Source organism: Tursiops truncatus, chromosome 1, assembly GCF_011762595.2.
Source record: "Tursiops truncatus isolate mTurTru1 chromosome 1, mTurTru1.mat.Y, whole genome shotgun sequence".
Classification (NCBI taxonomy): domain Eukaryota; kingdom Metazoa; phylum Chordata; class Mammalia; order Artiodactyla; family Delphinidae; genus Tursiops; species Tursiops truncatus.
In genome coordinates, this window is record NC_047034.1 from 61,164,602 (window position 1) to 61,377,704 (window position 213,103).

General features: G+C 44.9%; 3 protein-coding genes, 1 long non-coding RNA gene and 2 other non-coding genes across 11 annotated transcripts; 2 read left to right on the plus strand and 4 right to left on the minus strand.

The window, feature by feature from the left end:
- Positions 1-3,287: 3,287 nt before the first annotated feature.
- Positions 3,288-65,186, minus strand: MPZL1 (myelin protein zero like 1). Its single transcript, XM_004312539.4, has 6 exons — positions 64,880-65,186; positions 25,360-25,526; positions 19,881-20,094; positions 19,008-19,140; positions 16,435-16,537; positions 3,288-6,170 (listed from the first exon to the last, which is right to left on the minus strand). The coding sequence occupies exons 1-6, from the start codon at positions 65,169-65,171 to the stop codon at positions 6,069-6,071; spliced, it is 1,011 nt and encodes a 336-aa protein (XP_004312587.2). The 5' UTR covers positions 65,172-65,186; the 3' UTR covers positions 3,288-6,068.
- A 4,989-nt stretch (positions 65,187-70,175) lies between these two features.
- Positions 70,176-70,247, plus strand: TRNAP-AGG (transfer RNA proline (anticodon AGG)). The gene has a single exon. It is a non-coding gene; the product is annotated as a tRNA-Pro (tRNA).
- Positions 70,248-70,913: 666 nt separating this feature from the next.
- TRNAP-CGG (transfer RNA proline (anticodon CGG)) lies at positions 70,914-70,985 on the minus strand. The gene has a single exon. It is a non-coding gene; the product is annotated as a tRNA-Pro (tRNA).
- An 8,336-nt stretch (positions 70,986-79,321) lies between these two features.
- RCSD1 (RCSD domain containing 1) lies at positions 79,322-147,396 on the minus strand. Of its 6 annotated transcripts, XM_073804692.1 has the most exons (9): positions 147,232-147,331; positions 146,358-146,394; positions 145,007-145,187; positions 99,170-99,268; positions 97,925-98,014; positions 93,896-93,967; positions 90,170-90,373; positions 87,091-87,729; positions 81,027-81,892 (listed from the first exon to the last, which is right to left on the minus strand). In XM_073804692.1, exons 3-9 carry the CDS (start codon positions 145,010-145,012, stop codon positions 81,518-81,520), a joined length of 1,485 nt encoding a protein of 494 aa, XP_073660793.1. In that variant the 5' UTR covers positions 145,013-145,187; positions 146,358-146,394; positions 147,232-147,331; the 3' UTR covers positions 81,027-81,517. The 6 variants fall into 6 exon arrangements, with proteins under 6 accessions (XP_033711371.1, XP_073660793.1, XP_073660795.1 ...); XM_073804694.1 differs by lacking the exon at positions 147,232-147,331 and having other exon boundaries at positions 145,007-145,192; positions 146,358-146,369; XM_033855480.2 differs by lacking the exons at positions 81,027-81,892; positions 145,007-145,187; positions 146,358-146,394; positions 147,232-147,331 and adding exons at positions 79,322-81,020; positions 125,342-126,147.
- Positions 147,397-187,568: 40,172 nt separating this feature from the next.
- On the minus strand, positions 187,569-209,380 carry LOC109552927 (uncharacterized). Its single transcript, XR_002179836.3, has 3 exons — positions 209,268-209,380; positions 190,552-190,960; positions 187,569-187,624 (listed from the first exon to the last, which is right to left on the minus strand). It is a non-coding gene; the product is annotated as an uncharacterized lncRNA (long non-coding RNA).
- A 901-nt stretch (positions 209,381-210,281) lies between these two features.
- CREG1 (cellular repressor of E1A stimulated genes 1) lies at positions 210,282-210,773 on the plus strand. Its single transcript, XM_033855491.2, has one exon. It carries the CDS (start codon positions 210,363-210,365, stop codon positions 210,756-210,758), a length of 396 nt encoding a protein of 131 aa, XP_033711382.1. The 5' UTR covers positions 210,282-210,362; the 3' UTR covers positions 210,759-210,773.
- Positions 210,774-213,103: the final 2,330 nt, after the last annotated feature.

A 213,103-nucleotide genomic window follows, 5' to 3' on the forward strand; every position in this document is an offset into this window, starting at 1 on the left:
GTTTATCAAAGGGAAACACCTGCCCAGGACAGCCTTAACCTGAGGGCTCGGAGGGACCTGCTCCTCTGCTGGTCTCCCTCATAACCAATGAGCAAACCTGATGTCAATTCCCCCTATAACTGATATCCTCCCTCTCCCCTGTTAGCCAAGACTGTTGCCCTGGCATTTGTTCTGAAATCTGGTTAGCAATGTAATCACCTAGAGAAGTCAGAAGGGGGCCTGTGGCTGTAAGGGGCAAAAGAGTACCCAAAGTTCCCTTTTAAACACTAAGCCAGCTCCCTTGGGGCTGTAGTCACCCTCAGAAATACGTATGTGTTTGGTTGGTATGTTTCTTGTGCAGCTTGGAAGTCAGAGTCCCAGCAGAAGGAGGAAACTCCCCAATACTTAATTCTAATTTGGGAGGAACCAAGAGAACCTGATTTCATTACTGCTGCCCTTGTGGCCTGGGGGAAGTATCTCTTTTCTTTTTCTGCCACATCACACATGACGTGGTTCACAGGACATACACTCCCACAGGCAGCTACAATGTCTCTTCTCTATATATGTGAGTCTGTTTCTGTTTCATAGATAAGTTCATTTGTGTCATATTTTAAATTCCACATATAAGTGATATCATATGGTATTTGTCTTTCTCTTTCTGACATACTTCAATTAGTATGATAATGTCTAGGTCCATCCATGTTGATGCAAATGGCATTGTTTTATTACTTATTAGTATTCCATTGTATATTTGTACCACATCTTCTTTGTCCATTCATCTCTCGATGGACATTTAGGTTGTTCCATGTCTTGGCTATTGTGAACACTGCTGCTATGAACATAGGGGTGCATGTATCTTTTTGAATTATAGTTTTGTCTGAATATATGCCCAGGAGTGGGACTGCTGGATAATATGGCAGCTCTAGTTTTTTGAGGAACCTCCATACTCTTCTCCATAGTGGCTGCACCAATTTACATTCCCACCAACAGTGTAGGAGGGTTCCCTTTTCTCCACACCCTCTCCAGCATTTGTTATTTGTAGACTTTTTAATGATGGCCATTCTGACTGGTGTGAGATGGTATCTCATTGTACTTTTGATTTGTATTTCTCTAATAATTAGCGATATTGAGCATCTTTTCAGGTACCTATTGGCCATCTGTACATCTTCTTTGTAGAAATGTCTATTTAGGTCTTCTGCCCATTTTTCAAATGTGTTGTTTTTTGTTGCTGTTGAGTTATATGAGCTCTTTTTATATTTTGGAAATTAAGCTCTTGTCAGTTGCATAGTTTGCAAATGTTTTCTCCCATTCTATAGGTTGTCTTTTCGTTTTGTTTATGGTTTCCTTAGCTGTGCAAAGGCTTGTAAGTTTCATTAGCTTCCATTTGTTTCATTTTGCTTTTATTTCTATTGCCTTGGGAGACTGACTTAAGAAAACATTGGTACGATTTATGTCAGAATGTTTTGCCTATGTTCTAGGAGTTTTATGGTGTCATGTCATATTTAAGTGTTTAAGCCATTTTGAGTTTATTTTTGTGTGTGGTGTGTTCTTTCATTGATTTGCATGCAGCTGTCCAACTTTCCCAACACCACTTGCTGAAGAGACTGTTTCCCATCATATATTCTCGCCTCCTTAGTTGAAGATTAATTGACCATAGGTGTGTGGGTTTATTTCTGGGCTCTTTATTCTGTTCCATCGATACATATGTCTGTTTTTGTGCCAATGCCACACTGTTTTGATTACTGTAGATTTGTAATATTGTCTGAACTCTGGGAGGGTTATGCCTCCTGCTTTGTTCTTTTTCCTCAGGATTGCTTTGGCAATTTTAGGTCTTTTATGGTTCCATATCAATTTTAGGATTATTTGTTCTAGTTTTGTGGAAAATGTCATGTGGTAATTTGGTAATTTGGTAATTTTTTTCCATTCATCTGTCAGTGGACATTTAGGTTGCTTCCATGTCTTGGCTACTGAAATAATGCTGCAGTGAACATGGAGGTGCATGTATCTTTTCAAATTAGTTTTCATCTTTTACAGATATATGCCCAGGAGTGGGATTGCTAGATCACATGGCAACTCTGTTTTTAGTTTTTAAGGACCACCCATATGGTTCTGCATAGTGGCTGCACCAATTTACATTCCCACCAATAGTGTAGGAGGGTTCCCTTTTCTCCACATCCTCTCTAGCATTATTCGTAGACTTTTTGATGATGGGCATTCTGACTGGTGTGAGGTGATACCTCATTGTAGTTTTGATTTGCATTTCTCTAATAATTAGCGATGTGGAGCATCATTTCATGTGCCTGTTACACATCTGTATGTCTTCTTTGGAGAAATGTCTATTTATGTCTTCTGCCCATTTTTTGATTGGTTTGTTTTTTGATATTGAGCTGAATGAGCTGTTTATATATTTTGGAAATTAAGTCCTTGTCAGTCGCATTGTTTGCAATTACTTTCTCCCATTCCGTAGGTGGTCTTTTTGTTTTGTTTATGGTTTCCTTTCTTGTGCAAAAGCTTATAAGTTTAATTAGGTCCCATTTGTTTATTTTTTATTTTGTTTCTATTACTCTAGAAGACATATCCAAAAAAATACTGCTGTGATTTACTGACACTGTCTTTCTAAAAGTGGGTTTAAGATTAGTACAACTAGCATTAACTCATAGCGCTATACAGAATAAGAAATGCAAAGTGTCTGGCACACAGCAAGTACTTAGTAGCTATTATCACAGTTATGCCACCTTCTCTCACTTCTAGTGTGGCAAACTCCTTGAGGAGCTGTGTCTTCCTTATGCTTAGCACAGTGCCTGACATAGGATAGTTCTCAAATATAGATTTGTTGACAGATAAATCCACCTATCCATCGGCCATCTAGTCAACATTTATTGAACAACTGCTAATTGCCAGGCAGTGTTCTAAAGATGGATCAGTGAACAAAACAGCAAAGGTCTGGCCTCTCAGTGCTTATGTTCTAGTAGGGAAAACAGACAAGCACATATATAGTTCGACAGGGAGAAAAAAGAGCCAGGTTAAGGAGTTTAGGAAGAGCCAGGGATGGGTGAAGTTGCTCTTTCACATATCACGGAAGGTCTCTCTGAGAAGGTGACATGTGGGTAGACACTTAAAGGAAGTGAGGGAGCAAACCATACAAATGTGTACAATGTGTGTTCCAGGCCGAGGGAATGGCAGGTGCAAAGGACGTGAGGCAGGCACAAGTGTGGTGTTTCTGAAGAATGAGAAGCCTGGGGCAGGATAAATTAAAGAAAGGGCTTTGATATCTTCTTCACTTGATTAAAAATGAGCACACAACACAGTCCAGTAATTGAAAAAGATGTATTAAAATATTCACAAAAATACAACAATTGAAAAAGAAAAATTAATGAACTTGATTTTTATTTTTTTTTTACCTAGCTGAATACATTTCCATTGAAAAACTACAGATAGATTGGAATTTTAATCTCAAGTAATCCTTTAGGTGCCCCCTTAGAAAAATCATGTGTAGTTTTAAGAGGTCTCATTCTGCCAATAATCAGACATGGAAAGGACAGCCCTGACATTTGGAAGCAACCCTGCTGTTGTCATCTGTGTCCAGGGATGAGGATGCTGGGACACAGGAGAAAGGGTCAAAAGATCCACAGGAGTTGGTGTGAGGAGTTTTGGAAAAAGCCCCAACACTGAGGTGCTCCACCCAGGTGTGAGCAGCTTCTCTCAGACAAATCAGTCACAGACCCAGAGTAAGAAGCTGGCAGCTGACCACCCTTGCCCCGCAGAGGAGGCCACGGGGAGGCAGGGGAGGGAAGGCCCACGGCTGTGGTTAGCGAAAGCGAGGGCCGGTGCTCTGGGTGGCAGCTTCACAAACATGCAGAGAAATCAGGGCTCTTGCTATCAGGAGGTGTGAGGAAGTACGTATAGTAGATTCACTGGACCTCTGCGAAAGGTTAAGGAGGATCCCCCTTTCTCTGCCAAAAACGACCGTAAGGAAGTTACACTTATCAGTGCACACACTTGGTCTCACCACAACCTGTCTTCTTTCCCCCTGAAGTCCCGGACGGCTGTACAATTCTCACAGTGGGAGGGCTCACCAAGAGTATCGTCATCCTGGCATCAGCCTGAAGGGTGACATCCCAACACCAACCCCCGCCTTCCCAACACACAAAAATGTCTCCTAAAGGTTCCTGGAGTTTTCACCGTGGAGGCAAAGAAGCCCCAGGGCGCAAGGCAAAGTTGACCACTTTGCAGAACTGTCTCGGGTAGAGCGCTCCGCGTCCCTGTGTCCTGCGCGGGACCTGTGAGCACAGAACAGGCAGACGCAGCAGAGCCGGCAGGTTTTCTTCCCACGCCGCAACACACGCCAGACGCACCAGCTTCGGAGATGGCCGGTATGTGTGATGACGCAGCCCGCTCCCCGCTCACGTACATATCAACGGAATGTAAGTTGCAGCATCATGTGAATAACAACAAATAGTCCCTCAGCAAATAAAAGACCACACGTATGGGGCAGAGTTCGTTTTGTAGCTCACACACCCTTTCTCTATGTAACCACTTCGTGCACACCTTTAAATCTAAATCCTTCTTTGTTTCCTTAAAACTCAGCCTTCAAACTCCCTCACAAAGATGACAAGATGGGGCGGGGTGGGGGGAGATGGCAGCTCTTAGGGGGTCCTCAAAGTAAATGGGAGAAAAACTAACATTACGTGTCATCCCTACTTACCTGAACACATCCTGGGACCCTATTGTCAGTATTCTTCCTCTAACTGTGGGCTTTCAATTTTAAACGAAAAAAATTATTTAAAAAAAAAAATCCAGAAAATGGGGAATGACAACATAAGTGTTTAATGATTTTCACCATGCTTTTCAGTCTGAGTTAAAAAAACACATAGGTTTGAGATGGGGTGTTGGGGGCGGTGGTCAATGGGAGAAAATAAATTGAGAAGGATGCCCAAATTGTCTAGATTTCTCCTCATCTCACTGTTTATCAAAAGAACAAAAAACCAGAAACAGAAGAGATTCCCAACGTAGAAGTACTAACCTTGTTTGCTGATTTTAAAACTCTAGACCCTTTTTAGCCTCAAAGGCCTCGGAGGCGTCATGAATCTATTACAGAAGCCATGACTGATGCTGCCCCTGCTGGAAGCATGACTGAAGCTTCATATAGAAGATTCTCTAGAAAGCACTCTGCGATACTGGAGACTGGCAATCTAATTATTCCATTTCTGCCTACTTAAAAGGAAATGAAACTCAGCTCCTTCAGGTGTATGGGGACTCTTATTACAAGTATGAAGGACTTCAGCAAAGAATGTAACACACTTTTGCTCTCCCAATGGTACAGTACTCCTCAAGCCAGGCCTGGGGTCTCTACTTCAATTATATATTGATTATGGTATTGATCTAAAAGTACCTGGAAGGAAGTGACTTCCGGCACTGATCCTTTGCTAATCTTGCTATGATGAATCCACAAATTGAGACAATATGCTTACAGGGTGTGATGTTATAGTCTACACAACACTGAAAGCTAAAAACTGCTCCGTATTTTAGAGAGCAAAATAGCAACAAAATCTTTCACACTGTCTCTGAGTGGCATAGCAAATGGATGCTTTCTAAAAACAACCGCCAAATAGGTGGTACACCCTGGGCTAAAGGCCACCCTGAACATGCTTCCATCATAGCATCTCCACTCTCCAAGTACAATAAACGCGAAGGCGGGTTAAGCCCTTACATGAAAAGGCCATGTCTATTAGAATACTAAAAGATCTGCTACCATCTCCATTAAGGCAAACCACATCTAAATGATGGTGATAGGAATGTGTCTGAATTTTCTCAACTGTAAATGACCCTGAAGGGAAGTACAAAAACAGACAATTTACGTATACGTAGAATCATACCATCTCTTCATCATGCAATAGTGGCTCCTCGCATCAGAAGATTAAATAGAATATTTATACATATTCTTTATACACTTCTTTTTCTCCCTCTATGAATAAACATGTGCTTGTCCGTGTCCAGGTTTCCAAGGCCACACATGGTTATGAGCTACATTTTCTGCACAAGAGTCCAGTTTGGATTTGTTTCTTGCTTAGGATATGACTGGGGTCTTCTCAATTTTTCCGGATGTCCGCGTACACCACAGACTCTGACTTGTTAATCTTGTCGCTGTGATGTCCGCCAGAGTGGTCTAGCTGCGCATATATGACTGGGCCCTGGAGAAGAGAAGTAGAATTAGAGGTTTGGAAAAACTGGTGGCCCCATTAGGTGCAGGGACAGAAGCAATGATTAAAGGGAATATTGTTAAGGTTCCAGAGCGAAGAGTTCCCTCTTTTGAATGTCTTCAGGTACATATGTTCCTTCTTAGGAACCGTATGTCCAGGACTGACTTTATTTTTTCCTGGGATTGACTTTAAAACAAGATTGGGGGGCTTCCCTGGTGGCGCAGTGGTTGAGAGTCCGTCTGCCGATGCAGGGGACACGGGTTCGTGCCCCGGTCCAGGAAGATCCCACATGCCGCGGAGCGGCTGGGCCCGTGAGCCATGGCCACTGAGCCTGCGCGTCTGGAGCCTGTGCTCCGCAACGGGAGAGGCCACAACAGTGAGAGGCCCGCGTACCGCAAAAAAAAAAACAACAAACAAACAAGATTGGGTATACTTGGTAATTGTTCAAGCTGGTACATAGAGATTTATTACATTGTTCTGTCTACTTCTGTTATCTGTTTTAAAATTTCTATAACAATATAATATTCCTTCCCGGGAGTTACCCTTATCTTAATACCTATCACAGACTTCCTCAACTCTTGTAATTGGGAGTCTCAAGGACAAACATGGGCACTTCTGTCAACCCGAGACCCACTGAAATCATGACTTTCAGAATGATACAAGAAACCAACATATTCAGTGCTACTCGAAAATACAATCAATTCGAACTGGTCACTTTATACAAACAGGTACTTAAGAAAAACTTCAAATATTCTTCCACGTACCTACTTATACTATAATTCTGTTAGTCTAATCTTACCATAACCAATAAAAATATTGCTTCTTTGATATCTAAGATCAGGTAACCATTTTTCCTGTTTTAAAATTTAAAGTAACCCCCAAAGCCACAATCTGCAGAGCTATACGGAAAAGCCCTAAATGGACTAAAGTAGAAGAGGCCCTCTTCTCACCCTCGGCAGTAAGGAAGAGAGCTGTCAGGGTCCCACCCGGGACAGCGAGGCAAAGTGGCCTGGGCCAGAGCGAGTCCTCTGACTCTTGGGGAAGGAGGGAAGGCCGAAGGTTCAAATATCAGACAGGTGGCTGTGCTTCACAGCCCTTAAAGTCCCTTCCAACCCAGAGATTCTAAAATTGTCAACAGCAACAACAAAATAGGCCTGTTTCACGGGTAAAGAAAAGTTAATATAACCCAAAGTCGACTTCTCTCCCAATCCAGGGATTCTCTCTTTGAATAGTCTACTACTGTGCTCAAGCTTTCAACTTTGAAATCATAAGCTCAGGAGCCAAAGTATGTGGTTTAAAATAAACATCCTTGAAACTGTTCTGTATGAATCTATAATGGTGGATACGTGACATATGCATTTGGTGAAACCCATAGAAATGTACAACACAGAGACTGAACCTTAACATAAACCACAGACTTTAGTTAATAATAATGTTTTCTATATTAATTCATCAACTGTAACAAATGTACCACAACAATGCAAGTTGTTAATAATCAGGGAAACTTTGGAGAGGAAGGAGTACACAGGACCTCTCTTTACTTTCTGTTAGATTTTTCTATAAACCTAACTAACACTGCTCTAAGAAATAAAGTCTACTAATAAAAAGAAGAAAAAAATGGAAAAAAACAAACATCCTCACTCCCATCTAGGAGTCCCACAACCTGCGTCCTTTAGTGTGTAACGTGGGATCCTGTGGAGTTCAGGCCCCCCAACTTCTACAGAAGGCGTATTTTAAAACCCCCAAGCATTAGTTTCTTTATCTCTGAAATGGCACTAACAATAGTATTATACGTCTTAAGATGGTGGTGAGAATTAAATGAGATGATATCTACAAATAACTTAAGCGGCGTCTGGCAGCACTCAGTACATATTAATCATTATTCTCATGAACATATTGTTATACAAATATACTTGAAAATATACCGAGGTCACCAGTCAAGTAAATCAAGCAGTCAAAGTCAGCGTGTTTGTCTTTAGTCCGTGTGTGATACTCTCATTCCTGTCACGGGTAACACAACAGATCACGCTGTTAATACTGAATCAAACTGAAACCCTCTATATTCATCTCAAAAAGCAGCAAGTTAAATGTGATTCTACAAAATAAAAAGTTAAAGTTAACTATTTTCTACTTCCAGGAAAACAATGAAAAGAAGTGTTTTCTAGTAAGTTAATGGATCCTTGGTAACAGCCATTTCCAACAGAACAGATCCTGAAATTAAATTATGTAACTTCCTAGACAATAAGACCTCATCCATTAGGAGGCTTAGGGTGTATTCATGGGGGAAGGAGTTTACACCGTGTGATAGATGGTTACAAATTCTTCCCCTTGTTGCACCTACACCCTTACAATATAATGCTGCAGCTCTTCCCACCAAGAGTCAGAACCTGCTTCTTAACCCCTTGAATCCAGGCTGGTCTTATCACTTGCTTTGACCCACAGAATGTGGCAGAAGTAACATGTGTAAGTTCCATACCTAGACCTCAACTGGCCTTGCAGCTTCCACTGTCTCCTTGATCTTGGAACCCACAGAGCCACCACCACCACGTGAAGAAGCCCAAGCTACTGCTGGCTGATGTGAGACACACAGCCCAGTTGTCCTGTGTCTCTCTGGCCCACCAACTGCCTGCCAATTGTCAGCCTATGAGTGAGACCCCTGCCGGCTGTCCAGCCAACTGCAGATGCACGAGCGAGCCAGCAGAGGTCAGCTGAACTGCCCTAGACCAGAAGACCTGCCCAACCAACCCACAGAAGTGGGAGCCAAATAACTGGTGGTGGTTCTAAGCCACTATCTTTTAAAGTGGTTTGTTACACAGTAATAGATAACTGATAAACTGTGCGAGTGGAAGAGACAGAGCACAGAGAAAGCAACAAAGAAAAATAACAGCATAATCTCTGAATTGGTCAGTAAATGTTAAAACACCAGTAAGGTCTTTCACGTGAGACAGTATTGTCCTTCATGGCAAGAGAACGCAACGATTTGCTGAAAGTAACTGGGAAAACACTGAGGGATAAAAGGAACTCCTTCCTACTGATGGATTTAGTTTCTTCAAATTGCTTCCCACTATCTAATGTCCTCACTCCCTTTCCCCCTTAGAATGTAATAAGGCCCTCAGGTCAGGGGCTTTGTTAAATGCCTAGAACAGTCTTTGGCAGACTGTACGTGTTGGATGAAGGGGTGGATGAAAGAATGGATCTAAAGGAATCCTCACCAGAATTGGAGCTCAGGAATCTGCTGATGAATCTAGCTCCATCTAACACAGCTCTCTAAAGTTGGGTTCCGAGGTTGACTTGGCAGCTGTAGGTACCCTGGGTCTTTGTGGGACATGCCTCAGGACTTTAACACTTTGAGGGCCAAGAAGACCACTGAGGACTTCAGGAGGGGTCAGTGAACCAAGATCAACTTGGAAATGTACCTGCCATCGCTAAGATATTTACTTTGGGGTGTTCGAGAGTTAAAACAATATCAACGATAACACCTACATTAACCGAGCTGTTTTTTTTTTTTGTCTGCATTGAGTCTGTTGTTGTGCGCAGGCTTTCTCTAGTTGCGGCAAGCGGGGGTTACTCTTCATTGCAGTGCGTGAGCTTCTCGTTGCTGTGGCTTCTCTTGTTGCTGAGCACGGGCTCTAGGTGCATGGGCTTCAGTAGTTGTGGCTCACAGGCTCTAGAGCACAGGCTCAGTAGTTGTGGCACACGGGCTTAGTTGCTCCACGGAATGTGGGATCTTCCCAGACCAGGGCTCGAACCCGTGTCCCCAGCATTGGCAGGAGGATTCTTAACCACTGCACCACCAGGGAAGTCCCTTAATGGAGTTGTTTTTACTGTACATCTTGACACTCACTCACTTTCCCTCATCCTCCATTTTTTTTTTTTTGGCGTTGTCACAAAGAATTACCATAACCGAGTGAAAAATTGCTCTGTACATATATATTTTCCCCAACTACTTATTATACAAATAGTCTTTACTATTGAAAATGTTTCAAGAGACTAATTGCTTGACCTAGGTCTATTCATTTAGTTTCAGTTAGAGATGAAATTACCCCTGAACTCTACTTGCATGAAATTTATCCCAAAATAAAAACATACTGGTGAAGGTGTGGGAAGAGGGTCCAGGAAAAGAGGGTTATGGAAGAGCAAGGAGACCTATCTCTGAACAGATATTAATTTCTCGGAAGCTATTATGTCCTGAAGTACACTTTCCATGGTCTCTGTAGCCCTTTAGAATCTGAATCTGGTCCTTCAGGCATTAGGGGACTCACACCTGACAAGCTAGCACAAGTATCACTAAGAGAGAACATCTGTTTTTACCACTTGCTCATTGATTGTTCACAAAACACATTTTCAGTATTTATTTCACATCACCAAATATAGATGTGAAACAGATGTGTCTTGTGACATTCTTTGAGATAAATGAAACTGATTATCAAAAGGAAGCTGAAAAGAACTGGACAGGCAGGGTAGAACAAATACATGCCTTAGAGCCACACACAGATCGGGGTCTAACACCAGCTCTGCCACTAACTACTGACCTTGAGCAAGTGACTCAACCTAACTAAGCCTCAGTTTCTTCACGTGTAAAATAGGGACAGTAAAAGAACCTGCCTCGTAGGGCTGTTGTGAGGACTACATGAACGAATGCACATGCTGTACTTCTGGAGACATCACGTATCTATAGACTATAGTTGACAAATACATAACTGTTCCCTCACTGTCCTCCATAAATACTTGCCCCCCCCCCTTTTTTTCTGACTGTACCACACGGTATGCGAGATCTTAGTTCCCCAACCAGGGATCAAACCCACATCCCCTGCACTGGAGGCATGGCGTCCTAACCACTGGACCGCCAGGGAACTCCCGCTTGCCTTTTGTATACAAAGCATTAACCATTTCCAGAAAAGGATCTAGAAAACCAACTGTTCGTAAGATATATTCACAAAAATTATTTGAAACCCATGTCATTCAGAGCTAAGCGTTACAAAGAAAGATTTGTACTTATCTTTTCCCTAATGCCAGAATACTCCACTCTAGGTAGCGCCTACCTAACACCCTTCCCAACTCAACCTCCCTCTCTGTGTGCGGGAAGAGCCCTAATTCGGTTCTGGTGTGCACCTTTCCTCCACTCAGGTGAACGACCCCACTCTCCCCTGCCCCCAGGGGTGAAGCCGATCTGTCCCCCTGCAGATGACTGGAAGGGGCATCAGCGTGTGACCCACTCTGCCAAGGGGACTAGGAAAAGTTTGCTGGGGAGCCCCAGGTAAAGATTTTCCTCCATAATAAAAACCACCTGGGAGGAGATTCAGCGCTAGGAATTCAGCTCAGGTACCTTTTTTCATGAGCTGCCTGAAACCACGGCAGCCATTCTGAGGCTGAGGGAAGGAGCCTGAGAACAAAGACAATATGCAGAGGAGGAAAGAATAAAATGGAAAGAACCTGAGTCTTCATGACATTGCTGGGCCTCTTGTGAGTTAATAAACTTCTTACTGTTAAAGGTACTTTTAGTCGAGTCTTCTGTTACTAGTCTTCCAATTATAACAAAAATAGTGGCCAAAGACAGACGAGGAATATAGTGCACTTAATGCCCTGCCTGGCTATTATGTTTCATCTTTTGTAAATTTCCTTCCTGGAGCACTAGTATTCTTTCTCTTCTGATAAAATAACTTTGAGTTATTGATTCATCCAAATAGTAATGACTAACGCTATTAGACTCTCAGATGATGCCTGCAGGTAGAAAATGGAAGGTTCTGATAATCAAGGGAGCATGTCATGATAGAACCCTTGGAAGAAAGTCCCAAGGGGTAGTTTGCAAACATCCCTACCATGTACCCATTTCACAGATCTGATTGCGATAGGTGGGCAGCAACTGCCTAAACCTCTCCTTATAAGGCACCGTGTACCATGGACTCTTACAATTAGCACTGGAAAAATGAGAAGGGGCTTAAAGATCAACTTGCCCCAACCCATCATTTCAAAGATAAGGGAACAGATGTTGAAGTTAAATAATGCCCCACAAGTTACCACGATGAGCTGGACCCCAGCGTCAATACTAGTTTGTAACACATCACTAACCCTTAAAACACTAAGATGTCTATCTAAATATGAAGATTTCCTCAAGGCTGTTTTGTCAGGGTATTTACATAAAAAAATTCTCCATATCATAGAAAAGCCTGAAAATGACCTGAACAACCCAGGAGACTCTGAGGTTCTGGAGGGCAGGGACTGGGTGATACTCATGCCTGCATTTCCCACGTCCAGTTTACGCTGTAAGTATGCTGAGCACTCAGATGTGTGTGGAAGTGATCAAAGAGAACGTGCAATGGAATGACTGAAGTTTCAAAACAATTGCTACCTTTGCTTGTGCGCAACTTACAAAAAGTACTTAATCTCATAAATTACCTAATAAAATGAACATATCAGGTCAAGCCAGTTTTTCCTAAACCGTGAAACCTTTTCTGCCTTGGTTTGAACAACTGAAGATGGAGTGTATCAAAAGGATCCTGGTAAGAACAACTTCTACAAACACCTCCGGTGCTCTGACACAGAGGTGTTTCTGATACACATACTGAAGACGGCGTGTGATGGCAAAGTAAGAGCACACGCCAGCGTCACCTAAGGCCCTGGAGCGCTTAGGAATTTTGTGGAGTATCTGAAGCAAACGTTTTAACCCCAGGATAGCAGCCCCTGTTCCAAGTTGACCATTGAATGCAAACCGAAATAAAACAAAAATTGGAAGCTAAGTCTCCAGGGGAATCACGCAGTCCACTTCCAAGCCTTGTGTGGACCGACAAAGGCTTTATAAGTCCCAGAAACAGGTAAGGCAGAAAATGTCTTTAACAAGTTGTGTAACTGTAAAATAAAAGGTACAGTACGACTTGATGAAAAATAACCAAGTAAGACAAAGGGTGCTCCAGGGACGTGTCACTGAACAGAAACCCTGATTTGCAACATGTTAGAGAAGAGGCCTTCAGGGGCCTGTACTGAGCACAAAGGAAATAACCTAGGAATCAACTGTGAGGCATGCTGCGGGTTTCCTCTCAAAGCTGACCTGGTGTCATACTGCAAATGCTGAAAAATGATCATATAGATTGACACAGTGCTTGAACTGCTTCTCACTAGCCTCCAGAAAATGCCGCAGAGTCAGGCCTGGGCAGAACCCTGGGGGTTTACTCACAGGAGAGCTGAGCCCATCTCTGACTCAGGGACAGCAGTCACTGCAGGGTAGGGTCTTGGTGCTGAAAACAGGGCAGGCAAATCCACTTACTGAACAGGGAGCCCTCCTCTCTCCTTCCTCTGCTCCAGTCCCAAGCATGGAATCAGAGGATTTCTTTCTGGAGAAATCAACTAACCCAAGAGAAAAGACCTTAGCAACTGATACTTAGGGGTCCCCCAGTGAAAGCCAGCCAGCACTTTATACAAACAGTGAAGCCTACTACCCAGTAAGCTCTGTCTCTGCTTAGAGCTCGTGATCAGATCTGAGTGCCTTCAATACAAACAGATAACCAAGGATCGCTGGGCATTTGAGGAAAGCTTTTAACGTGACAGACAAAAATTATAAAAGAAAAAAGGGAATTCAAAAGAAACAGCAAAATCTAGTAACAGAAGAAAACATTGTTTAAAAATCATGAAACAAGAAAAAATGATATGCTCAGAGAGATAAGACAATGCATCCATGAAAAGTACGGGTTATCAGAACCAGAATAAGCAATGGCTCTTGAAAATTAATAAAAAGATAGCAGAAATTAAATATTTAATAAAAGTTGGAAGATAAAGTTACAGAAATTTTCTAGAAGAAACTGCAAAACGGAAAAAATTAAGAAAACGAAAGGACTGCTCTAGATGATCTAACTGCTAACAGGAATTTCCAAAAGAGAGGATAGAAAATGGAAGGAGGAAATTTTCCAAAGAATAATGGAAGACAATACCCTAAAACTGAAGGGCAGAGTTTTCAGACTGAAAAAGCCCACTGAGTAGCCAGTACAATGAACAAAAAAGGCCCACAATTTTATAAAATTTCAGAGCATGAGGGATAAAGAAGATTCTAAGAGAAGGGGTGTAAAACTGGTCCCACCCGAAGGAGGAGGAATCAGAACTGTATCAACTTCTTAGCATTGGAAGCTACAAAAATCAGCAATGCCTCAATATGCTGTAGGAAAATGATTTCCAACCTGGAATCCTACCCAACCAGATGATCAGTCAAGCTTGAGGGAGGAGAATAAAACCAATTTTAGACCTGCTAAAAACAAATGTATTATCTTACAGTTTTGGAGGTCAAAAGTCTGAAATGTGATTCACTGGGCTAAATCAAGGCATCAGCAGGGCTGCATTCCTTCTAGGGGCTCTAGGGAGAATCTGCTTCCTTGCTTTTTCCAGCTTATGGAAGCTGCCTGCATTCCTTGGCTTGTGACCCCTTCCTTCATCTTCAAAGCCAGTAGAATAGCATCTTCAAATCTCTGGCTCTCACCCTCCTGCCTTCCTCTTATAAGAACCTTTATGGGGCTTCCCTGGTGGCGCAGTGGTTGAGAGTCCGCCTGCCGATGCAGGGGACGCGGGTTCGTGCCCCGGTCCGGGAAGATCCCACATGCCGCGGAGCGGCTGGGCCCGTGAGCCATGGCCGCTGAGCCTGTGCTCCGCAGCAGGAGAGGCCGCAGCAGTGAGAGGCCTGCGTACCGCAAAAAAAAAGAACCCTTATGATTACATTCGGCCCACATGGATAATCCAGGAAAATCTCCCCATCTCAAGATCTGTAATCACAGCTGCAAAGTCCCTTTTGACAGGTAAGGTAACATATCCCATAGGTTCCAGGGATTAGGATGTGGGCATCTTTTGGAGGTCATTATTCTGCCTACCATACGAAGCCTCAAAATTTGTATCTGCTGTGCATCCTTTCTCAAGAAGATTAAGGAGGCCTCCCCAAACTCTGATGTCCGCCTCCTCAATTCAGTGAGACAGGTGAGCTGTTTCTGTTTTCCCCTCAGCACTGCAGCCTGGAAAATGCCTTGAGGAGTAAGCTGGGACGATCACAGGGCTCTCCTTATTTGTTTCCCTTCTCTTAGGAATCATGGTGCTGCACAACCTGTTTTCCAGTGTCCAAAGTCCATTGTTTCTTTTTTTTTTTCCTCCCAGTCTGTTTTCAACAGGAGAACAACGCCCATGGCATTTCAAGGACAGAAGAAAAAGTTTCCAAGGCTTCTTTAGGTATCATGCCTACCTGTAACTCTAACGCCTTTATTCACAACCCTATTCCCATTCACAATCCAAATTAGTGAACTGAGGTATCCTACATAATCCGAGAGAGACAGTCGGAGAGACAAACAGAATGAGAGAGATGGACAGACAGATTAGGAACAAGTAAGGAGCCTGATGTTGTGAAGGACAATGCCTAGAAATCTAGGTTCTCGCCCCAATTCTGTTGCTAACTGGGTCTGTGCTTTTAGTAATTTAACATCGCAATGCCTCAGTTTCCTCACCACGTAGGACAACTGTGAACTAAGACTGTGGAATACTTCTTCCACAAAACACTGTTATCCTTTACTTCCTCTTAAATCCACCCGCCCCACTACAGCCTCAATCCCGCCTCCTCAGGGCAAAGTTATAACTGGCCACATTCCTTCTAATGCTTTCTACCCCAGAAGACCAGAATTGGTACTAAGCTCTGGAATTTCTGCCATTTATAGTTACGCCAGCATGGCCAAAACACAATATTAACCTCAATGCCAGATTCCTGCTGAATTCCAAATGAAAGTTATTTCTTCTCTGTACTTTCTACAAGAAGCAGAAGCTAAAGCCTTTCCTTGTTCATCGAGCCTACTAATTATTCAGATAAATGTTTACTTTCAATTTCTCCTAAAGAATTCATACAAAATAATTTTTCTGTTCTATTACCAACACCAAAATCAACTTTTTCCTGTGAATTCCATGGCTTATAGAACACCTCAGTATAGAATCTAGTTCACTAGCTTTATTTCTTTGAGCAACGAAGGAAGAAGTATTTACATCTGACAAAGTCATTTCCTAATTTTGCTTGGGCCAATCTGTTAGTGGTGGTTTGGTGGAAACCTTTACTCAAGTCAGATTCTTCCCTACATACCTTCTTGTGGTCCTCCGAAACCAGCCCTTACGTTCCCCTCTGTTTCTCTTGCTCTCTCTCTTTCTGTCCGTTTCTCACAGCTCAGTGTTCTTTCCCACACCCCACAGAGTGACACAGCACCAAACTGCAGAGCATGGCATGGTGGGCGGAACTGCAATCAGCCATTACCTGGTGAGATCCAGAAGGTAGGCTCTTTACTAGACCCTCTGTGTCGGAGGGGGACTTCCGTGGAGCCTGCTTAACCGGTGACACATTCTCTGATGTATTGCAGCTGATGAGTTGGCAATTTGGAGAATGTAAAAAAAAAAAAAAAAAAAAAAAAGGAATTAAAATAAATGGAAACAAAAAATATAGAAATGCAAGTGATGACAAAATGAAGTAGAAGATGTATAAAAACAAAACTCAACAAAACAATGAGTATCAAAACAATCACGTATCTTGAAACTATTTTTTTATCCCTGACACTAATTCTTCCAAGTCAGTGAAGCTACTCCAGGGGAGGTACAAGAATCCAATGTGGTGCAATCTCTTTGCCCCAGTTTATAACAATGATACCTGCTGGATGGGATTCTGGCTACAATGTACATTTATCCTTTTGCTTCTTTGGCTTTTTTCCCTACCATAAATCCTCCTTTGGGATACAGGTTTAAAGGAGCAAGCTATACCTTCTTGATAGCAATTCGCTTTTGTGATCATCAAAGGCAAACCTCTTCTGAATGTGCTTCCAAAATGACAGACACTGATCCAGGCTCATAGCCTTGGCTTATCTCATTCCTTCCATCCCCTAGGTCCCCATAAGTTTGTTTCCCCATCAATTCCGCAACCAAACCCAAGAAAATTCAGGAAGTCATGGATGATAAGAAACTGTGGAATGCCACATCACACGGCCTGAACTTTTTCAGGGGCGTCGGGGTCTTCAACAGCAAGCCCTATCTCATAAATAAACCAGGGAAAGTGAATGCCAGGAGGTAACTCATTAGGGATTCCCTAATGGGATGTGTCTTCAGCAGAGCTTCAATCCCTTATAACGTACTTTTAAAAAATCTTAGGAGTGTGGAGAGAATCACATTTAAAGTGTCGTTACTAAGACCAAAGCATACAAAGCATTCTGCAAACTGTGCCTTCTCTGAACTGGGAGGCTATATGCCACAAACCAAAATGGTTTGAGTATTGTAACACAAAGAGTCTAACTCAGTAATACTACAGTTCAAGTATAAAAAAAACTAAAACACACACACACACACAAAGGCATTTTACATGAAGAACATATATGTTCAGATGACCATAAAACCTGACAACCCAATTTCATTGGGATGGTACACTCAACATGTTTCTAACACAGACACATGACATATTTGTGGACAAACCATGATAGCTGTTGGGTTAGCTCAGAGCTGGCTAGTTAGTTGTCAACAAGGGAGATGGGCTGAATACATACACATGAATATTAACAGCAACGGCCAATGTGATTAGTTACCATGTGTCTAGTGGGAGTGGAAGAGGAGACCCAGCCCTGTTATAGTCCCAATGTGTCGTCTATGTCAGCTTTTCTTAAGAAGTGGAAGATAGGCAGGATCTGATCCCGGCACACCAAGGTAGAAAAGGCAGGGGAGGGGGAAAAAAAAACCAAAGTAAGAAGAATAGCAGCATTCACGATGCCATGCAGAATTCTAAGGCACACTTTTCTGTGCCTTTATTAACCCAAAAAGCGTGAACTACAGAGACTGGCGTGTCACCACCCTGGATTAGTTTCATGTCGAAAACCAATGCTTCGGTTACATTTCATCATAAACCACTCACCATGCAAGGGGGCAGGTGCAGTCAGCAGAATAGAAACATTCCAAGCAAATGATATCTGAATTTGAACACTTAAAACTCCTTAAAACACAGCACTCCTAAAAAGTAGAGCGGCACAGCCCAAAGCGAGAGGTCCCCACCGTCCACCAGCCAGGGAGTCCAGGGCATGCAACCCTCAACCACAGTCCCTTCCGTGCACCGGGGACGCAGCTCGTGCTACATCAACTGAAACCCAGCCTCACTCTCAGTCTTACCACACGAGTTCTACCAAGCTTATACAGGCTAGCTTTCCAGCTGGAGTGGCAGAAAGAGAGGGTCCTTCAATTAGACACACACCCTATGCTCAAACATGTTCTCTTTGAGAAGCCGCAAACAAAACGAAAGTCTTCTTTATTGCTGGTATATTTTGCAACTCTTATTAACTCAGCTTGGATGAGTCCAGCCATGCATTCCAGAATGGTCAAAGCAATAAACCAAACTACAAACAGGAAAAGCCCTGCATCATCACATCGGGGGGGGGGGTCATTTATCAGCATACTCCTCTTATCATTATTATGTTTACCTAACTGAAAAGAAGAACCTTATGAGATTATTACCTAGAGATCAAGTTAAACTCATATTAGGTAAGTGATATCTGTGGCTTAATAATGCTAACTGCAGAGTGGATGATACTGAAACACAGAGCACAGACTACTGAGCAGTCCATTTCACCAAACCTAAGAAAGAAACTGAAACAGGGATTAGTGTCATAGTCTACGTTTAACAGCAGGCCACTGATTTCTGCTTGCCCGTGTCAGAACATCTTCTAAGAAGATGGCTCGATTCCGACATGAATGCTAACGGTAGCTAATTCTTCACAATTCTTTTCCCATAAAGCATACAGAAGTTTTCATAAACTCTGATTCCTTCCCTCCACCCTTCCCCCCAAAAGCAGAGCTGCTTACCCGGTGTAATCCCGTTTAGAGTTTTTCCTTCTATAGAGGACAGCCAGAATCATGGTGATGAGCAGCGTGAGACCCAGGACCACAGCAGTAACTATACCCACCACCACCCAAACGGGAAACGCAGGCAAAATCTCTAGAGAGAAAGAACAAAACAGGTTTAAGGTACACTGCGACAGAGAGAAGAAATGGAATTGTATCAAGTTAATAAACAAGTGTCTTCCTTTAGCAATTACCATACCCTATTTGATTATCCAAATTATGAGATCCTAGTACCTAACTGATGACATAGGAACATTAGCTGATAAAGAATGAGCTTTAGAACTAAAAACATTTCTATATACATAATCCCTCTCAGTGCTCTAAAATCGAAGAAAAGCTGGGGATGTGAATTTACCTCAATCTATTCTCCAACAAAGCAGACTTTGTCTCGAAATGAGAGAGCAGAACCCGCATTGCCTGCTTATTCTCCAAAAAAGGTGAAGAAATAGCTATACTGTTTCTGCCAATGTTAAAGCTTTCTCCTGGAGAATATTAAAACAATATTAATCTCCTTCTTTCCCAATACTCACCCCATCCAACTATAATGAATCTGGCCTTACTTCTAATTAACAGTGAAAAATTCATACTCCTTTAATCTGATCAGTATGCCCCAGACAGCAGGTTTATAAATGGAGAAATCAGCCACTCCGGTGGGAATGAGCTCCCTGACCCCCAGGCATGTTCGGTAGAGCCACAGGTCGATGGAAACAGGGAGCATAACTGTATGGCAGAAATACCCCTTTCAAACACACCCTGAAATGTAACTCTTGTTCTCTAACTAAGCATGAAATAAAGGGGACTGAATCATTACTGCAAAAATACTCAAGGAAGTACCTTTCTCTACAACATAAAGCCTAATGTGTCCTGGCTGGACAACAATGTCAGGCGGATTTTTGACATCACAGATGTAGGTGCCGTTGTGTATAAACTGCATATTTTCTATGTTGATTGACGCATCTTTCTTGTCGAGGTCTCCAGCCCAGCTGATTCTGTCCTTAAATGGTGGGTAATTCCCGGCATACACTTGCCCTTGGGAGTAGTGGAAAAACTGCAATTAGAAAAAAAGAACACATGAGCTATTCTCAAAGGTAGAAGTTCTAAACTCTATTATAGGCATGCTGTGAAGGGTTTTTTTAAAAAAAGACATCATCTGAGGAGCTCCAATCAAGATGGCGGAGTAGAAGGATGTGAAAAAAAGACTTCATCCAGAAAGAAATGCCACATCATATTACAAATCTCAGGCTATAGAACCTAAGCCAGACAGGGATTTAGAAATCATGGAGTTCAACCCTGTCTCAGTTGGAGAAATAAATGTGTACGTTCTCTCTAAACCTCTCAATAGCCCAGTGGTGTAGCAATTACCACCCGTATTTTTATAATAAGGAAATGGAGACTCAAAGAAACCATTTGCCCAATGTCACAATGACAATAGGTGGTGGATCCAGAGTTAAAGTCAGGACCACCTGACTCTTCAAAGCCAATGCTCTGATGGGCACCACAGTTGAGCCCAGTGAATCCAAAGGTTTCAGCCTTAACTCACAAAGCTTACCATTAAGATATGCAAAGCCATCAAGAAAAAGAAGCCCAAATATCACAGATCAGTTCATCTGATGGGTTACCCAGTCTTACTTATTGGTTTCCTACAGAAAAGTCATGGACGTGTGAAAGGAACACAGCCCAGACAACCCAAAATGTTCTCGTCCGCCTTTGCAGGTTCAGCCTTTAGCCCCTTCCTCTTTCCACTCTCACTCTCTCCTCAGACCTGCTTTCAGCAAGGGAACACTTTGTCAAACCCAGCCCCCTGGAAGTAAGGTCAGGCCTGGTGGGTGGGGATCTATCCTGATATGCGGCTTCAATACAAGCACCTCTGCTAGAGGCTGGATGTCTGTTCATATTCACAGATGGGGCGATAGTGGGGTTGGGGAGGGTGGTGGAAATGAGCATTAGTCAACCACTGAGCTGCACTGGCAATCCAAGCACAACATTTTCAGAACCTTTTGTGGAAGCTGCAAACCCCTGTGCAATCTCACCCATTCCTATGACTTAATGGCCATCTACATTTTGTTAACGCGCAAACCTCTCTCACGCATAGTGCTTCCTGGAGCTCTAGACCCCTAATCCAACTGCCTACTCACGCAGCTGCCTCCACCCTCCAAGTCTGCCACCTTCTCCTATCAACTCCATCTTCTACCTGTGTCTCTCATCTTGACTGATGGCTACATGCCAGTCTCCCAAACCATAAATTTTGGAGTTATCGTTAATTCCTCTGTCTTCCTTCCCATCCAATTAATTTCCCGATCCTGGGACTTCCCTGGTGGTCCAGTGGTGAAGAATCCACCTTCCAAAGCAGGGGATGCGGGTTCGATCCCTGGTCGGGGAACTAGCCTCTCGCATGCTGTGGGGCAACTAAGCCCGCGCTCCACAACTACTGAGCTCGTGTGCCTCCACTAGAGCCCGCATGCCGCAAACTACAGAGCACACACACCCTGGAGCCTGCACGCCACAACTAGAGAAGAGAAAACCCACAGGCCACAACTAGAGAGAAGCCCGTGCACCACAACAAAAGATCCTGCATACCTCAACGAGGATCCTGCATGCTGCAACTAAGACCTGATGCAGCCAAAAATAAATAAATAGATAATAAATCATTAAAGAAAAAAGAAATCCCCAATCCTGTCAATTCCATGTCCTAAGTTTCTCTTTTCTGTTTAGTTCCCACTGATAATACCTGATGTTCATGTCCTCAGCATCTTGGGCTATGACCTCTTAACTGGTCTCAAGCTCCTCTAATCCATCCTCCACAAGGCCTGAATGATTATTGGGAGAAAAAAAATTAAAAACCATTTATCAAATATATACCCTGTGTTTACTATAACTAATGCTTGTTAGGAACTATGAAGCCTCTGAGGTTCTACCCTCCCTGCAAGTCTGCCACAGGTTGACAGATGCCGGCAGAAGACACAAGACTCCTGGGAAGTCTTTGTTCTCATGAAGAAGACTTGGAGACAAAGGACCCTATTACTTACAAACAGCCAGCAGCATGTTTTTATCTGTGGCCCCTGCCCCGCAAGGCCCACAGGGAAGGCACGGAGGGGCTTGGGTGGATGCTGTGCGTGCAGAGGCTCGGTATCACAGCTGAGGAGCCCCAAGCTTAGGAAACCCAAATCTTTTATAATGGCCCCAAAGGGAGACATGTTACTATCTTGGACAGTAAGCAAACCTGTCCTCTGCTCCAGAGGGAGACACCGTCTCTGCCTTCCAAAGCTAGTCACTGGACAAGAAAGGCAGCCAGGGCCTCCGCTTGTAAGATGGGCAGAAATGGGAAGTACCATGAAAAATAACACTCTGACTCTCATAACCACGCTGCAAGGTGAGATTCACCTTGCCAGATATTTGGCAAGTGAGGAAAGAGGCTCAGAAAACCTTAGTGACTTACTCAAGGTCACAGGTCTCGGAGACAGAATTCAAAGCTTAAGCTATTTTCATTATTTAATGCCTCTCATGTCTGATTGTATCTCGCCTGCCCCAAACCCTTCACCTCTCTTCTTAACCAGGAAATAAACCATAAACTCTTAGCTTAGCAAACAAGTCCTTCTGTCATCTGGTCTCTGCTTTCCTTCCTACCTCATCTACAAACATCCTCTGAAGCAGCAACATAGACCTACACTACACTCTTTCCCACCTTTGGGTCTCCGCAAACCTCTCCCTCATCAGACTGGGTGCCCTCTGAAGGCAGGGTACAAGCTGTATTTCTCTCTGTGCTCCTCCACACTTAGCACAGCACAGGAACTGTATGTGTTTGCTGAACCGCACTGATTAATAACGCTTTGGTCAAACCAGTAAGAAAGAGAGAAATGAAACAGTAAAAAAACTCACACACAAAAAGGGACTAGATCTCCTTATCAACCAACATTTATTAAGTAAAAGCCACAGTGTTAAAACCATGAGGGACGCCAAAGGTGTAAGATAGATCTCTACCCTCAAAATGCTTACATTCAAGATAAAGAAGAGAAAAACTGTCATAGCAAGGGAGTGGCCGAGATAACATGGGCAGGGAGTTTTTAAGAAGAGCTAAAAAGATCAAAAGAGGTCTTATGGAGGGATCACAATGTGAAGATGGGATACAATTTAAATGGCAAGAGTTCAGAAGTGGAAAAACAAAGCATAAAGCACTTTTTACTAGACTGAAGGAGATCACGTGAGAGAATAGAAGTGGGGCTAGAACAAACAAGCACTGTTTGCAATGGGAAACTCTGAGGACTCTGACTAGGGCAGTGGTGAGGTGAAAGAACTGTTTTAAGGGGCTTCCCTGGTGGCGCAGTGGTTGAGAGTCCGCCTGCCGATGCAGGGGACACGGGTTCGTGCCCCGGTCCGGGAGGACCACATGCTGCGGAGCGGCTGGGCCCGTGAGCCATGGCTGCTGGGCCTGCATGTCCGGAGCCTGTGCTCCGCAATGGGAGAGGCCACAACAGTGAGAGGCCCGTGTACCGCAAAAAAAAAAAAAAAAAAAAAAGAACTGTTTTAAGACAAGGCACCTGATAGACTGCAGGACTGGGTTGAAAGATGGATAATTTGAAGTCGGGGAATAACCAAGGGGGTTGCCGCACAAGTCCCGGCACACAGTTTTTATCACTTAATGGAGAGTGGAGAAGCAGGAAGGCTGACAAAAAGCTAGATGCCAGAAACAAAGTAGGAAGAGCCAGCAAACGTCCTTATTTCTCAGGGTGGGTGTGAGGAATAGAAGGGAAGAGGTAGTGGATGGGGAAGGAAGGACAACCACCACCCCCCACAAAGCTCGAGATTAAAAAAAAAAAAATCAGATCCCTAGAAGAACATAAATACCCAAAAAGAACTAGCACAGAAGGGAAACAGAGGGGAGAAAAGATGAGCTCTGTTTTAGACATGTGGACCCTAATTCCATGGACCAGAAAACCCATATCTGGTATGTTGGGCTTGATTTTACTTCTCCTGAAAATCTATAAAAATGAAGAGTGTCCTGCTCATCTTATTAACTATGCCCTGACATTTGGGAGGTAAAGGATCCTGTATCAGTGACTGAACATTCTGGAAAGAACCATAATCAGACTGGTGTGTAAGTATAAATTGATTAGCTAAAAACATTAATCAGAAATACGGCATGTGTGGACTTCCCTGGTGGCACAGTGGTTAAGAATCTGCCTGCCAGTGCAGGGGACACAGGTTCGAGCCCTGGTCTGGGAAGATCCCACATGCCACAGAGCAACTAAGCCCGTGCGCCACAACTACTGGGCCTGTGCCCTAGAGCCCGTGAGCCACAACTACTGAGCCCATGTGCCACAAATACTGAAGCCCACGTGCCTAGAGCCGATGCTCCACAACAAGAGAAGCCACCGCAATGAGAAACCCGTGCACCGCAACGAAGAGTAGCCCCCCACTCACCGCAACTAGAGAAAGCCTGCGCGCAGCAACGAAGACCCAACATGGCCAAAAAAAAAATAAGTAAGTAAATAAATAAATAAATTTATTAAAAAAAAGAAATACAGCATGTTCTTAATATTAAGGCTTGGGGTATGTAAACCTGCTTTGACCCACATGACAAGAATGTTTTGAGCATAAGTAAAACTGCTCTTTGAAGGAAAGAGCATCTGGGTGTCTTCCTGATGATGCTTTACTTTCTATAGATAAAACAATGTCCCTCACTTCTAGTCTGGCAAAAGATGTCAGTGGGAAATCTTCACAAATTTAAATAATTCTTTGGACTCTCCTGGGTCAATCTGTGTGTTTAATTTTGCATCTATAGGATACATGTTCCACGTTGATGCCATATTTATGGGAAGCAAAAGAATGCCTCTGACTCTGCTTCCCCATGACATTTGCACGAGTTCCTGCTCTCACTCACTCTGGGACTCTTTTACCCAGAACCATACCCAATTGGACCCAGTGAGGAAGTCATATAAATTTGTAATCTCTGACTTTACCTCACCTTTCCTTCCTATTCAGACACAACACCCAAGGGGCCTTCCTTTTTATAAATCCTGAGGGACACAGGTCCACTCAAACATTTGGAAATCAGGCATACCTTCCAACCCAGTACACAGATAGACAGGTAGATAGAGATATCAATATCAGTATCAATATAGATAAGAAGCTGCATTTAAGAGATGCTGAATTTATTTTTTTGGAGAGTCTGAAGCAAAAGAAGGGCCTTGAAGTCCCTGATAACAAACTCACTCATTTTGCAAGTGTGCAATCAGAAGGCTGGATCGTTAATCACACTAGAGCAGTAAAGAACCCCGTGAGGTATGACCAGCGGACAGCAGACAAGCATTCCTACCGACACAGTGGTGTCAGTCCCCTCTGGCTGGAAGCTCCAGGAGACTGAGGTCAACGTGCCGGTCGTGTTAGTAGACTTGAACTTGCATGTCAGCTTCCCTTGTGTCCCATTTGCCACGAAGATTTCTTTTGGTGTATACACCTCCAGGGCCGATACACCAGCAGTCACTGGAGAGAAAGGAACAAGGAAAGCTTAAGAGTAGGATTTAGCATGAATACCACTGTGCATGTTTATCAGAGGACAAAGAAAAGATACAAGAACGTTACAAGATGTATACAGTAATCCATCAGCACTGTGTACTATACATTTCTGGCAGAATATTATATGGCCAGGTACTTCCTACAGACTAAACCACTGAGAGTCTGGGATTTTTGCTTTCTAATAAGAAGACATTTTTACTGGTTCAGTTATACCTAATATTTATGTTTTCTTTTGAACTAGCAGACTATTTTTCAGAGCAGTTTGAGGTTTGCAGAAAGTAGGGAGTTCCCATATATTCCCTCTCGCTTCCCCCAAGCCCCAGTTTCCCCTACTATTAACATCTTGCATTCGTGTAGCACTAACGTTGAGAATATTCTATACTTGGAATCACTCAGTAAATGTAGCCTTTTCAGATTGGCTTCTCTCACTTATATTAATTTAAGCTTAATATTAATATATTAAGCTTATTAATATTAATTTAAGCTTCCTCCATGTCATTTTGTGGCATGAAAGCCCATTTCATTTTATTGCTGAATAATATCCTTTGTACGGACGTACTACAGTTTATCCATTCATCTACTGAAGGACATCTCATCATGCTTCTCTGACGGTCTGTTTTTAATGATGTGGAGGCCATATTTTTACCTCTTTAAATAGTTCTCATATTCACCTGCTACATTTCAATTTATATCGAGTTGACCTTTTCTCATCTTCCATATATAAAGCAATTAAAACTGTTTTAGGTAAGAAATCACTTTATTTTAAAGCCATGTTTATTATTTAACTAACCCTTTTCCTATAAGGTATTTAAGGCAAAAATAACATATCTTGCTTTCATGAGTGAAATCTTACCTACCTCTGGATTTTAGTGTGCTAGATACACGTGTACTCAAGAAATAACTGACCACACTGGGTCACATATTCATTTACTCACTGAGTTTTTTCAGTTAGCCTAAGCCCAGGAAGTAGTAATTAAAATGTCTATCACTTGGCATATAAAAATAGCTCTTTTTCCGAGATCTATAATCAGAGGCAACTGCAAGAATTATTAAGGATTCCTGCTAAAATAAAATAATCTTCACGCAAAAAGAGACCCTTTCATGGACTAAAGGTTAGAAAGAAACTTATTTGGCCTAAAAGTGGAAACAATTAGAGCTAATATAGAAGAGATTAAAAACACCCATTTTCAAAATAAGGTTTTTTTAAAGAAATAGTCAGGAGAGAATCCCTATCTGCAGTGTTCCAATTATTCTTAGAATGTAACAGACAAGCAGAATAAGGAAGGGTATTGTCACCCAGGACTGATGGTCATATTCAGAATTTTTTCTTCCTGAGGTCTTAACTATGACTCCAGGCTAAGGAGAACAAGAGTACTCCCCCATTCCTCCCAACCATCTTCCAAATGTTTATCCTCACGACACAATGGGCACTTTTGGCCATTCTTCTAAATAAACTGATAGCCACACTGCATCAAGCAGATTTTTTTCTGCTAAAGAGGGTGGATTATTATTATAGGGAACAATGGATTATTCTTCGTGGTCCAAACCTCAAAACAAGCCCTTCTTTTAAACAAGAAGCAAACAAAAGACAGTTCCTTGCTATTGTGGGTAGGCAGAAAAGCAGCCCCAGGGCACTTGAGTTCAAAATGAAGGACAAAGCATAAAACTGGACAATTTGACCAGTTTATTCCAGGGAGAAGCACTGGTTTGTAACCCTTATTTACTCTGTGTGATTTTGACTAGTTTTCTCCACTGGGATGAGCACTGCATGGAAAGCCACAGTCTTTAAAGTCAACAGATAAAGTTTCTCAAGGATTTTCTCAAACCAGATCCCTGCCACAAGGCCTGGCTGCAAGAACTGTTACCCTGAGATGTTATTTAATGATGCAACTAGGCCAAGTGCCCAAGTTTACAGTCATGGAATTTTGACCAAAAAGACCAACCAAATGCCTAAATGGGCTTTTAGACAATCTATTTAAGACAGACAATTTAATTATGCCAAAGCTGGTTAATAAACAAGTGGCTTTTAAAAACAACAACATACCATCACTCTTTGGCTAATTTGGACATGCAGCTCTTGGAGCCAGGAAAATGAATTCCGACTCCAGCCAATCAGCCAGTTGCAGAAAAATAACTCCATACATAGCTAGTTAACTTCCTCTTATCCCTGGCTCTTTCTCCCACTCTTGTCATAATTCTTGGAGCTTCCATTAGTCATAGGAAGAACCTTCCAAAACCCTGATCTCTTTGTTTATCTTATCTTCTCCAACGATCTTATCCTCAGGCCTATCCCAGCTGCTAATTCCCATAATCATACCCTAGCCCAGGGTTTCTCAACCCTGGCACTATTGACAATCGGGCCAGATTAGTCTTTGCTGTGGGGCTTGCCTGTGTGTTATAGGATGTTTAGCAGCACCCCTGACCTCTACCAGGTGTCCGTAGCAGCTTTTCTCATTCCAGCTGTGACAACCAAAAGTGTCCTTAGGCAATTGCAAATGTCCCCTCCTCAGGGGCAAATTGCTCCTGGTCGAGAACCGCTGCCTGAGACCCTATCATTAATACCTGTTCCCCCTCCACAATCTTAAGTTTCAGGCTCTCTGCCCTCTGATTGACCACTTCTGACTTTCCAGAACATTTCCTCCAATACCCTGATTTTATCAATCCTTCAGCCACATTAGAACCCAGAATCCATCAGTCCTCCAATCCTTTTACTGTCTCATCCCCAGCATGTCTCCACTTGTCCCGCTCGGATTAGATCCACGGTGCAGCACAAGACTCGTCCCCTGGCTGCACCGTCAGCTCCCCTGCCTCTCTCTCCCGTCAGCGCATTCGCCCGGCCAGACCTCAACTCTGGTTAAGTCCACTTCTCTATCCATTCTGCATCTCTACCAGGGTGGCTGACCATAGCTGGAGAAAAGCACACAACCCCACTGACTGGTTTTACCTTAAATTCATGACCGCTAACTTCAAAGAGGACTCTTAATGGTGCCCAGCAATCCTCCCACATTTCCCTACTGCATCTAGGCTCCACTCTCCTAAATGACTATTTTATACTTTCCTCTCTAACCTCAACTGTGGACCTCCCCCTGCTTCTCTCGCTCCGCTGATGACTGTGCTTCCTGTTTCCCTAAGAAAACAGAAGCAATCACAAGAGAACTTCTCTGTGTCCCCAACCACATCCTACCGTCACCTTCTGCATCTGTGCCCTGTCTTCCTATGTGGGAAATGTCTGCACTGCTCTCCACTGTGCACTGGATCTCATCTGCTCTCACGCACCTAGGGACACCAATCCAGCAAGTTTCCCTTTTTCTCCTGAATATTTCATTCTCTACTGAGCTACTGCCATCAGCCATAGAATTATATACATTTATATCCCAACTTTAGGGGGAAAAAATCTTGACCCTGCATTGCCCCACAGCTAAGATCCCTTTGCCCTCCTCTAACTTGTAAATCTTGAAAGAATTGTCTGCAGTCACTGTGCACAGTCTCCCTCCTCCCACTATCTCCTGAAGAAACCCAATTCAGGCTTTCATCCCCAGTACTCCACTAAAACTGTTCTTGTTAAGGAATCCAACGACCTCCATGTGGCTAAACCAACAGTTAATTCTCAAATCTCATCTTATTGATCTGCCTGCATTTGACACAACTGATCACTCCCTCCTTTTTTTCCAGTTTGGCCTCTGAAACACCACCCCCTTTTGACTCTCTCATCTCATTACCTGCTCCTTTTCTCGTCCCCCTGACCTCTACATGCTGGGCAGTCCCAGATCATCCCTCTGACCTCTTATCCATCATTCTCTTGATGACCTCATCTATATATCTATCTATTTGGGCTGCACCAGGCGGCATGCAAGATCTTAGTTCCCCAACCAGGGATGGAACCTGCACCCCTTGCAGTGAGAAACCAGAGTCCTAACCACGGGACCGCCAGGGAAGTTGGTAACCTCATCTAGTTTCAGGGTTTTAAATGCCTCCTAAATGCCAATGACCCCTGTACGTACACACACACACACACACACACACACACACACACACACGTGTGTGCATACGTATTCAAACGTTTATCCAGCAATGTCACTTGGATCTAACTGGCATCTTAAATTTAACAATGTCAAGATTGAACCCCTGGTTCCCACCTCCAAACCTGCCCTTCCATGGGCTTCTCCATTTCAGTAAAGGACAACTCCAGACGTCCAGTGGCTGAGGTCAAAGCTCTGGACAACTCTCTTTCTCACAACTTACGCCTAAGCCGTCACAAAACATGTGTCTCTACAAAAAACATATATAGAAGTTGATCTCTCCATGCTCTTTCAGTGCTACCATCTTGGTTCAGGCCTCCATCACCTTTCACTCAGGTTATTTCCGTGACTTCCTAAGCTGGTTCTCTCTTCCACCTCATCCACTTAACTGTAGCCAATCCACGGAGCGGCCAGAGAGATCTCGGTAAAATGCAAGTCAGATCTTATCACTCCTCTGCTCAAAACCCTCCAAGTTCCCCACGTCAGCCAGGATCAGGTCTAGGTCCTCACAGTGACCCACAGAGCCTGATGTAAGCTAGCCCCCCCGGCCACCTCTCAGACTTCATCTCCTACGCCTCCTCCCTAAACATGCTGAGCAGCCACCCTGTCACCTTGTTGCTCCTCTGCCTGTGATGAGAGCCCCCAGGACAGAGAGTGCTATGGACAAGGAGACGGGAAGTCATGATGACATGAGAGCTGAGAGAAGGGCATTCAACCAAGAGAACTGCTGGGAGTCAGGTGCTCTGCACAGCTGATCTCAGGGAGAAGTTTCAGCAGAGACCTGTACTTAAAACTGCATGTGGTTACCATGCACATCATAGAAGCCCTAAGTGCTTACAGCAGTTTCTGATCAACTGCGATGAGCATGAACGCCAGCAAAGTTTCTCCTATGTGGGGAAAGAGAAGGAAAGCATAGATCTCCCCCTCAGACTACATGCCATGCAGCCCAAGCCAGGGATGAATTCACTGGTTTCTTAAACAATTGCGAATGGTTTGCTTTGTCAGCCTTTTCTTTTTCTTTAAGTGACTAGGGGTATTATGGAAGTACATACTAAAATTATTGTGAAATTCAGATGGCTTGTCTTCAGTCATAAAAGAGAGTTTTAAGGGGCTAGTTAAAATGGCTAAAGAACGCAAATATAAAGAGCACTGAGATGCAGAGAAACTATTGTTCTAATCCATGTCATCCCATGTCACTGTAGACTGGACTCCCAGTCTGAATAAGATATTACATAGGTTTTTCTTTAAGCCTCAGATTTACAATTATGGTATAGTGGCAAAAATCACTGTGAAAAGTATGAAAACTTTAGTTTAAAAACTCATTGATGGGGCTTCCCTGGTGGCGCAGTGGTTGACAGTCCGCCTGCCGATGCAGGGGATACGGGTTCGTGCCCCAGTCCGGGAGGATCCCACATGCCGCCGAGCGGCTGGGCCCGTGAGCCATGGCCGCTGAGCCTGCGCGTCCGGAGCCTGTGCTCCGCAATGGGAGAGGCCACAACAGTGAGAGACCTGCGTACCGCGAAAAAAAAAAAAACAAAAAACTCATTGATGGGGGGGAAAAAGTCTCCTGTTGAATCTTGGAAAAACCGGTTGCCTCAGGAATAAAAACACAGAAATGAAATGAAATGAAATAAAAAGATTAAATGATATACACATGTTTTTACAACCGGCCAACTTTGGATTCTGAGTTACATATTAACTTACAGATAAACTTCAGAATGGTAACAGGAGCTGAGCTTACTTTCTTCCTGGGGAAGGAATCTTGCTAAGTTACACTACAGTTCACAGGGCAAGAAAACATATAAACAAAAACAACTCTTCTGATGTGCTCTGGGAAACAAATTTCTAAAATGCACCACTTTTGTTGCCCAAAAGTATCATTTAGCAGTGGGGTGATAATGACCCTCAAAGTAGGAGATCAATTCAAATGAAAAAGCCTGCAAAATCATTTGACAAGTATCAAAAAGACTGTGCAATCAACTCACTAAGGGTCATTTCTACAGTCGTCAAATATGATACCCCAAACTTGATATTTTTCCATTTTGGATGGAAACCTGAACAGTTTAGGGGAAAAAGGCGGGGGGGGGGGGGTAGGGTGCAAATACAGAATACAAACATCCATCACAAGCACAAAAAAAGCAAATTCAAGAATGGTTTGCCCAAAGGGCTATTTCCTGACATGATCTATTTCAATATTTTGAATTATTGAAGTAATACAATGTCAATCATGTCTCCCAATGTCAATCATGTCTCATGTTAGTACATGTCAGGGTGACCTTTACGCCAGTAAATTCAAACTCTGATACCACAAAATCATTTGAAATATACTGGAGTGGCATTATTACGAATGAACAAACACTTTCATGGCGTAGTTTAAAATAACAGTGTTTTCATTGTTATTGTTAAAGCAATTCCTTGCCGTGTTACTTCTGGGTCCATGTGTAATACACCCTGGTTTGTAAAAACCTTACCCTTTTAACAAACCCTGTTAAGGTTTTTCCTTGAAATTGAAAGGCTTTTGTTTTTACTTTTTATTTTTTTAAGTACTTTGATGTGACCAGTATATTCTCCTCTAAAGAGTACAATCAAGCAATTTATTCAAACAGTTTTCCAGGCTATTTCTTGTTTGCTGTTGGTACACAGTGATAATCTGATATTGTAATATCACCTAGTGCAAGCGTAAATATGACCTTTTAAAACATAGTAAAAGAGAGGGACAAAAGAACACTGAACACAAAATTCAGACTAGTGGTTCTGATTGGAACGGGGCTTATGGCGCAGGATGTGTGCAGCACACACTGTTGGTCGTGTTTAATTTCCTAGGCTAGGTAGTGAGGGCATGGGAGCTTGTTTTTTAATGTGTACCCTGCAAAGTGTATCGACGTGTGTGCGCACACACTCGCCCACTCTCTTTCTTTTGTATATATTTTATTTTTCATAATAAAAACTGATTTTTTTTTAAAGAGAGAAAGGAAGACATCAGTAGGTATTAAGAGATTTACTTCTTTAACTCCCGAATGCTCCAGTGAAAGCATCCAGCACATGATTCCCTCCTGGGAGCAGAGCTGTGACTCCTATAAACAGGCTGAATAAAGGGAAGCCAATGGACGGTGCGTGTCGGTGGGAAAAATGCCGGTGTCTAGTGAGAGGCCTCACGCCCGCCTCAGCACCAGGCCACTCTGCGGCTGAAGGGGGCTGCTTTCTGCCATGCATCAGGGCTATTCTGGACCTGCTTCAGCTGGGCGGCACAAAGTAAGGGGAGGCTAAAAAAATATACTCTATTCAATGAGCCATAAATATTAATAAACTAAGCTTTTCATTTGTCAGGAACACGCTCTTCCGTACGCTTTGTCTAAAGTTATGCTTCAGGCCACAGTCTAAAAATGACTTCCTCCCAGTGTCTGCCCCACATCCCTCACCCTGTGCCCCTTTACATCCTGCCTTTCCCGTCAAGGCACCCTTCACACTCTACGGGAAGGACCTGCTGCCCGGAACCAGGGGAGGGCCAGTGGTTGTGTCCACCTTGTTCACCAAACCAACCTCTTTACCTCACAAATGCCTGCCCCTGTCAGTGTGCTCGACAAACATTTGTCTGAAAGTTGGAAAAAAATGAATGAATGAAAGAAGGACAGAAGAAGAAAAGAGACCAACCACAACTCATTTACGCTCAGCTATAAAAAATTATACTTGCTTCACAACCAATGGCTTCAGCATAATGCCCAACGCAGAAGGAATTTCAGAGATTACTCAGGATCAAGTTTGAATGCTGACATCATCTTGGAGGAAGTTTAGATAGGTTTCCTCCAAGAGTCACCTTCCTATTTTGATGAGAAAATCCCAAAGGCAACTCATCTTTTGAAATGTTCAATTAAAATTAAAAAAAAAAAGTTATGTACTTTTACTAACACACAGGATTACCAAATTCCTCTCAGAGCTGATTCCTTCTACTCAGGATCGATGGCCAGCTGGCCACATCTTTATCCTTAACCTTTTTGCACCAGCAAAGATCTTTCTGTTTCTCAAATGAGAGATATTCAAAAGGTCATGAATCAGGCTAGTCATTGAACTGATCACTTGACTCCCTAAAGCCCTGGTATTTCTTGTTCGCCCTCCTCTATGTATGTACTGTTCATCTTTCTTTTCTGCTACGGCTTTCCTTCTTTCAATCAGCCATTATCCTTTCAAACCATGCTGGGACTCGGCTTCTGCCCTTAATGGACTGACAGGCTCGTGGAGACAAATGAACAAACATCTACAGTGCAGTGCCTGGCCCCTGGGATGCACCCGGGCTGGTGCAGAGACAGGGCACAGTTTCCACTAAAGACCAAAGTCTCCAATCAAGCAGTGAACACAAACGCCACAGTTGTAGTCAACCTGAATTGTATCATCTGTGTCCAAATGTTTGTCCCAAACTGTCCAAACATTTCTCAGTTCTTAGCAAGGAGATGAAAAGAAGACACTTTGGGGAAGAAATCAGATCATTTTACTTCTGACAGATTATAGTGGACTAAAGTGTTCAGCATAAAGAACACGTTGAAAGCTCTGGGGGCGTACCCACGGATAACAGAATAACACTCTCACGTGCTTTGTGCTTCCCGGGAGCTGAGATGGCATATCAAAATTTCTACTCAAGCAAAAGACCACTGTACTGTAAATCTGTATTGCCGAGCTCTCAGATTTATTTTATCGGAAGGCCTACAGTATGTTAGAAGATATTTGAACAAAAATGTAATCCAAACCAGAAGAGGCTAATACAAAACATTACAGGAACATCAAAACAAAAGATGGTAAGGTATGTGCCTATGTTCGATGGCAAGAAGGGTACTTCTTGTCTCCAAAATAGGACAAAAGGTAAAGAAGCAATGGACAAACCATCACTTATTAAGTGCTTACCATGGGTTAAACATTATTAAACTATGGCACATTTATTATTTTTCAGCTTCACTGTTGGGTATTAGCTATTGGATGGAAGCTCAGAGAGGTTAAGGAACTTGCCCAAGTGACTTATTCAGCAGCTGTGGAGCCAGAAGTTGAATCTAGGACCCTCAGACTCCAAAGCCTAGCTCTGTTCACTATGCTGATTACCAACCTTTAACAGAGTCCTTTATTCAAACAAAATCTTATGGGGAACCCAATATATAATGGAGATAGAGGTAGTTTTCATATACAAGTCAGACAAGAAGTACTCAAAACTTACAATAATAAAGCCCCAGAAGTAGAATACAGCACAATGGTTCTCAACCTTGGTTATATTTTGGAATCACCTCGAGAGCTTTGAAAATTAGTGATGGCTACTGAAACTACTCTGTATGGTACTGGGTACTGATGGGTATATGTCATTATACATTTGTCCAAACCCACAAAATGTACAATACCAAGAGTGTACAACACCAAGAATGTAAACGATGGACTTCGAGTGATTATGAGGTGTCAATGTAGACTTACCCATTGTAATAAGTGTACCACTCTGGTAGGGGATGTTGGTAATGAGGGAGGTTATGCATGTGTGGGGAGCAGAAGGAATATGGGTGTATGGCTATATGACCTCCCAATCTTTCTGTAAAAAATAAAGTCTATTTAAAAAAAATACTGGACTTCCCTGGTGGCGCAGTGGTTACAAATCCACCTGCCAATGCAAGGGACACAGGTTCAAGCCCTGGTCCGGGAAGATCCCACATGCCACGGAGCAGCTAAGCCTATGCACCACAACTACTGACGCCCACGTGCCTAGAGCCCATGCTCCGCAACAAGAGAAACCACCGCAATGAGAAGCCTGCGCACCACAACGGAGGCCCAACGCAGCCAAAAAAGCAGTAAAACTAAAAAAAAAATACTGGGCTTCCCTGGTGGCACAGTGGTTAAGAATCTGCCTGCCAATGCAGGGCACATGGGTTCGAGCCCTGGTCCAGGAAGATCCCATATGCTGCAGAGCAACTAAGCCTGTGTGCCACAACTACTGAGCCCACGTGCCATAACTACTGAAGCCTGTGTGCCTAGAGCGTGCTCTGCAACAAGAGAAGCCACTGCAACGAAGAGTAGTCCCCGCTCGCTGCAACTAGGGAAAGCCCGCGCGCAGCAACAAAGACCCAACACAGCCAAAAATAAAAACCAATAAATAAATAAATTTATTTAAAAAAATACTGATGCCTAGGTCCTGCCCCTATTCCTAGGGATTCTGATTTAATTAGTATGGGGTGTGGCCTAGGCATCAGGATTTTTAAAAGGCCCTCAGCTGATTCTACACTTGTAACCACTATCCAGCACACCAATGAGATGCTGAACTCTACTTATGATACTATAATAAAAAAGACCATGCCTGAAGCAGGTGAGCCAAGCCTTGCCTGGCATTTGATTGAATGTAGATATAGGTATGCTGACTTGTAAAATATAAGTTAGTGCACACGTGTGGACCTGAATTTTTCAAAAGACTGGGGCGATGGTCTACTACCCTCTTAATCAAACGCACACTTACAAGTTTAAATGTATACATAGAAATTACAAAAACGTGCTTTATTCTGAAGAATGCATTGGCTGCCGGAGTTAACATGGTGGTGTTCTCCAAAGTCCCCAAATCATGAATATAACTTCATGTCTGGCACATTGTTCCTTATTATTATTTTAATGGTTAAAAATATACTTTAGAGGACTTCCCTGGTGGCTCAGTGGTTAAGAATCCGTCTGCCAATGCAGGGGACACAGGTTCGGAGCCCTGGTCTGGGAAGATCCCACATGCCGCGGAGCAACTAAGCCCGTGCACCACAACTACTGAGCCTGCACTCTAGAGCCCGTGTGCCACAACTACTGAAGCCCGCGCTCCTAGACGTGCTCCGCAACAAGAGAAGCCACCGCAATGAGAAGCCTGCGCACCGCAACGAAGAGTAGCCCCCGCCCGTCTCAACGAGAGAAAGCCCACGCGCAGCAACGAAAACCCAACACAGCCATAAATAAATAAATAAAATAAATTTATTTAAAAAAAATATATATATATATACTTTTGAAACAAAATGTACATCAAACATTTGGAAATTCTAAAGCACTGTTCCTGAAATCCCCTAGAAGTCTATTGAAGAGAGCTTGAAAACCACTTCTCCGCTTGGTTTTTGAGAAGTTCAGGTTTACTGTAAGTGTGTAAAACCAGCCTCTGCTGCCATAGCAACCTGAAATTGGACAAACAGACTAACCACATTGTAACCACAAGGGGGAAGTGAATTAAATGAGGGAGGAAATACTTCAACCTTTTTAGGTCCATAGGTACTGTCAGAGCTGATCTTCAACCTGGTAATTCTTTGGACAGGTTCTTAATTAAATGCAAATTTCTAATTTCTTATTTAAAACCCAGTTTAAAGGCTCCCTTATTGCTTCCAAGCTTTTCAGAGTAACATCTCCCCTTTCCCGCTTTACGTTTGGCGAGGGCTACTGCTGGTGAGCTGGTATCAGCTTGCTCTTGCTTCCTTCAACATGCTACGCGGTTGGCATACCTCTGGGCACAGTTTGGAATGAGGCCACCTCTGAAATCCTACAGAATCTCGACTCCACCTAAACAGAACTTCAGGAAAACCCTCCCTGATCTGACCACCTGTTGCACCCCACTACTCAATGTTTCTCGTAAGCCTCTTCAGTAGGCTACAGTCTACTGAAGCTACAAGGGAGAAGCCAAAGCTTTTTGGTATTTAGCCCTGCAATTGTCTTGAACTCCACTCTCACTTGAGACTCTGAGGGATGGAACCTCATCTTATTTGGCCTGTGTGCGTCGAACACATAAGACAATTCCTGGTGACCAGAAAGTTCTCAAGGAGCATTTAAAGAGTAAACAGACCGATAACAGCTGTGTTTTTAGGATTCCTATAACGTGAAGCTTTGGTTAATGAAATGTATAAGCACCTTTAAAACAATAAAGAAAGAAACCAAGTTGCCCTTAAATGGAAACCTAATCCTACTCAGTCAAACTCTCTCTGGCTCTTAGAAAACTCTGGCAAGAGAGTCCAGATTAATCAGTGCCAACTTATCAATGCCCGAAAGAGTTCAAAGTGTAAATGCTCTCCTTTGGACAGAAGTAGAACATGAGACAAGAATGGAAATGTGTGCCCTCTTTTCTGTTGAGGTGCAGGCTTTGTTAGAATAAAACAAAAAAAGACAATTATATCAATTAAATAACTCTTTTTTTTTTTTTTTGGCCACGCTGCACGGCATGTGGGATCTTAGTTCCCCGACCAGGGATTGAACCCGCGCCCCCTGCATTGGAAGCGTGGAGTCTTAACCACTGGACCGCCAGGGAAGTCCAAATCATTCATTCATTGAATAGCAAATAAGTGCTACATTCTAGGGTGGATGCAGTCTCCTTAGATACTATGCATGAACATACACACACACACACACACACACACACACACGCACGCACGCAAGAATGTATACAGCAAACACTGAGTGCCTACTGTATGCAGGGTCTGGGCACAAGGGAGGACGCGGGAGAACAGCCTTCCAAACGAGGCTTACAGGCTACCCAGTCTTTATTTTATTTCTTGTTTATACCACCTTATCGTCCCTAAAAAAGTTCCTACTAAAGCATCTCCGTAAAGTAGCAAATAGACTACATGTAGTTAATTAATGTTGAAGTTTGAAAAATGAAGAGGTCAGGGAGTGTTTTAGGGGAAATACACTTGAATTTTATCTGGAATGCTGAGAAGAATCAAGATAGGATGAGCATTTTGCAGAGACAAAAACATGAGATGCTGTTTCCAAATGGATTGTGTAGATTACTTTGGCTGGAGTAGAGGAAAACTTTAAAGTTGAAAAGGTAGGCTGAGAAGTTGGAACTCGATCCTGTGGGGAAATGGGCACCAGTGAATGTTTTTAAGCTGGGCAATAAGGTAAAAGTGGGCTTCTTGGCAGAGATGTGAAGAAACACAGAAAAAGGAGGGAAAGGAGAGGCATTTAGAAGATGTTTTTCCTCAAACAATTTTTGTTTGGTTCATTCTGCCCCTAACACTGGACAAAGGAGAAAAACTTCCGAGAATGACTCATCCCTAAATCTTTCAAAAGCAATAATACTACTAAGAAACCAAATTACTTTTACATTTATAAACCTACAAATTGACTTTAGATATGTGAGGGATATTTTTAAAAACTAAGTACTGCATATATCTAATTTCTTTTAAATAATTAATAATAAGGAATTCTACATGATCGTATTTGTCATATGGTTGCCACAAGTTCTTTGAAGTTATTTTTTTACCACCACAACCATTTTGATGAAAATCTTGCTAAAATGTATTATTTTTCTTCTGTCTTCATAAAACAATAATACAGTGAGTGAAGATTTGCAGAGGAACAATATTTACGTAGTTTTGAAGCATTCCTCCACAAGATAGTTATTAATTACAAAGGGAAAAGATAGCTCCTTTACAGTGGAGAAATATGGCAGACACCATCTTAACTGAGGATCAAAGTTAATGTCACTAATAATGCAACCCATTGGTAACGAACGTCTCCTTATACGATGTACTGAGAAGAACAGAACATTACTTCTGCAGTATTCCTGCCAAATGTGCATAACCTGAATCATCAGACAAACCTGATGGAAGGACATTCTACTATGAAACTGGTTTGTACTCTTCAAGAATGCTAATTTAAATTAAGGGCAAAAAGACTCAGGAAGTGCTGCAGACTAAAGGTGACTAAAGAGACATGACAACTGGACGAAACACACCATTCTCAATTTTCTTCTGCTACGGTGGACATTATTGGGGCAACTGGCAACACCCGAATAAAGTCAGGTAATTACACTGTGGTTATATAAGAGGACGTCCTTAGTCTTTCTTTCTTTCTTTTGGCCGCAAGGCATAGCTTGTGGGATCTTGGTTCCCCGACCAGGAATTGAACCCTGGCCCACAGCAGTGAAAGTGCCGAGTCCTAACCACTGGACTGCCAGGGAGTTCCCTTGTCCTTAGTCTTTAAGAAATACACATTAAAGTATTTAAGGATAAAGGCAGGTGTGCGCACGGGCGCGCACACACACGCACACACACACACACACGCACACACAGTATTTAAGGATAAAGGACCAGCATTTCTGCTGCTCTCACATAGTTGAGAGATACACACGTGAGGATTAAGAAAGTGTAATAAAATGTTAACATTTGAGAAATCTGGTTGAAGGGTAGATGGTATTCTTTGCATTCTTTTGCCACCTTTCTGTAGGTCTAAAATTATATCAAAATAAAAATGGAAAAGAAATAATATACTATTTTGTTGAATTTTTGGCTAACTCTTTGGTAACTCAGGACTTGTGTGGACATCAAGAACATAATATAATTTAGTGATACCTTCTGGGGCCACTCAGGTATGTAGGGCTATTTGCCCCTACCTAGCTGTCTCCGGCCATGATTATTTCTGAACTTTTGTAAATGCTTTTCATTTTCTTACAATTACCATCCCAATCAGGTAATCAGTTGTCAGCACTGCTGATGGCAGTTTGCCTTCAGCATCCTCTATTCCACCTCCTAATTAATTGCTCTAATCTATTATGGGCTTGGAAACTCATCTAGTTCATGTTTATTTTACAGATGAAAAGACTCTAATCCAGAAAGGGTAAGTAACTTATTGAAGGTAACCATTATCATCAAGAACAGAAAAAGGATTTGAACAATTCCAAAGTTCTTTTTGTGACATCATGCTAATTTGGTCAGTGCATAAATAAGAGGGAACAGTCTCTTAATAAAAAACTGTGTTACACTGAGATCAGACTTGTGGCTGCCAAAGGGGAGGTGGGAGGGGGGAGGGAGAGGGATGGACTGGGAATTTGGGGTTGGTAGACGCAAACTATTATATTTGGAATGGATAAACAACAAGGTCCTACTGTATAGTACAGGGAACTATATCCAATCTCCTGGGATAAACCATAATGGAAAAGAATATTAAAAAAGAATGTAGGGACTTCCCTGGTGGTCCAGTGGTTAAGAATCTGTCTGCCAATGCAAGGGATGCAGGTTTGATCCCTGGTGGGGGAACTAAGATCCCACAGGCTGCAGGGCAACTAAGCCTGTGTGCTCTTGAGCTTGTGCACCACAAAGAGAAGGCCACACACCGCCGCAACAAAGAGCCCACGTGCCGCAACGAAAGATCCGACGCAGCCAAATAAATAAATATTTTAAAAAATTTAAAAAGTATGTATGTGGAAAACTTGAGTCACTTTGCTGTACAGCAGAGATTGGCACAATGCTGTAAATCAACTATACTTCAATAAAAAAATTTTTTTAATTAAAAAAAGAACTGTGTTACAAGTAAGACTCAGAACCTAGAAGGAATGGACTTTGCCATATTAATCTTAGCTGTCCCTTGGCCTTCTCTTTGCTTACTTTCCAGTGGCCAGATAAGCCTCTGCAGATTATCAAAATGTTGGTGTATTTCAAGATTTCCCCCTAACCTTCTTCTTTATTTAAAAAAAAAAACCCACATGTTTCAAAATCTCTGGATACTCTATCCCTTACTGAGTGGCTGGCAGAATCGCCCAAAGTTTAGATTTTTACCCACTTACATTCACATACGCAAGAGACAACAATGCCACAAAATAGTAAAAGGAGGACACATGCTACTAAGTCATCTGTAACTGACTATAGTTTAAAATGTACAACAAAATTTTAGAGCACCTTGTTCCTCCAAAAGTATTTTTACAGATTATTTTCAGATAACTGAAAGAATCTTCTGACTCCTGACTTACTGTAAACATCTAATGGAGGGAAAGCTCTTGAAATAATTCCTTGGGGTCATTCTCCCCAGAGGACTGGCATTTACTCAAAGGCTTCTGGATGGCAAGAATTGCTTAGAGGGCTTCCCTGGTGGTGCAGTGGTTGAGAATCTGCCTGCTAATGCAGGGGACACGGCTTCGAGCCCTGGTCTGGGAGGATCCCACATGCCGCGGAGCAGCTAGGCCCGTGAGCCATGGCCGCTGAGCCTGCGCATCCGGAGCCTCTGCTCCGCAACAAGAGAGGTCGCGATAGTGAGAGGCCCGCGCACCGCGATGAAGAGTGGCCCCTGCTTTCCACAACTAGAAAAAGCCCTCGCACAGAAACGAAGACCCAACACAGCAAAAATAAATAAATTAATTAATAAACTCCTACCCCCAACATCTTAAAAAAAAAGAATTGCTTAGAACAAAAAGTCTGTCAAATGGTTGACACTGCCATTTTGAGGAGGCTGGTATGAAATAACGTTTCAAGCCACAGTACATTTTGAAATAATTTCCAAACCCAAATGTTTATGTAAATTTCCATCAACGGGGAGAGACTGCTTAAATAAATTTGATATATCTGTACACTGGAAAACCCTGGTATTATAAGAAAGAATGAGGAAGTTCTTTAGTGCTGATATGAAATGATCTCCAAGACATATCATTAAATGAAAAAAGCAAAAGGTAGACACACCATCTACAAAAATTAACTCAAAATGTACACTGACATTATGTAAGAGCTAAAACTATAAAATTCTTTGAAGACAACATAGTTTTTAGGTATGATATCAAAAGCATGAGCAACAAAAGAAACAATAGGTAAATTGGACTTGATCAAAATTTAAAAACCTTTGTGCCTCAAAGGATACTGTCAAGAAAGTCAACCCATAGAATGGGAGAAAATATTCACAAATCATCTATTTATTAATCATCCAACAATAAAATCATCCAACAATAAAATAAATAACAAAAATTAAAAAAAAATCATCCAACAATAAAAAGACAAAGTAATTAAAAGATGAGCAAAGGACTTGAATAGATATTTCTTCAAAAGAAGATATACAAATGACCAATAAGCAAATGAAAAGGTGCTCAAACATTACCAATCATTAGGGAAAGGGGAATGAAACCACAGTGAGATACCACTTCACACCCACTAGGCTGGCTGTTCAAAAACACTCTAACAAGTATCAGTTGGGATGTGGAGAAGTTAGAACTCTACATCGCTGGTGGGAATGTAAAGTAGCACAGCCCTTTGGAAAACAGACCGGCAGTTCCTCCGACGGTTAAACGTAGGGTTACCATATGAGTTAGCAGTTCTACTCCTAAGTATATACCCAAGAGAACTGAAAACATGCCCATCAACTGATGAGTGGATAAACGAAGTGTGGCACATCCATACAATGGAATATTTTTTAGACACAGAAAGAAATAACATCGATACATGCTATGTCACGGATGAACCTTGAAAACATGGTAAGTGAAAGCTGGATACAAAAGGCCTCATACTATGTGATTCCACTTACACAAAATTTCCAGAACAGGCAAACCCATAGCGACAGGAAGCAGCCTCTGGGGGCTGTGGGCAGAGGGAAATGGGGACTGACCCCACTCATGAATACAGAGTTTCATTATGGGGTAATGAGCATTCTAAAACTGGGTAGTAGTGGTGGCTGTACTATTCTGTGAATTACTAAAAAACATTGAATTCTATGCTCTAAAAGGGTGAATTTCATAGTATGCAAACTGTATCTCAGTAAAGCTGCTGTTTAAAAAAAAAAAAGCAAGCTGTTGAGCAATAATGTATGCGATACTACCACTTACAGATTTGCTCACATGTCCATAATGTATCTCTGGAAAGATACAATGTTAGAAAACTAACATTGGCTTCCTCGCAAGGGGACTGCAGACAGAGGAAGAGTCTTCATTATGTGCTCTTTTTAAACTTTTGAACTATGTCCACACAGTACTATTCAAAATTTTTAGTTAGAAATCAAATGAAATTAGAAAATGTTTTTAATAGACTAGGTCCTTCCACTGGTTTGACAATGCAAAGCTCTATGCAAAACAATACACTTAGGGGCTGTAGACGGTAATGAGTTACTGAAATTAGCTTGAAGTAACAGAAAAATCAGTACAGTTTCCTTTTCTATACTGTTTAAATCTGCTTCCGTTAACTTTTCCCTTTTGGTCTTCTAACTCTTTATGTCTCAGTGGCTCTTTGATGAAGTAATTTTCTGTACCTCTTTTATTTGGAAACCCAAACTGAACAAATTTCTTCTATATTGGATCAAATTCCCAAACGTGTTTAAAAAAAAAAACAAAAGGAGCAAAAAACCTATTTTAAAAAAATGTATTATAAAACCTCCCTCTACCAGACATTATACTTTAGAGGAAATTAAGACTAATAAATGACCCTTAATTTAGGAATAAATTTAAGAATAAATGACCCTCAGGAAAAAGTCAAAAACAGTTTCGAAACACTACTTCCTACATGCTCCACTCCTAAATTTCCAACCGAGTGGATTAAAACTGCCCTCTGAAAGCCATTCTCTATTTTTCACCAGCGTTGTCATAGAGCTAGTGCAGAAACAGGTTTCCAAAACAGGACACTGAACCCCAACTCCACTCACAACAGGGGCAGAAGGAAGTAGCCCCACTTGATGAAGAAGTTCTCCCTTCCACTTAATTCCACACTGTCCAGCTGGAATCACAGTGTAGTTCTGTACTTTGGAGAGTTCTGTACTGTCGATCTTATCTGATACATTGCTTTATCCACACTCTTCTATTATTATGTCAATGCCACACACCCCCTTGATGATGCCCAGAGCTGCACGGCTGTGTCAATACAGCTCCACTCCGTAGCAGGGCACACAAAGCCCTTCAAAGCCTGGCTGCAGGTTACCATTGTGGCCAGTTCATCACTCTCCCCATCTCACCCCAGATCCTACATTTCTGCCACATCAAACTTCTAGCCCTTTCCCCAACACACTACACTCTTCAACAACAATATGCTTTATGCATGCTACTCTTTTGGTCTGGAATGCCACCTCCACTAACTCACTCACTCAAACTGGGTCAATGCCTGTGCTTCCTTCAAGGCAACTCCAAGATAATCACCTCTGTAAAGGCTCCCCTAACTTGGGGTCTAATCGTGGATATTTTTTCTGAAGTTTCAATGAATTTATATTAAAAAGACTTATAAAGTAATAAAAAAAAATTAGGATATTTCATAAACTTGAAGACACCACTGATGACAAGAAACATTATTTTATGTGTCACTGGGAAATAAAAATGATGGCTCTGACTCACCAGTGACTGTAAAGGACATCCCAATGCCAGAGATATTAAAATGTACAAAACTGTCTTCAAATTTTTAAAATGTAGTAAACCACAAAGCTCAAAGGTAAAGATGTTGTCTTCCATCTGTCTGTTTACCTATAACACATCTCTTGATTGTTATAGGTAAATTGTTTCCCAGTCTCTCCCAGACCTTTGGCATCTAAGATTTTGGATTTTACTCACATTTGTTTCTTCCCAATAATTAGCTCAGAACCTAAAACCCAAGATATGCAGTGTAAAATAAGAGTCCAACTTATTTAAATTTAAAAATAAGAGTTCCTGACATTTTGCCAAAGAAACACAGATGGCCAACAGGCACATGAAAAGATGCTCAACATCGCTAATTATTAGAGAAATGCAAATCAAAACCACAATGAGATATCATGTCACACCTGTCAGAATTGCTATTATCAAAACGTCTACAAATAACAAATGTTGGCAAGGATGTGGAGAAAAGGGAACCCTCCTACACTGTTGGTGGGAATGTAAGTTGGTGCAGCCACTGTGGAGAATAGTATGGAGGTTTTCAACCTCCCTTCCATATGACCCAGCAATTCCACTCCTGGATATATATCCGAAAAAACCCAAAAACACTAATTCAAAAACATGCATGCACCCCAATGTTCATAGAAACATTATTTACAATTGCCAAGACATGGAAACAACCTAAGTGTCCATCAACAGACGAATGGATAATAAAGATGTGAGATAGATACACGTGTGTGCATGCATGCACGTGCACACACACACACACTGGAATACTACGTAGCCATAAAAAAGAACGAAATTTGGCCATTTGCACCAACATGGGTGGACCTGGAGAGCACTATGCTAAGTGAAATAAGTCAGACAGAAAAAAAAATCAATACTGTACGATATCACTTGTATGTGGAATCTAAAAAATATAACAATAACAAACTAGTGAATATAACAAAAAATAAGCAGACTCACAGATATAGTGGTTACCAGTGGGGAGGTGGGGAGGGGCACATAGGGGTGGGGGAGTGGGAGGTACAAACTAGTGGGTGTAAGATAAACTCAAGGATGACACGGGGAATACAGCCAATATTTTGTAATAACTGTAAATGGAAAGTAACCTTTAAATATTGTATACAGGTAATTTTTTTTAAAAACTCAGTTAAAAAAGAGTTCCTATTTATTAAGGATCTGTCTAATGAAGTACAAAAAGAATGTGATAAAACTTAGAAATCATTAATGCCATAAAAACAAAGCTTAAAAAAAAAGCTTCTTGGCTTCCCTGGTGGCGCAGTGGTTGAGAATCTGCCTGCTGATGCAGGGGACACAGGTTCGAACCCTGGTCTGGGAAGATCCCACATGCCGCGGAGCAACTAGGCCCGTGAGCCACAACTACTGAGCCTGCGCATCTGCAGCCTGTGCTCCGCAACAAGAGAGGCCACGATAGTGAGAGGCCCACGCGCCGCGATTAAGAGTGGCCCCCGCTCAACGCAACTAGAGAAAGCCCTCGCACAGAAACGAAGACCCAACACAGCCAAAAATAAATAAATAAAATTTAAAAAATAAAATGCTTTAAAAAAAAAAAAAGGCTTATTTGCCCACAGTGACTCAGGCAATACCCAATATTTCAGCATCATTGTTTTTTGTTTTTTTTTAAATGAATTTATTTTATTTATTCATTTTTGGCTGCGTTGGGTCTTTGTTGCTGTGAGCAGGCTTTCTCTAGTTGCAGCGAGTGGGGGCTACTCTTCGTTGTGGTGGGGGCTTCTCATTGCGGTGGCTTCTCTTGTTGCGGAGCACGGGCTCTAGGTGCGTGGGCTTCAGTAGTTGTAGCACACGGGCTCAGTAGTTGTGGTTCGCGGGCTCCAGAGCACAGGCTCAGTAGCTCCACGGCATGTGGGATATTCCCGGACCAGGGCTCGAACCCGTGTCCCCTGCATTGGCAGGCAGATTCTTAACCACTGTGCCACCAGGGAAGCCCTTCAGCATCATTTTTAACCCACACATATTGGAGATGTTAAATTTTTCAGTGTTTTTGAAAGATACACAGGATATGCCCTTGTATCCTCCAAAAACATTCTTAACAGAATGTGCTGAATCTTCCATTTGCAACATTAGATTAATGGTGTTTACTTAGTACAGAGACAACATTTTTGCCCCACAATATAAACAACGATAAGCACTTAAAACTATATTTGTAATAGAGAATCTGATGTTTGCTGACAACTTTCAAGCTGTTCCAATCCCCTTCCCCCGAGGGGAAGCTGATAAGAAAACCCAGGTGACCCCTCCTTTGGGGCAGATGGGAAGCTAAAACCAAGCCCTGGCCCGAAGCACAGATGGGAGCTCTGACCTCAGGCCCCATCATCTAATCAAAATAAAAGCAAAGCCAGACTTATTTCCCTGTTCTTTCAAGCCACTTTTGGACCAGCTTGAGAAGCCTGCCCTGCCCTTCCCAGAAAGCCTTATTACATGACTAACAAATCTCTTCATACCTTCTTGGTACACATGTGGCATCATCAATTCTTATATCTGAACCGAATATGGGGTGTGGGGCTGTTGGTGTCCATCTCACCTCTGTGGAGTGATCACAGCAATATTTATTCTTGAATTGATGGCAGCAGATATCATTCTGTTATGATTTCACTCCCAATTTAAAGTAAATAAATTTAATGATATAAATGGATAAAATGTTCACCCACTATTGTAAAGTAGCCATAATAAGGACTTTTATTAAGGCCTATATGTAAACTTATTTCAGAGGGAGGAAGTGGGAAAACCCATCTGTGGATGCGTAAGTTCTTACAGAACTCTTGGGGGGAATTCCCTGGTGGTCCAGTGGTTAGGACTTGGCACTTTTGGTGGCGTGGGACTGGGTTCGATCCCTGGTTGGGGAACTAATGTTCCGCGAGCCGCGTGGCCAAAAAACAAACAAAAAAAACCTCTTGGCTTCATTCAGATATACTTTCTAATGGGTCTTATTTATCTTACACTTCAAAAATTCTCCCCCTAGTAAGGTAAGTTTTTTACAAGATATCTACAATTTTTCCTGGGAAACCACCGGTGTGGCTCTGTGGTCTGCAACGCTAGCAGCCAGAGAGCTACCTGAAATAACAAGGAATAATGAAATAACAACCTTGGGCAAAAACCTGTTGTTGCTTCAGCTGCTACTACTGTAAATGTACTCTAATAACAGTATCTACCTCATAGGGTTATTATGGAAATGAAATGAGTTAATATTTATAAAGGGCTTATTAGAGTACCTGGCCTATGATAAGCTCCATACATCTATTTGATAAATAAATAAGCAGCTGCAAAAACATTTAGGTGTATTTGTGCAATGCGATGCTTCTGGACTATAAAAAGTATCTATCAAAATAGACAATAGCCTCTTTTCTCTGAAAAACTATTGCATTAGTAAGGAGTCTAAAAATGTCAGTCCCATTTACTTCATGCACATTAGTTATCTCTCCAAATGGACTCTAAGCACCTTGAGGGCAGAGGTCACTCCCACAGTCCTCTACTGTACCTGCCAAGCACTTTCACAGTGTCAGGATCCCCAGGTGTACACAGCAATGCTAGTGGATTGGCTAGCTTTGAGAATGGTGTAAACAGTGCTGAAAGTAGAGGACAGAAAGGCTGCCCATTCCGCCTCCATGAGATCTACTTTTTTTTTGAAATGGAAGGTGTTCTAAAGTAATCTCTAAGTAAATACTGGTCAACAGTTGTTCATGCAGAGTCCAGAGACAGAGGCCAAGTTAACCGGAATCGGAGCAATGGAAAATAAAACACTATGACTTGACTACTGGAAGCAAGAGGCATCGTTACTTTCATTTATTTATACTCTGCCTAGTTATATGAAGGAGTTGATGTGGCTTCCTAAAAATACGTGTAAACATAAATATTAAATAAAACATGGAATCAGGATAATATCCATTAAAAGATCAATGCTGAGGGTAGGGTAACAGAACACATATATGCAGGAGATATGGTCTATATACTGGCTAAAACAAAGCTTTTCCTGGCCACCGTCTCCAGGAAAGATTTCTCACGTAGGACACCCTGAGTATTGCAGGAGACATGTCTTCAAGAACAACTTGCAGCAGTCCAACAGTGACTTTTATAAAGCAGGCTCTCCTGACACCCCTAAAAAAATGCTGATGACATTACACCACAACAGGATTCAAAGAAAGCAACTGTGTAAGGATCCAAAGCATGACTGTCCAAGTACAAAGCTAAACCAAGGACAGGACGGGGAACAGCCACAGAAATAAATGGACTGCATATCACTTGAACAATCCTCTACAAATATCACTTCCCTTAGCTGGGCTCCTGATAAAAGTTGTTCGGCGAAACATTTCCTGTTATATTCTTTGCCAGTGTGGGTCTGTGCTGATTATCAAAGGTAGATCCACATTCTTGACAGATCAAAGAACAAAGCAGGGGGACTGTAAAAACTGAGGTGGCAAATCAAACCCCTCACCTAGATCTGTGGCCATCTCGCTCATGGGTGGGAGGTGAGCCATGGGAATGCCCCAGGCAAGCAAAGCAGCACTTCTCTTAGAGAATGACTTTGGGATTGCTCCAGTATAAAGAGCAAATGATTGGTCACACTGCCAACTCCAGACCATAAAGCATAAGCAATATGATTTTAGTCCAGAAACTTCCCACAGTACTTGCTAACAGTCACCCTACACAGCCAGGAGCTACACAATTTGCAGGGTCCAAGATAGGGGTGGGAGAGGGCTTGGTACTTGGATCAGGAGGGTAAGAGGACACTGCTGAGTTGCCCACCAAACTCACCAGGGTGCTGCCAGCCCAGGGGGAAGGGAATGGTCACCGTGCTGCTCCACCCAAGAACACCCCAAGGCACCTGGGGCTGGAGAGCAAAAACCCATCCCTGGGAGGCAAGGAGGCTGCAGGAGGCAAGAGTTTGTGCGCTAGTTACAAAATGAAACTATCTATTATGACTATGGTAGACTGATAACAGACTCCTTACCAAAATTCCTTAAGGCAATCCATGTATATTTATTGTAAAAGTTGGATAGTATCTTTTTCATTTGAAAGTTACTATTAATACATCTGCCCATAATACTACAATTAAGCAATATACTCTTATGCTTATATTCCAGGCTTTTGACATTATGGAAACAAGAATAATTTGATCATACCAACAGGTTTTAAAACGTTTCAGGTAAATGACATGCACTTTAAAATAGTTCTAATGGAGGGGAATGTGGGCAGCAGGAGGGAAATTCATTAAGAATTTACTGCAATAGGGCTTCCCTGGTGGCGCAGTGGTTGAGAGTCCGCCTGCCGATGCAGGTGACACGGGTTCGTGCCCCGGTCTGGGAAGATCCCACATGCCGCGGAGCGGCTGGGCCTGTGAGCCATGGCCGCTGAGCCTGCGCTCCGCAACGGGAAAGGCCACAACAGTGAGAGGCCCACGTACAGCAAAAAAAAAAAAAAAAAATTACCGCAATAGTTCTGGGATAGAGCAGTGGTGACCTGGACCAGAGGAGAGAAGATGGAAAGAGAAATGGACAACCAACAGGATTTCTTGCTGATAGCTTAATATGGGAATGAAGAAAAAGAATACATCAAGAATAACTCCTGAGTTTCTGGCCTGAGCAACTGAATAAGTAAAGTGCTTACAGAGCTAGAGATTTAACTGGGGAGAAGGAACAGAAATCAACCTGCACTTTTGGAAATGTTAAGTTTGCGATGTCTATGAGACCTCCAGATGGAGTCAAGTAGGGAACTGGATACGCAGGTCTGAAACTCAGAGGTCTGGGCTGTGCATAACTTTCTGAAGTTACCAGCGTGCAGGTGGTACAGCACTGAAAACCACAGAAGAAAATGCCATCACCTCAGAAAATAATGTAGTGAAAGATGAGGGTCAGGCCTAAGTCTGGAGGAACACCAGACCCTGTAAGGGCAGGTGTGGAGAGAAGGAAGACCCTGACAAAGGTGGATGAAAGGGAGCAGATTGGGAGAGGGGAAGAAAACTAGAGAATGGGGTGTCAGGAAAGAAAAGAGAAGAGGAATGGCAGGGGGTCTCAGACGATGACTACAGAAAAGGATCTAGAGAGTCTGGCAACTTGGGGTGCACTGGTGACCCTGACGTGAGAAGTTTCAGCGGTGTGGAGGGGGCAGCCTGTGAGAACGGGTGGGAAGGGCAGAGATGTGCACAAAGACAGGAGTACAGACAACTTTTCAGAAATGTAGCTGAGGAGACTGTGAGACCAAGAAAGGACTTTTAAAGATTAGAAATTCTAGAGCTTGTTTGTATTGTACTAAGAATGATCCAAAGAGAGGCAATGACTAAAGCAACAGATTCTTGAGGAGATGAAAAGAGATGATAGGGCTGGGGGTTGGCCAGCTGATTACAATGGAGGGACAGAAGGGCAAGGGAAGTAGGAGTATTTGAAAGGGAGTGATTACAACAATGGACCATGGACTCCAAGCTGGAGACAGAGAGAGGAGCAGAAGGGAAGTGACTAATGTAAATAAGAGAGTTGGAAAGAATCATACGTCTTAATCAGTTCCAGAAAGTGCTGCAGTGAGACTGTAAGAAGGAGGTCGCACTTGAAGAGTAGGATGAGATTTTGGAGTTGGTGCATTTTCTGCTGATGACGAGGCTCAGAGAAGACAAAAGGGTAAGAGAGATGGCCACGGTAGCAGATGTTCTCAGTAGTAAGAAACAACTCCTCAAGAGACAGCATGCATCCAGGGACCTCCCACAGGTGACTGTGGTCAACGGGGATATGAAGAATGAAAGGGTAAATCCAGATACTCTCCGAGAGTAAGGGACAAACAAGTTCTCTGGCTGCATTCCCCAGGTATACAGCTGCGTAGTGGGCTCCCTGGGGCTTCTCAGGGTGTCATGGCAATGCTTGTGGGAAGGCAGCACCTACTGAGAATTCCAGAGCTCAATTTCCACAGTTGTATACGGTAAAGTATACCTTAGAGTTTTAGACAGTTTTATTTAAAAGTTCAAAAAGCTCTCTTATTTCAAAACTTTCAACTAACAAACTTTAATAAAGTACTATAGCAACACTCTGCCCACCCCCAACAAATATATTCAACAAACTCTTACTGGGTTCCCACTATGTCCCAGGCACTTTCTGGGCCTTAGTGGAGATTTATACTCTAGTGGAAGAACCGAGAAAGAAGAAACATACAGTGAAGAAATAATGTATTTTCAGCTATAAACAGCAGGGAGAATACAAACTACAGCAATGGAGACCAGCAAATAATGGGGTTAGCGGTTGTATGCTCATTTTATTTTGTGCCATTGCACTGGTAATTGACGTGAGTGTTCACTGTGTTTGTGTTCACTTTTGTGTACTCTGACTCCTAAGTCTAACATTCTTCCCATTCAACATTAGTATATTATATACCTTGAAATCTGGTATAGAACCGATTACTTAAAGAAAAAAAAAAAGGTCTACAAATTTTGCAAGAACTATCAACACTCAATAGATGATGTTAGTCATCTGTAGAGAGAATCCACTCTATACGACAGGCTCTCTGTCCAGGAAAACTCTCAAGATGCAGGAAACTATCAAGGTTTCCAATGAAGGTTTCTAGGCTGTCTCCTCATGTCTAAAGTGTCATTGTCAGTATGCGACAGCACTCTCCAGTGAAGAGGACGACTTAACCAATCCAATGTATCTGCCAGTTATATGCCTACCACGGAGAGAGGGGTGTTTCAGGCTATCATGGCTTGACGATCATAACCATCATGGTCATTCAACAGACATCCGTTGAGTTGATCCCATAATCCCTGGGCAATCTTGTAAGGACAGTCTGTCTTTGGACAGGGAGAAAAATACATTAACAACTCAATGCACTTAAACATTCTAGCACCCCAGCATTTATAATGCTCACTGAAAATCAATAAGTTGACATGATGTTCTTACTAGATACAATGCTCTTGAGAGCTTGGTTAGACAGTTTCCCCCCGAGCCATATCACTGTCAAATCCAATGTCTGAACTATAAAACTGACATCTGACTGCTCCCTGCATCTTGAGATTCCAAGTCCCAGAAGGACCTACCTCCTTATTTTCACTCAATCTCTGCTCTAAAGTTTATAGTTCCTACATGGGGTTCAATTCAACAGTTCACCTAACATCTACTAAACACTTACTACGTTCCAGGTAGTGTGCTAAGTCTTGGAGACCTAAAGATGAATAAGGCACGGTTCTGCATTTAGAGAAACAATCATATAAAAAGATAATTTCAGATGAAGTGACAGAGCAGAAGCTTAGAGGCAGGGCACTTGCCTCAGAATATCTGCCGCACAAGCTTGCACTTGAGATAGGAAGGCTAAATAGGGGTAGCCGAGTAAATAAATAGGGAGAAGGGTAATCAGGAGGGAGAGTGAACATACCACACAGAAGATCAAGGAGACAAAATAGCGAACCATGCGGAAATGCTGCAAACAATCAATAAAGCGCAAGGAAGGGAATGGCAGGTGACAGGGCAGAACACATGAAGCAAGCTAAGGACCTGAGCTTACCCTGGAGACTATGGGGAGGGATGGAGGGTCTTAGCAGAGGGTAGCACAATTAAGGCTGCCCACGAGATATCCTTCTGGCAACAACTGGGAGGGTGGACCTGAGCGGAACTTGACTTGCATTAGGGAGACCGGTTAGGAGGCTCTCGCAGTCATCTGGACTTAGAAAGATTGGCACTTGTCCAATTGCAATGGAAAACAAGGGGTGGATTCAGAAATAGAAGGTAAACATTGTCAGGGCCCTGATTAAACCCATGGAGGTGGGGTGAGGGAAAGGAAGGATTCTAAGATGATGTCCAAGTTCTTGTCTGAGAGAGAGGCAAATGGGACAGTGGGAAACAACAAGAATAATGGCCACTGGAGTGAAGTAGAGGCAGAGTTTGGAAAGGATACGTGGAGTGGAGTTTTGAACATACAAAGTTTGAGGTGCCTCTAGACATTCAAATGGATATGGGCAGTGGGTAAGAGTCTGCAGTTCAGACCACAGGAGATATATTTGGGAGTCACCATTTATTTAACAAATCTTTATCGAATGCCTTACCTGCCAGATATGAACTGCAGTAAAAAGAACAAAATTGGATGAGGTCACCAAAGATGAGCACGTGATGAGACTAGCAGATGGCTGAGAGCAGAACCTTAAAGTCAATGTTGGGGCACAGGCAGAGGGAGGACGCTTGGAGCAGACAGGGAAGAGGGATGAGAATCACAAGTAATGTCACAAAGACAAAGGAAATAAGATCAAGGTGGTCAAAAATGTCGAGGAAGCAAAATAGTCCAGGAAGACCTGAAATACTGAGACGGTCAGTTGGTTTGGCAACCTCAGGGGACCTTTATCAAAGTGTCAACTAGGTGAGAGCAGGCAGAAGTCAGATCACATTGACCTGAGGTGTGAACAGGAAGTGCTAAACTAGAGCGAGGGAGAGAACTGTTTACAATCAAGGGAAATCAACGATTTGAGATCTCCACTTATGGCTTAGCTTTTATAATTCATTACTGGTGTGGCGGTTAATTTTATGTGTCAACTTGGCTGGGCCACCAGCTGGACCAATAATCTTTGTTGAAAGACTACTGTGGATGTTTCTAGGAAGGTGTGTTTTGGGATGAGATTACCATTGAATTTGGCAGGCTCTGCGCAAAGCAGATTATCCTCCCTAGTGTTAGGTGAGCCTCATCCAATCAGCTGAAGGTCTTAAAAAAACAAAGACTGACCTCTTTGAGAAAGAATTCTACCAGCAGACTGCCTTTAGACTCCAACTATACTACTTCCTTAAATTTCCACCCTGCCAGCCTACCCTGCAGATTTTAGACTTGCCAAGTCTCCACCGTTGTGTGAGTCATTTCCTTAAAATATCTATCTATCTATCTATCTATCTATCTATCTATCTATCCATCCATCTATCCATCCATCCATCCATCCATCCATTTATCCTGCTGGTTCTGGTCCTGTGGAGAATTCTGACTAATACAGATTTTGGTACCAAGAATGGTTCTGGAAGAAGAGAATCTTAAGGATGAGTTTTCTGAATTGGTTCTGGGGCTTCTGGAACTGGCTCTCCACTCTGATGAGACTTAAAGACACTAATGACTACTTCCAGTAGTAAAGAGAGCACTGATAGCCCATGACACAATGTGGTCACAGAGATATGCAAAGCATCACCAGTGAATATTCCTAATCAAACACTTACAAAAGGCAAGGTTCTGGATGACCATGTATATAACACCTTTGAACATTTTTGTCAAACGAATGAGGATAATGATATTGGTTAATTGCTCCTAAAGTCACTAGACAAAGTGGGGAAAGGATGAGCTCAAGGATTCAAATTCCCAGCTCAAGTGTTCATAAATGACCAGAAAACTTCTATGTCTGCCCTGAAAGGGACCCTTATCTCCTACAGCTACAGGGCTGAGACTGCTAAAAATCAAATCCAGAATTTCATCCTGAGATTGGCTGAATTACAAAGCAATCTGAATTCCCAACTTCACAGGTGTCTACTGTTAAAGTGAGGGCACTGACTGAGAAGGAGTGGGGACCCTGTTGGGAAGACCCTGATAAAGCTGGGGACATTGAACCCCGAAATATCAGAGTCTTCTCTGCCAGAAGAAGCAGACCCCAGCCTGAGATTAATCCTGCTTTGCTGGAGGAAACCTTAATGGCCTCCCCTGAGGCAGCTGCCTTGAAAGACACTGCTGATTGTCTCGACCACCCATCCCACTCTTTGATTCTAGACTTATCACCAGACTCAAGTCATAGAAGGCCCCTACAGGTACAAAGTGTGACCCATGAGGAGATGCACTACACTCCAAAACAACTACTTGATTTTTCTAACTCACACAGACAGAAATCAGGGAATATGTGTGGAATGGATACTAAGCATGTGGGATAATGGTGGAAGGAACAGAAAGTTGAATCGGGCCAAATAGATCGATAAGAGCCCATTAAATAGATATTCTGCATTTAATGCCGCAACTCAGGGCCTTAGAAAGAGCTCTTGTTTGTTTTGGTTCCTCGGCTACAACGTGGACCCAAAGTGGCCCACAGTAAATGAACTTGGAATGCCAGACCTGCCTTGGCTTAATGTAGAGGAAAGGATTTTTTTTTAATTAATTACTTTATTTATTTATTTTGGCTGCATTGGGTCTTTGTTGCCGCATGCAAGCTTTCTCTAGTTGTGGCGAGTGGGGGCTACTCTTCATTGCACTGCGTGGGCTTCTCATTGCGGTGGCTTCTCTTGTTGTGCAGCACGGGCTCTAGGCATGCAGGTGTCAGTAGTTGTGGCACGTGGCATCAGTAGTTGTGGCACACGGGCTCAGTAGTTGTGGTGCACGGGCTTAGTTGCTCCATGGCATGAGGGATCTTCCCGGACCAGGGCTCAAACCCGTGTCCCCTGCACTGGCAGGCGAATTCCCAACTACTGCGCCACCAGGGAAGTCCCTAGGGGAAGGGATTTAATGAAAGTTCAGGAAGATTGGAAAGTTAGAGTGGATCTGTCATTTAAGACACAATCATCCACCCTGGGAAGGTCCAGAAGACATGCCTTTCAGCGTAACTATGAGAAATAAATTTGTGACAGGAGCCCCAGCATCTTTGAAGAGCCCCGGGACCACTCTTCTCTGTAAGCCAGAACTGACAGAGGGAATTGTTAACACTGATGTGATGCTTCCTAAATGCAATGGAAGGAACTGGATCCTGGAGTGTCCGGGGAAGTGGCAGCACTCAGCTGTCAAAGGCAAGGCAGGTATAGTTACCATAAGGAACAGCAGAGGGAAAGCAGCCAACCAGTGTAGTCTGACTCACAGGGACACACAACGCTGGTTAGGTGATCACAGTGCTCCTGGAAGTGATACAGACGGGCAGCCAACTAAATTCCTACTTGAGCTATATAAGCAGAAAAGTTCTAGGTCACGGGAACAAAAGTCTAACTTGAATCATAAAAACAAAAAGTCACGTCTCCTCCATCAATTCCCAGACTTGCGCCAGTTTACAGATCTAGAACCCCTTGAATAAAGAGGAGGCCGAGTCCAAGGTAGCATAAACTAAGAAAGGAGATTAAAGGCGATTAAGTGGCAAGCCATTAGCTTTATGTATTAGATGTGTTTCAGAAGGTAGACTTTTTCAGATTTCAGAAAATTAATACAATGCATATACTATATATTATATAAACAGCCCCAACCGGGTATAGGGCAGCATCCCATAAACAAACACATAAGTATTTCTGTATTGAAACATATAATTGGTCTTACCAAGTGGATCACGATTGAAAATAGTCTCTCATTAGTTCAGGTCAAATTTTGCAGCCAAAAGAGTTTGTATTGGGACTTCCCTGGTGACACGGTGGTTAAGAATCCGCCTGCCAATGCAGGGGACACGGGTTCGTAGCCCTGGTCCGGGAAGATCCCACATGCCACGGAGCAACTAAGCCCACTCGCCACAACTAGAAAAAGCCTGCACGCAGCAACGAAGGCCCAACGCAGCCAAAAATAAATAAATTAAAAAAAAAAAGAGTTTGTATCAAACTTAGGAAAAATCTTTCAGTTTCAGAGCTTTTGGGATTTTGGAATTGCTGGTAAGAGAATGTGGACCTATAATTTGAAATGAGAATGAGAAATTGCCCCTCAGCATTTTCTGTTCTGAAATCCATATACAAATCAGCACCACCTCTGCTTATTATTGAAATATTTTCTAATCTCTCTAGTGTATAAAGTTCAGCAAGCCTTACTGGGGTTCTTCTATACTTGCAGTCACTGGGGTGGGGGGGAGGGAGGAATTAAATTCCAAACAGCTGAAAGTGATCAAGACTGAAAGTTCCCTACTAGTTAAGAGACAAGGGCTGGAACTTCTGCTCAAGGTAGGCAGCAGGGCTACAGAACCTCTTCCAATGGGGTGGAGGGGCCAGGGAAAGGCGGCCAGTGAGAAGCCTCTGGTTTGAACACCCTGAGCCTGTCTGGACATCCTGTAGGGCAAGCCTGCCAGGAGTCTAACTGCAGAAGGATCTGCACAGCCTCCAGGGAGAACTCAGCCCAAGTGAAGAGGGAAGGTTCAGCGGCTTGTCAACATGTAGTGCCTCCTGATGAAGGGCAAGGAACCTTGCTGAGCCTCATGGTGTCAGACACTTGGATAAATGGATTCATGCTGTGTCCTCGCCAGAGGGAGCAGTATCAGAGTGAGAAACTACAAGAACCACACCCTTAACAATCCCTGAGGAGCAGTCAGAGCACGATTTTGCATCATTAGTGAGGAGGGCTTCACCGCGCAGCTTCACCCCTCTAGGGTGGAGCCAGCAGCATCAAGGCATGGGGTTCTCAGCACAAACATGACCACAGAGACGAGGACATTGGTGGATGCCCTGGGACAGTTAAAAGACTCTTTGCAAACATTTAAGACATCCTGGAAGCCTCCAAAAAAGTGGTTAGAAACTTTGAAGAAGAAATTCTATAATAATGCAGAGTGGTTGCAAATATATGCTTTGGAGTTTTGAGTCCCAACTCTACCATATATTAGCTGTGTGATTTTGTACAAGTTACACAACCTGTCTGATTCTTAGTTTCCTCATCTGTAAAATTAATAAAAATAATGATTATCACACAGAGTTGTAAGGAGATGAGATAATGGATATAAATTGATTAGCAAAGGCCTGGCACATGGTACACACTCAATAAATGAGGGCAGAACAAAAGAAATAACATGAACCTAGTTTTATATCCAAACTTCTAAGTTATACCTGGCTGAAAAGAAAAAGATATATATATAGATAAATATATATATAAAATCTGTATCTATATCTAGACAGATAGATAGATAAAATGTGAGTTAATTAATTCAAAACTTCTCCCTAACTACTCACTTTCTCTCTGCCCTTCTTACCATTTAGGAGATTTCAAATATTTGCATTTTAACACATTTTTCTCTTAGGAAGCTGAGTCCTTTGCTTATGTTTCCTAGCAACACCCTTCAGAGGAAGGTAAATAGCAATTATGACCTGGATGTGAGTAACTGTAGGAAACTGTCTGGCACAGGGTCATATAAGTTCTTACTGAAGCTTAGTCTACAATATAGCACCTTCATCTTTTAAAGTGTTATCTGGAAGAAGCACAGGATTACGTTAAACTTACATAACTGCACACTGGGTTCTTTAACGTTTGGAGAGAAAAGAAGACATTTCTTAATTCTGATAAAAGCATTTTTTAAATGGTTTTAAATTGCACATAACGAACTCCCCAGATGCCAAAGTAGAATATCAGAGTCTCAATATAGAAAATGTTCATTGCAAATTCACTGACATTTGCTCAGCTGGTTACAAGTTACAGCACAGTACTAACAAACTCAAGTCAGGGATTTCATTCTAAGGGGCAATCTTATCTATAATAATAAATAACTCAGGCTCAACAAAGACATACTGCCTCTCTAACGCCAATTAGTTAAACCTAAGAACTGGGTACAACACATCACAGTTGTTAGAAAACTATTCAAGCCACAGGCCCTGAGAGTAGATCAAAGGTATTACAAAGGATCACAATTTCTAAAGAGACTTTGAGTTTGGAAGGGGGAAAAAAAAAGAATAAATCACTGAAGAAGAATTTATCAATGAAATTATCCTTTTCATAAAGGCCTAATGGGACCAAGGGAAAATTATAAGTGAAAAAAAAAAATTACAGCAGTCCACATGCATTCAAAAAGATAATAAATAAATAAAGAGGTTTAAGGGCAAAGATATAAAGGTCCCAGGAGACAATTGCAATTTCTCAATTCAGGCGCTACAAATGGTCACAAAGCCAACTGACCTCTGCCTTCTTAGCAGCCAAAATTCCAATGACTTTGGTCTAGACTCTAGGGCATTGCTAATGTCAAGCGCTTGGCAAAGAGTGGAAAAGGAAGAAAGGACTATCTATACTATCTATACTTGAGACCTCAGGCAATGCTTTTAGTTCTTCTAATAATTAAATTTCCTTTGATGGAGGCTAAAGACCAAACTAACCTATAATGAATTCCATGTCAAAGCAAACCATTTATTCTCTTTTTTAAAATGACTCCAATGGTCTTAAGCAAGATTAAAATCTTTGCAAGGTTTAGGTACACGTGAGATGCATGTCCTACACAGAGAATCCAAATTCTCAGATAAAGATACAATTCAATAAAAACACAACTGGGCTCCAGTTAAAAGATTCTAATCATCCAGGAGAAATGTGATTGTGGCTGCACTAAATCAGCCTCGGTGGCGATAGAAAGGAATGTGAGAAATATTTAGCAGGTAGACCAGCATTAACTAGGTGGAGGGGAGGCAGCAATATTTCTGAAAAACTGTGTATATTATGTTTTGGTTTTTGGTTTTTTTGCGGTACGCGGGCCTCTCACTGTTGTGGCCTCTCCCGTTGCCGAGCACAGGCTCCGGACGCGCAGGCTCAGCGGCCATGGCTCACAGGCCCAGCCGCTCCACGGTATGTGGGATCTTCCCGGACCGGGGCACGAACCCGCGTCCCTTGCACGGGCAGGCGGACTGTCAACCACTGCGCCACCAGGGAAGCCTTATGTTTTTCCCAATTAAATCACATTTTAAACTCAGTAGGAAAGAGCAACCATTAATGAAATCTCACAATGGATCCTTTGTAAGTTAAAAAAAACATCTATTTTGTAATGCCAATAGTATTCCCTCTCCCTCTTTTCTTTTTTTTTTTTTTACTGCAACCTTTCACAATAGGTGAATACCTTAAATGTGGTGACTGTCAGGAATTTAAACTGTCCTTTGGTGTTCATTATTTTATTTGAATAGTCTGTCACCTCCCACTAGAATCTAGGCTCCCCGCTGCATCCACGGTACCTAAAACAGTGCCTGGCGCCCAGTAGGTGTTCATTTGGTTGAATAAGTGAATAAAGACTTTGTGAAAACACAAATTTGCATTTTATATACTTTTCACATATATCTCTCTTTCACTTAATAGTGTCTTTATTTCTTTTTCAGGCAGCTTCTGAGCCTAGTGAATACCCTGGAGTTAGGGTAAAAATGAATGGTAGATTATTTAAAAAAAAAAAAAAACAAATAAGTTTTTGTTTTACTATCTCAACTAGTAAATAAGGAGTAAAAGGCTGTGGGAAGTGGTAATTAGATTAGTGGCCTTTCAAACTACAGGGGTAGTACTTGAAGTCTACCTTGGTCAACAAGCCTCAAAAAATATAAAAGTTTTATTGATAAAACACTCAGATACTATAACAAACATGATAAAACAATTTTGGTATATAATAAGTAGTAATTCCAAAACTATAGTGCTTAAAGTGGTTGAAAAATGTTAATTCATTCCATACATTTCTGAAGAAATATGAAATAGTACTCAAAGAGTGATAATTATCAGATAATGTATAAAAATCGCACTTGGAAAAAATATTCCTTCTTTCAACAAACATTTCTTGGATACCTACTATGTGCCAGGCTAAAAATACCTACTGTGTGCCAGGCTAAATCCTAACTACGTGTGGCAAACTACTAACAAACTGTTATCCGCCTCCTTGCCATTTAATAAATATTTATTAGTATCTATCATATCCACTACGCTAAGCACTAGGGATACTTCTATAAACAAGGCCAACACTATCTCTGTCCTGGATTCTAGTGGAGGAGAAAAGAGAAGAACCACCAAACAGTGAGGAATTACAATAAGGACATAAAGGGCCAAGAAATGATAACAGGGGACCCCACTGGATAGGGTGGTTGGAGAAGGCCTCTCTGAGGAAGTGACATTTAAGCTAAGGCCTCACTGATGAAAAGGAGACAGCCCTGGGCAGTTTTGGGGAAAGAGCACACCAGGCAGCAGGAAAAGCAAGTGCAAAGGACCTGGGGTGGGAATGAGTGTCTAAGAGCAGAAAGATGGCAGCATGGCTTGAATATAGTGAGCAAGGGGCACAAGTTGAAGTCAGAGAGGCGGGCAGAAACCAGATCACATAGACAACTATAGGCCGTGGGGAGAAGTTGGGATGTCATTCAGAGTGCAACGGGAAGCCATTAAGAATTTTAAATGAGAAAGCAACATGATCTGATTTGCAGTTTTATAAAGTCATTCTTGCAGTTCTGTGAAGAACGGACTAAAAAGAGGCAAGAGGAGAAAATGGGGAGACCAGCTGGGAGGCTATCACAGTATCACAGGCAAGAAATGACAGTGATTTCGACTAAAATGCTAGGAGTGGACCACAGGTAGAAAAAAAGTGGGTGAGAGAGAAAAAAAAAAGAAGTGGTTGATTCCTAGAAGTATTTTGGAGATGGGAGAACTGACTGGATGTGGGGAGTGAAGGATGGGGCATTATCAAGGGCAGATCCTAGGTTTCTGGGTTGAGCAGTTAGATGGATGGTAGCGCCATTTACTGAAATGGGTGATGCAAATTACTGAGATTTATTCTTCATACACTGTGTGTTCATTCCTACCTAAGGGTTACCAAAGACATTCCAGTTGCCACATTCAGTGAATCCTTGAAGTATTCACTCTCTCTTCATCTGACACAGTTAAAACTTCTTCCTTAAAACTTCACTCTCTCTCAGTTTCCAAGACACCACACTCTTCGGGTTCTTCATTTACTCAACGAGCGTCCTTGTCAGGCTCTGTATACCCCAAGACCCTGTCCTTGGCCTTCTGCTATTTCCTTCAATACACTCTTCCTTGCTGACCTCATCCAAGCAATCCATAGCTTTAACTACGACCCGCATAAAGCCTCCCAGCTCTCTATTTCCTACCAGAACTTTCTCCTCACCTCTAAAACTATCTACCCAAATGTCCCATTTCTACTGAGATATATCAGCAGCATCTTAAACTCAACATATCCAAAAGTAACTTCACCATCCTCTTCTTCTAACACTCCTTTCCCCTCATCCATAATCTTCATCTGTGAAAAGCCCTACTTTCCAAAACTATGCCCAGCTTTCCAAGCTCAAAACCTTAGGGTCATCTTACACTCCTCTCTTTCAAGTCCACATCAAATTGATTTCCAAGCCCCACCAAATTCACTTTCTAACAAGCTCACGGATATGACCTCTCTTCATAACCCACTGCTTTAATTTGGGTCTTCAATCCTCCTCCTCTGGATTGTTACAATAACCCTCTGGTTTCTTCAGCCTCACACCATTCTATCTCACACTTCACATCTCGATAAACACAGAAATCCTTCACAGGCTCCCCACAGCCCTTAGGATAAAATTCAGCCTTATGAATGGCAAACAAGGTCCTTTAGGAGTTAGTGCCTCTGGCTGGCTCTCCTGCCTCAATTCCCACCATCTCTCCTATACACAATCCAACTTCTCACGACACTGACCTACCAACAGGTTCATTCATGACTCTGCCTATACTGTTTTCTCCCAACACCTACTTAGCTTAAGCAACCCTTTCTCTAGCAGCCTGAACTTCGGTCTGAGATGATGACTCTGCTTAGTGCTCTCACAGCAAACCATTAATGAAAGACTTCTCATATTGTTTATCACACTTTGTTTCTCCCACTGAACGATAAATGATGTGAGGCCAGGGACTGTCCTTCCTAGAATACTTTTTGTGCTTAATACTTAAAAAATGCTTAGTAAATGTTTGCTGAACAACTGTATATAGATCAAACTTGAGAAGACTTTCTGTCAAACATGAACTGCTATGTACAGTTATTCATGATAAGAAAAGGTAGCTTGAAAGAAGAAACATTCGATAGTTTTCTAAAATTAACCAATAACATCAGCTGCTGACTTTCACGTATCAGCATTCATCCTTCATTACGGAAGAGCTATATATGTCTAAGGTGTATATAGATGTAATTCTGATGATCTTTTTGTATTAGTATCCATAAATATTCAGTTTTTCAGTTCTGCTACTTTTTAATACCTTGAGTTTAATTAAGATTACTCTGACTGCTCTTGTCCTCAGTAAAGACGGGTGTCTGCCTCCTATGCATAATAATTCTGTCTGAACACACAAGATTTCTGATACACCTTAGTTTTAAGCTATTTCCTACTTCTTCACTTAAAACATGAATATTACCACCATCACCACCACCACAAACCCCCCCATGCTTTTTAACCCTTTTTTTCCCCCTCAGGAGAGACATTTATACAGAATGGATTGTCTTATATATACAAAGTATATCTTCATCTATCAACCTCCAGAGGGTGGGGGGACTTTTACGTTTATACTTTACAGCTCCTGGAATCATTCATTAAATGGTATTTTTCCTGGCTCCAAAGATTACATTAAGAACTCTTCCATGAAAGTAATTACTGAGTATACTCATGTTCAGATATTGTCATGCAACTGACATTTCGCAAAACAAAAGAAATGAACAAGGCTCCGTGGTGTTTTAGGAGTTGGCTCTCTTTATAACCATTACTTAACCACATTCTGAGACAGCAACAAGTACTCTGCTTTGAACAACACACACAAAAAAAGTCCTGTGGTAGACACCACTGCAGATGTCCGTAAAACAACTCATCCAATTCAATAAATCCAGCCTGAGGTTTACTTTATGTCTCACTCATGAAATCTGGCAAGGAAAAAAACGTGTTTTTTTTTTTTAAAGAAAAATGAACCTTTTAATGTCCTATGTCTTGTCAAACTACGGCGACTAGGACTGTAATTATTATGGATTGGACCAAACTCTTTTAAGCCAGGTCACTCCAGTGGTATTCCCAGCTCTTTGCATCCTAACACAGAAGTAATGTAAATTTCTTCCTGGTGCTCTGCAGACGACAGAGATGAGACAAATGAGACTCCGGGACCCTTCTATCTCAGAGGCTTAAAAAATGCGCTGGAGAGCACTGGAAATGGAACTAACAAGGTAAAACAAAACAGTCGCTTAAAAGGGAAACAATCAACAAAGGCCCTACAAATGAAAACCCTGCAACCTTCCGCCACCTCCCAAAGGTGGAGAACGCCAGAAGCCCGGGTTCCTGAACCGGAATCCCAAGCGGGCCTGGGCGACCCAGAGTCGCCAGGCGGAGACGGTGGGCGACTCAGCGAGGGCGCAATGCGGCCTCCCGCCGGGCCCGCTCCCCAGACAGCCCCCCAGGAATGAGCAAGGTAGGGAGTTCTCCCCGCCTCCTCCACACGCAGGGATCCAGGAAGAAGAAAGAGGCTCCGCGCCCCTTCAGCCCGTCGCGGGGTCCGCCGGCTCCGTTCCCCGGGCCCCAGGGCGTGCAGGCCGCGCCCCCTCCCCACCTCGGCGCCCCGCGCGCGCAGGGCCCGCCACCTGGCCCCGCCGCCCCCGCCATCCCGGCTTCACTCACAGAGCCCGAGCGCCACCGCAAACACCGACCACAGCCAGCGCCTGCGGTCTGGGGATGCAATCAGTGCCCCGGCCCCGGCGGGCGCTGCCATCGTCCTCCGGCCGCAGTCGCCGCGGCTCTGGGCCCCGGTCCCCACTGCGGTTAGCTCGGCTCCGGCCCGGGGGCTCCGGACTCGCCGCCGCCCGCGTCTGCTAGCACCTCCACGCCGCAATCCCCGTTCGCGGCCCCAGCCGCTGCCAGCCAGCCCTCCGCCCAGACCTCGGCCCCGCGCCGGCCCCAGCTGTCCGCTCATTGGCCTGCTCCGCGCACTTTGAAGGACTCGATTGGAAGGCACCGACTGTCCATCACTCCCTCTCTGCAGGCGGGGTCCCGCCTTTTCGGTCCCACCCAGGCTCCTTATGCCGGCGCTGGAGGTCCCCGGCTGTCCGAGGCGACCGCCGCCAAGCCCTCTGCCTGCCTGCCTGCCTGCGTGGCTGTCCGCTGGTCTGTCCTGGCCCGCCCGCCCCCCCTGCCAGCGTCTCCTCTGCCTCTTTAAGGGTCCAGTCCTCCAGATCTATGCATTGTCTGTCTTCGCCTGTTTCAGCTTTTCCCGGTTTCTCTGAGCCTTACCTAAAGGAAAAGAAGCAGTTCGTTTACAAAATTAAAAAAACAAACAAACAAAAAACAAAAAACGAGGGCTACGATGGGGAGAGACTTCTGATTCAGTCGTTCAGATAGAACACATCTCTCCCCTTGTCCTGTCTCTAAGGCCTGTCCTTTGCCTGGATCAGATAATTTATGTGTGCATATTGAGAAATCTACTAGCTTAAAAAGAAGTCTCCATCTTGTCTGAATCTCCTCTTAGGAGACCCCTGTTTTGGTTTAAAAAGGGTTGGGAACGGGGAACTCTTTCCTACTACCTGGAGCACAAATGAATGGGGTTTTGTTTGTTTTGCTTTTGTAAACAAAATATCCCTCGATTTGTCAATAAAAATTGTCACATTCCCCACCCAGACTCTGAAGTGCCGTTCTGAGCCGGCTCCACTTGGCTACCTTGGCCCAGAACGGTGTCTGCCACTTACTGGTTGCCCAATAAATTCTGGAAAGTGTTTGGAAGAGTCCTTATGAGAACAGCCCACAAGAGGGAGAAACGGAAGGACAGGAGCACAAGAAAAATGAGGGTGAAGGAAAAAAAGGAAAAAATCCAGATGGGAGGCCAATAGTGTGAGAGAAGGAAACAAGTATTGGACAATTAGGATGAGAGTGGGAGAAGAGCATGGTGAGAGCACCCAAATGCAGCCCCTCATTTCAGGGTTTTGTCTCAAGTCAACCTTATGAACACCTTTCCTGATATTTTAGCTATTTTACCCTTATAGTTCAGCAAACTCATAATAATTACTTTAGCACTAGTGAGGGAAAACTAAAAAGAAAAAGAACGATTTCACTCTATTTCTCTCTCAGCAAGATCCTCATGAAGTGTTTCTGGAATGTCATAGGTTGGAAAGAATACAAATGCATTAAGTGAGCAATTACTATGTGCTGTAGAGGTAGAATACCTAGACTTTACTCTCAAGAAGCACAGAGTCTACCAGTCAGTGTAGCAAGCAACTACTGAACTAAATCTTTTTCAATGCTTGAAGAGAAGGTCGAACAAAGGAGAAACCGTAAGGCCAACAGGGACAGTGGTTCTCAAAGACACATGTTATGTTAAAAGCTTCTCCACTGACTGTGATGTACCTCAATACAGCTACCTCCCTCTTCTGAGAACCACTGGCCTGTGTGGTGTCTGGAAAATATGCACAGAGGATGTAGCATTTGAGGTGGATTTTAAAGGCTGAATAAATTTTCACCAGAGAGAAACAGGAAAAGCAAACTCAGAAACAAGAAAGCAGTATCAAAAAAAAAAAAAAAAAGAAAGCAGTATCAGGTGCAAGGAATAGTGGGTTAATCCTGTGTGGTTTGGAACTTCAGGGGGAGTGAGTGAAAGAGGGGAAAGAGAGAATGCTGGAAAAGGAGGCTGTGGTAATATTTTGAAGAGCCTGGGGTTGTCTTTATCGTATAGGCAGTGGGGAGTGATGAGAGGGAAGTGACAAGTTCAGATCTGTGTTTTAAAAGGGTGACTCCTGCAACAGACAAGGCAAGAGTGAAGAGAGCATGAGATAAGGTGTTGGCAGTGATGGTGGAGAGGAAGATGAGGACTGCGGAAACATTTCACAAAAGGAATGACAGGACTGGGTATAAATTAGATGGGAAGTCTAATCAAAGACAGATGTGACCTCCAATTTCTAGCCAGAGTGGTGAATGATGCTACCAGTTAACTAAGACTAAAAACCCAGGAAGAAAACCTGGTCTGTGAGGAAAGCTAATGAGCTGGGCCTTGAACACAGCTGAAAGAGCTGAGAACACCCAGACAGTCAATCAGAAGGCAGTTAGATATCTAGGTGTGGAGCCCAAGGAAGCAACAGAAGGGCTACCGTGAAACTGGAGCCTGCTGGGGCAGCAAAGTGTTTCCACAATAAACAATATCAGACCATCAGTAGATACTTAATAAATATTTGTTGACTGAATAGAAGAATGAATGTTTATTGAACTAATCTAGAGAAGTTACAAAGAAAAACAAAATCATGTGAGGTTGTTTTAGCCATAGGCCTTGTATTGTAGTTTCTGATTCTTCTGTAGAGATAGTAAATGGAAAACAAACAAACAAACAAAAGCTTTGGATTTCAATCACTATTGTGAGCCTGAAGTTCTCACTCAACAAACCTCCTCTTCAGATACCTCCTTCTTCCTCCTGGAAACTCCTCTTTCCAGCTCAATCAGTCCAGGCATACAGTCAGAATCAACCGAAGACTTTCCATCAGGTGAGAAAAGTCATTTTTAATGGGCTGCCTTGCCTCTAAAAAGAATGGGCTCCTTGGGGAGAATCTTCCCCACAGAGTCAGTAAGAAGGAAAATCATGTGCAGAGTCTTGTCTGATAATAGTTACCTATGTGCAGATCCATTGGCCTCAAAGACTTCCCGCTCCACGCACTGCACAATAAATGCACTAATAAGGAGGGGTTTTGCCTTGGGAACATCTCAGGGTGTTAAGTCTTCTCTTAATAGAGATCAGATAGGGGGCACCCAGGAGCAACTAGTGACGGCAAATATATATGGACAGAATTTTCTAGAGCTGGAATTAATGGGAGAAGTAGGAAGAGGGTGTCAGGCACCAAAATTTCCGACATCTCTGTGATTGTAGTAGAATTCTCTTCCACCCGCTGTACTCTCACTGGCATTCTCTCCCTCCTTGTTTTTTAAGATCTGTTGCCAGAAGAAAATGGAATGCTGTGATCTGTGGGTGGTGATAGCAAGCCATTCCAGGATGACTGAGATTTGATGAATATGAGATAGAGTCAAAGGTGAATCCCAGGCCACACTGAGAAAGATTTACCTGGTGCTAAACCAGTTTCATTAACATTTCTGCAGAAAGAATGTCTCAATCCAGGAAAGGGGTTGCATTTTTCTAGGAACTTTTTGAAAATCTGAAAATTCGAGTGTCCCTGGGCACCAAGTTGGGGGAACATGGGTAATGGGGTCTTTAGGGTTCATTGTATAGAAGGATATGTCACCAGGCTTCTTCATTTACTGTGGCTGGAATAAAATGTTCTTCAAGCTTCTCTGTCTCCCTGTGCCTTGCTGCCACCTATGTACTACTACTGCCTCACCTATGAGGGGAGAATGTACACTGGAGAGAGAGCACAGGCATTCCTCTCACCAGGATAGAGACATTTCTCACTGTGAGTTGGGCAATTGATATCCTGAGTTTCGTTACCGTCAGTCTTCCTGTATCACGGTTGGGAGGGCAAATGTGATACTCTAGTGGCACCTGCAGCATAAAAGACAAACCCTTTCAATCACTAGAGAGAAGTAGGAGTAAGAAAAAAAAAGCCCTAAAATGATAATAACTGTAGTAAATTCAAGTAGGAAAGATGAGCATAGCGACAGACCTCTTGGTAACTGTAGAGTTGGAGGTTTCCAGAAAACTGAAGTGGTTACGTTATTTTACCTAACGAGTTATATTTTGTAGTTTCCTCATTCTTGGGAGAAATAGAAATTTCTTAAGTGTCCAGGGCACATTTTTTTCCAGTTAGGTTCTGATGAATAAATTCTGCTGGCATCTAACGAACATCTTAAAAGGTATTCTTATTCTCCTTGCCTTGGGCCCTAAGGAGGACTGAAGACTCAAGTTAGGGCAGTTTCCAATAAAACAAAAGGTGGGGACTGAACGTTGGAGCTCCAGAACTGCAATTTACTCGTATCAAACCATAAGAAGAAAGTTGACAACTCAGAGGCTGGCACATAGCGCTTCTAAATGTTTGTTGAACGAATGAGCAATCAAATGAATGAATAAACTGGAGAATGAATATGACATAAAATAAACAAATAGGCCTGTTCAGGATAGTCACCCTGTCTACTTGTAGTTTCCTATCTGGTTAGTTATTTGCTAAAGTTGCAATTCACAATTAGTGGTTGTCCAAATACCAAAATTTGTATTTTTAAGGGATTTGGAACAAATGGTGGTCATTCAGAAATTATTCACTGAGCACCAGTTTTGCCAGCATAAGCCTCAGTACTAAGTATTTAATAATTCAAAATATTAGTAAAGAAGCCATGCGTTAAAGATATTGGGCACCAATTATATAACAATTGGTTGTCAATTATACAGTCGAATTCAGTGTTGCTGTTAGTGTTGATGTCTTGTCCTCTAATAAATAATGATTAGAGGAGACAAGACTGCAACCCAATTATATACCACATAAAATTGGTTTTAATATGTTAAAGGATCTTTTTCTGAGAAGGTCAGAGTTTGGGATTTATGGAAAAGAGAGAGAGACAGATTTTCCAGCTGAAGAAAACAGTTTGAGTAAAAACACAGTGATGGTAATTTGCAAGGCTGGAAAGGTGGTGCCTTGAACACTAGGATGAAAGGTGTAGGCGAGAAACGGACAATTTTACTACTATTGGAAAGAGCAACATCCTGAACGCAGCAAGGGAGAGAATCTGGAATCCGCCTGCCACAGGGATATTGCCACACACTCACTGCAACTTATCAGCCATAAATATAAATGGAATTGTAAATATGCCACTGGTAGTGACACCGTTGTTTTCTTCTCTGTCATTGATTTTCAAAGACCAAGAGAGAAAAGAAAGAAAATCGAAAACACAAGAACGCGAAACAGCTGAAGGATATAAACATATTACACGGATAACCACTTGGGGGCGCGGGACTAAGTAGTTCCTCCTTTTATAATGACGGAAAGCAGTGACACACGACGGCTCGTTGGTCTAGGGGTATGATTCTCGCTTAGGGTGCGAGAGGTCCCGGGTTCAAATCCCGGACGAGCCCGCCTTTTTCCTTCTTCAGGAATTAATAATTTCTAAAGAAATTAATTTTAGAATAGATCCATAAATGTAATAAATACACGTTGGTGGAAAATACAAAGTTGAGACTTTTTGAACTTAGAGCACACTTTACGTTCAAATACCATTAAAAGACGTAACATGAAAACGTAGAAAGTTTGCTAACCATGTAATACTTTGAAAATGCTTGTCCCCATTCCCGCCAGTTTCGGAGTCGAGCGCTTGTGTTAGGGACTGAGTTCCGATCTCGATTGCCTACAGGTGCGGTTTAAACTTGCCCAGGCCCGCGCATGTCCGCACGCACAGCGACCGCTGGAGGAGGACAGCGCGCCCCATCACCCTGGTCCCGCTAATCCACGGCGCCCCCTGCTCACGTTTGGAGTGTTCGAGGGGTGCCCAGAAGTCCGCACGAGGCTTGTCTTTTTTCCAAGTACGTGTGTTTTAAATGGTACAAGCATTTTCATACCTTGCCCTCAGACGTACAAAGACCACATACTGAACGAATTGATCTCATCCAATCCTTTACTTCCTAAAGCGAAGACGATGAAGATTCGAGCTCAAGGGACCGGACTAGTTTCATTTCAGCCTCTAAATGAGCCGTGTGAGGAAAAGAAACTGTTTTTTAAATTTTAGGCATAGACAGAAAAGGTTCGGGCTCGTCCGGGATTTGAACCCGGGACCTCTCGCACCCGAAGCGAGAATCATACCCCTAGACCAACGAGCCGCTCTCCGCAAAAACGCTCCCAGCGCCTCTCTTCAGCCTTGCCTCGCCTCTGGCCGCACTGCCTGACTGACCCCAGCCGGTGACCCTTCTTTTACTCCCCAGGTCTCTGGTCGAAAACCCTCCTCGCCACCCGAAGGAGCGCCAGGAAGGGACGTGCACTTTGCCCCGCGGGGCCGGTGGTATCACCCAGCGCCCGGGCTCTGCGCCTCGGCCTGCGGCCGTCCGCCCTCGATCCGAGAAGCCGCCTCCCCAGAGCCAGGACGGCCCCTGCAGCGCGGTGGCTGCTGGGCGCTGGGACCCCGAGCTAGGAGGGCGCGGGCAGGGCCCCTCGGACATACTGGACGCCGCCGGGTGTCCGCCGCCCAGCGTCTCCACGCTGCCAGTTTCGCTCCTTGCGGGGAGCTCCCGCCGCTCTTCACTCAGACCATCCTCAGAGCACTTGGCTGTGTGCCGCGTGCCCCACCCCCGTCCCCATCCCAATCCCCTGTACTGCAGCGGGACGACGCTCGCGGGTGGGCGGGGCGGGAAATAGCGCAGAGGAGCGGGCGAGAGATGGGAAGGGATGCACCTTATCCCTGGGAGGGAGTGATGAGGCGAAGAATTTGCAAAGAAGAGAGTATTAACAGCTAACTTATTTCGAACGTTCATTTTGAGATCCTGCACTCTTTTAGGCGTTTTACATGTACTGAACTCACTGCATATTTGTAACAATTTCCCCTTAGTTACTACTGTTATCCTCATTTTGCAGTGAGATAACTCAGGCCACACGGCGGCAAGGAAGTGGTAGCGCAGGCACAGGAACTACCGAGGTCGTGGAAGGTGGGGTTAATAGCGAGGGCCGTGAAAGGGGCTGGGGAGCAAGGGGGCAGAGTTGGGTGCCTTGGTAGCTTGGAGGAGTGGAAAAGGCTGTGGTAGTGGGCAGGACCTTCGCTCTGGCGCCACCCCACCTCCATCCCCTACTGTAATAGGGAAGAACAAATCTGACTCACTGGATCTGTATCTTTTACTTTAACGTTTGTATTCTATTGCTTTTGTTACAAGTTAATTACTAAAGGGCTGTTGCCTGTAGCTTAAAGTACACATGATGGCCCATCTCTGGTAACCCTGCCTCCCATGCCTGAAAGTTAAGCTAAAACACATTTGTTTAAGCTCACAGGAAACATCCTGACCAGGGCCACCTGTGAATGGCTGCAGGAAAGAAGGAAGTAACACATCCGTTCCAGAGTCTGGCCAGAACCAGGAAATGTTTGCAATAACTTCTCTCTCTCTCTTTTTTTAAACGTTACCTCTTATATGTTCTGGTATAATGTTATAAGTCATAATTCTAGTTATTACTTTAAAATGTATATCTCAGAAATAACTAAATTTCCTTGTCAATTGCATTATTATGAACTTTCATCAAATCTTTAACCGTGGTCACTTTTAAGTCTTTTGTCATTTACAGACAGTTCTGGGTGTACTCTGATGCTTTTGCAAATATGTTCCTATAAAAGGGTTTCATCATCAAGGAATTCATGGAAAAGACTCTGACAGGTACAGGTTTCTGGTAACTGACTATACTGCTGAACTGAATGAATAAGCATTTTCAGAACTCTAATGGAAAACTGATGAATTCATAAAAGTGCTAACAAAAGATCAAGAGGAAAAAAAATTAATTACATGGGACTGAGTGAACTGATGAGGATAATTATAATTTTTGTGACTTTCTGTTTGAATAAAAAAAAAATCCCACAAGGACTCAGAGGCAAAAAATATACAAATCAATTTGCACTGCAAAGTAAAGGAGCTGTTACAGTGGAGGATTCCTGGACTGAATGTCAATATTATGACATAGTGTGAGTGTGTTTCGTGTTTGGTAATTGCAATCATTGTTGCTTTTGTTGTGGTCATCCATTAAAACAAAAAACAAAAAACTTTACCTCCTCACTTCCCCCTCTTTGTTCTATAAAAGAAACAATCATCCAAACCTGGGCAAGATGATTCTTTGGGACACTAGTCCCCCATCTTTTCAGTCTGCTGGGTTTCCAAATAAAGTTGCTATTCCTTGCCTCAGCAACTCTTCTCTTGATTTGTTGCCCTGTGGAGGAGTGAGCGGTACCAGCTTGGACTCCTTAACACGACCCCCCCTACTTGTGCCGCATAGTTTGAGCCTATCCTAAGGCCCTTTAACCCCGGTGGACCAGGAGTGCAGGGTCCTAATCTAGCCTTGCCTGCTTTTGGCCTGCACTCCCCTCTCCCTCCCCAACACCCTTGAGTTGGTGGTTGGGTTGCAGAGGCTTCTCATTTCTGAAGCCCTCTTCCATCCTTAAGGTACCTTGAATTTGGGGGTCACTGGAATACCTTCCTTCGAACCCCGGTCAGACTGTTCTCTGAGGGTCCAGGTGGTGTTTCTGTCCTCTCACCCTTTGACTGAAAGCTCTCCATTTGCACCAGCTTCTCTGCTCATCCCGTGATCCCTTCCTTCCTCCTGATGCCAGTGGGCTCTGGGGGTGCCACTGAATATAGAAGGTCAGGACCAGAGCTCACACCCTTGGGGAGTGTGACAGGGGAAATACAAGTGAAAACACTTCAAAACAAAGAGTTAAAGCTGGAAAACCTTTCTATAACCCATTCTGGCCATGTAGAGAGATCCCAGAGCCATGCTGCTCCCTGGAGTAGAAGGACATGTGTAGGGTGGGCCGCTCTAAGCCTTCCATTTGCTTTGATAGTACGTAAATTTTTAAAAATAAATTTATTTATTTATTTATTTGGCTGCATTGGGTCTTCATTGCTGTGCGCATGGTGGTGTGTGGGCTTCTCATTGCGGTGGCTTCTCTGTTGCGGAGCACAGGCTCTAGGCATGTGGGCTGCAATAGTTGTGGCTCACGGGCTTAGTTGCTCCGCAACCGGGCCTCCAACCCGTGTCCCCCGAATCAGCAGGCGGACTCGCAACCACTGCGCCACCAGGAAAGCCTCCGATTTTACTTTCAATCCACTCTTTTGTAGTCTGAGAATGGGTCCGGGAGGGTGAGGAAGGAGTTCTTCTCAGGCGGAGTCCTGAGCAATCTAGGTTTTGCCCTCCCTTTTCAGACTGTGCCTTTTCGAGGGCTCCCTCTGCCCTGCCTGAGCTGTATCTCACTCACTCACCAAGGTGCCATGAAAGATGGCAAGACTGGAGACCTTTCCTACCTTTGCCAGTGGCCACTCTCAAGGTTTTTGTTGTTATTCAATTTCCCCATGCCTGTTTTCCCATCCCTTTAAGTTGTTTGTAATAATTTTATACTATTCCATCAAGACAATATAGCATATAGCATACTTTTCTTTTTTCTTTCTTTTCTTTTCTTTTTTTTTTTGGTCGCACCACATGTCTTGCAGGATCTTAGTTCCCCCAGACCAGGGATCGAAACCAGTGCCCCCTGCAGTGGAAACACAGAGTCCTAACCACTGGACTGCCAGGGAATTCTGATAGCATAATTTTCTTAATAATTCTTCTACTGTATAATAAATCATTGGTGTCCAACATTTCACTGATATAAATATTGTTTGGCCCATTTGTGTATATACTTTCCCCACGTATTACATGATTTCCTTAGGATTTACTCCCAGAGCTGGGATAACCGCTTTTGTGGCTCTCCATGTAATTCCATGCCAATGAGCTGGGCTTAGCCGGTTAGCAAGTAAGATGAAAACTGATGTGGAAGAAGAGGACCAGGGGCTTCCAGAGAACTTTAAAAGCCATGATTAAATCTTTTGATTTGATTTACGGGATTTGGTGGCATTAAAGCCTTTGAGAATGGTGGTATGTTAAAAGTACTATTGAACATAACAATTTTGACTTGGGTTCGGCTGCATGTGAGGGAGAAGATGAAATGAGAATAAGAGGTCCATTAGTAGATGATTAGAATAACTCTAAGATGATGTCATGGTTGATGCCTTGAAATTGTGAATGGCTTTTACAAACACTTATGGTGAGGGATTTGTGTCTGTTTTGTCACTAATGTTTGCTTGCCACTGAATTCTGACACAGTTTGGGCTTAAGTGGTACAGACTTGGCTCTGACTTGGAATGGTCAGCCCTTGGAAGTGAGAATACAATTTAATTGTGTGGGTCTGCCATTCAAAGGAAACCTCTGGCTAACTTGCCCCACAGGACTGGCCTCAGGACAGTGTGCTGCGTCTTATTTGCTGCCCGTGCAGTTAAGCGCTAACTGGCTCGCAGGCCACCGCCGTTGTCATGCTGGTAGGTTTGCTGCGTTCACTGCAAGCCATGTCCTGACCCACACAGAAAGTGGGATCAGATTGAACATTTGTGCCTTTTCCAGACTCCAGTCCAATAGCCTATAATAGCTTCAGCTAGTTTTTACTACAAACATTTCTTTGTGCTTTCCCTCCGGTGATCCTTTTTCAGAAACTTATCTCATGCCTCCCTCTGAATTTTGCAATCCCTAAATAATTAGGAATGATATTTTGGAGTTGCCTCAGCCCTTTCATTTTTCATTCAAATGTTTTCACTTGTTTTGAGAGTGCATGAGGCCATAAATGTGATAGGAATCTAAGATCTAGACTGTGAAAAGAACTGCTTTCCACAACACCTTCGTTTCCACCAGGGTATATTATTACCCCTCTTTTATACACATTTGGTCTTACTCTGGATGTTATTGGTTGAATAGAAGACAAAAGTGTACAGTTTTCATGATCAAAATTGTGATTGTTTCGGAAGACATGCTCATGATGGTATGTTACAGAAGAGAAGAATACACAGTTGCATACAGTGAGATCCCAGTTTTGGAACAACAACGAATTAAGAACAAAACATGTAACACACGCATTAAAAAAACTAGAGGAAAATCCATAGAATATTAACACTAGCTATCTCTTAGTAGTGGGATTATGAATAATTTTTATTTACTTAAAATATTTTTTCTCCACAAATGTTTAAAAATAAAGGTGTATTGCTTTTATAATGAGAAAAAATAAGGATAATTAATATTTTTAAATCACAGAGAAAACAGGGCTCCTAAAACTACGTGTTTCCTTTTGCTTGGTAGAATGAAAAGAGGCACAGAATTAGAGGGGATGCAGAGCAGGCCCTTTTGCCCTTTCCCATCCCAGCTGCTTCCAGAGGTCGTCAAGAAGCCGCTACTGTTGTTCCTGAGGGGCCAGGTTCGGCCGTGATGGTGAGTGCCTGGCACCACCCAGCACCCATGGGTTCCTTAGACAATCCAACAGTAGCGACTAGTGTTTGAGGTCCTATTATTTTCTTGGAGCAGAAGGAATATCTGCCTCTTGGTAATACCATCCTTTGAGTACCAACCATATAATCATTCTAGAATCTTGCTTCTGAATTTTGGTTAAAGTGCAATTCAGTCCACTCATGATTTAAAACAGAAGCAGTTGATAAATGTAATAACTGGCATTACAGGTTTGCCTAAGTCATTTTTTTCACATTTTCATTTAAAACTACACCATCAAGGGTCAGGGTCTCAGGGTCGTTACCGACAGGAGTGTGCAGCGGGGAATCCTAGCCTGTCTCGACCTCTTCCTTTTACATCCTGTTTCCTTCATAGCATCTCCCTGGCTGTGCCTAGGCGTTGCAGGTCCCATGGAGAGCCCAGAACTTTCCAGGAGGAGGAGGAGAAGAAATCCCTTTGCTCCTGTTTTTGAAGTGGGTGGCTCCCTTTGTGCTGTGAGGCATTTAACACTTTCACCTCCTCTTCCTCTGCAGAGGATCAAAGAACCACAGTTTCCTGCCCCATTTGACCACAGTGGGGCCTCTCCCACAGCTCTCCTCGAATTTGAGGGCAGAACTGGAGTAACGGTTTTCTCAGCCTCCATAGCCACTCTGGTCAGGACATAACTGGGCTAAGTGGGAAGCTGACTTACCCTAAGCAAGACGGGGAAGTCAGGAAAGTGTGTCAATTGCCCCTAGAGTTTCACGTACTTTGCTCTTCTTTTTCAACCCCTTCTGGGAAGACTTTCTAGAACCAACTCAACTCAAGATGTGATGACCGAACTTCCCTGGTGGTGCAGTGATGAAGAATTCGCTTGCCAATGCAGGGTACACGGGTTTGAGCCCTGGTCCGGGAAGATCCCACATGCCGCGGAGCAACTAAGCCCGTGCGCCACAACTACTGAGCCTGCGCTCTAGAGCGTGAGAGCCACAACTACTGAAGCCCGTGTGCCTAGAGCCCGTGCTCCGCACCAAGAGAAGCCACCGCAATGAGAAGCCCGCGCACCACAACGAGGAGTAGCCCCCACTCGTCGCAACTAGAGAAAGCCCGTGTGCAGCAATGAACACACAAAGCAGCCAAGAATAATGACCTCCTTTTAAGTACCTCCCCTTAAGAAGAAGCCCATCATTCCTCTAACTTACCTCAAGGAGACAACAGACCATGGGAAAAAAAAAAGATGTGATGACAAAGGAGGCCTAAAATATTACCTCTCTCAGGATACATGTTTTGATTGGGAAGAAGACTAGAGCCAGTGGAATCAGTTGCTAACATTTCAGGCATCTGGTATCAGTGAGGGAGTTTTTGGGCAGCGACAAATGTTGAAAATAATCCTATTCCAGCTCTGAAATCAGTTTAATCATTCATTACTTACCAAATGTTTATTGAGCACCTATAATACATGAGGCACTGGCACAATGAACTACACGGACAGACTTGACCCTCATGGAGCTCCAGGCTGGCTCTGGACACCGTGATACATTATTACATTTAAAATGAGACTGATTTTTCTTTGGTGGCTTATGAAAACAAATTCCGTTTTATCTGAGTAGCACTCGAATTTTGCTCGGAGCTCTATTGTTGTTGTTGTTTCTCCCACCCAGCATCATATCTTTTAGTAACAGCACTCTGATTTTACCTTGAGGCACCCTGTTGCTTCATCCACAGTCCTTGCAGATGAAATAGAATTAACTCACCTAGCCCCTCACTGCAGGAGAGTGGCAGAGGGCTGGCCAATCTGATCTCTGCATCTCCTTGGTCATAATAATTGGCTCAGGTATAGATATAGGATCCCCACCAAGCCTATAGAAAACCTTTGCAGGATTTTTTCCCACAGTTACTGGGAAAAAATAAGCTCTTTCCATTGGGTTTGCAGGCTGGGAAGAGGCTGCCTGAGAATATGGCCAACACAGAGGAAAGCAGAGACCAATAACAGAGAAAGATTTCCGACATTGCTTAAGTGATTGTATTCAGGTCTGTCCATGGATTGTCAAAACATATTATTCAGTGTACAGAAGGAGGGAGGGAGAGACGGACAGACAGAGAAAGAGAGAGAGAGAGGGAGATTCATAGATATAGCTGTTTTGTATCAGCCTGTTTGAGGAGGGTTCCTTTCATTAGCAACTGAAGGTCCTCATTCATTCAACTGTATTAAAGTTTTACATTCCCAAGAGTACCAAATCAAAAGATGATGAACTGGTTGTCTGTCCACTCCTTTATTCCCTTATCTGACATTTTATGGAGTGACTAGTCAGCTGGTCACAGGCCACAACTGGTCTGGCAAACAGGGTCCTGTTGAGGGTGACCTCAGTGGGGAGAGTGGAGTTCTGAGGCCCCTGAGCTCTTCTTCATGGTCATATCTGGTTACCCAGTTCCACATGCAGCCCCCTTTTCAATATTGGCATATTCCTTCAAAGCATTCAAGTTTTCTTCCTGCTCCCTCTCTGGAGAAAGGAAGGACACAGTTTAATATTCAAGCTAGATTACAAAGGTAGTGGAAGAATGATTCTGATTCTTCTCTTCAGCCTTGTAGCTGTGAAGAATCAGTGTTTTCCTTCAAGCCTATTAAGGAATCCTGATGAAAGTCTTCCTGGCCTGGTGATGACTCTGTGCCACCTAAGACACAAATGGTTTTCTTCAATCCACAGTGTGAAATCCCAGTCTCAACCATGGTGTTGCAACACTGAATCATGGTCACTTCGAGAAAGGAGAGCATTAAATAGGTTGCCAGGTTGCAGCGCCCACAGGGAACAGGTCCTGCCTTTGCTTCATGAATTCCCCGCCAAGAACCCCATCACTCATAACAACGCCTGCGGTGGGGCCTTTGTGTTCTCACAAAACAGATCAAATAATGTGACTAATAGGGAACTGGGGAGATTTTTGGACACCGTCATACATGCTCCTTCAGTGTCACATTCTTATTTTTTATTGCTCCTTCTTCATCTGCTACTGTAAGGTACGGACCCTCCAGAAGAAAAATAGAGTTTTATTTTTACATCTACATCCCATCTGTCCCGTTCCTTTTTCTAGTAAGAGAAGTGGAAGATTTCCCCTTTTCGTTGCACAGTCATGCTCACGTTCTCAAAACTCTTGCCCAGATATGTGCACGAATATATAAACAGCCCAAAGACATATATAAATAAATCCATGTATTGTTTAGGGGGTATACTTCTCTGTCAATGACAGATAGATGATAGGTTAGATAGATGATAGATACTATACAGATCTCAAAATAACTGACACACATATCTCCCAAACTCTGCTAAAATACAAAGCTTATTATGGTACCAGTCTTCACTAGATTACAAGGTTTAGAAGTTGCATTTGATTTAAAAATAGTTTTTGAAAAAAATATATATCCCAAATATTAACACTATCCTGGAGTTAGAAAAACTGTAAATTTAGAAAAACTGTAAATGGGGTGATAAACTGAGGTACCAGCAGTGAGATAAGGCCTTTTAAGTCCGGGAAACTACTTTCTGCGGTCAGAGTAGAGTGTGGTCTAAGAGACCTCCAGAAAAATGACTGCTCCAGCTACCAAGTCAGCATGTTGAGATACTGAAATACTCAAATCTGAATAAGGGCCAACCCTTAAGATTAAACATTTATTTGGACGAGCATCTTTCAGCAGGAGTGTGGGAAGAGGGGAGAGGATATGTCAAGGAAGGGGTATCAGGCCCCCTGTCCACGGCGAAGCCTCATGCACTCTCCGAACGGACCGATGAAGCAAGCTACCCAGGAGGAACAGACAGAAGACCCGCCCCACCCCTCCTGAGTCGGGGAGGAGAGCCTGGGTTTCCATTCAAGTCAGGGAAGCCAGGAAGGATGTTCTCATTACGTAGCTTGCACATCACGATGCTCAAAGCACTTCCCAGGAGATATCTAATCCGTGCTCGAGGCTCCCCCTCTGGAAGCACAAACTTCATCCTAACCAGAGGGCAGGCATTGTCCAGGTGTCACTGCTCTGCTTACAGGATGAGGAAATGCAGCACAGAGACATCCTGCCTCTCCAAAGGAGTTGCTGCCTGCCTCTGCCTGCTCTCCTCCTGGCAGAAGCAGGTGAGCCGAGCTGGTCGCCTCCCAGTGTATCACCAGCTAGAGAATTACCTGATGGAGAAGCTCCTGTTGCTGGAACAGACACATATTTTTCAATGTTTCAAGAATTATCTCTTCTCGGCCAATGTTTTCAAAATTGGTTGGCCAGTCAAATCTGGACCAAGCTGAAAGGTCGTCTCAGGGTCTCCATACAATTTAAGGTCTTCTGTAACTTACAGGATTTATATTTCCAGTGATACTACTTTGTTTCTAGCTACTTGAAATGAGTTTTTACTTACGCTTGAGAATCATGAAAACTTAAGAACAATAAAAAGGTTGTCACCTTACACAAACACAATCTGATTAGGTAGATCCCAGTCCAGTTCTGAGGTCAGCTATAGGGTTAGGTGGGTGTGGACAGTATATGGGCCCCACAGTTTGACCAGTATCCCTGGGGAGTTGTCACCATAGTAAATTGTTTTAAATAAGTTTTTTTTTTTTAAACCAAGTCCATCAAGTGACACAACTTTTATCAAGTTGATAAAAGTCTGCTGCCCTCAGATCCAATCTCTGTCTACAATGGTGCGGAGGTCGGGAAATGGCACCTTGTGTCCTCAGGCTGACTCCAGACCCTCAGCCCATCCTGCTTCTGCGATGGCTTCCTTTGCTGCCGCTACAATCATTGCTGCCGCTACAATCATTGCTGCTACTTCAAGGACACGGCTCCAGCAGCTTCATCACTAGGCACAATGAGATCTTCTTCACATTTTAGTGTCCTGGACAGGGGTATTCTCCTGTGAGCAGAGGAGGAAGGAATAAATTAGGAGGAAAGTAGGAAATCTGGACACTCAGCCTGTCTCCTTGGGGATGCTACGTCGGGTAATAGTAGTAATAGTGATAATAATGCTATGTGCCTGACATAGTTTTTCACGTGCATGAACTCATTTATTCCTCACGAAAGCAATATGAGTTTGGTAGTTCTATTAGCTCTGTTTTATAGGTGGGGTAATTAAGGCACAGAGAGGTCAAGTGACTTCCCCTAGGTCACACAGCTAGTAAGTGGTGGAGTCAGGATTTAAACCCCAGGACTGGAGCTTGAGCCCTCAATGAGGACACTGCCTATTCCTTGATGCATGGCTTCCCATGTCCTCCTTGCCCTAGCTTCTTACTTCCTCACTCATTCCCATTAATTTCATCATCCTGAAACACTGCTCAAGAATCAAAGAGAAAGAAGAAAAGTACCTCATGAGAAGAAATGCGTTAAGGCTAACAACGGAATTTCAGGTTTCAGTTAAATGTAAGTGAAGAAACAAAGCGAGCAGCAGTTTGGTTTTGGAGATACGGAGCATGAGGGACTGGTGGGCCTGTGGATGTGTGGTTGGGACCGTGGTGAGAGCCCGGCTGGTGCTAAGCAGTCAGGAGGGGCTGGCAGGTAATGGTGAGGACCAGGTGTAGGAGTCACTGACAAAAGGAGATGAGGGCTTCCCTGGTGGCGCAGTGGTTGAGAGTCCGCCTGCCGATGCAGGCGACACAGGTTCGTGCCCCGGTCCGGGAAGACCCCACACGCCGCGGAGCGGCTAGGCCCGTGAGCCATGGCCGCTGGGCCTGCGTGTCTGGAGCCTGTGCTCCGCAACGGAAGAGGCCACAACAGTGAGAGGCCTGCGTGCTGAAAAAAAAAAAAAAAAAAAAAAAGATGAAGCCTGGGAGTGGGAGCCAAGGTCAGGGTGTGGTGACGCCACCCTAAGAGGCAGAGAGGGGGCCAGGGCAGCCCAGCCAAACAGCGGTTAAAGGAAGGAGGTGGTTTTTAGGGCAGGTTGCCGGCATTAGCTGTTTCAGAGCGGTGAGGATGACAAGAACGGAGACATGACCGGTCTTTGGTGGCCGGGAGGACGTGTGTGAGCTTCAAAAGTCAATGATAAGAGCGAGATCACAAGGGGAGAAAGAGAGAACTGGGGGTGGAGTGGGGGGTAGAGAGCAGAGTCGAGAACTTTTTCTTTAGGATTACAGAGATCCAAACATGTTTGTAGGCAGAAAGGGGTGAGCTAGTGAGGAGCTGGAAATACAGAAGAGTAACAGAATGGGGAAATCTTAGTGTAACCCTTCACTTAAAATGCACACACACGCTCCACAAATATCTTGTAGAAAAGTCCAGAAAATGGTAGACACAGCAGACAAGGGGGTTTGTCTTATCCAGGAAAGGGGCCTCTCTTCAGATGTGCAGGAAGAAGAGACTCTCGGAGGGTATGAGCAAGTGGCAAACAGGCTGGTCTTCCCTTTAGGTAAACAGGAAGGAGGTGAGGTCATCTGCAGAGCGGGAGAGGAAGAGGTAGGGAGTGAGCTGGACGAACGGTGATGAAAACAGGATGATAGAGAAGCAGTGAGAGGGTGTCAGGCAGCAGTGAGGTTGGATACGGTTCAGCTGGGTTGGTAAGAGTTTATAAGAGATCCAGGCAGCATGGTTTCGTGAATTCCACCAATGACACAAGTCTCGGCAGAGAAGGTGGGTGTGAGAGTGACTTAGCTTTGGGGATTAATACAGAAAGATAGAGCAGGTCGATGGTGAGAGGGAGATTAAAGTGCAGAAGGACAACAACGACAAAACACGCGGAAGGACAGCTCGTTAAGTGACTGGCCACGGAGGGAGCCTGCGGGGCAGGGACATGGGATCTCAGTGGAGGGTAGTTAAGAGGCTAAGGGAGGGACTGAGGTAGAAACGCAAGCAGAGGAAGGCGGCAAAACTTTGACAACCTTAGTCCAACCCCCTGGTTTTGCGGAGGAAGAAACCCAAGCTCCAAGAAGGGACAGGAGTTGTCCAAGGTCACAGAGCTCGATGTTGACACGAAGGACACCAGCGCTACTCATCAGAATAAACTGCTTCACAAAGCACCTCTGTACATCTGCATAATTTATTTAATCTGGGAGGCGCACTGCTTCCAATGCTCTTTTGGTCTTTTCAAGCCTGGTCAAAGCTAGAACCAAGGGCTACCCTGGTGGCGCAGTGGTTGAGAGTCCACCTGCCAATGCAAGGGACGCGGGTTCGTGCCCCGGTCCGGGAGGATCCCACATGCCGTGGAGCAACTAAGCCCGTGCACCACAACTACTGAACCCGCGTGCCTAGAGCCTGTGCTCCACAATAAGAGAAGCCACCGCAATAAGAAGCCTGCTCACCGCAACGAAGAGAGGCCCCCACTTGCCGCAACTAGAGAAAAGCCAGCGCGCAGCAATGAAAACCCAACGCAGCCAAAAATAAATAAATAAATAAAATAAATTTATAAAAAAACAAACAAACAAAAATCTTTGTCCAAAATAACTGCAGCTCAGTCCATCAAACCCAAATAGGACTGAAAATAAGAACACTGAATTGTATATGGTGATTATGCCTACTAAGGAGAGAGGTGCAAAGAGGGAGACGAGGGTAGAGATACAAAATTCATTCTCATATATCACTTATATGTGGAATCTAAAATATGACACAAATGAATAGATCTATGAAACAGAAACAAAGTCACAGACATAGAGAAGAGGCTTGTGGTTGTCAAGGGGAAGGGGGTTGGGGGAGGGAAGGATTGGGAGTTTGGGGTCAGCAGACGCAAACTATTATACATAGGACGGATAAACAACAAGGTTCTATTGTATAGCACAGGGAACTATACTCAATATCCTGTGATAAACCATAATGGAAAAGAATATGACAAAGAATATATATGTGTATAACTGAGTCACTCTGCTGTACAGCAGAAATCAACACATTGTAACAACTATACTTCGATAAAATTTTTCATTCTCCATACTTCTATATGGCTAGAATCTTTAAAAGATTGTATTCAATGCACTACGGAATAAAAATTATTCTAGACAATTTTACCAGTAATTTTAGATATAGGTCAGTTGGAAAATGACTCTAACACATTACTACTTAAGTCATTAATTTATGAATTGATGTTAACTATAGGCAAAATAGGAGAAAGGCTATGCTATGTCTGCCTGCTTCCATTTTAAAACCACAACAGGAATCTAGAGACCAGACCTTTTGTTCACCTTATCAAACTTTGCCAATTCCTTATGAAAAGTAAATAAACTGAAAAGCCCCAGTGAGTAGCAAATTATTATTAGTATGATTCAAGGGAACAACGGAAAGTTTGGGGGTACAATTTCTGGAAAAGACATATTTTCAACCAAGTCTTTTTGCTGTTTATTTGGCACCTCAAACACATACCCATCTTTATCCTTGTATATTAAAGAATTTAATATAGTAAATCCTCAAGAATTTTTTCAAGAATTTTATAATATTCTTTAATTAAAATCTCCTTGGGAGTGGATGTGCGTTCACGTTTGTTGCAAACACACACACACACACACACACACACACACACACACTACAGCTAGTACAGTGTTCTGCACATAGTGAGGATCTGACATGTGCAGTTAAATGAGAAATTATATGCTGTTAAGCTCTTGTAAAGAGGTAGCACCTTGCATTTAAGTAATAAAACAAAAAATGAAAATGGTGTCTTGAAAATTTAAAAATCCAAATTTTTAGAAGTGTTTTTAGGGCTTCCCTGGTGGCGCAGTCGTTGACAGTCCGCCTGCCGAGGCAGGGGACACGGGTTTGTGCCCCAGTCCGGGAAGATCCCACATGCCGTGGAGCGGCTAGGCCTGTGAGCTATGGCCGCTGAGCCTGCGCGTCCGGAGCCTGTGCTCTGCAACGGGAGAGGCCGCAACAGTGAGAGGCCCGCGTACAGCAGAAAAAAAAAAAAAAGTTTTTTAAATTTTTATATTTTTTTGGCCATGCTGCGTGGCTGTGTGATCTTAGTTCCCCGACCAGGGATGGGACCCAGGCCCACAGCAATGAAAGCTCCGAGTCCTAACCACTGGACCACCAGGGAATTCCCCCAATTTTTTTAAAGTATTACTATATGAAAGAAAGCTTAATGAACATTCGAAAGCAACACGTTTAGAACCTGAACACTATCAATCTGGAGTATAAAAATACAACCACAAAGAAGAAAGGCTGGAAGGATGTACACATGCCAGCCCTATGTGATTTGGGCACGGTCCTAAACAACAGCTCTCAGATGGCATTTTGGAAAGCTACAGGTTCTGAGTCCGTTCAATCAATTTTGGGCTTATAAATTACTGCACCAAGTCACTTCAAGGATCTAGATATTAACCACTGTAAAAAACAAACAAAACCAAAAAACATCACCACGGTTGGGGCACAGTATGGGGGAGAGTCAGGGAGAGCTGGGCAGGGGCCCCCCATGCAGGGCCTCACAGAGGGTTTGGAATCTGTGTTTTGAGTGCTCTGGGACAAGGGGGAGCAGAGGTGCCATGGGTTGTGTCCTCCTCCAAAGATATGTCCAATCCTAACCCCCAGTACCTGTGAATGTGACCTTATTTGGAAAGAGCATCATTGTAGATGTAATTAAGGATCTTAAGATGAGATCATTCTGGACTTAGGGTGGGTCCACATCCAATGACGGGTGTCCTTATAAGACAAAGGAGAGGGAGATTTGAGACACACAGACACAGGGAAAGACCATGTGAAGATAGAGGCAAAGGTTGGAGTGATGAGTCTACAAATCAGGGAACACCGAGGATTGCCAACAACCACCAGAAGCTGGAAGAGAAAAGAGAGGATTCCCAGGGTCGCCAGCAGCCACCACAAGTTAGGGGACAGGCTGGAAAAGACTCTTCCTCAGAGCCTCCAGAGGGAACCAATCCTGCCAACACCTTGATTTTGGAGTTCTGGCCTCCTGAACTGTGTGACAATACATTTCGATTGTTTTCAAGCTGCCAATTTGTGGTAATTTGTTATGGCAGCCCTAAGAAACTAACACAGGACATGAGTAATTTTAGCAATGAGTAAACACACACACACCCCCCTCTGGTTGCTGTACAGAGAATGGACTACGTAGGCAGAAAAAGTGGAAGCAGGAAGTGACATAAGAGGCTAATGTCAGAAGCTGACGGTGGCTTGTGTTAATGAATGAATGAACTAACATAAAGGGAAGGGGGAAACACTGGAAGGTGACTTTGTTGATAAGATTGTTAGGGGGTGAGGGGCTTCCCTGGTGGCGCAGTGGTTGAGAGTCCACCTGCTGCTGCTGGGGACGTGGGTTCGTGCCCCGGTCCGGGAAGACTCCACAACGGGAGAGGCCGCGACAGTGAGAGGCCCGCGTACCAAAAAAAAAGAAGATTGTTAGGGGTGGCAGTAGGGGGTGGGACACAGAGCTTTTCTTGTGGAAACCAGCAAGGCTGGTCGTGCTCCTGAGGGCACAAGTAGGTGAGCTCAGGTGGGCTTCCTGGGAGTGGTGGGAGGAGCCACATGACTAAGTGTGGGCCCAGCAGGAGGGCGGGACTGAGGCAGCCGGTCCTCATGTGCTCTCGGTGTCTAACACCTGTGCGTGCACGGATGGAACACAAAGCCTCCTTTAAAGCTTCCCTAGGGGAAGCCCTGCCCATTGCCGTGTTCTGCCTTCTTTACTGCGCCCCAAGGAGCTGCTGGTCTCATGCACTATTACTGTGAGCTTTGTATGGAAAGGAGCACCCCCTTTTCCTCTGAGAACGCCCCACAGAAGCGAGCCCAGTCCAGGATGCTGCATCAGGAGGCCTCGGTGTGTGGGCCTCAGTCACATCCAGAAGGGCACCAGAGCCCCGAGGCAGCGAGAAGCAGAGAGCATGGGACACGCTTCCCTTTCTGGTCCTTCTGTCCCCTCCCCATCAGTGACAGCCCGTCTCAATCCAGTCCCTGTGCTACTGCACACCCAGCTGATTGGTGATGGGTGTAAGGAACAGGGCACGGGACATAGGATGCGCTGGCCCTGCCCTGTCCGGGTCGAGGGGACAAGCCAGGCCACCTACCTCTGTCTTGGGGACCTCACTGCTAGTGTCCGGCTGGGCATGGTCAGTGACAGGGTCACAGCCTGGCTCGAGGATGGTCCCGTCATCTTGCTTTTCCTTGCCAGCCCCCTGCTCAGAACTGTGGTCGCCCTCCCCTCCTCCAGGGGGGCTTTGGGGGGTCTCCTCCCCCAGAGCTCCCTCCTCCAGCCCCTCTGTGTCTCGGCTGCTTTGTTCAGGCTCCTCCTCTTCGCTGGCCGCCCTCTCCTTCACCTCCGTAGGCTCTTCCATCTGCCCTTCAGCCGGTTTCTCCTCCGTGGGGCTCCCACCCCCGTCCTCTGCCTCTGGGCTGGAGGCTCGGGCTGGACGCTGGCTGGCCCCCTCCTCAGAGCTCCCCACGGCCTTTTCGTGCTGCTGGGCTACCCTCAAAGCCCTGCCCTTCTCCTCCTGCTTCTCTGTCCAGCTGGGCGTCCTCCTCAGAGGAGGGGATCCTGGGGTCTTGCTCTTGGCTGGGAACACCTCGTCCCCATTCTCTTCCTTGGCCCCATTCTCCTGGGAGGACTCCTCGGCCCTGAGCCCCCCCAGGTCCGCACAGTCCTCCGACTGAGACCTTCGGAATCGCCTGGAGGGAGGGCGCCTTTTTATGGAGCCCCTTGTCCGCACCTGCAAGAAAGTGTTAAGGAAAATGATCTACACCTGTGAAAAAGGCCAAACAGGGAGGGCGCATGTTCTTTCAATGTCAGTCTCACACGCACAGCTTCACAAGCCCACCTGAGGATCATTTGATTTTCTAGGAGGATGTACCATTGCTTGCTATTTATTATAGGTTAGAGCCCTATGGGGCTGTGGTATTACATGGTAACCTGCAGATTTTTTCTGTGTGTGTGAAGATGAAAATGCTGTCTATCCAGTAAAAAAAAAAACCTAAGATTTTACTGGCCTGTAAAATAACCATCAGCTCAGTGTCTAACTTAGCAATGTTATTCTAACATTTGTCCTTTTTAATTGCCTATAAATAACCAGTTCTTTGAATGAGCTTTACCATCTTACAGGATCCCTCCTAAATTAACAAGTTGAACAAAATCTCTCTCTATTTCGTACCAGAGTCATGTTTTAACATTTTGAAGTTTCTACTTTGACAAAGGTGAACCCAACAGAAAACAGGGTTGGGGGTCTGTGGGTGGCTGGTACCATGACCTCATGGGTGTGGAGCTGGACAGCTGGTGATCAGCTTCCTCCCTTCCCCCCACCCCCACCCCCACCCCCCCAGAGCTGGCTAACCCCGGGAGAGCTGAGCAGCCAGAATCCTTTGCTTTCTCCAGCGAGGTCCAACTCTAGCAGAAGCCACACCTTAGAAACACCCAGCAGAGCTGCCTGAAAACCATTTTTTCTCTGGGAAGTGTGTGAATCTCAGAACCAGGCCTCACCTGGGTCCACTGGACTTTGTCAGAAGTTCAATGGCGTGTTTATAGTGGGTGTCCTACCTTACTCAAGTGATGTGTCTTTAAAAATTTATGTGCAAATTAAATCTTATTTTCTCACGGATTTGCATTTTGGTATTTGTCAATCCTAGTTGTCTCAGAAGTTTGGAATGAATACTTTTTTTTTTTTTAATAAATTTATTTAGTGGCTTCTCTTGTTGCGGAGCACGGGCTCTAGGTGTACAGGCTTCAGTAGTTGTGGCGCACAGGCTTAGTTGCTCTGCGGCATGTGGGATCTTCCTAGACCAGGGATCGAACCTGTGTCCCCTACACTGGCAGGCGGATTCTCAACCACTGCACCATCAGTGAAGCCCTGAATACTTGGTTTTAAAAGGGCTTCCCAGGAACTTTCCTGAGACCACAGTGAGGCTAGCCCTGCAGGCTATCAAGGCCCCAGCCCTCATGGCCAGCAGGGTTCAGAAATAATCCTGCCTGCTCCCTTACTGCTGTCACAGACTAAAGCCCCCAGTACTATGACCAGGTGGCAGAGCCTCCCTCCCTGCCTCTACATCCCACTGACATCCTGTGAGAAGACAGGGCTCTCTCCTGGGTTCCTCTCTGCTGTCGGGGGTCTCTCCATTGCCCTGGGCTGAAGGATCTCCACTCTGTCCCCAGCCAGCAGGCTCAAGCCTACCCCATCACCTCCTCGCCACCACTTTTGTTTCCTTGGGCCCTACCTGTTTCAACACATTTGACCTCTTTCCTAGATGGATCCTCTGGAAGGGCCCAGTAGATCCTGCTCTCTCCATCCTTAATTCTAAGGTCACATTTATTTAACTTTTCCTGGCATCAGAACCCTTTAATTCAGGGACTTCCCTGGTGGTCAAGTGGTTAAGACTCTGCGCTTGCACTGCAGGGGGTGCGGATTCGATCCCTGGTCGGGAAAGTAAGATCCCGCATGCCCGTGGTGCAACCCAAAAAAAGAAAAGAGCCCTTTAACTCTTAGCCCCTGCCTGGCTCTGGTCCAAATTTGCTGGGTACCTGCTTGGAGTGTACTGGACTGTACGTACCTCTGATTCTCTTGATTCTTACCTCCTTCTAGTAGGGCAGGGATCTGATGAAATCACACACACAAGTATCAGGGCAGTATCTACAGAAACAAGTGCTGCCATACATCTTTTTGCAAAGGGAACGAGTTGGATATTCTTCAACTGGGGCAAGATGCAGTAAGAATGATTTGAACCCGTTCTGGGACACTTAGGCGTATTCATATCAGGGCAGGACAGGACAACCTAGTGACCCTGCCCTCCCTTCTGCTGAGTCACTGATCAGGTCTTTAGCTTTTGTTTTCAGCTTTTGACATAACTCTCTGGGCAGCTGGGATCAGTACTGAATTCCTGCCCCTCTCTCCACAAAGGATGGAGCGCTCCATCCCCTGCACCTTTCAGGTGAGTGGCACAGTTACGGGAAGAGCGGATGAGAGAGGCAGGCTAGGTAGCGGGTGCTCTTAGCTCAGGGATCACTTGCCAGGAAGAGAAGAAATTTCCTTTGTTAAAAACCACATCTTACCACAGCTCAGAAGTGTCCTCCTTTCTCCAGGACAACAGGGTAGAGGTGATTCAGAATTGCCCAGTGTCCGCATTTCCACAGACACACCACAGTACTTAGGATCCAGATATTACCTTATTGTAAGAGGGCAGATGACTGCCCTCAGGAGGCTGGTCAAAGCTGACGGGCACCTCCTCCGGCTCGCTGGCCCGAGACCACACGCCAGGGCTGCTGGGGGTAGAAGGCGGGCTGTGAAATGGTGACACCATGGCCTTGAGTCCAGGACTCTTGGGTGAGGCCCCAGGCAGCAGGGCCGCTGGATCAAAGACTAAATTGGCCTGTAGAGAAAAGATGAGGAATTTCAAACCCAGGTTGCATTCCGTAATGCCCAGGAAGCACTGATTTGATCCGGCAAAAATGCATTGGAACAGTCCCGATTTATAGACAAAGAGGCCAGAATAGCACCTGTCAGCACCTGCAGGCACCAGGCTCTCACGCTGTCAGAACCCTTTACCGTCGTTCTCATCAGAGTCAAGAGCAGTTACTGCTTACTGGATGCCTACTCTGCTGGGCATGTGCAGTTTTCCTCTCTACAACCACCCTACATGTTCAGTTTTGTTCTCATGGCACACATTAGCAAAGTGTTTAAGGAATCTGCCCTGGGATTCAAGCCAGGTCTGTTTGTCCCTCAGTCTCCAAGTACAGGGTCTCTCTCGGTAGACCACAGTGGTGGACACAGCAGGCCACCACGCCTTTCCAGCGGGGAGCCAGCGGAGCAGATGCCAGTGTGTGACCCTACTTGCAGCATCGCAGTGCAGGTGCAACCAGACCAGAAGGAACCCCGAGGGCAAGCAAAGGGGAGGGGTTACCCGAAGGTAACCAAGGCCTGAGGGAGTCAAGAGTTTGGTGGGGGAGGAGGCGGTGGTCCCAGATCTATCCAACTGCCTCGGAGAAGGTGGTGGTGCAGATGTCTACGGAGGGACTGAACGTGAGTCCCTTGGGTCCTCTAGCGCCACCTAGGGGCTCTTGTTCCTCCTGCTCTGACCTCTGCGTGTCCAAATCATTGCGCAGTTGCATCCTCCAGAGCAGGAGGGCCAGCAGCAAGGCCTCCAAGGGGAGGGACCAGGCTGGAGGGGCAGATGATGCTCTCCACGCAGACACACCCAACTCCAGATGTTGTCTCTTTCACTTAATAGCTGTGTGACCTACAGCGAGTCCAGTAGCCTTTCTGTGTCTCAGAGTCTTTATTTGTCCCATCTACTGAGCCTGACCTTTAGAGTCTTTTATGATCTGGTCCCCTTACGCTCTCCTGCCACTACCCGACTCACACCCTTTCCCTCCAGACTCCCCTCGGTGCCACCCTCCTGCCAACCGAGGCTCTGTCACCTTGGAGAACTCCGACATGTACTTTAGGACTTGCACAGTATAGAACATTACACATGTTTAGGACGATGTTCGTATTTCAATTGTGATTTTAAGAAAGAATTTATAATATAGACAAGATTGTGTCATTGTCCAATTAAAAATATAAAGTTAAACAGCAACAGTGTGAGCCCACGCCATGTCTAAAAGCAGCATGTTGCAGGTGCAAAGGGACAGGTTTGGACCACAGAGGCTGTGGGAGATGGTGTGCTAGGATGGCTCAGAGGACTTCATGGCAGAGGGGATATTAACTGGGCATTAAAGGAGGTCTTCCTGCCCTCTCAGGGTCAAGCTGGGACATTCCCTCTGTAAGACTGCTTGCAAATAAAATGGGTCTTGCTAGCCAGCGGAAAACTTGAACTTTGAACTAGTGAAGAAAAAATCATAGTTCCTAACTCATCCAATAGAATACTTAGAAGAAAAATGAAGCTGGTGATGCACTTCTTAGTTCTTTCCCCACGTATTTCCAACAAAGTAAGGTTCCTATGGGATTTGGCCAAATTATATACTGTCGCTGACATTCTTCATGAGATTAAACCATTAGAGATTAAACCCTCATTCTCAGGTTGCGATGTTTCCCAAAGAGGCTTATTAATGACTGGAAAGGGGAATAACACCAAGACTGCAGGGTACACAGCATTTGCAAACTAACTTCTGGCACTTAGATGAGGTCTGTGGTAGGCTGCCGGGAGACAGAGGTAGGGGTTCTCGGCTACACCCTTTGGATGGCTGCTAGGAGGGAATGTCTGAGTTCTGGGGTCCCTTCTGAGAGATCCCTGGTATGTATATGGGAGCCCTGCAGCCTCCTACAGCGATGGGCAGCCCACTGCCTCCCTGCAGCTGGGGTGGGATCAGGGCTTCTCAGTATGAATTAAACTTCAGGGGAGACCCCACCCCCACCCCGCGATGAGGTAGGCTCATAACCCAAACCAGAGATGCTTCCCTTAACCCCAAATCAGGCTGGGGGCCAAATCCCTGGTCTCTCACATAGCTGGGAACTGCAGAGGCTGTGGCTACCTGTCTTGACACACCCCTAATGATGGCTTCAGAACAAGGTAGACGAGCCAATTTTATTAGTTGGACCCAGAGGGGAGGATCCAGTGCAGGAGAGCCTTGTTGTTCTCCTGCACAGAGACTGCGGTGAAAGCTGGGGCATCTTCTACAGGCCCCACCCAGATATATCACGCCTGTCCCTCCTCTGTGCTTTAGCTCATGCTGTTCTCACACCAGGAGTACCTTCCTCCCTCCTTTCCAGCCACTATTCCTAAGGACTGACTCAGGAAATAGGTATTTCCTAAAGCATTTGTTAATTACTCCTGCCCACTTGACTGTCTTCTCGCTGTAAAATTTTACCCGCAGTGGTTCTCAGTGGGGGTAGGGGGCAGGGGGATGATTTTGTCTCCAGGAGACATTTGGCAATGTCTAGGGACATTTTTCTTTGTCACAGTTTACTGAAGAGTGCTGCTGGCATCTAGTGGATAGGGACCAAAGCATCTTGCAGTGTACGAGGCAGCCCCTGCAACAAAATTTACCAGCTCAAATAATGCCGAGGTTAAAAGTCCTGGTCTAGGGCTTCCCTGGTGGCGCAGTGGTTGCGAGTCCACCTGCCCATGCAGGGGACACGGGTTCGTGACCCGGTCCGGGAATATCCTACATGCTGTGGAGTGGCTGGGCCCGTGAGCCATGGCTGCTGGGCCTGCGCGTCCGGAGCCTGCGCGTCCGGAGCCTGCGCTCCGCAACGGGAGAGGCCACAACAGTGAGAGGCCCGCGTACCGCAAAAAAAAAAAAAAAAAAAAAGTCCTGGTCTAGAGCAGTAGGAGCCGGATAGTTACCCACAATTTAGATCTCCGGTATTTACCCTCCTATATGTCTTTTATTGTATCATGTGTGAAAACCTTGTGTTCCCAACAAGATTGTGAGATCAAGTGCAGTGTCATATACTTCGTTTACACTCCCAGGAAAGCCAGCCCCACTGTGGGCACAGTGGTGAGGGCTCTGGATGTATAAGGTGGCGAGGTAGGATGCAATGCTTTCCAAACAATGAACTTGGCCGTAGTGGTGTAATGACTAGCACCTGAATTTCAGCCCTGTGTAAAGCTGAAACAGTTTGTGGCTGCATTCAGGCCATGGAGAGGACTTGGCTATTCCTGGAGTGTTTCCTGTGTATAACATCCTTTCCCATAAGACTCTTGAGGCATCTGATTATCTTCAATCTCCATTAGGTACTAATGACATGAGCTCATGTTTGATAGGGTCCTTATTTTAGCATTTTGCCCCCAGGTAGAGCCCCTCATCCTTCAGGGCAGTTTGATCACTAGCCGGTTATCAGAGGTCAACTGTCCAGGTGACATCTGGGACTACCCTAGGAGCCCCAAAGACATGCAAATGTTGGATAAGAGAGGGGGTTGGATAGGAGGTAGCATCGATTCTGAACTTACCTGGAGCTTCTCGATCAGAGGCGAGCTCTTCACCTTGACTTTAGGAGGGTGGCTTGCATTGGGCGGTGACTTCTATAAAAGCAAATGGACCAAAACAAGCAAATGAGTGAGGTGAAGGGAGGTGGGGTTCTGGCTGGAGCCCAGAAGCCACAGTTGGAATAAGAGGAGAAGAAAAAGTTGGCTTTACCGCCTCATCCCTTAGCTCCGGGAGCTCACTTACCTCCTGAGGTCCTGGGCGTGGCAGATTCCCCTTCCCCTCTCCCTCACCCTACCACTAACAAGACCGCTTGAATCTATGGATCAGAGCAGGCAGGACGTCTGAAACACAGCAGGCCTCCTGTTCCAGGAAGAATGCCTTCATGGTCATTATGAGAGAACAGACTATGTCTGAGGGGGACAAGATCTTCACCTCATGACCTTCAACAACATGAGCCAACAATTGGAGGGGATTTCAAAGAGAAAGGGCACAGTGACCATCCATTCTGTTTGTCATAAACATAAGAAACCACAGAGCCGGAGTGAAACCTGACAGAGGTATACTTGAAGGTCTTCCCTTAAACTAATAATATTTTGGAAAACCCCACCAATAGTGTTGTTTATAAATTATCATATTCTAAAACACTGACTATTCATTTTGATTAAACGGACATTTATTGAGTATCTCCTACATTCCAGGCATTGTGTTGGTTACATAAAAATGAATATGATTGAGTGCCTGCCCTCTGAAAGTGGTCAGTGTCTGAGATATCTTGTGTGTGTATATATATATATATATACACACACACACACCCATATATATGTTCTGTTAGTTGGGATATTTTTGTGATGAGTGTATTGTCAGGAATCTTGCCTGTCTTTGGATTTTATATTATCTAAAAAGATTGACTCCTTCCTGTTTTGTGTAAAATCCCTACAACTTGATGCTAGTTCCACAGCTATATTGACCCTCAACAGGTAGGAATGATGACAGCGATGATGATGATGATGATGATGATGAAGAAAAAGATGACTTCCATGCTGTCGGACAGAGACCTATAGTTTGGGGACCCTGCTCCTCGCACCCATGTGCTAATTTACTTGAATCATAAGAAGAATAACACAATTTCTTATAAATATTCTGAGATAGTTATTGAGTGAGATGATTCTATTTTAGTGATGGAAGGAGACAGACTCACTCAACTGAACTCCCTGTGACCTTTTTAAGGCCCAGCATTGCAGGGCGGGGGAGGTGCTGGAGAGTGGGGCAGCCACTGGCTGGGACTCAGGAGCTCCCTTCCCCAGCCCCTGCTAACTCCGGCTTTGACAGGAGCCAGACGGCTGCCCCGGCCTCAGCCTCCCCGGCCAAGACCCAGGCAGGTGGGTGGGTTGGAATAAACGATTCTAAGGCCTCCTCCAGCTCTCAGGTGCCTCTGGCTCCATGAGTTTATACCATCAGACATATTTCCACAGCAGTCAGTCTTTCAAGGAGCCTTGTGTCCACCGTGAGAACAAAGAGCTTCCAGCCCAAACTCAGTTGTCCTTAATTTCTGGGCTTTACAGTGAAAGTTCATATGAGGCCGCGTTTCTGAAGATACTGTTTAGGAACTGCAGCAACAATTGTGCTGACAAAGCTCACTTTATGTAATACTTTATTCTCTTCTGCAACTGACTAGTATCTTCTGAAGAGAGTGAAAATTCAGTAAACACAGCCCCTTCATCATAGGACAGTGCTGGGAACCCAGCTCATGCCCTACAAAATCCTTGTTGATTCGAATTGAACTGCAAAGCAGGAAGAACCCCAAAGAGCCGCCGATGCCATTCCTGGGAACGGCTGAAGGTGGCAGTATTTCCTTTACTGTTTAACAAGCAGCTCTTTACTGTTTAACAAGTGGCCTCCGCTCATACAGTTGGTGGAGAAAAGTCAGCCTGATATCTCTCTTTATGTATGTATATATGTCCATATATGACATTCCTATAATGTCTAGAATAATGACCAGATTTTTCAGATGGAACTGTTTTCCAGCCCTCCTGTGGGCAGGCAAGGCAGGCTCAGTGGCCATATTAAACACTCTTTTGGGTGGGTCCTCCAGAGAGGGGCAACTCCAGGATACCCTGTCGGCAGGGGCTGGCTCCACCGTCTCAGGCCTGTGCAGGCATAGGGAGGGGGCAGGGATGAAGAAGGGATGGGAAGCCCCTCTCCGGCACTGTGCATTGGGAACCGAGGGGTAGCCTGACTGGGGCCTTCCCAGGCCCCCAAGGCTCCCGGCACTAGGGCTCCTGCAGGCTGTGTCGTGGGAGTCCGGAAGGAGAACTGTGGCAGCAGCCTCCACAATTTTCTAACCCAGCCAGACAGAGCTGGCTGCTCGTTTTATTTTTATGTGAATTTCAAGCTCGTGACAAAAAGTCACTGATCTCTGGAAACAACGTCCTTCCCACGTGCAAGCAGCCTGTCACTCCACGTGGAACCTTCCCTCTTAAATCCACCCTCCCATTCATCCAGCCCTTGGCTATTACATGCCATTTAGCTGCTGGTGGTGCCCCATGGGATGGAACATGTAAACGTATTTCTCCCAGAGCCACTGAACTCCCTCCACTTTTATCCAGGGGATAAAAGTCCCCATCCGGCCCCCATCATGTCTGGTTAGTGTTCTTGTCCCATTTTACAAAAAAGGAAGCAGGCGCAGTGCAGTGACTTCTCTGGGGCTGAGTCCAGGTCATCAGGGGGCAGCCTCACGGTAGGCACCTAGTGGCCACGGCCTCAGCCTATTGCCTAACACAGACTCCAAGCCCTCAGGGTGAAGGTCACAGGAGAAGTTCACCCTCAGTAAAGAGAAGTTGTTGGTATGGCTTTGATTGGAATGCTGGCTGATGACCCCACGAAGATGGGGTCAGAATCATGATATCAGCACCTGAGGAGACCCCAAGAAAAACGTAGTGTTTTTTAAACTGGGCTTCTTGGGGCGTTCTCATCCCAGAAGACCCCTGTCCCGTTTTGGGGGGGAGTATTCTCAGAGCATATGGGGGGCCCCACCCCCTGCCCACTTGGTTGAGAGCAGCTCTGAGTTTCTGCTTTACCTGATGGGCTTCTGCTCATATGCCTTGGGTTGACAAAAAGGTTTGAAAACCGTTGACCGACTCCAAATGTTTCACTTTATAAATGAGAAAATGTAGACACCAAGGGCCTTGCCCAAGCCCACATGACTATCCAGTGTCTGTCGTCAGGATGCTGGCCCCCAAAAAGGAAACGGGGGAAAGAGGTATCACAGTTTGCATGTGGGAATTGGACTGTCTTGGGCTTGCTTGCTCTATTTTGGGGTTGGCCTCCCAGGCTGGACAAGAGAACACGCTAATCCATTTCTGGCGGGGACCACGACCACAGTGAAGCTTCCTGGGTTCCTGGGAGGGTGTGGACAAGTTGCTCTTACAGCTACAATTAGATAAATAAGGGTAGGTGAACATGCAGGCCGGGAATCCATTGGTGGCTATGATCTATGATACCAGAGCCTTTATTATGTTGGTAACATTGGTTATTAATATCTGAGGGCAATGAGGCCTCCTGTGTGCTCTGGTTCTCTTTCAGTGATCCAGAACAATAGCCAGCCTTTTCAAGATACCACAGAAACCCACGCCTCTCTCACACTGCAGTTCTGCTTTACGTGAGTGCGGCCCTCTTTCCAGATGCTTTGCACACTTGGAAGATCGTATCAGTCAGACCTGGGAGTCAAACATGACTTTCCTGACTCCTGAATCTGGTGTGGTAAAATACTCCATGGACCCATTCTCTTGGCGGAAATGCTCAGGCTTGAAAAATAGTGCTTCTGTCCTTGAAAACCATAAGGGAGGCTCAGTAACAGGGCATAGGAAGGGACCTCGTTTTCAAAGTAAAGGATTCAGGAAGTGTTAAGGACATTCACCCCTGAATCTGAAATGGAGAAATTCCCTGCACAGGTTTCAAGTCTAAAAGTGTGAATTGCATGCCTCTTCCTATAAAAAGGAGAAAGAAAATCCATAACCAGCATCCTCTGAGCCCCCAGCAGCAGAAGCACTTACCTCTTCACCATTCTGGCCCAGCTCTACCCTGGGGGGGAACAGAGAGAGGGAGCAGGGCGGTTTCCTTCTTGTTGGCTTACTGGCTGGTGTCTAGAGGGAGGGCGACAGACAGACACACAGAGAGAAAAAGAGAGAGAGCTAATCAGGCAACAGGGAGGAAGAGGAAGGAAGTAGAAACTGGTTTTAGGAATGTTTAGGGATGTCTGGTGGAGAAAAGAATGAAGGGAGGGATTGCATGTCTTTGCGACTGCCCGTTAACTTTATAAATTCATTCTAGTGAACTGTCTACCCGTTTTGACTTTCAGGCTCTCTAGTCCTTTTCAGACTCTCCCAGTCCTTTCCTGCTGGAGCACCCTCTTTTACTTGTGATTCACTGGCCGGCCTGAAGCAACATCTCACAATGACACCCACACCCAGCTTCTAAGCACTGTCAGCACCTTTGATCGATACTATCTCCTTCACCCTTTATGACATTCTTATCGTGTCTGAAATTATGGACCGATTTTTCAGATGGGAGAATAAAAACGCAAAACAACGCACTAAAAAAGCATGACAATTACACTCTCGTTTGTCCCAAGGGGCCATGATAAACCTCCCCACACACTGGGGTTCCCTTCCCTCATTTCACTTCTAAGGAGCTCCTCACACTGTAGGACTCAAGAAAATCTAGCCCAAATCTCTCCAATGCTGCAATACCCCATTTGACACTGACCTCTCCAGCAGGATTCTAGAATCCACTGGTCACCGGATCCCTTTCCTTCCTGATCCCTGGCTTCCTACCTGAAGGTGCTTCCGTTTCTGTCCTCTCTTTCTTCCCAATTCTCCTTCTGGAATCCACCCTTGTTCCGGATTCCTAAGCTTCCTAAGCTCCGGGGAGGAGCCTGGTGTGGGGACTTCTTTATTCTGAAGCAGTCCAGGCCTGGCACAGCTGTGCAAGAGCTAAGTCTCTATCAGTGGACGACTGGGGTGGACAAGCCCCGGGTTCAGACCCCCCATCTCTAACAGCAGGGCTTTCAGCTCTCAGCCCTCCTGGCCGCAGGGGAAGCCTCACTCTGGTGGGGAACGGTCCTGCCCAGGCCCAGCAGCATGGCGACATTCCTCACATTCAGAGAGACCCCTCTCTGGCTTCTCTTCCTAATTTGGTAATTACCAAGCCTCCTCCCTCCCTCTCCTCTGGGCCTGACCCAGACTTCCCCTTCCTCCAGCCCCATCCCAGGAGAGGGGCTCTGAAGCCTCCTGACTCACCTTTGCAGCGGCCGCCTGCTCCCTGAATCGCCCGGCCAGCTGGGCCACCGAGGGGGGCGCTGAGTCGTCCACACTGGCGTTGGTCTCTGCCGGCCTTTCCTGGCAAACCAAAGGGAAGCCAAAGTGAACCAGCAAATATGCACTTGGCACTGCTGAGCATCAGCACCGGGTGCCACACAAGGTGCTTGCTATGTGGCCACAAGCAGGGATGCTGCCACAGTGAGGTCTTTTCACAGCGTTTTGCAATTGGCTCCTGCATTCAAAGATGTAAAAAACCCGTTCAGTCAACTGCATTTACTGAATGTTTATAGTGTCCTTGGCCCTGGGTGTGGCTCTGGGGATCTGGAAAGGAATAAAACTTGGTGTTGCCCTGGGGGTGGAGGTTAGGGCACCCAGGGATCTGGGAGGCAGGACAAGGCCGGGTTCCTCGTCCCATGGAGACCCAGTCCGGAGAGGGCTCTATCAGGGACAGCATCTTCCCGTGGTCACATGAGGCTTCGAAAACTGTAGGCTGGCAAAATGCACTGGAGAGAGAGGCCTGTAGGTGTATCTAATGGGAGGAGAAAACGTCTTTGATTGAACTTTTATTTATTTATTTATTTTGGCTGCATCGGGTCTTCGTTGCTGCACACGGGCTTTCTCTAGTTGCGGAGAGCGGGGGCTACTCTTCGTTGCGGTGTGCGGGCTTCTCTTGTTGCAGAGCACGGGCTCTAGGGCACGCGGGCTCTGTAGTTGTCGCTCTAGAGCGCAGGCTAAGTAGTTGCGGCGCACGGGCTTAGTTGCTCCACGGCATGTGGGATCGTCCCAGACCAGGGCTCGAACCCGTGTCCCCTGCATTGGCAGGTGGATTCTTAACCACTGTGCCACCAGGGAAGCACCTTGATTGAACTTTTGACAAGTATTTTTGTGTCTTGTTTCCCCTACTTAATTGAGTGCCTTGGGCATAGAAATGTTCAGAAAATATTCAAATAACATGAGAGTCAAGTAGCACGGCGATGAGAACCAGACTATCTGGATTCGACCGCTGAGTCGCTCCATCTCCCTAGCTCAGTGACCTTGGGCAAATGATTTTACCTTTCTGTACCTTGACAGGGATAACAGTAGCACATCACTCACAAGGTTGTTCTGTGGATTAAATGACTGACTATACATCTAAAGTGTGAGGACAAGGCCTAGGACATAAGAAGAGCTATAGAAGGGTTATTATTACTACGGGTAACGGGGTCCTTCCTTCCAAGAACACTGCAATGACTTCAGTTCTAGGGATTTGCATATTGCATTACTGTTCTCTACAGTGTCCTCATTGAGAGAGACTCACCCCTTTTACTGTTCTGTTCGTTTTTGCTGTGAGCTTTCTGCAAACTGGTGACCAGCTGGTTACCATGCCCCTGCTCTACCCCCAATGCAACCGTTGGTTTCCTGTGGCCTTCCCTCCCCCAAGGTGCCTCTAGGCCCCCTGAAGAGGCCAAGATGCACCCTGGCCACTGTTCACTCCCATGTGCCATTTGTCACCAAGACTGATACGGTGAGTCAGTAAGCACTGGAAACGGCCCCCTCACTTCTGCCTTGTTACATGCGGCCTAGGGAACCACACAGTTTTAATAATGTTTTTTAAATGTCCAGTCTCAGAGACATTCAGCTTTGGTTTTTGGTGACCATGACGATGGCATTTCGTACACAGACTGCAAACTCCCTCTGCCCACGTCTAGCCTGAAACTGGGAGGATCTGGGTAGCAGTTTGCTCGAGAAAGTCCATTTCTGTCTTTCCACGGGGCTCATGGCCTACAAACACCAAGCATGCTCCGCTCCAGCTGCAAGTTTGCATCCCTGTACACCCCCCCCCACACTCTCTCTCTCACACACACACTCTCTCTTTCTCTCACACACACACACACACACACACTCTCACACACACACACACACTCTCTCTCTCTCTCTCACACACACACACACACACACACACACACACTCACATACACTTCCTAGGCCCTCCTTTTTGCGCTAGAAGTGTCTCCAAGCTTTCTTACTTGGGTGCTCCCTCCAAAGGAAATGTCGCTGGTCACACGGTGATGCTGCCCCTGGAGCAGGGGAGGCGCACACGGCCGCCTCCCACCGCCTTGGGTGAAGTTACGTGGGGGCCAAGCTTTGTGAAGGGGGCTTTGCTTAGAGATAGGAAAGAACTGCAGTGGCCACGGACCTTCAGATCTGCGAACAGGCTGCTCTGGAGGAAAAGACAGGTCCCTCTTTACTGTTTCCTGCTGTAAGTCAAGTTTATTCTCATTCCAGCCTAAACATCAGATGCTGATTTCACATAAAGATGTAAAAGGATGCACCTCTCTTCAAGATGCCAGAGTCCCCGACAGCGCTGGCGCGAGCGGGGAACCCAGTGCCCGCTCTGATTAGTGCCCTACATGTGTCACGCAGGGCGTGTTCAGAGGCGAACATCTTGTCCTTGTGATTAATTAATTGAGCTGCTCTTGGCAAACATGCTGGGCCCATCAGTCTGTCCATCTGTCTAACTTCCCGCCCCCATAACAGCTCAGTCTCTCTGTCCGTTGCTATATACTGCTCGTGTCCTGCTGACAGTGCACTTTACCCTCGGCCCCGAAGGCGCCAATCACTGGCGGTGCAGGAAGATACATTCCAGATAAAAATAGAGCCGTACAGGAATCAGAAACTCCTCCCTAACTTCCCTGTCTCAAAACCAGGCTTGGCGAGGGGCAAGACAACGATAAGGCTTCTGGAAGCATTTAGAGCTTAAAAGCTGGGTCGAAGGAAAGATTATAATACGTCTGAATTTGTTTTCCTGGAGCCCAGTGAATGGGTTTTCTTTAGAATGTCTATGGACTCCAGAGCTTCCTGAAGCCTGGCAAATCCACTCACTACCATCACCTCTCCAGATGCTTCTCATCCTATGTTGTAGAAGAATGACTGATTGTTGCCTCCTCTCAGTTGGGCACATCGAAGCCCAGAGAGGGCAAGTAGCTTAGCCAGAGTCACACAGGAGAAGCCAGGCAGAATAATCTGTGAAACACTTGACTCCCACCGCCTGATAATCCAGCAATGGACATCAGTTAAGTAGCCTAATTTGTGAAGGTGCTTTGACAACTGTAAAGCGATATATATATAGTGAAACTATTATAAGCCGCTGGGTTATGCAGGTACAGCAGAAGAAGCATGGCTTTGGGCGTGGACAGGCACCGTGGCTCAGCCTGTTTGAGGCTTTGCCTGGATTTCTGCCTTGCAAGTCTAGCAGGTACCACTAGTGACCTCCTCCAGTGGTTCAACATCACACCGCCTTGGCCCCAGGCAGGTGAGAGTCTCCTTCCAGCTCGCCTGCAGGTGTTCTCTCTCTCTCTCTCTCTGTCTCAGCCCTGAGGCTGGTTTGGGAAGGTCTTGCTCCCACCTTGATTGTTCTTAGATCTGAGAATGACTTCAATGTCCCTGCCTAGTCCCCAGATTTCCTGGGAACTCACCCCCCACCCCAGCCTCTCTGGGACTTAGAGTTCTTTCTTTGTCCCAAAGATGTCCATTAAGTGTTGAACATAGAGCCGGGAACACAGAAAGTCCTCCTCGAAGGGTGCTTTCTTTCCCTTCCCCCCATCCAACCCAGTTGTGATGTCAGGGCCTGGGCACCTGCTCCCAGAGTCACTGATACCCTAAGCTCACCCCTCTCTCGCCTGCATCCACATTCCGGGTCTTGGTCAGTTTTGACCTCAGCTGGTCCTTTCTTCTTGGGGCCAGTTTCCACATCTTAAATCTGTTTTCTGAACTCATCCCCCTTTGTGTCCTGCTTTAGTTGACCCTCGTCTTTACAGATTGCTGTCCCCCTGACCCCATTCCATCTTCCTGGGCCCAGATCTTGCTTACCAAGCCCTCACTGCCACCATTCCAGCCTGGCTCTGCCAGCAAGCTTGGAAACCACTCCTGTGGTTCCTGTGAGTGCCGAGGCCAGAAGAAAATCACCTCTGGTGTTTATTTTCTGTTTCTATGGGACTTTCTTCTGAGAACTGAGGAACCCCTGTGTCTGGACAGCATGGAACTTCCCCCTCACTGTTGCCACGCTGAGTAAATACAATTTGGGTACCGCTGACCATCCACATAGTGGAACCTTTGTGTACAGGCCTAAATCGGGCTCTACGTACCTCCCTGGCTCTGCCCCTGTTTCTCCATCCTCCTCCTTGGTCCAAGGTCTAAGTATCTACCAGTCTCAGGGCCACGGGTTAGGGAAACAAGGCACCAGGGGAGGCTTCCTCATCTATAGCTTGCGGGGGAAGCAGTGAGAGGGCTCTGCCTGGGGGCTGAGGAACCCCTGCTCTTAGCTAAAAGGAAGATTATCTCGCTCACCAGAAACAGGCCAGACAAGCCAGAGCCTCAAAGTATAAGGTACGCTTGCTTCTTTGCTCTTCTAGAACTGTAGTGGATTTTTTTTTTTTTTTTTTTTTTTTTTTTTTTTGCGGTACGCGGGCCTCTCACTGTTGTGGCCTCTCCCGCTGCGGAACACAGGCTCCGGACGCGCAGGCTCAGTGGCCATGGCTCACGGGCCCAGCCGCTCCGCGGCATGTGGGATCCTCCCGGACCAGGGCATGAACCCGCGTCCCCTGCATCGGCAGGCGGACTCTCAACCACTGCGCCACCAGGGAAGCCCCTAGAACTGTAGTGGATTTTAAGACCATTTACCCCCTTCCAATATAACCATACTTAAACCATCATTTGAAAAGGAACAACAGACAGCCTCTTTGGGATGCCACAATGATTCCAGGGTCTTCCTTTACACTTACCTTACCCTTAACTCTTCAATTCACCCCAATGTTTAACCATTACCACCCGGGGACGATGGAAAGGACAATGGACTAGGAACCAGGTTGGCCCGTTTGACTTACCTACCTACTTAGAGCAGCTGCTATCAGGGAGGCACTGTCCTTACAGCACTTGATACATTTTCTACCACTCTCACAATACCTCTTCTCGAACAGAAAATGGCCCAGAGTTGCTAACTCACTCTTCAAGTTAGTAAGTACAGCACCAGCGTTATCTGAAGATCTCTTTCCACAGGGACATGCTATATTAACTCTAGACTTTCTCTGCAAGAGTCATCTTAGTCAGTCTCTCATCAGTAAACATTATTGTCCTAGGCCCTGCGGTAAAGCAGTGAACAAGACAGAGTTCTTGCCCTTAAGGAGTTGCTACTCCAGCAAGGGTAGCAAAGAGTAAACAGAGAGGCAGATAAGTAAGATAACGTGTTAAATGCCATGAAAAAGAGGAAATAGGGCACTTTATCTATGGGGGTATGGGCAGACATCTCTGAGTCATGTGAGTTGAATTCCAGCTGGGGAAAAGATGGGAAGAAAACTGTTCTGAGCAGAAAGCACAGAGAGGAACAAAGGCTGAGGGACAGAGAAAAAGAGAGGTGGCAGGGACCTGTTGCAACCAGGAGACAGGAGGAGAGACAAAGGATGAGAGGCAGTCTGGGGCCCACTGCATGAGGCCCCGAGGACCATGGGAACCTCTCTCTTTAGGTTTTTTATTTTATTTCATAAAGTGAAATGAACAACACTCGTTCTGGAAGGGGAAAATCAGCAGTTTGTATTTTATTCATTTGGAGGGTTTCGAGGAGGGACGTGACCTGAGTTACACATCAAAAGGCTGTCTGTGGAGGATGGATGAGAGTGGAAGCAGAGGGGACCAGGAGGAAGGTTCTGGCAGTGCTCCAGCTGAGCAGCGATGGTGGAGCGGACCAGGCTTGTAGCAGCAGATGGTGAGAGGGGGTGGATCTGGACGTAGGACAGCTTAGGAATTAGGACGTAGGACGTAGGAATTACTGATGCACTGAAGTAATTACTTCCCTTACTGTGGGAAGTAAGGGAAATCGGGCAATCAAGGATGACTCCCAGATGTTTGACGTGGACAACAGGATGCATGGGGGTATTTTTTCCTGGGTCAGGGAAGTCTTGTTGGAGAGAGAGATGTGGGTGAGGGTATATGGGGAGTGAACAGCTCTTTCTTTCTCAGTCATGAAAGCTTAAAATGTCTATTAGACATCCACGTTGAGACGCAGTGGAGGGAGTTGAATATATACCCAAGTCTTGAGTTCAGGGGAGGTGTCCAGGCTGGAAACAAAACTTTGAGAGTCACTAGATAGAGATAGTGTTTGAAGTCACAGGACAGTATAAAACCAGGAAATATAGAACAGGGAAGGGGAGAGGTCCAAAGACTGAACTCCTTATATTAGCTGTGTCTCCTTATTAGCACTGAGCTGCCTTTCACTCACAAAGGAGGGGACCTTTCCTGTTATCCCAGTGGGAGGCTTACAGACATTTTGGTGCAGATTGCCAAGAGGATGGGTCAAGGCCAGAAGAGTTCTTTGGCTTAGATGATAGAGGATAAAACCCTGGAATGTCACGGGAAGGAAGAAACCTCGTGTCCTCCATCTATGCTGTTGGGTCATGTAGTCATCACATCACCACTGCAGGATGCACTGGGATAACAGTGATTGGGGGAGTGGTGGTGGTGGCGTGGAGAGGAGGTGAAAAAGAAGAACGACAACTAGACAAGGCAGAAGAGAAACAGGTACACGTGAACGCTGATCGACTATTTCACATAAGACCAAAAGAGTCCCAAATATCCCCTACCTACCCACTTGTCGGCTTTAAGAAGCTGAAAATGGCAGGTCCTTGGCCTCTGCAATTCTCTCCCAGGGAAAAACCCAGGTAGGATGCTCTGCTAACACAAAGGATCCACGGGCCATGCCCCGGGTAGAGTGTCCCTCCGTGGGACCTCCAATGCTTCCCACTTCCTCCCAGGATGTGGTGCTGCAGCCCAGTGGCCTGGACAGGGTTCAGCAGCCCTCAGTCACTGGACACCGGCCTGACCGCTTCAGTGGTTTTAGAAGCAGGGTAGCCCACAGCCTCAGATGCTTGGCTGGCCAGCCAGGTGGGGTCAGCGGGGTTAGTGTCCAGGTACATTCCCAGGTAACAGCAGGGACAACAGAGAAATGGGAGGGAGATGTTCATTCTGAATGTCATGATAGTGTAGGACCTTATCAATGAAATCTCAGCGATAACGTATGTGAAATTTCTCTGTGAAACCTGTTAACTGTTGTATAAGCGTAAGGATAAAAATTTGAGTCTGATGGGTTTGCGGATGCACAGGGACCATGTGACAGGAGTGGAAAGAACAGCTAATTCAGAATCAGATCTGGGTTTCAGTCTTGGCTCTGACATATAATTGGGGTGGACCTTTCTGAGCCTCAGGATTCTCGTTGGTAAATGAGATGATTAACATCCATCAGCCTTTGCCCCAACCCAAATCGCAACATGTCCCCTGTAGTCTGGAGGCTGCACCACCCTTCTCCCATGGACAGCAGGAGGTAGCCAATATCCCCAGAGTCCCCACAAGATTCAGAATCAGGCCTGTCTGTGCCAGGCATAGCGCACAGATGATGGGGTTATGGTGCTGTATTTGGGGCAGGAGAGCACAGAGCTCAGGCTTCGAGCCAGACTGTCTGGGTTCAAAGCCAGGCTCTGCATATACTCGTTCTGTGGCCTTGGACAAGTTGCCTAACTTGTTTGTGCCTCAGTTTCTATTTGTAAAATGGGGAGAATACACCAAGGGATGCCCAGCGTCTCATCTAGTCTACCCTTGCCCTTCCATTCTCTCTGGGGCACAGGTCTCCCAGCGGCAGCCCCAGCTGGCTAGGTTGTGCTCCCTGCTGCTTCCTGCCACGCTTAGTCCAGGAGTGGGCCGTCACGGGTCAGCCATTGGTGGGCTACACTTAACAGGCACTTAACAGACATTCCATTCCTGAGCTCTCAAACCAGCCCAGAGAAACTGATGTGCGTACTAACTAGCAATCAAAAAAATAATAGGGCTTCCCTGGTGGCGCAGTGGTTGGGAGTCCGCCTGCCGATGCGGGGGACATGGGTTCGTGCCCTGGTCTGGGAAGATCCCACATGCCGCGGAGCGGCTGGGCCCGTGAGCCATGGCTGCTAAGCCTGCGCGTCCGGAGCCTGTGCTCCGCAACAGGAGAGGCCGTGATGGTGAGAGACCCTCGTACTGCAAAAAACCAAAAATAATAACAATAATAAAGCTAAGTTTAATTTTATGGCTTTTAGGGTCATGACCCTTCTTCCTTCTCCTCTACGCTTCCATCTCTCTTCCTCCTTCTTCGTCTGATTATGGTTATTGCTATTATTTTATATGCTCTCCTGCCACCTAATTCAGGGAACTCTCGGAGGCTTGCCAGTAAGGACGCTGGCTAAGTCCTGAGCATGGACTGGGAGCCCTTTCTCGTGCCGCCTTGGTCAAGTCACATGAGCTCGTGAAGCCTCAGCTTCCTCATCGGTACAATGGGAAGAGCACCTGCCTCGCCTTCCTCCTGGGATAGCTGTGAGGCTCTAAGGACACAGTGAATGACAGCACACTGGAGGAGAGGTACACAGAGATGGGTAGGATGGATACTGTCTGCACCCCTGAGTTTATGGCCTACTGGGGAACAGGGGCAATTAAGCAAGTATTTAAAGTATGATGGGTCAGCCAGTGTGGAAGGCAGAATGATAGCCCCCAAAGATGTCCACATCCGAATCCTGGAACCTGTAGATATGTTAGGTTATGCTGGATTATCCAAGTGGGCCCCATGCAATCCAACAGTTTCTTAAAAGTGGGAGAGGATGGCAAAGGAGTCAGCGTCAGAGTGACGGGATGTGAGAAAGACTTGACCCACTATCGCTAGCTTTGAAGATGGAGAAAGAGGCCAAGAGGCAGAATGCAGGCAGCCTCTAGAAGCTGGAAAAGGCAAGGAAGCGGTCTCTCCCCCTGAGCCTCTAGAAGAAAGGCAGCCCTGCTAACACCTTGATTTTAGTCGCAGTGAGATCTGTTTTGAACTTCTGACCTCCGGAACTGTAAGATAATAAATTTATGTTATTTCAGCTGCAAAGTCTGTGGTCCTTTGTTGCACTAGCCTTAGGAAACTAAAGCAGTCAGCAAGTACTGCTGAGCACCCACTAAGGGCTCTGAGCTCTGGGGATGTAGCGCTAAAGCAGAGAGAGTCCCCACTCTCACTGGAGCTCAAGTTCCAGGGGACAGACAGGCTGTGAACAAATAAGCAAGTGCACCTGTAGTACGTGATTACTGCTAGGTGCCGTGTCAAAGGAGGCCTCCCCGAGGAGAAGCAGAGGGAGGTGACATTGAGTTCAGGATGCTGTGACTGGAGAAGGACAGGGCGAAAAGCACAGCAGGGGCACCCAACCTGGCCAGAGGCATCCAGGAGGGCTTCCAGGAGGAACCACCAACCTGGCCAAGCTTGAAGCGTGGGCAGAGTTGGTCACTCTCCCGCTGAGGGAGCTAGCTGCATGTGAAGGTTGCAAGGCCAGGGGCATCCCAGGGAACTACTAGAAGTCCCGAAGCCTGGTACAGGGTGTGCGGTATGAGGGGCAAGATGAGGCTGCAGAGGAAACAGAGGCCAGAGCAGGCAGGGCCCTCTAAGCTGGGACCCTGTTCTTAGGGCCATGCAAAGTCATTGGAGGGATTTTAGCAAAAGAGTAAAACCACTGGATTTATTTTGATGGTCCCTTTGGCGGCAGTGGGGGTGGGGAGACCAGTTCAGAGGCCACTGCTGTTGTCATGAAAGGTAAAAAAATGAGCAAATTGACAACCCACTGCCTCCTATGGAGTCTTAACCACTGGACTGCCAGGCGAGTCCCTTCTACTGCCTCCTACGGAGGGTGGATCCTGGCCCCCAAAAGTCCTTTCACTGAGCGGAGCCTCCTGTTGGGTCCGGATCTGCCAAGGGAGCTGGGAAGAAGACTGTAGAGGACAACAGGAGGGGACGGGGCAGCTGAGACCCTGAGGAGTGGACAGGGTCAGCCACTTGTGGGGGAAATGGCCACTATGAAAGAAACCCCTGATGATGGGGTGACCAAAAGGGTTTTGATGAACAGGAATCTCTGGTCACTGATTTACAATTGTTAGCTGTGTCATATCATTATGATCACTTCCTGCAATCTGCAAACCTTCAGTGGAAGTTCTACTGAAAGCAGCAGCTTTTTATTTGTGGGTGCTTTTGAAAGGGGTACTGTGAGACTCAAAAGCGTCTATGGCCCACCACTGGTAAAGGAATGCCTTCAGCAAGAAGAGGTTATTGATTCAACCATTCAGTAGATATTAATGAGCCCTACACATGCCAGGTATTCACAGGGTGTTTAGGTCTACTAGGCTTATAGGAGAATGGAGAACAAGGATTCAGTAGAGGCAGAAAACTGGGACCAAGGGTGACCATGAGCAGATAAGTCCATCTGGGAATTAGTAACTATCTTAAGGATGGCTTAGACATAGGGTTGGAGCCAACACTCTGTAGATCTCTGGAGTCTGTGAGTCTGCAACAAGAGAAGCCACCGCAAGTGAGAAGCCCGAGCACCGCGACGAAGAGCAGCCCCTGCTCGCCGCAACTGGAGAAAGCCCGCGCAGCAACAAAGACCCAACGCAGCCATAAATAAATAAAGAAACTTAGGAGAAGGATTGACTGACCAGGTAGGTGCAGGGAGGGGCCAAGACACTGCCCAGGTTTCTGGCTCTGTCTGCTGGGTGGACAGGGTGCCATCCACAGAGATGGCAAGCCCCGGGGAGAGCATGGCTGGGAAGATAGAGGCAAGAGGTGGCAAGAGAAGGGAAAGATGCCCCGAAGGGGTGAGTGAACAGAGCAGAGGGTCCAGGACAGACCCTTGAAAGACCTGCTTGGGATTTCTGGAGTCAGATGAAGCTGGGTTTGAAACTTGGCTCCTGTTACAAGGTGATGGCCGAGTCTGAAGACAGGCAGGGTGAGTGGAGGCTGGGAAGGAGATGGAGACGGTGCTGGGATGAGGAGGCAGAAGCAGCGACCTCGCGGTCCAGGCGGTGCACGCACAGCCATCTTCCTCTTCTCCCTCCTCCCACCAGTGGACGTGCAGGGGGGCAGGATCAAATTCAACCCTGATTCAGTCCCAAATTCAGTCTGGCAGCCTCAGAGCAGTTAGTTGTTTTTTTTTTTCTTCTTTTTGTTCTTTTTAGGGGAAAGGGGAAGAGTGTGGAAGAAAAGCTTCTGCATAGTTAGCATAGGTGATGCAGAGGGATTCACTCACCTAGGCCAACAAGTGAATCTACAATCTGTTGGCTCTTCAGAGAGAGTCCAGAGACTCCTGTCACGTGCTCTCTTGTGCTGGTTAGTCCTGTAATAAACCTGATTTCACCGCGAGCCCCTCTGACTCCTGGGGTTTGCTGCAGCCAGAGGCCCCCCCCCCCAAGAATATCCTTCCCTTGGGGCCATTTCTACTTCCCAAGCAGGAGGGATAATGTGTGTGTCCTGAGGTCTAGGACATTTGCCCTTCATGCCACAGCAGAAAGCCCAGGCATACCTTCTAAGATTAGAACAAGTCGCCCAAGGACCAGGGCCTGCCTCCCAGTCAGCTGCAGCCTCTCCTGTTACAGCGGCTGCTCTTCACTCCCTCCCCTCCTCCCTTGCAGTCTGGAGCTGGACTCTTAGCAGGAAGCCCCTTGGGATGCTCTGTGGGTTGGGTCACCCTGTCAGGGTGTGGTGCTGGGTCCTCGGCTCCTTTTTCTTTTACCATATCTTGGATTCATTCATTCATTCATTCTTCCTGTACTCCAGGCCCTGCACGAGGATATAGCTACGAACAAGATGATACAGACTCTTTTCATAATGTAAGTTATAGTCTAGTGAGGGTAACTGTTCAACAACCATCATTATTTTTACCCCAGTTTACTGTTTATTCGGGCGATAAATGTTGCAGAGGGAAAGGACTAGGAAAGCGAGTGACAGGGGGACCCGACCCAAAGATGTGCCGTTTAAACTGAGATGTGAAAGATAAGTAGAAGGGTTCCAAGCAAAGTGTGTGTGGTAGGGAAGGGAGCGAGGGTAGCCAAGGGCCTTCCAAGTAGAGTTACACAAAGGCCTGGAAGTGAGAAGAGCAGGAGGGGTTTGAGGAAATAAAAGAAGGCCAATGAATGTGGCCGGGAACTCAGGGAGCTTATCAAATACCCAGGGTTTTGCAAGCTTATTTCTTTCCACTGTAAGCAGCATCCCCTAACCTGTTACCATATTAAGTGCTCAAATGCTGGTAAATGAATGAATGAATAAATGAATGCTGCCTCAGTAAACCAACACCAATGGGCTGACATTGTGAGGGCTTGATAAACATAGATCAGAGCCTTGAAGTAAAAATGGAAACAAAGTGTCAGCCAGGGTTGGCTCTAGGCATACCAGGCTTGAATAGTTAGTCCAAGGTCACTGGAATATAACTAGAGGGCAAAGAATGAGACCTTCTCTGATGAATCCCATACCTAACAGTCTGAGCCTCCAGACTCTACTTGGAGCTAAGAAATGCATTATAATTTCATAGTCCCATCCCTGGGTATATCTGTTTTCTCTAGTTTTAATAACCCAATCTATCCTAAAACATGACCTATCTAAAAAATACTTTAAATGTGTCTATTTCTTTATCTAGAATGGTTGAATCTTTCTGTTAGCTGCTGACTTTCAGACACATTTCATCAAGGAGGCACTGAGGCACAGGGAGGCATGGGTTCCCTATCAGGGTAGAATGGTGTGGAATGGTGTCTGCCCAGGATCTGAAATCCACATCTCTGGTCTGTTTCTGCAGTTGTTCTCAGACGCCAAAAGCTGTCCTTCCTTACCTTGCTTCCCCCGAAGCTCCAGGCAGGAGCCCATAATCTCCAGTATATCAAAGAGGCCCCATGCAAAGCACAGGACAGGCTCTACCTGCCTTAGAAGCTGACTCACTGGGATGGGGCCAAAAGGTTCCTGAAGCAGTTATACTAATTATCTTTCCCATCTCCTCTTGCCACACCCTCCAAAGGAGAGAGAAGAAAAGAAAACCACCAAGCTGAGTTAAGTTGCTTCACTTGAAAGGTCTACTGGGCTTTACAGAACAAAACAGCTGACTGGGAAGGGTGGGGCGGAGGGTTGACGGTCAGCCTGCAGAGGCTTGTAGATGGCCTGATCTCTCTTTTCCACCTGTCCTTCCCTCTGGCTGCTCCCTTTGGGCCTGGGGCTGATTCACAGTGGGAGTGTCTCCTCCAGGCTCTGACTGGGAGCACTCTAGGGTCAAGAGTCCCACAGGAGTCCAGACCTGATGAGCTGCTCAAGTCCCCTCTGTGCCCAGCATCATCCCCCTACTGGGTGATTCTATCTACACTTACTACCATTGCTCAAATGGCTCTCTTTAGAAACTGCTTTTGAATTAGTAATAGTAGCCTTTTGTCATGTATTTTCTCAACAATAATAAAGCAGCTAATTTACTGTAAGTTTATTGTGCCGGGTACTATGTTAAGATTATCTTTTCCAGTCCTCACAACATCTCTGTGACATGGGTTTCATAATCACTTCCATGAGAAAACACTCATGAGAAAACTGATACTCAGAGAGCTCAAGTAAGTGGTCCAGGATTGCACAGCTACTAATGGTAGGTCTAGAATCCACTCTCAGATGGTCTACGAAGGTCTGTGTTCCGAACCCCGATGCTACATGCCTCCAGGAGCCAAAGCATTTGAGAGTTCACATTTTGGGGTTAAAAAGTGCTCATCAAATTCCATAATAATAAAACAAACGACCCAATAAAAAAAGGGCAAAGTATCTGAACAGACAATTCACCAAAGAAGATATATGAATGGCTAATCAGCACATTAATCAATAAACACAAATTAAGACTGCAAAGAGACATCACTACACACCCACAAGAACAGCTAAAATAAAATAAACCGACAATACCAAACGCTGGTGAGCCTGCAGAGCAACTGGAATGCTCATCATGGTTAGAGGAAATGCTAAACGGTATAGGCGCTTGGAAAAATACTTTGGTAGCTTCTCATCAAGTTAAACATAAACACCAACCAAACGATGGCCAAACAATCCCACTCAGGTATTTGCCCAAAAGAAATGAAAACGTGTCTACATAAAGACTTGTATGCAAATTTTAGAGCAGTTTTATTATTACTAGCCCCTATCTAGAAACCCAAATGTCCATCAACTGGTGAGTGGATAAACAAACATACTATGTTACATGCAAATCATAGAATACCACTCAGCAATGAAGAGGAACAAACTAGTGATATGCACATGGCATGGAGGAATCTCAAACGCGTTACGCCAAGTGAAAGAAGTCAGACATGAAAGAACTACCAGTATGATTCCATATACATAACATTCTTAAAAAGGCAAAGCTATGATGATGGAAAGCAACTCACTGATTGCCTGGGACCAGGGGTAGGGGCAGAGGGCTGACTACAAAAGGTATAAGGGAACTTTTGAGGTGAAAGAAATGTTCTATATCTTGACTGTGATCTATATCTTGTGATGGTGGTGGTTACATAACTATATACAGCTGTCAATACTCATCAAATTGTAGTTTAAAAATAGGTGAATTTTATTGTGTGTAAATTTTATGTCGTAAATGTGATAAACATTTTTTTAAATTAAAAAAAATGTGCTCACCATAGTTTAAAAAAGAAAAGGTTGAGGCACACTCCCTCTGCATGAGGTCTCCGTTCATTTGCCCTGGGGGTAGGGGAGCCGGCTTAGTCCCAGGATGCCAGCCCCATGGGCCCCACCGTGTTGGCTGTTGGCAAGAAGGTGCTGTGGCTGCAGGAGGCTGGCAGCCTCTGGCAGCTGCTAGGAGCAGGCCACACCCAGCCATTCCTGTCCAACCCAGGGCAGCCACCAGCACTCAGGAAGCAAGAATGGTGATGAGAGCACAGACTTTGGCGCTTGACAAGCTCAGGTTTGAATCTCATTCTCTAATTTATGGGTTGTGGCATCACAGGCAATTGACTGAACTACTCAGAGTCTCATCTGTAAAATGTGGCTAATACACCCCCGATGGGGTCGTGAAGATGCTAAGAGATAGTGTTTGATAGGACAGTTTGGATCCAAATCCAAATCCTGCCTCTTACTCGATGTGTGATCTTAGGCAAGACTTAACTTCCCTGAGCCTCAGTTTCCCCACTTGTAAAATAAGGCTCATAATAGCAATTGTCTCATATGATTGTTATAAAGCCCAAATGAGATAATTAATGCCTGGTACATAATAAGCTTTGCCTCCCATTTTAGCTATCGTTGTCACCTAAGAGACTGGTCACCACTCAGTAGGTATTAGTTGGAATGTGGGCTCCTTTGCATGCCTTATAGGGATAACAGGCTGTTGCCCGTTGGCCCTGAAGAGTTGCAGGGGGACAGTAGGGGTCTGCTGCCGCCAAGTCATTTCCATTCCCATCCTGTAGAACAAGTCTGCAGACCAGGTGGGTTGGCATTGCATCTTCATGTCAGAGGAATTTACAAATGGGAATTTTCTGAATCACGCAAAAGGGCAGACTAGCTAATTGGAGTGAGATTCTGGACTCCAGCCACGAGTAGCCTCACTTATAGCAGGGCCGTTCATGTGCTGGGTTCCAGTTGGATGTTTCGGGGAGGTGGGGTGGAGTAATGGGGGCATGACGAGCCATCAAAGGGAAGCCTGCCTCTGGCTTCTTCTGTAGGAGGGGAGAGTCCTGCCTTTCACCCAGGGCCCTGCACCATGAAAGACCATAAAAGGAAAGCCCCATGGCCAGAGCTTGAGGGTGGCTGCTGCTCCTATAGGGCCAAGCCTAATCAGGCTAGTTTATCAAGTGGAAGCAGGGGCCCTCAGGGGCTACGGTGGGTGAATGGACACAGTAGCTCTCCAGGGAACATGCTTGGGTCCGAATGATGCAGGGAGTGGGAATAAGAGGTTATGCCTCTGGGCAGACATGCTTTGTCCTGCACAGTCAGAAGGGAAGATCCCGATGAGTTATTTCAAGAGCTGAGTACCTTGGGGGCGGGGGAGGCCACCGACCCAGCAGTCAGGAGAGCTGTGTGAACTCTCCGCCCCTCTCTGCCCTTCCGTCTCCTCAACCGTAAAATGAAGGGCTTGTCAAGGATGCTTTCCAAGGCCCTTTCCGCTGGCTAACTACTTTTTTTACTTTAACATCACTGAGGAAAACAGGGAACGCTTAAGTTACCTTTCTCATGTAGATGAACCGGTGGATGGATACCTGACTAAATTTAGGCAGAATCAGGAAAAACTCTGCAAGGAAGCTCAGGAATTCCCACGGAAATGCATCAATACTACCCCCTGGCCCCCACCACCTTGACACACAGCTCTGCAAAGTAAAGCACCCCATCATCCCTCTTGTATCTGCCTCTTCCAAAGAAGATTCTAAGAATGGGATGCTCTCCTATTCTCAAACCAGGAATCAAATGGCAATGCAGTATAATCCCTTCATTCCCGATTAGCAAACCGGGGTTACTTATTCTCTTAAAAAGAAGAGTTTCAGGAGAGGGAGAGGACAGGGCTCAAACAGTCTAGGCGTTTAAAAGTCATTAAAGAGGAAAGTGGGTGAGAAATTAGTAACAAGGAACAATGACCACTGAAGAGATACAAAGGCGGAAAGAAGTATAAACTGTAAAGGGGAAAAGTAACTGAGTAGAGAGTTCAAGTTTTTCCCCAGGCATGTTGCTGCCCAGCTGGGGAAAAAAAAAAACCCTTACTTTGGTTTCCTAGGGAAGTCATACAAAGATGGAATGACTACAGGTTTTGTTTTCTTTCATTCACACCCTTCGGCCTGTTACTTTTTTTACTATCTACTACACCAAGGGCTCAGTGCCTTGGCCAGCTTGAGAGCCTCACGGTTCTGAAGCAGGAACTAGGGGCGGCTCTAAGAATAGAACAGGCCTGCAGGAAAGCATTTGGAGTAGATACAGACAGAGCTTTTCATGAACCCTCTAGGGTGAGTGACTCTCTGGGGCCCCAAGGGAGAGGGGAGGGGTTGCCCTTCTTGCAGGGGGGCTCCCAGGCTCTGAGCAGAAGTTCCTCACAAGAAAGATCCTCCCAGTAGCAAACACAGAAATATACAGGCCCCCAGCGCAAGAAGAAACATGAGTAGAAGGTCTAAGATACAAGTAAACCAACCTCCCCTTGCTCCCCTCTTATCGGCAGTTGTACCGCCCTCCACCACATGCATGAGAAATCTCTTTGGACAATGGCCAATGTGCTCCTCATGTAGATATTTGAGCGGATGACTCACAAGACGGTTTGGTTTTCTTATGGACAGTCCAGCAGTACTTTATCCCATCACTCCAGCACACCCACACTTACACCTCCAGACCGCCTCCAGGGAGCCCAGGATGGCAGCTGCTGTGGCTCTTCCAGGAGAGATGGCTCCACGCTTACTGGCTTCCAGGCCACTTCACACAGAGAGGATCTGGGATTGCAGAAGGACCTCCTCCACCCCTCCTCCACCCCCACAGAAAGCAGGGGGTAGAAGTGGTGCTCATTTCCACCCCAAGGTCAGCATGGTGTTGGTGATGAGATCAGACTGGCCCATGCCGGCCCTTCTGCAATCATCCTGCCATCCAAGCACAGGTTGTTGTGATGCATTTTGAAGAGGACTCATAGTCCCAGATCTATCTCCTCTGGACTTCATTTTCTCCTGTGTAAAATGGGAACGAGAACTACTACACAGGGTCATTATCATGATGAAGTGAAATGTGCATGGGAAGTCTTACAAGCCAATATTGATTGATTGATTGTTCCTACTTTCCACTGATTTCACTTAATAAGGCCAAGAACTGGCTTATGCTGGCATTAGAACCTTTTTAGTAGTCAAGACCCTAAGCTAAGCAGAGATTTTGGGGGGGTCCATAGTTGCAGGTATTTTAAAGCCAAGTGAGACAGAAGAAGATTCAATATTCCTACAGAGTCTTGGTTAAACATTTTAGTGAAGGCTGGAGAAGGTTCCTGAAACAATCGACCAACACATGTCGGGGAGGGGACAGTTACAGAGAAATTAAGTCATGGTCCGTGTTCTGTTGAAGCTGACAGTCCAGTTGGGGAAATATGAAGCAAAGGTCGATTCAATACAAGAGCAAGTTAAGCAGACAGTGGTACAAGAAGTTTTACCCGTGTAGGCATGATTAATGGCCCAAGGAGCAGCACAGGCTGTAAATGTGGCTGCGTCCGAAGACTCAGGAAGGAGAAGTGATGGAGTAAGGATCGGGGGTAAGGCTGGATCAGAAGGTGGTTACATACAGTGCTCCGGAGACAGAATGTTTGATTCACATCCCCACTCTGCTCCTTATGTGACCGAGGGCAGGTAACCAAACTCTGTGAATTTCAGGGGCCTTGTCTGCAAAGTGAGGATAGCAACGTTTGCGTCATAGGCTTGTGTAAGAATCAAAAGAGATGAACGGTACTCAGCAGAGTCTGGCACACAATAAATGCTCACTAAATGCAGGCCATTATTATACACGAAGCCAAGGTATTTGGAATTTATCCTGAAGAAGTAAATCCGGCAAGGAGTTTAAAGGAAAACATTTGTCCTGAATTCCCACTATGCAAACCAGAACTGCAAAGGGGCAGTCAGGCAGCCCCCGCAGTGATGCAGACATCCTTTTGCAGAGAGGGCTGGACATTAAGGGAAGGGCGACCCGGCTCAGATGGCTGGAAAGGACCCTGTGACCCTAGGAGGCCCTGGGGCAGGCACATGGAGAGTTCAGGGACATTCCCCATCTATCCCACCAGAAAGAAGGACAAAATATAGAAGAGAGCTGAGAAGATGGAAGGAAGACGTCTATTTAAGGAGCAAATGGGGGAGAGGTCTGGCAGGGGAGGGAGGAGAAGACAGAGGCTAAAAGCTGGGGATAGAAAAATTCCAGACTGGTATCAGCTATAGGATCTGGCCAGAGAATGGACACGTGGTCTAAGGGGAGCCTGTGATAACAGTTCCCAGCATGCTTTGCTGATTTCCCATGCCTGTCTCCGGGGTTCATGTCATTTTGAAGGCAAACTGAGATTAGTTAGCTGAAACAAAGGATGTAATAGCAGAATATAGGATAGAAGAGTGTTAAAATGAAACATTTCCCTTTTTAACTAAGAAAGAAATCCCAGAGGTTAATTTTATATATATATATATATATATATATATATATATATATATATATACCACACACACACACATATATATATATTTTTTTGCCCCTCTACTATACAAAAGTAAAACTTTTTAATGGCAAAAATACTATAAATGAAGTAAACAGAACACAGTAGAGCTGAAAAATTATTTGTAACACAGATGAAAAGGAGATATCTGTTATACAAAATGCTTTCACAAAATGACAAGAACAATATATAAGAAAGGATATAAATAAGCATTTCATAGAAAGGCAAATTCAAAAAGCCAATAAACATAAAAAGATGTTCAAACTTACTAGTTGTCAGGCAAATGCAAATTAGATTAACACTGAGATTTCTCTTTATGCTTATCAGGCAGGCAAGGAGAGGGGAAAGAGAAAAAAACAGCCATTGCCGTTTCAGAAACAGGAAAAAGGAACCACCACAGATTGCTGGAGGAAATATGAGTTGTACAGCCTTTTAGGAAAGTTATCTGGGAACATTTATTATATTAGATTACACAAATCTTTCGACTCAACCCCACACTCCTGAGAATCTACTCCACAGACACACAAGCCCCGGTATATAAGGACGTGGAGGCTGACTGCAGCACTGTTTACAGCAGCAAAACTCTGGAAACAAAGTGAATAGCCATGAAAAGGGAAATGTTTTATGGTCCATTCACATAACAAGCTATTATGAAACCATTAAAAAGGATGAATCAGAGCACTCCAAACTTCCATGAAAAACTGTAAAGTGAGAACAGTTAGACGCAGAGAAATGTGTATAATATGATTCCAGTTTTATAAAGCAACACAGTCTACCCCCATATGTGTCTATGTGTACACATACCTATCCATCATATGTGTGTGTATAATGTATATGTAATAATTTATATAGTTAAAGAATATGAAATATCCTACAGAAAGGTATACATATGAGGTTTCTGGAAGCTGAGGTGATAGGGGAGGAGAGATGATTTGGGAGGGGCAAACCCAAAGAAAAACACTGCCTGTAAAAAACCAGCATGGCTGCTATGATCTCAGTCATGTAAAACTGTGTACGTGTATTTTTTTTTTTTTTTTTTTTTTGCGGTACACGGGCCTCTCACTGTTGTGGCCTCTCCCGTTGCGGAGCACAGGCTCCAGACGTGCAGGCCCAGTGGCCATGGCTCACGGGCCCAGCTGCTCCACAGCATGTGGGATCTTCCAGGACCGGGGCACGAACCCGTGTCCCCTGCATCGGCAGGCGGACTCTCAACAACTGCGCCACCAGGGAAGCCCTGTGTACGTGTATTTGAATGAGTAAATTGGAACTAATTCACAGGGCTGTCCATGATATATTTTCAAGGAAAAGAAAGCAAGTTACCAAGACATAATATGAAAAACATCAAATTAAAAATTTTTTTTAAATACTGAAATGAGAGTTTCAAGCTCTACTCCCCAAATCTTTTGGGAAAGTCTAGTGTGAACAAATAAATACCTGAAAACAACTCTGTAGTGAGTTGTCAGTCTTCTCAAAATATCAAAACAAGGGCTTGAGCGTCTGGGGACAGGACACATATGCCCAGAGGGAAGGAGGAGGTGAAGTGCATAATTCCATAAAGCTATTGTGCCACTAAGTTTATATACATGCACCCTAAAGCTGTTTTCAGGTTTACTAAGATCTAGGGCCACTTACCCCATTTGTAGTAGCTCCCAAAACATTTAAAAATGTTTTCTCTTCGCTATTACAAACCGCTCTCTGCAGTTTGTAATAGCGAAGAGAAATGATCAATGCGAAGCCAAAACGTCCCCTTCCATCTCAGTAGATACGTAGGAAAACCAAATAACCAGACCAGAGAAAAGTGAAAGAAACAGGATGATTTCCTTTTGACCCCACACCCTGATTTTCTAAAGATCTTGTACAGCTCAGCATGGACTCATTTACATCCCTGGTGATACACAATGCCCTCAGGGGGGTTATGTATTCATCACTTTTGGAAAGGAAAAAGAGATCAGGAATCAGTATTGACGGAGTGCTTACTATGTGCGGGGCACATCACAGATGGAGCTCACTGAATTCTCTCAACAGCCCTGAGAAGTAGATATTATTAGATTATTAGTCCTATTTTACAAGTAATCAGAGATAAAGTCACTTCCTCAGAGTCACATGCTGATGTAGTGGAGCTGGGTTCAAAACCAGGCCACTCTGACTGCTTAATACGACCCAGCCATCCTCCCTTCTATGAAATCTACTTCTACTCTAGATGTCAACGATGTAACTTCTGAACAGGAGCTGCCATTCTGAGAATGCAGCCTGACAGCCGGGTGCAATGACCTCTTTGGGAGCAGATGGGAAACGGAGACTTTCCCAATGTGTAAGACCCATGCAGATCCTGGGTGTACTCTGCAGCCTGTTTCCACACCCCTCTCCCACATCATCTGGGGTGGGCCTTGCAAACTCCAGTGCTTTCAGAGGCCAGGCAGGAAATGGAAAGCGGGGGTGGGTGACCCTGCTACTCAGCTCCAGCCCACTGCCTGTCTGGGGCACACCGAGCCACTTTTCAAAAGATCATTCAAGGCCCAGCATCACCAGATGATCTGGATTTCCAAGAGATTAAAATCCAGATTTTTAAGTGCCATGTATTGATTCCGTTTTTAACATCATCTCAGTTACCAAAAAAAAAAAAAAAAGGAAAACCTCAGTGAGGGTAGAAAATGTCTGCCTGCAGCATTTGGCCCAGAAAGCTACCAGTTTGCTACTTCCTGATCAGGGGAAGAATGTTTTTACCCTATTCGATCAGTTTTCCTGGATAATCCCAGGAGGTATCTTTTGGTTTAATATATAAATCTGTTTTTAATTATATGTACACCATTATATCACTGTTCTTAATATTAAATAATATCAAAGGTATTATTACCTCCTCATTGAATTCTAAGGGGGATTAGAATATAGAACTCCAGATGGAAGGAGAAGACTTCAAGTTCTGTTCCTGCCCGCCAGGGCTACTAGACCCCTTAACCATTCTTAGCCTTGGTCTCCTAATCAATAAAATGGATCAGTAATACCCAACTCACAGAAGAGCTGTGAAGGTTTTAAAAGACAAGCTGTGTAGTAGAGGTATTCAATAAATATTTGTTCCATTCCTTCTAAAAGACAGGCGTGAGGCTCCATAAATATTGTAAAATAGATCAATTGAGAGAGATTATGTTGCTTTACCAATGGTTTTTTCACTTGATAAAAGGATTTCCCATTGTGGGCTTCTGTCGTGCATGAAAAACATGATGATTTCCCTAAAATTTTAGTTTATGCATAACTTTTTTGGGGGTAAAAATGAACAAGCATTCTGCCCTTTCAATAGCAAAGACATCCTCGCCTGTTCTACGAGGCTGTCATAATTGGTTGGAGATGGGAGAATTGTCCTACGTATGAGAAGTAAAGAGTAATTCTGGACTTCCCTGGCGGTCCACTGGTTAAGACTCCGCGCTGCCAATGCAGGGGGCACAGGTTCGATCCCTGGTTGGGGAAGATCCCGCATGCTGTGTGGCTCGGCCAAAAAACAAGAATAATTCTACTGGAGCTACCTGGCACCTCTGTGAGGCCACAGTTGCTAGGGGCTCAACTACCAGAGTAATGCTGGAAACCAAAGACTTCCTTCCTCTCATCCTCTCTCCCCAATAGTGCTGCTTAGGTTGGTCTTCAGAGCAAGCCCTGCCTTGCGCCATAGGTGAACGGTGGAGAACACAGAGCCCATTATGCAGGGGGTCTGTATTCACCTCACCTTGCCCACAGGGGACCTGAGGCGGCACACACAGAGTGGGGAGACATTTTGGAAATCTCAGGAACAAAACTGATTATGTCATGGCTCTGTCCTTTCTGAGAGCAACACCATAGGAAACACCTGTAGAGAGCAGGAAACTAGAGGAATTAAAAATATCTGCCTGATCCCTAAAAAATAAATAAAAGAGGAAAGTAAAATGGTCTCTTTTCTTCACAGGGAAAACAAACAAGGTAATAGCTGGTTTGAGCCATTTCCGCTCTGCAAAGCACATCCCTCCTGTGGGCCACCCTCCCCAGGCAGACATAGGCCTGGACCACACGCTTTGACAGCCCAGGACATCCGGATGCCTGAGATGGTTGTCAATGAGGGTCCTGAGTAGGGTCCAAGTCCCCAAGCTTCAGATTTCCTTTGTAGGAGGGAGGGTTTGAGGAAGCTGAGCTCATTTCCTTGGGGAGAGGGGTAGCCTCCATCCAGTTTTGGACATAAAAGGCCCTTATGCTTTTCCTCCACAGCCTTCCCAATCCCAGGCAGTCAGTTCGCTGGAGCCCTGGAGATCAGGGATGGCAGGCCCATTCGGAAAGGATGTGATTGCTGAGCCTGCAGGACCTGGCTGAGCACAGGAGCGGATTTAAAGGTGGTAGAATTAGGAAACCTCAGATCCTACTCTCTCCCCTGCTTTCTCACAAACAGTAGGTCACCAAGCCTAGTCATCTGTCTTCTAGCTCTGTTTCCAGCCTGGCATCTTCATCTTCGCTGTGGTCACTGCACTTAAGGGCCCCTATCATCTCTCTCTTGACTGTGGGGAGAGATTGTGGTCACCTAACTGGTCTCTTTGCCTCTGATCTTCTTCCTCTTGTCCATTCTCCCCTCTGCTGCCCATACAATCTGTCTAAAATCTGTCTGACCATCTTTGCTTGGCTTACCTACTATAGAGTACCTCTTATATAGAATGTAAGGCTCCTGTCCATCTTTCCTCCCTAGAAGATAATAATTTTTCTCAATAAGAACAGCCAACACTTACTGAACATTTACCATGTGCCAAATACTATGTTCAGTGCTTTAAAAAGATGCTGATTGGGGCTTCCCTGGTGGCGCAGTGTTTGAGAGTCCGCCTGCCGATGCAGGGGACACGGGTTCGTGCCCCGGTCCGGGAAGATCCCACATGCCGCGGAACGGCTGGGCCCGTGAGCCATGGCCGCTGAGCCTGCGCATCCGGAGCCTGTGCTCCGCAGCGGGAGAGGCTACAACAGTGAGAGGCCCGCGTACCGCAAAAAAAAAAAAAAGATGCTGACTGGATCTACCACCAACCAGCCAGGTATTATGATTGTCACAATGTAGATGGAGGGATCAGAGCTTAGAGAGGCTAAATGAGTTGCCCAAGCTGACAAAGCTGTGGTGGACCTGGGATTCCAACCCTGGCAGCCCAAGTCCACACCCCACGCTTCCTGCCGTGAACCTCTCTGCAGCCCTCTAAGCACACTATGCATTTCCTTGCCTCCATGTCTTTGCATGTGCTGTTGCTCTACCTCAAATGCCTTCATCCTTATTCCTGCCACCTGGGTAGCTCTTCTTCTTCATCCAAGACCCATCTTCTTGCTACGTCCTCCCAAAAGCCTTCATGGACCTCTCCCCTGGGTTGTATCATCACAGCCAGCCATGCAAACCTCTCTCGTAGCACTTCCCTTGCTACATCGAGCTGTCTGTCCCCCTCACCAGAGTATGAGCCCCTTGAAGGCACGTGCCACAGCCTTTATCTCGACTTTCCCCTATTCCTAGCAGAGTGGCTGGCATATAGTACATGTGCAATAAATATTTATTGGTTTAAAGACACCAGCCATTGTAAAAGATCGAGGCTCTGGCTTCTGGATCAAGTCTCTGGGCCTTGGGATCTCCATCTGTTAGATGAGAGCAGCAGTCTGCTCAGCTCCTCTCCTTTATTTCCCAACGGACCCCAGGTCCTGTATTTTAGAAACTCCCTCCACGGGACTCCAGCATGCATCCAGGGTTGAGAACCACGGCTTTGATCTAAAGAAGGCTTAGTGGAGACAAAGCCTGCCAGGGAGAGCCTTGCTAAGTGAAATCACACACATATTTATGCATGTGAAATCTGTGTAAAATGAACACCAGAAAGCATCAAAGAAGATAAACTTCCAAAGCATGGGGAGAAAATACTGACCCAGAGTTGTCATTTGGGAAGACACAGGACATTGATAGTTAATACTAAAATGCAAAGTAGCTTTAAGGTAGCAGTACACAACTATCAGATTGGCAAAATGTTATAATAATAAAAAGCCAGAGCTACGAGGATTATGGGGAAAACTGTTCCCTTAAAAACCGCTGTTAACATTACACATTGGTTAATTCTGCCCTCTCAAGACAATAATCTGGGACTATGTAACAAGAGCTTGAAAATGCTTTGTTCTATTTTTAGAATATATGCTAAGGAAATAAAGGAAAACGCAGCTTATACAAAATCATCTATAGCATTGCTATTCACATGAGGTGAAAACTTTAAAACCATCTGAACATTACATTTCAGAGAACAGTTGAAGTAAATTATAGACCATAAAGGCAATAAAACACCATGTTCCCATTAAAAATGACACTCAACCTTTCTAACACATGGAGATATGTATGGAACAAAAAGGAAAGAAAAGGGCTGAGAAATTCACAGCGTTTTGTACACAGTGATGAGAGTTACACAAAAACAAACAAATACACTTCGACAAAAACTGGAAGTGAATTTGGAAAGATGGGGGGAAAAAAACGTAATGTCCACCAGCTTTGAAGTTGTTCACAGGTTTTGTCATTAGAAAACGTGTGCCTCCAGCTGGGGCAGCAACTGGTCGGTCCCTCTCTATGGAGGGGCAGGCCTGGCCGCGGTCTGACAACTGCTTGTATCTCTACCTAGGCCTCTTGGCTGAAAATACACTCTAGTATCTGGCCATGGTGAGGTTTCAACTTTAAAGGGGCCTGGTTCCCTTTAAACTCATATCCTCTCCAGACCAGATGATAAGGGGGATATCACTGGCTCCACGAGGAATGGAGACTGAGATTCAGGGGTGGGGAAATCTCCTCCCAGGTCCTGGTAACGGGGCACCACCCTCCTGTGGGAAAAGGCGCTGGTGACCGTCTGGGGGAGAGGAAGCATCTGAGGCCCACCCTCCAGATAAGGGTGGAGATGGGGGCAGAGGGCGGTCCCTCTCGGGACAAGTGGGGGAACGCCGGTCAGAGGCTCAGCCTCCTCTGGCTGGCCCAGTGATATCAGAACAGAGGGGAGCCAGGGAGCTGGTGGGTCAGGGCTGACCATGGGCCCTGACATGCCTGCCCCCTGCCTTGCCTCACCCCTTCCCCTCGTCTTGGCTGGGCAGACCTGGCCCCATAAATGGACTAGTGACTGGGTAGTAAACGCCCCAGCGTAACGAAACTACTCACAGGAGGCTGGGGAAGAGCAGGGAAGTTCGGGGCAGCGAGGCCAGCAGGAGCAAAGCTCCACAAGACAGAGAAGGCCGAAAGCTCGGTCGGAGTCCATCGCATTGCGCTCTGTGTTGGCAGGAGAGGTGACATGAGTTTATCTACCCAGAAGGGGGTAACGGAAGCTGTGCCTGGGGTCAGGGGAGATCAGGAGAGTAGGAGAGCCGCGCAGCAACACTGCCAGTGCAGAATGCAGGGTGCCCTGGGGCTCTCTTTCTAGGATGTGGCTGAGGGACAGGAGTAGCGGAAGTAGCCAGGCAAGGAGTGAAAGGCCACAGGTGGGGTGTTCAGAGCCCTCTGAGTTCCATTTCTGCCCCTGTGGCTTGGTGATCTCCAGTGCAACTTTTCCATTCTCACCCACAGCCAGAAGTGAGGCTCTGGGTCTGGGGGTGTTGTTATATATCGAGTTGTGTCCCTCAAATTCATATGTTGATGTCCTAACCCCCAGTACCTCAGAAGGAGACTGTATTTGCAGATAGGGTGTTTAAAGAGGTCAATAAGTTAAATGAGGCATTAGGGTGGGCCCTAATCCAATGTGACTGGTGTCCTTGTAAAATGAGGAGATTAGGACTCAGGGAGGGAAGACTCTGTGAAGACACAGGGAGAAGATGCCCATCTTAAACCAAGAGAAGTCCCAAGAAAACAATCCTACTGATACCTTAATCTTGGACTTCTAGCCTCTAGAACGGTGAGAAAATAACTTTCTGGGTTTAAGCCCCCCAGTCCATGGTACTTGTTCTGGCAGCCCTAGCAGACTAATACAGGCATTGCACCTGGCCTGTGGAGGCTGTCTCTGGGGCTGAGCCATGTCCTCCTTGCCCCGTCATGCTATGTATACTCTTTTTTTTTTTTTTTTTTGCGGTACGCGGGCCTCTCACTGTTGTGGCCTCTCCCTTTGCGGAGCACAGGCTCCGGACGCGCAGGCTCAGCGGCCATGGCTCACAGGCCCAGCTGCTCCGCGGCATGTGGGATCTTCCCGGACCGGGGCATGAATCTGCGTCCCCTGCATCAGCAGGCGGACTCTCAACCACTGCGCCACCAGGGAAGCCCTATGTATATATACTCTTGCTCACAGCATGCTGTCAGGATAAAAGCGCCTTGAATCCTTTTCCCCTACTCTATAGAAACGGCCCAGGGACTTCCCTGGTGGACCAGTGGTTAAGACTCCACCCTTCCAATGCAGGGGGCATGGGTTCCATCCCTGGTCCAGGAACTAAGATGCCGCATGCCGCAAGGCGCGGCCAAAAAAAGAAAAACTGCCTAACTTCACACAAGCAGAGCCATTGGCTGGGCTGCAATTACTGGGCCCTCTCCCCTCTGTGCTCTGTTAGTTGGTGCTTTTGCTTCTAAAACTCAAAACAGTTCACTGGACAGAGGGGGAATCCCTATAGCTCCTGAACTTTGCCCTTGACTGTGGCTGGAACAGAGCTGTTGCATGGAGGCACAGGGCAGTGGTCTCCCTGGTGTGGACTGCAGGTCTTTCCTCAGGACCCAGGCCTCCTGGTGGGCACCTGGGGTGTCAGGCCAGGGACGGACCCACATGCTAGAGTCAGGAAGTCCTGCCCACCCCACTGGTTGCCTCTTTGTAGCTTCAAACACGGCCTCTGCCTCTGAGCAGTGATCTGGGCAGGGCCCAACCTGGTCTCTCATCTGTAACAGCTGCTCTGAGCTTCAAAGAAAAGCCACAAGAAGAGCAGGAAGCAGAGGCCCAAGGGGAGTGCACGCCCCACAGATCTCTCACCCCTACCCTGCCCCACACGCTCCAGAGCGCCTGCTTCTCTTTGAGGCACCAAGTTATTTCCAGATATTTCCCTCTGTTTTTGAAAACACAGAGGTGACAACACCTTGCATCTGTCCAGTCCTTTATACCTCTTCCAAGTCCTTGGCGATGAACACATTCACTCATAATCCCCCCAATAAGCCAGGCAGGGACAGAATTATCATCCTGGTGAGAGCCCCAAATCTTGGGCCATTGATTCAAGACTGCACAGCAATTTCCACAGCAACGGAATTTGGTCCACAGCCCTGAACTCCTGCACCACCATGCCCGGCCTCTTCCAGCTAGACTGTTAACACTCACCTGGTTCTCCTCCACCACACGCATACACAATGTACCTGCACATGTGCCCGGGAGGCACAGGTGAGCTGCTCTTCATTATAGACACAAGAAACCCAGGCCCACATCTGATGCCCTTTAAATGCTATGGCCACACCTGGGCATCCCCATCAGCGCACAGGCCCCTGGGAACCGTGCTGCCTCTTTTTTTAGTCCTCAGCTAGGGCTTAGGTAGAAAGTTCTCGGCCTGTGAGGAAGGGTCCCCGCTCAATCTCCTCTCTCCGCCTCCGCCCCCAGTCCTTTCCGAAGCCCACCTTGCCTGGTTGTTAGTCCAGGTGACTGAACAGCCCCCTAAAGGTCTCTCTCCAATCCATTCTCTGGGGACCATAGCCACAGTGAACTTTCTAAAGTGTAAATCTGATCACCTAACCCCCGTTCTCCATAGCTTGGGGAATAAAACAAGTGGCAACACAAAGAGGTGGCTTTGGAGAGCTTGAACATTCCCTGTAATCTCAGCAGCCACGCCAAATACATACCGAGTAGTTTAAGTTAAGAAGTGTGCCTGCCCTACAGGTTTAGCTTCAAGGCTAGCCCCGTAAGCACTCCCTGTGCAACAGGACTGTGTCTCCAGAGGCCTCTGTGTGGAAATCCTGGAGCTTCCGAGGTCAAGTTCTAGGGAGTCAAGCATGGCCTACCCACTAAATCCAACTGTACTTCCAATGCCCTCCTCTCTCCTGCCTCTCCCTCCAGCTGCAACATCCTTCTCTTCCCTCTTCAGCTCTCCAGCCCCTCCTCAACCTTCCTCCTTTGGGAAGTCTTTCCTGCCCCCAGGTCATACCCAAATCTGTGTCCTGAGCACAGATTTATCAGCATACTTGACCAAACTCTTATAATCACCTGTTATCCTTCTGATTCCCTTACTAGACCGCAGGCTCTCCAAGGGCAGGATCCCAGTTGTATTCCCTTTTGTGTCCAGAATTCTCAGCAGAGAACCTTACACAGTGGGCACTCCTGAAATCCTTATGAAGTGAGGGAGGGAGTGGGTGACTGCTTCTCCTCCCTAACCCAGACCACTCTTGCCCACCACAGCAAGGGATTTCCTAGGAGCGGGTCGTTGCTTCCTAGAGGCCAGCCCAAGCAGGCTATTCTGCTTCCATCCTTGATGGTGGGTGAGGTTCTGGGTGACCCCAGGCTCACTCTGCCCTGCCCCCATCTCGCTGGTACATAATTTTCCCCTATCATCGGCAGCTGCTCCAGCAGGAAGTCCAGATGGTTGCTTCATTTCCCAGGGTGTCCACACCCCTTTCCTGCCCTCCCCTCCCCCTCCCTGTTGGCAGGATGGGGAACCCACAGGAGTACAGTGGGAAGATGGGGCTCTGTGCTGAACCAGCCTCCACAGGGCGCTCTCACCTCACGTTGTCTTCCCGGCACACCTCGCTAAGTCTGCAATTTGTGTACCAGGTACAGTGAGCCTCTGCAGAAGGAAGGCAGCCCAGGGCTAATTTGGCAACATTTACCAAGAACCATATCCTTTGGCCCAATAATTCCACTCCTGGGAATTGCTTCCAAAGAAACTATTCAAGAGAAGAAAAAAAGATACATGTACTGTTTATAGCTATGTTATTTAAAATAAGGAGAAAAGGGAAGCAAATGCCATGTCCCAAAATAGAAAAATGATTAAATGATGTTATATTTGTGTAATAGAATATCATGCAGAAATTTTAAGTGAAAATGTGACTCTGTAGAACAAGGATATTGTCTTGGAAATAGCATTACGTGAAAAGATACAGTACAGAGTTGTATAGACACTTATTATAATTTTGTAAGAATTACATATATGGCTAAAAATAATAAAGACATAGTCATTATATTAAGTAGTATTGTCTTTTTCTCCCAGTTTTTTTTTTTTTTTTTGATGATAAAGGGGGTAAAATGGAGGATCAGAAGGGAGCAAGAAAAAAAAATTAGCTGTGTTAGGATGATAATTCTAACAATTTTACCTTAAAATGTTTAACATTAGCTTAATAATAAAGTAATATTTTAAAACTAAAGGGAAACCCCTGAACACCAAGTCCTAGGATTTTCAAAAAAGGATTTTTTTGTTGGTTGTGGTCTTATCATTGTTTTTAAAATAATAACAAGAACATGCCTCATTCAGACCTTCCCAGTGTGTGGCTGTGCATCTATAAATTAATCTGATGTGGGACCCATGACCTGATTGCCACTAAAAGCACTTAAAAGACCTTTGCCTAATGGACAAATAATTCTGTCCCCTCTCCCTCCCTTCTCTGAACCTCGGCTACCACATCCCAGCCTCAGGTGACAGTCTAGAAGTACTGAGGCCCATTCCCTTGAGGCCTCCATTCCCGGAGCTGAGAGAGGGTTAGGGGAAAGGAGATGTGATCACACAGAGAGTCCTGGAGAGGTCATCTGGGCAGGATGAAAAACTTTAAGTCCTACATTTGTGGGATACAGAGATAAAGTCTGAGACTGAACCTTTTTTTTTTTTTTTTTTTTTTTTTTTAAAGAAAAGGGTTAGGTTACGGGAAGCTTGTAGTCAGCGAAAACTCCCAGCCCTCTGCACATAAACTGGTCCTTCACTAACTTTAGTCGTCCTGGTGTTCCTCAGATGTGAGGGATGCCCACAGCACTGTCCTTGGCCTGCTCCTTGCTTTACAGTGGCCTCTCACTGCTCGGGCTGCAGAGACCACTTCTGTGCAAATGACTGCTGAACCCATCTCAGCCCAATGCCCTTCCACGCTCCAGTTCTGAATTTCCAATTCTGAATGTCCCGTCAAGGCCTCAACCGAAATGCAGCCTCTCCGCCACCCAAGCCAGCCCAATCCTTCTCCTTGCTCCCAGACTGAAAATGCAGTCACGCTGATCACTTTCTCTCGAACCCTAACACCCACGGCAGCCTCCCACCAAATGCCAAATAGTGCGAGTCCTTGCCTCAGTTTATTCCACAGTTTCATTGCCTTTCCAATCTCAAGGCCCTCCCTCATTGGTGCTTTAGCCTCTCAACTGGTAGTCCAGCCTCTGGAGTCTCCCACCTACTCATCCTGCACACTGGGGCCAGGTGAACGGGCCTCCAGCGCTCCTTTGATCCCGGAAGCCCCCTTTTCAAAGACCCTCAGTACCCACTGAAGAAAGCCCATGTTATCACACTGTCTTTCTTGTCTGTGCACAGTGTAGTTTTATCCTCTCTCTTCGGCAGTTTCGCTCACGCACACATGTGTGCACACATGCCCACTCGGTCACTGAGGGTACTCATAGCTCCCCACTCCCCCAATTTATCACTTAGCTGCCCACTACTGTTACTTCTTTGCCCTTCACTATAGCCACCTGCTTAGAAACAAACTCCTGGTTTTCAGTGCCCACTGTGAACTCACTCTCTCCCACGAAGCCTTCTCCAGTTGCACCAGCTGAGCACGATCTGTCTCTGAGCAAGACCCCCAGACCTGTGGTCTTGTTACTTACATGATACTTCATACCTGGCATCCTGTATTTATTTGGAGATGCATCGTATCACTTCCCTGCACCGCTACTAAACGTTCTGCTTATTGAGATCCTGTTTTTATATCTGACTCCCTCTGAGGATCCAGACAGCATCTTTCACACAGTGGGCCTGATAAATATATGTGGAATTGACTGAACAAATGAGTGTGTATTTCCAAGCCAGGTCTGGCCTACGCTGGTGCCTGACATTCCAAAGCTAAGCAGAGGGCTTGACGTTCATTCCTGTTTAATTTCGTTATGTTGGTTTTGGCCCCGGCATACCATCCTATATAAATCATTTTGAACTTGAATATGTCACCTATCATATTAACTATCCCAGCTGTGGGTCATCTGGTTTCTTTCTATTTTTCATCCAAGTCATTAACAAAAATGTTTAACAAGCCAGGGCCAACAACAGAGCCCGGTGGCCTGCCCTTGGAGACTTCCCTTGGGAAGGACCTGGGATGCAAAGTGCAATGAAGCTGGGCTTCCCTGGTGGCGCAGTGGTTGAGAATACGCCTGCCAATGCAGGGGACACGGGTTCGAGCCCTGGTCTGGGAAGATCCCACATGCTGCGCAGCAACTAAGCCCTCGTGCACCACAACTACTGAAGCCCATGAGCCTAGAGCCCATGCTCCGCAACAAGAGAAGCCACCGTAATGAGAAGCCTGTGCACCGCAACAAAGAGCCCCCGCTCCCTGCAACTAGAGAAAGCCCAGGTGCAACAACAAAGACTCAACGCAGCCAAAAATAAAATAAATAAATTTATTTAAAAAAGAAAAGTGCAGTGAAGCTACGCTAGGAGTTAGGTAGCTCAACCACCTCTGAGTCCATCTTACCAAAACCCCTTACTTGCATTTACTTACTGCAAGTAATTATTTTGGCAGGATGAATTCAGAGCAGGTTGAGCTACCCTGACTATCTGAGAAACCAGAAAACCCTTGCTGGCATATGAAGGCACTTAATTCCTTCAGCACAGCAGGAAGCTCGGGATTGATGTCAAGCTGAGACTGATGTCAGCTGAGAAGGGCTCTGAATGGTTAGCTTCTCAGTCTCCAATCCCTGCAGCTGCCTTTGAAATCACAGAATCCCACCCTGTTCAGCTCCCCAGCAGGGGACTCCCATGCAGGTGTGAAAGGTGAGGACAGGTCAGGGAAGGGGTGACCAATGTAAGCAAGAAGGAGAAAGAGGAAGGGATGCCATACTTCAGTTGGACTGTCTTCTTCCCTTTTCCTACCTCCTCATTTCACCTGCTCTACCAGGGTGAACCACAGAATACACTTGCTGTCTCCCTTTCTTTGAAATGCATTTATTGAGCCAATAATACTCCCTTCTTCTTGCAGGCCCTGGATGCGCTGTGAGCCTGCAGCTGCTGTTCCATGCCTAAGGCTCCCCCAGGGCTGTTTCCTTGGTTCTAGTCTGGACTTATGTGGGTACTGTTCCAGCACTGCCTCCGAGGACCAACCGCATACAGAAGTCCAGAGAGCTCCACCAGCAGAGGTCAGCACGCCGCAGGCACTAACCACCCTTCCACCCAACACTCTCAGGCTGGAGGAGAACTTCAGCCCATCCTGGGTCCCAGTCAAAGCTGCACCGAAAGCAAAAGAGGCCATTCTCTTTTAAATGACTATAAAAACTTTAGTTATTCAACAATCATATCACATCAAATATATGCCAGGCACTGTTCTAAACACTTTACACAAATACAGTTGGCCCTTTGTATCCACAGGTTCTGTATCCTTAGATTCAACCACTGTGAGTCAAAAATATTCAGAAAAAAATGTTCAGAAAGTTCCAAAAAGCAAAACTTGAATTTGCCATGGGTCAGCAACTATTTACACAGCATTTACATTGTATTGGGTATTATAAGTAATCTAGAGATGATTTAAAGTATATGGGAGAATGTGTGTAGGTTATATGTAAACACCATACCATTTTATATAAGGACTTGAGCATCCACAGAATCTGAGGGGGGTGGGGTCCTGGAACCAATCCCCTGTAGATACTGAGGTACATTGGTATTAATTCATTTAAGCCTCACAATTCAATCATGTAGGTACTATGATTATTTCCATTTTTACAGATGGGAAAACCAAGGCACAGAGAGGCCACAAGCTAGTAGCTGGCAAAGTCAGGATTCAAATCCAGCTGTCTGGCTCCTGGATCTGTGCTCTTAACCCCTACATTGTGCTGCCTTGAAGCAATATGAAGCAATATGAAGCATTCCTGTGTTCATTCAAAAGGGTGTGTTGAAACATACAGTTGACCCTTGAACAACGAGAAGGTTAGAAACCCCCTCCTTCCCCCAAAGTCAATAATCTGTGAAAATCCATGTATAACTTTATAGTCAACCTTCTGTATCCAAAGTTCTAAACTCACGGGTTCAACTAACCGTGGATCATGTAGGACTATAGTACGATGCACTTAGTGAAAGAAATCCAAGTATAAGTGGACCCATGCAGTTCAAACCCATGTTGTTCAAGGTTCAACTGTACTATGTTCATTGTAGCATACTAGAGCCAACGATGGGAATTTTTAGAGCTTTAAATTAAGAGATATGGGAAAGTGCTTTGATAAAAAAGCACGGCAGAATTGTAAAGTATTTTCCTTATCACCACTGCACAAATCAAAGCCTCTTTTGTGTGTCCTTTTTGGTCCATAATGGAAGCCTTAGTTTTGCTCATATTCTCCAACACCACCTTCTTTGTACTCCCTCTGCCACCTTCTATTAGGCAAAGAGAACACCAGAGTTTTCTTACAGAAGACACTCAGGGTTGTTAAAATTTTGCACGATCTCCATGTAATAGATATTAATAATCATACCACCATGACTTTATGGGATATTTTACCTTTCTAAGGTACTTTCATAAAGTACCTTAAAGTACTTTATACAAGTATCTTGGGCTTCCCTGGTGGTGCAGTGGTTAAGAACCCACCTGACAATGCAGGGGACACAGTTTGAGCCCTGGTCCGGGAACATTCCACATGCCATGGAGCAACTAAGACCGTGTGCCACAACTATTGAGCGTGCACTCTAGAGCCCACGAGCCACAACTACTGAGGCTGTGTGCCACAACTACTGAAGCCCACGCACCCAGAGCCCGTGCTCCACAACAAGAGAAGCCACGGCAATGAGAAGCCTGAGCACCGCAATGAAGAGTAGCCCCCGCTCGCAGCAACTAGAGAAAGCCCGCACACAGCAACAAAGACCCAATGCAACCAAAAATAATAAATAAAATAAATAAAAAATTTAAAACGTATCTTATTTATGATGCATGATCTTACTTCCTTTTCAAAATAGCCCTATAAGGTAGGGAAAGCAGGTACCAGTTTTACAGATGGAGGGACCAACAAGAACCCTAAGGCTAGTCACTGACTCTGGACCTGAAACTCAGGTCTCATGGTTTATCTCTCTACACAGCAACACCCTTGGCCTATCCCAGATGTAATCAACCAACAAAGGAAACCTAAAAAGAACAGAGGGCAGAAGGCAACCTGGTGTTTCCATTTCCTTCAAATTCCATTGCCTAATGTCCATGTTATTCACAGGCTGACTTTCACTAACCCCTTGCTTAGGCACCAAGGGCAGGGCTTATTTACAGGCTTATAGGGGGAAAGAAGGCAATTCCGAGTGTTATATAACTCCATGTAGAAAAAGGCATAGATTCCCTGTTCACTATGGGGGAGCACTTCCAAATCAAAAAGGATGCCTGTAAGCCGTCTCTCTTGATGGCATGGCCTATGGTATTGGCTGTTCTGGGGCTAAGATATTTGAGAAACATTTTAAACAGCTGCACCTAATGGCTTATGTCTATTTCATTGATTTTTTCTTTTTTTTTGCCGTACGCGGGCCTCTCACTGCTGTGGCCTCTCCCGCTGCAGAGCACAGGCTCCGGACGCGCAGGATCAGCGGCCATGGCTCACGGGCCCAGCCGCTCCGCGGCATGTGGGATCTTCCCGGACCAGGGCACGAACCCGTGTCCCCTGCATCGGCAGGCAGACTCTCAACCACTACACCACCAGGGAAGCCCTTCATTGATATTTTAACCTATAGAAATGGGGCATATATTCTATTCACCCTCTGACTTCCCTTTCAAACCTACCTACCCCTCCTTATCACATCTCAAAGCATGAAAAATAACTGAAATCACCAAAAACATTTTTTTGTGCCTGCAAAGCAGCTTTTGTTTTAATCAGGAAGAACATCTCCTACCATGAGAATTGTGTTAAGTCTCAAGTGAGTGAGCCCAGAGCGGCACAGATAAATGCTTTCTTCCTCAGCCTTCACACCTTTGTCAGTCTGAAAGACACAAGTCTTACTTCCAGACCAACTCAAAGATCATCTGCTCTGTGAAGTCTTCTAAGATTCCACCAGGACCCAAAGGATGGTCACGAAACGTATCTAGCTCTCATCATGTGGGGCATGTGGGAGGATTGCACTTCCTCATCCCTCTGGTCGAGTTGATGTGGCTCATTCCAACCCTTCCAGGCCACAGCCACAGCCGGGGCAAGTCCTTTGGAACCCTCCCTCCCTCTGCTATGATAACTGACAATGTTCCATATGGTGGCTGCTCTGTCAACCTGGGTCCCACAGGGAGGACGACAGTGACATGGAGCAGAGCCCCCAGCCAACCCTCCGCAGAGTGAGAAACAAGCCTTCATTGTTTTCAACAAGTAAGACTATGGAATTGTTTTACAGTGACGCTAGCCTGCCTAGACCGCTACGATCACCTGTCCTCACTTGTCCAATTGGACTGCTTACACACTGGCTTTACAGAGCCCATCACATTGCTCTGCAATCATTGTTTCCATTTCTGCCCTGCTCTCTTCCTCCAGACTGTATGGATCTTGAGAACAGGTACTGTGTCTTATAAATTCTCATTTGGTAGCTGCTCAGTACATGTTCTTAAATGAATGAATGGAAGAATGCATGAATAAGGTACTTGATCACAGAATATCAAATGAGATCACATAAAATGTAATTCTATAATCTTTTTTTTTTTGCGGTACGCGGGCCTCTCACTGTTGTGGCCTCTCCTGTTGCGGAGCACAGGCTCCGGATGCGCAGGCTCAGCAGCCATGGTTCACGGGCCCAGCCGCTCTGCAGCACGTGGGATCTTCCCAGACCGGGGCACGAACCCGCGTCGCCTGCATCGGCACGCGGACTCTCAACCACTGCGCCACCAGGGAAGCCCTAATTCTATAATCTTGTTAGGCACAATCTTCTCTGAGGGTGGAGATGATCCCAGATAATCTTTTTTTTTTTTTTTTAATTTTTGGTCACACCCCAAGGCATGTGGGATTTTAGTTCCCTGGCCAGGGACTGAACCCGCCGCACACCCTGCATTGGAAAGCAGAGTTTTAACCACTGGACCAGCAGGGAAGTCCTGATCCCAGATAATCTTAAGTGGCTCTTCATCCTGAAATCATCCTGGCTTATCAGTGTGGGTCCTAAATCCAATGACACACGTCCCTATGAGAGACTCACAGAGCAGGTGAAGTGAGCAAGAAGCAAAGACTAGAGTGGCCACAAGCCAAGAAAGCCACAACTACCAGGAGCTATAGGAGGCGTGGAATGGATTCTCCCCTAGGGTCTCCTGTGACACCTTGATTTCAGATATCTGGCCTCCAGAACTGTGAGAGAATAGATTTCTGTGACCTCATTTGTGGTCACGTGTTATGACAGTCCTAGCAAACTCATGCATCTGCCAACTCCACTGGTTTTAGATGCCCATCTGGGCAGCACTTTGGCATTCAGTCTATAGTAGCCTGGAGCACTGGGACCCCTCTGAGTCTCCCATGCATTTCCACAAGGGCTTGGAATCATCCTTGTTCCTCTCCTCCCAAGTACTTCAATTCAGGCTTTTGTGAGGGGATTCAGGCATGACTAGGCAGCAGGGGCCAAGGACTCCTCCAGAGAGACCCCTTGAGGGCATCACAGAAAGGAAGGCTAGTAGGACAGGGTGTAGTACTGCCCCTGGTGGGGTGGGGCCCTCCCAGACTTAGCTCCGGATCTCTTGGCACTTGTTGCTTAGAACAATGATAAAGGGGCTTCCCTGGTGGCGCAGTGGTTAAGAATCCGCCTGCCCATGCAGGGGACACGGGTTCAAGCCCTCGTCCAGGATGATCCCACATGCCGCGGAGCAGCTAAGCCCATGTGCCACAACTACGGAGCCCGCATGCCCCAACTACTGAAGCCTGCGCTCCTAGAGCCCGTGCTCCACAACAAGAGAAGCCACCGCAATGAGAAGACTGCGCACCGCAGTGAAGAGCAGTCCCCGCTCGTTACAACCAGAGATAGCCCGCGCGCAGCAGCGAAGACCCAACGCAGCCAAAAATCAAATAAGTTAAAAAAAAAAAACCCTTAAAAAAAAGAGAAAACAGATGGAATAGGACTTTATGAGGATTAAAAAGATAAACTTATGCAAAACTTCTGTATATAAGTAGGCATTCAACAAGTGGTAGTGATTACCATGCAGCAAGCTTTAGGTTTCTCCCACACCGACATCAGTGTGGATGCTCAGAAATGGATTTCCTATTATCCATCAAAACATATCTCGAAAGCAAGACAAGCCAGAAGCCTGAAGCCTGGACATGTATTTCAGAGATGGAGGCGGGGGTGTGTGCGTGGTGTGCATGGCCCCATCAAGGTAGGAGAACTGTCCATCTGGCTCATGTGCTTGGAATGAACTATGGAGGGTAAGGGTCTAGCAGGGAGGCCCCAAGGAAGCTGGAAGCCCTCTATGGCATGTTGAGAGATGTAACTTCTCTGTGACCTCTGGTGTGGGTGCTTGGGTTGTGTAATAGCAAACCACAAGGCTCAGCTTCTCGTTTATGTTGCACTGTTCCGCTGGGCCCAGCCCAGGCTGATGCACGCGGCTGGCTGCTGTTCCTGGGCCCACCTCAGCTTGTCCCGGTTCTGCCTTTGGACAAAAAGGAGAAATGCTGGCTTCTTGGAGCATGCACAGGATGTGTGATCACAGTGGGAGGAATGAGTGGGGCTGCAGGTGGAGGTGTGAATTGAAAGAGGAGATTTTTTGTGTGAATGTGGTTTATTCCCAGAGGCCTCTTTCTGCCAGAGAAAGCAAGAGGGCCTTGGGGGGTGACCAAAGGCATTCCCTTGGGGCCTGGAGCCTATTTCAAATTAGATATCCTCAGCAAAAGCTTTTAAGTGTGCTAATCACTGGGTTGAGATCCCCTGTTAGCTGTGCACCACCAGGGCTGCCAGGGGGCCTGGGAAGAGCCACACTTGTAGGGGGAATCCCCAGCACAGGAAGCAAGTTCTCTGTAGCTTCCATTAGAGAAGCTGACTTTGAACTCCCACACACCTGAGAGCTTATCAGGATACAATCTCGTATTTTTTTCTGTTGTGTCATATGTGTATATCTTGTTTCCCCAAACAGAAGAGAGCTCCTTTTATGGCAGGAACTGTAACTTATATTTCTCTTATCCCTCATCTAGTCCCCCAACTTCAAATACCTTTATCTTGCTTTATCCTCCAGAAACGAACCGCTGGTAACTCATACCATGTTGTTGCTAGCATCAGTGCTTTGCTCGTCATTCCCTCTGACTGGAAGGCTCTTCCCAAATGTCTGCACTTGATCAACTCCTACGCATCCCTCCAGACTCCACTTAGAAACATCTCTCACAGGAAGCCCCCTGAACCCCAGGCGGGGTATGACACCTCTCCTCTGTCCACATGAACTCAAACTCCTGTTCTCCACACGCCTGTAGGTGGTTGCCCCCCTTCTTAGACCTGAGCTCTTCAGAGACCAGCAGGGTGAAACATTCATCTTCGTATCTCCGCTGCCTGCCAAGTATCTCCACTGCCTGCCAAGCAGTACGGCCTCAACGCATGTCTGTTGGACCTAATTAAAAGAGCTAGTGTGTGGTGTCCTATGACTTGCTATCAATCGATTATGGAATATCCAGCTTAAGAGAGATATGTGATTGCTACCCCAAGGCCAAGAAGGTGGCCCCGATATGGTTACAAGCAGGTTCAAAATGAAGGGCATCTTGGGTGGAGAGAATGTCCAGTTCCAAGGTCTGGAACTTCTCAGTGCTTCCAGCCTCGGGTCCACAACGTTCTCCATTAAGGATGGGCTCTGATGGCATCTCAGGAGGGTCTCTTACAGGTGTAAAGGCCCTGAATGGCCATCTCACCTCTCCTATGGAGGCGCCAGAGCTTGAAATTGCAGAGGCTGGAGCCCCTTCCCTCAAGATGAGATTTGACCCATGCAAGTGAGACTTTACAGGTGAGCCTCAGCGGCTCAGCAGTCATTTCCCACAATGCCCAGGAGATAGATATTCAGGAAACCCAAAAGGAAAAAGATGGGGAGCTCACTCCCCAAAAGACCACGGTATGAGGGCAGTGTCCCCCCTGGCGTGACTCAGGTAGATCTACTGGGGAGATGAGCCCCTGTAGGGCCCTAGAGCAATAATACTGATGCTGGTGACCAAGCCTTAGTACTGTATTAGCAGTTTCATTGTATCTTCTTCTGCAGAGAGAGATTAAAAACTTCTACATAACTCTCTGAAGGCCAAACATGAGGTGGATATTGATTTTGTGATGAAACTGACAATTCTACCTCTTAAAGTTTAGGCTGAACTACTCCTCCCCAGGTGAGAGAAAAATTGCAAGCTGTTGGCTTTCCAAAGGTCCATTGGTGCCTAAATCCCCAGGCAGCCTCAGTCCCTGCTTCTTGTTTTCTCCTTTACAGTATGGCAATTAGAGATTGTTTCGTTCCACCCAGAGCTCTGAGATGTTCAAATTCTAATGAGTTGAGTAGAGGTGGTCAAGCTGACTCTGCAAACCCAAAACTATTACTTTAGGAAGGCAGATCTGCCTTCAGATTTCTCTGGAACCGAAACGTTCTCTTGAGGCCCTGATAAGATTACCGGGCTGCTGAGCCGCCAGTGTTCAGATTTCCCACGGAACCGCGCTCGCCAGACTCTGGCTCGCCTGGCTGCGAGGAGCCACGCTGCGGATTGGGCTCTGAAACCTGACTCTGCTCCAGGAATGCATGCTCACCCCCTCCTGCGATAGCGCCTGGGCCCTTCCAGTCTGCCTACCCGAACTTCCCCCTGTCATTGCGGTCCAGTGAATGCAAGTGTCTGTTAAGTGGAAGCCGGTGGTACTTAGAGGGTCCCACAGAGTGGGAGCCAGACAGGAATGTGCGGGGTACTTGGCCAGGCCTGCAAGTCCACCAGCCAAGCTCCAGCTCCCAGAGGCCAAGCAATCCCTAATTATGACCCGTGGGCTCCAGCCAGCAGCCAACATATGGCTCAGTGACAGGCTGGGTCCAGAACCAGCAAAGGCTGTTGGTGAAACTGTGGTAGAAGATATGTAATGAAGTATGGGAATTCCCTGGCGGTCCAGTGGTTAGGACTCCGAGCTTCCTGGTGCAGTCAAAAAGAAAAAAAAAAAAAAATTAAAGAAGTAAAAAGATATCATTGAAAAAGTAGGTTACCAAGTGAACACATTATATGTACCAGCATGTACACATACACACAAACCCATCATCAGTAATACTGATAGTCTGTGAGGATGAAAAGACATGATAGCCCAATATTTAATTAACATTTACTGCACAAGATCTAGTACAAAATAAATGCTCAGTAAACACTGAACAAATGGATGAATGACAAATAATATCTGGAAAGAACTTGGAGTTACCTTAAGGAAAAGGGCTCCTTAACTGTCTTCATCTAAATTAGAAATTCATTACTTGTTCAGTGGGAAATTAAACTTTTTTTTTTTACATCTTTATTGGAGTATAATTGTTTTACAATGGTGTGTTAGTTTCTGCTTTATAACAAAGTGAATCAGTTATACATACACATATGTTCCCATATCTCTTCCCTCTTGCATCTCCCTGCCTCCCACCCTCCCTAGCCCACCCCTCTAGGTGGTCACAAAGCACCGACCTGATCTCCCTGTGCTATGCGGCTGCTTCCCACTAGCTATCTATTTTACGTTTGGTAGTGTATATATGTCTGTGCCACTCTCTCACTTTGTCACAGCTTACCCTTCCCCCTCCCCGAATCCTCCAGTCCATTCTCTAGTAGGTCTGTGTCTTAATTAAACTTTTTCAAGCACTCTCAGGTTATTTGGTACTGCCTACAATTTGTATTTAAGCAACTAAGAATATTAGTTTAATTTTGATGTCCGAAGTCTCCAGCTCTTTCTTTATTATATATTTCTCCCTTCTGGGTTCCTATCCAGAGTAACTTCACCTATTATCTCTTCTAGAGAAGAATCATATTTTCATTATAAGAGGTCTGTACTTCTCATGGAGTGCTGGACATTCCTGCTTAGAACAATCAAAACTAACCTATCTAAACCTTGTTTTCTTTTTTTAAAAAATATCTGATCTTTCTCCCATCTTCAACCATTTATTTACTTATTCAACAAGCATTTGCGTGCCATCAAGCCCTAGATACATAAGATATGGCCCCAGTCCTCAAGGAATTTTCCAGGAAGAGAGCCAGGTAAGCAGACAGTTACAGTTCTGCCTGGTACTCTAATTCAGTTTGAAAAAAGTGTCGAGAGTTCTGTAGAGTCTGAGGGCATCTGTGAAGGTTCCCGAGGTAGAGATATTGGAGCTGCAGGCTGAGAGGGGAAGAGTTCCCTGTTTCTGTCAATTCATTTATCAAGCAAGTTCTTCTCGAGAAATTATATGATTATCTAGGCACTGTGCAAATCTCTGGAGACCTAAAGACCAATAAGACAGTCCCTGCCTACAAAAGGCTTATAGAGGCATAAAAACAATACTGCCATTCTCCTTGGCATCTTAGAGAACTCTACTCATCTGGGCACCCTGGCAGGCTCAAACACAGAAGTCATTTCTGGTTTCTCTTATAACACGTGGCCTTTACTCTTCCATCTTTTCCGTTCTTGCTCTCTCTCAAAGTCAGAATATGCCTGGACTCTCAGAGAAGCTCCTGAGTCTGGTTTCCTGGCTCACTGTACGCATTGGTGTTTCTGCCATATCATCCCTGCTACATGGTGGCCGCCATCTTACTCAACACCACTCAGTTTCCTACTGTCCATGGAGCAGAATCCAGGGCCATTCACTATCTGGCCTTGAGGGCTGCAGCTGGCCTCTGCCTAAATTAGAAAAAGGCCCCCTTTGGGGCACAGCTAGGCAAGGAGACTTTTTACAAAGAAAAAGTAACCCTTTCTTCCAGATGGCTTGAATTCCAGCTCCCACTCACCCACTTGGCCAGCATCCACTATACTCAGAGGCCCTGTGGTTTTTATCTTATTACTTTCATTTTTTTCTCTCTCTGCTTCCCCACTTTCCTCTCCAGCCAACTGGCCTGCTTTCCTACACAAAGCTGGCATGTTCTCCGGGCACCTATTCCTTATGCCTTCTCATCCTCACCACCTACCTTTCTTTTATGACTTCTTCTGAGACTTAATAGAAACACTGAAATACTATGGAACTTTTGGTCTGCAACTGCCATACCTTTGGCACTTAAGCATTTGAAAATTATATGCATGACAAGATATAATGGTAAGTCTCATTTTCCCTATTGGATTGTGAACTTTTAAAAGGCATCTTTATCTTGTTTATTGCAGAGGGCTTAAAGAGGGCTGAAATAATGATTGATGTTGATAGCAGTAAAGTAACTTAAAAAAAGAAAAGATTGGGCTTCCCTGGTGGCGCAGTGGTTGAGAGTCCGCCTGCCGATGCAGGGGACACGGGTTTGTGCCCCAGTCCGGGAAGATCCCACATGCCGCGGAGCGGCTGGGCCCGTGAGCCATGGCCGCTGAGCCTGGGCGTCCGGAGCCTGTGCTCCGCAACGGGAGAGGCCACAACAGTGAGAGGCCCGCGTACCGCAAAAAAAAAAAGAAAAGAAAAAAAAAGAAAAGATTTCCCAAAGACTTCCAGTAGGCAAGTGGGCTCTAGAGAATGAATGCTGAGTAACTCTTGTTGGCCTGGTTTAAATTCCTAGTACTGGGAAGTAATATAACTCAATTTTCCACCAAATATAGTGGTCCTTGCATGTCTCAAAAGTGGGTTTCACCTCTCAAAAGAGGGTTTTACTATGAGATTTTTCAGGAATTCCCAAATCTCACTCCTGCATATCATGTCCCACCATGAAAAGTTTACGTCCTGGCTGAGAAACGTCACTTCTCCAGCCCCTTGGTTTCCTTTTTACTTCATTTACCAGCGCTAGCAGTTGCAGTTCTTTTTCCAGGCATTTTGACAAAAGAACTTCAAAAGCAGTCACTGCCAACCAGCAAACCCATGCCCTGTACAGACTCGGCGCGAACTGACAGGCTTCCTGGCTGGCCAAGCAATGCCCCCATCTTGGTAGAATCCCCCATCAATGACTACATGTCTTGGTTTGTACACTGGAGGACCTTCTCTTTTCACCACCCCCCAAACACAGGAAGTTGCTTAAGCGGCAGTTTCAGGGCCTCTGCCACACACTGTTCCTTCCTCAACTGAGGGAGAAAAAAGTACCTTAGGAAGGAGTCCCTTGTGTCTTCCGAGAACAAAGTTCAAACTTGCATTTGGCCCTCAAGCAGCAAGCAACCTGCTTTTAAGCCTAAATCTTTGCTCTCATCTTCCATCCATTTCTGCAAGAGATTAGACAGGTCCTAAATCGCACTGTACCTCTACCTGGGGGCCTGAGGCACCCTGTACTTTCAGAGGAGGAAACCCACTCCTAAAGCAACTTCTTCAGGAACCTTCACTCAGCCCGTGGGCATCCCCGGGGCCATCTCCCTCCTCTGCCCTGAAGCTGTAGCCAGCCAGAGAGGATCTTATCGCTCTGGGCTATCTTTGAGTAGACTTGTGAACACCCACTGCTGGGCTTCCCTCCCACCCTTTCCCAGCCCTAATCTGTGTGGAGTTTCGCCAGTTTACAGTTGTTTCCAGAAGGTCTATCTCAGCCTCTGGTGGATCCCACAGTCCCCTGCACTTTATAAGGCCTCCCTGAGGGTGATCCCTGAAGACAACTGGTAGAGCTGGATGCCTAAATGCAACTGCCCAGGACAGACCTATTGCCCTCACAGAGAAGTCACAGTGTTTTGTAGGCCAAGCAGTGAGGTTCGCTTGGAAGAGCCAACCTGGGCTCTGGTGTAGAGACAGGAGCGGGGAAGAGCTAGCAGAACTGAATCTTGAGAGTGCTGACCACAGCCTTGGAAGCAGCAGTTCAGCTTTTGAAAAGGGTGGGAATCACCTTGAAAGCTAGGTAACATTCACACCTTCTCTTTTCTTCTTCTCAAAAGCAAGCCCAAGTCTGGCTAAGACTGGCTTAGGGCTAAATGTCAGGACTCAGTTTCAAGGGGAAAATCTGGGGAAGCCTCAGGATGTGGAGAAGGCAGGGAGGAGGGGAATACACCCGGCCACTCCTCCACTGGAGGGTGGTTCCTGGATCCCACTGGAGCGGTCCCAGGAAAATCCCAGGCCGGGCAGTGGTGGGCTTCACCCTGCAGCCCCCCCACAGATATGTGGCCAGCACACTCCCATGCACGCAAGAACATACAGGGGAGTCTGAAGTCTAATCAGAAGGAGCGCCATTTGCCCATGAGGGGAGCTTTTCAGAAAGTTCTGAAAGATGTGACCGACAGAAGCGGGACTTGAGAAGCAAGAGGGCGACCGGACTCTAAAAAGTCCAATGTTCATAGAAAAGGGAAGCCAACGGACTGGTCAAAAAAAGTGCCTCACGTTAACAGTTCTGTTTCTCTTTCAATACCCACATCTTCAGATCCAGCGGCTTCTGCTTTCTTGAGAGTTTCTGGTCGCACGTTTGCCCATTTACAAAGTTTACAGCACTTTTTTTATCTGAAGCATTTAGGTCCCTAAGCAAAATACCTGTATCTCTAGAAAGGCCCCTCCCCTCTCCCTAAGGTCTTCCCCCGCCGACCCCCTGCCTGCTCAGAGGAGTCCCCTAGGTAGGATCAGGGGCGAGCCTCCGGAGTTGGCCAGGAGGCGTGGGAGCGGCGGGCATTCGCCGTGCTCCCGGGGCGGCAGCAATGAGTCCGGTGCTCCCGGCTCCCCGCTCGGATCCCGGCCCCGCTCGCCGCCCTGCCCGCGCGCCACCGCCTCCTTTACCTCCATGTCCTCCAGGTGCCGACTCGGCGGCGGCCGCGCGCGCTCGCTCTGGCCGGGGCTCGCGATCCCCGCTCTCCGTTCGGCTCCCGCCTGGGCCGGGTTCGGCTGCGGCGGGCACAGCGCAAGTGGGCGGCTGCGCGCCCGGCTCGCTGGCTGCGGGACTGCTCGGGCCGCCCGCGCCCTGCGCTAGAGAACGAGGAAGGAGGAGGGGGAGGGGGAGGGAGGAGCAAGGAGGCCGGCGATCAGGGTTTAAATTTAGACACAAATCTAAACAGATACTGTCCCCTCCCGGGGCAGGACGCAAGCGAGGGAGCCACGACTCCATTAATCTGCCCAAACATGGGGATGGGACAGCCGCCTGGCCCCTCTTTCTCTCTTAGTTTCTCCAAGACCCTGGTCTTTGCCCCGGTGTCAGTCCTTCTTCACCTCTTCCTCCTTTAACATGCCACTTTTCATTTTTCTTGCCCTAGAGGTTAGAGTCGTTCTTTCATTCTTTTTATCTCCCGTCTTTTCTATTTACTTCTTTTATGTACATTCCTACCCCCTGTCTTTCCTCATTTAAAGAAAACTTGCACTCACAGCATACCTAGTTTTCCTGGCGTTCCTGGGCGGAGAGTGAGAACCCTCCCTGATTGACACGTTGTTCTCCCACTGCCCCCCCCCGCCCCCCCTCCCCAAGAGGGGCTGTTCAGACAGTGCATTCAATGCTCAGTGTTGGACGGCGTCGACCGCCTTCCCCTCTGTCATCTCTTTTCCTCTCCACCTCGCAGTCTCAGATTCTCAGGAAACCACTCTCAATCTATCCATCTCTCATCTATGTATCAGGAAGAGGAGGAGGAAGGGAAAAACAAGCAATCCAAGCAGTTTTCCAAGCTCCCTGTAGCAGTCTTTCTCTCTCCCCGAATGATTGATGCGTTCGATTTTGTGGAATTTCAGCCCCCATAAGCTTCTTGTTGCCTTAGGGCCCTTTTGCTGTTCCTAACTGTACTCTAAGAAAGAGCGCAAAGGACAAGATCCTGAACTTCCGATTCCCATAGGCCCAACATAGCAATCCTCCCCCAGGGCCATCCCAGCTCTCTGGGCAGCAAGGAGGCTGAAGAAAACAAAGCTGCATGGGAGGAACAGGGGAACTGGAATCTGGAGCAGCTTCTCTCTCTGCTACCAGTTCGTACACTGGCCATCAGCTCTAGGTGCCCCTTCTGGATCCCCCACAACTGCTCGCAGAGAAGCAGAGGGGGAATGCCTTCAGGGACCTGTGAGTGTGAAGGGCATCATCTGGCAGGGATGCCTCTGTGTCTTTCTGCAGTGTTCTTGCGTCCCCACCCCTACCCCAAACCCTGACCCAACTCACCCTGGGAAAGAGACAGTGGGCCAGGTGATCACCAGCACTGTGAAGAAAGATATATGGAGAAACTGATCAAAGAAACCAGCTGAGAGTTTGCTCACACTGCAAAGAACTGCCCTGATTCTGCTCCTTAACCCAGCATGACCTGCAGACTTTCGGGCACTTAGATTGCTTCTTTGGGTACCAGCCTTAGAAATATGACCTCTTCCCTGTAGAATCTTCTAAGGCTTGTCTTTCTAAACACAAACAGCCCGGGCTTCCCTGGTGGCACAGTGGTTGAGAGTCCGCCTCCCAATGCAGGGGACACGGGTTCATGCCCCGGTCTGGGAAGGTCCCACATGCCGTGGAGCGGCTGGGCCCGTGAGCCATGGCCGCTGAGCCTGCGCGTCCGGAGCCTGTGCTCTGCAACGGGAGAGGCCGCAACAGTGAGAGGCCTGTGTACCATAAAAAAACCCCACAAAAAACAAAAAACACTAACAGCGCTAATGCCAAAGTGTTTTCTAGTTCACTTAACTCAGCTGAGCGTAAAGATAAGACCCTTGATTTCAGAAACAGAATGAAGGTTATATCCAGCTCTTCTACTTTCTAGCTATGTTTTCTGAGACAAGTCGCTTACCCACTCTGATTCTCATTTGCCTCACCTACATAGTTTGGTAGGCACTCTGAAAACAGTAGCTACTTTTATAATGCTTAGCCTCATGTACAAGCTCAAATGAATAGGGACCCAATATTTCTTTTATTGCCAGGCATTCTAAGGCCCAGTGAATGGGGCCTGCACTCCTAGGAATTAATGGTGAGTCCCTTCCCATTCCAGCCACACAGCTACAGAGGTGAGGGCACTAGGGCAGAGTTGGCAGCAAGAAAGGAAGTTTCTTGGTACCTTGCAATGCATACTCGTGCTTGTGATTCTTTTTCCTTTTCTTCTTTTTAAAGGTGCAGGACTGAGTTGGTGATGGGAGCCTAGTCTCTTCCCATATCTTCTAACTCTGACTCATGGGGCATTTTCCTTTCTGCCTCCATCTAGTCCTCCTTTCTGCTCAGAACAGGGCTGTCCCAGCACAGGTTTCTGCTTCACAAACAGGATGGCGGAAGTGCCTACCCAAAAGAAACCGTTAGACTTAGATAGCATCACAGTTACTCAAGGTGACTTGCGGCTGTAGCCTGTGCCCTGCTCAGGCCTTCCCTCAGCCATGTAAGAACCCATGACGCACAACGCAAATAAGCTCGGCCTCCACCATGCTCCTGGGTCTCAGAACATTCGGGGTGGGATGCTGCTCCCTAGTTATTTGGGCCCGAGGCAGAGACCTTCATGAAAGGAGGGAGTGGAAAACTGGGAGAGGGGCAGAGGCCCAGAGCTCAGTTTCAGCAGCCCTGAGTAGGTATGGGGACTGTGCTCCCCATATATTCCCTTCCCACCCCTCCTGAAGGTCCCCAGAAGCCAGAATGGAAATAACCCATCTGGTAAACACCCTGCTTTTGCTGGGCTATCTGGGGTTCTGACTTGCTGCTCTGTGTGCTGGGAGACGCTGACAACCCAAGGGGAAGGGAAAGTGGCTCTGAGGGGGTGGTGTCCCTCCCTCTGTAGGGGACTGGTTGGCTCACAAGGACGCACTTCCTTTACTCTCCCCACTTCACACACCCTGGTAGTCTGAACCAGCCAAGCAGTAAATACAGGCCGGTGCAGAATGAAGAACAAGAAACCTCAGAGCAGCCCGGGCAGGGGAGCCCATATTACCATCAAATAAATACCACCAAATAAATATTTGGTGAATGAATGAGTGGATGAATGAAGCAAATTAATGGGATCTTTGCTTTTAAACCAAAGGCAGAGTCTTTTTCCATAGATGGATCTTCAGTGGGAGAAAAGACCCCGTGGGAGAAAAGATCGCGGAAGGGTACAAGTTAAGCAGTAACTAAGTTTTTAAGCAGACTTGCAAAGAGCTCCAATCAGTCATTTCTTAGTAAGTGGCCACACTGGGCTGCTGATTTGTCCATTTTGAAAATTAAGAGCAAGAAGCAGATGTTCTTTCATGGCTATAAATACTAACTTTAAAACATATATACTTCAGCTCTAAGTCCTGGGAATGTGGCAAAAATAAAATAAAACAGCTCATTCCGCTACAAGTGACTGTCAGTGGGGAACAGAGTTGAATATACTGAAGTGAAAGCACCAAGGCTTGAGTGCTTTTATGTGTTCAGGGAATGGCAGTGGAGGGTTTCTCAGAGGAAGATGGTAGCATGTGAAATGTAAATTGAGGAGGAAGGTAGCAGGGTAACAATTGGGCCACAGGGAGGATGTTGAAGTGTGGAGCAGGCAGCCAGCACGGGTTGGTGACCTCATGAGGAAGTCTTTTGACTGGCCCTCTGGGGACTGGGAGATTGATTACATATGGAAATTGAGCAAAGAAATTGACGTGTAGAAGCCAGTGGGAGACAGACAAGATTCTCTCTGATGGGGAAGGGAGATACAAATATGCAAGGGGAGTGGGGACTGGAATGAACCCTGTGGTGCTGAATTGGAGTGGGAGGTATTCGTGTGAACTAATGGTTTTCAGTCTGTAAATACACAGATGTAGATATAAATGTGTATACATACATACATATATTTCTTAGTTTGATTCACTGAGAGGGCCTGGGAGAAATGATACGCCAGTAGCAATCAGTGCACACAGAGCCCAGATCTTGGTTTCTGAATACCATTCTCCACTAAAGGAACCAAGGGTCCTTGGAGAAAATGGCTGATTACAGGGCTGGGGCAGGTAAAGAACAAGATAAGCCTGGAACATCTTGTGCCAGAAAATTTGGAAGTGCTCCACAAATGACAGGAAGATGTTTAAAAAAAACCATAGAAAACAGATTGCAGGGACTCCTAGGACAATATTGGGATAATAAAAGGATCAAAATAAACAATGATAGCAATGTATTATGCCCTTCAAATAAAATAGGAGTTCATGAGTCCACACTGATATAAACAAATAAGTGAATAAGTAAGTGGGAGAAAGCTCTTTCTCATAGCACAATGCTGACGAGCAAATGTAAAAAAAAAGAAAATTGCCATATTACAACAATTACAGTTATAATAATTTTAGGCAAGAAACATCATTTGATGCTAAATCTAGTGGGTAAAAATTGAATGAGGGGCTTCCCTGGTGGTGCAGTGGTTGAGAGTCCGCCTGCCGATGCAGGGGACACGGGTTCGTGCCCCGGTCCGGGAGGATCGCACATGCCGCGGAGCGGCTAGGCCCGTGAGCCATGGCCGCTGAGTCTGCGCGTCTGGAGCCTGCGCTCCGCAACAAGAGAAGCCACCACAATGAAAAGCCTGCGCACCGCAACGAAGCGTAGCCCCCGCTTGCCGCAACTAGAGAAAGCCCGCGCAGCAATGAAGACCCAACACAGTCAAACATAAATAAATTAAATAAAATAAAAAATTATTTCAAACTAAAAAATTAAGAAAAAAGGTGGTGGGGATAAGAATTGAGCCCTCCCATTTCTTTTTTTTCCAGACTAACTCCCTACCCAGTCCCTTCATCATCTCTTCCTCCCCCCCCATCCCCCCGCCAGAGATCCACAGGATGGGCCAGGGGCCTGTTGACACTGGTGATAGATGATAGATGGATAGATAGATGGATGGATGGATAGATGGCTAGATAGATAGATAGATAGACAATTGGGAGAAGAGAGAGAGCCTAGTCTTCTGGAATGATAGTGGTTGGAGACAGGAAGGGGAAGATTATTCAAATCTTTTTTGTACAGATATCTTTGTGATGTTTCAGTGGTTGAAGCAAACACATGGATATTTAAAGTTTTGAGGAGAAATTTAAAGTTTTGGATAAAGTTTTGAGGAGAGATTTAACGTTAAAAAAAAAAAAGGGAAGAAAACACAAGAACCAAACCAAATTGGACTGAAGGAAGCCTGGCCATACACTGAGAAAGGGGTTGGGAGTCTGTGGCTGAGAAGGGCCAACTAGGGATTTCCTGGGGTGAGGCTGGGGGAAGCCAAAGAACAGTGTTGACAAAAAAACCAAAGGGGACGGTCTGGAGGCCTCAACATATTGCAGCTTTCTCCTTCTGAGGCATAGCCCAAGTTCAGGAATGAAATTATACAGATCTACAAGGAAACCCAAACCTTCTCAACCCTAAAGTGTATCATGCAGAGCATCTGAGCACCAGCTTCAACTCTGGATGTAGATTAGAGTGACCCAGGGAGCTTTGAAAAAATAGCTATGCCTGACCCGCCCACTTCCTGTAGGTGAACACAGAGTGGGGCCTGGTGTGTCAGTTTAGTTTTAAGCTTCAGTAAAGAGGTAAATCTTGAATAGTCTAAGCCAATTATGGAAATAACATTCCTCTTGCCAGAAATTGGTTTAGAGAGAAATATGTGAGGAAATTTTGGCCAATGAGGTAAAAGGGGAAATCTTTATCCTTTCTGCTAAAGAAACACATACGAAGAGATGCCGTGTAAATATAAGGTGTTGTCCTACCTGATGTAATGCCTGGAACTACAGCAACTATTGTGCTACCATGAGACAAAGCTGGGAAGATTCAGGACATAAACTCCATGAGGACAGAGACTTTTGTTTCTTTTTTTGTCAGTGTATATCCCATGTACCTAAATCAAGGCTGAACACAAATAGTCATTCAATAAATATTCATTGAACAAGGAACCAATGGCTTTGTTGACCAAATGATTTTGTCGAGGCACTGAATTGACCACTCCGGAGGGACTATCCCCTGGAATTCTTGTTATGTGAAGCAATAAATTTCTTTATTTCAAAGTTAAGCCATTTGAGTATGATCTTTTTTTTTTTTTTTTTTTTTTTTTTTGTGGTACGCGGGCCTCTCCCTGCTGTGGCCTCTTCTGTTGCGGAGCACAGGCTCCGGACGCGCAGGCTCAGCGGCCATGGCTCATGGGCCCAGCCGCTCCGCAGCATGTGGGATCTTCCCGGACCGGGGCACGAACCCGCGTCCCCTGCATTGGCAGGCAGTGAGTATGATCTTTTGTTATAGCTAACAGCATCCAACTGATTCAGATATACACAAACTGACAAGAAGAAGACAAAATCAGACACATATACCAGTACAGAGAAAGAAGCAGTCCCTCAGATAAATGTCCAGCAGAGATGTGGAGAAAGACTGGCATGGAAGTGCATACACACACACACACACACACACACACACACACACACACACACACACACAGATGGGAGAATGTGAAACAGAAAAAGAGAGTGGGAAACCTAACTAATATCCATTGGGGAAGAAAAAAATTCTGATTGAAAAAATAAGAGTACTGTCAGAATTTTAAATGTCTTAATTCCTACCTAAATTTCAGACAACAGGTGGTCTAGATAATCCTTTGTCTTTTTTCTTTTTCAAAAATTTATTTTATTGAAGTATAGTTGATTTACAATGTGTTAATTTCTACTGTACAGCAAAGTGATTCAGTTATACATATATATATACATTCTTTTTCATATTCTTTTCCATTACGGTTTATTACAGGGCATTGAATATAGTTCCCTGTGCCATACAGTCCTTTATCTTTTCTTATTATTAAAAAGGAAAAGAACTAGGAATTCCCTGGCAGTCCAGTGGTTAAGACTCCGTGCTTCCACTGCAGGGGGCACGGGTTCGATCCCACGTGCCGTGCAGCCTGGCCAAAAGAAAATAAATAAATAAAGGTATGTTTTCATGAAGTTATTTCATATCACAATTTCTTTTAGGATATTGTTAGTAACGTCAAGTGATGTTGCAGTTTTGCCACTAAAGGCATTTGCTAATATGAATCAGTAGCTTGAATTGGGCAGGAGCTGTCCAAAGCTGGAGGTTACCCACATGGCCTTACAATGAATATCTTCAGTGATTCTACACTAATAAAGTGAAACAGGTTATAAGAAAGAATAGTACCCAATTCCCACTGGTCACTCATCCTCTTTGTTTTTTTTCATGGGCAACAGGCAAAGAATTATGTGGAAAGTTTTCTGCACAAAGTATGCATTTGCAAAATTATACTAAAAACCTGTGTCCCCACCTGTTTCTCTTTCCTCCTTGTGGTGGTCTTGCTATCCATCCATTTGTTTATGCCAGAAACCTGGGAATCATTCTTTTTTTTTTTTTTTGCAGTATGTGGGCCTCTCACTGTTGTGGCCTCTCCCGTTGCGGAGCACAGGCTCCGGATGCACAGGCCCAGCGGCCATGGCTCACGGGCCCAGCCTCTCTGTGGCATGTGGGATCTTCCCGGACCGGGGCACGAACCCACGTCCCCTGCATCGGCAGGCGGACTCTCAACCACTGCGCCACCAGGGAAGCCCAGGAGTCATTCTTGATTCTTTCTTCATCTTCACCAACCAGGTGCTACAATTCTATCTCTAAAATATAATGACATTCCTCCCCGCAACCTCCCACCAGTCACAGTCATTGCCATCTTTCATCTGGATTAAGAGAACAGTGTTGTAGTTCATCTGTATATCTGCTAACTGTTGTCCTTGACTCCAACCGTGACTCACCATCTCCCTGCATCTATTCTCCACTCCACAGGCGGTAATCTTTCTGAAGATTACTTTGGAGGGTGCAACTCACACACTTTCCTGACATGGTAATGCTCACCTCTCCAGCCTCTGCTCAACAGAGAACACCCAGTACTGCACAGTCAAGACATCCTGATGTGATTTCAGGTCCCTGAATGAGCTCTTTTCTCTGCCTGGAACACATTCCTTACTTTGCACAAAGAACAAAATTAACTCTTATTCATCTCTTCGTTCTCAGATTAGGCTTCCTCCAGGAAGATGGTCCTGACCACCCCTCTCCAATTCCCACCACCTGGAAGAGGTGTGCTTCCTATGTGCACCTCATGCCTACACTATTCCTGTCCTTGCAAGGATTACTTTATAATTATCTGTTTGCTTTCTTTATCCTACCACAAAACTTTATTCTTAAAGAGAGCACATTCCATTCTGTCTTGGTTAAGTTCCTATGATTGATGTTGGGTTCAAATTTGGTGAGTAAATACATGTTGGATGAGTGAATGGACACTGGCTCCATGCAAAAGAGGTAGATAATCCACTTTGTAATCCAGTTCTTGAATGTCCACCTAAAAATGTAGTACAAACATGGAAAGTTGTAACACAGAGGACAGCACAGAGATTTAAAGATCAGCACTGATGGGCTTCCCTGGTGGCGCAGTGGTTGAGAGTCCGCCTGCTGATGCAGGGGACACGGGTTCGTGCCCCGGTCCAGGAAGATCCCACATGCCGCAGAGCGGCTGGGCCTGTGAGCTGCTGAGTCTGCGTGTCTAGAGCCTGTGCTCCGCAACAGGAGAGGCCACAACAGTGACAGGCCCACGTACCACACACAAAAATATATATATATATCAGCACTAAAACCAGACTTCCTGGGTTTAACTGTGGCCTCGATCAAGTTACTTAATTTTGCTTCTGTTTCTCCATCTGTAAAATGGGGATAATAATAGAATTTACCACACAGAGTTGTAAGGATTAAATGAGTTAATACATGTGAAATGCTTAAAATAACGCTAACAAATAATGAGTGTGATAAAGCCTGGGTCATTATTGTCATAGAAGTAATAGGAGCAGCATTTTATCATGAAGAGGTGATTCTAATCAGGGGCAGTTACCAAATGCAGCTGCTTCCACATGATTCCATGTTCATCTCTCAGTTCCAAGCTATCCACTCATGATTTTCACCTACTTTTTTTGGCCATGCTGCGCAGCTTGTGGGATCTTAGTTCCCCAACCAGGGATCAAACCCAGGTCCTTGGCAGTGAAAGCGCCAAGTCCTAACTGCTGGTCCGCCAGGGAATTCCCAATTTTCACCTACTTTTAATAAATTTATCTGCTTGGCTGCAGCTTCACCTTGGAGGAAAGACTCATCTTTGTCTTATTTCTTCTCATCTGACTGTTCTAGAATATTCTAAGTTCAGATTCAATTCTGTATTTTTTGCTTGTACATGCCAAAAATAAAAAAAATGGTGGGAGGGGAGTTCCTCACATCTCAATTCTGAATAAATTTCACTATCTTGAACAGTGTTTCATTTTGGAAACCAGTTTTAAGTCACACTGATTTAAATAATGCATAAATTTAATGCACAGAAACTATGGGTTTTTTTCTGGCGTAATCAAGGATTTGACCTTCTTTCCTAAATCTGACCACTTATTGACTAGTTTACTTGCTCTCATCCCATTGTATAACCTCATAACTCCTGGTGCCAAAGTTTTTCCAGTTTTGGAGTATGTCATTATTACATTTCCTACCCTCATCCATCTTCATTCATCTTTTCTGCTTTCTGCCCTGTGATAGTATTTGAGATGTTTTCATATTTTTCACATCTTGGTCTCTCCAGCATCATTCAGCCCGTGAGGCGCACATAGGGTCCCTATCATATAAACTTATCATTTATCTGAGAAGGCAATAATTAATAGACCCTGGAATATTTGAATCATAATGCAAACTAAATGCTAAATGTCCAGAAGCAGTATAAAACTGAATGCTGCTGAGTCCTGAGGAAGGCCAGAGGGACAAGGATGGAGGATTCAAGGAAAGCCTCGGGGGCAGGAGGAAGAGGAAGCTGACCTAGGCGAGCTTGGTGAGATGGGGATGGTGGGGCTCTGGGTGCCTTGAAGGGTTGTGTGAGCAGAGGGCTCCGGGAGCCTGGAGGAGGGGTGGAGAGGGACAAGAGGGTTTGTCAGAGGCCAGCTTTCACTGTTCTTCTCAGGTTTGCAGTGTCTGCTCCAACATGGCACACATTAGCCATTTAAGTGGGCATTAAGTTTGGAATTCTTCCTGGCCTCCTTATAGGGAGTCTGCTGCCCCTGGAGTCTTGTTCTGAGAATGTTTTATGCTTGGTATTTGCCTCTGTAAAAATAGGTGATATTTGCATTTTGAAGATTACTGACCTGAGCAGAGTTGCTTCTGATTTATATTTTCTGTTTCTTGTTTCCTTTACTGCACATGGTGGGGATTTTAGGCAGCAATAAAGACAAAGAGATGGGGTGAGAGTGAGTAGGGAAAGAGACATGACAACCATTTACCTGTAAAGACTCTGTAGGCAAAGGGACCAAGCTGAGGACTGGGGACTCCAGGACCCTACCACATATGTGCTTTCTAAGGGGCAAAGGTTTTTTGTTTGTTGTTTTTTTAATAAATTTAGTTATTTAATTTATTTTTAGTTTTGGCCATGTCGGGTCTTTGTTGCTGTGCGTGGGCTTTCTCTAGTTGCAGCGAGCTGGGGCTACTCTTGGTTGCGGTGCATGGGCTCCTCATCGCGGTGGCTTCTCTTGTTGCGGAGCATGGGCTTTAGGTGTGCAGGCTTCAATAGATGTGGCATGTGGGCTCAGTAGTTGTGGCTTGCGGGCTCTAGAGCACAGGCTCAGTAGTTGTGGCGCACAGGCTTAGTTGCTCCGTGGCATGTGGGATCTTCCCGGGCCAGGACTCGAACCCTTGTCCCCTGCATTGGCAGGCGGATTCTTAACCACTGCGCCACCAGGGAAGCCCTAAAGGGCAAAGTTACTTCACCATTCTCATTTCCTAATTGATGATAATTCTCATTAGTCACCCAGGGATGTGACAAGGAACTCCTAATCAAAATGACCATAAATCTAAAGCCATAATGTAATGGGTTAAGCACTCAATCTGGCCTCGCACAGCCGAGTTGGCAATGAAGCACAGGATGCAGACAGCCCCTGCTGGAAGTCACACAGGGAGATGGATGTATCTCTGCTGTGGAACAGGGAATGGTGTGCATGGCAGTGGTCGGGGAGCAGAGTCAGGGTGGGGAAGGAATTTGCATCTCATGGCTTAATCAGATCTGAAAGCTAATATCCTGTTTTTCTGAGGGTTGAGCACATCAGTAGCTGAAAGCCTTCTCTGACCACGACCAGGCTCAGGAATTGAGTGTCAACAGCCTTGCAGATGGGAACCCAACTCCTAGTGACCATGCCTGCAAAGGCGTTCCACCCCATTCTGGCCAGGCCCCCTGCACTCCTCTACTCCAATTCTAGAACTCCAGACCTCACCCCCTCCTCCCCAGAGACTTATCAACAGGAAGTTAAGTCAGCTGGAACACTCCGTTCCCTTGACATTTTTGTTTTAATTCTGCAGCTGTGTTTAAGGTTTCATGAATTCTCTGTCTGGTTCTGTGTCTTGGGACTGTCTGTCTGTCTGCCTGGTGCTTTTTCTCTCACAGCCATGCACCAAGTCGTGGTTACCATAAGGCTGGTGGACCAGAATGAGAAGTAGGGTTGGTAAGAAGGAAATGGGGAGGGGGCAGAAGAAAGCACTTTAGGGACTGTAATACTAGCTGTTGATGAGCTGAGGAAGGTGACCAATTGCTCAGGAATCATTACTGAGGGGAAGCTGTAAATGCTGAGGAGGAATTCCTAAATCATGAACAATGTGCACTTCCAGAGCCACCCCTCCTCATTGCTTCAGGGTGCTTATCTGTACCTCATATCAGAGTGATGTGTGGGCATGTCTTCTCAATATTCTACAGTGCCTACTCAGCAGATGGCTTATTCATACTTACTTTCTCTTAGGAAGCAGTTGGGAAATAAACAAATGAAGCTTCTCTCCTTCCTTTTATCCCAAGTCAGCCTAACACTTAAAAAGCCGAGACAGTTCCCAAATGCAACTTGGTCTATTCAAGATAACATCTCGGAATCTCTTGTAGCTGCAAGTTCCTTACTTGCTGAAAGTCTATTTTTTATTAGCAGCACATTGTTCCAAGACTCATGAGGGCATTATTTTGTTCTGTCCTGGTTGCTTTTTTCCTACTGCCTCTCATTCAAGTTTAGAGGGGAAGGACCTCTAAACTTAGAGACCATGAATCTCTAAAGCCACTAAGTGGCTAGAAGGAAAGTGGTGATTATTCTCTCTCCAAGTTCTTCTTCAACAGACCCAAGAAGAGAGTATCCCTCATTCATTATAGTAGCTGGTCCATTGAACTTACATGTGTAAACTGCCAAGGTTGGTTTTTAAAGGATCACATGAGGCAAATGACTTATAGTCACACAGGTTGGATATGCTTTGTCAATCCCTGCCCTTGAAACCTAATTCCGAGAAAACATAGCTCACAAAACAGGTATGGTACCATATGTCTCCATAAAACCACATCTAGAAAATCCATATACAGATCTTCTTTTGCTAGTTGGTAATCCTGAGCTATCATTTCAAATGCCTGCTAGTATTTGTCCAAATTTTATATTTCAGAATTTGTCCAGGAATTCTATATTTTAAAAAGTAAACTAGGGCTTCCCTGGTGGCGCAGTGGTTGAGAGTCCGCCTGCCGATGCAGGGGACACGGGTTCGTGCCCTGGTCCGGGAAGATCCCACATGCCACGGAGTGGCTGAGCCTGCGCGTCTGGAGCCTGTGCTCCACAACGGGAGAGGCCACAGCGGTGAGAGTCCCGCGTACCGCAAAAAAAAAAAAAAAAAGTAAACTATAAGTCTGCAATTAACATGATACTCAACAATGAAAAACATAAAACTTTCCCTCTAAGATCAGGAACCAGGCAAGTTTGCCCACTATTGCCACTTGTATTCAACATAGTACTAGAAGTTCTAGCCAGAGCCATTAGGCAAGGGAAAGAAATAAAAGGCATCCAAGTTGCAAAGGAAGAAGTCCAATTATCTTTGTTGCAGATGACATGATCTTAAATGTAGAAAACCCTAAAGATCCACCGCCTCCCAAAAAACCTGTTAGAACTAATAAACAAATTCAGCAAGGTTGCAGGATACAAAATTGACACACAAAAAGCAGTTGCATTTCTATAACTAACAATGAACAATCCAAAAAGGAGATTAAGACAACAGTTCCATTTACAATAGCATCAAATAGAGTGAAATATTTTGGAGTAAGCTTAACCAAGGAGGTGAAAGACCAATACACTAAAAACTACAAAACATTGCTGAAAGAAACTAAGGAAGACACAGATAAATGGAAAGGCATTATGTGTCCATGCATTGAAAGACAATATTGTTAAAATGTTCATACTAACAAAGCTATCTACAGATTCGATGCAATCCCTTTCAAAATCCCAAAGACATTTTTTTTCAGAAATAGGAAAAAAATCCTAAAATTCATATGGAATTTCAAGGGACCCCAAATTGCCAAAATATCTTGAAAAAGAACAAAGTTGGAGGCCTCACATTTCATGGATTCAAAACATATTACAAAGCTACAGTGAGGTACAGGCATAAATACAGACACAAAGACCAGTGGAACAGAAAAGAGAACCCAGAAATAAACCTTTGTGTTTATGGTCAAATGCTCTTAAACAGGATGCCAAGACTACACAATGGGGAAAGGAGAGTCACTTTAACAAACCGTGTTTGGATATTCACATGGAAAGAATGACGTTAGACCCTTACTTTATACTATATACAAAAATTAACTCAAAATGGATTAAAAACCTAAACTTAAGACTTAAAACTATAAAACTCCTAGAAGAAAACATAGGAGAAACACTTCATGGTATTGAATTTGGCAATGATTTCTTGGCTATGAAATCAAAAGCACAGGCAACAAAAGCAAAAATAGACTAATGGGACTACATCAAACTTTAAAACTTCTGCACATTAAAGGAAACAATCAACAGAGTGAAAAGGCGATCTATAGAATGGGGGGAAAAATAGCAAATCATATATCTGATAAGGAGTTAACATACAGAATACATATAGAACTCCTACAACTCAACAATAAAAAACCAATATCTCAATCTAAAAATAGGCGAAGAACATGACTAGACATTTCTCAAAGAAGATATGCAAATGGCCGACAAGCATATGAAAAGATGCTTAACATCACTAATCATTAGAGAAATGCAAGTTACAACCACAAGGAGACATCACCTCACATCTATTAGGATGGCCACTATAAAAAAAAAAAAAAAAAACAGAAAATAACAAGTGTTGGCAAGGATATGGAGAAATTGGAACCCTTATGCACTGCTGGTAGGAATGTAAAATGGTGAGGCCCCTATGCAAAACAGTATGGAGTTTCCTCAAAAAACTAAAAATAGAATTACCATATTATCCAGCAATCCCACTTCTGAGTATATATCCAAAAGAATTTAAAGCAAGATCTCAAAGAGTTATTTTCACACCCATGTTCACTGTAGCATTATTCACATTAGCCAAGAGGTAGAAACAACCCAGATGTCCATTGACAAATGAATGGGTAAAGAAAATGTGATACACACACACATAGACACACACACAGACACACACACACACACAATGGAATAATATTCAGGCTTAAGAAGGAAGGAAGTCTTGCCACATGCTACAAAATGTATGAACCTTAAGAACATTTTGCTGAGTGAAATAAACCAGTCACAAAAGGAAAAACAATGTGTGATTCCACTTTTATGAGGTATGTCGAGTGGTCAGATTCATGAAAACAGAAAGTAGAATTGTGGTTGCCACGGGTTGCGGGAAGGGGAACAGGGGAGTTGTTATTCAATGGGTATAGAGCTTCCGTTTTGCAAGATGAAAAATTTCTAGAGATCTGTTACACAACGTGAGTATAGTTAATACTACTGAACTGTACACTTAAAAATGGTTAAAAGAAAAATAACAAAAAAACAAAACAAAAAATAGTTAAGAGGAGGAATTTTATAGTGTATGTGTGTGTGCTTTACCACAATTAAAACTAAAAAAGAGAAAACAAGAAGTAAAATTATAAACTTTCGAATGTGCCTAACCATAAATCGCCTCCATTGGTGCCACTCCTCTGGGTTTACTTCAAAGGCCAGGCCTGTGACTTAGTAAAAATTTCTTAAAAAGCAGATTTGTCATCAACAAAGAGGCATCAACCTCTATAACAACTAGCCTTCCAGCTGTGGTCTCTCTGAAGAAGGAGAGTGCTCTCCAGTAGCAGAGATCACAAGCCAATCTCAGGCAACCACTTAGGGGGATGTTATAAAGCATCCAGGTTCCGATAGGTTCAAACTGCTTGACTTTCTTAGTTCCCAACTAAGAAAGTAGAGATTCTTGGATTATAAACCACAAAATTGGGCTGAGAAGTGGCAATAGGAGAGGCAAAAGGCCCTTTGGCTTTGCACACTATCGCATTCTCCCTGATTAGGCCAAAAGATTAACTGCTGCAGCCACAGACTGAAGCCCCATTTGAGTGGATAGGTGTAAGAAAGCTATTTCAAGGTGTGTCTGGTGGGTTGGGAAGGGGGCAGTATTCAGGCACTGAGGAAGGGGCAAGGAATAGATCAGGAAGCCAGCAAAGCCTTGGGAGGAGTGAGAGGGGAAGGAATGCTTAAAAGTGGACAGCACTATCAATCTTAGCATTTGTCAAAGTGGGAAACAAGACATTATGTTCCTCCTGATATGATGCAATAAGGAGTACATGGGGCCACCTATGATGTGATATTTGCAAAAGTAAAGAACCTAAATACTAAACTACAGTCCAATCATGCCTCTAGTTCTAACTCCCAGTTTATAGGAAATATGGCATATGGCCCATTTATGACCCATGAGGATTTAATCAACAAAGCCTGGATGGGGGATTTCTGTAGATCAAATGAACTGGTCTCTTCAATGAATGAATGACACTTAAAAGGTAAAGACAGACTTCCGGGAAGATGGCGGAAGAGTAAGACGCGGAGATCACCTTCCTCCCCACAGATACACCAGAAATACATCTACACGTGGAACAACTCCTACAGAGCATCTACTGAAGGCTGGCAGAAGACCTCAGACCTCCCAAAAGGCAAGAAACCCCCCACGTACCTGCTTAGGGCAAAAGAAAAAATAAACAGAGACAAAAGGATAGGGACGGGTTCTGCACCAGCGGGAGGGAGCTGTAAAGGAGGAAAAGTGTCCACACACTAGGAAGCCCCTTCGCGGGCGGAGACTGCGGGTGGCAGAGTGGGGGAGCTTCGGAGCCGCGGAGGAGAGCACAGCAACAGGGGTGCGGAGGGAAAAGCGGAGAGATTCCAGCGCAGAGGATCAGGGCCGACCGGCACTCACCAGCCAAGAGGCTTGTCTGCTCACCCGCCGGGGCGGGCGGGGCTGGGAGCTGAGGCTCTGGCTTCAGTCGGAGGGCCGGGAGAGGACTGGGGTTGGCAGCGTGAACACAGCCTGCAGGGCGTTAGTGCACCTCGGCTAGCCGGGAGGGAGTCCGGGGAAAAGTCTGGACCTGCCGAAGAGGCAAGAGACTTTTTCTTCCCTCTTTATTTCCTGGTGCGCGAGGAGAGGGGATTAAGAGCGCCGCTTAAAGGAGCTCCAGAGACGGGCGCGAGCCGCGGCTAAAAGTGCGGACCCCAGAGACAGACATGAGACGCTAAGGCCGCTGCTGCCGCCACCAAGAAGCCTGTGTGCGAGCACAGGTCACTATCCACACCCCCCTTCCGGGGAGCCTGTGCAGCCCGCCACTGCCAGGGTCCTGTGATCCAGGGACAACTGCCCCGGGAGATCGCACGGCGCGCCTCAGGCTGACAACGTCACGCCGGCCTCTGCCGCTGCAGGCCCGCCCCACACTCCGTGACCCTCCCTACCCCCCGGCCTGAGTGAGCCAGAGCCTCCGAATCAATGGCTCCTTTAACCCCGTCCTGTCTGAGCAAAGAACAGACGCCCTCCGGCGACCTATACGAACGGGCGGGGCCAAATCCAAAGCTGAGCCCCTGGGAGCTGTGAGAACAAAGAAGAGAAAGGGAAATCTCTCCCAGCAGCCTCAGAAGCAGCGGATTAAAGCTCCACAATCAACTTGATGTACCCTGCATCTGTGGAATACATAAATAGAAACGAATCATCCCAAATTAAGGAGCCGTGTGGATGAAAGGCCCTCGGTGCTGCAGCCAGGAGTTAGTGCTGTGCCTCTGAGGTGGGAGAGCCAACTTCAGGACACTGGTCCACAAGAGGCCTCCCAGCTGCACATAATATCAAACGGCGAAAATCTCCCAGAGATCTCCATCTCAACGCCAGCACCCAGCTTCACTCAACGACCAGCAAGCTACAGTGCTGGACAGCCTATGCCAAACAACTAGCAAGACAGGAACACAACCCCACCCATTAGCAGAGAGGCTGCCCAAAATCATAATAAGTCTACAGACACCCCAAAACACACCACCAGACGTGGACCTGCCCACCAGAAAGACAAGATCCAGCCTCATCCACCAGAACACAGGCACTAGTCCCCTCCACCAGGAAGCCTACACAACCCACTGAACCAACCTTAGCCACTGGGGACAGACACTAAAAACAACAGGAACTACGAACCTTCAGCCTGCAAAAAGGACACCCCCAAACACAGTAAGATAAGCAAAATGAAAAGACAGAAAAACACACAGCAGCTGAAGGAGCAAGATAAAAACCCACCAGACCTAACAAATGAAGAGGAAATAGGCAGTCTACCTGAAAAAGAATTCAGAATAATGATAGTAAAGATGATCCAAAATCTTGGAAATAGAATAGATAAAATGCAAGAAACAGTTAACAAGGACCTAGAAGAACTAAAGATGAAACAAACAATGATGAACAACACAATAAATGAAATGAAAAATACTCTAGAGGGGATCAATAGCAGAATAACTGAGGCAGAAGAACGGATAAGTGACCTGGAAGATAAAATAGTGGAAATAACTAACGCAGAGCAGAATAAAGAAAAAAGAATGAAAAGAACTGAGGACAGTCTCAGAGACCTCTGGGACAACATTAAATGCAACAACATTTGAATTATAGGAATCCCAGGAGAAGAAGAGAAAAAGAAAGGATCTGAGAAAATATTTGAAGAGATTATAGTTGAAAACTTCCCTAACATGGGAAAGGAAATAGTTAATCAAGTCCAGGAAGCACAGAGAGTCCCATACAGGATAAATACAAGGAGAAATACGCCAAGACACATATTAATCAAACTGTCAAAAATTAAATACAAAGAAAGCATATTAAAAGCAGCAAGGGAAAAATAACAAATAACACACAAGGGAATCCCCATAAGGTTAACAGCTGATCTTTCAGCAGAAACTCTGCAAGCCAGAAGGGAGTGGCAGGACATATTGAAAGTGTTGAAGGAGAAAAACCTGCAACCAAGATTACTCTACCCAGCAAGGATCTCATTCAGATTTGATGGAGAAATTAAAACCTTTACAGACAAGCAAAAGCTGAGAGAGTTCAGCACCACCAAACCAGCTCTACAACAACTGCTAAAGGAACTTCTCTAGGCAAGAAACACAAAAGAAGGAAAAGACCTACAATAACGAACCCAAAACAATTAAGAAAATGGGAATAGGAACATACATATCTATAATTACCTTAAATGTAAATGGACTAAATGCTCCCACCGAAAGACACAGATTGGTGGAATGGATACAAAAACAAGACGCATATATTTGCTGTCTACAAGAGACCCACTTCAGACCTAGAGACACATACAGACTGAAAGTAAGGGGATGGAAAAAGGTATTTCATGCAAATAGAAACCAAAAGAAAGCTGGAGTAGCAATTCTCATATCAGACAAAATAGACTTTAAAATAAAGACTATTAGAAGAGACAAAGAAGGACACTACATAATGATCAAGGGATCGATCCAAGAAGAAAATATAACAATTGTAAATATTTAATGCACCCAACATAGGAGCACCTCAATACATAAGGCAAATACTAACAGCCATAAAAGGGGAAATCGACAGTAACACATTCATAGTAGGGGACTTTAACACCCCACTTTCATCAATGGACAGACCATCCAAAATGAAAATAAATAAGGAAACACAAGCTTTAAATGATACATTAAACAAGATGGACTTAATTGATATTTATAGGACATTCCATCCAAAAACAACAGAAAACACATTTTTCTCAAGTGCTCATGGAACATTCTCCAGGATAGATCATATCTTGGGTCACAAATCAAGCCTTGGTAAATTTAAGAAAATTGAAATTGTATCAAGTATCTTTTCTGACCACAACGCTATGAGACTAGATATCAATTACAGGAAAAGATCTGTAAAAAATACAAACACATGGAGGCTAAACAATACACTACTTAATAATGAAGTGATCACTGAAGAAATCAAAGAGGAAATCAAAAAATACCTAGAAACAAATGACAATGGAGACACGATGACCCAAAACCTATGGGATGCAGCAAAAGCAGTTCTAAGAGGGAAGTTTATAGCAATACAATCTTACCTTAAGAAACAGGAAACATCTTGAATAAACAACCTAACCTTGCACCTGAAGCAATTAGAGAAAGAAGAACAAAAAACCCCCCAAAGTTAGCAGAAGGAAAGAAATCATAAAAATCAGATCAGAAATAAATGAAAAAGAAATGAAGGAAACGATAGCAAAGATCAATAAAACTAAAAGCTGGTTTTTTGAAAGGATTAACAAAATTGATAAACCATTAGCCAGACTCATCAAGAAAAAAAGGGAGAAGACTGAAATCAATAGAATTAGAAATGAAAAAGGAGAAGTAACAACTGACACTGCAGAAATACAAAAGATCATGAGAGATTACTACAAGCAACTCTATCCCAATAAAATGGACAACCTGGAAGAAATGGACAAATTCTTAGAAAGGCACAACCTGCCAAGACTGAATCGGAAGAAATAGAAAATATGAACAGACCAATCACAAGCACTGAAATTGAAACTGTGATTAAAAATCTTCCAACAAACAAAAGCCCAGGACCAGATGGCTTCACAGGCAAATTCTATCAAACATTTAGAGAAGAGCTATCACCTATCCTTCTCAAACTCTTCCAAAATATAGCAGAGGGAGGAACACTCCCCAACTCATTCTACGAGGCCACCATCACCCTGATACCAAAACCAGACAAGGATGTCACAAAGAAAGAAAACTACAGGCCAATATCACTGATGAACATAGATGCAAAAATCCTCAACAAAATACTAGCAAACAGAATCCAACAGCACATTAAACGGATCATATACCATGATCAAGTGGGGTTTATTCCAGGAATGCAAGGATTCTTCAATATACGCAAATCAATCAACGTGATACACCATATTAACAAACTGAAGGAGAAAAACCATATGATCATCTCAATAGATGCAGAGAAAGCTTTTGACAAAATTCAACACCCATTTATGATAAAAACCCTGCAGAAAGTAGGCATAGAGGGAACTTTCCTCAACATAATAAAGGCCATATATGACAAACCCACAGCCAACATCGTCCTCAGTGGTGAAAAACTGAAAGCATTTCCACTAAGATCAGGAACAAGACAAGGTTGCCTACTTTCACCACTCTTATTCAACATAGTTTTGGAAGTTTTAGCCACAGCAATCAGAGAAGAAAAGGAAATAAAAGGAATCCAAATCGGAAAAGAAGAAGTAAAGCTGTCACTCTTTGCAGATGACATGATACTATACATAGAGAATCCTAAAGATGCTACCAGAAAACTACTAGAGCTAATCAATGAATTTGGTAAAGTAGCAGGATACAAAATTAATGCACAGAAATCTCTGGCATTCCTATACACTAAGGATGAAAAATCTGAAAGTGAAATCAAGAAAACACTCCCATTTACCATTGCAACAAAAAGAATAAAATATCTAGGAATAAACCTACCTAAGAAGACAAAAGACCTGTATGCAGAAAATTATAAGACACTGATGAAAGAAATTAAAGATGATACAAATAGATGGAGAGATATACCATGTTCTTGGATTGGAAGAATCAACATTGTGAAAATGACTCTACTACCGAAAGCAATCTACAGATTCAATGCAATCCCTAACAAGCTACCACTGGCATTTTTCACAGAACTAGAACAAAAAATTTCACAATTTGTATGGAAACACAAAAGACCCCGAATAGCCAAAGCAATCTTGAGAACGAAAAACGGAGCTGGAGGAATCAGGCTTCCTGACTTCAGACTATACTACAAAGCTACAGTAATCAAGACAGTATGGTACTGGCACAAAAACAGAAATATAGATCAATGGAACAGGATAGAAAGCCCAGAGATAAACCCACGCACATATGGTCACCTTATCTTTGATAAAGGAGGCAGGAATGTACAGTGGAGAAAGGACAGCCTCTTCAATAAGTGGTGCTGGGAAAACTGGACAGCTACATGTAAAAGTATGAGATTAGATCACTCCCTAACACCATACACAAAAATAAGCTCAAAATGGATTAAAGACCTAAATGTGAGGCCAGAAAATATCAAACTCTTAGAGGAAAACATAGGCAGGACACTCTATGACATAAATCACAGCAAGGTCCTTTTTGCCCCACCTCCTAGAGAAATGGAAATAAAAACAAAAATAAATGGGACCTAATGAAACTTAAAAGCTTTTGCGCAGCAAAGGAAACCATAAACGACCAAAAGACAACCCTCAGAATGGGAGAAAATATTTGCAAATGAAGCAACTGACAAAGGATTAATCTCCAAAATTTATAAGCAGCTCATGCAGCTTAATAACAAAAAAACAAACAACCCAATCCAAAAATGGGCAGAAGACCTAAATAGACATTTCTCCAAAGAAGATATACAGACTGCCAACAAACACATGAAAGAATGCTCAACATCACTAATCATTAGAGAAATGCAAATCAAAACTACAATGAGATATCATCTTACACTATCTGATGATACACTATCTGATGATAGTCAGAATGGCTATCATCAAAAAATCTAGAAACAATAAATGCTGGAGAGGGTGTGGAGAAAAGGGAACCCTCTTACACTGTTGGTGGGAATGTAAATTGATACAGCCACTGTGGAGAACAGTATGGAGGTTCCTTAAAAAAACTACAAATAGAACTACCATATGACCCAGCAATACCACTGCTGGGCATATACCCTGAGAAAACCATAATTCAAAAAGAGTCATGTACCAAAATGTTCATTGCAGCTCTATTTACAATAGCCCGGAGATGGAAACAACCTAAGTGCCCATCAACGGATGAATGGATAAAGAAGATGTGGCACATATATACAATGGAATATTACTCAGCCATAAAAAGAAACGAAATTGAGCTATTTGTAATGAGGTGGATAGACCTAGAGTCTGTCATACAGAGTGAAGTAAGTCAGAAAGAGAGAGACAAATACCGTATACTAACACATATGTATGGAATTTAAGAAAAAAAATGTCATGAAAAACCTAGGGGTGAAATAGGAATAAAGACACAGACTTACTAGAGAATGGACTTGAGGCTATGGGGAGGGGGAAGGGTAAACTGTGACAAAGCGAGAGAGAGGCATGGACATATATACACTACCAAACGTAAGGTAGATAGCTAGTGGGAAGCAGCCGCATAGCACAGGGAGATCATCTCGGTGCTTTGTGACCGCCTGGAGGGGTGGGATAGGGAGGGTGGGAGGGAGGGAGACGCAAGCGGGAAGAGATATGGGAACATATGTATATATATAACTGATTCATTTTGTTGTGAAGCTGAAACTAACATACCATTGTAAAGCAATTATACTCCAATAAAGATGTTAAAATGAAAAAAAAAAAAAGTGATTAAGACCAAAACCAGCCCATGGTGAAACCAAGCAGGGAGACAGGGATTGGTATCTGGGCACACAGGATGTTAAGAGGTACTGGTATTGTTCTCTTTTGTATGCAGTCTGATGGGTACACATGAGTTCATGTCAATATTTTTCTTTAAATTCTAAATATATGTTATATAGACTCTTTAAAAAAAAAGGTAAAGACAGAGAAAGAAGGAACTTTTATAAATTTAAAGACTTAAGAATCAACAAAATGCAATGTGCAGAACCTCATTGGATCCTGATTCAAACACACGAATGTTTTTGAGACAAATGGGAAAATCTGAACACAGATGATGTTAAGAAATCCACGTTATCTTTCTTAGATGTGAGAGTGTTGTTAAATACAAACGTTCTTATGTGTTGGATATACATACTGAAGTATTCACGCTAAAATTATGTGAGGTCCAGGATTTGCTTTAAAATATTCTAGAAAAAAAAATGGTTAGGGGAATAGATGAGGTAGGACTGACTGGGAATGTATTGATCATTGTTGAAACTGGATGTGGGCATGTGGGAATTCGTAGCACTATTCTCTCTGGGTTTCTGTATCTTTATACATTTCCATAGTCATGGGAAAACAGTGAACAGACGCAGGTTAATTGGGTACCCAGGACAGGTCTTGGTGTAGGAGAGGGAAGGGGCACTAAAAACTTCAAGATCAATAAACACATCTTTATCTACATTACAGCTTTGCTTAAAGGCAGTCTCCTTCATATGGTTGTTGGAGGAGTTACCTTATTCATTCCCTTAAAACTTTGAGAGTCAGTCACTGAGGAGTCCACACTGGCATTACGGATGAAGACTAAAAGCAGATTTTTCCAGGCTGTGAGGTCAGCAGAAGCAAATCAGAGGATACATGAAAGGGTACACAGTAGGGAGGGAAACGCAGAGTCCAGTGTGGCTGGGATGGTGGAGAAACACGGGGACTGGATGTGGATATGCTAAGGAGTTTGGACTTTAGTAGAAAAGGGGGCAACATGGCACAGGCTGTTTTACAGGGGCCAGAACTGCATTTTAGGAAGATGACTCCGGCAGCAGAAGGAATCAGAGGCAATATGTTTGCAGACGTCAGCTGAGACACAATGAAGACCTAAACTGGAGAGGAGGAAAGGGGTTGAAAGATATTACAAGGTTGATTTGCCAGGACTGGCATGCAGGATACGTAGGAGGTGCTGAGAATTACTTAAACTCTCAGGGTAGGCTTGCCAGTTTTATCAAACAGAAATACAGGACTGGCATCCACTTAAATTTGAATTTCAGACCATCAGTGAATAATTTTTAGTATAAGTATGTCCCATGCAATGACTAATCTAACATTCAAACTGAATTGGGTGTCCTGTATCTTATCTGGCAACTCTGTTTCAGAATCACCTCCCTAAAATGCAAATCTGATCTGCTTAAACCATTGCTATATATATTTTTTAAAATTTTTATTGGAGTATACTTGTTTTCCATTGTTGTGCTAGTTTCTACTATATAGCAAAGTGAATCAGCTATATATCATCCCACCCCCCCACCCCTTCCCTCTTGGTATCCATACGTTTGTCCTCTGCGTCTGTGTCTCTATTTCTGCTTTGCAAATAAGACCATCTATATCAGTTTTTAGATTCCACATATATGCTTTAATATATGATATTTGTTTTTCTCTTTCTGACTTACTTCACTCTGTATGACAGTCTCTAGGTCCATTCACGTCTCTACAAATGACCCAATTTCATTCCTTTTTACGGCTGAGTAATATTCCATTGTGTATATGTATCACATCTTCTTTATCCATTCCTCTGCTGATGGACATTTAGGTTGCTTCCGTGTCCTGGCTATTGTAAATAGTGCTGCAATGAACATTGGGGTGCGTGTGTCTTTTTGAATTATGGTTTTCTCTGGGTATATGCCCAGTAGTGGGATTGCTGGGTCATATATTACTTCTATTTTTAGTTTTTTAGGGAACCTCCATACTGTTCTCCATAGTGGTTGTATCAATTTACATTCCCACCAACAGTGCAAGAGTAAACCGTTGCTATCTTAATTCGACTCCCCAGGTAAATAATCCTCCTGGAAAGAGATTGCACTTGTTAGCAGGAAAGAGTATTTGTGTCAACTGAGCAATCATATTTCTCACTTTCAACTGGACAATCAGCCTAGTGAAGAGCATCATTTTTATTTTAGCATAATTTTTTTAAGCTTCTTAGGCATTCTTTATTTTTTTAATTAAAAAATTTTTTTTAAATTTTTATTTATTTATTTTTGGCCGCATTGGGTCTTTGTTGCTACGCATGGGCTTTCTCTAGTTGTGGTGAGCGGGGGCTACTCTTCATTGCAGGGTGTGGGCTTCTCATTGCGGTGGCTTCTCTTGTTGCAGAGCACGGGCTCTAGGCATGCAGACTCCTGTAGTTGTGGCACGTGGGCTCACTAGTTGTGGCTCGCAGGCTCTAGAGCACAGGCTCAGTAGTTGTGGCGCACAGGCTTAGTTGCTCTGCGGCATGTGGGATCCTCCCAGACCAGGGCTCGAACCCGTGTCCCCTGCATTGGCAGGCAGATTCTTAACCACTGTGCCACCAGGGAAGCCCTGTAGCATCATTTATTCAATATGGTTTTTAGATCTATACTAAATTTACTCAATTTTAAATTTAGCATTGTCCTAAGTAATGATATCCATGAAATCACCAGTTTAGTGGGCTAGTTATTTTTTTCTATACCAGTTAAAATAAATGTATGACTGTGAAGTAAATTTTTTATTCCCTTACAAACTAAGATTTGCATACATACTTTGGGAAATTCCAGTAAAGTCGGGAGGGCCATGCCTGGGCTGGTCTGACTCGTACCCAACCAGTCTTGAGCCCTGATCCCTGTCCAGATGAGGAGGCGGATGGCCTGGTGTGCTTATAAACCTGCACTTGACTCTACTAGATTAGGAGGAGATGGACAGGCCCCTGATAAGGATTGGGCCAGTGGGGACTGGAGCTGAGCCTCCAGGAGTCCAGCAGGTCCCAGAGGGGCAGAGGCACATATGTGGTGGAGCCCCACTGCCTGAGAAGAACTGCATGAGGACCAGTCAGGGCTGAGAACTTAGCTGGAGGTTGGGTTGAGGAGTTACATCCCCAGGGGAACAACCTCTCTCCCCAGGGGCTGTAAGCTGATATCCAAGAATGCTTGTTTTGGGATTTGGATACAGACTGTTGATCTACCTGCTCGCACAATGTCCAATTGTTCTGGATTTGTTAAGAAAGCTTCTCCTGATACTTGGTAGCAGTTCAGGTTGATGTCAGTCCCTGGGCTGTCCAACAGAGAGGTTTTCCCAGGTTTCTTGGTGGAGACTGGAGCCACCGGATTGGGGCACCCTGAACTCAAACCAACCAGCCTCTGACCCCAAGGGTCATGTTGAGAGCCCAGTGGCTCTGATCATGATTTCAGCACTTCAGCCACATAATGGCCCCCACTGTCATGTTTCCCAAATGCCACAATGCTCTCTTCCCTCCAGGTTTCGCTCATCCATTCTGCTTGTAAAAAGACTCCTGGACTATGCCAGCATTACTCTGGGACTTTCTCTGTGTTCATCAAAGTTCAGGCTCCTTGGTAAGGGCTGATGCATCCCTGTGTGCTTGTCCACAGTGGGCTGGTGAGACACGAGACAGTAGGGGTAGGGCTACCACTCTGTCCAACACTCCTGTGTCACAAGGCTGTTCTGTGGGGGGCAAGGCAGAGGGGCTGGGCAGGAGACAGTACTGATGTCTGTTATGCTAAGCCAAACTTTACAGTGATCCAGGAGGCAGGTACCGTCATCTTCATTTTACAGATAAGGAAACTCAGAGAGATTAAATAACTCGTATAAGGCAGAAAAAGCAGAGCTAGAATTAGATCTCAGGCTTTCTGACCTTAAGTTTGGCGCTCTTTGAATTATGCCACTTGAAATCGTTTTGAGAAGACAGGTAATCACTGGCTCAATTTCAATACAGTAAGAATTTGGAGGCACCGTCTGTGTGCCTAAGGGTGAGTGGCTGTAATTCAGGTGATTTGCATCAGGCAAAACCTACTGGTATCAAATCCTTCAGAATGTTCTGCTTTAACTCCCATCCTTTTTTTTTTTTTTAAAATCATCCCACAGACTACTTTCCTCATTACTACTCTTATTAGATACACATACCCACATTAGTTAAGAGTTAGTTAGGCTGTGTAACAAAGAGACCCAAAATACATCACTTAAACTTAAGTTTATTTCTCTCTTATATAAAATTCCAGATGAGTAGTCCGGAGATGAAATACCCCAAAATGGCTGTCTCAGCTCCTACCATCACATTCTGCATCCCTGCCATCAGGAAAGAGGAGAACACATACCTTCATTTTAAGGGGATGGCCTGGAAGAGTGCACATATCACTTCTACTTATATCTCACGTTGATCTAAACATAGTTACATGGATGATTATGGCTACAACGGAAGTTGGGAAATGTAGTTTTCAGCTGAGTTGTCACCTGTGCAGTAAAAACTTCTATTGCTATGAAAAAGAGAATAGATATTGGAGAGATCAGATAGCCACCACCACAATAATTTTGGGAAACTCTTGTATGAATTGATAAGTCATTATGTTTTCTGTAAGAAGTCTGGATTTAGAGTCAGATCACTTAACTTAGAGCCACAATTTTGCCACTTAGGTGTGATCTTGGTAAGTTGTGTAACTTCTCTGAATATCAGTTTTCCTCTCTGTACAATTAGGTAACGATAGTCGGCTTAACTCACTGGTGTGCTGGGAGGTCCAAACAAACTCACGTCTTTGAGATCCTAGGCTGTGAGGTCATTATGAAAAGTGAAATGCTACTGTATTAGGACACCCAGATGTGGTTCTCCATTTTTTTTTTTTAATTGTGAGCACTTGGTGCTGGCTCCCCAGCTTGGTTTAGGATGAAAACCACATATCTGAAATGTCTATTTTGTATTTCCACTCAAAGGGGAATACTTTGGTGTGTCCTATCTGCTTCTCCTGGTTAGCCTGCCCCGCTGTGACCAAGTAGCTCTCCCCAGGCGCCTGGGCTCTCATCCTTCTCTGGGGTGAGAGTCACTGGTAACCTGCCCCACCGGCTCTTTCTGTGCTCTAATCGTGTGTGGCTGATGAAAGCCCTGAAACTTACTCCTCACAAAGTGGATTTGGGTGGAGACGCTGGAACAGAACTGGCAGGAAGGAAACCAGCCAACAGTCCCCAGTGATGCCAATCTGAACGGTTTCTCCCCACCCTGTGTGCAACAAACCACAGAATGCAGTCTTGGCATAATTTGCATCCCTAGTGGAGCTTGTATGTCAGTCTACAGTGTGTGTCAGTTATAGCAGAACCTGTTCTTATCTATTAGCCTCTAAACTCCTTAAGGAAGGAAGGAAGGAAACCTTTCCTCAGCTTCTATTATGTTGCAGGCACATAGACAACTTGCCTGTATTTATTTCTCACCCAGCCTCACTGCCAGCAGATATTATGACTTCCTTACTGATAGATGAGGAGTTGGAGGTTGAAAATCTACCACCTTGCTCAGTACTGCACAGCCGTCAAGCAGAAGAGGTAGGATTTGAACCCAAGACCTTTGACACCAAGTCTGGCTCTCATTCTACCATAGCACGATTATTTTCATTATAGTCGAGTGTGAAAGGGTAGAAGCCACACGTTCAGTCACTGGATCCTCCCCTGAGTATGGGCATGATTTCATGCCCATAGTGGGGACTCAAAACAGTTGGAATGAATGGCATTTTCACCATTCTATCTCTGGCAGTACACAGCCAAGTAGCTGACATGTGAAATGGGTCATTACAGTATTTTGGGGTATACTTAAGTCATTGGATTGATATTTTTTAAAGAATCGTAACTGAGTTGAAGTTTAAAAACACCTTGCAAAGCCCCCACGGGACTAGGGTCTTTACACAGATAAAACAAGCAAGTGAAGTCAAGGAGAGGTTTCCTGGACACAACTGTTCATCCCCGGCTTCCTAGCAGAACCTGAGCAGTAGTTAACCAAGGGTCTACTGGGGCTGGTATCTGAGTCACACTCATAGCCTTGAAACTGCGGCAAAAGCAGATGGCACTTCCAGTAGGCATCTCCCAGAGGAGAGAATTTCCCATGAGGTATGTGCATGGCAACTATCCACCCTGGGTTTCCTGGCATGCTCCAAGTTCTTTTGTCCGAAAGTCCTTAGAATGGCACGTGTCCTGGCTGGGTAATGAATCCTGCTTTTGAATATGGAAAATATGGTTACAGCAGGCACGTGGAAAGTGCCTTTTATTGCTTCCTGCTGGCAGATCAAAAGCAGAGGGGTTGGACTACCCCAGGAGAGCCTGTTTTACCCAGGGAAAGGGAGGGGCCTCAGGGCTCAAGAGTCTTTTGTTATTCTGTGCAGGTCAGGAAGCCAGGGGGAGGCTACTGATAGAGAAAGCCAACCAGGGCTGGAGCAGGGCTGTGTCCTGAGAACTGGGTCCCAGAAAAGGCAAAGAAAGTGGTAACAGGAAAGAAAAGAAGCAGAGGCAGAAACTTCTTTTTTGTTGCACAAAGGAAGGAGGTGACCCAAGGCTCCTTGTGACACAGGAAGAAGCATATTTGGGGAAGTGAGAATCTCTCTCTATAGATCCCTTCAGATCAGAGGCCAATTATGGGTGGCCCAGGGCAAGCAAGAGGCTCTTTTGTGGTTCTAGCTCTTTCCACACCCGGATGGGGTCACTTGTGTAAAGGTGCCCTTCATAAGCATGTTGAAACCAAGCCCAAAGCCTATTTGTTTTCCAGGATCAGTCTATTAAGGCCCGCCTCCCCACTCCCAGGTCCTCCCACCCTTCAGCTCCCAGCTGGTCCGGCAGGTCCCTAAGGGTTAATTAAGCCTTGGGCTAGTACTCAGGAGACCTGGAGTGAGTCTTATCCTGCTTCCATAATCAGCTCTGAAACCCGGGGAACAACTTTTCCCCTCTGACCTCTGCTCTCTCAAATGGGGAGCAGAGAAGACTGACAGAATTATAGTGCTTACTACAGACAGACTGGTTACTTTGCCCTGAAGGTGATTCAACTAACTGACTCCACATTTAAAAAGGTTGAAAGTATTCGTATTCCTCAGTGCTGTAAAATCCATTATATGTCAGCCATGCTAAGCAACAAATAGCGATCACTTCTGCTTACTGAGTCCCTACTATGTGTCACATACCGTTAGATGCTTTAGATTGATCATCCCATTTAATCCTCCCCACAGCTCTATGAGCTACTACTTTCATTATTAGACTAAGAAGAGTTTAAGCAACTTGCTCCAGTTCATACATCTTTGATTCTAGGTCAGACTCCAAAGCTGGTGTTTTGATACACTAATTCTGTCACTGCATAGATAAATGAGATGCAGTGGGTCCTGATCTCAAGGAGGTTCCAACCAGCAGCGCTGTGGCCAGAAGGCCAGCTTGCAGGCTCTGAAACCCTTGACATTGTTCACTTGGTACAGTAGAAGATGTTCCATCCATTTCAGAAAACCTGGTGAACCTGGACCACACAGCAAACCCTTTTCCTCTTCATGCCTCCAGCCATGAGTTCCACAGACCTAGTTTTCTACGGAAATTTCTGTACCATGAATATTATAAACTGAAGAAATAGCGCCCTCATGTGTCAGGAGTACAACACTCTCCTGCACTCAGGAGAAAGGTACATTTAAAAAAATCTTAATCTATGAAACACTTGTTTTTGTTTTTGTGTTTTTATTTTTGCTTTCTATGACTTTGAAACATGCTGGGGAGAAACACGGGCCTCTCACTGTTGTGACCTCTCCCATTGCGGAGCACAGGCTCTGGACACACAGGCTCAGCGGCCATGGCTCGCGGGCCCAGCCGCTCCGCAGCATGTGGGAATCTTCCCGGACCGGGCCACGAACCCGTATCCTCTGCATCGGCAGGCAGACTCTCAACCACTGCTCCACCAGGGAAGCCCCTGATCCTAGCTTCTTGACATGTTTCTTTTCTTCCTTTCTGTTTTCCCCTGCCCCCCATTTCTTTTCTCTTTTTCTTACTTTATTATACCTTCATTTGCTTCTCCCCACACCACTCTCCCTACCTGTTCTTAGAAATAGTTATATTTGCTTATAAACAATACCATCTTTATTTCTCTTTTTTATGGGATTAAAAAAATTTACCTCTTCTTTTCTGGGTGTGTACTGGGGGTAGGGGAGGGTATGCAAAGAGGGAAGCACCGATATAACCGAGCATTTAGAAGATCTGGATTTGTCTCCATCCATCCATCCCTTCCTCCTCTTTCCATAAAGGATTAGCAGTCACTTATTAAAACACATACAGTAAAAATGACACAATGTAGAGTTTGAGGGGATATGATGAAGGAAAACATGTGCAATAATAAAAGGTCAGGAGGAAGACCTGCACAAAGTAACGTGCACCATAGAGTCCTGTACGTTTGCTGAAAGTAGGTCACAAGGTATTTCATTGTGGAATTTCTCAGAAACCAAGGAAAAGATGAAAAAATAATTAGTGATTGTATGTATCATATTCATTAGATGAAAACGATGAATTGTTCTTTGGAAGTACTGTGCTATCTGGTAGTGAGGCCTGACAAATTCTCCCATGGGTACTCATGAGGAAAGGACTGTGTTACAGTGGGAAACACTCCCAGCAGTAGCCCTACAAGAGCTACAGTAACACATTTCCTACAGTTGTTTCTTATAACAATGTTCAAAGGAAGGCTGATAGTGTAACTCCAGGGTACAGTTCAGTACAAACAAATCCAAACAAGGGAGGAAAACAATATAATCCAAGTAGGCAATTCTCTGCTACTCTGATATACTTCAAGGGAAAAATTTAGAAGAGCTAAAGAAAGGAGTGGACTGCATGTTCTTAGGAGATCCATCGCAGATACGACTCCTCCTGACTGGGCTTTTGATAAAACTGAGCAGAGTGTCAGATTAGAGTGTCTGGTTGTAACTTCCCGAAAGAATCTGTGTTGTTGATAAAAGGAAGATCTTGTGATTTTAGTAACTGAAAGGGAAAAGAATAAAGTCCTTTAAAGAGCATTTAGGAGTCTATCCAGACATGTGACTGACTGGTGTCCACTTCATCTCAGCAGAGGGTGAATTTAGGGAGTACCTAGAAGCTGAAGCCAAAATCTCTTTAGTAAACAGTTTGGGATCTACTCCTGCTTTTGAAAGAAACAGAGAAGCATAAAAAAAAATTCACAAATTTTAGTGTGCCTAGCACATACTAAGATATTTGTTTAGAAAGCAGAGTCCTGGGGCCCAGCTCCAAAGATTTTGATTCCGTTGTTCTAGAGTGGGCCACTGAATCTACATTTTAAACCCAAGAAACAATTGGGACAGAGATACCACCTTAAAGTGGGGCTATGATAATTCTAATTGGGGAAAAAGAAAAAACAACAACTCAAAGCAGATGCTAGTGATTGCTCACTTGGACAAAAATCTCTCGGTAAAACACCTTGACTTAACACTAATTTAAAACTATAGCTTCCTGGTAAAATCTGTAGTACAAATTAGTTTATAATTGTGCCCCCCTCCCCCTCCCCCACCAAGTAACTAAATGCTCTAACCTGCTGTACAGAATGGCTGCTGCAGGCCAATTTTATGCGGGAAGATGTCTGCCAAAATTGATTTCATTTTAGAGTAAACTCAAGTAATCAGATCACTTAGGATTAGGTTTGGCTGCATGGAATGGAAAAATCACAGTGGCTTGAACAACATGGAAGCTTACATCTGTCTCTCAGAAATGAGTTTCGGAGGTTGGCAGTGCTGAGCAAGTATCCTGCTCTACAATGTCAGGGACCCAGTTTCCTTCCATTGCTCTGATCTTCAGCACGTGGCCTCTACTTCATGCCCAAGATGGTTGCTGCAGCTCCCACCATGGTTCTACACAACAGATAGCAGGAAAGAAGAAGGGCTAAGATGGATGTGCTCCCTCCCTTTAAGGATTTTCCACGTTTATACTGAGCACATCTGCTTACATTTCATTGATCAGAACTTGGTCTCACAGCCATATCTAGCTGCAAGGAGTTGGGGCTCTGGGAAATGTAATCTTCATTTTGCATGGCCACGTGCCCAGCTAAATTTAGGGGTTGATTAAAAAAGGAAGAAAAATAATTGGGTATTGGGGGACATCTACCAGTCTCTGCCATAGCCATTTGTGGACATAAATTAGGTGACAAGGTCAGTTGCCAGTTGAAGAAATTCCTAACCAGTAACACCAAAGCCGTGTCACCTCCCTCAGAAAAGAGCCTTTCTGGGTCTTCCCTGGTGGTGTAGTGGTGAAGAATCCGCCTGCCAATGCAGAGGACATGGGTTCGAGCCCTGGTCCGGGAAGATCCCACATGCCGCGGAGCAACTAAGCCCGTGTGCCACAACTACTGAGCCTGCGTGCTGCAACTACTGAAGCCCAGGCACCTAGAGCTTGTGCTCTGCAACAAAGAGAAGCCACCGCAGTGAGAAGCCTGTGCACTGCAACAAAGAGTAGCCCCTGCTCGCCACAACTAGAGAAAGCCCGTGTGCAGCAACGGAGACCCAAAGCAGCCAAAAATAAAATTAATTAAAAAAACAAAAAAAAGAACAAGCTCCAGAAGTTAAAAAAAAAAAGAGCCTTTCTGATCTCAACACAGATGCTCACGCTTCCTGAAAGCATGAGCAATTCGCAAGATACACACTGAAAAGAGGATGAGTCAGAATCTCTTTGCTTTTTTCCAACCTTCCTCTTTTGAAAGTTGTACACATGTAATATGTGCTCGTGACAAACCCAAGCAGCATGGAAGAGTAAAAAGCGCAAGTTCCCTCCTGCTGCAGCCCCTACCCCCTAATCCTACCTCAAGGGTAGTCTTGGTTATCATTTTGGGGTATTTCTTTCTGAACAAGATTTGTATCTCCCCCTCAAAATTGTTAGCTGATTGATCAGGACCCCATGCTTATCCTGACTTTGTATCTAGCTTTGTTTTGTATCATTGTAGAGTTTACCGCTATCCATTGCAGTAATGCAGTGGGGGGTCAAACATGACAAATGTTAGAAGTTAAAGGGGATGGAGAAATCATAGTGTAATTCTCACAAGTTATTCCTTGGTTTATGTTGAAATGTAAATGGGGTTAGGCTTGCTATTTTTTTTTTCCCACTTGACTTATGGAATTTTATTTATTTTTTAAAAATGCTTGATTCATGTGAAAGTAAATATGTAACTTCTCTTGGGGTCTTCAGTAATATAAACCAGAATATTTTCTTTTTTTGCTCTAGTCAGTCTGAGTGTGATTTTGCTGACAGTTAACCAGACAGTGTCCTCATAGGTAACATCTAAGAGAACATGAAACAAATACAGGGAAAGTGAACCATCCTCCTTTTCTTTTCTTCTTTTAAATTTTTTATTTATTTATTTTTTGGCCACGCTGTGTGGCTTGCAGCTGTGTGGATCTTAGTTCCCCGACCAGGGATTGAACCCAGGCCCCCGGGAGTGAAAGCCCAGAATCTTAACCACTGGACCCACAGGGAATTCCCCATCCTCCTTTTCTATCACAGCCTGGAGGGGCTCCAGTGGCACAGAAGATGGCAGAAGCCCTCAGCCAGGAATCATGGGGTCTGCCACGGTGGCCCCCTGCGGATACATCTGAAGGGGTCAACGGAAGCAGTGATACCCCTCCCAAGGACAGTGGTGTCTGGGGGAGATTCCCCAGCAGAGAGGGCTCTAGCAGGAAGTAGGGAGGACAATGGCCAATGTGGTATAGTATAGTAATTGTCCCAGGCTTAGTTGATGTGCCTCCACCCTTTTCTTCTCTGCTCCACCTGCATCTCCCCCACCCAATTCTCTAGCCCGCTCCTCACCCCAGGACCTTGGCTACGTGCTCAACGGAGATCCTCCACCGCTACCACTGTCCTAACAGCGCGAGCTGCCTCAGCCTCCCCCAGGAGAGGGCTTGGCTTCGGCACGGCTTCCATCATGTTTGTTAGAGCAGTACCAGAGCCCCGATTCTTCCCAAATGCACCCCCAGTGCTGTGGCTCCTCTCACACTTCTGGGTCCAGGAGAAGGTCACACTGGAAGGCAGGGGATCTGACTTTCTCAACAACTTCCCAGAAGGTCTGTGTAACTCAGCCCAGAAGTGCAGGGGAATTAATGCTCCATGCGGTGAACTGCAACAATGACAGAGGAGATGAAAGACCTGGTTGACATATCCCTCTCCTTTCCTCCCCAGAGGCACGGTTCTGAGGCACGGTGTTTCCACCTCGCTTGTCTGAATGACAGTCTGCATGACCGAGCAACCAGCTGTCTTTTCTCGTGCAGCTGAGGGCAGCTAATCAATGTGCCACCTTGTATTTGCTTTCACTCCTTCCCTGCTTTCGCCCCCTGCCCTGGGATTTGCAATAAAGCTGCAGCATGTGAGGTTTGCTTCTGGTTTTTTTTCTAGGGAACATGGGCTAGGAGAGTAACTGATGATATTTGTCATGAGCATATGTGAACTGTTCCCTGGAGGGAGGGTTATGAGATTTGGCAAATAAAAATACAGCACTGAATTCAGAAATACTGAATTCCAGGTAAACAGCGAAATATTTTTTAAGTGTGTGTCCCAAAGATTGCCTAAGACTTAGTTATGCTAAAAGAATTATTTGCTGTTTATCTGAAATTCAAATTTAAATCTGCATCCTGTATTTTATCTGGGAACCCTATCTGAATACACTGAGAAATTCCAGGGGAAGAGGCTTTGCAGGGTTTGAGGTAAGGGAACAGTGTAGGCAAAACTCTACAAAGCTGTACAAAGAATGAAACAACATAGCAAGAATGTAAAATGTGAAGAAGGGGTGCAATGGGAGATAGAGCTGTGTCACAATGAAGAAACTTAGGTTTTTACATTGTTAGAGGAGTGGTGTGGTCACTTAAAAAAAATAGATCATTCTGACGAAAACTCTGAATGATAAAATTCTGAAGAAAAATTGGTTGAGGGGCAAAATGGAATGAAGGCAAGATGGCCAGTTGAGAGGCTGTTCAGTCATTGACACTGGAGAGAACAAGGGCTTGGACCCAACCTGTGGTGGCTGGGATGGAAGGAAGTTGATGGTTTTGAGAACCTCTGGGGAGATTAAATTTAAAAGTCATGGTGACTAACTAGATGGCATGGGGAGTGGTAAGGAAGAGGAAGGAATCTGCCGTGCATTCCAGCAAAGCATTTCTGCTTAGATAACCAGCATCATCAATGCCAATGAGAAGAACAGATTTGGGGGAAGAAAACCACGAGTTCAGTTTCGTACCCATTGAGTTTGAGAGGGTCTGCAGGCATTGCAGCAGAGAGATCCAAGGAATGGGTGGACATCTGGATTTGGGCTGGGATGGACAGGCCCACTGTACAACTCCAGCGGGTACCATGCACACTGTATACAGTGAGACTGGTGCCCCTGGGTACCGTGCTGCATCATACTGATCCTGTGGGTAAGGATGGGAGTGGGTGTGGGGAGATAATTCTCCATGGGTATCTCCCTGCACATCTTGTGGGCAGAGGTATTGGCTGCCTTTGTTCTAGACAATATTTTTAAGGAACTCTGTTTAGCAAACAGCCTTGAAAGATAGAGAGGGCATCTCCCTCCAAAGTGCAGGGCTGCTTCCTGTCCAGTTATCAAGGATAATGTGTCCCTTAGGCAGACTTACTGCCCATTAGAAAACATTTGGTTCCCTAAACTCAGGGTTCCTTTCCTGTATGCAACCCATTGCGTATGCAGGTGACCTGGCCCTCTTCACATTATCTGGTGGGAATTGAGGCTTGGAGAGCCATCCAAATGCTGCTACTCTGCCCACTGCTATTGCTCTGAGGAATAAAATCCTTTGCCTCTGATTTAAGAATCTTGTGGATGCTCTGTCAGCATCCATGAAACTATGGCAGGCTCAACTGCTGGTTTGCAGGGAGAGTAAAATGCCAGGTCCTTCACTGTTCTTGACAGTGGGGAGAGAGGAATGGTCAGGGCTTCACACATAAATTAGAAAGTCATCCACCTATGCGTAAACATTCAGTGTGTGTCCTTTTATCTTTTTCTTCCTATTTTGTTCACTCTTCTCTATTTGTTTCTTCCTCTAAGTTCTAAGCCCCACTGGGGTGAATTTAGGAAGAAAGATGAGTCAGGCATTACAGGTCAGTTCACTCAGTCTTTCAAATTTCCTTCTCCCGTGTGTTTCTCTTGTTACAGAGGCTGGGAATCTAAATATTAATTTTCTAGTCTTCCTGGTATCTAGAGGTGGCAACCCACTCAGTGCTAGCCAATGAGATTTCAGCAAAAGTCTTCTGGAGGGGCTTGGAGGTGATAGTTCTAGGAAAGCGTTTGTTTTCCAAGTTTAAAGAGAGGAAAATTGACACAGGTGTAGTCATTTTTGTCCTTTGTTCTTCCCCTTCTTCAGGCCTAGAATGCAAATGTGATGCTTGGAGGTAGAGTATCCATCCTGTGACCATGAAGTAAAAATCATAAACATAAAAACCGATATTCTTTTTTGGCCGCGTAGGGTCTTTGTTGCGGTGCGCGGGCTTCTCACTGCGGTGGCTTCTCTTGTTGTGGAGCACGGGCTCTAGGCACGCAGGCTCAGTAGTTGTGGCTCGCGGGCTTAGTTGCTCCGCGGCATGTGGGATCTTCCCAGACCAGGGCTTGAACCCGTGTTCCCTGCATTGGCAGGCGGAGTCCTAACCACTGTGCCACCAGGCAAGTCCCATGACAAGGTTTTTAAAACAATCCTGAATGTTTGTTAGGCAAATGACATATGGCCCATGCACTCAAGGTACCAGTTCTGCTTTCAGTCTGCACTTGGATCCTGCTCTAGCTCTCCTCTCCTTAGACCCTCCTGTAGTGGGTGCTGTGGTGTGTCGCCCACATACCCACCCCTCACCCCCTTTCAGGACTGAGACACTCATTTCTTCAATTGCTCAGAGTGTTGGCAACGCACAGCTGGCAGCTGAGTCCCTCCCTGGATATTGCCCTCAGCTGTGAGCACTGCTGGTCAAGACAGGGGTATAAATGTCTAGACCCTCTGCCCCAGTCTGGGACAACTTCAGCTCAAAAGTTGGTGGAGCTGGGCCACCCCAGCTCCAAAGGACCTGTGGCATCAGTTGAGGCCTCTGATGTGACTGAATCACAGCTCATCTTCTCTTGCTACCCTATCCTGCTCCCTTCAGGGTCGACTCTAAGAGCACTCCCCAGTAAACTTCTTGTGCTAAGTCTCTATCTCAGAGTCTGATGTCCAGGGAACCTGACCTTTAGCAATTAGTGACAAGACTGGTCCAAGAAAGAAGACTGTTTATAAATTGGGTGCAATTTATTTTTTTTTTTTATTTGTGACCCAAGATATGATCTATCCTGGAGAATGTTCCATGAGCACTTGAGAAAAATGTGTATTCTGTTGTTTTTGGATGGAATGTCCTATAAATATCAATTAACTCCATCTCATTTAATGTATCATTTAAAGCTTGTGTTTCCTTATTTATTTTCATTTTGGATGATCTGTCCATTGGTGAAAGTGGGGTGTTAAAGTCCCCTACTATGAATGTGTTACTGTCGATTTCCCGTTTTATGGTTGTCAGTATTTGCCTTATGTATTGAGGTGCACCTATGTTGGGTGCATAAATATTTACAATTGTTATATCTTCGTCTTGGATCGATCCCTTGATCATTATGTAGTGTCCTTCTTTGTCTCTTCTAATAGTCTTTGTTTTAAAGTCTATTTTGTCTGATATGAGAATTGCTACTCCAGCTTTCTTTTGGTTTCCATTTGCATGAAATACCTTTTTCCATCCCCTTACTTTCAGTCTGTATGTGTCTCTAGGTCTGAAGTGGGTCTCTTGTAGACAGCAAATATATGGGTCTTGTTTTTGTATCCATTCAGCCAATCTGTGTCTTTTGGTGGGAGCATTTAGTCCATTTACGTTTAAGGTAATTATCGATATGTGTGTTCCTATTCCCATTTTCTTAATTGTTTTGGGTTCGTTATTGTAGGGCCTTTCCTTCTTTTGTGTTTCTTGCCTAGAGAAGTTCCTTTAGCAGTTGTTGTAGAGCTGGTTTGGTGGTGCTGAACTCTCTCAGCTTTTGCTTGTCTGTAAAGGTTTTAATTTCTCCATCAAATCTGAATGAGATCCTTGCTGGGTAGAGTAATCTTGGTTGCAGGTTTTTCTCCTTCAACACTTTCAATATGTCCTGCCACTCCCTTCTGGCTTGCAGAGTTTCTGCTGAAAGATCAGCTGTTAACCTTATGGGGATTCCCTTGTGTGTTATTTGTTGTTTTTCCCTTGCTGCTTTTAATATGTTTTCTTTGTATTTAATTTTTGACAGTTTGATTAATATGTGTCTTGGCGTATTTCTCCTTGTATTTATCCTGTATGGGACTCTCTGTGCTTCCTGGACTTGATTAACTATTTCCTTTCCCATATTAGGGAAGTTTTCAACTATAATCTCTTCAAATATTTTCTCAGTCCCTTTCTTTTTCTCTTCTTCTTCTGGAACCCCTATAATTCGAATGTTGGTGCGTTTAATGTTGTCCCAGAGGTCTCTGAGACTGTCCTCAGTTCTTTCATTCTTTTTTCTTTATTCCGCTCTGCAGTAGTTATTTCCACTATTTTATCTTCCAGGTCACTTATCCGTTCTTCTGCCTCAGTTATTCTGCTATTGATCCCATCTAGAGTACTTTTAATTTCATTTATTGTGTTGTTCATCATTGCTTGTTTCATCTTTAGTTCTTCTAGGTCCTTGTTAACTGATTCTTGCAATTTGTCCATTCTATTGTCCATTCTATCGCCAAGATTTCGGATCAAACTTACTATCATTATTCTGAATTCTTTTTCAGGTAGACTGCCTATTTCCTCTTCATTTGTTAGGTCTGGTGGGTTTTTATCTTGCTCCTTCAGCTGCTGTGTGTTTTTCTGTCTTTTCATTTTGCTTATCTTACTGTGTTTGGGGTCTCCTTTTTTGCAGGCTGAAGGTTCGTAGTTCCTGTTGTTTTTTGTGTCTGTCCCCAGTGGCTAAGGTTGGTTCGGTGGGTTGTGTAGGTTTCCTGGTGGAGGGGACTAGTGCCTGTGTTCTGGTGGATGAGGCTGGATCTTGTCTTTCTGGTGGGCAGGTCCACGTCTGGTGGTGTGTTTTGGGGTGTCTGTAGACTTATTATGATTTTGGGCAGCCTCTCTGCTAATGGGTGGGGTTGTGTTCCTGTCTTGCTAGTTGTTTGGCATAGGCTGTCCAGCACTGTAGCTTGCTGGTCGTTGAGTGAAGCTGGGTGCTGGCGTTGAGATGGAGATCTCTCGGAGATTTTTGCTGTTTGATATTATGTGCAGCTGGGAGGCCTCTTGTGGACCAGTGTCCTGAAGTTGGCTCTCCCACCTCAGAGGCACAGCACTGACTCCTGGCTGCAGCACCAAGAGCCTTTCATCCACAGGGCTCCTTAATTTGGGATGATTCGTTGTCTATCAATTGGGTGCAATTATGGTGGTGAACAACAAGGTTGAAGTGGTAGCCATGGGGGCCTGACCTGAGAGAGCTATTGAGACAGTGACTAGAATGTGATGTCCCTAGGGGTACGATGAACAGGCAGTCAACAAGGGTTTTGCTCAACCTATACAACCAAAAGAAATCAAGAGTGGACGAGAGACTTCTGTTTCCTGGTTCCGCATGTGATGAGTTTAGAAGTTGCCACTCTGTCTTGACAACAAGTAAAACAGACTGAAAAATTAACTCTTCTTGGATCTGTACAAGAGGGGAGAACAGGGAAGACAGCTGCTCCCAAGCCTGGAGAGGCAGGCAGGTGAATACAGGGAGTCGCAGCTTCCCAGAGCAGAGACACAGGAGCTGAAACAGCCTCTGGAGCCAGGGTCCGGGTAGGAAAACCTGAACCTTGAGTGATAAGTGCTGGAGACTCAGTGAGGAGAACTCTGAGAGTTAAAAACTCCAAGGGGACCCAGTCATAGGGGCTCCCACAGTACTGTGAGATTACCCTCCAGGAACTCCACTGGCTTCCCACAGTAAATACCAGAGAAAAATCCCCTCTGGCTCCCTGCAGGGGGAGGGAAAAAGGAACCATTTTGAAATATGCCAGAGCATTCTCTTCTTAAAAAGGTCTGCCTTCAGGGGAAACTAGTTAACCAGAGCCTAACCTGCTGGGGTATTATCAGAGCCTAATTCTAGTCCACTCTAGCCATCCTGTCCCACCTAAGGGGGGAGGGAAAAACTAAGAAACTCTTGTAAAGTTCATAGTCCAGAGACATAGGCTCATTAAAAGCCTGAGAACTGATCATAGGACTATAGGATGCTTCCCCTCCCCCCATACCTCATAACCATATTACTAAAGGCCTATTTACAGCAGTTCCTTTTACCCAGTAATCATGTCCAGCTGACAAGAAAAATTACAAGGAATACTAAAAGGCAAAAAAAACCCCCAAAACCCACCATAATCTGAAGAGACAGAACAAGCATCAGAACCAGACATGACAGGGATGTTGGAATTATCAGACTGGAAATGTAAAACAAATATGACTAATAGGCTAAGGACTGTAATGGATAAAGCAGAGAGCATGCAAGAACAGATGGGCAATGTAAACAGAGAGATGGAAATCCTAAGAAAGAACCAAAAAGAAATACTAGAGATAAAAAAAGAAAAGAATCTCTGAGCCAGAGGATATATCAATAAATCTGCAAAAACTGAAAAGCAAAGAGAATAAAGACTGGAAAAAATATAGAACAGAATATCCAAGGATTGTGGGACAAGTACAAAGGCATAATATATATACAGTGGAAAAAGAAAGAGAGAAAGGAACAGAAGAAATATCTGGAACAATAATGACTGAGAATTTCCCCCAAATTAATGTCAGACACCAAACCACAGATCCAGGAAGCTCAGAGAACACCAAGCAGAATAAACTCCAAAAAACCCTATATCTAGGTATATCATTTTTAAACTACAGAAAATCAAAGATAAGGAAAAATCCTGAAAGAAGCCAGACAAAAAAGCAACTTACTATATAGGAGCAAAAATAAGAATTACATCTGACTTCTCTTCAGAAACCAGGCAAGCAAGAAAAGAGTGGAGTGAAATAGTTAAAGTATTGAGAGAAAAAACACCACCAACCTAGAATTCTGTAAATTCTATGAAAATATCCTTCAGAAGTGAAGGAGAAATAAAGACTTTCTCAAACAAACAAAAATTGAAGGAATTTGTTGCCAGTAGAGCTGTCTTGCAAGAAATGTTAAAGAAGTTCTTTATAGAGAAGGAAAGTAATATAGGTCAGAATCTTGGATTTACATAAAGTAAGCAGGAACACTGAACAAAGGAATAAGTGAAGGTAAAATAGAAACTTATTTTTCTTATTCTTAATTGATCTAACAGATAAGTTCAAAATAATAATAATAACAGTGCATTCGATTATGCATACTAATATATATTATATGTATGCTTATGTATACTTATATATAAGTGAAATGAATGACAGCAATGCTACAAGGGATGGGAGGGAGGAACGAGAATTATTTACATAGTCTTACCATTCAACCCATAATCACACTCCTTGGTATTTCCCCCAAAAGATGAAAACTTTTATCCATACAAAAACCTGCACACAGATATTTATAGCAGCTATATTGACAACTGCCAAAACTTGGAAGCAACCAAGATTTTCTTCAGTAGGTAAATGGATAAACAAATTACGGCACATCCAGACAGTAGAATATTATTCAGGGCTAGGAAAGAAATGAGCTATCTATAGAATAGATGGACAACAAGCTCCTACCGTAAAGCACCTCAAGGAGACGGTGGGCCAGAGGCTGATGAGAGCACGGTGGCATCTGCAAACAGAAAAACAGAAAGGCGGAGAACAATGTCAATACCTGTACAGCAGAAATTAACACAACATTGTAAATCAACTATACTTCAATTAAAACAAAAAAAGAAATGAGCTATCAAGCCACGAAAAGACATGGGGGAAACTTAAATGCATACTGCTAAGTGAAAGAAGCCAATCCAAAAAGGCTACATACTGTATGATTCAAACGATATGAAATTCTGGGAAAGGCAAAACTAGTGAGACAGTAAAAAGATCAGTGGTTGCCAGGGGTTGGGGGGCAGGGGCGAGGGGGGCATGAACAGATGGAGCCCAGGATTTTGAGGGCAGTGAAAGAACTCTGTAGAATACCGTAATGACAGTTACATGTTATTATATATTTGTCCAAACCCAAAGAATGTGCAACACCAACAGACATAAGAAGACTCTGGTCTTTGGGTAATTATGATGTGCCAGTGTAGGTTCATCGACTGTAACGAAGGTCCCACTTTCGTGAGGGATGTTGATGATACGGGAGGCTATGCATGTGTGGCAGTGACAAGTATAGGGGAATCTCTGTACCTTGCACTCAGTCTTGCTGTGAAACTAAAGCTCCTCTAAAAAGATAAAGTTTTAATAACAATAAAAAAGGGTTTACCCCCATTATAGAGTTGACAGATAATTTTTTTTTTTTTTTTGGCTGCGTTGGGTCTTCGTTGCTGCACACTGGCTTTTCTCTAGTTGTGGCAAGCGGGGACTACTCTTCGTTGCAGTGTGTGGGTTTCTCATTGTGGTGGCTTCTCTTGTTGTGGAGCATGGGCTCTAGGAGCGTGGCTTCAGTAGTTGTGGCACGAGGGCTCAGTAGTTGGAGCTCGCGGGCCCTAGAGCGCAAGTTCAGTAGTTGTGGTGCACGGGCTTAGTTGCTCCGCAGCATGTGGGATTTTCCCGGACCAGGGCTCGAACCCGTGTCTCCTGCATTGGCAGGTGGATTCTTAACCACTGCCCCACCAAGGAAGCCCCCTATAATTTTTTTTAAGTGGATCATTAGGAGACTGAGAGCAGCCACCACAATAAAAAGTTAGAAATCTCTTTTTCAGTTTTCAGACCTGAGCCAGTTTTCAGTTCTAGAAACCGTTAATTGAGGAGAGGTTGAATCCCTAGGGGGAAGGCCTAATAACCATGGCAAGTTACAAGGTTAAATGGGAACGATCCCTGTAGTCTTTCCCTGGACAAAAATAAGAGCTATTTAGTCAGGCAACTATGGACTGAGAAAAGGGTAGTATCCAAACATTCTGAGGACACGGGGTCCAAGTTGATATTGATACCTGGAAACCTAAAGCATTATCGTGGCCTTCCGTTAGAGTAGGGGTGAGTGAGGACTGGGTAATCAGTGGTCCTGGCCTCAGTCCAACTCACAGCTGGTCTCTTGAGGGCCACAGACTGTCCCAGTGGTCATTTCCCCATCCTCAGTAATATAATTTGAAATGGACACTGAGGGTTGGCAGAAACCCCACATTGGCCTGTTCATGGAGAGGTGTCATAGTGGAGATGGCCCAAATCAAACCCCTGAAACTGTCCCCCCCACCCCATCCAAATAGTAAATCAAAAACAATATCACATCCTGGAGGAAGATAGCAGGGATTCATGCCATCTTTAAAAACCTAAAGGATGTGGGTTGGCGGTCACTAACATATGTCTATTTAATTTATCACTCTGGCTTGAGATAGACCTTGGAGGATAACAGTGGAGTGAGGCAGCCTTTACCAAGTCATACCCTCAACTGTAGCTGCTGTGCCATATGAGCTATCTTTGCTACAGTGAATTAACACTAATTTGTAGATTGTATGTGGCCATTGGATGTGGATTCCTTTCTAGCCCTATCAGAATGGAGAATCTGAAACAGTTCTCATTCATGTGGCATAGTCAACAGTATATACTCTTGCTGCTATAAAACATTCCCTCCTTATGTTATAATATAGTACAGAGGGACCTAGACTTTCTGGCCATGCTGGATGGTCATCTCATTGGTCTACCTTATTAATGACATAGTGTTATTCAGACTATGAGAAAGAAATAGCGAATACATTGGAAGAATTCTTAACACACATGAGCCCTACTTTCTGACACTACCCTGATGAGTGTGAGGTGTGGAGTTGTTATGGCCTGGTAAGGGTGCGAAGGCTCCCCACTTGCTTTTGCTGGCATGGGTAGAGCCTTAGTTTTTCTGTGGCATTTGGCTGAGGTAAAGTGATTGTTATCTAAACGTTTTCTGTCTTGCTAGAATGTTCCTTTCATGGTCTTTAACTAAAGAGAACAGATATTTGTTGGGGCTGTTTTGGGTCAATGCCCATTTGTGTTTCCAGGTTACCAGTTTCTTGAGCTCCAAGTCGGAGATATATGAGACAGAAAAGAAAACTTGGGAAAATAATAATTAAAAAAAGAAAACTCAGGGAACCCACCACTGTGTTGTTCCTCAGGTCCCATGGTCTCCAACTAGTCATACACCTTTACTCCACCTATCAGACTCTTCTTATGTCTGAGTTTTTAGTTGTACATAGTGGCAGGAATAGGGAAAATTAATATTTCATCTTCTGGAAAGTGGAAGTCCATATTTCATTCACAGAAATGAGATCTCCTATAACATAGCATTGGACCATGAGGGTCACTTTACAGCACAGGAGATGCAGAAGTGAGCCCATGACCAAAGGATTCACTGATCCTTCACATACAAGAACACTCAGAAAATGCCATCCTGATAGAACAAAGGAATGCCCTCCTGAAGGCACAGCTGAGGTGCTATGCTGGAGTTGATATCATGTGAAGATGGGGTGCTATCCTCCTGGATGGAGTATATACTCCCAATCACCAATCATTACCCACTGCAGTGTCCCCAGCAGGTGGACTACTTGGGTCTGGAGATCATGGAGTAAGAATAAGAGAGGTCTCACTTACCACAATCCCAAGTGGTCCACTTTGGAAACTTGTGCTTCCTGCTCCACAGTTCTGGACTCTGCAGATTTAGAGGTTCTGGCTCTCCCAGAGGGTGAATATTTCCGCCCATCTTCTTGAATTTTTTCATGCTGAGAAACCAGCAGGAAAAGACCCTGATCTTTAGGAGAAGATGAGTCTGCTGTTATGCAATGATGGCAAAAAAGATCGTGGACGGCATGCCGGTGATCCTCTTAGACGTCACTTGGTTCTCCCTTGCCCAATTTTGCTGATAAATGGGCAAATGCAGCAGGCATGGCCTAAGAAGGACATTATAATCAGGGACTCAGACCGCTCAGGGATAAGGGTCTAGGTTACTCCACCATGTATGCCACCTGGACCAGCAAAGATGCTCACGAAGGGTCAGAGGAATCTAGAAGAGACAGTACAAGAAGGAAATTATAAGTAGCAGTTGAGACCAGTTGTAGCAGTGAGTTCTATCATTTGTTCCCACTAATCATCCTCTTCTAAGTTTTCCCCAGGTAGAAAGGCTCACTAGAAAAATCCTCAGAGAGGGACTTCCTGGTGGCACAGTGGTTAAGAATCCACCTGCCAATGCAGGGGACACGGGTTTGAGCCCTGGCTTGGGAAGATCTCACATGCCGCGGAGCAACTAAGCCTGTGCACCACAACTACTGAGCCTGATCTCTAGAGCCCGCAAGCCACAACTACTGAGCCCGCAAGCCACAACTTCTGAGCCTGCAAGCCACAACTACTGAGCCCATGTGCCACAACTACTGAAGCCCACGCGCCTAGAGCCCCTGCTCCGCAACAAGAGAAGCCACTGCAATGAGAAGCCCACACACCGCAACAAAGAGTAGCCCCTGCTAGCAGCAACTAGAGAAAGCCTGCACGCAGCAACAAAGACCCAACGCAGCCAAAAAAAGAAAATCCTCAAAGAACTGCTTCCAAAGTTTATACAAAGTAGGTAGATTCAAGTGGCAAAGGGGTGGACTTTGGTGGATGCACTGTGTGCTGCCCAGATCCCTCCTCCCCCACCCCGGATGAAGCCCTCATTTCCCCAGCTGCTGAGAGGGTTGACAGCTGACAGCCTGTGTCTGAGTACTGCTTCCAAGATTGCCTTCAGCAGAGAGCTGCATCATCCACCGTCCTGTTCCCATATCTAATGACAAGTTGATATGGGTGGCTGTAAAGGCCTGGACAGTCAGGACAATCTGGGAGGCCATCCCAGGTCCGGAGCTCTCCATGGGATCGCCTGAGTGTTTCGTTGTGACTGTATCACACTCCACTTCTCCTTCTGCCCAACCCTGCTTTCTTTACTCCCCATACGTGTTGATTCCCGCGTCGCTCCCAATAACCTTATTGCATGCAAATGTTTGTTTCGGAATCTGCTTCCTGGGAAACCGGACCTGAGACACCTCCACCACACACACAAACAGAGGCTGCCCTGCCTGTGAACTGCCTTGCCCACAGGCTGTTCTCTGGACCTGGGGAGTACCGCCAGTCACAAGACGATATCTGGAGGCTCAGAGGTTACACTGAAACACTGCGGAGGAAGGAGTCACTGAAGTTCTTGTGAGGAAGGACCTAGGAGGAAGGAAGTACACAAGAAAAGGGAGATGGATATAAATTCAAAGTTTCCACCAAGTTTGGGGCCTGAATCAGCTGCCTGAGAGAGAGGGGTTGCAAGGAATAAAAAGAGGCAAGCCAGGCTTCCCTGATGGCGCAGTGGTTGAGAGTCCGCCTGCCGATGCAGGGGACATGGGTTCGTGCCCTGGTCCGGGAGGATCCCACATGCCGTGGAGCGGCTGGGCCCGTGAGCCATGGCTGCTGAGCCTGCGCGTCTGGAGCCTGTGCTCCGCAACGGGAGAGGCTACAACACTGAGAGGCCCGCGTACCGCAAAAAAAAAAAAAAAAAGAGGCAAGCCAACTTCATCAACTCCCAAAGTCAAGGCATGGGAGGGTCTAAAGCAAGTGGTGCAAGGGCCGCTAAACGGGCTATTGGCTCCTGTGTAGAGAATATCCTAGCGGCTTGGTGCCACTGCTGCCTCTCAGGCCGTGCAGGGGTGGGGGACCGTGAGGCAGCCAGCCTTGAAGCCCTGAGCCACCACTCCTGTCCCTCGCCTTCCCTGTTCTCTGAACTGACAATCAGTGTTTTGTGTCCAGCCCCAGAGTGACAGCTTAACCTCATACCCTCCACCTTGTTCCTCTTTTTACGACAGAGTCAAGCCTTGATGACTTTCTCCTCCTCCACCCGTCAAACTTAGATGGAATCTAAGTTGAGAAGATTCTTAGCTACAGAACTGGCATGATCTGACTGGGAGGCTGTCGAGCCTATTTTGAACCTTCAGAATACTGAAAAACATATTTTTGCTCTGGTTGTGCCCAGATATAGAAGAATTAATACTATTTCCAAGGGTTCACAGATCAAGCAGGAACCCAAGGACTCAGGGGAAGAAAACTACCAGTGAGACATTCTTATCTATTCCAGTATGACCTTATTAACTAATTGCATCTGCAATGACCCTATTTCCAAATCAAGTCACATTGTGAAGTACTGGGGGTTAGAACTCCAAGATATGAATTTTTTTTTTTGCACGGGGAGGGACACAATATTCAGTGAGGACTGTCCTTTTCCTGAACCCCTGGTAAAAAGAATAGAAGTATGCTTGGGATGAAATGAGGGGTCAGGATGGCAGGAAATCTAAAGCTGTTTCAGACACATCTGGATGATAGCTCTTTGGGAGTAAGTAAAAAAGAAGAGCTCAAATGTGTTATTAAATACAAATTAAGCAGCAGACGTGTTGGATGATCACAAAACCTGATAAAAAGTCATATCTTCAGAAGACATTATCCTCTAAGTAAGTACTGGCAGCTAGCACCATACCTAAGCTTATGGAAGCAAAATATTTGTTTGATCAAGTCCAGAGGGCTATAACCTACACAGTAAGGGAATGCACTCATTAGAATTTTTGTCTATGCTCTGCCTTTGGTATACACTTATGTCACAGAAATGTCCTCACACCACATTGGCCTAGAGAGTAAATGTAGTATAATAACAACTAATGTTTATCAAGTGCTGATTTTGCACCAGGTGATTTTCTAAGAAATTTATCTGTGTATTTCATTCCCACAACAACTCTAGTATTGCCGTTTTATAGATGAAGAAATTGAAGGTACAGAGAGGTTATGCAGCTAGGAAGTGGCAGCATGAACAACAAAAGAAAAAATAGATAAATTGGACTTCCTCAAAACTAAAAACTTTTGTATATCAAAGGACATTATTAAGAAGGCGAAAAGACAATATATAGAATGGGAGAAAATATTTGCAAATCATATATCTGATAAGGGTCTAGTATTCAGAATATATAAAGAACTCTTACATCCCAACAACAAAAAGAAAAACAACATAATTTTTTAAGTTAAATAGGAAAGGAGGAGCAGGCAGAGGCCACTAAGATGTGCCCAAAATAGTGGAAAGCCAAGGAGAGCAAAATCGGGGGGTCAAAGGGAGAGACTGTTTTGAGAAGAATGAAGTGGTCAGGTGTATTGAATACTTCTGAGAAATGACGTGTCCATTGGATTTAGTAGCATGGGAATAGTTGTCAACCTTCCCACTGAAGGGTGGGGATGAAATCAGAGTCACTAATTTGGAGAGTGGGAATTTGATTTCTTCACCCTCTTGACTTCCACTTCACTGCAGGGTTGTCCTAGATTCTGTTCTCCTGACTTATCTTGGTACCCAGTGCCATCAGTGCTGCCCAATGCAGCCCCTATGCAACACCGCTGCTGAAGATTTTGCCAGTGACAACAAAATATATACTTCCTTTCCACCACCTCAGCTACTGATGTTGCTTCTTGCTTCCCCTTATGCTCAAGTTTTCATGTCTGGAGAAAGCAGATTTGGGGACAGTAGGATTGAATTGCTAGGAAGATTTTCCACTATTCATTCCTCATTTCTTCCCTGGATGACTTAATGTCCCTCCCTCTTCTTAAAAGATAACAGACACTATTCCCAGATTGGACATGGAAGCTATGGACAATTTTGTCTGTGGTCCAAGGGTTTGGTTGACCAGGGAACACATTCAACTTTATTTTCCACTCCCTGGTGCTAGGGCAAAGGCCACCACTCATACAAAGTCCCCATCAGTGGAGAGATGATTTACAATCAGCTCTCCAGGGGGAAAAAAGTATCCCTGATTTATGCCAATTTCCATGGTGTAAATACTTCCAACACGGGCAATTTCAAGCTGCTGCAAGGTCATTGAACTCAGAGATAAGAGATGTGTAGAATCAGCTCTTACAGGTTGGTATAAAACTGACTCAAACACCAATGCACCCCTTCCTAACTTTAAACTTCTTCCTGGAAACTGGTCATCTTCTTTCTCCTAATTTATTCCTTCCAGAATTTATCAACAGATTTTGTTTAAGAAGTGTGCTTGCCACATAGGAGCTGCTCAATAAGTATTTGTGGAATGAATGAAAGAATAAATGGAATCATTGTTGGTTGCTTCACTGACCTCAGGTCTACAGTGAAGGAAAAGTAGTTGGTTTAAAAGGCACCCTGAATTAGGAAGGGCACTACACTTGAAGTCAGAAAATCTAGGTTCAAGACCTGGCTCTGTCCTGTAATATCTGTCTCCCTTAGGGAAAGTCCCTTAATGGCTCCGGGCTTCATTTGGATCATCTGTAAAATGAGGCTAAGAAGAACCTGCTGCATAGAGTTGTTGTAAGGATCAAATACAATAATATATAGTAAAAATTCTAGGGGCTTCCCCTGTGGCGCAGTGGTTGAGAGTCTGCCTGCTGATGCAGGGGACACGGGTTCGTGCCCCGGTCTGGGAAGATCCCACATGCCGCAGAGCGGCTGGGCCCGTGAACCATGGCCGCTGAGCCTGCGCGTCCGGAGCCTGTGCTCCGCAACGGGAGAGGCCACAACAGTGAGAGGCCCGCGTACCACAAAAAAAAAAAAAAAAAAATTCTATGGTGCTATTTTATTGGCATCACTGCACAGCAGAATCTGAAATTTATAAAAGCTATGAATCAGTTCATAAGGACACTCATCAGAAAGTAAAGTTTAATAAATGGAACTATAAATACAGGGTAGTGAGCACAGGCATTGGGTCAGACAGATGTGGGTTTGAAAACAGATTCTACCACTTATTTGCTCTGTGACCTGAGGAAATCACATCAATAAAATGGAGATAATTAATACCTACTCCACAGGGTTTTGGCAAGAATTATAATTAGACAGTATATGAGTCAACATAGACTAAGTTATGCTATGAATTCAACCAATAAAAGGTCATTGTTATGTCCCAATCATAATACATGTTCACTGTGTTCACTGCAGATGACCTTGGGGTCGTGGGGATATGCTCTACAATGCTTCAGGGTCCAGGTGGACAGAGCAGCCACAATCTGGAACATTATCAACTGCCTAGGTAGAGGGAAAGTGGGTCTTGCACCAGTATGGAGATGATACACATCATTTCCACATGTATCTCCTTGGCCAGAACTAGTCACATACCCCCCCTAACCCCAATTCGGTCAGGAACTACAGTCCTCCCTGAAATACTGCAGACAGCCTGAAATATTGAGTGGACAGCAAAATGTATACCACAGATGGAATAGATGATAACCCTTGGCCCACTTAAATGTTCCTTCCCACCCTCCTCCTTTCTAGGTATGAAGGAATAAAATGATTTCAACCAAAAAGCTTGAAATTTATTCGATCAGCATACATTGTGTAACTACTAAAGAGTTTCCCTTTGCAGTTTTATGAATGTGAAGGAGGGAGAAAGAAAAAAAAAAAAAAAACCCTGCTAGTTTAAAAATAGGCCCCAGAATTTCTTTAGAAAAAGAAGTGTATTTTATTTAACACAATGCTTAGAAAGCCATTTTACTGGGGGAAAACAGCCTCACAGCAGGGTGGCTGGGCTAGGAAAAGACCTCAAGCTAAATTACTGTCCATATTAAAAAAAAAAGAATTTAAAGTTTCTTGAAGCAGCCTGGGAAACTTTCTAGAAAAGAGATTCGAATATTCAATTTAAAATAATCTGCTGTGGTACATAGCAAAGTAAATCCACCCCCAAATCTTCAACAAAAACCTGCTACACTTTGGGTAGTGTTTGTTATGAGGTGGAGGATTAAGAGAAAGTGTTTGTTGGGTTAATTTAGGACAAAAAGAAGAGAAAGCTTCAAGCTACATCAATAATTTATCGGACAACTATTACAAGAAACACAACCCCCTGAGGATTCTCAATTATTCTGTGAGGAAATGCTGAGTTTCCCAGCCCAGTAAATAGATATTTTAATTTAAATATTAAAGGGGAAAGTAGTCCCACTAAGATGAAGGAGATGGGGCTCTCCAGGCTGCTGTTATCAGATTAAAAAAAAAAATAGTATAGGGACTTCCCTGATGGCTCAGAATCCTCCTGAGAATCCTCCTGCCAATGCAGGGGACACGGGTTCGAGCCCTGGTCCAGGAAGATCCCACATGTTGTGGAGCAACTAAGCCCGCGAGCCACAACTACTGAGCCCGCGTGCCACAACTACTGAAGCCCGTGTGCCTAGAGCCCGTGCTCCGCAACAAGAGAAGCCACCGCAGTGAGAAGCCCGCGCACCGCAATGAAGAGTAGGCCCTGCTCGCCCCCACTAGAGAAAGCCGAAGCGCAGCAACGAAGACTCACAGCCAAAAATAAATAAATTAATTGATTAAAAAAATTTGCATTATAAATTCCATTATGGGTATGAGAAAAATCATAGACCGGAACACACTATACAAAACAATTCCATGCTCCTTAAGTAATTATAAATCAGAGCATATTCTTTCTTTCCTCACACCCTCCGTGGCTACTCACTGCACTTAATGTACGCACTGCTTCACGTGGCCTGCTGGTCCCACCTGAGCGGTTCCCTGCCTGCCTCTCAAACCACAGCTGCTGCCCTCATTCACCCTGCTCCAGCCACATGTCTCCTTTCTGTTCCCCAAACATCTCAAGTCTTTTCCACCTCAGGGGCTTTACACTTGCTCCTCTTTCCTCCAAGAACTTACTTCTGTGAGCTCTTCATGAGCCAGCTTCTTCTCAGCCTTCACAACTAGTAAAGATAACTTCACAGAGACTCTTCCTGACCACCCCATCCAACATAACCATTTCCAGCCATCACTACGGCATTTATTAAGTGCCATGTGCCCATCACTACCATTTCTAGCACCATCACTCTGCTTTACTGTCTTCCTAGCACTTGCAACAATAAATAATCACCTTAGTCCATTCCCTTTGCTAGAATGGAAACTCCCAAGAGAGGAGGACTATCTTGGTCCATTTGGCTGTTATAACAAAATACCAGTTTTTAAGACTGGGTGGCTTAAAAACAAGAGAAATTTATTGCTCACATTTCTGGAGGCTGGAAGTCCAAGATCAGGGTACCAGCATGGTCAGGTAAGAGCCCTCTTCTGGGTCAGACTTCTGTGTCCTCACATAGTAGAAGGGGCAAAGGAGCTCGCTCTGTGAGATCTCTTTTCCAAGAGCACTAATCCTATCCACGAAGGCGCCACCCTCATGATCTAATCACCTCCCAAAGAACCATCACCCCCCAACCCCCCGCCACCTTCTAACACAGGGTATTAGGATTCCAACATATAAATGAGAAACCAAAGCCCTCTACAGACAGACTGCATTCAGAGCCTTCACACTGAACTGTTGAGGACACATTGCAAACAGGCAGCCTGGTGCTGGAGTGTAGTTTCTCAGGGTACAGATTTGAGAGGATGCCCTCTCCCATGGTGTTGCCCTAAGCTGTGATCACTCTGTGCACCTGTGAAACTGAGCTCCCAAAGTAACAGTTCCTTAGTTACAGAACCCTCTCAGTGTAATCAACATGGCAAATATTTATTAAGTGCCATGTGCCCAGCACTATTCTAAGCACTTTTATATGTATTACAGGCCCTCAATCTCATATCCTCATTTTGAAAATCCAAAACCTCTGAAAACAGGAAGATTTTGTAAGTCACTTGACAGCAAACCTTACCTCTGGGAGGTTCTTCATGGTTTTTATCCAACTTCCTTACTGCAAATGTCCCTGTGTGTCACATAGAATTCCAGATGTTGTGGAAGGAAGACTTTGTGGTTCCAAAACCTTCCTGAGTGATAGGAGCATCTTTTGTTATAATATTTGATTTAGTCCCTGACTTTTCTACCTTGACCTCCAGGAGGGGAGAGAGACTGGAGACTGAGCTAATCCCCGATGGCCAATGGTTTAATCAATCATGCCTATGGCGTGAAATCTCCATAAGAATCCTAAACAACAAGGTTCATTCAGAGTTCCCAAACTCCACAGGGACAGAAGCTCCTATGCTCCAGCCCTAGTCCTTGCCTATGTACCTCTTCACCTGGTTGTTCATCTCTATCCTTTATTATATTACTTATAATAAACTAGTAAACATAAGTGTTCTCCTGAGGCCTGTGAGCTGCTGTAGCAAATTATCAAACTTGAGGAGGGGGTCATGGAAACCCCCAATTTGTAGCCAAGTTGGAAAGAAGTGTGGGTAACCTGGGGACCTACTACTTGTGATGAGCATCTAAACTTCTAAAGGAGGGCTGTAGTCTTATGGGACTGAGTGCCTAACCTCTAGGGTCTGAGCAAGCTCTGGGTAGTTGGTGTCAGGATTGAATTGTAGGACACCCATTTGGTGCCAGAGAGTTGAGGTGGTTGTGGGAAACCTATACAGACACATTTGATGTCAAAAGTGTTGTGAATAGAAGAAAGGTTTTTTTTTCAGCCATTGACAATAATTTAAGGACTTTTTTTTTTGAGGATTATTTAGAATAAATAAAAAGCTGGAATGACTTTTTATTGAAAGTAAAAAGAGAAGTGCTTACAGCAAAGGAAACCATAAACAAAACAAACAGACAACTCTCAGAAAGGGAGAAAATATTTGCAAATGAAGCAACTGACAAGGGATTAATATCCAAAATATATACAAACAGCTCATGCAGCTCAATATCAAAACAGCAAACAACCCAATCAAAAAATGGGTGGAAGAGCTAAAGAGACATTTCTTTGAAGAAGACATACAGATGGCCAAAAAGCATGTGAAAAGATACTCAACATCACTAATTATTAGAGAAATGCAAACCAAAACTACAATGAGGTATCACCTCACACCAGTCAGAATGGCCAACATCAGAAAATCTACTAACAATAAATGCTGGAGAGGGTGTGGAAAAAGGGAACCCTCCTACACCATTGGTGGGAATGTAAATTGGTACAGCCACTATGGAGAACAGTATGGAGTTTCCTTAAAAAAACTAAAAATAGAATTACCATATGACCCAGCAATCCCACTCCTGGGCATATACCTGGAGAAAACCATAATTTGAAAAGATACATGCACCCCAATGTCCATTGCAGCACTATTTACAATAGCCAGGACATGGAAGCAACCTAAACGTCCATCAACAGAGGAATGGATAAAGAAGATGTGGCACATATATACAATGGAATATTACTCAGCCATTAAAAAGAACAAAATAATGCCATTTGCAGCGACATAGATGGACCTAGAGATTGTCATACTGAGTGAAGTAAGTCAGACACAGAAAGACAAATATCATGTGATATCGATTATATGTGGAACCTTAAAAAAAGGGTACAAATGAACTTACTTATAAAACAGAAGTAGAATCACAGATATAGAAAACAAACTTATGGTTACCAGGGGATAAGGTGGGCGAGGGATAAATTGGGAGTTTGGGATTGACATATATACACTACTATATATAAAATCAATAACTAAATAGAACCTGCTCTATAGCAGAGGGAACTCTACTCAGTATTCTGTAATGGCCTATATGGGAAAAGAATATAAATAAAAGAGCGGATATATATATATATATATATATATAAAACTGATTCACTTTGCTGTACACCTGAAACTAACACAACATTGTAAATCAAGTATACTCCAATAAACATTAAAAAAAAGAGAGAGAGAGAGAGAGAGAAGTGCTTAAGGAGGCTAAAGGCTCTGGCCAAGTCCTCAAGGTCTGACAGGGAGGCCAAGGCAGCCTTTTCCCACTGCAGGGCTCCCCTGGCTACGCATCTATGGGGAAGGGCTCCCACTAACAAACCTGCTTTAACTCTCAACAAATCCTCTCAGGACTTCATGGGTAAACATGGGTAAATATTTTTAAAAGCTGGAATGTCACAAAAAATTTAAGTGGATCCCTTCTCAAAAGGGAAAAAAAAACCTCAGGAAGAGTTCCATAAATCTTTATTTTACTGCACCCTCTTCACAGAACCCAGTTCTGTTCTACTTCAACAAAAACAAAAAATAACGCAGGAGGCTACAAATAAGAGTTTATTTGGAGTCTTAAGAATTGTAATTTGGGAGGCATAGATTCAGGTAACTCTGAAAGAGTGTTCTGAGGAAGAGAAAGCATCAGGGACTTACAAAGAAGAAAAGCCACCAGGCCGTTAAGAGTTGCCTGGAGAGAACTGTGATTGACTCTGACTGCAGTCAGGAAATATTTGTCCTTCAGGAATAACAAGTTGTTTTAGTGTAGGGGGTCCCATAAGTAGATAGACTATCACAAATTATTTTAGGGTAAGGGTCCAATAAGTATCTTGAGTTTCTGGCAGGTGTTCTGGATGACATCATCAGGTCAAAAGGTCAGATTCCATCCAGGCTGAGACATGCATAAGTCACACTTTCTTGCTCCATTTTAGAGAGCTCTCTTAGCAACACCGACTCCATTTTGATTTTTCTTTCATACTACAGACAATCTAGTCCTCTCACATTCATCACACCTAAGCTTATTATGACCCTACATTCCACTTGGATTTCAGGAAATGTAATTTTGTTTGACAGGAGGCAGATACATGGCATGTGGAGGTAAATTAACCCCCTTTCATGGTGCTGGCTCCAATGCCCTGGAGGGGCTGTGGGTTATGGAAATAACTGCTAGGAAAGCAAAGGGATGCTCGGGAACAAAGAACACATGCAGAGCTGGCTCCCAGCCTCAGCCCAAGAGAAACATGCCTGACTTCCTAAAACATAATAGACAGAACTGCAGGGAACTCATTTCAATGCTTCATGTGCCAGATCCTTCTTAATAAGATGCTGACGTTTCTTGAAGAAATCAACTTCAATTATGATTTTAAAAATATTAACCAATGGCATCCTCAAAGAAACTCATCAATGTTGGAGGTATATGCTATTTTGTTTTTATAAATTTATTTATTTATTTTTGGCTGCGTCGGGTCTTCATTGCTGCGCACAGGCTTTCTCTAGTTGCGGTGAGTGGGGGCTACTCTTCTTTGTGGTGTGTGAGCTTCTCCTTGCGGTAGCTTCTCTTGTTGCGGAGCACGGGCTCTAGGGGTGCAGGCTTCAGTAGTTGTGGCACGCAGGCTCAGTAGTTGTGGCGCACGGGCTTAGTTGCTCCGCGGCATGTGGGATCTTCCTGGACCACCAGGGCTCGAACCCATGTCCCCTGCACTGGCTGGCGGATTCTTAACCACTGCACCACCAGGGAAGCCCCCATAAGGCAAATTTTTAAAGGACTTTTAATTAATTCTAGTTACTGTATCTGGTATTCTAGCAGTCACCCAGGTGACTAACACTGCCTTCAGTCACAATTTAACCTCCAAAACTAAATCATCCCCCATGTTATGAAAGCCTGTGATTATTGGAAATAAGGCACACGATCTAGTAAATGTGGCTTTTCTACTCTGCAAAATATCCTTACATTAAACATATAAATATTCATCAAACACTGGTTTAAGTAATGGTGTGTATGGAGCGAGATCTAAATGACATAAGGCTCTATATGCAAGCCACGTAATATCTTGACAATTCACCTCTATCTGTCACAACTTAGCTTTCATTTCCCTTCTTGCTTTTAGGAAAAACTATTAACAAAAAGCTAGGCCAGGGACTTCCCTGGTGGTCCAGTGGGTAAGACTCTGAGCTCCCAATGCAGGGGGCCCGTGTTCCATCCTGGTGGAGGAACTAGATCTGGCATGCAGGCTGAAACTAAGAATTCCACATGCTGCAATTAAAAAAAAAAAAGATCCCACATGCTGCAACGAAGATCTGGCGTGTTGCAGCTAAGAACTGGCACAGCCAAAATAAATAAATAAATAGATATTAAAAAAAACAAAAAGCCAAGCCATCCCTATCACCCCACATCTTGCCATGTCACTCCTGCACCTTTTTTTGGGCGCACAGCATGTGGGATCCTAGGTATGTGGGATCTAGTTCCCCAACCAGGGATCGAATCCGTGCCTTCTGCAGTAGAAGCACCGAGTCTTAACCACTGGACTGCCAGGGAAGTCCCAACTCCTGCACTTTTTTGATAAGTGAAGATTTTGACTCCGAGCCTAAGCCTCTCAGAGGTTGTGGAGAAGAAACAAGAGGAACCTAGGAATAGCTGTTCTGAATTCAGTGCATTGCCTGCCACTTTAAGACCTCGGACCACAGTCAACTTCTCATTCACCGCAAACTAGCTAGCCAATGATTTTTCCTTCTTTCCAGTGAAAGCTTTACCTACATAGGTAGCTTCTGTTTGCCTGGGAGATAAAACAGGTCACGTTAACATTGAACTCTAGCTCTATGGCCCTCATCTCTACTCAACACAGTGGGACCTCTATTGCTCTCCAAGCTTGTCCTATCACTGAGATGTCTCTCACAGGCTCAAAACAAATGAGCTCAACCTCCAGTGCCTGCTGAAGCCACCTCTGCCTGCACTGCTGCATAAGGGCCCTTCTTCTGTTGTCAGAACCATTAGTCCAGCCACTTTCAGGGGGCACCACTGTGTTAAGCACTGCAGATCTGCACCAGCCCACAGCTGCTCCACTGTTGCCAAACATTATTGCCACCATATGCACTTCATGTGGTCTTGTTTTTTTTAGTCACTTCTTCCCCTTTCCATCGTGTTCCATTTTTAGACTAAGGCATGAGACCAGGGGAAAGCACAGAGCTGGTCTGGAGAACAAATATAAATTGTAGATGCTTTTCTGAATTCATAACTGAACACTAAAGTTATGTAACTGCGCCAATCCCAAATACCCATCTTTCTCACCTCTTAGTATTTGTGTTCTATCTTAATCACCTCTCTTTGAGTGATGGGATGCCACTCCAAGATTATAAAAAAAAAAGGTATAAAAAGACTCTGGCTTCTATCTTGCTGGCCTTCTTTCTCCCTCATTTAGTTGCTTCAAGAGAAGCCAATTGCCATGGTGTGAGCTGCCCTATGGAGGGGCCCATGTGGCAAGGAATGGAGGGAGGCTTCCAGCCAGCAGCCAGCAAGAAACTGAGGCCCTCAATCCAACAACACACAAAGGACTGAATCCTACCAACAACCATGTGAGAGAGCTTAGAAGTGGATCCGTTCCCAGTAGATCCCTGGGTTGACTACAGCCCTTGGCGTGATCCATTTCCCCTACACAGCTGAACATGCCTGTCTCCCACCAATGGTTCTTCACACTCCCTTCAACTACAGCTGCCTTCCCAACACATCATGTCTCCATGCCCATGTACATTCTAGGTCCTCTGTGTAAAACTCTTCCCTTCCTTCTCTCTCTCCCACCTTCGCATTGTCTGCCAATCTTCTACCTATCCTTCAATTTTCAACTCAAGAACTGTCTCTGATATGAAGCCTTTCCTTGAGGGTAGGCCTAGGTTCCTTCTTCTGTGTTTCCTTTGCCCCTTGTATAGTCCTCCATATAGCACTAATGACATTGAATTATAATTTTTCTATTTGCTTACCTGCTAATTAACTAGGAAGAAATTTTCCTTAAGGGCAGGGACAATGTCTATTAATATTTGGTTTCTCAGCACCTATCACTGTGCTCCCAGGGCTTGGCTAGCACTCAATGTATACTTGTGAAATGCATAAATTTAATACACAAATGCATACATAGTGAAAATTTTGGCATCTGGCAGGCAAAGTGGACATATATCTTGTTATAGGTACTCTTTTATTTGTACTCCTTAAATTATTATGATAATGATGTGAAAGTCTGGCTTTTAGTGTAAATTCTAATTTAATAATTTTCTTCAGACTCACCAATAACTTCCTTTTCCTATTAATATTAGTAAATCATTGAAATACTAGGAAGATTTCTAAAGCTTAGTTGATGTGTTTTTGATTTAAAACACTTAATTCAAAAGATATTAGATAATATGTCTTTTTATGTACCAAGCACTACCCAGGCAGGTGGAAAACATGTCCTGTAGACTGACAGGAGTCAAGAATTATTTCCAAAACATCTGGAAAACCATTGTTAGTCAAATGTAAGTATGCATGAAAGAGTGAAATACAAAACTTAAGGTAGTCAACAAAAGGGTAGCTTTGTATTACTATTTTTTTAAAGGTATTTTTTAAAAAAATTATTTATTTTATTTATTTTTGGCTACATTGGGTCTCTGTTGCTGTGCACGGGCTTCCTCTACTTACGGTGAGCAGGGGCTACTCTTCGTTGTGGTGTGCGGGCTTCTCATTGTGGCGGCTTCTCTTGTTGCCGAGCACGGGCTCTAGGTGCCCGGGCTTCAGGAGTTGTGGCTCGTGGGCTTAGCTGCTCTGCGGCATGTGGGATCTTCCCAGGATAGGGCTCGAACCCGTGTCCTCTGCATTGGCAGGCAGATTCTTAACCACTGCACCACCAGGGAAGCCCTGTATTACTATGTTTTAAAGTCTGGGAACATTTGATTAAAGTGAGGGTGGATGATAAGAAGTGTGAAGGAAAGGACATCTGATTAATGAAAAATAATATGCATGGGCATTTTCTCCCTGAAAGTAGGTGTAGGCTATGAAACTTCTCAGTAGCTACTTGAGGAATTCCCAGACATTTTGTAAAGTTATTTTTTCAGAAGGCATGTTTTTTTAAACAGAGGCCACAGTGGAAAGCATTCAATTTCAAAAAGAGATTAAATGAAGCAATCTACAGATTTGCAGCATAGAAAGTAGGAACAGAAAGAGTGGAACAAAAGCTAACAATCACTAAGATAACAACTAGAAATTACTGAGCATTTACTATGTCCCAGGCGCTATGTTGGGTATTTTACATTATTATCTCATTTAACTGCCACAAAATCCAATGAGGTAGGAGGTATTATTTTCTTCTTTTTAATGACGGGGAACTCATCCTATCACAGTCATGCTTAAGTGGCTGACTCCAAAGCTAGCTCTCTTCACATGTCACTAAGCAACCTACTATTTGAATCATGTATACTGCAAAGCAGAAAGTTCCTGAGCTATTGCAGACAGCCTGAGAACATTCTACGGTTGGTAAAACTGTTCTCATACAATTCATTTTGTCAATAGCACGTAATGGATGCCTGCTGGATGTCTGGCATTGCACTCAGCGCTGGGATATGGAGATAACGTAGCCACAGCTCCTGAACTAGATGAAACTTGGGCTGGTAGCGACCCAGACAAATAAACAAGGGTAACACCATGTAAAAGGGTGCGTTCCTCACCAGGATCGAACCCAGATGTAAGGAGAAGACGACCATTTCCCGATGGGTCTGTGGGAGATGGGGATCAGTTCAGGCTGTTCAAATATGGACAGAAAGTCCAGATGAGAAGCAGTGGGATTTGGATGGTTGATCCAGCCACTCCTGGCTAAGGGCTTTTCCCAATTCTCCAATGTGGAGGGTTTGCTAAGAGCTGAAGCGCCTGTTGCTATTCTTGAACGTCTCCATTCAGTTGTCCTAATTGGCTAAATATTGATTTTATAAGGCTCTATGTGCAAAGAATTCTGTCAGATATTACTCATTAACTCAGTCATTCGATAAATATTTATTGAGTGCCTACTCTGCACTGCGGATATGGAAGTGGACAAGACAGACGACATTCCTCCTTTCCTGGAGCTTACGTTCTGGCAAGGGAGACAATGAACAAATACCTAACTAAATAAATATGGTTGTTGCAGAGTGTGATGATCGCTGGTTGTTGGGAGGGGAAAATTTCCCCCTTCCTCTCTTGGTTTTTTTAGCTGGTCAAATAACTAAAATGACATAAGGCAGATTAACCGGAGAAAAACAAATTTAATTAAGGACTGTGGGGAATCCACATACCATGAAAGATTCCAAAGACAGTCAGGCTAAATGAGATCTATATGTCATTCCAGACTAAAGAGAAAGGGGTAGAAGTCTGGGACTTCAAAGGGAAAGAAAGCAATTTAGAGGAAGATGAAAAACAGCAAACGTTTGGTAAACAAATGTTTTCTGCACCATACAGAAACAATAGGTTGCAGAGAGGAATTTTAACAAACAGACTTTGCTGGGTTCTGTGAAAGGAAAATAAAAATGGAGTAGGTATTGCTAAGAGAGCTCTCTAAAATGGAGCCAGGAGGCTACTAAAGAAGCATGACTTATGCACATCTCAGCTGGGATGGAATCTGACCTTTTGACGTGATGAAGTCATCCAGACATCCACAACACCTGCCAAATACTCAAAATATTAATTGGATCCTTACCCTAAAATAACTTGTGAGAGTCTGTCTATTTGTTGGACCCCTACCCTAAAACAACCTGTGATTCCTTATGGACAAATATTTTCTGACTGCAGTCAAAGTCATCACAATTCTCACCCAGCTACTTTTAACAACCTTGTGGCTTTCTGGGTTTTTTTGGCTTTAACAACCGCTGACTCTTTCTTTTTCTCAGAACACTCTTTCAGGGTTACCCAAATCTGTGTCTCCTGAATTGCAATTCTTAAGACCCCAAATAAACTCTTACCTTCTTTGCAGCCTCCTGCATTACTTTGTGGTTGACAGCTCTTCCCTGTCTAAAACAACTAGTTCATGTTATACTATAGTTATCTATGGTGATAGCTCCCTTCCTGGAACAGGTCCTCTACTACTTTTAGGCAGTTAGGGGGAAGGTCAAAGGTTCTTCCCAAGTCTTTGGGCCTTGGTTGTTTTCAGCTCCAAATAATCCACATGCTTATAGCACTTGAAATCCTGGGCATTGAATTTCAATACAGCTGTCATCACTGCAGAGAACAGAGTAAAGAAATAGGACAGAAACAGGATGTCCTACAGAATATTCAGAGGGCTCTTAAACTTAGCCAATTTTCTCTCAAAAAAGGATGATAGCTCCATCTTCTCAGCAAAGGCTCTAAATAGTAATGAATCAAATGAATGAATCTTGGCATTGTAACTCCTTTGAATTATCTCATGTTGTTCTTAGTTATGCAGTTAAAAGGCATTTAAAAAATCTTAGATTGGATGATGCGATCATACCAGAACTTCTTGAAGGGACCAAAGAAGCACCAACATTGTTTACTAGGACGAAAATGCCTCATGAATAAACAGAAATCTCCAAAAAAAAAAAAAAAATTCACATGCCAAAGTGGTACATCTTGGGGCAACTTATTCTGAACTACTGCACTATGAAAGAAATAAACAGGGCTGTCCAATGGAGAATAACAAAGGAAGACCTCTTAGAAAGAGTGGTCAGGGAGGCACCCTTAAGAAGTGACATCTGAGTGGAGATCTGGATGTGAATGAGGTAGCCATGCCCTCAGCTGAGGGAGGAGCATTTTGTGCAGACTTAACAGCCAGTGCAAAGACAGACACTGAGGGGAGGTGCTTAAAACTGGAGGTTTGTAGACCTTATTCTCATGCTCAGATGCATAAGACCAAGTTCTAGGCACCTGTGCTGTAATGGGGCTGTAATAGAGCTTACTGTTATTTCATAGACTAGCGATAGTGGTATAGCAATAAACAAAAAAGATTTTGTAGTCCTCTTGCAAAAAAAGTATTCATGTTCTAAAACTTACAAAAGGCCCCTGTTTTGCATGTTAACAGAAAAACAGAGAAGAGAACCAAAAGAGGTATCAGATATCATCTAATCCAACTCATTTTAGAATCGAAAACAGTGGTCCAAAGAGGTGAGATGGAAGTCCCACGTTCACATGACTTGATAGTGGCAGAGCTGAGATTAGAACTCCAAATTTGAAACTCCATATGCTTTTTCCCTTAACAGGTTAGGGATGAAATATTTGTAACTGGCAGGCACTCAAATGATTTGTATTAAATATTTTTTTTGAAAATGATAAACCTGATTTTCCTCCTCTCAGATTTCTCCCACTTAGTTTTCCATCTAGCTCGAAGCTCTCCCAAATTCAGTTGTTAAAAAGGAAACCAACTTTGACTAAGGTGCTCACCCCCTTACCTGAATGTGCAAGCAGTGTGTGTAACACCCTTTGGCCACCAGAGGGAACTGAAGGCTGCTACTCAGAGTAAAAGTTCTTGTTTCTGTACCCAAGTTCTGATGGGGGTAGCCTGAGAATCTTCCTGAGAATATGGGGAGGCGGAGTTGGAGGCAGGAAATGGAGGCGGGGCTTCGGCTCGCACACCTGTGGCCCCCACCTGCTCATGGCCCAGGGCAGCTGAGGGAAGTTACCTCACCTTTGTTGAACATCTCAGCTCAGAGAGCCAGGTCCCCCAGAGCCAGAGCTGACAAACTCCTGCACCAGCACCACCACGCAGCATTTATAACAACGATGAAAATGGGGGTTTGAGGCCAGGCCAAAAAGATGCGGACTCACCCTGAGGAGATGTGACCGAAGCTTATAATTATAAAGACGGCAGATTAGGTGATATGAGCTTACTTACCAATTCCCAGAGTATCAGAAAGAGGAAGCACCCCTGAAGAGACTGAAGAGACCTTTTTAGGAGGAACAAAGGGAAATGCCACTTACATGGGGTGAGAGGTCAGCAAGGGCAAGACATTTGTGAAACCACTGCCTCCACGCCTGATGACTTAGGCCCATAACTGGCTTCCATGAGTTCAAATTCGTGCCTGGTGCTAACGCATATAGGCTGAATCTAAAAAAAAAAAAAAAAAAAAAATGTTCTGAAGAACCTAGGGGCAGGACAGGAATAAAGACGCAGACGTAGAGAATGGACTTGAGGACACGGGGAGGGGGAATGGTAAGCTGGGACGAAGTGAGACAGTAGCATGGACATATACACACTACCAAATGTAAAATAGCTAGTGGGAAGCAGCCACAAAGCACAGGGAGATCAGCTCGGTGCTTTGTGACCGCCTAGAGGGGTGGGATAGGGAGGGTGGGAGGGAGGGAGACGCAAGAGGGAGGGGATATGGGGATATATGTATACCTATAGCTGATTCACTTTGTTATACAGCAGAAACTAATACGACATTGTAAAGCAATTATACTCCAATAAAGATGTTAAAAAACAAACAAATTCGTGCATGGAATCCTGATAATCCCTGAGTGTCTCTGTCTGAGAGACTCCTGGGCCAGGAGTAGTTTATAAGGTGTTAAATTTGGGGGCTTCTATCTGTCCCACTGAGACCCTTCCTGCTCTTCGCTGCGGATATTGAAGTAAACGCATACGTGGAAAACGCAGCATTTCCTCTCAGATGCCAGGTAGTCATATCCAAAGGTATTGAAGGAAGGCGTACGGGTGAAGAGACTGGTCCTTTCCTAGTAGTATGACTTAGACAACTGCTTAATTTCTCTAAGCCTTCGTTTTTCCATCCGTCAAACAAAACAAATCCCATTTAGGACGATTTCCCAATCCTGTCAGCGGCAGGGCGGAACGATAAGAAGGTGAATCAACAGTCGGGTCCCAGCAGGCTGAGGAGCAGGCCTAGGGACACGCCCCCCCGCCCACCACTCCCGTACTTCGATTGGTTCTCTTCGGAGGGGCGGGACTGGCTTGCCCGCGGTGGGCGGGGCCGGTAGCGCTGGGCGAGGCCCGTAACGCTTGGCTAGCCTTGGGCCTCCTAGGTCATAGGGCTCCGGACTCTCGAAGGGGTCACCGCCATGGCCGGGCGTGCCCGCGGGTCCGCGCGTGCAGTTCTCGCTTTCCTGCTGGTGCCTGCACTGGTGGCTCTGCTGGTGGCGCCGGCGCGGGGCCGGGGTGGCCGGGGCCACGGGGACTGGGGCGCCGCCGAGCAGCTGCCGCCCCGCGAGAACGCGGCGCTGGTGGCTCGCTTCGTGACGAACGTCTGCGACTGGGGCGCGCTGGCCACCATCTCCACTCAGGAGGGGGTGCGCGGCCGCCCCTTCGCCGACGTCTTATCGCTCAGCGACGGGCCCCCGGCCAAGGGCAGCGGCGTGCCCTACTTCTACCTGAGCCCGATGCAGCAGTCGGTGGGCAACCTGAAGGTGAGCGGGCGGGGCCGTGTGGCTCCGCGGGCCGGAGCGCGAGCCTTTTGACTATAGCTTGAATTCTGCTTGCGAAGGAGAGCCAGCCTCGTAGAGTTAAGAATTTGAACCCAGCCCAAACCCCTGCCTCTTCTCTCCCGCGCTGGCCGGGCTGACATTGCAGTTTTCCAGTTGTTGGGCAACTAAATACCAGGAATTTCAGACACGCCCTCGCCACCGCGCCACTCACTTGGGGCGAATTCTTTACCAGCACCTGGAGGACTTCTCAGCCCTGAGTCGTCTTGGGGCACGGTGTCTCATTAACTGGGCTCTAATATTAAAAGTTTTACCGGGTGTAGAGGCTGTTGGGTAGTTTAGCACTTTGTATAAGTGGCTTCGGGATTTCTCTTTGACACCGCTTCTTTTGAGCTAAGGATTTTCCCTTCAGCAGCATGAAGCGAACAGACAACCTCGTGAATGATTATTGCAGTCTTTAGGCCTCGTGTGCACATGAGCTTCCCTAACACAGGTCATAGAGTGGTGGCCCATGAGCTGATCAGGCCCACAGACTGGTTTTCTTTGGCCCACGCAGAGTTCTGTTTCGTTTTTAATAAATCTGAATTAATTATCAACATTCAAAAATGGAGATTGCAACTAAACGTCTAAATTTCTAACTTCTTGAAACATTGGAAGCTCTGTGGCACTGGGGGCCTGCATTCTTTGAGCAGAACCAGAAGCAGCTGCCTCCTTAGCCAAGACACATACAGCCCCATTCACCATTTGCTTATTCCCAGCCCACTCCGCTCCACTCCCTTAGACATTTGCTCAGAGCAAGCTCATTCCACTCCCACCAGTGCTGTTCAAACTTGGCTGCAAATACAGTCACCTGGGAAGACTTTTAAAGACGCAATTCCAAGACATTTTACTAAAAACACATTTTATAAAAAAAAAAACAAAACACCCCAAATCCCTCCCTGATGCTTCTAATATTGGGGGAGGGCAGTGAGAACCACTGCTATACATGAATATATTTAAACTTTTGCTGATACTATCTTCCTCGTTTTAGGAAATGTGGAAACTCAAACTCAGAGGTGCAGAGACTCACTTGTGACTAGTTAGCTAATGGCTGTCAGGTGGAACTTGAGCTCAGGTCTTTGACATCTCTAGAAAAAGACAGTGGTGAGGCACTTGCCCAGGATTTCAGGTTCGTGATTGCAGTGAAAAGGCATGGCCACATCAGAATTAGTCTGACTCTGATGCCATCAATTAACCAGTCAAAGCTGGTTTCTGCTTTCTACTTTTCCCCTCCTTCTGACCTCTGTCTTCTTCCTGTCTGCTCTTGTGTACCCTACCCACCAGATTTACATGAACAAAATACCACTCAGCATTGCCGTCTGCCCAGAAACCTTTAACAACATCTGGCTGCCTAGAGCTGCATAGGATTCACCTGGGTGTTTGTTAAAAATGCAGATACCTGGGCTGGGAATGGAGCCCAGAAATCAGCATTTTAACAAGCTCTCCAGGTAAGTGGTTCTTGGAAAGCCCTGACAGATGCCAGCCTATAAAATACAATCTTGGCTCCTTAGCTTGGAGGTGAACCACCCTTACTACCCCCAGCCCCTGACCTCCCCCCACCTTGTCCCCAACCCCCTTCCCTCAGGAAACCTTTCTTTCAAGCAAATTGGGTTTTCACTACTCCCAGTTGTGTCTTACACTTTCCCAGTTCTGTGTTTTTGCAGTTACCATTCCCTTTACCTTTAATACGTCTTCCCACTTTTGTGCTGATTTGACTATCTTATAAGGCTTTCTAGTGTTTCCGTATCACTCCAGGCTGTGCTGACATCGTCTTACTCTGAACTTCAAATACACTTAACTTGGCAATTACTTGGCAATTGGTACCATTCACTTGGCAATTAGTTATGTGCTGCTTTTTGACCTCTTCTGTGTCTTTGTGCTGCATTTTAAAAATTTTATTTATGTCTGACTTTTCAACCAGATTATAAACTTACAGAGAAGGGAAAGACCTTATCTGAGTCTCCCCCTCCCCTATTTTTGGTCTCCTATAGTGCCTTACCTAATAGTTTGTCGACAGCGAATACTTGGCCTAATGATTCCAAAGAGATCTCTTTATGACTCACTGTTTTGATGGGTCACTGTGAGATGGCACAATTCCCCACACAAGACACTTGGGGTTTAAAACACTAAATACAGCATGTGAATTTTATTGTAATCTGTCAACAATGCCTTTTATGAAGCTGATTTCTGAATAAGAAAGAGTTAGAAATTTTGCTTGCATCACATTTTTAATCTAAGAATTCTCTTATTGCTAGAACAGGAATGAGCAGCTTCTCCAATTTTGAAATCACATGACAGTTTCTGCTAGCACAAGATAACCAAGAAGCATGATTCAGCTACTT

Bases quoted from the DNA above. Each gene is read 5' to 3' on its own strand.
- MPZL1 (XM_004312539.4), bottom strand. From the start codon at position 65,171: ATGAGCGGACAGCTGGGGCCGGCGCGGGGCCGAGGTCTGGGCGGAGGG. The intron at 25,527-64,879 runs GTGAGTGAAGCC...CTTTCTCTCCAG, and splicing joins TGCGGTGGCGCTCGGGCTCT to TGACTGCTGGTGTATCGGCC. The intron at 20,095-25,359 runs GTAGGAATGCTT...TTCTAATTGCAG, and splicing joins GGACTGACACCACTGTGTCG to TTTTTCCACTACTCCCAAGG.
- RCSD1 (XM_073804689.1), bottom strand. From the start codon at position 125,473: ATGTCACCTCTCCTGCCAACACAGAGCGCAATGCGATGGACTCCGACC. The intron at 93,968-97,924 runs GTAAGTGCTTCT...TTGCTTTTATAG, and splicing joins TGGGCCAGAATGGTGAAGAG to AAGTCACCGCCCAATGCAAG. The intron at 87,730-90,169 runs GTAATATCTGGA...ACTTTCTTGCAG, and splicing joins ATCTGCCCTCTTACAATAAG to GTGCGGACAAGGGGCTCCAT.
- CREG1 (XM_033855491.2), top strand. From the start codon at position 210,363: ATGGCCGGGCGTGCCCGCGGGTCCGCGCGTGCAGTTCTCGCTTTCCTG.